Consider the following 258,616-nt stretch of genomic DNA (forward strand, 5'->3'; position numbering starts at 1 on the left):
TTTTGTCTTCAACTGCAGGACTCACTCTTTCCTTTTAAAATTCAGTGCCTGCTGCTGCCACCTACCTTCTGTGCTGCATCCTGGAAGTATTCCACACATTTAGGCTGGGAAGGAGCCTAGGATTTCCACCTCATCCCAAAAGCTAAACCCAAGCTACAAACCACGAGGTTAATTTGTTGTGTGGACAGGAGGCTTTATCTGAGAAACATTTCCTGCCATGGAAGAGGAAAGGTTTCAAAATCCATACAGAGATCATGTCTTGCTCTTGCCTGGTTGTGAGGGGTTTCATACAGCAGATTTTGGCCTCTGCCCTGCAGAGCAGGTGGTCATATCATCCAGGGAGCATTTCATGCAACAGGAGATGCAGAGAAAGGAGGCTGGGAAGTCTGTGGCTCCACAGCAACTGAGATCTGAACCTCTCACCCCTCTCAACCGCTCCTTGACATTGTGATACCAAAACAGAAGCAGAGGTAGAAAGGAAATGCCATCCCCAAATGTTTGTTCCCAGAAAACCTCTGCACACCTGTGGGCATTTCTGAGGAGGAGCACAGAACCCTTAGGAATGCTGACACCTGTGGTTTGTGCCAGGTTTGTCTATCAGGCAGTCCCCAGTTCGCTCAGAACATGTGGGAAATATTTAAGCAAGATAAATGTGGTTTTTCTATGGGTCCTAACAGTAAGAGGAATGTAGAAGAGCTCTAAGTCTCCTTTTCCACCTGCTTTTCTGCAGCAAACAGCAGACCTGCAATTAATTTTCGGTGAGGAGGAGCTGCAGCCGATGCAGATCTGCCAAGCCCAGGTGCTGCCATGCAGAAGTTTCAGCATCACAGGCTTGGATTTATGTGCTGACATCTCTTCCAGGCCCATCCCCAGCTCCAGCCTTCAGCTGAGGAGCAGCTCACAATCCCTGAGTAAGTAATTAGTTCCTTTTCTTTACCCCAAGACAGCATCACTCCTGTACAGTTTGGAAACTAAGTATAGGAATGATTTCACCCACCATTCTCAGGCATCTTGACGGGAGAGAAGGCCTGGCAGACAGCAGCTTTATGCTGCTGTTCAGGGCAGGAAGCAAGAAAGGATATTATATCAAACAGAAGGCATGGGAGAATTTCAGGTTAGATGGAGCATACTTAGTCACTGAAGAATTGGGTCAGTGCTCTGGGACCTGTGTTCACTTCCTACAGGAACCCTAAAACAGCCCAAAATAGTAGCAGTTAGGTAAAAGCTAAATATTTTCCCATTTTTCTCCCCACAGCAAATACTAATGCTTACGTCATTAAAGGAGAAGCATAAATAGAACAAGCCTGGGGCTGTGATTTGCAAAGTTCTTGATCTGTGGATGAACCATCAGCTTTTCTTATAGCTCACTATTACCCACTTGTGCCATCAAACTTTTCACTGAAGATGCTATCAGGATGAAATAGGCCTTCATATCCACCCAATATTTGCACCTGTCAGCTAAGAATCAGAGCACTCATCTATAGGTTTTATGTGGTTTTCATCTCACTGACTGGACAGCATGGGAGAGCATGCACCAAAGAAGGTGTCCTAGTGGCAGTTTGCACACTGTTTTGGAAAAGAAGGGAGAATTTGGCTCTGTGGGTACAAGGTGTGCCACAGCTGTTGTCCTCAGGGACACAGAACACCCCACTCCTGTTTAATTTCACCCTACAGAGCCACCACAGCCACTGCCTGCAGCACTTGGGTTTGCCACTGCTCTCCACCGTGCTCTCCCCATCAGGTGTCCACTCCACTCCAGAAAGTGGCAGCCAGCATCTGTAGGACACCTGAAACTCTGCACAGAGCCACACACCTCTGCCCATCCTTCCCCAGGCTTTGGAAATGTTTCCAAGGGCGACTCAAGCCAGCAGAAACCAGGGGCAGGTCCTCAGCACGCCCATCAGCAGAGAGTCGTTGACATCAGTGGAAACAGCCTTGACACACATGAGGATCCTTATATTGTTCAGGGACACCCTGGAATTGAAATCCCCCTAGCAGGATTCCTGGGCCATCAAACACATTAAGGAAAGAAGAGATGCTTGGAAGAATTACGGCTTTCAGCAGTAATTGGTGTGTGCAGAATCAATTCCCATTAAAACCAGGTGGTTTTAAAGGAGCTCCTTGTCACTTTAGTCCCTTATAATACTTGAACCTCAAGTCCTGGGGTCCTGTGCCTGGTTCCCAAGGTAAACACATGCGATTTATTTCAGAAAGGCATCTGCAGCACACAGGAATTCATTACATACATCCCTGATGGGCAGCAGCCAACTTTTCAAATGTGCCAAGTTGCCAGAATTTTATTAAAAGCTGTTAAGAGTTAGAGGGAAGGTGCAGAGAAAAGCACCCTCCTTCCCAAAGCCAGGTGGCTTAGGCTCCACTCACACCGCTTCCCGAATGGATGAGGCAAGCTGGAGTCAGAGGTTCCTTCCAGAAACAGCTCAGTCCCCCTGGATGTGTCTGTGTGAGCTGCACAAATATTCTGGGGAGGGGGAGGGAGAGAGAAAAGAGTGAAACCTATTCAATTACATCAAGATCACGACTGGCCCCAGTAAAATCATTTATGGAGTGAGGGAACCCGGAGCGGTTTGGGCTGGAGCCATCTGCAGTTATTTGGTATATACAGAATCGGTTTCTATGGATTTTATTAATAGGTCACGCGATTGTATACGAGGATGTGAGATCTGAATCTCTCAGGAGGGGTCCCTGGTTGGGGTTTCTATTGCCTTTATAGGCAACGGCTCAAGCTTTCTTGCAGCAGTAACTCCTTAAAAACTTGAGGGGAGTGGGGCTGGTTTTAGGATCCAGCCCATTTTTTTTTTTTCTCCCCACCAAAATCTTGTATTGACTTTGTTCCTCTTCCTCCCCACAACACATTTACTAAATGGGGAAACAAGGAAATAATCAGAGAAATATTCTTACTTACTTTTTCCATTGTCTGCATGAATTTTCTCTCTTTCCCACCAGTCTGAGGGATATCTGGTACATAACTCAGCTCCCACTTCCATCTGTTTTTCAGCCTCTCATTGGCCCTTTTTGGGGTAATTTTGCTTCTATGCCATTGTTGGCTCCTTCCATACAGAGAGTTGAGCCCAAAGGAATTTGGACACACAACAGAGATTTGGGACAGTGGGTGTAGATCAGAACAGCCCAGAACAGAACAGATCTCAACCTTCCCAGTGATCTGCCCAGGGAGCCCTGGGCTGTTCTGGAGAGCCAGCTGTGACTCAGGAGCAGTCTAAAGCTCTTTGGTCTTAACTATGGCTCAATTTTACTTTAATTGCCCCAAAGAGGCAAACCCAAACCAAGTTATCAGAGCAATTCCTTCAGATCCCAGGCATGTGGAGAAAGCTGGGCCCTGCAGAAGGCTACCCCGCTGCAGCATCTTCAGCAGCATTCCAGCTGATGGTGCCCCATCCCCGAATCAAGGGGTTTTACCCCTGTTTCTTATCATCTCCTGATTTCTTGTGCCAGCCCTAGGGGCATCCAGCCCCGTTTTTCCAGAAGGCAGGAGAACCTCAGCTGAAGCGCAGAGGTCACACCCCATCCTTCTTGAAAGCACAGCTGGGGATCCCACGGTGTCTCATCAGGGCTGATATGACCTGCAGGAACACGGGAAACTGCACCTGGACCGAGGGATGGGGCATCATCCGGGGTGCGAGTCAGCCCGGGGATCGGAGCTGCCCCGGGTGTCCGAGCCGACCGGGGATCGGAACCGCCCCGAGGGTCGGAACCGCCCCGGGGCTGCCCCGTGGGTCAGAGCTCACCGGGGCTAATCCCACCTGTAGGGCCAGGGAAGCACCGGGACCAAGTGGGGCTGCGGGACGGGGCATCATCCGGGATGCGAATCCACCCGGGAGCCAGAACTGCACCACGGATGGGAACCAACCCGAGGTCCGGAGCTGCCGCAGGGTTCGGAACCACCCCGGGGCTCGGAACCACGCCGGGTTTCGGAGCCGCCGCGGGGGTCGGAGCCGCCCCCGGGTTTCGGAGCTGCCCCCGGGGCTCGGGGCCGCCCCGGTGTCGCCCCCCAGAGGCGGGGCAGGGCCCAGCCCCGGTGTCGCCCCGCTCGGCCGGTCGCTGGCGGGGCCGGTCCGCCCCCGTCCCCATCCCCGTCCCATTGGCCGCGGCGGCTCCGCGCGTCACCGCTTCCTCCCGCTTTTGTGCGCCGCCCCGGCCGAGCTCCAGCCGAGCGGAGCCGAGCCGGGCTGAGCTGTTCGGAGCCGCGCCAGGCGCTGGGACCCGCCGCGGTGACACCAGCCCCGGGTGGCAGCGCATGTCCCTCCGCCGGTGACCTCGGTGAGTCCGTCCTCAATCCCCCCTTTCCACAGGCGGTGGGTCCTTGCCTCCGTGAATAGTTTCGTTCTTTTATTTATTTTGCTGTCTGCAGCGGTGACCGGGAGTTTTGCAGCCGGGTCTGGCTTCCGCGGGTTTTTCTTCCTTCCTTTCTAGTCTTGCAAGCGGGAGCTTGTCCCTGCGGCTGTGTTTGGGGAGCCGTGTGGGGGAAGCGGGGGCTCCCCAGGTGTGCTCCCCAGGAGGAGGGCGCGGGTTGCCGTGTCCGGGGGTGCGGAGCGGATCGAAGGACTGACTTTCCCTGCTGCTCCCCGCACACCCCCTGCCTTGTGCTCCTGCTCTCGGGTCGCTGTTCTCCCCGGGCTGTTGCCGGGGTGCCTGTCCCAGCTGCAGCTGCTGACAGCGAGCGCCAGGATTACACTTCAATACCCGTTTTGGGATGCATTAGCGTCTGGAGCCAGAGGTTTCTGGATGTGGTCACTTGGGTGCCGGGTCCCTGGAAAGCATCCAGGGAGGCGCGGGGGTGCTTGGCCATCCCTCACGCTCCTGCAGAGCTCTCCCTGCACCGCGTGTCCGGAGCGGTGAGGATGGGATGAGCGCGGGGAGGAAGGCTCCGCGGCGGGCACGGACCCGAAGCCCCGTCCCCGCGTGGTGCGGGCGGCCGGCGGAGCCGGGAAAGCTGGATTCCCACCTGGACGGAGCGAGCGGCTGCCGTGGGGCTGTGCCACGAGTCGGGATGATGCTCAGGAAGGATTTGTGCCGCCGGCACCAAACCTCTGCCCTCCGCGGCTGTGCGGGGAGGAGCGGAGCAGAGGTGGGAGCCGTGGACCAGCTGGGCAGGTCGTGCACGGTGGCCAAATTCTTGCTGGCCCCGACGCAGCTCGGAGAGAGGCTTCTCCCTAGGCTGCTGCTTTTATTCTCCTCTTCAATTCTTGTCTTGTAATCCAGTAGTTTTTGGGGGTGGACCTGCTCCTGGTTCGGGGAAGGGTCTCGTATGTGTTGCTGGAGCATGAACCAAAAACACGGGGCTCACTTGGGCTTTGGAGGCGTGGGATTAAGTGATCCCAGGGATTTCCAGGGTCAAGCTACTTCACTTCTTTGGTGGGAGTGAATGGTTGGGGGGAATTTCTTTCTGTGACACCTTCTGGATTTATTTCCAGTCTGGTATGTGCAGTTTGACGTAGCTCAGTGCAGGATTGTGCATGGAGTGCAGCTCTTGGAAGCAGTACCTCGGGTGTGCATGAGATCAGTTGCATTTGGGGCTTTGCTCTACCTCTGTCTCGATGCCTGTGTCAGATGGTCCAATTTCCAGAATTTGACATTAATTATAAACAGGGCTTCGAGGTTTCCCAGGGCTCCTGCAGATCAGAGCAGACCTCCACAGCTGGGCACAGCCTTTGCCCTGGGAAGGGTTTGCAGCTTGTAAAAGCTCCTCTGTTGAGGCAGGACGTGAGGCTGGATGAGCTGCCAACCTGGTGGGATGTGGATGTAAAGGACCTTTTATACCTTTCTCGTGTGAATGGGTTTTGGTGCCGCAATTTTTTCCATGGGTCCTTAATCTCCACCAGAAACCCACAGCTCTGCCCTGTCAACGTGTGCTGATGGGCAATGCATTTATTTTTCTGGAGGCTGTCAGAGCCTGTGAGGGAAGTGTGCTCAGGCAGAGAGACGTGGTCTGGATTTTCACCCAGACGAAGCGACTCCGGCGCGAGAAGCCAGCGGCTGTGGCGGCCAGAGGAGCGGCTCCATCCCGTCCGGAACGTTCCTTCAGCTTGGTGCTGCTTTGTGATTTCAGCCTGCAGCTTGGACTGGATGCTCTTGTGAATTTTCCCATTGGGAAGACGCCGGCGCGGCTCCCACGGTGTGTCTGGCTCCCTGGCAGAGCCGTGGGATGGAGTGTGCTGCTGCAGCATGGAAAGTGATGTGCTTCCAGCCCCGCTCTCCCCAGATGGACGTGGGAACGAGTGCAAGGGCTGGCAGGATCTTCTGTTCTGGTGGATCTGGCCCTGCTGTCGGAGACCTGCTGGTCGAGGCTGGAGGGAAGTGAGTCAGGGTTTGCTGTTAGAAGGGATATCTTTTATTAGACTGCTCGGGGAAGGCAGGCTGGCTCTGGAGTGCACAAGCCTGTCTACACGTAGAAGAAAGGAGGGAGTGATTGCTCGGAGTCTGCCTTGGCTGTCCAGACTGAGAGAATCATCTGAAAGAAAATGGGAAAAAAAAAAAAAAAAGACAGATTCAACTACAGTTCAACCTGTGCAGTTCATCTGGCCTAAGGAAGCACATTTCATCCCTCTGCAAATCTCTGGACTCTTTAGGTCCTGAGATATAGCACAGGCCAGGGACATGCATCCCACGTGCCAGCCCTTCACAGGGGGTTGCTGAGCCCTTTACAGCCTGGCTCCTGCAGAGAGGAGCTGTGGGAGAGTGGGATGGTGCTTGCTGATGCCTGACGGTAGCAGGAGGCTGCAGGGCTCAGTCCCTTCCACTCCCCTCTTTGCACAGAGCACAGGCCAAGCACAGTGTGCTCAGAAATGTGCAGAATGTCAGCAGTGCACTGGGGAGATGGAAAATGCAGTGTGGAGCTGTAAGAAGTAGAATATGGATTTAAACTGTTTAATTTTTTGTTATTTCCCCAGACAGAGGGAAAAAGCTATGGATGGCCCACTGATACTGAACCTGGCAGGTTCACCCTCAATCCCCAGGCTTTATTTATTCAGTGTTTAAGCTCCACAAGGGAAAATGGGTGACCAAGTGTTTTTGGTGAGTCCCTCCAAGGAGCAGGTCCCCTTTCCCACAGGCCAGGGCAGTTCAGCATTTTTTTCTGGCAACTTTTCTGCGTTTGCTGAGTGCAGTGTGAGATGCAGAGATGGTGAATGTGATCTCAGTTGTGCCTGAACCACGCTGTCTCTGCAGGCTGGCCCCATATCCTGCATGGCTGAGGCTTCATCTGATGTGGTCAGTGCTGTGGTGAGCGTCAGACAGGCAAGATGAGGGGTTTTCTGTCAGTGAAGGTGCAGCGTGAGCACGCAGGAGTGTGGCTATGTGGGCATTTTGGTTTGTTTTCTGTCTGTCCCTGCAGTTCTGATCTGGTGTAACCAAGTAATCTTCTAGTTAGTCATTAAAACGCTGCTGGTGCCCAAATCAAAAGCGTGGTCAGGCATTGGAACAGGCTGCCCAGGGAAGTGGTGGAATCACCATCCTGGGAAGTGTTCAAAAACAGAGTAGATGTGGCGCTTGGGGACACGGTTTAGTGGTGGACTTGGCAGTGCTGAGTTAATGATTGGACTCAGTGGTATCAGAGGTCTTTTCCAACCTTAACAATTGTATGATCCAATCAATCTGTCTCAGTTCATCTTTAATGACACAAGAAATTAAAAGCTGAGATCTCCTTTAAAAATCAATGCTTGCTCCTCAAAGGCCCTGGGGAGCTGTTCCCTGCGGCAGACCTGTTGCATGGAGGAGGGGCTGCAGGCAGGGGGTACCTGGCTCCCTGCTTTGTTATGGCACTGGGGATGTTGCTCCAGGAGCTTCCCCTGGAGCCACAGGGCTTGGGGCCAGGCTGAGACCAGGGTGGTGGAAGAAACAGCATCAGCCAGGCCCATGGTGGGGACCCCTGCAGCTCAACATCATGGGAGAATGGATTGTAAGAGAATAGAGATGGTGCTGAAGGCAGTCTCACCCCGATGAGTTGCAGCTGTGCTAATTACCTGAGTGGGAACAGCCTTGCCCTTAACCGGTCACAGCTATGTCCAGTAGGGATTGGTGTTATAAAAGAGGGGGTTAGCTGGCCCATTGAGGGGGTGGTTGGAATAGTTCTGTGTAGAAGAAGGAAGAGAGAATGAGAGTACGAGTCAGTGTTGTGCGGAGCTGCCCATGGGAAGTTCACAGAGAAAAGGGATGAAAGTTTTGCTTTAGGACTGATGCTTGCCACCACCTTTGGTATCAGTCGTTTGAGGCCTCTGTCAGTCAGGGGAAAGGTATGAAGGTTTTACAGTAGGATAATAAACTGATGGTGTTGGTCAGTTTGAGTCCACTGCCTGCTGGTTCCCTGTGTGAGGAACGAGTCCCCAGTGCCAACAGTACATCCCTGTCTCTGTGAGCAGTGGTGGGGACACACCACTGCATGTCATCTCTCTGTATGTTCCCAGGGCACTTGGAATGCCTGTGAAGGGAACCCAGAGCATTTGACCTGGGCTTTTAGAGGTCAAAGGTGAAGGGTATACCTGTACCCTCTAGAAGAGGGGGTTCAGCTCCCAAATGCATTCTCCAAGCACCTTTTTTCTGTGCTGGAAGATCCTAATATAAATGCTAGTGGAGACAAAGTGGCTCAGAATTTAATGAGGCTCTGTGGTTGGTTCTACTCTCCTGGGCTAAACCCCAGGCTGGCCACCATTTTATGCAGAACTAATTGTCACTTCTGCGAGAGCAGCTCTGGTTTTATTCTCTGCACTCTGGGAAATGATTGGGTGCAGCGCAGGGAGAAGGAGCTGTAACAGCAGTGAACCAGGGTGGAGCTGAGCCAGGGTTTGGCTCAGAAGCTGCCTGGGACAAAGTCCGGCTGGCAGAGCGTGCTGTGCCCGGCGGCTCAGGCCAGATCCTGAAAGGAGCTGGCCAAGCTCCTGCGTGGGCTGCTATGTAAACAATGTGTTCAGGCCGGGTCCTGGGGGGGTGGAAGGATGGATCAAGTGTTCAAGTAGTGATTAAACACTAAATTGCTTGAAAAAAAAAAAAATAGCTCCGGGTGGGTGGATTAGAGGCCCTCTGAAATACTTGTGGCCAGGGACTTGCGTGCTAAAGTGACAAAAAGTCATCTGATTGATAGCGGGGTGATTCAGGTGGAGAAAAAGACTTTGTACAGTTGCTTTGGGAAAATCGTTTGTGAGATAAGAAGTGTTTGTGATGGAGGTAGAAACGCCTTGGATCCATCAGTGCTGAAGGGTGTGTGTGGCCCCTGCAATGCTTTCCTTGCTCCTGTCTTGGCATGGTTATGTTTGTCTTGTCCACGTGCATGTGTGTCGTGCACAGTGGCTTTCAGGTACTCCCAAATCCCCAAGGGAATAGTGAAAACTTTGCACATGACTGTCCTTAGCACAGACATGGTGTGTAAGAGTGAACCCTGTGTTGAACCAATGCAGAGGGTCAGAGGAAGATGCTTTGGCACATCTGGTGAGGTTTTTGTCCTTGTTGAGGTTGTCCTTGTCCTGCGATAGGCAGGCAGCTGGACTGGATGATCACTGTAGATCCCTTTCAATTGAACTATTCCATTCTACGGATGTGCATGGAAGTCTGTTGTGATGAGGATGGTGGATTACTCAAATTGCTTAGTACTTTCATGCTGCAACTTCATTTTTGGGGCTTTTGTACTGAGCAGAGGTCGTATCATCACAGTCTAGTTGTGAACTGCAAATAGTGCAGCTCCATGGTAAATAAGAGGCCAGAAGAATTTAGCAGATCCTTAATCCCTTCACAGTGGGCTGTCTGCACCCTTTACTCTGCAAGGTGGCAGCAGGGATGCTCCATCCCAAGCCATGAGGATCCTGCAGAAGGGTGGTGGGCACATCTGACTCTCACCAGCTCCTAATAACAGCAATATCTTGCCCAGATACGAATTTAAGGGCTGGGGCATCCCCTGCATGGAGCAGTGATTTGATAAGGAAGGGTTGTTTGGGTTAAATGGTTTGGGGAAAAGGTGTGAGGGTTATGAGGGTGAGGCCTGTTATCATGGGTGGTGAAGGTGAACAGCAGAACAGGTGAGAGTGCATGCAGAGCAACTCTCTCTTAAATACCCTCTTCCTTTCAGCCTCACTGCTCTTCCTCTCTGTCTCTACCTGAGGAGTGCCCCTGGGGGGAACTGTCCCTCTCTTGCAGGGTCAGTGCAGTGTCATTGCAGAGGGCAGCTGATAACTCTGTTATCTGTAGCTGGGTGATGCAGGTGGGGGCTGATGATAGTGTTATCTACACAGGGCTGATAACCCTGAAGTCACTATGCTGTGGTGGTATGTGGCTGGAGGGAGGTGTGTGGACTGGATCTGTGGGGCAGAGAGGTTTGGGAGGGTGTAAGTGATGGATAGCCAGTGTCTCAAACAGAGATCAAAGGTTTGGGTTTCCTTTTGGTGAGATTGATCTGTGCATTGGTGTAGCGTGGAGCAGGGCTTGTTTGATGAAGATTCTTTCAATTAAGATCCCAGGCTGGGCCGAGCTCCTGGAGAGCTTTCCTTGCTGATGGGAAGTGTTCATACTGCAGCCTCAATGCCTTCTGTTTGCCTCCCAGCACAAAACTACAGCACTGGTCCCTCTACTGGAATCCTTCTGCCGGTTTCCTCTTGGTGAGTGGCTTTTGGAAAACCTCAGCACCTAGTGGTTAATAAACCACTGGTTTGCTGCTCCTTGCTCTCAGTCCCTCCGTGCTGGTGCCAACAGAATAGCAAGAGTCATTAGAGAAATATGCAAGATATTCCAATTATTTCTCTTTGGATGGTGCTGGTAGCAAGTAAAAGAGATGAACAAACAGTTGAGCTGCGCTTATCTTATTGCATCATTGATTTTACTCAAAGGGTCAAGGTCCAGCTCTGGATGTTGTCGCAGGATGCATTTGAGCTGTTCCCGAGCTGTGCTGTGCCAGAGGGAAAATGTTTGGGAAAGGCATCATTTTAGTGCTCTCTCCATGTATTCCTTCTGAATGGTGACTGTGGCTGAAGTGCCTTGGTAGAATTCATGATGGGACAAGCCCTGTCAGGTTAATTTCTTGGTTTTGCCCTGGAAAACTCTGCACTTGGCTCCTGTTAAGCCCCAGGAGCTGCTCCTCCGGTGGCAGTGGCAGCCAGGGGAAGCCCTGCTGACATCTGCTGCAGCCTGCTGGGTGTTGGGGCTGGGAGGGGACCAGCAGGGCTCCCTGGATGTGGAACCACTCATCAGATTGATGCTCTGTCCCACTTGGGTCCTCAATTTTCTGCTAGGATGGCTCCTGGTGGCTTGGCTGGCCAGCTGGATCTGCTTCACTGGTGGTCTAGGCTGAGGTCTGCCTGCTCCTCTTGTGACATGGCTGAAATGAAGGATTTGAGGAACAATGTTTGCTCCTGCCTATTTTTCCTTGGATTGGGGGTGCTTACTGAGACTCTCCACAGTGCTCTTCCTGAGAAGCTGAAATGTTAAAGATGTGCACAAGGCACCTGGCTGATGACACAAGAAAAAGAGAGAAAATGTTTGTTTAATCGTTCCTATATTTCAGCAGGTTCACCTCCAGCATTACAGGTGTGAATAAAATCTGGTGTGAGCCTGGTCGGCTGTAAGGGCTGGGCATGTGTTTTCACAGTTGGCTTTTGGACTCGGCACAAAAGGTGCTGGAGGTTGTAACTGTCTTCATCTCTGGATGGGAATGAGCTAGTTCTAGTCTTAGTCTGTGTCCAGGAAATCCTGTGCTGGAGAGCTTCCCTTTCAGGAACCCAGTGGGGTTGTCCCAGGGAGGTGGTGTGGCACACTGAGCTTGGGTGAGATGGAGCAAGGCTTCCTGTACCTGCTTCATCATCCCTTGGGAAGCTGATTCGCTTTTCATGCCAGGTGTTGCCGGAGAGGTGCAGTTTGGTGTCTCAACCCCTGTGGGGGCTTCCCAGGCAGCAGTGGCTGTGTGGTTCCTGTGGGAGTCACCAGGAGGTGATGGAAGTGGGAAATGCTTGTGGAAGAACATGGGATGCGTTGAACAGGATCTCCCCTTGGTGCATGGGGATCCTACCACCTCCTTGACCTGTCTTGGGCTGGATTTCCAAACCCTTGGACAGGTATGGTTGGAGGGCTCTAGGCTGCCTCACAGGACATCACCACCTTCATGGCCATGTGCAGGAGTGTCACCAGGGGCTTGGAGTGGTGCCCCTGTGGGAGTATCTCCAACCCAAAGAGGATTCTTGCTAGTCCCTGCCTCTGTCTGTTGTTTCCCACTCCACTTGCTGCCTGCAGCAGGCATCTGTGATAACACCCCTGGATCAGGACCGTGAGGGGTCCTGGCAGCTGAAGGCTGTGCTAAATGCTTTCGTGGGACACAATTTGTGGTATCTCCCATAAAACCTCCTGCAGGGTGCCTTGCTGCAAAGCTCTATTTTGGGGCTGACTCTGACGTAATCTGTCAAGACATGGGCTGCTCTTTGACTTAGTGCTGAAAGTCTGGTTGGGGATGGATGACCAGTTGCTTACCTAGCATTACCAAAGCAACGAGTTGTTGCTTTCCATGACTCATGAAAATGCACTGTAGGCTCTCTTAAGAATGGCTGAGATCATTTTTTGGCTGGCTGTGGGCATCTGGTTTCCTTAGCAAATAGCAGTGGGGGTGGAGGGAGGGGGATTTCCAAACTCGTTTCTTTGTATGTGTGATCTGGTTTTCAGAGCTCAGAAAGTACTTCATTTTAAAAAGAGGATGAAAAAAAAAAAGGACCTGTAACTTCCACGTCTGCTTAGTTTTTGTAGCATGTTTCATTTAGTTGAGGTTTGGTGTAAAAAGGGGAAAGGTGCTAATAATATTACAGAGCCATATACTGTGTTTCTCCTCTTAAGTTGAGCAAAGATAGGAACATTATGAGTGGTATTTTCCTTTTAGAGCAAATCTTTCTAGGGAAGGAGAAGGAAGTACAGAGGAAATTCTGCAAACAAAACTGTAATTTTTTTTTTTTTGGACCATGTTTGCTCAGGTAGGGGACTTTGATGATGAAGCAGAGCAGAGTCTTAGCAAGAGGTGTTTTAGTGTTTGGTTAATCTGATTATTATTTTAAAAATATTTATTTGTAGACCCTGGATTCACTTTGTTTTTTTTTCCTGTGCAGTGCAAAGGCAGCAGCACAGACATCCTTGAGAACCGAGTGCAGCCCAGATAAGCATTAACCAGAAGAGAATCAGAGCCCTGTGGCAGCTTCAGAGGGCAGGGGTTCTGCAGCTGTTCTGACACCTCTGCAGCCAGGATGCAGCAGCCTCTGTGGTATCTTTCCCAAGTCCAGCCACCGTCTGCAGGCCCCTGAGAGCAGACAGAGAGAAGGGAGGGGAGATGCTGGGTAGGCAGAGGGTAATTGTTTGGATAGGGAGACTTGTGATGCAGTGGGTTTGGTGTGCCCATCTTCGCAGGGACAGCGAGGGTTTGGTGTGTTCCACACCGTGCAGCCGCGGTGGCCGAGTTCAGGAGTTGGATAGCCGTGAACCAGCCCCTGCTGCTGGGCATGGTGTGTGCTGGTGCCTGGCTGGGGTTCGTTCTGCAGCCACAAGCGTGTCCCGGTGTGCTGGGGGCCGGGGCTGGAGCTGCCCCAGGGCTGCAGGGGAGCTGCAGGTCCGTGCTGGGAACAGCAGGAACACAGCAGCTCCATGGCCCGGCCTTCGGCCAGGGCAGAGCGGGAACAATGTCACTGGACAGGTCTGTGCTCACTTCCTCATCATCTCGGAGATGAGATAATGCAGAAACCCGGAGGCTTTGCCAGCGAGCAGAGAGGTTTCCTTCCCTGCTCCTGTGCGTGCCCGGCGAGCAGGAGGAGATGAATTGCTGCTGTCTTTATGAAAAGCTGATGAAAAGCAAACCCTTGGAGCTCGAGGAATGGCGTGGAGCTCCAGTGAGGGTGATGGATGCCACCCCCAGGCCTTGGCTTGGGGCTGCTGCCTGCACCAGCAGCGCTGTGAGCTCCACCACTGCTCGGGCCCTTTGTGTTCTCCTCCACCTCTGAATTTCTCTGCATTTTTTTCTCCTTAGTTTGGACAGAATGTGTTGCACTGCAGCAGGTAGATGTTTTCTGTGTAAGGAAATGGGTTCCAGTTTCACCTTAGGGCTTTTAAGGGAAACACACGGGAAGTTTCTGAGCTTTCCTGGCAATAATTGGCTCAATGCAAACACAAAAACACTGATAGGTCTCTTTAGGGGTTTCTCAGAAATGTAGTTATTTTCTGTTGGGCTGTTCGCCAAAAAACCCACCTAAATCATTCAGTATTTAAGGAAGAGCACAGGACTTCTCAGCACGTTTTCAGGGTGTTGTAGCAGGTGTGTGGAACCTGTCCCTACACTGTGTGTGGCTTTGTTCTTTTGTTCTGTATTATTTTCTTCTTTAATTAAAACTTTTTTGCTTTTTCAAGACACACTCGATTATGCCATCTTGCAAATCATTTTAAGCCGTTTCTGTGAGGTGCTGGACACCCTCAGAGTGTCTTGGACCCTCGTGGAGCTAAAACCACCTGGCTCGGTGAGAATTCCAATAAGAATGGGTAACCTCTGGTTTAACCAAAAGTGTAGTCTTTACCCTCTTTTTCCATGGATATAATGTATTCAGTGCATAGCTTAGCAGCCACAGATCCAAGTCTTGTAGGTCTTAATTGTTTTGTTCCATGCAAAAATAGGAAATAAACGTGCCCTGAGGTCTTCTGCTCTTTGTGGTGCCTTGTGAGTATTTGAACATGTGGCCAAAGGTTATTTTTCTGAAGTGGTGGGCAGCTGCAGCCCAGGTGTCTGAAGTGCCATGGTGACACTGCCCCAGGCTCAGGAGCAGCACAGGATGAGTTCTGTGAGATCCAACACAGGCTTTTTCAGAAGGCCAGGTCCTTATTTATAGACTAATTTTTTTTACCATAAGGTAAATTTCTGCTGGGCAAGATCCACCAGTAGGTGTGAATCTGGTGGTTTTGGTGAGCAGGGAATGCCAGCAGATGAGCTGGCGTAGCTGAATTCCATGGCTTTACCCTGCTCGATGCTGGATAAAATAAGTGGAAACAAAATTTGGAATGACGTTCTGCTGTATTATTATTTTTTTTTTTAGACTGCTGTGCCTTGGTATTGTCCCCCAGTGCATAATGTTCTTTTGACTAGGAAAGCCAGCATCAGGGTACCCCAAAGGGGCTGCTCAGTTTCTAGGCAGGTGTTGCTATGAAAGCTGTATTTTTCCATCTCTAACTTACAGATGGAGATGTTGAAGGAACCCACCTTTCCCCAAAATTAAGTCATTCCCTGTCCAGTCTAAGGTTTCCAGTGCATAGTATTGGCAGAATAGAATCCTCGATCACATTCTTTCCTCCAAAAAATACAGATTTATTTCTTTTAAAGTAAATATTTCTATTCCTTCTTGTTTCAGCATTTCAGACATGACTTACAGTTCTTTGACTTTTGACATCTGCAAATACTTCTTTTAACAAAAAAAAAAAAAAGGAAGTGTGGATTCTGATGTAATCATGTGACTCCAGGAACAAGGTTCTTACGAAAAACACAGAATCCTGTGAGAATTTGCAATGCTCAGGGTTATCCCATTGTTCAGTGAAAAATGAAGTAAAACTTTCTACTCCCAGCTCCCTCTCCAGAGATGCTGCCCCATCCCTTGGTGTCCATCTTGTTGCAAGAGCTATTTAGGCTGTGTGGCTTTTGGTGGGTTGTTTTTTTTTTTTTTTTTTTTTTTTTTTTTTTTTTTTTTATGGTGTCGGGTGTTTTTTATGATTTATATGGTGAAATATTTTTCTCCTTGCATGGTGAAATTTGCAGATCTGTGTCCTTGAGGCTCTTAGGTGCTCTCTGGGTTATGTGTGAGGATGGTCTCTTGTGGAAGCCCTGCACTCTTTAGGTGTTTTAAAACCAAGAGAGAGCTTTGCTGTTGTGGCATAAATCAATGGCAATGGAAATTGCCATGTAAGCCTGAACACCTAAGCTACACTGGAGCCTCTTCTCCCCAAACCCTTTGGTTCCTTGCATTTCCCTTTCTGGGGTGGTTGGGGTTTGTTTTTAGCTTTTTTCTGACAGTCTATCACAGGAGGTTTGACCTGGATGTTTGCTGTCTGTGCCCTTGCCACCCTGCCTTCTGCAAAAGTAAGTGAAGTGCCTTTTCATCTTGGAGAGGAGCAGCCTTGAGAGCTCAGAGAAGCGCAAGGATACTCTGATAATACAAAAATGAGGTTCCTGTGCTGCTCGTGGCTGTGGGACAGGAATTAGGGGACTTGCTTGGGTGCCTCATAGCTCACTGAAGCTGAAAACCAGGCTAATGGAAATCCTTTGTTGCTTAACTTTCCTTGGGTAAGCCCTGTTAGCTGTGTCTGGAGGTATTCAAAACCTGCCTGGACATGATCCTGTGCAACCTGCTCTGGGTGAGCCTCCTTCAGCAGTGGGGTTGGACTGGGAGATCTCCAGAGCTCCAGTTCTTCAGAGATCTGAAGCTCTCCAGTTCTTCAGAGCTGTTCTGTGATTCTGTGAACATCTGGAGAACAAAATGTCTTCAGAGGGCAACTCTCCCACCACAAGCAGGCGAGCAAAGCCAGCGAGTGTGTTCCCCTACAACGTGGGAGATATTTATCCTGTGACTAAGCAGAAAAGTTAAGAGATGGAAAAGGTCCTATTAGATCATCTCGTCCACCTCCCTGCTGGCGAGCAGCTTTTCTCCCTGGTGTGTATTTATTAATAGGCTGCTGGGCAGACAGGAATGGTTTGCTCAGGGCACTGTTGAGGAGCAGCAGGCAGCCTGTTGCAGGTGAGGGACTCTGCACGCACATGACTCAACCTGCACGTGCACAAGTTGCTTGCAGCAACAGGATTTTGCAGTAAAAGGGCCAAAAGCTCTCGACTTGACATTCTTGGCACGTTTGGAGCCTTCCCCTTAACTTGCTGTCAGTTTGTGCAGGCATGAGCTTGTCTTTTTATAGCATTCTAGGAATAAGCTAATTTTACTTTATATTTATGATGGAGGAGGTGGCTTGAACACTAATAGTAATGGGGTGGGGGGGGGAAATAGAAGCCTCTTGGAAAGGAGAGGTCAGCCAGCTGGACCTGTGCACAGCTGGCCTGGGCTCTGCTGGCCGTGATCTACGGCAGCGGTGTGCGAAGGCTCCCAGAGGAGATGTCAGAGAGGTGCAGGTGGAAATGCTATTGCCATGACAAACAGAGCAGTGCTGGAGTCTCAGGCCAGAGCTCGGGGACCATCAGCATTGCTTGGTTTATTACTGCTTAGTAACCACAGCACACGCATTGGGTTTTTATTTCGCGTTCCCCAGTTGCAGTTCAGAGCACTCGGGTTGAAATCGCTGAGTGTTGGGGCTGAAGGGACAAATTCTGTCCTTAACTAGATGAGGGAAGAACTAGGGCATGTGCTCTCCTAGGGAGCGGGAGCAGGAATTTCCTACTCAGGCATGTGCTGAACTGCCTTTTCCTACTGAGACTGTGTTGGGTTTTGCACTTAGGATCGCTTTGCTGTCTCCAGAGGTGTCTCCTGGTCAACACCAGTGTGAGATCAATATTTAGGATTAAGGATGAGAACTGTTTTGTGGTGCAGGTGAACAGCCAAACTTCCTCTGCACCAGTGCCATCTTTTTGCTGGTGGTGCCACTTGGTTGGGCCCCAGGGGCTGTTCTGCAGGGTCTGATGATCCATTTCCTGACACCACGGTACATTCTGTGTGGTTTTTGAAAGTGTTACAGGACATGTCTTGGCTGGGCAATTGCTCTGTTGCATGGGGAGAAGCTCTCCCAGATCCATGGAGGGTGTTTCATGGTACAGGCAGTGTCCCTGGCACCACTGGTCTTTCTCTTGGCTTGTCCTGTGGAAGTGACATTATCACAGATGACGTTTTCCGGGAAAACTTCCAACACTTGTAAAGGTCTCTGACATGGGCTTTGCCTCCCTTCCCTCCACCAGACATCTTCAAGGGAGGAGGGAGCTGGAGCAGGGCACAGTGCACACAGAGAGCAAATCTGCCTTATTATTAAATATTATTTAATTCAGAGAGAACTTGGCCTAAAGATGTAAAAAGGAATTGCAAGCCCTGTCTGGACACCACCTCTCCTCATCAATTAGCAGCATTAAACTCTCAGCAGGGAGGATTAATTAGAAAACTAAATCTTTCTATTATGACAGCCTTCTGGTTTGCATTGAAATGCAGCCGGAGGACTGGAAAGGCTTCTGTATTTTGTTTTGATATGCAGGCATATGTTTCTTTCCATCCTGGAAATTAATTCTGTCTGTCTGTAACGGAGCCGTGGGAATCAATATTGAGCTGAACTGTATCTCTCCAGAGCTTTCTTCTAAAAGTAGTTGACTGCTTCCCCACTGTGCCTAATAAGTGACCTGATTTCAGAGCAGCTGAGCAGCTGGTCTGCCAGTTCAGAGGTGTTGTACAGCTGCCTTGATGGTGCAAAACTGGTTCGTGGTCTCTCAAGGGTGATGGGCTTCTCTTTTCTGAAAGTCTCCAGGTCAGACTTTCTCTGAGCTGGACAAAATGCCCACAGTGACTTTCCATCGCTCCACACCAGGCTGGCCATTAGAGGAGAGGAAATTACTCATCCCACTGCCTCCCCTGCAGACTGCTGTTGGCCTTGGTGAGCTGTCATGCTCTCAGTCTTGAGTTCTGCAATGCCCTGAGCTGGGTTTAGGGGCAAGATGTGCCTTTTCCTCAGTGTCATCATCTTTTCTTCCCTCCATTGGGCTTGGGGAATAGTGAGTGCAACAGCAGGAAGCTGCTGCCTTGCACTGGGGGAGCATGTCGCTCTTGGGTGATGGCATAACTTGGGCAACTCTTCTGGAGAAGAAGCTGCCTTGTGTGCACTGCAGCAAGGAACAGGCTGCGCTCAGGCTCTGCAGAGCCGCAGCTTTGTGAAAACTGGGTGTGGAGGGGCTGGCAGGAGAGGCAGGGCAGACCTGGGAGGCCCTGAGCGCTCTGATTTTCGGGTGACGTGTGCTCTGCAGGCTGCAGGGTTCTGTGAGCGCGTGGCCGTGTGCTCAGTCTGCTTCCTGCACTGTTGATGGCTCATTTTGTATCGTGAAGGCAAGTGCACTTGAATTCACGTGATACTGCAAGTCCAGGGGACAAGGAGAACAAAGCCTCTGTGCAAGCTGCCCCACATGCTTGTTTCGTAACCCCATCACCACCCCACTGATGGCAGGCACGAGCCAGCAGCCCATGGAGGCAGCACAGTCCTGGGGCTGTGCAGAAACCTGGTCCTTCTGCCCAAAACCACAGCTGGCTTTTAACCTTTGCTTGCCACTAAGCACTCACTGAGCTCTGCTTTCTCCCACTGGAGAAATCTCAGTCCGGAGTTGTGTGGCAGAAGTGGCACGAGCAAGGAAAGGACCTGTCAAAATTTGCGGAGGCTGTTGAGGTCCTGGTCTCCCCATGTGCTGGGGAGGTTGTGCTGCTTGCCCACAGAGAAGGAGCAAATCAACCAGGTAGCTGCTGAGAGAGCAGAGGGTGGTCAATTAGTGCTGAGCCCTGGGCTTCACAGTCGATCAGAAAGTCTGGTTGGGATCAATAAAATCCATCCAGGCTGCGGGGGTCAGGCTGTGGCTTGTTAAAGAGGAAGCTGTGCTGGGGGATGGCTGTGAGGGACTATTGATTGTGGCAGGCTGGGGGTAAATGCTGGATTACAAAGGCTGGTGGGATGGCTTCTGGCCTGTCCAGGGGTGTTACCCTCTGTGCTCTCAGGCGGGTGTTGCAAGGGAGAGGAAGAGGGTCAGAGATGAGGTGGGGTGAGTGTGGAAGTTGGCACAGTGGCTTCAAAGCCCTGATCCTTCCCCAATGTCATGCCAAGGCCATTGAATGGATCTCCCTCCTTCCCAGAGCTTGGTCACTTAGTGTTAAAATCCCTGCTGGAGCATGTTGGATCAGCCATAAATGAGGTTGGTTATGCATTTGATATTCTTAGATGTTGAGCCACAGAGACAGTGTTAGTTTCTTGCTATCATTATCCTCATGGAGAACTGGACATCACAGTCCCTGGTGGAGATTCCGGCTCTCAGGCTAGGTTCTCCATGGCACAAAGTTGGCTTTGCAGCTCTCTGGTGTAAAGCTTCATTCATGGAGACTCTTTGTTTCTGATACCAGATGATTTTCTCCCAATTGCTTTTTCCAGGAAAGATTTTTTTCTGAGACAGATACTTCTCTGATTGCTTATTTCACTTGAAGGTTTTACTATTTATTCCTCCTTTTTGGTTTCTGCTCCTTCTCCTTCCTGTTTTTCCCAGGAACATGGAAGAAAGAGGCCTGAAGCTTCACTTTTCCAGATACACATTCTTCCTTTAACTTCCCTCCCACAAAATCTTTGGTCATTTGGGGAGAGAGACAAAAATAAGGCAGTGAAAACCTGCAGGAGGAAGAAATGACAACATTCTTCTGCATTGGTTTTTATATGTAGAAATATCTTCCCTTTGCTGTGTTCACTTAGAGGGAAATGTTCACTGGAATCAGAGGGTTTCTGTAGGTGTAACTGGCATCAGGGTTTCCCTCTGATTCATAAGTGCACAGAGAACTGTCTGAGGACAGCATTTTGCCCTGTGAAAAGGAAAATGATGCAGGACTGTGCTCTCCCCTAGCTGCAGATCTTCATCCTCACAGGCAGGGCTGTCGTGTGTAAATAATCCTGGTTCAGGTTCATCTGGGGAGGTGAATGTTCAGGCTTGCAGGAGACTGAGGATGCTTTAGACTTGGTCACCTCAGTGCCTGATTTAAAAACTTGGATTTAGGCACAGTGGGACTGAGGTGGGCTTTGGGGTGTGATCAGGGTGTCTGCAAATTGTTCATCTCCACCAGCTGCTGGGGGAGGTGGTTCCTCTGTAAAAAATGAGTTCAGTAGAGACACAATTCTGTGCTGTGCAGACCCTGATAGAAATAAGAACCCAAACAGGTGGGGAACACGTGTGTTCTCTGGACACTTTCTTTGCTTGACCTGTCTGTTACATGTAAAATAGATTAACTCTGACCTGATGGGGCTGTGTTGTCTGACCTCTGCTGATAGAAGAGTCCTTTCTAATCCTTTTGATTTGCTTCTTTGTTTTATTGTTCCAGAAGTTTGAGATCTGTATGGAAAATCGAACCTGTTTGATACACCAGTATACATTACTGATTACTGCACTGACTTTCATAAAAGGAATATTACTGCAAAGCAAGAAAAGGGTCTAAGGAAAATACCAGTACCTAAAAGGAGCTACAAGAGAGCTGAAGAGGGACTTTTTACATGGACATGGAATAATAGGACGAGGGGGAATGGTCTTAAACTGATGGAGAGGAGATTTAGATTGGATATTAGGAAGAAATCCTTTCCTGTGTGGATGGAGAAGCCCTGGTACAGGTACCCAGAGCAGCTGTGGCTGCCCCATTCCTGGAAGTGTCCAAGGCCAGGTTGGATGGGGCTTGGAGCAACCTGGGATAGTGGAAGGTGTTCCTGCCCATGGCAGGGGTTTGGAACTAGAAGATCTTTTAGATCCTTTCCTACCCAAACCACTCTATGGTAACTTACTGTAGTGCGCTGTCTGGAATCTTTCATTTATATAGTAATTTCTGAGAAGAGGATTTTGTTTTAAGATCTCAATGGCTTCTTTAAAGGGCTGTCATGGGTGTTAACAGCAGGACTCAGGCAGGTTCTAAAACTCTTATTCTCAGTACATGTTGTGCTAGAACAAACAGGATGGCTCAGGAGATTTTTCTGCCCTGGCTGGGTCACTGACTGAAGGAATCCTCCACTGAGCACGATGGCTTTTGAACATAGATCTCTTCTCCCAGCAACAGGTGTTAGGAGAAAGATCCTTTAGCAGTTTTGGGGTGTCATGCTCAAAACTGGGGAGAAGAAGCCTCAGCTGATGGGTAGTGATAAAGAATTGCTTGTTGGGTTTCATGGGCTGTAGTTCCCAGGGCATGGGCTGTCTCTTTCCATGAGCTGTGCTGGTCAGTGTGTGTCACTTCCAGCTTGGTAGCCTGGTCAGGGGAGGTTTTATTCTCCTCATCTTGGCTCCTGAACTTTGTCCCTTGAGCTCTCTGGGGAGATACACCTGCAAACTTGGCCTGGTTACACACTTGTCTGCAGAAAGTCCATCCCAGCTGCATGCTCATAAACATGGAGTCAGAGAACCACTTAGGCTGGAAAAGAGCTTTTAACATCACAGATTCCAACCATTAACCCAGAACTGCAAAGTCCACGACTAACCCAAGTCTCTAGGTGCTATCCACAAAGATGCACAGTCTTAAATTGCTGTTTTTTTACTTCCCTTGCATGGTGTATCCTTTGGATAAGCTGGGTGGAAAATGCCATGAGGGCAGGGTCTTATGTGTCTGAAGTGACACCAAAATTTAGCTGTTCTTTTGTGTGTCCCAGAATATGGATCCAAGTTCCAGAGCGGTTCTACGTAGAGCAGGTTGAATGTTCTGTAGTGTCTAGAGAAAGCTATAAGGATGAGGTTGGGATGATCAGAGAAAACCTGTAATATTCCAACCCCTCTCCCTTTGCCTTTGAATCCCTCTTTGCCAAGCCTGCAGGCTGCCTGAGCTATCAGCACACATGCCTTTGTGTTCTCACCATTAAAACAATCTCATTTGCTTTGCTGTTGTTTTTAACACTACCCCAGCGCTGGCCTCTGAAGCTTTTTGAAAATAACATTTACAATAATATTTTTAACAGTTCCGTAGTATACAAAACTCCAGTGCTCTGGCAGGACTCCCGGAAACTTGCTGAAAGTTAATGTGGTCAGCTCTTAAAAAGGAGAGATTTTTTCCGCTTGACTCTTGCTTGTTAAACTCTCTGAGCCCAACATGTTCCCCGCTGCTTGAAAAAACAAGGAAAGTCCCAATTTTAGCAATGCTAGTTTGAGTAGCTTTCCAGCCGAGCCCTATTTCAGGGGCAACTGTGGCTTATTATTATATATATAATTTTTTTTTTTACAGTGGAGTGTCCCTTCACCTTCAAACCAAGGTGCTAAGTGGTGCTCAGGCAGGAATAAGTAGGTGCTGCTTTCCCTGGAAGCCTGGGGATGATAAACTGCCGAGGGAGATGCTATTTGCTTGTGCTGCAGTAGTGGCAAGACATGCTGACTCGAAGTCCATGTTTTGTGGTGGATGCTGAGCCTTTTCAGGGTAAGAACAACCCATTTTGGGGTAGGTGATACTGAAAATCCCATATATCAATAGTAGTCTGCAGGTGACTCCAGCTCTCAATGCTGGACTGCACTCTTCCTGCTTTCCTAACCCTCATCCTACATCATTCCTCACAGTAAATCTCCTGGTAACTTACTGTCTTCCATTACATCCGAGAGAAAATCACACTTCTCCGTCCTTTCCTCCCCTGCTTTGCTTTCTGTAACTCAGGTCCACAGAGGCAGGAGTCATGGATGCAGACATGTCACAGCTGAACTGTTGTCTCCCTTGAGCTCAGTCCTGCTTAATCCCTTCTCAACCAGGAGTATGGGAAGAAAAAGGAAAAACTGGAATTAATTTTTCAAGTGGATTGATAACCTTGCATCCATCTCTCACGTAGACACTCATACCCTGCACTCATGGAGCTGCATTGAAGTTGAGCCATTCTGCAGAGTTCAACTCAGGAAAATCAAAACTGCTTTTCCCCTAGATGAGAGGATCTGTACTGGGCTTTCCTGCAGGTCAAGTAACTTCCAGCAGTTTCCTGAGCAGACAGAGTCTCTTGCATGCACAGCACAAACCTGGAATACATTGCCCCAGCATCATCCCTGGGGGCCAGCACCTTGCTGTGCTCTCTCACTCCTTGGCAGGTGCTTAGCACGGAGATTTCAGGTAGATTTACAGAGTTCTGTGGGCTGTGGGAGTGGTGCAGCGGCCCAGTTTCAGCTGCTCACTGGTTCTGTCCCAAACTGCCAGCACTGATCAGGGAGCTTAGTGGGAGGAGAAGCTTCTTGGAACAGCATCTATAGGAAAAGGATTTTCCCTTTTTTTTTTTTTTTTCCCTCTTATTTTTTTCCTCCTCCCTGTTTTTTAAGGGACATAATAATAATAGGACAGAATTTGTACTAGAAACAGGAATTTGTCCTTCTGTAACAGGAAGCTGCTGGTATGTATTTTTGGGAAGCCACGGAAATCGCCCGTGTTTGCAGTCCAGTTTGAAGGCTTGGCTGCCCTTAGGATTGAAGAGATCTGCTAAAACAGAAACCCCTTCTTTCTCCTGTGTATCCACGGAGATTTCCTGCCCTGTGTGCAGGGGCTGGTTTGCTCACGAGGGCTGGGCAGTGGGGTCTCAGGGGTTTGCTGTGGCAGAGGTGATGGAGAACTGCACAGGGGAGGGCTCTGCTGATGGGAAGGTCACCTGTTTTTTCCAGGGCTCGTTTGCACAGTTCCTGTAGGTGCTTGTTTTTGTGACTAGATGTGGTTTGGAAAGGTCTGGAAGGTCTACAGAAAGACACTAGAAAAATGTGTTACTCTGATAGGAGAGTTAACCTGGGCTGTCCCAGGAATTTACAGTTAATCCAGGCTGTGGCCCTCGGTGCAAACTATGCACAAATCTTAATTCCTGGAAGTGTCACAGCAGCTTTGAAAGCAAAAGTGAAGGTTTGGGCTGTTTCCTGCTCTTGTTACAATCAGATGGAATTTTTACCCTGCTTTGTTGCTGGTTTTCTGCTCACTCTTGATTCAGCATTGCATAGACTGACCAGTTCCTTCTCAAGGTAGGATTTTTAACCTTTCAAGCTGTTTGGTTACTTCCTTGCCTCCTCCTTGGCCTTGAAAGTGGGCAGAGCAGGGTCCTTGGTGGCCCTGGCTCTCAGGCTGAGTGGTTCTGAACTGGGAGGCAGCAGCAGCAGAAGGAACACAGGGGCACATGGATGTCTCTGCCTCTGCTGCTCTCTTATCACCTTCCCTTCCTGCTCGTCTCTCTCAAAATAGGAGAGATATCCCTCTGCTCATTGGCACTGAGGCACCAGAGCTGCAGAAAATCATTTTAATCTGTTCTTGGGAGCATTCCTGGTTCTCTTCATGTTTTTTTGCTGTGTTTGAATCGATTTGACCAAGCCAGGTGGTTTTCAAAGTGCCTTTTCCTCCCATTTCTGACCAATGCCTTATATTTAACACTCCAAGATCCTTGTCAGTGTCCTGGAGCACATGGCTCTCACTGACTTTAGAGCAACCTGCGGTGACTGCAGGACAGGAATGTCTTACTCCCTGTGCAAGTCTGATCAGGTTCTTGAGGTGTTTCTCCCTTTCCTTGTGCTATCATGCAGGTTTATGACCAAGAAATCTGAGGGCTTATCAGGCAGCTGAAGTGGAATTTGATGCTGTCTTCTATCACAGTGTCCTTTAAAAGATGCCCATCTTTAGGTGGACTTTGCCTTTGTTCAGTCTAAAATGAGGCTTTTGATTAATAAGCAGGACAGGTTCCAGTGAGCTCAGGCCTGCTTTAGTTTCTTGGTGACCAAAAAACCCCAAAAAACTTTAACAGGGTGCAGGAGTTGGGCTGAATACAGGATGGCAAGTCACTGAGCCCAGCTCTGTGCTGGTGTTGGGGGCAGATTAAAGGCAGAAACTCTGGGAGGGCTCCTGGGGACACGCCTCCCATGAGGGATGTACGGGGCATTCACTGCTGCCGAGAGCTGCCTGCACTCAGCCTTTTTCCCATGCAGTCAGAGGAAAGCTGGTCCAGCCTTGGGGAACCTTGGCTGCCATTTGGAAGGCCTAAATTTAGGTTTCTGCTTTGATTCAGGACTGCTTTTCCATGTCTTGCTGTCACTCTGTTCCCCAAGTGAGTGTTACCCCACAGGGATGCTGCAGAATGTGAAGTGTTAAAGACGGGATTGCTTTAGGGTTACATTAATCATGTAAAAACACATTAAAAATACCATGTAATTAAAATGTTTTGCTCTTAAGGAAGTACATGTTGTTTATTGCAAGATTTTAAAGCCATTAAGGTCCCAGGTTTGTGGTGTGTTACCTTTGGTGTGTGCAGAGGAGGGCAGACTCCTGCTCTCCATTCCTTACTAAAGGTTCTCCTCTTTTCTCCTTCCCAGGTGATGGTGGGGAGAGGCTTTGGGAAAAGTGGTCCCTGACCTTGTTATGTCAAAATTAATCTGTAACCTCTGTGTTTGTTACAGGGTGGATGTTTGAGAGAGGAGAATAAGGCACGAGAGTCTGGGACTGGTGGAATGGAGGCCTGATGTAGATGGAAAGATGGGTAAGAAATGGATTGGTTCCTCTGGAGCAATTAATTTCCTGCAGCCTGTTAATTTTGGTTGGGACTACCAAGCATGGTAACAGACTGGGGGACATTGCTAAGATGCTCTTTACATTGCTTTCTAATTTATGTTTAGCATTTTAGTGGTGCCAAAATTGGACAAATTTTCTTCTTATTCTGAGTGTGATTTTGGTGGGTCATGTTTTAGGTGGATTCTCTTCCCAAGTGTGCCTTGTGTTTCTCTGCAGAGCATCTTCATTCCCTGCAGGTCTTCTCCCAAAGAATTTTCTGTTTCAAACAAAGCTTGAATATATTGCTTTTCTAATTGGTGACCTAGATTACTTCCACTTTCTCCCTCTTCGGCTGGAATAGTTGTGTATCAGATGCTCTGTGGTGCTGAGGGAAACTATTTTAAAGTGGGAATTATTTATAATTCTGGAGGTACATAATGATTTTGATATTATCTCTATAGATAAGAACTTTCTCCTAAGGAAAATTAATTATTTCAGGAATTGGGACCACTTGGAAGTGCTTAAATGGCTTCCTGACCTGGTGATCCAGGAAAGGAGAAAAGATTTTGGAGGAGTCCTGGTTGAAGCTGAGCACTTCACTTGCACATTTGCAGCATTTACACAAGTTCACACAAAACTTTTCAGAGATGGCTGAAATGATGTTTTAAAGAAGAAGAAGAAAAGAAAAAAAAAAGGAAGAAAAAAAAAAGAGGAGTTATGTGTGGGAATACCAGTAAATTTAGGGTTTGTTCTTTCAGATGTGTAGAATCACACAATCACAAAATGGTTTGGGCTGGAAGGGACTTGAAATTTCATCTCATTCCAACCCCCTGGAATGAGACACCTTCCACTATCCCAGGTTGCTCCAAGCCCCATCTAGCCTGGCCTTGGACACTTCCAGGGATCCAGGGGCAGCCACACCTTCCCTGGGTGCTTGTGCCAGGGTCTCACCATTTTCACAGGGAAGAATTGCTTCCTAATATCTAATGTAAATGTTCAGTTTGAAACCATCCCCCATTGTCCTGTCACTTTTATCCTCATTAAAAGCCTTGTAGAAATGTGATTCAGAGTTTGGTAGTGGTTTGAGTTTAGAAAATGAAAAGTGTGAAGCCATTGCCACACCTTAAGTGTTTATTCTCCCTTATGGAGAAAGGAGCAGAGTGGTATTTACCCTATCCTGACTTTGTGTTGTTTTCACTCTTTCTCCGTTACCTAGAAGAGAAATTTTGTGGGAAGAAAACTAAATTAAAGCTAGGTTTAAAAAAAAAAAAAAAGGAAGGGAAGAGAAAGTCCAGATCTGCTTTTTCAATATAAAGAATGACAAATTTCAGTTTAAAACCCCTGGTGACTAACCCCAAAATTTTTTAGAAACATTTTCACTTTGAAGGCAAAAGCCACTGCTTTGTCAAGGCAAGGTGGGTTACTTTAAGAAGGCAACTTCAGACTTGCCCTGAGCAGAGAAGGAGTTGCTGGCTCCAGTTCTCAGGAGATTGTAAATTTGGTGATTTCTTGTACAGAGGGTGGTTGGTAGAACCTGCTCAAGGTGCCTTCAGCCTGCCAGCTGCAAATGTAATATAAGTGCACCAAGGCAGCATTAACTGTGGGAATTCTGTAGTGAAGAGAGGCACTGTGGCTGGTTTTTGGGAGTGGGAGCTGAATCAACAGGAGTCTTGTGCAGGTTTGCAAATCTGCTTGCACTTGTGTGTGGGTGGAAGGTGCTGTGCATGTCCCCTCACCAAGGTGTCATTGCTGGGGCTCATCACCAACAGCATCGACACCTGTGTGGGGTTAGATCTGCCAGGATGTATCCAGATGGGCTCGTGTTGTGATCCTGAGCCTGGGCTGTGGCTCCACTCTCAGGGTGAGATGGTTGAAGTGCTCTGTGTCTCCATCAGTGTCACCAAGTGGTGCTTGTCAGTTAAAGCACTGCTGCAGTAACTTTGCTGATGCACAGGAATTCGGGCTAAATTTTGAGGGTTTATTAGTTTCACTTCTCTTCCTCTTCCTTTCATATGTGTTTGTTTACTCCGTGCATTGGGATGAGGGGGCATTTTCAAGGGAAGTGCTGGGAATTTGCAGTCACATCACTGATTTCCTTCTGGAAAAGACCGCAGAGGAGATGTGTTGGATGAGGTGATCTCTGACAGCCTGTTCCAGGTCTACCTTTTTTTTTTTTCTTTCCAGGATCCTATTTATAGTCTGCTCAGTGTCTCAGAGTTCAGCACAGGACTGTTCACTCCTAGACATGTTCTAGGGAAGTTGCATGACCCTGCATGGAGGCCACAGGACGGGAAGTGGGGACTTCTGGTGTCTCAGTGTCAGGCAGTGCTTGGACCAGCCCTGTGCAGCCATGGTACCCTGAGGCTGGAGCAAGATCTCTGCATATGCCAGCTTGGGACCAGCCTAAGTCCTTGGCACTGAGTCTTTTTATTCATCCTGCAGTCCATTTCCATCTGCAGCCTCTCCTCAGGAGTCCAAGACTCTTTGTAATTTGATCATATGAGTGCTTATCACACTTTTAAAGGTGTCTGTATCTTCAGTGCAACACAGTGGAAAAACCCTGCCCAAAAAGTATTAAAAATTGCTGTGTTTAAACATGGCATCACAGTAAAAATAATATTAAAAAACCTGCGGAAGTTGGTACAAAAAGCACCGGCTTGTTTGTTGCTTAACTTTTATTCTTTTTGTCTTAAAAATGATTTAAGTATCCTCGGTTGTGGTTTTGAAATGCTGTGTGCCTGCATGTATGTTTCTGGTGATAAAAGCTCCAGGAAGGCTGATCCATTCTGCTCAGTGTACATCCATACAACTCAAAGGCTTAGGTCTTTAGCACTTTGCTGGAGTGAGTGTGACTTTTGCTTCAGCAGAAAGGTCATCTGAGGTGTGGGAGATGGGAGAATGATATTGTTGATAGTATTGACTCGGCAGAGTGTGTGTGATTGCGGGCTGGGCTGGCCGAAGGCACAGCAGCTTGCTGAAGGCTTTTTTGAGCAGCCGTGGCATGTCCATTCAGCCCAGCTCCTTGGGTTTTTGGAGGGCTGCTGAAACAGAGAACTGGTGAGGGCAGAGCAGATCCTATGCCATGGATGTCTCAGCCCTCCCATGCCGTGTTTTCCTCATTCCTCACTAGGCAATGCTTTTGCTCTTCATTTCCTTATTGCTCTTAACCATCTCTTTGTATGCTGAGAGCTATTAGGGAAAAATTAATTCCTGTTGAATTGCTGCACTTTATATTATAATAAAACACATCAGACTTTCTATGAGCTCAGGTTTTACTGTTTTTGAGAGGTGTTAAAAGGTGCCCATGGTCTCCTCCCTTTCCTGGCACTGCACCTGTGGTACCCTGGGCTCAAATTTAGGGTGCTCTGGGCACCTGGGGAATGTGGGATTGGACTTGGATCACATCTGGGATGTTGCAGCCGTTGCTGCAGCAACAAGTTAGGAGTTCATGGGCTCTGGGCTGAGGCTGTGAGCACTGGAAGTCACTGGGCTGGGAGGGAGAACGAGTTCTTTATGATCCCTCAAATAACCTTCAAAGGTATCAGAGTCAGTCAGGGGAAATAACTTGCCAGTTACATTTCTTTGCTGGGTAAACATTTTTCTCCTTTCAAGTGTGCTCAAGAGAGATGTACAGGTTGTGGGGAGAGGTAATATCTTTTATTAGACCAAATGATAGAGGTGGAAAAAACCAGGCTGCCTTTCAGGCACATAAACCCTTTTTCAGAAGGAGCAAATCTTGAGCTTAGCAGGCAAACTCCTGGAATAATTGGCCCAAGTTTAATTCAATTATGTTAATCCATTAGAGGAAAATTAGTGTTTGTGGAGCAAAGGGTAGAGTTAGCAAAGAAGTTGTGAAAGTTTCTTGTGGGATGAGAAACTTGGTACCTTTGAAGTGGTGAGGAGTAGCAGAGCTACAGGCATGCAAAAATTTTCTTAAATGTGGTTAGTTTTGCTTTTTAAGGGTCCAGTCCCTGCTTGCTGCTCTCCTAGACTAGTTCACAAAAGCAGATGAGAAACAAGGGGTTTGCCACAAGCAGTGTTAGGTTTGTGGTTGGGCTCAAAGATCCTGTCTCCTGTTCCAGCATCCCAGCCACTGCCTGGATGTGAGGGGCAGCAGCTGTTTCCCCAAACTCTGCCCTCTTCAGCAAATCTTCCCCCCACCAAATGCCACCCAATTTCAACCCAGCCATTTGCCCCGTTAGCCAAGAAGTGGTGAAGGCTGTGAGGTGGCTGCTGGTGGTGCGCAGCTGAGAGAAGGAGGGAGAACGATTGTCAGGATGTCGCACGGGGTGTACCTGGGGCAAAACTGGCTTCTTAGCTGGGCTTTGCCTCCCTCCAAGCGTGTGGGGACATACAGGGGGTCTGTGGTGACCAGTGTGCCCAGGGATGGGGCTGTGGAGGAGAGCAGTGTGTGCAGAGCCTGGGAAAGCTCTGCCAGTGGCTCGGGTCCCGTGGAATTTTACTGCGCGCGGCGCTGTCAGGGCTGGCTATTTTGGGAGTGGAGGCTTGTGGTGAGCCACAGACTTAACCTTGCTTTCCCTCCCTGCTGAGCTAAACCAAACACCTTTTGGATCCCAAGTCCTTTTCCATTGCAAAAGTCCCTGGTAAGCCTCTGGGGTGGTGAGGGAACGTGGTGCCGTTGAGGGCATTGTGCCACGGCGCTTCGCAGCTCGTCAGGAGAAATTTCTTGTATGATTTGTGGCCTAACCACTGAAAACTTTTACATGTGATAAAACTTGCTATCCCAAATGCTTTGGTTTTGGTGTTTGCATGGTGCTGATCGCTCACGGTTTCAAGGGCATCACTCTCACCTCTCCTAAACTGAGGTGCAGTCCCAGTAGCTTTGCCTTTGCTTTTGGTTTTTCCTGGGGAAATTCAGAGGGCAGTTCAAGTTCTTCATGATCTCACCCTGGCTCTCAAATGGGTTCTGCCATAATAAGTGAATTTATGTGCCAGGTTAGTCTCTTTTGCTGTTTTCTCAATGCTCTCATTGATTAATTGGAGTCTTAGCATGCCCATATTGCATTGGGGATGTTTGCTTGTTTGTGTGCATGAGTATTTTGGGGACATCTGTCATTTTAAAAATAACTGGTTTGGCTTTTTTAAAACAGATTCTTGCCTTCCCCTCCAAGGCCATTCCTGAGCTCTGATTTCTCTACCATTTTGCAGAGGGATATAAAAGGAAGGATTGTTTTTGATCTAGACACAGTCTCCAGTTTAGCTGTGCAACTTTTCCCATAGCTGTATGGATCACCTGAGGGACAGCACGGGGTAGAGGGGCAATAGGAGGCAGGAACTCAGCTTTACCCCCAAGGATAGGGGTGTGTGGAATAGTGTAACTGTGCCATAAATCCACAGATGTTCTGTTGGGCACTTGTGATGGGCATTTGTAGCTGTCAAAAACCTCTGATGGGTTTGGTTATATTCCTTTTCACAAAGCAATTACTGATTGTGCTATAGAAGTGAAATTAAAAATCCAAACCGATGTAATTTATGGAGAGCGAGAGTTGAGCATTGATTAGTCATGTGGAGCACTAATAGTCTCCTGCTGGTGCACCCTTTAGCATCATAATTCTCTGAAAAGAAGAAATGTGCTTACAGGAGCCCCCAGCACATCACAGCACTGGTTTTCTACGTGAGTTTGTGTGTCCTGAGCTCAAAACATCAGTGAGCAAACTCCTGCCAAGAAGTCCAGCATGTTAGGAGGGTCTTTCCTCACTTCCTCCTGTTTAATTGCTCTGCTCGACCTGCTGGGCTGTGCCCTGCCCTTGAGTCCTGCACAGGGGTGACCTTGGCGTCCCTTGGGTGGGGTTGCAGGAGGGAGAAGGGCAGCAGGATCCAGCTGCTGCTGAGCCTTTGCTGACTTGCAAAGGGAACGTGCTCAGCTGGTGTGTCTGCTGCACTGGAATCTGCTCTGGAGGAGGGTAATTGGATAATTTTTCTCTTTATCAGACTCTGGACACGGCTCCAGACAGTGGCAAAATGCTTTGTGCATGTGGGTTGAGTTTATGGGGAGGGCTGTCTGGATCTCACTAGGTGGGTGCAGGCAGCGCTCTGCTTGCCACAGATCATTCACAGACAGCCCTTCCAAAGGGGGTGAATTGCTCAACAGTATTTGTAGCTGCCTGTCAGGGTGTCTGTGTCCCTTCTTTGCTTGCTTGGGGGCTGTTGTCACAGTCCAAGTCAGGCTCCTGAACCTCTGGCTCACTGGGCTCCTTCCTTGTATTGCCTGGGACAGTCAGTGATGGTCTTTTTACTAATTGATCCCTTCTGTTAAGAATCAGAATCATTGAGAAAAGACCCTAAAGATCATCAAGTCTGTGCTGGCTTGGTACCTTGGCCCCTGGTGCCTTGTGCATGGCCTGGATGCTGGTGGCTGTACCTGCCTGTTCACGGTGTGTGCAGGTGCTGAAGAAACCCCAGGTCACGGTTTTTCTTTTGTCTCCAAGCTTTTCCCCCCTCTCTGGAGAAAAGGCAGCGTTTATCTTCACAAGCAAGTTCTTAGACACGTGCCCTCACATGGGTGAGGGTTGTCCTGTTCCCTGGACCAGGAAAGGCCTGGCCTGGTGTGACACTGACCTTCTGGGAGGGCAGTGGGCAGCCCAGGTGGCTGCTGGTCTGATAGATGTGGACTTCCACTGCAACACGTGGGCCAGGTTTGCTGTTACCCCTGCTCACACAGCAAACAGACATAAAAGGTGCTTTGGCCACTGAACATTATGTGCTGCTTTGATCTTTCCTCTTGATAAAAAAAAAAAAAAAAAAGGCACTGGAATGAGCTGCAGAAATGCATGAAGTATCACTCCAGTGGCAGAAGCTGTGTATTTCCATTTACTTAAATGAAGGGTTAAAAGGAGATGAAATCGCAGTCTGTGAGTACCTGGAGAAGAAGGGGAGTGTCTATTAACAGAGGGGTCTCTAAGGTACAGTGGTATGGTGTCAAGATCTAATGACTAGAATACAAAGCAAGCTATATTCTCAAACTGGAATTGAGATGTTTGTTGCAAACAGGGGTTACTGGAGTAAGTGCACGAGCTCTTCCAGCTCAGGCTTCCTGAAGAGGATGTTTTGTGTAATTCCAGGTCAAGCTTGGGATGTGGAGGCTGCTAAATGAATTGCTGTGCCCTTTGTGTACAGCCAGGAAGGCCAGATCAAGTTAAGTCCTCTCTGAATTTAAGCTCCTTTAATGTGTTTAGCTCTGGCTGCAGACTCGTGTGGTCTTGAGTAAGGCTTTTGTCTGTCGCAGATTTCTGTCCATCAAATGAGACACAAAACCCAGCCCATCTCTCTCTCCTTCTGACAGTGTGGCTGGAATTCCATCAGGACAGGGAATGCAGGAACTGAGTGATGCCAGGGGAGTGAATCCTGTCTTTCAGTTCAGGTTCCCTTTGGTGTAAGTGATAAATGCTGTATACCTGTCAATCTAAAAATTGTGTATTTTCAAAAAAACCCAGCGAAAATGAAAGGCTGATGTCTCTTCAGACCAAATTCAGCATTGTCAGAGTCATCATCATGTGGCTCCGTGTTTACTTTCTCTGTGTTTTATTACATTTCAGTTGTTTTGTCACTGTGTATTCAAAGTCTTGCCCATTGAAAGGGCTTTTACTGAAGGTGACAGTGTTTCTGTGTGGCTCCCCATCCTCTCTTCATCCCCCTCTCAGCTTTCACAGAGCTCTTCCCTCTGCCTGGGGACATCCCCAGTGGCTGCATCACCTTCTGGAGAGGTGGAGGGTGCTGCTGGAGTTTACACAGGCAAATGCACCCTCAGCACCACGGCTCTGAAAAGCACAGTGGGATCTTCAGTGACCACGAGTGGTCACACCTGTGGTTTTTCTCTGGATCCAAGTGCTTGCAGGGCCCTGCATGTTCCCCCTTTGCTCAGGAATGACTCACAGGACGATATTCCTCCCTCCTGCAACGCCCAGGACTTTCCCCCCCCCAACTCTTCCCAGCCCTGATTCTGCCTGGTGTGTGTGTGAGAGGCCCAGATCAGAATGTTTTACAGGACTCTGCTTTATTTCTGCAGGCTTTCCTGTGGGCTTCATCCAGCTGCTACTTTTTTTTTCTTTTTTTTTCTTTTCTTTTCTTTCTTTTTTTTTTTCTTTTTTTTTTCTTTTTTTTTTGCAGTGTTGATGGAAGCAGCTTCATGGAACTACCATGAGCTGCCTCTTAGCAATGACCTATTAGTGAAGCCAACAATAACAGCAGCGTCTAGACCATCTGAACGCAGCTAAATTATTCCCTTGTCCCTTCTTCATCTGCTTTCTCTCCTGACTCTTGAATTGTTTTGGGTGGTCCGTGTTGACCTTCAGGCTTTCTATTTCTCCCTTTCTAGTTTTTTTGTTTCCTGTCTTTGGGCAGTGAACTTGCTGCACTAATTCTGAAAGTCCAGGTTCCTCTCTCCCTCACGCAGGCTGGAGCCAAGGCCAAGTAGCAGCCCCAGAAATGTGTCTCTGAAGGGCAGAGATGTGTCATCTGCTGCTGGCTTCTTGGTTTCACTCCCTGGTTGATTTTGCCAACTAGCCAAATGCCCCAGATTCATACTGGTAGTGCTTGGGACTTGCAAGTCTCAACATCTTGCAGAACTGAAAACCTGATGAGAGGAGGAGGCATTATGGTTTTGATACAGGATCCTGTTGGAATGGATGAGTGCATTTTAATAAAAATATAAACCCTGTCTACTGGAGCTCCACTGGTCCTTGCTTCCTGGGAGTGCTCTTGGATTTCTACTCCTATGAGTTCCTCTCTTCTGTGTGGCTATGGATCACTCCCCCCACCCCCAAACCTCTGGGAAATTAATATCTTTTGAAACATCTATTATTTTTGGTTGAAGTGATCCTTAGTTGGATGGGCTGGCAGTGTGATCAAACGAGCTTTGTTACAGGAAACTGATGTAAAAAGCACAAAATTAGTGTGTTGGTGGCAAGTAGAGAAGAAATAAATTAGTTTCCTACTAAGGGAAATAGCTGAAAGCTGAGGATGGAAGAAGAGGCTTTGGGGACAGAGGGACAGTAGTAACACAATTTATTTTTATGTTTCATTTTTGCTGTCTCTATAATCAGCTTTTCTCTGTGCTGATCTTCCATGGTAGAAATAATCCTGTTTATATGTTGTGTTGGAGATCAAGTGGGATTTGTTGTAGAATTCATCCTGTCAGCCCACGGTACCTTAAGTGAATTTGTGCAAAACGATGCCAGAGTGGAGCTGGGCCAGGAGCTTGTTGGGGAGCAGGAACCTGCTCACGTTGCACAAAGATTTCCAGGAGTCTCCCAAGTCCATCGGAGCTCCAAGGATACTTCATCAGTGTTGTGCAACTCGCAGCTGTTTTGTTCTGAGCCATGGCAGAGCCTGGGGAGGTGTTTGCTGTGCAGCCTCAATGCTGCCTTCTCACAGGGATGAAGAATATTTAGGTCCTGCCAGGGCTGGATCAGGGGAACAGGATTTTTTCCTGTCCCTTGGGCACGGGATTCCTGACAACTGGCATTTTGTCCCTGGGAGAGCCATCCATCCTTCACCCTCTCCTGACTCAAACCAAGCCAAACAGAGAAGGAGCAGCCTGTGACGCCCCTTTTGCTGGAAAGGCTTGGGAGTGGCATTTGGATTTAATTATCCAGTTAGCTTCAGTGCTTGTTTGAATTTTGACTGCACTGGCTGAGCTGGCTGCGTATTTCCATGGAACAAAGTCCTCCACCCTTCTTGGGAGTCAGCTCGGAGACCCCAAGAGCAGTAATTAGGATGGGCAGGAGGTTCAGTCTGGAAAGGATCAGTCCCTGTGCAAAGCTGTCCCGGACAGGACGGGGAAGTGTCGGTTTTGCAACCGATGATGCAAACTGTGCTGCTGCTCAGAAGTTGCTTCAGAGCCTGGTGTGGGGGGGTTTTGTTTTCAACAGTTGAGGTTTTGGTCATTGCCTCCCTGAAATCCACAGTTCTCTTGGAGTAGAAACACACCGTTAAATGCAGCTGAAGCATAAGCTGTTAATGAAGCATATAGAAATATGTAAGTTTAAGGAAATATTGTATTCTTGCTCGTGTTGAAGTCGTCTTTCAGCCTCCAGCAGCAGAAAACAATCTTTCCTGTTTGTATAGGAAGAAGTTTTGTCTTATTTTGTAGCAGTGATGTCATGGATGTGGATTTTATTATTTTTTTTACAATAGACACTCATGTTTTGTAATTAAAAATCCTGACATGATTTTCAGAATGCTCTTTTGCATCAGTTTAATAGTAGACAAAGAAAGGAAAATGCTGATTTGACAGTCAAATACAAGAAACAGCTTCTCTTTCCTTTCTTTTTTTTTTTTTTCCCTTCAGTACCTGATTCAAGACAGCTGGAGCCCAGTTTTACACCACTTGTTCTAGGCCCATTAAGTTGATGGTTGGGTATTTCTGGAAACTGGCTGAATTTAAGCAGTTACTGAAAGCGAGTGAATTCTCCTTGCTTTGCTATGTTTGGAGAGATACAAAAAATCACTTCTGGCAGAGATTTTTAGCCTGACTTCCTAAGAAGAAATATGACTTGTCATGAACTGGGTTGGCAGCACCAGGACTTTTTAAACCTGTGTTTGGTGAACTCAGAAGTCTGTTACAAAAGTTTTGGCAAGATTGATGTGTAGATCGAGGAGGAGGACAGTGTGATATTAACCAGGGCACTGGTGGGTTCACCAGAGGCTCCTCTCCTGGAAGGTGTTGCCAGGCACGGCCAAGAGAGGTTTGGAGGTGGGGAATTGGGTGGTTTTGCTACCAAACCAGGTTCTGTCTCTGCCTGCTGGCCGTGTTGGCCCGTGACATTACAGATTGTTTTGTGTCAGGCAGTTCAGGAAACTTTTGTTGTCAGTTGCTGGAAAAAAAAAAAAAAGAAAAAGAAGGGTGAGGGGCACTGTAGAGATTAAAACCTTGGTGGAAAATTCCTGGAGGGCAGTGTAAGGGGGTTTTGTTTTTGTGGGTTTGTTTTAGCTCATCCCTCCCCCTGTTCCCTTCCCCTCCACAGAAAGAAAAAAGCTTGTTTCCTTTTTTTTTCTTTTTTTTTTTTTTTTTTTTCCTTTTTTTTTTTTGTGTGTTGAGTATTTTCCCACTGCAAAATCTGTGTGGAAAACTATGCTTGTCCCAGAGGTCCTTAAAAAAAAACAAAACAAAGCAACAAAAACAAAAGAAAAACCCCCCAAACGCGGACTTTGGAGATGTTTTTGATGTGTTGTTTTTTTGTTTCGTTTTGTTTTTTTCTTCCCTGAACTTGAACTGAAAATTATCTTTTTCTTGAGTTTTTTCCTGTAGCATTTCAGGCTGTGCTCCCTGCCACCCCTCTGGGAAAAAACATACCTGTGCTTTTAGTAAATAGGGAAATGTGGAAGGCAAAAGGGGTTGCGTTTTAATGTACTTAGGTATGAATTTCATTATTTTATCAGTTTTATTTTTAATATTGATGTACAGATATATGTTTATATATTAAATATGTATACGCACTTTACCTACAGGAAAATGTAGGCTTTTTCCTAAGAGTTTGATGTAGGCATTGGAGCTCATTTCTGAGCCCTGAAATGTGAGACTGGATTTTAAACATTTTCCCCCAGTTTTTCCCTTTATTTTTTTTTTAACGTATTCTGGGAGGAGAGCCTGCATGAGAAGTCTTTTTCTCACATATCTGGGTTTTTTTCACTGCTCCAATGCTCATAGAACCCAGCAGGAGGAGCAGAAAAAGAGGAGATGGTGTTATATCTCAGCACGAGGATCCAGGACATACACCTCCCCGGGGAAAGATCCTTAATCTTTGGGTCCAGTCCTGTGTGATTTCATATGGTTTTTGTCATTTTTCACATATTTGTAGACTTTGAGTTGAATCTGCAGGCTGGCCTGGTGTAGGGGTGGTTCTGTCCCTGGAGACACTCATTTTTAGACAAGATTTGTAGCTGTATTTGTGTTTTTTACAGTAATAGCTGCATGTGCCTAACGTTTGCCTTGACTGTATCACAAGCGTGGAGTGTGCCCTGCCTGAAGTCTTGAACAGGGTTCTTAGATCTTGTGGTTGGTACTTTGCATTTAACACTTCACAGCTGCTGTAAGAGGCCACAACCACAGCTGCCAAAGTGTTGAAAAGGAGGAGATTGGTTTCAGATCCAATGGTCCCTCAGCGTTCTCCTGTAACTGCAGAAATCAGAAACCCCATGAGGGCTCTGTGTCTTCTACCCAGCATTGCTGAGTTTCTCGCTTTTCTCATGGATTCCTTGTCCTCTCCCCTGGCTTCTCACTTGCTCTGGTTTTGAAAGTCAGTTGTGGCTCTTGAGCACCTTTAGTGAAGAGGGAGGAGAGACAGGGACACCTTTCACTAGCCCAGGTTACTCCAAGCCACATCCAACCTGGCCTTGGACACGTCCAGGGATGGGGCAGCCACAGCTTCTCTGGGCAGCTGTGCCAAGGCCTCACCACCCTCACAGAGGAAAATTTCTTCCTAATATCTAATCTAAACCTGCCCTCTTTCAATTTAGTGGCATTTTCGTGTGTCCTATCACTGCATGACCTTATCAAGAGTCCTTCTCCAGCTTTTTTGCAGGCCCTTTCAGGTAGGGACAACGAGATCTCATTATCTGTCTCACCTGTGATGAAGGAACTTGTGTTTTCAAGACAGACTGGGCTGGGAGAGACTGTGGTGGGGTCTTGGAATGCCTCTGCTAATAGGAAGGTTTGACATTGTGTCTTTTGATCCATTTGTGTTGATAGTTTATATTTGCAGTGCTGTATTTTCACTCTGCACATGCGAGGGCAGGGTTGTCTCCCACACTTCAGTTGTCTCTTCTTTTCTTGCAGATGAAGAAGAAGCTCTGAACTCTATTATGAAGGATTTGGCAGCATTGGGCAAGTGTGGGGGGCTGCTGGACAACAACAGGAATAAAAACAGTGTCCACTCCAACAAACAGGTATGACATTGCTTCTTCAGTCCACCCCAAACTCCACAAGCAGACCACCGAGCTGGGTGTGGTGCTTGCCATGCTGGCAGAGTTTAGATGTCAGAACTGAAGTTAACAAGTCCTTAGCACATCAGAAATATCATACTTTTACCAAATTACGAGGTTTATGACCTCTTTTTGAAGAGCTTTTTGAAAGGAAGTTACAGGCATCCCTATATCACAGAGGAGCATAGAAGAGTAATGCCCCAAATTATTCACAGTTATAACAACTGAGCTTGAAAGTGGGTTTAAATCTTGAATCCCAGCTCAAGGCAATTCTAACTTGGTTAGCTCTGAAAGCAGCAGAACTTGTTTCAGACTGTGCAGCTTTAGGACTTGGATAAGTCAATTGTTTTCTATTGACAGTGTTAATGAAATACAATATTTATTATGTGCACATTTTACTTCAGATATTTGAAGGACAGACTGCCAATTCTGAGCTGTAGACACCCAGGCTCTTTGGGGAGGAATAATGTCATTCTTATATAAAGTGTTTAATTATGAATTACTGCTGTTTATCTTTATGCTCCTAAACCCAAACATTTTGGCCCTGTTGCACATTCAGAGTTGTTTTGGTGAGCGAAGAACATTGTCCCTTGAGCAATGTCAGATTATTTGCTGACATCAATACAATAGCTGAAGTGGATTTAATAGAATGTTTGTGTATGAAGCAAATATGCAAACATGAAAGTTGTGAAGAAGGAATTCCAGTTGTCAAAATAGCAAGGAAAAAAGGGAGAAAAAGATGAGGACAACTGGGAAGCTGCTGAGAGAAGCATGGCAGCAAATCCACTTGGAATTCCACCTCTAGTGCTGTGCTTTAGAATGATCGTGCAGTCAACTCTGCAACTGCTGGATGCCTAGCGAGGAGGAAAACAAATTGTCATTTACTGTCGTCATGCATTTTTTAATGTCACTTGTGCTACAAACAAAGAAGTCTGGGTGCAGAGAGGAAAAATGCCTTCCCGAATCCCTCCGGGCTTCCCGGCCACATGCAGACGAAAACACGTGCGCACGTCTCGTTTCAAAGCGTGTCCTGGCGGGAGCAGCTGCCCAAGCTGAATCACTGGGTTTGTGTTCAGCTCATGCTGAAATAAGTCCAAGATGTTTACAGAGCTGACCAGAGAAACTCGGGGCTGGCTCCCTGCAGCTGCAGGAGAAGCAGAGAACCCAGTGCAGCTTTGGGTGGCTGCAAGGGCAGCATCTTGTGCACGGGGGTGGGTGGTGGCCCTGTGGAGCCAGGCCGAGTTGCTTTCAGGGTAGCAAAGCTGTTCAGGCTCCTCTTATATTGGTTTTGTGCAATGGGGGAAAATCCCTGCTGTCCTTTTTGAGACCTGGGCTGTTAGTGCGGCACATACACGGTTGACCAGATAATTTGTTGAAAATAAGGAAGATGATCATTTTCATTGGTTGAATTCTTATCTGCATAAAGTTGGCATCTTGCAGTCAAATTCACACCTGTGGCCCATCCACTCTGCATCTTCAGTTATAAATCACCAGTGGAGGCATGCCATGCTCTGGTACCAAAGTATCAGAGACTATTTAGAGAACGATATTTATATAGAGTATATATCCTCTTAATATAGAATATTTAGAGTATCAGAGAACTATTTAGAATAGTTGGCTGTTAATTGTGTTTAATTTTGTTATAGCAGGAATCAAACTTTCCTTATTAGAGCACTGGTGCTTGGAAAAACACTTCCTCCTTCGTGATTTTTCTTTATATCCACAAGTGGAGCAGCCCTAGCTGCATGCTCAGGGTTGCCCAGAGCTCTCTGATGGAGGAGATGTGGATGGTCAGGATCCTGCTCTCCTCACACATCCGGAGCTGAGGGTTCAGACCAGCAGGCCCCAGGAGATAGAAGGGCGTTGGAGGATGTTGAATTGTTGCCTCACTAAATTGGACTGGCTGGAACGCGTCTGGCTTGCGGCACGGCGGGAGGCGAGTTTGGGAGGTGGTGAGTGGCCAAAGGAGGTGGAATTAGTGGGGACTTGGTTGGTGTTTGTAGCTCAGTTTAATCAGCTTGTTTGGGTCACTTTTAGGGTTTTCTTTTCTTTATTTTTTAGGACAGAAATTGATGTAGGAGAGAGATTGCATTGGAAATGTTGTTGTCGTGCTTGTGATTTGTTGTTCCTTTGGTACTTGATTTTCTGTTTCTATTGTTTATTTTTTTTTCCTGCCTGTGATTAGGTTGGCTGGTTGGGCTGAAGGATGCCCTGCACATTTTCCCTTCTTGGAGGGGGAATGAGGCACGGGGGCATTTTGGTGATAAAATGTCCTCTTGGTCATCTTATTGTTGGTGCCTCTCATGAGGCCCTGCAGCAACCTGCTCACATTGAGCTACTTGGGTTTGGGAGTTCAGTTAGTAGATTAATAAAATAATATTTCTTTTTCTGTGGAAAAATGTTTTTTCCGAGGCATGGGAATCCTTTAGTCAGTGTTCCAAATTTCCACTGAAAGACACAGTTCACAAGAATGTGTTGGCTAACTAGCCAGTTCTCTGTGGCTTGCAGCAGTTTTTTGGTACACAGAGAAACACAACTGAAGTGCTATCTCATTCTTGTCTCCTGGAGGGCTTCCTTAGTGCTCTCTTGACACAAGTTGAAATTTCAGTCCTGCCAGATTGTATTCCTGGTAGGCCTGGGCCACACAAGAAAACAGCCTGTGGTGGTGGTGTGTGCTCCAAAGTATTTCTTTCCCAAAATATCGATAGCTTTGCTTCAGTTCATCTTAAGAAATGAACATCCTTTGGCAAATTTCATAAAAAATCTTTCTTTTCTTAGTTTTCTTCCCTCACAAATGATTTTAGGGCGAAGGCTGCATTTCTGGATGTGCAATGCCTTGTGGCAGAACAAGCTGGAAATTAGAACAGAACAGTGTGGATGATTTTCCTCCCTTGAATTGCCCAGGCAGCTGGCAGCAGATGTGATGGCTGAGCTGGAATCTCCTGAGTCCTTGTCAGGTGTGGCAGCCACTACCTTCTCCTGCCTTTCTGCCTCGTGGGAATTATAGGGACAGACACAGACACCCTTTTCCTTCCTCATGTGAGTTAGAGCAGAGCCATTCTTTGGGAACAGAGGGATCATTCTGTCATTATTCCTAATGCAGCTTCTGCACTATTAGTGTTCGTCTGTTCCTCCTTTAATCACTCCATTATTCCTTGTGCATCCTCTGGCATGGCTGGAAGGAGTCCTTTCAGGCTATCTCTTGGACTGAACAAGGGAGTTTGTTCATAAAATGTCTCTGAAGAGGGGAAGGAGGGAACAGGAGAACGAAGATCTGCGTTGAGTTCATTAAGGAAAAAGATGAGTGGAATAAGAAGGGAAACCCCGAGTAATTAGGAAATCCTGAACAAAAGGATGGGGAGAGAAAAGAGCAATTAAATTAGCATTTATTTTGTACCTATTTGTGGGCACATCCATTCACTTCTATAAATAGCACTTGGCAGTGTGAAGCTGCTTGTCAGTGGGCCTCTGTCATGGCCAGTGACAGCCAGCAGTTCCTCTGCCACCCTAATCACGATGGCAGGTTCTCCCACGGCAATTAAATATTTGTAGGGAATGTTTCTCCATGTACTTCAAACTGTCAGACTGTCCTAAAAGTTGTTCTTTTAGTAAATTACCTCTGGACTCTTCTCTTTGGCAAGCTGGATGGAAGACAAGGCGTGCTCATGACTCCAGTAAAATGCAGCTCATTTTGTAGGGCTCTCTGTGGGTCTTCAAGCAGCCTAAAAAAAAGGAGTTTGCCTTTATCACCTGTTTTACATTTGGAGGATATGATGTGGATGGGGGAAGATGGAGCTCTCTACAAGGGGATCTGCAGGGATTTCCCCACCTGGAGAGCAGAAACTAGGGACCAAGGGGGAGCATCGCTGACTGGGAAAGCCTTGACTGGAGATGGCAAAGGCAGTGGAGTCCCAAGGATTTAAGAGGCTTTCCCATGTCTGCGCGTGGAGCTGACTTGGGTGTGAAGAGGGTGATACCAGTGAGAGATCCAGCAGGAAAAAAGCTATTCCCTGCCATGTGGGTGGTTTTAGATAAACATTTTGAAGCCTGTGATTTCTGCTGCTGTCTGAAACAGTAATGTCTGTAACAGTGAACCTTCTAGACATCATCTTTCCACTGTCCTCTAAGCTGCTCAGGTACTGGACTTGCTTTCAGAGGGGAAAAAAAAAAAAAAAAGCTGCAAGGATCCGGAAGGGACTTGGATCTGTTGTGCTTCCCACCCTCGAAATGAGAAGGGGGCAATGCCAGACAAACTCCTTTCTGTCTGATCGCTGAATAACCCGGCGTGCGTGGGGGGTTCTGTGCCGGTCATTCCCAATGACGTGGGTTAGTCATCTCCTCTCGCGGGCTGGGGCCGCGCTCCAGCCGTCTGGAGCGTAAGGAACGTTCCGCTGCCGAGGGCAGGGGCAGGCACAGGGCTGATGCAAACAACCTGCACCTCGGGGGAGTGTAGGAGTCCCCTCAGCCTGGCCCTGCCGTGCTGATTCCTCTTAGCCACAGCCAGGAGTTGAGGAGGAATCTGATGCTCCGCGGGGTTTTCTCATTGTTTCCTAATCCAGCGAGTAGAAAATGAGAGAAGTGAAAACAATCCCTCTGATTACCCTTGTGGCATGCAAAAGTTGGGTGTATTCAATTGCCCCTCTATTAGGGGGGGGAAACTGAGACAAATTAAGTGCCCAGGGTCTTGTGGGTAGATATGAGCAAGTCTGGAATGAGCAGCACCAAAGGGGCCCCTTGTGATGATTTTTCCTGCCTTTCTTGACCGCAGAAGGGTTAATGCTGAAGTCAGAGGCTTTGTCCCAGTTGGTTTGTGAGGCAGCTGTGGGTTTGGGTGGAAGAAATGCTCTAAAGGCTCCATCCTTGTCATGTCTCAGCATGGGCAAAGCTGTCCTCTGGTTGGATTTGACAGGAGCAGATCTGAAGAAAGCCACAGAAGTGGGGTCTGGACAGAACACTGTTTCTGATGGCAGCTGAGTTTGGGAGGAGGAGAGGGCATGATGGGGGGTGTCTTTGAATTTGTGCTAGTCTGGGATTTTCCAGAGGAGCAGTTTGAGTTGTTTCAGTGACACAAGCAGACATGGAGGTGCAGGGCTGGCTCCTCTGCTGGTTCCCTGCCTGCCCCAGCCATTAGACAGCCTTCTCCACGGGCTCAGCTTGGACCTGTACCCCAATCTGAGTAACCCCCTGTCTGCTCAGCATCTTCTGCTCCTCCAGAGCCACTTCCATTTTAGGACTAACTGCTTGTTTTCCTGTTCGCTGTGTGTGCTTTTATTACAAACAGCAGTCAGCTCTTCAGGGATCTCTGTATAAGATCATGATTCACCTCCTTTGGAAACACTTTTTCCATTTTTTTCCAACGTTTTCCTTAATCTAAACCAGCACACAGGGCTGTTGCTCCAGCTCTGAGGGCTGAGCTTGGCCAAGCCTGCTGGGGTACATGGTCCCCAGTGAAGAAGCAAAAGCAGTTGTCCCTTTTCTCCCCGAATTCCCTCTCTGAAGCTTGGCAGTTGTAGTCTTTTCTCTGTGAAATCAGCAGTTTTGAAGAAAGAGCCAAAAAATACCTCAAGGAAAGTCTGGAAAGATGGTGATGGGTTCGTGGCCACAGCAGTGGCTTTGCTTTTTCCTTTCAGAGGAATATGGCAAGAGCGAGTAAAATACCATTTGTTTGCAGGGCTGGAGGAAATGCCGGTTACAAGTATTTTGGAGAAGAAATTATTGTAGAAACGAAGGGAATGGCTGTGGTATTTCCTGTCAGGGCTGTCGCTGGTGTTGTTTGTGTCGCAGCAGGGTCTGCAGGCGCCAGCCGGGCCGTGGGCTCCTCCGTGCCCCGCGGAAACGCGCACAGGGAGGGAAGGCTGCTCAGCGCATGCAGCCCAGCAGGCCAGGCACCTACATTCTGTGCTCCTCTGTACCCCTCTTCTGCTTCAGAGAATGAATCACAGGGTGGTTTGGGCTGGGAAGGCTCTTAAAGGCCAGACTGTCTGCTGTAGGCAGGGTCATCTGTCACTAGACCAGGTTGCTGAATCCGACTCGGCCTTGAACGCTTCCAGGGATGGGGCATCCACAGCTTTTCTGGGCAACCTGTTCCAGTGTCTCATCAACCCAATGGAAGAAAATTTCTTCCTTATATCCAACCTCAATCTAGCCTCTTGCTGTTGAAAACTGTTGCCCTCATGCAGTCACTACAGGACCTGGTAAAAAGTCTCTCTCCATCTTATAAAGCCCCTTTGATATATGGAAATGTTGCAATAAGGTCTCCATGGAGCCTTCTCCTCCCCAGGCTGGGCTTTCTCTTCACACCCTTAGCCACAACTCCTCCTGCCTTCGTGCCTCGGTTTCCCTTGTTTGCTCCCTTACCTGCCTGAGCTCTCACAGTGCTGGTGAAAATATTGTTTAAATGCTCTGCCAGAGCTCAGGGTTTGAGGCTGGTGCCTGTGACTGTCCTTACCCCTCTCCTGCACTGTATTTAACACAAGCCTTTGGATGTCTCAACTTGTTCTCCTACACCCACTGAAGGAGGACAGGGCTGCCCTTGACCTCATGTGACTCCTGATGGCAGGGACAGTGAACGATACAGCCTGGATTGTGCAAGGGGGGGGTCGCATTCCTCACAAAATTGCGAAAGTGAGTAGGACCCAGCAGCCTCCCACACCTTCTCCGCCTCAACATTTGCATGCTGTGTTGTGTTCCTGATGGAGAAGGTGCTGCTCCTGCATTCCCCCGACTGTTCCTTGGAGATGCTGGGTGCAGACTCACGTGAGGTTCTGCTCCAGCACTTGGCAGTGCCCCAGGCTCCCTGTGTAATCTTAAACCGGTTGCTGCAAACCAGACTTCCATGGGTGTAAAAAATCACAGCCTGCTCCAGCATTTAGGAAGTGCTTTGCATCCCCTGAGATTTCCTAGTACTTCGGGCACTGCCCACTCTTTTTTTTTTTTTTCTTTAAAAAAGGAAAAAAGTATTTGTTGCTGATAGCAGTGATGAATTCAGCTTGAGCTATGGGTCAAAAACATGAGCAAGCCAAGGGAAGCTTGAAAAATTAAACTGTAATCAACTTCTCAGACTGATAAATGTGAATTTATCCCTCTTCCAAATGCTTGTGAGCTAAAGGTCTTGGTTCCTTTGAGGGAGACAAGATGTTAGTGTGTTTTATATTAAAGAAAAATGTTATCTAATTAAGAAATGAAGTGGGTTTTCATTTCCCCGTTGCAGCCAATGTGTTTGTAGCTCTGCTCAGAAGCAGAGCAGTGTGGGGCAGCTGGCGTCCTTCTGCTGGAGTCGGGCCATGGCACATCAGCCTTATTGTTGATGTAGAAGAAAAGGATGCAGCAGGGTCGTGGCTCATTTTTTTTCATTTTCTTCTCTCTCTGGAGCTTTAGACGAGTGTTCTGACATTTTCCAGCCACAAGCTGTTTTTCAAAACTTGTTTGTCTGTGAAATCTGTGCTGCTCAGCACAACCAGGCAGCGTGTGCTACGTCCCAGCTCAGTGCAGTGTTCGGGGCTGTGCTGAAAGTGAAACCTGTGTTTTGAAAGGTTTCCTGCAGCGAGGCCAGAGCTGCGTGAGCTCTTCCCCTTCCACGTCCTGCTCTTTTGTGAGGAGAAACCTCAAAAGTTCCTTGTCCTGATTTTTTTTTTCCCTCTCTTTCTTTTGAGAAGGGTTTTGTAGTGTTACAGTCAGCGAGCCCACACTGGTCGGTTTATTGCCAGCATCTAGGAGGGATGAACAAGCCAGGCCTGCTCAGAGAGGCACGTGCAAATAAAAATTGGCATAAAAGAGCCTATATTGTTTCTTTTCCAGCACAGATAATCCAAGGTGGCAGTCCCACCTGTATTTGCCTGTCTCTCCAGAATGATTTGATCTTTCAGCAATAGGCTGATTATGATCTTCTCTTCTCCTTTTGAATTTTGTCCTGGTTTAGGATTAATCTGGTAGTTTTACAAGCTGGGCCTGGTTCTGGAAATGAACCTGGAGACTGTCCAGACTTTGTGGGTCTGGAGCACTGGCTTCGGCCACCGAGGTGACGTCAGTGCCTGTTTAGCACAGGCCTCTATCACTGCTGGAGTGCCCCACTTAGTGACTGTCCCAGCACTGGTACTTCCCAACCCTTCCGGAAACACAGAAAATGCCATGAGCAGAGATAACAAGGATGCATTTCGGGTGATCCAGCGTGTTTACCCTGAATCTGTTTAAGCTTTTCAACAGAACTGCCTCCAACCTTGACTTCCTGAATTTCAGTGGATGTTTGCAGAACTCGAGGAGCTGTCAGTTTAAAAAACAACCCGGAGGGCGCCCGTCCAGCTCTTTTTCCTCGTTAGAAACAAAGCTGTTTCACTGCAGCTCTGCTTTCCCTCTGAGAGGATGGAAAGTGTGCCTTCACATGCTGGCAGCCCAGGCCCAGAGATAAGTCCTGTGCGCAGGAAGGGCTGTCACCCACCCAGTTGGGAGTTATCCCTGTGAGACGCCGGCGGCGCGGGGCCGAGCCCTCCCTGGGGTTACACCTCGGAGGGAGGTGGCCAGCACTTCTCTCTGCATGGGAAGAGGGCTGTTTGAGGAGGCTGCTGGGCACTGTAGGGGGGAACATGCTCGTTAAGAGGGGTGACTAGACCTGGTCTGGGAAGTAAAGAGGGTTTTGATCTGCGTTGGAGACCATCGGAAAGTCCTGGAATGATCTGAGGGATGCTAGAGGGATGCTTGGCTCAGACTTGGTCTGAGAAGCTGAAGGAATGAAAAGGCTCCTTGTGGTCTTGATTGCTGCTAAATATGCACAAATAGAGGATGGGTGAAGTGGTTTTTACTGGTCCCTGCATAGCTGTGTGCCTGTGATTCCACTGGCTCTTCTCTGGGCAAATTTTGTGGTTTCTTTTGAGGTGAGCAGTGGGTCAGTTCAGGGTGGGTATTTGCTGTGTATTGGGCCTGATACACTTTGCATTTTGTAGGTCCTAACAAAATAGCAACCAGCCCTTCAACTATCCTGGCACTGTTGGCTTTAAAATCCTAGACAGTCTCCACTTCCATTAGAGAATGCTCTCTTCTGCTTTTTAATTCTTCACCCCAAATATTCCTGTGTTCTAGTAAACATCTTCTGAGCTTTGTTTTTTATGTTTCCAACAGAAAAGTACTGGGGGGAAGCCATGGGAAGTGATGAAGGTGGACAGGCATCAAACACTTAACATGTTGGCCTCTTTGATAATACTGCCTTACTCCCTCCCAAGTGAGTTCAGGACCGTTTTCCACCATATGAATGCATTTTATTAAAACTAACAGTTATAGAGGCAAGTGTCTTCTTGCTTACAGAAGAACTTACTTTTTGACAGCACATTCCTCAGCCATGTGGAGTGTCCCCAAAGGCTGTGAGTCCACCAGGCGGCTTGGCCTAAATAAACCAGATGCCTTGCAGTGTTAGAAGAGTGTCCCAGAGAACTCCTGTCAGCTTTGGATCTATGAGTCAATCCAGGATGCAGTTTGGGACCTCATCATTCTCTGTTTTTTCTTTCAGCAGCGAAGTGTCAGGATCAAGTTTGAATATGAAGGAGAGAAAAGGTAGGTACCTAGTCCAGTTCTTCATGAATATGGGGACAAATCACCTTTTCCACTCAACGCTGTCCTGCTGACTTCAGCCAGCTGCAGCTGAGCTCACAGCAGGATTCATTCCCCTAAAATCAGCTGCACTTTTTATATGCAAGAGCCCTGCTTTGTCATCCCATTTGCCACAAGAGGCTCCTGGGATTTGCACGAAGGCAAAATGGTTCCAAGCTGGAAGTCATTAAATGCCTCTTTTACCAGGGACATTGGGTGCACACTTGGATCCTTTTCTCTTGTTAATTCTTGAGCCCTGCTGAACCATAGTGGAGCTGGAACTCTACAGAAATGTGTCCTTTGATTAGCAGTCCATGACACTTACTTAAGATAACCAGATTTTGGGCATGGGTCCCATAAAAATAGGGCTGGGAGTTAAAACCTGTCCGCCCTTCCCTGCTTGACATTTTCATGGAATCACCTCTGCTTGGTGACTGTGACAGGGCAGGACACATGCTGATGGTCCAAGGTGCATGTTAAAGCCAAAGAAAATTTAAGTAGTGTTATTTTAGGGTTAGACTGTACCTGCTGTAAATACCTATAGAGGTGTTGTGTGTGATGGTACAGGAGAGTCACAGGATGCCAAACTGCATCCTCTCCACTTCCAGCCCTCCTCCCTATTCAGAGCCTCTTGCTGAAAATAGAAATGATAAATCACTGACCATTGCCTGATCTGGGTTTTCTCCAGTGGAGGGCTGCTGGACTTTCTTTTTTTGTACTTCACGTTAGAGGGAGGAGCTGCACAAAGATTTTTGTGATATTCTTGCAAAAGAATATCACAAAAGGGTACTCAAGTCCCCTTTATGGGCACAGCAGAGGAGCAGCATTTCTGTGAGTGTAAAAGCAAGGGGCAGTCTTTATGCGCTGTGATGGAATAAGAGTCCTTTCTTCTGTACTGTCAGTCAAATCCCAAATTTCAGTATGCTTCTACTAAACCAAGACTGTTGTTGTATTTGTTTGTGTGTACAGGATTATCCAGTTTCCAAGACCAGTCAAATTCAAGGAGGTGGTGCAGAAGGTCACAGATGCTTTTGGACAGACGATGGACTTGGTCTGTGTGAACAATGAGGTATTCTTCTCCTTCCTGCTCAGGGGCAGCTTTGGGGCGCCTGGTGCCAACTTCAGTATTTAGCAGTGGTTTGTTCTGAAGGCCCGGATTTTGTGTTCTACTTGGATGTGAAGAAAAATAACCTTATTTTGTGGTTCCCAGCCAGCGAGTGCCCAAGAGCTGTTGTCCGGACACATCTCAGATGGATTCTCAGACTCCAAGCCAGGATTTTCCTTTGTCAAAATTATTTCAAGTCAGGCCTGTTAGACAGGAACATTGTCTTTTCCCTGGAACAAAAGATCCCCCTCACTCAGTGGGGGATGTGAGGGCTTCCCAGCTGGGGGCAGTTGCAGGAGCGTGAAGTGCAGAGCAGGAGGGACAGTGCTGCTCACACAGTGTTCCTTTAGCTAGCACTGACTTTGTCTCGCCCAAACCCCCAGCACGACGTGCACATTCTTGTGGCTGGGCCTGCAGTGAAATGTGCATCACTGAACGTTCCTCCAGCAGCTCCTGTGGCCACATAAAAGCAGCCAAGAAACCCTCCCTGTGCAATCCTTGCGTTTTAAGGCTTGAGGATCTTCCTCCATCGTTCATCACATAGGCCTCTGTGTTTTTACCACTTTCTCTTTCAGCTCAGCACTGTGTGTGAAGGGAGGGTCCTGCTGAGGGCTGTTAGCAGAAGGAGGAAATCCTTGGCATCTGTTTTGGTGTGCTCAGTTTTCTTGTGAGGCATCTGGAGCCACTGGACTCTCAGGATGGGTTTGGCTTTGGGAAGGAGGAGAGGGCCAAATGGCAAAGAGGTGGGCTTTTAAACACAGATCCTTTTGGATCTGCCCTGGCAGCTGGCTTGTTCAAGTATTAATTGCAGATGACCTGCAGCCTTTGATTAAAGTATGAATGGAGAGAGGTCCTGAAGAGACCTTTCTTCTTTTTTCCCCCCCCATTTGTTATTTTCTCCCTTCTGTTTCAATAGAGATTTGCTCGACAAAGAAAGTTCCTATTCTTTTACAATAGGTACCTCATGATACCAAAGTGTCCACTGGGTTTTGGCTTTGAATGCAGTCAGGTTTCTAATCTTGGGCATTCTTTGACAGCCCTCCCGGGAAAAGCCTGCCATTGAATTCTCCAGGAATGAGTCACTTCATTCCAGGTTTCTTCCCACTGGAAGATGATTTCTTTCCAACAACAGCAAACAGAAGCTAAAATAATGCGTTTTATCCCGTGTTAGAGAGTGTCTTCCTGGGCATGTGCACGGCACATACCAGGGCCATGAGCAGGCCTTTGGGTACTCCTGATTTCTTAGGGCTGGGGATGACTTACAGTGCTTTGTTTTCCTACTCATAGAAGTTCAATCTCATGAGAACCCACAACTTTGGGAAGATGTCTGAGAAGTAGTAACTCAGGGTTGTTGCTATGGAAACACTGTAAACAGACAAGAGGGATCTTTGGGGACAGTAGCCTATGTGTACACGTGGTGACACCCCAGCATCTGACTCTGGGGTCAGGGGTTTGGGTGTCATGACTGCAAGTTTCAGAGGGAACATGACCACAGACTCATTGCAGTTAAATGTTTCACCCTGTCTTTATGCTCCAAGTGCAGTAATTCTTTGCTCCCATCAGACATCTCTCTTGCGGTGGCACCTTGTAGATCAAATTTACAGTGAGGTCAGCAGGCCCCTGCAAAATGTCACCGAGTGGCAGTCCCTGTCCTGGTGGAGGAGGTGTCCTGAAGCCAGGATCAGTGAGATGAGCATGCCAGCTGGGTGGAGCGGGGGCACACATGAATCACATCCTGGTGGGACCGTGGAATCAGCAGGCTGGGGCTGGTGTAGATAAGAGCAGGGCCTGGCCATGGGTGTCCCCCATGGGGCTTGTCTGTGTTAGTTCTAGGCTGGGCTCATCTTTCTGAGGAGTGGGACAGCAAAGCCTGGCCTGGGCAGAGGCCGCACAGACACCAACTTGTGATGTGACCTTGGGCAGAAGTTCACTGAACCTCGATGTGCCACCACTTCTCTTCTGACCTCCCATTGTCTCCTCCGAGGCTGCCCCTCAGCATCATTCTGGGAGCTGAGGGAGAGGTGAAGCCTGGGGAAATGGTAGAGGCACCATTATGGGGGAGAGGGAGGAGATAAAAGCATATTTAACAAACATTTGTCGAGAATTGTTGATGCCAGTTGGTCCTGCATTGGGCAGGAAGATGAACTAATTGACCTCTCAGATTTTTCCCCAACCCTGTTTCCTGCAATTCTTTGGCTTTCTGCAGTGTCTTACAGAGGTCTGACAGTGCTGCTGTAGTTGGTGAAACCTCAGCCTTTGCCCTCACTTTCTCAACCTGCAGCAGAGAGACCATCAGGTCCCCCACTAAAACATCAGGCTTCAGGGATGCAAGAAAAAAAGAAATCTAATAAGATCTATTTATGCAGCTTCTGTGTAGGTAAACTTTGCTGTTAATCACAGCTACTGAGTCTGTAGATCAGATAAACCCAGTTTCTGGAAATCCACCCTGGCAATTACTTCCATGGTTCTCCACGAGTCTGTTTTGAGTTTCATGCCTAGCAGATACCTGTTCCTGATATCCATATGTGCCACAGTCTGGAAGCCAAATGGAGGAGAATTTTCTTGCCAGGTGTGGGTAATAGGTACAGCCAAGCTAAATACTGGCTCCAGTCCCTTTTACAAGAGGGCAATTTCTCCCTGATGTTTTTGGCTCCTCTGAAGGTGGCATGCAAACATGTTCGTGTTGTGATGTTGGAGAGGGATGGAGTGTCCTACAGAACATTCTGTTCAGAGCAGCAGCTGGGGGATTGCTCTGAACATTTGTGAGGAGCTCAGTGAAGGGATGGGTGAGCAGTGGGGCTGAGCTTAGAGTTCAGATTCTGCTTGGTGGTGAAACAAGGGAGAGCAGCTCTCCGCCATTCTCAGTTCTTTCTGGGTGAGTGTAGAGGAGGAGCCTTGTCTGCTTGAGGCAGAGCCTGTGTGAACTTCGAGAGGGTTAAGCAGTGCCCCAAGGGAACCTCTCCACCTCTACGGCTTAAGGGAGCAGGCTGATCATTGCATTTAGGAGACGTACTCAGTACCATCTTTGTCATCTTTGTGGGGAATACAGGTTGTTCATTCAAATATGAATGAAAGATGAGAGGAAATCAGAGGATCACAGAGTGGGTTAGGTTGGAAGGCACCACAGTGGGTCATCTGGCCCAACCTCTCTTCTTAAGTAGGGTCATGAAGAGGGAGAAGTACATGGCACAGCATGGTATCCTGGTGGTTCTGGAATATCCTCAGTAAGGGAGACTCCACACCCTCTGTACAACCTGTTCAGACCTTGGTCACTGCACAGGGAAGAAATTCTGCCTCCAGTGCAGGGGGAACTTCCTGGCCATCAGTTCCTGCCTGTTCCTCCTGTCCCATTGCTGGCCCCCAAGGAGCAGGGCCTGGTCCCTGCTCTGAGCAGACAGGCACACATAGGGATGAGGTCCCCTCTCAGCATCTCCTCTTGAGCCTGAACAGCTCCAGCTCCTTCAGCCTTTCTTCATAAGAGAGATGCTCCAATCCCTTAATCTTCCTTATAGCCTCAGCTGGCCCTGCTCCAGAAGCTGCCTGTCTCTCTTGAGTCCAGAACTGGACCCAGCACCCCAGATGAGCCTCACAGGGCTGGGCAGAGGGGCAGGATCCCTTCCCTGACCTGCTGTAAATGCTCTTCCCAGTGCACCCCAGCGTATCGCTGGTCTTCATGGCCATAAGGCCAAGAGCACACAGTCTGGGGTGTATTTGCCTACAGGCCAACAGCCAAACCCTTGGCAACACCCTGGGATCAAAAAGATTGTCCCAGTTGGCTTGTGAGTGTCACCTTGTGTGGCAGCTGCTCTGAGGTGGGTTTGCTGTGGCCGGTGACAGGAGCCCTGATCACCCAGAGGGCTGAGCCACTTTCCAGGAGTTCTGGGAAGCTGTGACTCCCAGTAAGACCAGTGAGAGCCTGCTGGGAGCTGTGGCTGCTCGGTGCCTTTGGTCAGTGGAGTTACAGTGTACTTTGGCACCGGCATGAGAATAACATGTGCTGTGTTGGTCAGATTCAGTGCCCGAGGCAACCTGCAGAGGCTGAGGCCTGTTTGGTATGAGATTAGGCAGAATATCCCGGAATGAGGGGCAAGAAGTTGTGCTTTTAATCTTAGCCCAGGGCAGCAGAAGGCCGCAGAGCTCCTCTGAAGTGCAGCTGTGTCGTGCGTTGGAGGCTTTGCAGGCTGTCTGCAGGACATGGTACACCACACAGCAAGGTTGGGAGGGTCAAATCCCCCGTGGAGGTATGAGGGCAGTAGTCTGCCATTTCCCAGGAAAACATCAGGACTTTTTGCTGGCTGACAGACACGGCACTGTGTAGTTCTCTGTTCTTATAAAGAGCAGAAACTGAATTTATTCTGCTGGGAGTGAAAGAAGTGGTTCTTGGAAGGAGAGCAATGCACACCTTTCACATCAAAAGGGGAAAAAAACCTTTTATTTGTGGGATGTTCCCTGGTTTCAGCTGATGGCCAGACACTAGGGAGCTGTGTCAGTGTGCAGGAGCACAGGTTGCAGCAGTAAGGAAGGGTACGAAACATCTGCCAGAGTAAATCCTTGGGTGCAACTCACTGGTGTCTTGGAGCAACACTGCGTGACCATCGAGCCAGGAAGAACATGTGGGGTTGTTTTGGGACTGTGTAGCAGCGGGTCCTGCCTGCAGAATCAGAGCAGCCGCAGAGTAGCAGGCAGCAAGCCCAAGGTTTCATCCCAGCCCTCTCCTTTTCCCACTAGCTGGATTGCTGGTGTGACCTTTAAGCTTTCCCCTTGCAGATGTTGTTTGTTGTGATTTTTTTTGCGTCTGTTCCTCGGTAAATGAGGTCTTGGAAGAAAATACTGGAGCTCGGCAAGCTGGAGGGCACGGGGGCTCCGTTTTCCGTCGCCTCCTTGGGTTCCTCCCTCATCCATCCCCCGATTCCCAAGCTGCTCCCTGTAAGAATCTGGCTCCTTCTGTTTACCCAAAAGTGTGACATTGCCATCCTCCGGTGTTTGTTTAATCCCTTCCAGCTCCTGATCCCACTGAAATCCCAGGAAGATTTGGACAAAGCGATGGAACAGTTGGAGCTGAGCCCTTCCCTGAAGAGCCTGCGGATCCTTGTGAGCGCTCCAAAGAAAGCGAATGTGAGCCCTTCACCTTCTCTGCTCTTTTGTGTCCGGAGTGAGGTGCCTTGTTATTGTGCTGGGGAGTGGAAAAGAGTCTCCTGATGGGGCAGAGCAGAGGGCAAGCTGGATATGAGGGGGGTCAGCCCTGCTCTGGCTCAGCTGCACGGAAATCTTCCTGTGATTGTGGCCCAGAGGCTGAGCTCAGCTCCTTCTAGCTCATCCTCTGAAGGGTTAAATACCAGACTGACTCTCAAACGAGGTTAAACCCTGAGAGAACTCCTTTTGCTTTCTTCCTAGAGATGCTGCCACCATTGCTTTTCACCTCTCCTCTGTATTCAGGGGGATGCCCTGGCCCTAGCCAGGCGGGGTGGCAGCGTGGGGACTGTTCCCTCCACGTGCTGCAGCCGTGCTAAAGGCTGGGAAGAGAAAACTGCAGAATCCTTCGGTCTCATGCAGAACTGTCTGGGTTTTTTCCATCTTTATTTATTTATTAGTTTTTCCTGAGTGCAGTGGTTTTGCAGTTAAGCCTGTTAGCTTGACCTCGCTTGCACAGAGTGTCTTGCCAAAGCACATGTCGTGCTGCCCCAAGCACAGGCTGTAGAGCAGGGGATTTGTAGATGTTGCAACTCTGTTTCTTCTTTTTATTTCCTAGAAGTACTGGAGAGATTGGGAGTCTTGAAACTCACAGTGCTTCTCCCCATTCTCCTGCTGGTGCTCACTGCCCTTGGAGCTTCTCCATTCCTTTTGAGAGGCTTGGGAAGTGCAGGGAGCAGAATTCCAGGGGAAACTGAGCCATCAGTTGGGGTTTCCTAAACCCTGGGTGTAAATGGGGCAATTTGTGGGAACACAGCAATGCTGCAAGCCAGCTGCTGAGAGCAGAGGAGCCAGGTAGATTCCTGCCTGCCTTTCAGAGCAGGTCCGTCCTCTTCTTGAAGCTCACGGCCCTGCTTGAGTGAGTGAGAACACACAGTTCTGAGGTCATATGTGAAATTATTATAAAATCACAGTTCGGTGTCGTGTGTGATCTTAGTAAAACCTGGCCACCACCAAGTTACCAGCTGGAAATGCATTTCTTTGCTCTTCCCTTACCTGTCTTCCCTGACCTTCCACTCTCTGTTCCTCTGCCCTGTTACAGAGGAACCTCTGCAGTGCCAAGGCTGCCACTGGAGTCTAGGGAGCACAGAGGAGAGGTGCTAATTTTGGGGTTGCAAGTGCTTTCAGTCCAGTGATCAGTCTCTGTGCCTATCTGGAGATAATGGAGTACAGGAACAGTCTTTTATGTCAAATATCTGTATTTGCCTTTATCTGTGGGAGCTTAATCTTATTAGACGGTTTTATTAGCAGATGTGGATTGTTTGTGAATGGTTTTTGGATCACTCTAGATTACGTGCAAGTCTTCTTTCTTTCTTTTTTTTTTTTTTAACAGTTCTTGGGTAATAGGGTCACGGGGAGCCAAATACAGGGTTTCACATGGTGTGTCCACAGGGCTCTGGCCAATTCTGTTCATTCCCTTTGTCTGATTAGCAGCTCCTGCAGCCGAACAACAGCAAGCAGCATGAGATGAGGATCTCCAGATCCATGGGTGATATCATGGGCTCCCTGTACAAAGACTCCGAGAGGACGCGCAAGTATTCCACTGGTGAGTGAAACGTAGGAATTCTGAGCTGTTTCAGCCTGGCCACCACCCTCTTCCTCCTTTTTTGTCACAGCCCTGTGGGTGTTACAGTCTGGATGGCCACCCTGATGTCCCCCACAGTAACTCAGTGCAGTTGCTGCTCGTTCTCAGCCTGAGGAAGAGAGACTCTGCAGGCTGGGGGAGGTTGTGCTGAGCAGAGTCACTCTGAGCACAAAAGTGAAGAGAATGGGAGACCTGGAGTGTAATTTGGGGGTGGGAAATACAGCGATAAAAATGTCCATTTAATTTAATTCCACTGAGCTTTATGGAAGTGAAGAGTGATGCTCTACAGAAAGCCGAGGCTGTTTGGGACCTCTGGTTATTCCTTTCCTTATTCCTTTATTCCAGCTGTGTGCTGTTGTTCTCTAAGTATCTGTCCCCCTTTCTCAGGTGGCGGGATAATGTAGCTGAGTGGGCTCAGACTCCTTGGCTCCTGGCTGGGACCAGCTTCACCACATAAAGACCAAATTTGTGTCTGTGTGCTTTCAATCTGTTCTTGTGGGTTAAATGACATCTGTGGTAGCTGTCTCTGGGGCTTCTCAGGGGCATGTGTGCAATGTTTTGCAGTGGTGACATTCCAGAGGAAGGGGAGTATCCCTCTCTTTCAGAAGTGCTCAAAGTAGGTACCTGCAGCCCCTGAAACCAGGCTGGCAAACACCTGATCTCCTTCTGCAGCCCTGGGACTGGAGTTTGTTTCTTGTGTGGTTTTCTCTTTGGTTTTCTGGGCTTGAGATTATGCTTTCCTTGCTTTCTAAAATACACTGAGCTTTTTGAGATCCTGATGATCAGCTGTCTGTAGGAGCTTTTGTGTGAAGACCCTTGTAAGATTTTGTAGAGAGCAGGGTGCCTTGTGCAGAACTGGTAAAGCAGTATGTAGGACTGTAAAGCAGGAGTATAATTATTGATGTTCCAGCCTGCAGGCAGGATGAATGATTTTTTTCACACGGTGAATGTTCTCTGCTGTGTCTGTGGGTGCAGGTTATAGGGCAATTTCTACAGATCTTTATTATTTTCATGGAAGTACTTGCCAGCTGTAGAACTGGCAGCCTTGAATAAAGTGGGGCCCTCCTTCAGAAATACTCATAGAGAAATACTTCATCCTCTAAAGATCCTCTGTACTTTTATGGCAGTACATACTTCCAAACTCTTCTCTGTGCAACAAAAGAGTGTTTTTCTCCAAGGACTTGCCCCTTCTCTGTTTCATAGCCTGTGCTGATAACGAATCCTGTGATGTGCTGCATCTCAGGCAAGATTTATAGAAAATACTTTTCTAGGGTAGTTCCAACATACCCCTTGTGCAGCCATGCCCAGCTCTTACTCATGCCAGGGGTGGGTGGCACATGTGCAAGGGCTCTCTTTGAGCCTGGTGTTTGGATCTACCAGGGTTGTCTTTTTCTATATTTCCCCCCCTAGCTCACATGGTATTTGAGAGTTTGGCAGAGTCACTAGATGACCCTGAATGAAATGTACACATAAAGCACAGAGTCTCAGCAGAAACTGTGCTTGGGCAAAACTTCTCTGCTGCCAATTTTTTTTTGGTACGTGTTAGGAGCGAAGAGCTGTGGCAGTGGGAGCTGTCACTGACTTGTGAGCCTGAGTGTGACGGGCAGGATTGATTCCATGTGTAGCTGTGCTAGTGGGTTCTTGCAAAGTGAAGACTTTCCTGCCAACTTTTATGCTGTGCTTTTGCCTGTCCTTCCTGTTTTGGAGCTGCTGGTTCCTGACCAGCTCTGCACTGCTGTCTGTGAGGTGTCTCTGCCTTGAGAATGCCCTGAGCCAGGGCAAGGCAGACAAAGGGTGAAATATCAGTTCTGCAAGGGTGAGAGCCTGAGGTACAAATGGATTTTGAGGGAATGCTCCAGAAGCAGAGTGGAAGAATGGTCATAATGTGCTGCTTTAGTCAAGGTAACAGAGGAGGAGCACAGGGCAGCAGCAGCTGTGGGATGCAGAGTGTGCTGATTTTGGGATTTTTAGGAGCTAAGGTGCCAAACTCTGAGTCCTTGGCACTTTTACCTGGTCAGGTGGCAAAAGTAACCAGCCCAAGCATCAGTCATACCTGTTTCTTTTTCCATGTAAGCCATCAGTCTCGCAAAGAGGTTTCAACAAGCCCTCTGCACGACAACAGAAGGTCACTCCTCTCTTTGGGTTATCTGGGATCTGTAGGAAGCTACTGCAGCTCTGCCTAGGGGGTGCTCACAATCCAGTGGATACATTTTTGGCCTCTTGAGTCAGAACTGGGCGATCCAGCAGCTGGGCAGAAACTCCAGCGAGCTGAAAGGGAGAGCAGCATTTCAAATGGAGCATAAAACCCAGCGTCAGGGAACAGACAGACAGACAGACAGACATGATGCTGTGTTTTGTTTTCCCAAAGTGGGGGGGTTCACTCAACTTGGTGCACAGTCAAAAGGCATCCTAAGTGGCTGGGAATTCTGTAGGATAAACTTCCCTTGCAGTCACAAGGCCTTTCACAGTGTTTTCCTTCTGCTGTCGTCAAAGTGGTTGCTATCAAAAGAGGATCCTAACTCAGTTCAGCTTTTCTCTTGAAACCACATTTAAAAGGAGATTCAAAGTATCTTTATAATAAAAGGTAGTTCAGGGTCATGTTCTCCATGTTTCTGAGATGTCTCATGTTTTTCTGCTGACTCTGCCATGTAAGCAACAGCGGAAAATAATAAAACTGTGTGTAATTGGCACAAGCACGTTGCAAGGGAGGTAGATGTTCTGGGGAAGATTTAGCTATTTTTGCTTCTGCTGGGCAGAAAATGTCTTCATGCCGTGTCCCTGAAAAACCTTATGCAAAGTCAATATTTTCTTTTTTTTTTTTTTTTCCCCCATAAACTTTTACTGTGGAAATCCCCTTCCAGTTTTTTGGTGGCCAGCAAAAGCTCAAGGGAACTTGGACTGAGAAAGGAAAACTTTTTGGGTTCTGGATATTCAGATAACTGAATAAATTGTTTTTATTTACTTTGAAGAAATGCATACTTCAGAACATTATCCATTCCAGCATCGCCATTTCAGTGGAAACATTTACCAGAAGATTTATTTTACTGGTTTTTTCATTGAAAACCAGTCTGCTGAGCCATGGCTTCATGTGCCTGCCAGCTCTCTCCAGACCAGCGGTAGTGCAGCAATTAGGATGAATGACACCTTCTCTGTTTTGAGAAGAGGAGGAAAACTTATCTATGTGCTTCATGCCAGCTTCTTTAGAGCTAGAAAATAGGTTCTGTCTTGCTTATTAGTTTAGAAGTACCCTAAATTTTTCTTGAAGTGTAGAAATCCACGCTCAGAAGGATCAGCAAGGAGAGGAGGGAGACTTGTGGACGTCCCACTGGAAGAGAAGAAATTGAGGGAGATTTGGCCCATCTGCTCACAGCTCCCCTTGACAGGACCAGAGAGAGAAGTTTCCAGCAGGTTTCTCTCTCTCCTGTGCAGCCCTGTCCTGAGCCTGGTGCTTCTGCCAGGGCTCAGAGGAGCAGCACATCCTGACGTCGTGTCCCTTGTTCGGGAACGTCATCCCAGGGCTGGGCTCCCTGTGGCTGCAGCTGTGAGCGGTGGCAGCTGCCAGCAAACCCTCCCCAGCTCTGGCTGTGCAGGGGCTTCTCTTCCCTGCTGGATGCTGCTCAGTAATGGGTGAAGTTTTGGGAAGAGCAGGGGAAGGATGAGGCCAGGGAATGCGGGGGCGGAGGGAAGCCGAGCCTGGCACAGGGGATCTGGCTGTACGTGCAGCACCACGAGCTCTGCACAAACTGCATGAAAGGCTCTTCTGAAATAAAACTATCAGAAGGGAACATGAAAGGCCCCAGTGGGTGCCAGCAGTGACTGTGAGTCTCCGTGCTGTCCTGGGGACACGCTGTGCTCTCGTCTCAAATCTGTGGCTTTACATTGGTGTGTGCAGCACGGAGCAGGAATCCCTCCCCAGAGCACCTTGCTGCAGAGGGTAACCGAGGTCAAATGCTCAACCAGTGCCAACTCTGAGTTCAGGAATCCCAAACAGAGCTGCTGAGATCTGACCAGGGCTCTGCCTGTGCAGAAGTGCCTCCTCACAGCCTGCCCTGTCCCCACTGGAGCTGACATGCAATCCCACAGACTCCAGGACAGTCCCTTGGGGGCTTCCTCTCCCTGCCTGGTGCTGCTGCTGTTTCTTGAGTGTTAGGTCAAGTGTGAAGAGCATCTGTGATGTGTCAAACAGGCACATCTGGGCTTTTCTGTCTGTTTCTGCCTCTGCCTCAGGGTGGATTAATCAGCATTATCCAATATATCCAATGTGCCTTGTGTTTTACCTGCTATGAATTAAACCTGCTATGAAGTACCACTGTTGCTCTCTTTCTCTGTCCCCTGTTTCCCATTCCTCCCCTCCTCCAGCACCACTGGAGGTTTTGTTAACAGAGCAGGATAGGGCTGGAGTGGGGAATCAACCCTGAGCTCCAGAGCTCCAGAGCACCTCCCCATGTTTCTCCCAGGTGGAAGAGCATGCATGGATGCAAAGCAGCAGCAACTAGTGCTCCTGGAGGTGTGAAGCTGCAAAAATTACTTTGGGCAGCACTTCTACCCAAACAGCCTGGCTGAAAAGGGATCTGCTTCATTCCAGCAGTTTCCGAGCATGCAAAAGCCTAAGCACTTTATTTAATTTCCTTACCTGCTGGGAAATAGCTGGTGTCTTATCCCCTTTTAAAGTTTTTGGCAGGAAATGTGACTCTGGAAGGTCAAACACAGCTGATGTATGGCTGTGAATAGTTGTTACAGGCAAAAGCTTAATGTGAGATCATGCGAAGACTTTGTGCTTGTGATAAATCTGGTTTAACTCCCTGGGTTCAGAGTCAAACAGGGCATGTGCAGATCTTTCCATAGTCAAAGGGTTTCTGGATAACAAGTGGGTCATTGGAGCAAGAGATCCCAATAGTGCATGAGCAGACCCATGCCTCGTTGCAGCAGTAACTGAAATGCACAGCAGAGCTAAGATACAGCAATTCCACCTCACTAAATCCTCCAGCAGCTTTTTGGGGCAAGAGCCACCCAAATGTCCTTGTGCTGCATTCCAGATTGGCATCTGCTAAGCAAACGAGGGGCTGCTGATGCAGTAATTTATTCAGGGTGCCCGAATTGCTCAATAGTTAAAAGTTTGTTTGTCTTCAAAGAGAGGATGCTGTACTTCCCAACTGGTTTTGTTTGAGGGCTGGTGGAAAGCCAGTTCGTTATGAGTGCTGCAGCACTCGAGAAATTCTCTCCTCTTGATCTTGGCATTACTTCAGTTGGAGTTTTTTCACTGTGTTCTTATCCTACAGGAAATCTGTGAAGGAGAAAATAGGAAGAAGAAAAAAAAAGTAACTCAAAGCCATATGACTTTTATTTTTACAGTCTAAGCAAGGAGTCAGAAGGAAGATGTAGCATGGGACAGACAAATCTGTGTGTCTGGTGTAAATCCAGCAAAAAGGTCTGATTTAATGATCTTTAATGCTGGTATGACACTGTTAACATTCACAGCTCCTGATGTGTATCTGCTTAAGTGAAAGGTGGGAACTCGGGTTTGTAGTGTTGATCACACAGATGGATTTATTCCAGAGATCCATCTGGCACAGTAACTGGGATGCAGAATAGCGGCAGAAGAGGCAGAAGTGTTGTGTTGATAGATCAGTGTTGACTTTCCATGATGGGGTAGGCCCCCTCCCAGTACCTTTCTCTTGTGCTCAGCCCCTGGGCGTGTTGTTAGCAAATGGTAGTAATGAACCCAAGAAATGGCGAGAGTGCCACAAAATGGATACAAAATGTGAGGAAACACATCTCCATGTGCTTTCTATCTCCTCGAGGATGTATGCTTTTCAGAAGTCTGCATGAAAACAAGTTGTTGTGTTGTGTGAAAGCTCACGTTGCATGATGCCGACCAGCTGAAGCTCCAGCACAGATCCACATGGATCTCGGTCAGCAATTCCTTGCCATGGAGTGACGACAGCACAGGGATGGAGGGGAGGGACTGCAGGGAGTCAGGCAGAGCCAAGACTCTGCAGCTGGGCCAAGCAAGGGCAGCAAATCGCTAAAGCTGGAAAAGGCACAGGGATAGAGTGGATTTGGGGGAATAAACAGGAGGAATGGAACATCTTCATAAAGAAGCTGTGGAGTTCTCTCCCAGGTGCAAAATGGAAATCACCTTCTGCTGAATGAGCCCTGTGAGGGAGCCAGTGGAAGCTTTGCTGTCAGTGCATAGGATGCACAGGGTAGAGGCTCTGGGATTATAGACAGGGGGATAAATTCCCTTGGCCAAAAATGGGACGAACTGATCCCATAGGTCGTTCCTGCCCTGGAGTTTTTGGATTTGAGGGCTGGTTTTCCTTCTTCTTTACTTTCATGTAGGGAAAGGGGGGAGAAGAGAGTATTTGAGTGCAAATCATTTTCCATATAACAAATGTTTCAGTGATGTTGCACTGAGCACAGCCAGGGTGTTTCCCAGATGCCCGGACAAGAAACCTGCTCCAGGTGGATTTGTGGATTGTGGTTTGCTTTGAGATTGACTAATTGTAGATTGTAACACTGATGCCTTGACAGAACTCCCAGAGCTCTTCCCTTTCTGGCATCACATCTGGATACAGTGACAGCTCTTAGGATCCAGGGTGTGTTGGAGGTCAAGTCTACCACATGTTGTGTGGTCCCACAGTAACAAACTCTCCCTGTTGCTAAAGCTTTGGAGGATGCCCATAAACAGCATCACACCTCTAGCTCCATTCCCATCTGTCTTGGTTTGGAAAGACAGGTGTCTACCGGGGAAAAGCCAGAGCTTCCCTTGGAATGGATAATGTAAATCCGCTCCCTCTGAATTATTATAATTTGGAAATTAAGGGGCTTTCGGGCAAAGATATGAGAATAGGAATAATTGTTCTTTACTAGTAATATTAAAAATGTAGTAATACAAGAAAGTAAACAAACAGAGAAAGAAAGACGCTGTCAGAGTCAGAATACAACCTGACTCCCTCCTGGTCAGGGCATTGGTAGCATTCTAATTAAGTCCTGCTGGAGTGACAATGTGGTTCCATTGGAGTAGAGATGATCCTCTAGATGGTCCAGTGGTGGTGAGATGGGTGCAGTTTTCCTCTGGGAATCCAGTGCAGACAGGCTGTGCTGGTGTTCTGGATCTCAGGTTTTGTCCAGGTAGGAATTCTTGGCTCCTCGCCCTGGGTGGAGCATCTCCCAGTGGGATGATGTAATTGTATCAGCCATGCAGTGAGCCTGGATGGCCCATGAACAGCAGATATCCCCTGGAGGGAGGATGGGTCCTGGAAGAGATAAAGAACACTGCCCCACCTGGTTTAACAGCTGGCCCATTAACAGAAGGTACCTGCCCCCTCCCCCCAGAGTTAGAAGAGAGAAAGGAAAACCCCTCTTCTACCAGTTTCAATAGATAGCAAATAGAATACTTGCTTTTGGTTACATCTTGCATTGCAACCCAAGACACCTCCTCATGAGCTCAAACTCAGCAGCATCTCCAGGAGCTCTGTGCTCACTGGAGCAGCGTTTCTGGGAGGATTTGGGTGGGTAGGTTCCCTCCCTGACCCGTGTGTGTCTGTGTCCCAGGCTCCCTGCACACTGGCCGGAGCTCCCCGCCGCCGGGCAGCGTTCCCGAGGAGCAGCAGCAGATCGCCCGCCAGGGATCCTACACCAGCATCAACAGCGAGGGCGAGTTCATCCCCGAGACCATGGACCAGAACGTGAGCAGGGCTGGGGCTGTGGGGGAAACTGGGCCAGTGCTGGGTGTGAGCAGGCTGCGCTGTGGGAGCTGTTCCCACCATTAAATCCCAGCAGTGCCTGTGCTTGGGGCTCAGGCCAGCTTTTTCCAGGAATGGGTGCCCCCGGGCTTGACATGCCTGGGAAAGTCTGATTTCCAGGAATCCTGGGAGCCAGCATCTGTAGGGATGGCAAATGTGCCCGGGTACCTCGGGTAGCTCTTGGAGCAGCACAGATCTGGGGCACATGTGTGCACCAGCTGCCAGGTCCTCGTGGCCACAGCATTCCCAGATCCCAGGACCACGAGGGAATGTGCCAAGCAACCGATTGCCTGCGATTGCAACAGCCTGGGGATATCAGCAGCTCTGGCTGCTTCCCATGTGGTGTTTCTGCCTGAGCTCCAGTTACAGTTCTTGGCTCTGCCCACAGCCTCTGTGGTTTTGTGTCTCTGTCCCTCCCCCATTTATATTTTTTTAAACTCTCTTAATAAGGAGATTGTATATTCCAGTCCTTCTGTAATAAAAGAGCAGCAAGTTCCTCAGTGCTGAGCAGTACCTCGTCCTCCAGTCAATTTGGTACCCACAATGAGGGAAACTCTGCAGTGTCAAGGGACCACAGTGAAAGCAGCTTATACCTCCCTCTTCATTTGCATTTCTGCTCAATCTATAGCTCTGAAGAGCTTAGTATAGATCCTGTGAAGTCAGCTGGGCTGTCTGGGCCCATGTCATTCTTACAATGCTCTTGGAAACAGAGGACCAAGCTCCAGAGTTTGCAGGAGGGTCATCTGGAAGGCTCTAAACTCAATCCATCAGGTTTCCATGCTGGCCCCCAAGGATGTCCCTGGGGAGATGTGTATTTCCTACACTCAAAAGCACCCACTAGCTCCACGTTTGCATGCAGGCTGTGCTGGTGTTTCCATGGCAAAGCTGTGTTTTCAACAGTTTATTATACAGCCATTAATAAAATAAGAAGTCACTCCGGGTGAGTCTTGGCAGCGTCGGAGTGCAGATGTATCGTGTGCTCCTTGCAGCCAAAAGTTGGCTCTCTATTGTTTTCACATGCCTCCAAAACATGTTGGGGAGGATTAAGACAAAGTGTGTGTATGTGCAGGGGGAGGGTCCCCGTGACCCCCTTGGGTGTAAATCAGCCCAGCTTCACTGGCTGTTCATGGAGCTCCATTAATTCAGAGCCCTGACCCTGCTCCAGATGAAGGTTCCCAGATGCTCTCCTTGCTTTTCCCCAACATCACGCTGTGGGTGGCCTGCAGCCCTTTGCTGGCAAATTAAAAGCAGAGGAAAGGGGTTTGGGGAATGGTTTGGGGTTTTTTGTCTTTCCTCATTGAGCAGCCATGCTTTTCCCTATATGGGCTTTGCCTTCAGAATGTCCTTGTACTACTGCTTCCATACGTGCCTCATGGAGAACCACTCAGAAGCTGGAGCTTGCTGCCTTTGGGGGAATGCCCCTGTGCAAGCCTGTGATATAACTGTGGTCTTGAGACCAGTCTGGCAGATGAACAGAGGCTGAGTATGGAGCATGCTCGAATTCCCAATTTTATGCTTTTGAGAAATGAGTCTGTTCCAGCTTTAACTGCTGGAGGAGACCTGGCATGACTGGCAGAGGTGGGGAGTGGGTTCTATCAGAGTGCTCGTCTTTGGCCTAGTGCATTTAGAAGGAGATTTTGGGGTAAAAACTAGGAAGCAGAGAAAAATTGCACTTTGCAGTTGGGACTGCCTGGCCAAAACAGCACGAGCTGTTTATGACAACCGGCTGAGGAGGGCTGAAAGGAACAACCTGTGGAAAGGGAGGCTATTGGGGAAGAAGGAGCAATGTGGGAAGGAGCAAAGTGTGGCTCCACGTGGTGTTTAACCCTCATTGCTCAGCTTTCCCAGGAATGAGCTGTGGAGCAGGGATTGGTGAATGTCCACAGCCAGGAGGGAGCATGGCACTGCCCTGGCACCACCAGGAGCACAGCGTGGCGCGGAGCAGGCTCTGCTCCATGTGGAAGTGCACACAGCCTCAGGGTTTACCACTCCATACAAAACCTCTATTGTTACTAACCAGCTATAAATAACCCTGGCCAGTACAATGTCTCATCCAGGAAGCAACACAAATGCAGCGTTTGACTCACTGAACTGGTGAGAGCCAAGCCGGTTCTTCCAGCCAAAAACCCTGATGATGCCGTGCTTATCAGTGGAGAGGAAGGCTGGGCTCGTGTGCCAGGGCAGCTTGGGAAGTCAAGAGTCCAGGGCTGCAGTCCTGGCTGTGGTACACAATATCCACTTGGCCTTGGGCACATCATTTGTGTCCTGATACATATTTTCCTTTAGTAGTAATGTAATTATTTCTCACAAATACTTTAAATCTCACTGCCTTCTCCGCATGCTTTGAATATCAGGGTGCTAATTGTCTTTGCTTCAGCAAATAGCAGTTGGAAAGCACAATAATGCAGAGAAGGGATCATAAATGGATGACCCTGCAGAGGTCTGCTAGTTCTGGAGCTTGGAGAGCTACAGGGCATGGTTTTACTGTTTCCCCTTTTCTTTCTCTGTCAGATGCTTGAAGCTTTCATCAGCCCCGATGACTCGCTGTCTGGGAGCTGCCAGTCGCTGGACAGGTCTGTGGACAGGTGAGTTGTGTGTGCCACCATGTTCACAAGCTGAACTGCAGCCTCTGCTCCGGAGCAGGAGTGGAGCAGGATCAGTGGAAACTCCTGAGGTTCCTGTTGGGATGAGGATGCACCTGGGCAAAACAAATTTATCTTTTTCGCTGAAAACCAGATCCTAGCACAGATGTCTGTGCAGTGGTATGATTTGAATTGCAGCAATCTGAGCTGGACAAAGGCAGCCTAGATTTCCTTTTTTGACTTTTGAGATGAATATTCTTACAGAATCACACAATGGTTTGGGTTGGAAGGGACCTTAAAGATCCAGTTCCAATCCCCTGCCATAAGCAGCAACACCTTCCACTAGACCAGGTTGCTCAGTGCTCCATTTAGCCTGGCCTTGAACTCTTCCAGGGACGGGCATCCACAATTTCTCTGGGCAGTCTGTTCCAGGGCTTCACCACCCTCACAGCACCTCCTTCCCCTCTGGCTGTCTGCAGTCACCAGGTCAATATTCCATCAACCTCTCTGTGCCTCCTCCTTCCTGGGCACGCTGTCTGCTCTCCACTGACCACTGGCAAACTCAGCAGCCCCTGTGCAGTGCCAGCAGCCACAGACGTGTCAGTCAAGGTGCTGAGGACACCAGATGAGCAGTAACTAAGTTTAGCTACTCAGCAGGAAGCAAGTGGGACACGTTGTACTAACCCAGGCTGCGATTCAGTGCCTGGTGCCATTGAGCTGGGTCCCAGCTCACACGTGCACAGAATCCGTGTGTTTGCTGCTGTGCAGGGTGAGCTGTGGATAAGACACAGTGTCCTTTTGGGAAGCAGTCTATTTTTTTTTCCGTCTGCATCAAAGATTTTCTATTTTTTTCCGCTGTTGCTGTTGCCACACAGCACCAAGGCTGCGTTCCAGCGGGCCTGTGCTGTGCTGATTGTGTAGCGTGCTTCGGGTTTGCAGCTCCCTGTGCTTTGGATCTGTCTCAGCATCAAGGTCCATTTCCTTTTTGTGGCTTTTAATAATTTCCTGTGGTGCATTTACTCATTGTTACGGCTGTATCGAAGCTGGATTCCTTGTGTTCCCAACCTATCTGCCCCAGCTTTGCTTTTGCACAGATTTTGCCAAGAAGAACAGCAGAAGGAGCATGGGCTGTTTGTAACACTGCTGTGGAGTGAGAGAAGAGCTTTAGGCTTTTAGCTCTCTGTTTGTGAGAGGGTGGCACAGGCTGATTTCATGTGCAAAGCAGGCAGATGTGTTCAGTCATGGGTCTAGGAGCTGGAAAAGGCACAGGGAGGGCTCTGTTATTCCAAGGAAGAGGAGTAAGTGGGACTATTCCTGCAAAGAGGTGGTGGAGCCAGTTGTTTAGGATGGCATCAGCCCAATAGCACAGAGCAAGTCACCAGGCTGAGGGTTAGGAACAGCACCACAAACTCCTCTTTGCTACAGCAGTGATCACCTTTGACGTGAGCAGGTTTCAGAGCGCTTTACAAAGCTGATTTCTACTCGCTGCCCAAATTGTTAAAAGAGAGAGTGGAAAACCCACGTGCCCAGGTCACTCTTTAGGAGCCTGGGGTGAAATTGGGATTGCTGAAATCCCCTTGTGGTGGTTTTTCATCCTCTCACTGTAGTTCAAAGACCTCGAGGCACCAATGCCACCCTCTCCCTCCTGTCTTGTGGGAGGCTGCAAGTTCCCAGTGGTGGTGCAGAGTTTTTGTGTGAGGAAGGTGGGAGGTGATGTTGGACAGAAGGGAAACCTGCATGAACTGAGCAGGACTGGAGGACTCTGGTGTGTACACTTGCAGCAACTGAGCAGTGTTCATAGAAAGCAGAGGTGTGTGGTTGAACATTTGACCTTGAGGAAACAGAAGCCTGTGGCCCTCCTGTTCTGCCTCATGCCTGGGGGTGATCATCTTTGGCTGCTTCATTTCAGCCTGGTGACTGTGGGTTTTGCAGCATCCCTTTTATTTGCCACAGGAGCAAGCTGTGATCCAGCCAAAAAAAAAAAAAAAAAAAAAGAATATATAAAAAAAACCCCTTCATTCTTGTGCAGGATGAGGATGGGAGCTTAGTCATCAGTGCAGCTTGTGGTTTATCCTGTCCTTTCCCTAGTTTATTAATTCTATAGTGTCTCTGATATAATAAATTTATACTTTCTTTTTTTTTTTTTTTTTCTTCATCCATTTGCAGCCCTCCCTTTCCCCAAACCCCTGTTCCTGGAAGGAAGAGCCATCCCAAAGATGGTCTTGATTGCATGGGTAAGCACTCTTGGTGGTTTATATTTGCTGAAAAGTATAAAAAGCATATAGTAGAGACTGTATGAAGACTGTTAGAGAGATGGCACTGCATGAAAAGTAATTAAAAGCAATCAAGCAAACCAGCTCCATGGCTTAGGTAACTCTTCAGAATTGACCCTACAATGATCAAGCATGAATGTTCTCTAAAATCAAAAGGCACAGAGCATCAAACACAGGCAGGGCTGCTCTCTTTTCATTAAACCCTCTTGCCTCTGCAGCAATACCTTTGAGATAGATTTGGGAGTCAATTAACAGCAACAGTAGTCCAAACTGGGCAGCTGGGGCCCTGAGGTGGATGGATGCAAGCAAGCAAAGCTGTTGAGAGATCTGTGTTGGAAGAAGCTGCTGAGGGGGCCATGCTTGTTTGCAGGCAACTCCAAGGTGCTGACACACTGGGAACAACCTTGTTAGATCAGTTTTGTCTCTCTTTTGTCATCTGGGAGTTGCCCCTTCAGGATCTTGACTTCCTACACAGCAAACCCCAGCTCTCTAGGGAGTTACACCTCTTCCACTTGCATGAATAACAATCTGCAATAGTGCAAATGCTGTGGGAGAAACTGTATTGGTGCTTGCAGAGATCATAGGTTACTGCTTAATGACTTATAAACATCCAGCTGGTTAAATAATGGAAACTCTGTAATATTGTAATGACTTGCACTATTAAAAATGAGCAAATGGCAGCCAGCCTGTGGCAGGATAACTCATTGCTGGCCTGAGGCAGGATTTCTAGATTGAGCTGCAGAGATGAAGCTGCAGTCAGCCCTCGTTGCTGAAGGTTTTAATGCTTCCCCCGTGGCACTTTGCTTTGAGACACCTCTGGGCACCATTGCTCACACGTGGCTCACCGAGAACCTCTTGCCCTGTCCTTGTTGCTCCTCTTGCTGACCATATTTCAGCCATTATGTGCTCTTTTTGGCAATCACACCGAAGTACAGCAGAGGCCAGGAATGGCCTCTGAGGAGCGGCTGCTGGCCCCAGGCTAAGAAAAACAAACAATCAGAAGGGGCTGTGTCATTAGAATTGGATGGAGGAAAAATAGCAGGTGAAAGAAGGGGGTGGAATGACAGATATTTTAATCTCAAGTTATTTGGTGTTACCAGCAATGGCTTCCTGTGCTGTGGTTTTTATTAAAAAAAATATGTCCTTATCTTCCATGTCCATCCATCTCTCTCATCATCCAGTGTCTAAACTCTGATGGTCTTTAATCCCTTCTGTATATTCCATCATTCTAGCATTTAATCAAATAAATGTAGAAGTTTGGAGCTCTGGAGGTTTAAATTGATTTTCGGAGGGGAGGAGTCACATCTGAGAAGAAAGAGGAGAGATATTATCTGGTGTTAGTCAAGTGCTAGATTTTTGGCATTTCCCTGGAAATAGCTGATATCAGAGCAAAGGTTTTGGAGTGGATGTGTCTAGGCCTGACCTTGCCTGGCAGGTTTCTTTCCACGCTGATTTTTTTTGCATTTTCCAAGTGCAAATAAGATGTTTTAGTGCCCTGCCTTGGAAACCAAGCATGGTCTGCGTTAATCCCCTGCCTTGTGCTTGAACAATGTGGGCCAGGGTCCATAAATCCAGCAGTTAAACCTCTGCTTTAGGGGCACCAAGGGCAGTGTGTCTAACCCTGATTTTTCACTGAAGGGTTGGTGACTGTGGGCAGATTTCACAAAGAGCCTTGTGGGCTATGCAGAGCTGTGTAAGTGAACACCTTGTCACCTCTTTCTTGCCTCTAACTCAGAACACTGAGTAAGAAACACTCTGGGCATTTGATGCCGAGCTGGTCTCAGAAATATCTGTGTCTTCTTCCCTTCTGCCAGATTTTGACATCCCATTCTGTGAGAGGTTTGGGAAAGGTGGGACCTTCCCGAGGCAGTACCATCTCTCCCAAAGCCGCAAGGACTACAGCGACGGTAAGGAAACGATGGAGGTGATCAGTCCTTGATGGCTTGTGACAGTGCCTGGGACTGGAAAGACTTGGGAAGGAGAGGTTTCTCGTAAAAGGAGAAGCACCCTTTAGTTGCTTTGGGATTCCCTTGTGTATTCAGAAGGGTGTTCTCTGTGATTCCTTGTGGCTCTGCTCTTGGGAAGTGCTGAGCATCTACAGCCTGTCCTCTGCTTACACCTCCTGTTTTAATTTAGCCATGGGGATGATTGGCATTTCTCAGCCCTGGCAGTATCAACCTTCCCATTCCCTTAAATTGCTTTCTTTTGAGGATGCTTTTTGTGACCTTTACATCAGGTTTCTCACTGAGCTGTAGGAAATCCCCAAGCAATTTCAGGGTAGCAGTATCTGTTTGCTTTTCTGTTTTAAGCTGGTGAGCTCTGAGCTTTGGGGCCCACTCCATCACCTTTTTCCTGCTCATTCTTTCACCATATGAGACTGCAGGTAGTGGGAGGCAAAAACTCCCTTGGGAGAAAATGTACTGAGGATGTGCAGAGAGAGCATATTGAGCTTTCCAGAATGAGCTTCATTTCTCACTGACACCCCTGTGAAAGCGGGTCTGGCCCTGCTGTGTGGTCATTTGCATGTGGACTTAGGGGATGGCAGGGATAATTTTCAATGTAAATCTCTGCCTGTTCAGTGTTTAATTGTGATTAACAACCAACAAACCCCCTGATGTAATTAAACTGTTGCAAACCCCTCTGGAAACATCTGCGTTAGATGTAATGCCTGCTGTTATCAACTCTCAAATTGAATTTAAAATCTTCACAGGGCTTTGCTTCAGTTTCATTACACTTGCCTTGTTTAATTTGAAGAGATGAGAATCTGGGCAGTGACGTGAGAAGCTGGTGACAGGTGGATCCAAGCTGGTGTGTGTGTTCTGGCTGTAACTTTACCCCTTTTCCCCTACAGGGCGCAGGACTTTCCCCAGGAGTTACTTCCCACAGGAGAACCTGTTTCAGCTCGTCCCTTCCAGCAGAACCAAGAGCTTTACTGGGGACAGCAAGCTCAGCACCCTGCAGTATGATGAGTACAGGCCCAAGTGTTGGAGCAATTGTGAAAAGGGTCTGCAGGCCTTCAGCACCTCCCCTACAAAATCCAGGAACTGTGAGTGAACCAGAGCCCTGAGTGCCTGAGGTCTCAGCAGAGCTGGGATCTGGCACAAAACTGAACTATTGTGACCCGCTGAGTTACTGGACACCAGCTAAGCCAGCCATGGGTAAACTTTGATTGCACCCCCGCCAGGAGGAGCGTTCCACCAGCTTCTGTCTCATGAGGAAGGTTTAGTACAACACCCCGTGCCTTACCTCGGCCTTTGGCTGAGAGCTGTGGGTTCAGCACTTGCTGGGTTGCAGATGATTGCTTGTGTTGGACTGTCATTGTGGTCACACAGCAGAAGCTTCCCAGAAGACTTGGGATGTGGGAGCAAATGCATCCAGGGTTTCTGTTCCTGGGTTCCATTGCTGTCACCTCAGCACCCAAAGGATGGTCTTGCAGGCTCCTCTGATATTGCAAGATTGCCCATGATACAGAAGCTGGTGCACTTTGGGCCTGTTCAGTGTTGGATAACATCCAACATCTCACATACCAAGTGAGATAAAACTCCCTACTGGTCCCTGCCTGGGTTGCTGCTCAGCCATCCTGTATTCTGCTAAATGCTCCCACAGCAGAAGGGAAATTCCAGTGCTGGCTAAGGAAACAGTTTTTAGAGGAAAGACTCTTAATGAAGTAGAACTTTTCTGGGATTTGTTTCTGCTTCATGCTAATACAGACTGGGAGACCTTCCTCCCCCACCAATAGCACCAGTGTAGTTAAAACTGGTTTGTCCTGGTGCCCCTGGGAGAGAGTGGCTGACTGACTGCCCTGTTCTCTGTAGGGTCAGCTGGACCCTGATGCTGAAGTCTGCCTGCTGTGCTCTTCTCTCAACCCTCTCGTCTCTCCTGTAGCCCTGCAGGCACCTGTGAACTGGAGGCTGGGGAAGCTGCTGGGAAGAGGAGCTTTTGGGGAAGTTTATCTCTGCTATGATGCTGACACTGGGCGGGAGCTGTCAGTGAAGCAGGTGCCTTTTGACCCTGACAGCCAGGAGACAAGTAAAGTGAGTACAAGGCTGTTCTGCAGCACCTTGGGGCATTGTGGGCTGAGGGCAGAGGTGTCCATGTCCCCAGAAGGCAGTGTGTGGAGGCAGGGTGTTGTTTTCCCTCCCTGGAGTAGTCCTGAATGGCTTGTGGCACCAGTCGCAGTGCTCTGGTGACTTGTCTGCCTCCCATTTCCTTGGTTACACTGGCCTGCTGTGTGTCAGGTGTCATCTCTGGCACGTCTGTCTGCTCTTCCTTAGTTTTGTCCTTCTTGCTCCCTTTACCTCCTCCCCATTCTGCTCAGTGACTTTGTTGAAGTCTCTCCAGAAAAACTCCTTAAACTCAAATAGTAGTAGTAGAGATAAAAAAAAATAATAAAAGTAATAATAATAAACCTGTCTCAAAGCCAAGCCCCATCTTTCTCCTTGCCTTTCCATTAGGGCAGTGGTCCTTATTTCTGAGCCTCATGTGGCCAATGTCTTCACAGGCAGCTTCACAGCTGCTACAAAAACTGTGCTCAGCATGAAGCAGCATTTACATCATGTTCCCAAAGACACCATTCCCTTTCCTCAGGAAGCCTGTCTGGTTTATTACAGGAGGTGAATGCTTTAGAATGTGAGATTCAGCTGTTGAAGACTCTCCGTCACGACAGGATCGTGCAGTACTACGGGTGCCTGCGGGATCCTGAGGAGAAGAAACTGTCCATCTTTGTGGAATACATGCCAGGGGTGAGTGTGGTTCCTGCTGGAGATTGTCTTGAGTGGCAGAAAACAGATTTAGAGTTTCCTGGACTTTGGTGAAATTTCTGTCTGTCCAGCTGAGCTGCTTTATAGCTGATGAACCAAACCAAAGCAGTGGATGCGTCCCTAAGGCTTGGGAGAGCTTAGGATGTGAGTCAGATGTCATGGTGAAGCCCCTCAACAGGCACTGGGTGAAATGAAAAGCCTTGCAGGCAGGTTTTAGGTTTGAATCCTGAAGCAGGGTGTGTTCAGAGTCTGGAATCTGAGCTTGGTGAATGTGGGATATGATCCAGGTCTTGCTCCAAACACTGTGGCCTGAGCCCATCCTTAAGTATTTACTGCAAATCCCTGCAGGACAAGCTAGTAGTACAACTGTCCACCCACAGCTGTCACCAATTATTTGTGGCTTTCAGCACGTGTGTATTAAAAACTCTGTTGAAGACAGAGCTTTTTGTGGGCAGCATTATCCTCTTGTGCAGGAGTGGCTTCAGTTTGTGGCTTTGCTGATACAGGATGAAATGGCCATGGGGAAAAAGATCAGAATGCTTTGAGGGAGAATGTGCATGGGTGAGTCGAGCATCTCTTTGTGTTTGGGAGCTTGTGAATTACATCAGCCATTAGACTGATGGTGTAAAACAGCATTGCTGGAGGATGTGTTCTCCTAAGTCCCTTCTGTCCAGCTGGATTCATTCCCCAGAGTGTGGGAGAATAAACCCATGTTTATACAGAGATTTGTAAGGTCAGAAGGGACAATTAAGTCATTTGGTTGCAAATAATTTTGGTGAGTAAATGTGCTAGAGGCTCTGAATGCATCTTGCATGTGAGTGATTAGGTGGACTTCCATGCCTCTGAGTCTCTTCCAAGCCCTGTCCTCCCTCTATCCCTGTGGGCATCTTGCCTTCAGGCTCTACCGCAAGGCAGAGCAGTAAATCCTGGGAATTCCAGCAGTCCCCTTGCTTATTCCACAGCGTGCTGATGTTTGTTAGCAGCCAGGAAACCAGCATTTGATGCTGGGGCAGTGTCCAGCAGGGCTGGAAATTCAGTGTTTGTTTTTTTAAATGATAAAGCTGAGCTCTGACCAAATACAGATTGACTTTGCTGCTGCAACAGCTCGTTAGAAAAGCAGCTGGGGGCTCTGGTTTCCAAGGCCAGTGGAAGTGAGGGAGTTCCCAAACCTTGCAGGACAGCAGTCTGCAAAGCTGGGTCTGGCCAAGCTTCCAGTTCAAGACAGTCAGCTTGGCAAAATCATCACAGGACCAAGTTCGGGTGCACCCTTAGGTTGCCATTCTTATCACGGCCCTCAGTTAACAGTTGACTCTAGTTTCTGTCATGCCCATAAGCTGTTTTTTAAATTATGCTTGGAAAACAGAATGGACCACAGCCCTCAAAGAACCAGTTCCCCCTTCTTATTTAATATCCTCTCATCAGATTGAGGGAGGGCAGGTGAAGGAATCTATTTTGGTTGTGGTGAGGGAACATACCCTGCATACAGGTTATATTGAGGGATCATTTTAGAGCATCTCAGGTTGCTTCAGCAGTGCTGAGAAAGGAAAAGGAGAGGCCCATCCACAAGGTCACCACCAGCCTCAAAAGAAGCCAAAACAGTAGCTGAGCAGAGAAACAGCAGAGATGGGTGGATGTGGAAAAGCTAATACAGTTTGATGGGCTGGCTTGGAGCAGAGCCGCTGCTGTTCCCAGGACAGGACTGGCAGTCTTGGATCAACCCCAGAGCTGCAGGACAGGCAGGAACAGGATGAGTTTCCCCTCCCACTTCCCAGCTAACCTGAATACTTGAGGTAGAGCTGAGTGCAAACCCCAAATCTGCCTCTGGTTCATCCGTGCTAAAACTCAGCTCTGGCACAGTGAGACACATCCATTTCCAAGTGACCCAAAAATACAGCTAAAACCTGCTGCAGATGATAAATGTCTTCACCCCTGCTTCCTTTCCTCTTTGATCAATACCATCAAACCAGTTTGAGCCTGCATGCCTGGGTCAGAAATTCAAGGGCTTGCAAATTATCTGCCCTGGGTGGTCTTGTTGGAGCAGTCCCTTGTGGGGCTGGCTGCCCCTCATGGCTGTAGGTGTTCCTTGCTGTGCAAAGTTTTGGGAGGAGGCTTTCGAAGACTGACTCAGTATCTTGACCCTAAAGAACTGTCTCTCTGCAACTCCCTGAAAGGAGATTGTAGACAGGTGGGAGTTGGTCTTTTCTTGCAGGTTACAAGTGATAGGAAAAGAGGACATGGCCTCAAGTTGCACTGGCAGAGATTTGGATTGGGGATTAGGAACAATTTCTTCCTGAAAGGGTTGTCAAGCATCAGAATAGGCTGCCCAAGGAAGTGGTGGAATCACCATTGTTGGAAATGCTCAGAAAAACACATGGTTTAGTGGTGGACCTGGCAGTGCTGGGTTAATGATTGGAATGGATGGTCTCAGAGGTTGTTTTCAGCCATAAAGATTCTATTAATCTAATTAATCGAGTTGATCCTCCCATTTGAGTCGGAATTCCTCATCAGTTTGGTCCTTCTCGGTGAGCTGTCGGTGGCACTCCTCCAGCCACTAGAGGGGGAAGAAGGTCTGTGGTGTTGGCAGGAGGAAGCTCTGACAGGCACCAAACCGCACCTTCATCTCCCCAGGGATCTGGGACACGAGGACAAGTCTTTGCTCTGTCCAGCACTTAGTGGATTTCTGCTGTTTCTACAATTAAGGTTTGGGCTTTTTTTAGCTGGAAGTTAGAGTGGCCAGGAAGGTTTAAGGAGTTGCCGTGGCATGATGGTTTCTCTGGTCCTTACGGTGGGTGTGTGCTGTTTCTTTGTGACAGGGCTCCATAAAGGACCAGCTAAAAGCTTACGGTGCTCTGACCGAGAATGTCACACGGAAGTACACCAGGCAGATCCTGCAGGGAGTCTTCTACCTACACAGCAATATGATTGTCCACAGGGATATTAAAGGTGAGTGGGTGATAGGGAAGCTTCTTGATTGCTTGGGTTTGCTCAGCACAGCCTCCCCCTGCCCCGGTACAAATCCTTGTGCACAGCAGGATGCTGGGATCTGCTATTTGAAGTGTTTTTGCCCCTGCCCTTCACCAGATTGAACCACGAAAATCTTGAGCAAGCAGCTGAAACCAAAATCTTGTGCTGTTTTATCTCTCAAGGGATTATTGTTAACTGCCCTTACACATCTGAAAATCTGTGGTAACATAGCCAAGATCTGAGAGGCTCTGGCATTTGGAGAGGTCTGATGCTCCTTTCTGCTGTCTGTAGGTGGGCAGGAAAATCTGTTGGCCCCCATGCACTGCTCATTTTTGGGAAACCTGCTGAATGAGGGGATGCTGGTGGGAGTCAACCCTCTTGGAGAGCAGCTGCTTTAGGAGAGAAGGATTTGAAATAATGCTGAGTCCAGCCCCACCACAGCCCATTGGGCTCCCTCCTGCCTGGCTCTTTGCCTGTGCCCTTCCTGCTCTCCTCACTGTAGCCATCTCAGGTTGCTGCTTCATTTCTTGGGGGGCTTGTCTTTGCTTCTCACCCCAGGTGCCAATATTCTGAGAGATTCTGCTGGAAATGTGAAACTTGGAGATTTTGGGGCCAGCAAACGCATCCAGACCATCTGCATGTCTGGGACTGGGATTAAATCTGTCACAGGAACCCCGTACTGGATGAGCCCAGAGGTTATCAGTGGAGAGGGCTATGGAAGGAAAGCTGATGTGTGGTAAGGAACGCAGTAAAAACCCCACCAGTGCTACTTAAATCAAACAATCCTTTTGGGAAGCTGTAATGGGAGCAACAGGTCTAGCTCGTAGCTGGAAGGAGTGCAGAGGATGGAAATAGGAGATACATGTTAGGATCAACTGTGCAGATATCCAGAGCAAAGGTGGTGTAGCAAAGTTCCCAAAACAGGAGCACTCAGAATCACAGCTTGCTTTTGGAAGCTCTTGTCTTGTGTAAGTCTCATGTCCAGCTCATCCTCATAACTGCTTTTTAATTCTGGAAAGCAGCCCAATAACAAAGCTCACTCGAAGACCTGTTGAGTTTTGGTGGCCCTGATTTTGGGTTTCCCAAGCCCAGCTCAGAGGCTCAGGGGATCTTCAGTGGCCTTCCCAAATCTGCTGCTGGATGTTTGCATGAGGCTCAGGCACGAAGACAACCAGAATCATTGGCTGCTTGTGAATGTTTTGGTCTGGGGAGGATGACAGATGGAACCTGGAGGAGTTGGGATGACACTACTAATCTTCCCAGGATGTGAGGAGGAGGAAGCAATGTCTTCCCAGTGTGCTTTCTGTTGGGTACCCAAGCAAAAAGGGTCAACAAAAAGTAATCCTTCCAAGAGAACCCTAATTGGGTGGGAAAACCTAGGAAGTCCTTAGGAGGTGTCTGTGTACCCTGCACCACCTGCATTGGCTGATGGGAGGCAAGTGTTTAATTTTAATTTTTTTTTAAGATCAATAGGATAGGTTTAGGATGGGTTTAATTTTTTAGGATTGTTTATGAATAGAGGTAGCACAATATCTCTGCTGAGACCAAGATTCTTGAGTGAGCGGAGGGAAACCTCTCAGGCTCTTTGCTGCTCGTACCACAAGTTCCTTCTCAGGTTCGCCTCAGAGATGAAGCCGGGTGTAGGCAAACATGTTTCATTCTGGCTCAGCTTCCCTGGGAACTACACGCTGTTGCTGAAACGGTGCAAACTGTCTGAAGCTGTGCAAGGGTTTCCCTTCAGGGGATGCTGCAGTGAACTTTTATGAAACTTAGTATTTGCCAGTTTTATGAGACGTAGTACGTGCCAGTTAACTTAGTATCTCCCTGAGCTTTTATGAAACATAGTACCTGCCAGTTAAAGTGGGCAGAAAAGCCTTAAGGCAAGGCTTGTGCATTCATTCCTGCTACGGGAGTGGAAAATCGAGTGCCAAGGACTTTTATGAGCAGGGAGCTTCAGGGGACCAGACATTCCAGGGGTATGTGCCCATCTCCTGCAGGTTTGCTCCCTGCACAGTCCCTTTAGGCAGGTGCAATCCCAGAGCTGAGCCCCAGTCCCTGACCCTGTGTTTGGCGTTGCTGCAGGAGCGTGGCCTGCACCGTGGTGGAGATGTTAACGGAGAAGCCGCCCTGGGCAGAGTTCGAGGCCATGGCGGCAATTTTTAAAATCGCCACGCAGCCGACCAACCCCCAGCTCCCCGACGGCGTCTCCAGCTGCTGCCGCAACTTCCTCAAGCAGATCTTCGTGGAGGAGAAGCGGAGGCCGACGGCCGAGGACCTGCTGAGACACCCTTTCGTCAACGGCGGGCTCTGAGCGCCGGCAGCGGGCGTGGGAAGCGCCGGCGGGAGGGTCGGACCTCGCCCGGGGCTGTCCTGACAGTCCCTTCTCGCTCGCTCGCCGCTGCCTCGGCCCCCGCCGCGTTTCTTGTTGGATTTTCAAGCTGCGCTCGGGACTGTCGGCGCCGGGAATTCAGAGCGAGGGATTTCCCGGCCCGTGCGGGTGCTGGACCACGTAACCTCGCTGCCGCCAGCGGTACCGGGGTCGTCCCCCCTCGCCAAGGAACTGCTCTCTCGGGGGAAGTGTGGCAAGCGGGAAATGTCCCCCCGGCACGGCGGCGGTGCTGGCGGCATCCCCAGGACCGGTGGGGGATTCGGATGCTCGGTGGCCATCACCGCCTTTCGCAGGGGAACAGACAGGGCCTTCAGCCAAGCCGGAGGAGATGATCCTCAGACCACAGAGTCGGGGGGACCTGGGCGTCCCCGTTCTCAAGGGGACCAGCCCCGCTGGAGCAGCCGGCGGCTCCGGCGGGGCGGCGTTTCTCACTGTCCTGTGCCTTACGCGGTTACAATCAAGGAGTGATGCTCGGCTCGGATCTGGTGTGAGGATGCAGCAGCCGTGTTGACTTTGCCTTGTGTGTGTGTGCGTGTGTGAGTCTGGGAACAAGGGGGTCTTCTCGGGGTGCAGGAGGTCTCTGCCGGGTTACGCCCGCGGACGGATGCCCGGGACCCCTGCCACGGGCTGAGGGGTGGTTAAATGGTGGGGGTGTTTTTTAAATGCTGTCGATGGTGGTGGTGGGCAGGGCTCAGCAGCAGCCAGGCTGTGCTGGGAGCCATCAGGATTCAGGGGGGAGCTGAAGGGAATCTCAGCGAGGACGGCTCTGCTCATAGCCACAGTTCTGCTGAGCCATGTCCTTGCTGCCGCGCTGGGGCTGGAGGGATGCCATCGTGTTCTGGAAGTGGAGCTGCAGGGAGAGCCCAGTGGATCTCTGTAAAACCCAAGAGAGTGCCTAAAATTAGGCAGAGAGGACTGGTGCCTGTGAGTGTGGGTGCGTCCTCTGGGCAGCTCCTCCTCTGTGCCTTGTGGACCATTCCCAGGTACAGGAAAGGGGGACATCACTTCCATGGTGGTGCCCAGGGGAGCAGCTGCAGGAAAATGGAGCCTCAGACTGGGAAAGTGGAGCTGCAGCAGTCAAGGGCAGCTGGAAGCAGATTCCTTCCGGCAGTAGGTTTGAAGTTATATGAGAAAATGGGCCAGTCAAAGGCAGAGCTGGACTACAGGCTCTGACCACCACTACCCTGCTGGAAAACCTGGGTAGAAAGAACACACAGAGTCCCTGGAAGCTAGTTAATTAATTAATCAATCAGATATAGGAGAATTTGGGATAAATTATTTGCACCATCCCACCTCCCCCTTCCCTGCTGCATTAGCTGTTTTCACCAACTCAGCAAGGGGTTCAAAAAGCAGTTACCGGGAGGTTCCGTCCTCAGGCCAGTGCGTCAGACACAGGTTTATTTTAATGCTGGTTTTCAGTGAAAAGGAGAAGTGTTGCTTAGACTTAAGAGGAAACTGACAAATTGGTTGGTTGTGTGAACACATCCTTGAATTCTTCCATATGGAAGAGATCAAGACTTTGCAGTGCTGGTTGTGGTGGTGAGAGCATGTCCATGTCCTCAGCTCTGAACAGAGAAGCAAGATTTAGGAGGTTGCCCAGTGTAGCTATGGATGTCCCATTTCTGGAAGTGTTCAGGATCAGGTTGGATATGGCTTGGAGCAACCTGGTCTAGTGAAAAAGTGTCCCTGGCCCATGGCAAAGGGTTGGAATAGAATGAGCTCTAAGGTCCCTTCCAACTCAAACCATTGAAAGATTTTATGATTTTAAGAATTATTTCAGTTTTTAAAAACTAAACACTGTGTTAGGGCAAATTAAAATAAATACCTGAAAGCATTCCCTATAAATTTGCCTGAAAGCTACCGAGGCCATTTATTGCCAGGCCAGGTTCCAGGGAAGATGGGGGGCAATGCTGGGGGTTGTGTCAGTCAGCCATGGTGGTGATGGGCAGCTCCCCATGGGGAGGGGGAAAAGTCTCCTTTTGCCGAGGAGAATGAAGAATTTTATTCTGTGAATAGGACCAAATCCATCAGTCTGGTCAGTAATATGGCATTGATGGAAACAAACACAAGGAAAAAAAAAATCAGTGTTGTCTGGGAACGGGTTTGGCAGAAGAGGGTAACAAAGTGTGTGTTCACCAAAGCTAAAAAAAAAAAAAAAAATCAAAACCATTTTTAAGCTGTTTTCTCTTCTTTCATTAAACCTGTTTGGTTTGGGTTTTCTCAGCACTTCAGTGGTGGGTGGGTGTTTTCCTTCTTTCCAAAGATTTGAGAGCCAAAGGGGGCTCCTGGCTGCCCCAAAATGCTCCCAGGACCCTCAAACCACCTAAATCCTCCCGTTGGATGCGTGTGGTGAATGAGAGTGTGTTTGTGTGTGAGTGTGAGACACTCCTCAGGTGCCTTTGCCTTTCTGGTTTGTAAAACCCTTGCAGTGTTCTGATGTACAGAATGGAACTAGGAAAAGCAAATGGAATTATTCTGCCATGTAAAGTCATTTTCTGTTTGTTTGGTTTGTTTTTATTTTATTTTGCCTGTAGTGGGCCCTGCGGCTTTCCCTGCGCGCTGCCGCGTGTCCATGGAGAAATTAATTCCTTTTGGGGGGTGGACTGGAGCAGGACATTGGAACAGGCTGTCCAGGAGAGTGGTGGAATCACCATCCCTGGAAGTGTGATGTGGCACTTGGGGATGTGGTTTGGTGGTGAACGCGGCTGGATTCAGTGATCTTGGAGGTCTTTTCTAACCGTAATGAATCCATGAGCCTACATTTCTATTGCCTGTCCCCTGCTTGTCAGTACAGCCCCTTCCCAGCAGGGCAGTTCCCAGCAAGGGTGGGGGACACAGGGGCCACTTGGTGTGACCATCCCGGGGACAGAGGGGTGACAAAGATTTGATGGTTCCTGGGTTTTTCTGGAGCAGATGAATCTGTGCAGCTCTCTGAGCCAATGGTTCTGCGTGTCCCTTTGTCCTGACATTCCACCTTGGGCTCCCAAATGCACGGGTTTTTGTGCTTCTAAACTTAATTTTCATTTATTTCTTTTTATTTTTAAATTTTGAGTATTTTTCTATATTTCTATTTCATCTTCATTTTTCCACTCCTCCCCCTATTTCCCCATTTTCTCTACTCTGTTCATTTCCCCCCACCCTTTTCCCCCCCTTCCCCCCCTTTTGTCTTTCCTGCTTTTCTCTCCTCCTTTTTCCCCGTTTTTTCCTTTCTTTCTTTTTCCTTTCTTCCTCCTTTTTTTCCTGTTTTTTTTTTTTTTTCTTTTTCTCCTCCCTTTTTTTTCCTCCCCCTCCCCGCCCTTTTTATTAATTTTATCTTGGTTTGTTGGCTTCGGGGACGGAGGACGGTTCAGCCGGGGGGCGGGGTCATTCAAATGAGAGGGGCGGGGTATGCAAATGAGCCGTCGCTCCTCCCCGCTCGCGGTATACAAATGAGGGGGCGGGCTCACGCAGACGAGCGAGCCGTTCCCGTGAGAAGATGGCGGCGGCAGCGCGGCGGGCTCAGCTGGTGCTGGGGCACTTGGCCGGGGCCTCACCGGGCCCGGGATCCTCCCCCAGGGCCGTGCCCTGCGCCGGGGGCCCCCCGCGGGCCAACAGCCCCGACGACGTGGTGGTGGTGCACGGCCGCAGGACCGCCATCGGCCGCGCCCGCCGCGGCGGCTTCAAGGTACGGGCCGGGGGATCCTGCCCCCCCTGCGGCGGGGTCCCCACAGGAGCTTGGCATCCCCGCTGGGAAAGGAGTGCCCCCTTCTTCGCCTTACCCCCGTGCACGCCTGGGTGCTGGACCCCTGCTTGACCCCCAGACGCTGCCCCGGAGCTGCTCTGCCCTGGAAGAGTCTAAATCCTGGCGTTTTATGGATTTAATGCGGGGGGTGGGGTCCCCCAGAGGAGTCGGGCATTGTGCCCAAGGGTTTCCAGCTCCCCTGGCAGCCTGGGGTCTAGTCACAGTCCGCTGTCACCTGCCCTGTCACACGGAGCAGCCGCAGCGTGTCCCTCACCTGCACAGCTTGGCACGGACCTGCCGCCCTTCTGGAACCTGCTTCTCCCTGGGTGGCATCCACAGAGTCCTGGGAAAGAACACGGTGCCAGGATGACCCCAAAGGGGGCTCGTTCATTGTCATCCTTCCAAACAGGTCTCCTCATGCTGGCGGTGCTTCCCACCAGCTGAGGGGTCACCCCTGGGTCTTTCACAAAAGAAACGGGGGGGCTCCATTTGCTGAGTCTTGTCACATAAATCTCTGAGGCTGTGTGGTTTTGAAGGCCCTGCAGCACGTTCCTATAAATCCAGGGAAGGTGAGAAAGCAGAATGTGTGTGTTACAGTGCCTGAAGGAAACCTGGGGTAAAAACATGCAGGTAATTCTGCTGGGGTATGAAAACAACAACCACTGTGAGCTGACAGGTGGAGTAAAGCTGCCTTAGCACCACTGGCCAGCCCTCTGAAGTGGTCTGAGGCTGAACTGGTGACAGGGCACTTACTGGTGTTCACTGGTGGTGCTGATCACCTGTGCTTTTAGGACACGACACCTGATGAGCTGCTGGCTGCCGTGATGACAGCTGTCCTTCAGGATGTCAACCTCCGTCCTGAGGTCCTGGGAGACATCTGTGTGGGTGAGTGACAGCCTCTGCCTGGTGAAACTCCTGGTCTGCACAGCTGTGTGTGAGAGGCTCCTCCCGTCCTGTGGGATGCTCAAAAGTCTCATGGGGTTAGAAGGGGTTACTGTGTAGCATTAGGTTTTCATGCCTGTCCTGTTGGTGGGCAATACTAAGCTGTGGTGATGGGAACATCTCTTCAATGCCCGTGAGGGGAATGCAGCCAATTGACTGGAATTGTGTCTTTGCACTCAGGGAATGTGCTGCAGCCTGGAGCAGGTGCCTTGATTGCAAGAGTTGCACAGTTTCTCAGGTAAGCTCTCAGCCAGACTGAGGTGGTTCCTCTCCTCCTTAGGCCATGGAGTAGCACAGGGTCAGAGGTTGCAGTGAGGCTCATGAGCTCCCAGGAATCACAGCAAATCACCTTTTGCCTAAAAACTGGACTTTGATCGAGCACTTCGAGAATGCTGATGGCAAAGAGACAGGGAGGCAGGTGAAGCTGTTTAATCTGTTTGTGCTGCCTTTGTTGGGCCTCTGAAAGGGACATGGTGTTTTGTGGGCTCCCAGCTGCACTCTTTATGAGGCTGCACCTCTCTCTGCTGAGTCTGGTCCCAAAACCATGGATGGGCTCAGATCTGTCATTGCGCAGTGCTGGTCAATGGCTTGTACTGAGCTGGATCCCAGATTCCAGATATTTTTGCTGGATCCCAGATTGCAAATATCTTGGTCAGTTTCTGTTGCCATTGTCAATCACTGCACAACTACTGCTTTAGAGAGGTGCAGTCACAGCCTGCCACAGTTGTGAGTATTACAGAGCTTTTCAGGGTTCCTGGCCTGGGTCAGAGCTCAGGATCTCCAGGGGAGGCCCTTGCTTACACACCACCTTCTGAAGACAGACCCATGGGGAAACAGCACTTGGAGCCACTCGCAAATGAAGTGAGGAAATTATCTTTGAACTTTGCTGTCCCTTGGTACAGGACCAAAAAGATCAAGAAGTTGATAAAATTATCTGCTTGGAACTTGAGGGTTAAAGTTTAATCAAGTGGATTAATGCACTCTTTAGAGCTTTGGGTTGTTGTTGGTTTTAATCACTGAGTCTTTGCCAACACTGTCTTGTTTTCCAGTGGTATTCCAGAGACAGTGCCGTGCTCCGGTGTGAACAGGCAGTGCTCCTCTGGGCTACAGGCTATTATCAACATAGCTGGTAGGTGTTGTGGGCACTGACATCAGAATCAATGCCTGACCCACCCCAAAGGCTCATTCCTCCTGTCCCTCTGAGCAGTAAAACAGTGATAATGTCTCGTGCTGTTGGGAATTTTCAGTGTGGTGTTAGCTAAATACTTTTATATCTTTGAGTGGCCGAGTTTATCCCTAGAGAAGTAACTTGGTTTTCTGGGGATAACCTCCATATCAGACAGCTTCCAGAAGGGTCTCTCCAGTTCTCTCTGGCCCCATGTTAGTCCTCAGCCCCATCAGCTCCTTGGCCTGGCTCCCACTCTGGCAGGCAGGAGGGTGAGCAAATGCCCATTTGGCTGTGCTGGGTGCTCAGGTGTTTGGAATCTGCAGCTGGGCTGGAAATGCTTTTGCTCCTGATGACAGTAAGAATATTTATGCACTGCTGTTACAGGTGGCATCCGAAATGGATCGTATGACATTGGCTTGGCCTGTGGGTAAGGAAGTATTTTCATAGTGCTTGCTTAGGCTTCCTGAAGGTAACACTGTCCCTGTGCCTGGCATAATTAGTTTTTTAGCTACTCTCCAATTAACTAGCCTCTTGAAAGACCAGCAGCTCTTTTGGATGAAGAAATTAATATCCTACGTGTGCTAATGAGTGTTCTGCAGTCTTAAAGGATCTGCTCTGTGCTGGACACACAAGCTGTTCTGTGCTTCAGTCATAACATCACAAGCAATGTTTATTTTTTGGAGGATTATGTAAACGTTAGGTTGGTTTTGGGGAAATACTAGTCACCACATACACACTGACTTCAGAAGAAGGAGTGAAAAAACCCTGTTCAGTAATCCTGAGGCTAAAATACTGGGTTTCTCCTTTTTTTTTAATAGTTTGTTGACTCTAATCTTTCATTAATTGTTAGTGCACACAGTAATGTCCACCAAGATGTTGTGCTTAAAGGGACTGATGGCCTTTGTACCCCTGGGTGTGCCAGACACTGGGTTTTGTTGTGGGAAGCTGTCTGACCTCTGCCCTGCAGGGTCCTCCATGGACACATACAGTCCATAAGTTACAAATAGCTTTTGGGATCCGGGTTTATCCCAAGTTTTACTCTTCCACAGACTGGAGAAACCCTGGATGAAAACACAAAAGACAGTAGCTGGGGTTTCTCCTACTTAAAACCCAGTCCTGTGCCTTCCTTCAGGAGCAGATGGAGTCAATGATGTAGTGTTCCATCTTCGAGCTAGTTTAAATTGCTGATAGCACTTGGTACAAGCTGCCTTATTTTCTGCTTGCCTTTCATTTTCCAGGAGTAGTTTCTTTGTTATTTATTCTTCATGAAGGTATTTGTGTGGTGCAGAGTAGAATTCAAACCCTCTTCCCATTGTAGGCTTCATAATCTAGACTGAGCTTACAAAAGCTCACAAGTCTTAAGCGATGGCTTTGTATTTCTGCAGTAAATTCAAGTATCTTCAATGTGTTAATTCATTTGTGGGTCAAAGATTGCACCCTGTGGGATCCATGTCTGAAGTTCTTTGCGTTGCGAAACACAAGTGGTGCAACTCACTGAAATCTCTTTGCCATGGTTTGCTCAATACTTCTCTTTGTCTACTGCCAACCTGTTCTTAAGATCTGAGTGGTAATTTTATGTCTGTTAACAATCTCACTGAAAACTCCAGCCCTTGAACCTCATTATGCTTAAGGACAAATGTGCCAGAATCGCAGCAATTCCTTCCTAGCTTTGGAAACACGAGAAATTAACTGCTGACATCAGTATCTTGTTCCAGTGAAGCAAGAACCAATTGAATCTCACAATCTGTTTTCATTTCATGATAATTCTTAAATTGGTGATTAAAGAGCTTCTGCCTCAGCCAGTTCCTAATTAGCAGCTGTGTTTCTGTGGGATAATAGGAAAGCATGTTGTTAGGATACTGAGTTTTGATCAGTCTTAATGGAGCAATTCAAATGTTTCTTGTGTTTAGGGTGGAAACAATGTCCCTCAGAAGTGCAAATAACCCTGGTGATATCAGTTCCAACATGATGGATAACCCCAAAGCTCGAGATTGCCTTATTCCTATGGGGTAAGTGTTTCCCCTTCCCACAGTTTAAGGGGTTTATAGATGCTCTGTCTCCTCAGTGACCATAGTTACAAATCAAACTGAATGTGGTGAGTTTGGGGCTCTGTGTGTTGGCATCCTCGGTTGTGGTGGAAGATTAATGATGTGAAATGGGGGGAAATCACCAACTCTATCAAAGATTTTCTTGTCTTAAGAGCAATGGCTTGTTGAGCAAGAACAGTTCTGGTCCTAGATTTGATTCAGGATTAGCCTCTGCCAGCAGTTCTGAGTTGAGAAGGCTTTCAAACTAAAACCATTGCTTGTCCCTCATGTGATGTTAGTAGAAGCCAACTGCAGTTCCATTAGATATGTCTTTGGATTAACTCTGTGATTTTTTTTTTTTCCCCCCCAGAATAACCTCAGAAAATGTGGCAGAGAAGTTTGGGGTTTCCCGGAAGAAGCAAGATGCCTTTGCCTTGGCTTCCCAACAAAAGTAAATGCATTATTTGTTAGTCTTTTTGGTGTTTTTAACCTTTTAGTTAACAAATAAGTACAGCTAGAAAACACACAGCTGCTTCCTGGTGAAGTGTAGTCTTTGTGATGCCTTCCAGTCCTTATATAGTAAGCAAAGATGCTTGAGGGGGTCTGACCAAAATTCTGTGCCTGTGCAGGGTTGTGTGTGATGAGGGAACTGCAGTCCAGAGCTGTATTGGGATTGTGTGACTGACCTCACACAAGTATCACTGGGCACACAGACCCTGAACAGTGAGTTCCCTGCTTGTTTCAGCATCCAAAGGTCCCTGCCCATGGCAGTGGGGGTGGAAGTGGATGATCTTTAAGGTGCCTTCCAACCCAAACCATTCTGTGTTTCTATGATAGAACCTCAGGAGGTTTCTGGATCGAGTGTGTGGTGAGGTATTTTCATAGTGGCTTTGGCTCAGGATCACTGGAGCCTGAACATGGGAGCAGCAGGGGCCTTTCCCATGAGGGAATAGTTGAGTGTGGCTGTTCATAGAGAACTGCTGAGCTTGTGAGAAGAGTGGCTTGTCCTCACTGCAGGTGTTTGGCTCTGAGTGAGTCCATTCATATCTCTGATAACTTTCCTCTTGTGTTAAATCACTGCCAAAGTCAACTGATCCCAAAATCCATGGGGCTGTACTGGCAGAGCAGTGGCAGGTGATAGGGTAAAGTTTCTGCCATCAAAGAGTTAAACTTGCTTTCAGAGCTCTGTTTAAGCATCAGCCTGGTCCAGTTATTTATCTAACACAGGAAGCCACTGCACAGGGTAGTTAACCTTTAAATTCCGGCCCTGTTGCTCAGGGAACTTGGCATGCCAGCCTTTCTCGCTGCCATGGAACTGATAACCAAAAGGGTATGTGAATGTGATCCTCAGGCTCACATGAGGCAAGAGGTGACTTTCTGGCCTTGATCTCAGGATATCTGTGGAGTTACTGACCTGTCCTACAGAACTGTGCTCCAATTCTAGCTTACCTGGGAGCATTGAGTATTTTCATTTCATTTCAAAGTGATGAAGGGGTAAAACAAACTTTTAGTCTCCAATTTGTATTCTCCGTGAAGGATTTACCTCTGGAAGGTAAATCTAAATAAGTTCTGAAGGCTTTTAAAATATCTTGTTCGTAGGAAAGGTTAAATCTACGTGGCTTGAGCTAATTTGGGTTAATTAATTGTATTCTGCCTGGTCATGAGAGTTGTTGACTGCTGCCAGTTCAGGGTTTATTTATTCTCTTACAGTTGTGATGTGGCTGTACCCCTGAATAAATAAAACGTCATGTTGGGGGCTGGTGGTGGTCAGTCAGGCACAGAGGTTTTGATGGGAACAGGATGGGGATCTTGCTCTGAAATGAGTGATCCTGTGACCCAGATTTGGGGACAGTGCCCATAATGTTGATGTAGAGGTTAAAAGTTTGTCGTCCCATGAATGGAAATAAGAATGTGCCTGTTGTCTTGACCACCACTCAGTGATGATGTACCAAATCTCACCTTAGTTCATTCTCTGTCTAACTGGTTTCCTTCACTTTAGTTCTGCAGTTCACCTCCAAAATATTTTAACCTTTCATACTCATTTTTTTTTACCAGAGCAGCAAAAGCTCAGCAGATGGGACTGTTTAAAACCGAGATTGTTCCAGTGAAGACCACTGTTGCAGATAATGAGGGCAACAAAAAAACAATCACTGTGCACCAAGATGAAGGGATCAGGCCCACGACGCTGGAAGGCTTGGCAAAGCTGAAACCTGCCTTCAAAGAGGACGGAAGCACTACAGCAGGTCAGCCCAGCTGTTACCTTTGTGCTGTTCCTCTGGTTTCCTTGCCTTTACCAGAACAAAAAGCATGTTAACAGGTCTCTTCCAACAGGGAATGCCAGCCAGGTCAGCGATGGAGCAGCTGCTGTTCTCCTGGCAAAACGCTCCAAGGCAGCACAGCTGGGCCTGCCGGTACTGGGGGTGCTGAGGTCCTTTGCTGTGGTGGGGGTCCCACCCGATGTGATGGGCATAGGGCCGGCCTATGCCATCCCTGTCGCTGTGGAAAAGGCAGGTGAGAACCACTTGTCATTCAGGCAGTGCTGGGCACAAGCAAATCAGCCTCCTTGGACTGAGATTTAAGGTTATTTTATTCAAGCATGTGCAGCTGTTGGCCCCAGGAACAGCGAAGTTAAATTTGAAACCTTCAAAGAGGTCCTGCCTCAGATTGTTGCAACGCTCTTTTTTTTGTACTGGTATGTAAATTGTCATTCACTCACCTTTGAGAAGCTCAGGAATAAATCCCTGCACAGGCTCAACAAGAGTTGACACATGGCAAGTGATTTAAGGTACACTTAGTGCTGTTTTCCTTTCTTCATTATGACCAATGTGTAGGGAGTGGGTTTGTGTTTGGTTTTTGATATTTTTTCTCTTTACAATTTTGTCATCTTACTTAGCTTTTTTTGCCACGCTTATTGGGTTAAACAGCTTTTGTAGCTGATGAGCTGGTTGAGCCTGGGCTGGCTACAGTCACATGCCCACCTGTGACTTGTATCTTTTGCTCTCCAAATACCCTTCTATCCTTAGTCCCTCTGCAGAGAAATCACACTTAATCTGAGGAAACTTGGCAGACTCAGTGACACAATGCCATGAACTGTGATGTTTTGCCGTCTTTAGACACTGCTGTACATAAACTTGTTCAAGTGTAGATATTCCACATGGAGCTAAGGATCCTCTTTTGTAGATGGAGTAGAACTGGAATTCATAGAGGGAGGCTGTCAGGCAATTACTGTCTTTGATATAGTCATGAGGCAAAAATACCTCCTTTTAACTCCTGACTTTTCTGGCCCATAGGTCTGACTCTGAATGACATTGATATATATGAAATTAATGAAGCCTTTGCAAGCCAGGTGAGTGAGTATCATGTTTGTGTTGCTGCATTGCTTGGCAACTGAATGTATTTCAGCTTGGTTGCCAGGTTAAGATTTTTAACTTGTTCCACATATTGCATCTTCAGCCAGATGTTAATAACATGTGCAGACTGTTTTCCTTCAAATAAAAATGAGCAGGGCATTGCTTATTCAGCTTAATATTAGAAAACAAAAAGTTCACTAAGTAAGAATTGGCTATTGTACTCTTGTACCAACTTGCAGCATCTGTTTCACCAGGGCTATGATTTGTCTGTCTGAATGTGTGTGGGCTCAGTTTGAGGTAAAGTGGACAGTTTTAGCTCACTTCTCTGTGCCTTGGATCAGTTCCACTCCTCTCCCCAGAGAACAGTGGTCTAGCTGGAGTCAGGTCTCTTGACCTGGAGGAGGAGAGCTGAGAACTAAGGAAGAGAAGAGCACCTCCATGAAATCATTCCTTGTGTCTTTCCAGGCTGTGTACTGTGTTGAAAAGCTGGGCATTCCCATGGAGAAGGTGAACCCCCTGGGAGGAGCCATAGCACTGGGACACCCCCTGGGCTGTACTGGGGCTCGGCAGGTCGTCACTTTGCTCAATGAGCTGAAGCGCAGAGGGAAGAGGTGAGTGCTCAGCATCAGTATTGGCCTCACACCTGCTGGGTGTGCAGCTCCTAGAGGCTCAGGGGTGACCACTTTGGGTTAAGCTTTCTCCATCCCTTGGATGAGGTAACTGTCCCTTTGGGGTTAAGCTTTCTCCATCCCATGGATGGCTTTGAACCTGAATTCCCCGGGGCTCTCCTAGCGACACAGGAGAGCAGTAGACAACTCAGATTTGTGTTCTTTATTTTTTTCCCTGGATGGTGTAAACCTGAGCTGTCTTTTTCCTTAATTCCACGTGTTCTTTATTTCAGAGCGTACGGAGTCGTGTCCATGTGCATTGGAACTGGCATGGGCGCCGCGGCCGTGTTCGAGTACCCAGGGAAGTGAGCTCCAGTGCTGACAGAACAACACCACAGCTCACTCTCTGCCTTCCCTAGCAAGTGATTTCCACTGAAATCAAGTGGGTTCTGAGATTTGTTACTAGATCTACAAATTTTAGGCAGAAATTGTGAAGTAGAATTAATGGTGCGGCTCTGTGAAGAAGGTGAGAAAATGCAAAACTGGCACGTGGCTTCCTGACATAAGAAATCAGCTCAGCTGAGATTCAAGTACAGGCCCTGGTGTGGTGATTATGAATTAATATTTTTAATTTAATTGATCTCTTTATTCTGTGAATATTACCAGAGGGAAATAGTTCATGGGACAGTATTTTTGTATGACAAATTGGCAAATATAGTCACTCAAAACGAAGACATCAGTCCACGTGAAAAGACTTTTCCAGCATTTCCTTGAAAGGTTTCATCATTTTGTAAGGAATTTAAAAGAGCTTGTTTTGAAGCAAAGACTTGACATCCTTGCCTTTACAAGTGCCTGTCCTGGCCCAGTCAGAAGTTGTCTGTGTCTTATATTGTCCCTACCCTGGAGGATGGGCTGTAGCTCGCTGCTGGTGGAGCTGCTCTGAAGCCTCCAGTGGGGGGAAAGTGGAAGGACTGGAACATAATTTCCACAGGAAATGCCTGAATGGAAAGGTTCTGGTGAATTGCTAGAAGCCAGGATTTGGATGTGGCCATTCCTTCTTTTACAGTACATGTCTGAGTATCAGTTTGTGTGACTCCAAGGACAATCTTGTGCTTAATCATATTTACTTACCTAACATAAAGCAAATTGCAGCATTACATTTACTGCAAGCACTACATGAGCATCAGTGACAGCTCAGTCCTTCAGTGCTAACCAGTGCTAATACAAATATGTTCCATCTTGTCTTTTGTCATCCCTTATTTCTTCTCTTGTCTGAACAGGAAGATCACTGAAACTCAGCTTGAAAAAGAAATGTACTCATTGCTGCTTTAAATTTGTAACAAACTGAAGTTCTTTGTCCTGACTTTCGTTTTTTGCACTTAATAATACAATTGGGTTCTTGCAATACATTTGTTTCCATTTTATGATGATTTTTAGTTGAAGGTCATGATGAGTTAAAGCTCTTTGATATTCGCACAATCCCATGCTGTAGCCTGTCTCACCCAGCAATCACACAGGCCATGTGTTAGAGCCAAAAAATTGAATTATTTAGAGGGGATAATGAGCCATTAACAAAAGCCTTTTATTTAAAGGGAGTGGAAAATTTAACAGACTCAGAAGTGGGAATTCCAGCAACCTTTAGCTAAAATAATACTAAAATAATTTAAAGAGAAGTGAGAGTAAATGGGAACCATGTGGGGGGAAAGAATGAAAAGGAAGAAGGGTTCCTCCCTCTGTCACTGAAGGGGATGTTCTCAAGGCCCAAGCATGATGAAACACACAGGTTGGTAATTTTCCAAGGAGACCAGGGAAAGTTGGCTCTTCCCCTTTCCATGGAAGGCACTGAGAAAACAGCGTGGGGAATGCTGGCCTAGTCACCAGTTCTTGCTTTTATTATGTGTTAATGTCCATTTTAATGTCAAACAAATGAATGAGGCAAAACAAAAGCTACTCTAAGGTATGAATAGTCTTCAGCTGTAATTCAAGGCATGCTGGGCTCTCTAGAGGGCTTTGGCCTGACTTACACAGCTGCTTTGAAATTTAAAACTTTGTTCTGTGATAAAGCTAAGCTTATCACAGCAATAAAAGTAACAGTACGAAGTGTGATTATGACTGGTTAAGGTACCAAGAGAATTCCTTTCCTAATTTCCTGAAAACCTAAATTTTCATTCTGCTGAAATTCCAGTCCCCACTAAAACAACAGAAGTGGATGAAAATACAAGTTCAGCTGATGGCACATTTGCATCCAACCTGTTACCTTGACATTTGTCCCACATTGTCCTGCTTAATTCACCTTCCCACGGTGCACTCCTCGCCCTCTGAGGTGCAGCTTGCAAGGCTTCTCTTCCAGCATTCCAGAAATGGTCACAACAGCTTCATAGTCAGTGTTGCTCCTAAAATGCACAGCAATAAGTTCAGTTACAGCTCTGCGCAGTCCTGTGTTTAGGGATGAGATGAAAAGGGGAGAATGGTGTCCTGAGAATGCTCCAAGTCACAAGCACAGGTCACTAATGTTAGTGCCAAGTCCTCAGGGCTGTGTTTCACGGGTACAATATAAGGTGTGTGAAAAGAATGTTCAGGTCTGTGCCTGAAGACATGGGATGCATGCTTGAAAGAATGGGAATATCATCATACTTGAGAAATTCTGTTTTAGGTGAATAAATGAAATAAAGCTCTGCTGGGAGCAAACACCTGCACTGCTTCGATGTGGAAACTCCTCCCTGTGACAAAAAGTTGAAGGAAAAAGTTTGTCACTCCCCTGAGACAAGGGGCAGTCAGGGGAGTCAAAATGTAAATTAACATCAAAAAGGTTACAGCAACTCTAGTTTTGCACCAAGTTGAAGAGCATAATTTGCCCAAGGCTAATGCCATTCAGTGCTCCTGAGACTGTTCCTGTGAAGGACTTCTGTGTCCAAGTGGCAGCTCTTTTAAGGGCCTGAGGCAAATGCCTGTTCTTCCAGTCTTTGTTTTTTTCTTCTCATAAAACAATTCCCCTGCAGAAAGACCACTGATTTGGGGAGGTGAATTATTAATATCACCTCACACCTTGCATATAATTATCTCCTAATGCGACATTGATCCCACACTCCGCTGTGTGGGGAATTCTTCCTATGGAGCCTCACAGATGAGCTGGCTGCAATACAACATCTTCACTTTCTGGTATTTCCAGGCATTTTCAGCCATGCTGATTAGCGTATTTGTCAGACAAAAGGAAGTGCTTCAGGCATATTCAGCAGAATTCCAGAAAAATGTAGGCAAACAGGAGCCTGGGGAGGCTTCTAGTCCCCCATGCTCCCCTAAGTAGGGAGAGTTTAGTGCAGCTGCTCAAGGCTCCATCCCGCTGCAGTATCAGTAGGTCCAGTGATGGAAATCACTGGATTGCGTTCCAAGGAGATGGAAGTTATGACAATAACTCATCTACAGTTTGCTTGAAATTTCCCTGTCAGCAGTTTTCAGCGCTCACTTAAATCACTGGGATAGACTTATTTTAACTTCCTGCCACCATGTGATAACTCCAAAAATAAGTTGTAAAGGAAAATGATTTTTTTTTTTAAAGGAGTTGCATCTCGCTAATCAGAACAGAGAAATTCAAGTCTTCGGCTCATCATAGAATCATGGAATATTTTGGATTGGAAGAGACAGCAACCCTCCTCTTTTTCCAAGCCCCCTGCCCTGGGCAGGGAAATCTTCCACTAGAACATGTTGCTCAAAGCCTCATCCAGCCTGGCCTTAAACAATTCCAGAGATGGGGCAGCCACAGTTTCTCTGGGCAACCTGTGCCAGGGCCTCACCACCCTCACTCACAATACAGAAGTTCTTTCTAATCTCACCCTGCCCTGTGGCAGTATGAAGCCATTTCCTCTTGTCCCATCACTCCAGGCCTTTTTCCTAAGTCACTCTCCAGCTCTCCTGGAGCCCCTTTAGGCACTGGAAGGGGCCCAGAGGCTCCCCTGAGCCTTCTCCAGGCTGAACAACCCCGCTCTCTGTCAGCAGCACAATTTCAGTCCTGTTAACTGTACCTTGGAGCAAAGCTGATCTGCAGCATCTCTCTGGTAGGTGCCTCCCCTTCACGTGCCTCCAAAATGCCTTTAGCTGGGAAGATGGAAAATACTTCCACAGATTTAGGCCTTTTCTTTTCATCTGCAGTGGAAGGGGCAAACATCAAACAAAGCCATACAAGACCCTTTGTGTGTGTACAGCAAGTAGCACTCATGGCAATGCATCTCTGCTGAGCAACTAATAAATCATGTCTCACACTGTCAGAGGGTTTCTGTGCATGTACCCAGACTCTGCTTTCATCTAATCAAGGGCAGTGATCAGTGGTCTCCACATTGAAATAATAAGACCCTGATCATCTTTCCTCTGGAGCCCATCTGTTATTAGCAGTATTAGGCTCATGCTCAAACTAAACCCATGAGGAGCTGCTGCTTCTTGTTACCCACAGGACTGATTTATAAACGAGCAGAGCAAGAATTGTGAGGGCTGAGACTTGATCTTTTGGTTAGATGTGGAGTAACTGCTGAAACCAGTAGTGGTACAATAATGTCAAAAAGGCAGGGGAAGGAGGGGAGGGCAAAAGCCCACATAAGTGAGAACAAAAGCAGACCATACATGTTTGCACCCAAGATCATCCCATACTGCCTCCAATACTGAGTGCATACAGTCTTAATAAAATCACTGAATAGTGAGACTATAACAAGGAAATCAATTGGAAAACCAGAATACCCAGCAAAGCAATCCAGTAGCTTCTGCAGCTGCTCTGATTATACAGGAAGACCTGTTCTGTCTTGGTCTGTGCAACAAAGCAGGTCTGGAAATCAACCATGTCACATGAGAGCTCCAGGACTGGAACAGTCAGGTAGGCAGTCACTGGGACCAGCTGCAAAACGGGAAAGAAAAGAGAGTAAAACCCACCTCATTTTTATAGAACTTTAGTAATTTCTGCTCCAGCTGGATCATCGTTAACCCCAGCCACTGAATCAAGAAGTGTTCTGTGTTCTTTCACAACAGAGTCAATTCCCATTCTACAGCCTTGAGTGAATTAAGTTGTTGCTTGTGTGTTACTTTTTTGGGACAGGTTTTCAAACCAGACACCGTGGTCTTAATGAAGCAACATGGAGTGAACGTTCTCATTTGTTTTTAGGGTTTTCTGTGGAGCTGCAGACATTACAGCATCCCCTGCTCCCTCAGGACTCTATATGGCCCACTGTGAGTCATTCAGTTTGTGCAGATTGCCCAAGATTATGATTCAGTTGACTGTATCTTAGATATGGTGCTCAGTCTTACCCAGGTCACGCCTTGGAATACCTGGTATGAAAAGAAAATAGAAGTGCTGCAGGGTACGGGGATGCTGAAGGCTGGGAAGGGGTTATAGATTTCTGACTGGAAGGGATCAGTCTTTAAAAGCACGTGGACTTTGACAACACAGCAGGAGCTCAATGGACTCAGGAGCCTTTCCAGAAGCCCTTGGGTGCTGCAGGAGGCAGTGCCTGGTGACTCAGGCATGGCTTGTTCCCTGAGACAGCCCTGACCCTTGTCTCAGAGTCATCCTGTGACTGGGTGTGTGTCCTTTTGAGTGTCACTCGGGCTGCCATACAGAGAGCTGGGGTACCAGCACCACGGTGTGACCCCAGCCTGCACAGCCCAGCTGGGAGTCACCTGCAGTCTCAGCAGAGAGCAAACCCACAGCCATTTACTTTACCTGGATGACCCCATTTACTCCAGAAGTGCCTGTAATTCGAGGCTGAGGAAATCCTAATCTGAGTCAGAGATGCTGCTGAAACAGCCCTTTCCCAGGACCCAGAGATCCTGCCCTGACCTTACCTGGGTAGTGCAGTTACTGTGCTCAATGACCAGATTTTGGTCAAACTTCAGCTTTCTCTCTCCATTCTCCAGCTGGAGCACTTGGCATCCAGGAAGCAGCTGGGTCTCTGGCAAATGTTGATACCTAAGTAACTCCAGAGTTGTGTGGAATGACACTTTCACCTGTGGGAAGAGGAATTCCAATGACCATCACATAAGATGACACTGTGTGCAGGAAATCCAAAGTACACATTGCACAAAGGCCCAGGCACACATTTTCCCACTGGAACCCAAAGCTGTCATGCCAGCAGCCAAATTCCCACTGGAACAAAGCAATACAATTAAAGAAAAAAACACAGCTATTTCCTATGAATCCAGTACATGGAGATGGAGTGTAAAGGTGAACAGCTGATCTCTGAACCACAGGGGAGAAAATGTCTCTAGCAAGATAAAGGTTTTGAGTTCCTGAGGGTACAAATACCATGTTCCCAAAGCTGTCTTAGACATATAAATCCTCCTTCTTCCCACACATGCAGAATTGAGTTGTGTGTGTCTCCATGTCATAATGAACACAGCAAAATGAGAAGCACACTTCAAAAAGGCAACAGTTACTCATCCTTTGCAGGTTACCTAATTCTCTACTCTGGGACTTTGTTTCCTTTAATGTGATTTCTACACCCAAAACGAATCAAATTTTCCTCTCCTTGCACTGCCTGCATCTAATTTACGGAAATGAGGGAAGACTGCAAATCTTTTAATTTGTCCAACATATATATGGCTATTGATTTAATCAAGCACCAAACCCACAGGGTTTTCTGCAGGAGTTTGCAACAGGTCAGAGTTGATGGGAAAAGGACATCAGGAACAGAAGAAGATTATTTGCAGAAAAAATAATCTGCACCTGCTATATAGCAGGCAAAATGGCAGTAATTAGCATTTGCTAATACACCACAATTTCCCCTGAAAGTGGGAGATTTCTATGCTGGCTGTGTTTTTCTGTGGTTCATCTGGGCCACACTAACACACCAATTACTAAACTCTCTATTCTGGCACAAGATTATTATTTTTGAGCCTACCAGCATGTTTTGCTGTGGATAGAGTACACGTTGCGGTTGCTGTTCCCTTTCCTCCTTCTTGCTGAGGGATGTTTTGGTGCTCTTTTTGGGATCTGTGCTGGAGAGGCTGAAGGGTGTAGAGGGCGTAGACAGAAAGAGCCTGAAGTACAGAGGAACCTTGGTACAATTCATGAGTTTCAAACTCTGAGTAATTACTGCATCTGTCAAAACCTGGGGGAGAAATGATTCAGAACTGGTCAGTTTTAACTCCCTGGAGAGGTTTGTGTTGCTCTGTCTGGTCATGGAGCACCAGCAGGGATCTAAAAGATTTTACCCCAAAGCAACCCAGTATTTCCTACCTGCGTTATTCAACATTTCTTGAGTGAAAAACCAAAATAAAAGTAACATAATAAAGTCTAAGCTTTCAAATGTCAAGGGTCGCAGCAACTGAAGTGACTCATTTTGCTTTTGGACCTTTATGTCCTGAAAATCAGAACTCATTTTTCTACTTACAAACTCCCCTACACTAAAAGAAAAAATTGAATAAAACAGGCATTGTCTGAGCTCACCTTTTCTTATTCCTGGCTGATTAGTACTTGCAGTGCTTATTTTTTGTTCCCTATCTTGTTATGTGCAGTATGGAAAATGAGGCTACTGGTGATTATGATGCCTTTTCACAGCCACGTGCACACAGCTCTGAATTCTCCCAGCAGCACAGCAATACAGAGCAGTCAAACACATCAGTGTGGGAAATACTTACTCCATAAAAAGGCCTGGCAGGTAGGAGATCACTCGCCACTGAATAAAACACCATTCCTCTGTCGTGATCCATCTCCACTTCTAACCTGAGTGTAAAAAAGCAGGGCTGGTCACAGCCCTGTCCCAGGCTGACCCATCCCATGGGGGTGCCAGCTGTGAGCAGGATGGGACTTACAGGGGATGCCTCAGGACAGCCTCCATGTGCACTCGTAAGGGTGGAACTTCATAGCCGTGACTGCGCTGCACCTTGTTCGGCACCATCCTTGCAAGCTGACAACAACATGGAAACAGAAATCATGGGGGAAATGGTAGCACTAAAGCTGAAATGCTGCTTTGAGCCCGAAAGGCTGTCAGCCAAAATAGGATTCTGCTTGGCAATGTAGTTTGTAAGACATAATGGAACAGCAGGGGCCAAGCAGTAGCTGATACAGGCTGTGGGTGATACAGATGCAGGGCAGGTTTAGATCAGATGTTGGGAAGAAATTCTTCACTCTGAGGGTGGTGAGGCCCTGGCACAGGCTCCCAAGAGAAGCTGGGGATGCCCCCTCTCTGAAAGCATTCAAGGCCAGTTGTCGCTGCCCATGGCAGGGGGGTGGAGCTAGATGGTCCTTTCCAACCCATACCGTTCCAGGACTCTATTATTCTACATCTCTTTCTTCAGGAATAAGGATTATTAGGGTTGTTTTTTATTTTACATTCTATTATCATTCATTCAGGTTACCTTGCACCTTTGCAACAATTCATGTCAGAGAATTGCTGAGCCACTCATAAAACACTGTTCAAGCCTCACATCAGCAATTGTTGAAGAGGAAGTTTCCCAGAGGAGAGATATGCTGTCCAAATTCACACAGGAAGGTGGATGCAGAGCCAGGAACAGGACTCAGCAGTCCTGAGTCTCACTTCCATTGTTAACTACTGTTATCAATAAAACCTGATGTTATGACAGCATTTCAAACCCTGGGCTTTTTGTCTGGGGTCTACTGCCCCAGACAATGCAAGAAGATGGTGACAATCCCACCCCAGAATGCTTCCAAGCTCAAAGAGAAATGCAACAGATGAGCAACCCTGGTGAAGGAAGGATGTACAGGATAGCAGGAACAGGACTGTTCCAACACAGATTGGCCAGGTAACAGCAGCCTGTACATAAATTACAGGAAGGGAAACGATATTCCCCAGTTACCTCTGGCCTTGCTGTGGCAGTCAGTTTACCTTGTCGTCCAGGCTCATGAAGCCCAGCACCAACCCGTCACAACACTGCTCAGCCTCGGTGTCCGGGAGGACGAGCGGGATGAAGGAGATGTAAACGTCGCTGCTGCCACCTCCTGGAACCACCTGCCGGGAGAGAGCGTTTAGTGCAGGGACCTGTCGGGGATTGCACAAGAACCCTCGGGACTCAGCTGCCAAAACTGAGTTGCACAAGCAGCATGAAATCGCCCGGGCACAGGCTCAGGCTTGCAAGAAAATGCCAACATGTGACAGCAAAACTGACAATTACTTCAACTGCAAATATTACTGTGGCCACCTTTTAGCATCAACAGAGTTTAAGCACGGTCACAGACCAACTCTCTAAGTACACAAACATATATACACATCTGTTATTTTTTAAAAATAGCCAGTTCTGCCCACTCTTACCCCCCGGCTATGTCAGGTGATTATTCCACAACCTGCGTATATATGAAACAGTTTTTGAAGAGTTACAAGAGTGAACTAAGAGTATTTTACAGTTCAGTTTAGTCTTGGTTAGTTTTTAATTTTACATGACAGCAGGGAATGTAATCACATGCACTAGCCAGCTGCAGTGGATTTTCTGGGATTTACAGGTTGACTAGATTCTGCTTTCTTTAGATGAATTATGCAGGTTATGGTTAAATCCTGATATTTCTGCAGGCTACACCCCAAAAAGCTGCCTCCACAATGAGGCACTTGTTTGTCTGACCTTTCTCAGTCTCAGCCACCTCAGAGCTGACTGCAGCTTCATTTCTGTCATAATTTCTTTTATGTAATCTTTAGCTCATTTTAACTTGTAACTGAAACCATTTGGCAAAAATATTTTAAAATAAAATTGGCACACTGATGTTTTGGGCAACCCTGTCAGTCATAGCTAGATCTTTCCAATGCTGTCTTTATGATATTCCTAAGGGATTGTGACACATTGTGCCTGTATTTGCACAACTTACTTGTGAAGCTCTGTGGGTTACAATGGTTTATCCAAGAGTTGTCTACAGAGCAGCCTGATTTCCAGCTCTGTGTGTTTCCAAAGCTTCAGGCTGGATGGCTCCCACATTTCACCATGGCAAGCCAAGTGAGAAGACCAGAGATGCCACTCTGGAGTACAACTAACACTTAAGTCCAGTCATCAGTTCACTGCTCAGATGTAAACAGGACACTTTCTGTTGACCTTGCAAACTCTTCTCATGATCATCTCCAAAGCCTTCCAGCCTGATGTTTCACTGTTTAGTAGAGTCCACCTCAAACCAAACTCAAAGCTCACTCCTTCTCTGTCTCCTCTGCCCTGCAGAAAATGTGCTAAATCTAAGCCCAAAGGAAATGTAAAAGCTTACTATCTGCCTTGGGGCAACGGAGTAGGGGCCGTCTGCAGGCACCCCCTCATGAGGTCGGATAAGTACGGAGATCATTTTCTCTCCTGTAGACTCCTGACTGCTGATTTCCTTCTCTTTGCTGTCAGAACCTGGAGACTGCAGAGACACGGGGGTGGGGAATGGTTAAAACTGTTACACTGCAAGAGAGGAATGTGAGTGATGTGCACAGAAAACTGCTGCACTGGTCAGGAAGCATGGCCAGCTCCAGTTTGTTTCTGGCACGAGGGCAGGACACGTGGATGTGTCCTGTACATTAATTTTCTAATCCACAGAGTAGCTCTCCTGAAACTGCTCCTGAATTTCTTGGAAAATGTGCATACTTGGGTGCTGTTCTACCTAGAGAGGCACCCAACCATGACACCTCTGGCCCATTATACAAGCCAGCACTCTGGGGCAGTACTGTTCCCTTTGTGCACACAAGAAAGGTTAGAGCTGTGTTCAAAACAACTGTGCATGCTGAGCTGAAGCAGAGAAAATGTGATTTTAGTATCTTTTCTGTGGAGCTTTTGTCAGAGAAATATACAATATCTGGGGAGATACCTTCATGTCACTCCCAGCCCCTCAAGACAGTAAATTGTCACATTATAATCAAACTTCATGTGTAATAGATGTTACCATATTCAAACAAAACCAATCTAATTTTAGCACTGGGACAAATACCTCATTATCATTAGCTGCAATTTGAAATTTGCAGGATAGGTTCTGCTCCCTGACTACAGCACATGCTGACACCAGAAAGCACCCATGAGAAAAGCAGAGCCAAATTAAGGAGTTTTAGTTATTTTAATTCTTTCAAATAATACTAACAATAGTTTGTCAGTGGCAGTATTTTAAATAGTATTTCTTTAGCTTTTTTTAAACACTTTTAAGGAAAGTTAATTGTTTATAGCTCACTCTGGAAACAGATTGCTGATCCCCACAGCCACCTACCCACGTATTGCGTGTTTGACTGGGAGAGGAGCTGACACTTCTTCTAACAATCCAGCTCTTAGTTACAAGTTCTATCTCCTGTTATTGTTTCCAACCCTTCATGCCAAAAACCCCATCATGTATCTCAGCAGCAGTATAAGAAACAGCCTAAGAGCTGACCTCATCTGTGGTTTCCAAAGCTGGATAAATGCTTCCACAGGGAATGGCAGTTGGATCCAGCTTTAACACGACCTCTGACCCTGAGGTGCTACCACTTGATGCAGCCTCGTTTCCAGCCATGTCCACAGGAGGAAAAGGGTCTCCAAAGAGCACCAACAGGTCCACCAGCTTTTCATCATCTGGCTCTAGGTTGTAAACTTGCAAGTCCAGGCGGATGTCTGAATGGGAAAGGAAAAAAAGGACAATTCTAGTCAGTGAGAAGACTCATGGCTTAGTTGGTACCAGAATATCAAGTAACAAATTTGTGTCTGGCAACTGGATTTGTATGAAAGTGTATCTCTTAGGTTTCCCATGTTTGCTGAAAACTAAAATGATTTAAGAGCTTGCTATAGTTTGGCCACTTTCTATGTCCTAAACTGTAATCAAAATAAATTATGAGTATTTTGTTTAAGCAGATGGATTTAGTAGAATTAAAAAAAAAATAAAAGGTGATTGACTTTGCTCAGAAAATCTTCCAATTTCACTCAAGAGCTATAAAGACTCAGAAGAGCCAGATGATGCCAGTAAAAAGCAGGTAAAACATCTGATTGACCAGGCTTAGTATTGTGAGAAATTCATAAAAACAGGATGGAAAATCCTGAATTCCCACCATTTCAAAGAGGGAAAACCCAGCCACATCAAGATGGGATGTGCAATTGCACAGTAGCAACACATTGAGTCACTCTCTTTTATATTCTTTTTACTAAAAACTTCTTCATTAGGAAACAAGTTTGCCTTTTAATTAACATGTTAATGGGTCCTTCTACTTTTATTTGTATGAGGAGCATAATGAAAGTATCGATGTTTGCTGTACAAAAGCCATCCTTACCAAAAGGGGTGGGATTGTTGAGCTGGACCCTCCGAAGCACAGGGGACCCTCCTGAGACTTGAGTGCCAAACCTGGACAGGGAACCTTGCTGTCAGTGCATGCAGAGAACAGAAGTGTCTGAAATCACCGAAGAATTGTTTAAAAGTGGAAACTGATCTGGCTGCACTGGAGTGGCTCTCAGGTAAGGCATGGCCTACACTGTGAAGTACAACATTGGTTTATTTTATCTCTTTTCTTTTTTCCCCAGTTTTTTTTTTCAGGCATTTCAGAGTAACCATGTGCAGTGCTGGGGTTCCCCAAAAACAAACCCTTACCCCTCATCACAAGGTGCAGATGCCATTTGCTGTATGACAGGGTTTAAACCTTTCCCTGCCACTACTGACCTCAGGGCTGCATTTTTCCTGGTCCAGATAAAGGGCCAGGGAGATATGAGCTGTGGATGATGAGAATTGCCACCACGTGCCAGCTGCCAACTCCACAGAGTCAGATGAGGCTGCACTGGGTGAAATCCTACAACTGCAAGCCCAGAACAGAGACCGCTGGCAAACTTCATTAGTCTTGTATGCAGATTATTTTCTAATTGTGTTGGCAGAGAAAAATGTATTGATGTTCTAGAAGCAGATACTATGCTTTGACCATACTTTGCTGACCTTCTCATTATACCACAAGATGGAACAGGTGTGTATGTTGGTTGCAGTCCATTGGTATTTAATTCTCTGATTTGTCTGACAGTATTTTGCACTATACCTGATAATGGGTGGCTCTGGTTGTGGTCCTGTCACCTGCAGGAAGATTGGACAGCCTTTCACAGTCATTTGCATAGGAATTAATTTAGGTTGTAAGTCTCCCACCTATTAAAATGAATTTTTGGCTATTAGAATCAAGATAAGACCTCAGTTTTCTGTGTTACAATGTGCTTAAAGAAAGATTGGATGTGGCACTCGGTGCCATGGTTTAGTTGAGGTGTTAGGGCATGGGTTGGACTTGATTATCTTGAAGGTCTCCTCCAACCTTGTGATTCTGTGTGAAACTGATTGGATTTTCAAATATTTTTGACTAGTTTCCTTTGACAGCCTCTAATTCATATGCTAACAACAACACTTCTCAGCAGGAGAATGCAATACCTCATGCGTTTATCAGCTTTCCTGCTGCTTTTCTACACAACACAATCTATGGTATTGGTAGAGCGGCGCAGTGCACTGGGCAGCTCCCAGACAGATGTTATAAATCAAAACTACTCCAGTCATTTTCAAGGCACATGAAAACCTCCCAAGGTATACACATGTCCCCCTAAAACCAAACCAACATGCTGTTGGAAGTAGTGGTATAGCAAGATCCACCCTGAATTTTTACAGAAGTTCTGAAAATCTGAAAAAGTATTTCTAACAGAAAGCCATCTGGGAAATACAGTCAGTGTAAAATCTGCCCTGGTAAAACTGAAATCCCACCTACCTTACAGACAAGATTATCCTGGTACTCTCCCCACATGTTGTTGTAAGCTGCTATTTCAAAGGTGAGCTGCTGGAAAGCTTCCAGAGTTCCTGTGGAAGGTTGGATATGGAAAGCTGCTCCCTTCCCCTTAGCCAGCAATGCTGCTGCAAACTCTGAAGGAGCACAGCAAAGAAGCATTTCATGGATTTGGAGGGCATGGAACAAAGTTAGTCTTTCAAAGAATACATAGGACCATGGTTTTAGTTGCCTTTAATCAGCTTAACCTCACTGACTTAGAAACCCTGGGAGCATTTACACAGCTCACATTTATACCACTTTACCCAAGTCCCCTTCTGGATCTTACTCTGTTTTTCAGAGTTAGTACTTGCCCAGAATATTTTAAAGCAGGACAACCCTTCCAACAGTCTGATCCAGGACTCTTTGGGATATGCAAGGCACTAACTGGTTACATGAAAAAACACTTTAAATTTGAGAAAAATAAGCTGGGATTTGTGTTGACTGCTTCTTGTTCCATTAGCAGCTGCCTGTTTCCCTCTGTGTGCTCCTCCATGCAAAGAATTAATTACAAAGAGCAAAGCCTTTCCACATTCTGAGTCACCTAGGCCTGCATGGAATCTGTCAGAACAGCATTTTTTAAATCTTAAGCACTAATTCAGCAGCTGAAAAGCTCTGTCTGTGGAACAGATACCAAACTCTATGGCAAGGTACCAATATGTGCAAGTTTTATTTTGGATACAGAAGACACATCCACACTTCACAGCTTTTTACTCCCATTTCCTCCTTCTCTCAGTCTCATCTGGCTCTAAATATTATCATTTTTTAGTAAAACACATCAGAAATGACAGATGGGCTGTGCTGTAGCTTTCCAAAGTAGGGAGGGTATGGTAAAGGGTTTGAGGGAGAAAAGCCTGCTGCACCGGTACTGGAAAACTGTGTAGGAGAGAAAAAGGCAAACATTCTGCATGTCATCCATCCTGTGTGCTGGGAGTAAACTGCCACCAGAATCACCAACTTTGTTTCATACTGTTGTTTGTAAGAAAAAGGTGAAGAAGAGACAAAAAGAAAGAGAGGAGAAAAGAGAAAAAAGCAGAAAAGCAAGAGACAGATTGACCTAATGCTTTTACAATGTGGGCTTTCAAACTCAGGAATGAACTGAAGAACTAAGTAATTTAACAGTTTAGACTTCACCAGATACTCCAGCTGTGAAAAGATGTGTCTGACTGGCACATTTAGTCCTAAATATGGCAGTCATCTGGTTTTCACCTTCTCTCCAGGAAGGAATTAAGTGCTATTTTCATACCTGACTTTGCTTTTCTGGCTGCATGTTCTGTCACAGGCCCTCTTCTTTTCAACAGGTAGCTTGAAGAGTGTGGAAAAAAAGAAATCTGATTTGAGGTTTAATCCAGACCTAAACTAGAATTTGAGTCGTTATGCAGAACAGCAAGACTCACGGGCAGGCTCCTTGTTCTGGAGGCAGCAAAGAGGCACTAAAATACTCAGCTTCCAGAGTGAATGGAGCACTGATCCCTGTGGGATTTGTAAGAATCAGCTGACGCTTTACAACATCTTTGAATGCAACTTCAGACCCAAAGTCCAAAAGAAGCTCACATGGGCTTTGTGGTGTTTGTCCTTCATCACTGCCAGAAAAAATAACAGTAGTATTTAGACATGGGTCTTATTTTCTTATGCCACAGATGACTTTAGGAGATGTAAAAAGGTGCAACGTGCAACGTGGTTCTGATGCACAATGTGAAATGACCATGCAGTCTGGGATTTTTGGCATCAGCATTTTATGCTTTTCATTTTTTTCACTTCTACCCATATAAGGATTTATTTGGGGTCAATTTTTTATCCTGTACAACACGCCAGTCTATGAAATTAAAGACATATTTACTCATATGAAAAGGTATGAAAAGATGTAAAGATAAGCATGTTTCAAAATACAGTCAACATTCTACATATCAGAAAAATAAAATAAAAATCAGTCAGATATTACCTGTCAACTCCACTGCCAGAAGGTACTGAGTAGGTGACATGTAGTCCCTTCACTTCTCCAGAAATGCTCAGAATTAGGGGTTCAGCCATGTCTTCTATGCTACAGGAAAGCATGAGGTCTTTCAGCTCACCCTGAAAAGCAAAGGATCAAGTTTCCTTGTGAATGAAGCATGTATCACAGAGGAAAGGCAGACTCTTTAGGGTATTTATTTTCAAAAAGTGTGTAAACTTCCCTGCATTAAACCCAGAACAACAGAACTGTAAGAAGTTCTACTGAATTGTTTTCAGTGCGTTTTCTGCAGCATCAGAGCTGCTTAGAAGGCAGTACTGAGGTAAAAAAAATTGTGTTGTTTCTCAGCTTTGTACCTGCAGCTGTCTGTGAGCCTAAAAGTGCTCCTTTACTGATTTCTGACATAATTCCTATACTCCAAGTATTGAATCACAGAACCGTTTAGGTTGGAAAAGACTTCTAAGATGTTTGAGTTCAAACATTAATCCAGCACTGCCAAGGCCACCACTAAAACCATGTTCCCAAGTGCCACAGATACATAATTTTAAATACTAACTCTAACAGTACTGAACACCTACTTTTAAGCAAATAAATGAAGCCTAAGTCTCCAGTGACTGCAATGGGAACTAAGACACCATATCTATAGGAAGATCCTGTATTTAGCTGCATCAGTTCAGCTGTTTGAATGCCCTTGTAAAATCTTTTTCTGAATTCCTGGAGTTTGTAAGCTCTGCTCCTGTATTTTGCAGACTCTCAGTCCCTTCAGCCCCTTTTTAAGTTTTCAAATATCAAAATGTTATGAGCCTAGCTGCATTCAGAAAACCAAATACACATTATATATGCCACTCTGCTCCATATCATTCATCATCAGATAATTCAAAGTGAGGACCTGTATGCTCCAAGAGGAGTGGTAAGCATTAAGAGCAATTGTACAGGACTCCAAGAAAGGAAGAAAACAGGAACAGCTGAGATTTAAAGAGGCAGGGTAGAAACTGCACACCGTGTGCACTTCTTCAATTCTTCCCTTCAACTATGGTACCTCTAAAGCAAAGCCATTTCAGAGATACTGTATGGGAAAAAGAGCACGTGGTTTTGTACACAGAATTCCTTCCTTTTGCCAGATGGAGGTGAGATGAAAAAGCCAGTGCTGCTGTTTTATAAAAGTGCATCAGTTTGTAAACTCACCACAGTGTTAGCTGACATCTCTATGCAGAATTCCTTCTCTTCATTTGGGCCTAAGGTGCCACTGGCAGGGGACACCACGATGGAGCAGGAAGCTGCCTGGCTTCCAATGAGCTACCAAACAGAGAGGGCATTCAGCTCATGCTGATTCTTTCACACTGTCTCTTCTTAAAAGACCAAGCTATTCTCAGGCTTAGGACACTTTCAGCCAGCAACACCTACAGTTTGTAAAGACTGGCTTTACAATTCCCATGGGTGATAAGATCTTCATGCCTACATTGACGCCAAGTAACTTCAGGTGCTCAGCTGAGGCTGCTGGGCTGGGAGCAGAGTCACTCTAATTCCTCTCACAGTCTCAAGCCTTTCCAGGGTGAAGTCAATCTATCTGATATCAAAGCAGATGTGCCCCACCTCCCTTCACTACAGAGATAGGGGAGAGAGAATCCTGGTGTAAGCACCTTCCCTAAGGGACCAAGCATGGAATTTATCCAGGGCTTCCGCTAACTGGTTCACATGCTAGCATCACATGTCAGGAATAATGCTCTGCATTCTCCTAGGCTCCAGATGCTCCAAAGTGTTTTCCTGCAGGTCCTATACCACGCATATGCTCTGTTAGGACCCCTTAGGCACCTGAGGACATCTTGGGTGGCACTGAGTGCTTCTCTGTGGGCAATTGAGCTGAACCCTGGATGTCAGAGTAGTTCTGAATGACCAAGGCACTGACAAATTTCCATTGACTGAAAAGAGACTTCACACCACAGCTTAAACACTGACACTAAATTTAGGGCTCCTACTCTGTAAGCTGAATCCCAGTCAGAATGTGAAATTTAAGCAGAATTCAGACCAATTCTAAAGCACCACAATTTCTTTGTTTTACTAAGTTAAGTGCAAATCCTAAATTACCAGGGTACTTTGTTTAATACTCTGGTGGCTTTACATCCTATGACCCCTCACATCTGCTCACCCATTCCCCCAGGGATCCAGACAGTAGCAACATAATGACATCAACTGGTAATTAATCTTTTAATAAAGCTTGGTCTAAAGCTGAATCTCTGCTCCCAAGCCAGTAACCAGCAATGACTACTCCAAAGATACATCAGAAAAAGCTTTTAAGAGTAGTCATTATTTGTATTCCTACAAAAATTGCAATTTCCATCCCTGCTGTATTAGGAGACCATTTAAAAGAGCATTTACCTTTCCCCATAAGTATTTTGCTGGCAGCAGTGTCTGGTTAAAGAGTTTACTGGTTGCTTTGACAGGAACTCCAGTATAAATTTCAGTGAATACTAGATGACTAGATATCAGGCACGCTTGGGGGGTCTGAACTTCAACAAAAACAGGAAGATGACTGGAAATAAACACACAGATGGTCTATTGTTATTGTTAATGAAACGTGGTAGACATAAAACAGCATGCTGGGAAGAATGATGTTTATGTTTACTTAGCAATATTAGAAATTTGATAGTTCATTGACAGGTTACACAACCCACTCTGAGTTCATATTTTTGTTGTAGGAGAGAAAACTACCTGAAGTGAAAAGTAGAAGTGAACCTCAGGAAAAACAAAACAAACGCTGCTTTTCCTCCTTACCTTCCTTTTCCATTTTCTACCTCCAGTTCCAGCACTGTCTGGAGACGCTGGCACTTCAATGATGTGAACTGAACTGAAACTCTGCATAGACCCAAAGGAGGGATTTCTCCAGCTGATGGCTGGATGGTGAAGGTGGATACCTGGGAGAGGAGAGAGGGAAGAGAAAATTTTTTTACATGTGCAAAGCAAGGGTAAAATGTTGAAGCCACACAATCTAATTAGGGCTTCAAAGTGTCTAATTTTTCCTCAGATGTGCCCTTTCTCTCTGCCCCTCGAGTCCCACCTGGGTTGATGTCAGGAAGCAGCACAGTGCCAGCTTTGTGAAAGCCTGGCTACACAAGGAGACAGGGCTTTGCTTCTGAGAGGAGGGCAGTCAGAGCCAAGGGCACAGCAGGGTCAGCTGTGCATGGACTGACAGGGAAAGTGAAGGAGAAGCCATCAGCTTCAGCAACAGCACCTGCTCCCAGGCAGCAGCAAGCTGCCATGAGTAGAAAAGGTTCTTGGACAGAGGGGTGAGGAAGGAGGGTTGGGAGAATACAGGAAAAGCATCAGCAAGGAGTGGGGGCTCAGATTCTTTTTCAAGATGCTGATGTGAGTGTGTGGGAGAAGTGTTCAGCAGTATCAGCTCTACTAAAGCCTTAAACTCTTACTTATATCAGCAGCAGCTGAAATCACTGTCATTTTGGAAATACTCCACGTGCCTTTGGATCAGGCTGGCAGGGGATTTGTAACAAAGGGAAACAGAGAAAAATTGTAAAGAAGCATTCAATCTCAAAAGAACTCATCCACTTACGAAACTGTGCAGGACTAGTTTCGTAAGAAGTCACAAAAATTAGAACTTCTGATAGCTGGAATGAATAATACAACTCCTAAGCAGAAGAAATAAAATAGCTAAGGAGGGAATACAGCCAGCTGTAGCAGTGACTTACCTCTTCATTCCTTTCAGCTAGAAAAACCTGGCTTTCTTGCATCCTCCACTGTGCTGGCACCTGACAGAGATTTGTAATCTCAAAGGTTTTTGACACAGTCTCACCCTGCTTAGTCAAACCAAACTGGAGTGATGGAACATCAATACAGACAAATGGACCCTAGGACAGCAGGAAACAGACACCAGAATGGACACCTCTGCAAAAAACTGCCTCATTAAGGAACATATATTATCTAGGACTAACATCTGATTTCACAGAGAATATCAGAAAGCAAATGCACTGTGTAATGCAAAAAAATTCTGTGAATCACAGGAATATCAACATTGACTCAATAGTCACTACAGCAAAAATAACTCCTGTTTGTAACTACTTAAGATTTCTCAAGCCATTGAGAGACAAAAAAGCTTTATTTGGACAATGTCCAGGCCACACAGCTCATCCTCCTGCAAGACTGAACTGTTCCTTACCTTAAAAGCAGCCTCAACATGCAGCACAACTGGCTCTGGACTCGGCTCAACGTGACACTGCAGGTTACGGCTGATGAGCCCAGGTTTGCTCCCAGAAATTGCCAGTACAAATTCACAGCATTTATTCACATCTAGAAGAGAAAATATGAGGCTCTTGTCTCACATTTTTGTAAGAAACCACGTGCTTCAAGCATGCTACTGAAGCTTCTGGAATTAAATTAAGTCTCCTGCCGGCTCCAGAGGGCTGGGGATCAGGTAATTTTTCATTATAGTGCTTGGTGACTATAATGTGACTGTCATAAAGTGATATAATTAATTACTGCCATGTCTTTCATTAATTACTGTTTGCAACTCACAGAAACTTTACCTATGACACCAGTATGAGGTTCAACTTCCATGATCTCACAGGCTGTGATTTTCTCCCATGTGTACTTGATCGATGTTTTGCTGTTGTTCCACAGCTGAAACAATTAAAATCAATGAGACAATTAATACACTTTAAGGTTTCAAAGGAACAAGTCAATTTGCTGAGAGCACTGATACGCTGCAAACTAGGTTTTGTGAGTCATAATTTAACAGTGTCACCTTCACATGGGTGAAGGTGTTCCCACAAACCTGAAGAAAATCCATTAACAATTCATTCCAAGAACATTATCATATTTGAGACTCTTAAACTTTCCCCCGTTTTTCAAAAATGTAACAGAATTTCTAAACATAAACTGAAAACCTTTTGAGTGCAGCTTTTTTTTTTTTTTTTTTTTTTTTTTTTTTTTTTTTTTTTTTGGCCAAAGGCTCTGTTTGTGAAGGAGATGCAAGCTCTTGAAATGTTTGGTCTGCTCTTCAGATCTAGTCAAAACATTATTTCTTAATTACAGCAAATAACTTTGTTCTCTGAAGCACAATTATCTCTAAGCACAGTTCAAATTTATATCTTTTTAAGACAAAAAAAAAATTCAAAACTGCAAAGGATGTTGTTATATCGTCAGTAAGAGGCTTAATTACTTCTATCACATATGTAGCTATACTGGATTACTGGGAAGTATGAAATGGCTGCTTTAAATTGAAAAAAATAAGTTCTAGGAAAAGAAATAAAAAACCCAAATGCTTATTAGCAGGATGTCTAACAAAAAAATGGGAAAATCATTAACTGGGAAATGTCTTCCTGTCTGGCTCTTGCTAACAGGCCTGTTTCTCCCAAGTGAGTCTAAGATCAGAGGATCCTGAGCTGCAGTGAAGGGGATGCTGTGTGAGGGGACAATTGCAGCAGCATTCTGTCCCAGAATGGCCAAAGAGAAATTACCAGAACCTGCAGGAAAGAATAACATCTAGTAAGCTGCAGCTCATGTGATTCTTGCAGCTCTTCTGTGCTTCCTGTAGTTCTTTGCATGAACAGTGCCTCAGTTATGAACTAATTTAATCATCCATTGACTATTCCTCCCAGCTGGAAAACTTTTACATGACAGGAGTTACAAAGTGAAAAGCAACAGGTCAGTGACCCAGAAAAACATTGGGAAGGGTCAAACTCTGTGGTATCAAACTGGAGAGATGAAAAAGGAACAAAGGCTGCTGCCTGGAGTGTAGGACTGAGCAAGCTGGGTAGGGCATTTCAGTGCAGACTCTCCTGGAGTCATGGCCACCTTTAAAAACATTTCAGGAAAACTAAAATAACACTGACTGTCTGATATCTTCTAATAACACCTATGACATCAAGTGACACAAACCACACGATAACAGTGAAGTCAAAAGCACACAAACCTTAAATGTTTTCTTGACATTCACACCAATGAAATTTTCTCCAGGGATAATAATGGCATATGGTTCCAGAAGAAGATGAAATGGTTCTGTTGAGCCTTTAACTTCTATCTCCAGTGCTATTACATCCTTTACTCTGCATTCTGGGTTGTTTTGAAGCATCTCCTCTTCTACCAAACTTTGGGAGGAAATATGGTAGAATCATTAAATATGTTAAACCAGTGATAAATTTGATCCTGTCTTTTAATTGCCAGATCAAAACTGATAACCATTGAAAGTTTCTCAAGTACAGACTGCCTGTGGGCAATTACCTCAGCCAATTAAAAACCTCATTATACTTTAAGGTATTCTAGCTGTCCCAGTCTGTCTATGAACAAGTATGTAAGTCACATACTGCTATGATAAAGAGTAATAACAGGAAACCTTGGGAAAATAAGCAGACAAAATGACAGAATTATCTTTTTCAAAGAGAGGAAAACTATGGCCAGGCATGTGTCTGGGCATGGGGGAGGATATCAGAGATGCTCTTTGTACCACAACTACTTGTGCAGATAATATTCTTTATACTTGTCAATCCATCATCACCAGAAAGAAGAAAAATCCCAGTGACTTAATGTAATAGCAGAGATAAATTGTGGCTACATAACTTAATGGGAAATGTTCCTCAACTTACCAAGGTGACTGTGGGATGTCCCTCAGTACCATCTGAATCACACTGTGATAACTCTTCAGCTGCACAGATGAAGCAGAAAAGGATTTTAGTGTCAAGTAATCATTTACGTTGAAGATCAAAAAAAGATGGAAAAGTGGTTTGCATGTAAAGGATAAATGATCATCATCAGAGTACTGAGCTCTGATAAACAATATGCAAACTCTGGAGTTACTAAAAGAAAACATGTTTGACTGCAAAACATTAAGCCAGATTCTGATCTCATGGTGTATGGTTCCAAGAAAAATACTCATTTTTGACATGCCTGTTATTATTTCCCCTGTATATTGCATACTACACACAAGCATCTGCAAAGGCTTCCCAAATTAAGCTCAGTACTGCTGTACTAATTGAGAAGTTTCTTCTAACTGCTCCAGAGTATTCAGCTTAATTGACCATCAATCTAATCTTGAGTAAGAAACATGACTTTTCCATCATGGGAAGAGAATGCCTTCTGTATTCTAACAGAGAGGGGAAAAATACTCATTTTTGACATGCCTGTTATTATTTCCCCTGTATATTGCATACTACACACAAGCATCTGCAAAGGCTCCCCAAATTAAGCTCAGTAGTGCTGTACTAATTGAGAAGTTTCTTCTAACTGCTCCAGAGCATTCTGCTTAATTGACTATCAATCTAATCTTGAGTAAGAAACATGACTTTTCCATCATGGGAAGAGAATGCCTTCTGTATTCTAACAGAGAGGGGAAAAAAGAAACACAGAAACAGGCCTCAAATCTGAAGGGCTAAGCAAAAGCTTCATTTGTTTGTAGACAGACACTAATTTTGATGTATATTTTAATTCAATATATATTCTGTGAACTAATTATTTTCAAAAAAGCCAGGTAGTTTCTCTTCCATACATATTTGATGTATTTCTTATGTCTGTCAATCAAAACAGCATGGGACATTCCCACTCTTGGGCTTTCTTTGGATCAGGTTTCTCTAAATACACTGAGCTCATGCTCCTTATTTACAGGGACAGGGGAGCAGAAAACTGAGAGAACAGTCCCTGGAACAACTGCATTCCAACATCCCTGCACCCCTCTTTACCCACAGCTGCACACAGCATTTCTCTGCCAAAGGCTTCTACTATCCCCTTAATTCACCACTCAGCTGTTCATAGGGCCCATTTCAAGCCAAAAAAACTACAGCTGGAAACAGTTTAAATAATCAGTGTTTGTTAACCAGCTTATTTAGGCTGGAGTAGGTACAAGGCACATCCCCCAAGGAGGGAGGAAGGGTCAGGAGCTGGTGGAGGAGCTGATAGAGAGCTGAGGGTGGTAACTTCACCAGCCAGCACAGCTGCAGCATGAGGATGTGTCCACAATTTCAAAAGTGTAAAATTAACTGTGTCCAGTCAGTCCCCAAAATTACATGAGATCAGAAACTGTCTCACATTTTGCAGTCAAAACATGTTTTCTTGCGGTAACTTTCTACATTTTGAACACTGTTTATCAGAGCATAGTACCAGCTAATTAAATTTAATTTAGAAAAGTTGCACAGCAAGGATTTTATGACTTGAATAAAAATACACAGCTGGAGTTTGTAGATAGAAAGGAATCACAAGCCATACCTCCTGTGGGGTGTAAGTGAGAATAAACTCATGATCTGCACAGGGAAGCAAAACTCCCTGCTCAGGATTTAGGGAGAAGGCTGGCTCTGGGTCTTGACTGTATTTGACCTCTGTAAAGTCTGCAGTTCCTTCTGGTATTAATGGCTTCAAATTAGGCTTTGTTATCTGCCAGAAGAAGGGAAGTTCTACATGGCTGCAAAGAAGTCAATAAAAAACAGAAAAGCTATGATTAAAAAATCAGATCTTTTTTGAGTAAAATATACTAAGAAAATGTTCAGATCCTTTTTCCAGGTAGGAAATTCCTCTCTTTACAGATTACAGGGGTTTGTCTTAACAGTTTTTGTGAGCCACAAAGCTGCTGAGGCAGCATAGAGTCAGAATATATAATCATACAAAGAACATGCTTATATGTGAAAGTAAATTGTATAAATGTGTAAGATACCTTAACACTTTCTTACCTTATTTGAACTTGTCATGTAATCTAGCTTATAGAAACTCTACAATTCTTCTTTCAAAGATCTGGGATGAACAGGACCTTTCCTGCTGACACCAGTACATTTGCCTTGGATCACTGCTGATGACCTACATCACATTCTGAGTTTAATCCAAATGCAAGATGTGGTCTTTAACATGTCAACAAACACAATGGCTCCAGATAAAATTATAGCCATGGCTCTGCCTCCCTCTGTGCAATCCAGAAAAGGTTGCTTAACTAGGTTGTTTCAGCAGAATTGTGTTCCATGGAATGTCTTCATGGGTTTGAGAACATTGCTCATGGTGACCTCAAAAATTCTGCCTTAGTAAGGCAGAGGAAAGACATTGGAATTTGAAAGTATCACTGATAAAACCGGACATTTACAATTTCTTGTATCACTTTCTATAGCAGAAAAAAGGTTTCTTCTTCCTGCTTCTGTGGAGTTTACTCTCAGCCTGGCCAGCTTTGTTTTATACAAATGCAGACACCAGATGTGCAGGGAGTGCTGTGGTGATTATAGCACAGAGAAAATGTGGAAATTGGCACAGTCACATCCTTTGTCAGTTTACAATATCCAGTTCACCAACCACACTTTCTTTACCCAAACATCAGTCTGTTCTGGCATTATGCATGTGTGATCTCCAGGCCACAAAATAAACTGCCAGATAGTCACTGCTTGCAAACAGCAGTTTACATTAATGGCCCTAAACCCAGCACTGACCTTCCCACTGCTTTGACAATCTGCAGCCTCTATCTGCTGCAATCATGCACGAGTATATTTCTGTTAAAGTCTGACTGATTCTGAGCAAAATCAGGATGCCACTATGTTCAGTATGGTGTAATTGTCCATAAGGACACATTTGTTGACTTCAAATTGAATGTATATTTAAATCTGTAAGGACTGAATAGTAGGAAACATGAGAGTTTTAATGTGAGTTAATTACATTGGGCTCCCATTTTGATCCAGTGGAATCCAGGATGAATTATGACTTTTCTATGGGAGATGTCTACAGTCAGAATTTAATCCTTGGAAGCATCTATTCCCTGCACTATGAAAGGAATACTTACCTCAGTTGCACAAGTACATATAGCAGACATTTAAAGTTAGATTAATCTCACCTGCATCACCCTGTAAGTATTTCCTGTAACCATGTATATTTATGAATTTTTTGTAGATTTACCTTTATTAAACCAAGTATCTTGACCTTGACTAATGGTTGCTATAATGCTTAAACAATGTGCAAAATTCCTTGAACCTTAATTACCAAACAATAAGGGGCAAAAAGAAGCAAAGATTCTGCAAAAATTTTGTCAAAGGCGTGAAGATTTCTCTAGCTTGAGAGAGCAGAGTATGACAAATGAGATCCCTACCAGAATGCCCACATTGCATAGCATTACTCTGACAGCAGCTACATACGTGGAGTTCTTTATGACCAGGATCTTCTCCTTGGAGGTGTGTGGGTTCTGGGGCTCGAATCGTATGAGGTGCTGCGCTGTTGCATCAGTCACTTCACCCAGCTGAGCTTTGCTTTCTCCACCCGTGACAAACAAAAGCTCCAGAGCAATCAACTCTCCAACCCCTGGGAGAAATAATTAATTAGGTATTGCTGTTTACCATCTGACTATTAACACAGTGCACATCATCAATAGCAAATGTAGTTAATGGCCAGTATTGATTATATCTGGTGTTTCCTCAAGTTTCAGAACTCCAATATATTAATTGTCCAATATTTTCCTGATGTTTTTATCAACATGTATTACGAGAGACTTTCTGTTCACGAATTTCATAGCTAGGGATTTCAGGGCCACAGCCTCAGCTCACTTACATCAACATGGTTTCACTGAAGTGAGCAGGGTGTTTAGAGTGGTTGACAATGTGGCTCCCAGATGTTTTGAGCAGTATATTAAAATTAAAATAAGCAGCAAATGAAGTATTAAAAAAATCCAAAGTAAACACATGTGATAAAGTGATTTAATAGATGACAAACCAAGCCTTATGGTATGGCACTCCAGTTATATTACAGTACAAGCACTGACATTTACAAGAATTTGAACTGGTTTCATTAGCTAATCCAAAGACTGCCTACCTCTCCTGAGCACCTAATCTAAGATGTGCCCCAAATGTGGTTCATTTCTGCCCTGTTATACCTATTTCATAGTTTGTCAAGTTATCTTATTGACAGAAAAGTAAAAGAGATGAGTTGCACCTGGCTACTTCTTTACTTTTCTGCAACTTGGTGACATTTTACACTTGGATGTTTGCCTGCCCAAGGTTAAGAGCTGCATGTTTTCTGAACCCAGTGTAATCCATGCACTGGGAAGGAGCAGAAATAACAATACAAAAAAACAAACAAAAAAAACCAAAAAACACACACACAAAAAAACCCAAACCAAACCAAACCAAAACAAACAAAACAAACAAAACAAAACAAAAAAAAGAAAAATAACCACCAGGGGACACAGCATTTGCTTAATCCAATGACATAAAACGTTACCATCATTTCATCCCAACAATCACCACTCACATTATCTGAGTATCTACAGAATTAGAAAGGTGCTAGAAACAAACCTGTGACTGTAACATAATTAATTGGATAATTATCACACAAAATTGTGAATGTTTCCTGTGAGGCTTCTGGCAAAGAAGGGAAAAACACTACCTGAAAGAGAGAAGGGAAATAGCAAGGTCTGTAACTGATTTCTCTCCCCTAAGAAATACACTTCAGTTTGCAAATATTTCCTGAAAGACAGTTTTAGTGATTAGTAATCAAAAGTCACACTTGCAAGAAACAGAGTCATTTTTTGCTCACATAAACCCAAGCTTGCAAGGTCCAGCCAGGTCATCTAAAATAATCTTGCTTGTTAATTTATTTGGTGAAAGAAAAAACCTTTCTACAGCAGTTGGCACTAACCTCTACTGTTGCATTCTGCCCTGGAGCTAGCTCCAAAACAGCAGGATGGATCCCAAAAGGATCCTGTATCACAAAATCAGCAGTGGCAGCCACCTAAGGTATTAAAACAAAAAACAACAACAACAACAACAAAAAAAAGGATTAGCAAATTAAATTGATCATGTTGCTGTGTTTAGAACACAGATTTACCTGAAACAGGCAGTATACTACATCACTTTTTTACCTCTTACCATACATTTTTTTCACACATCTCAAAAGAGTATGGCTCATAAATATGGCTTAATGAAAAAAGAGATGCTCCCTGCTTTATAATGACCTTGGTGAAAGCAGGAGGGAAAGTGCAGTCTCTGAAGACAAATGACAGTGTCAGAAGCCCTAATTTTCATGTTCACAGCCTGAGAGAGGTGCTCTGTTTCTCCATGCTCCAACTCACTTTGAGATGGAACTGTAAAGTCTCCGGAGGGACAACTTAGCCCATCTGCTCATTCTCCAGCACCCAAAATGCCAATCTACCTGTCCCATTTTATCTCCTTTGTCCATCCCACTTAGGCCCTAGTTTGTGATGGGGAGCTACAGACAGAGCAGGACTGGATTGGACTGCCCTGTCTACAGGTGCAGCAAGGTCAGTAAGGGATGTTTTTGTTGAGGAGGGAGAGGAAATTACCTCAAGCAGTGCTAGAACTGATGGCATTTCTATCTGCTACAGGGGCAAGCTTAAAATTCAAGCCAGTTTTCCTCTCCCTCATCTATGCCTCAGTTTACCTCTCCCCTGAGCAAGACAACCACTTCCACAGGAAAACCAGAGCACAAGAAGAAGGTACAGCCATCCAGGGAGATTGATGTTCAGGATAAAGGTGAATTCCTGAAGGAATGGCACAATGCAGATGTCTCCAGCAGGGCCTTATGACTTCTGTGCTAATACACCAAGGCCTTCACACCAGGGCACCTGCACCATCCTGGGTCCAGTATTTCCCTCCTAATCACTCACCCTGGAATCAGGAGCTGGCCAGGCCTTCTCTGGCATTATATAGAACTTTCCAGTCCTAACTCCCTCATTTCTGCACAAAATTGCTGTTGTTTTTATTCCTCCAACAAGGCAGGAACCACAGTCTATAATGTCAGGCACTGCAAGGAGTAACACAGAAAATCAGACTCCAGAGACAGCGAAGGCAGCTGATTAAATAACTCTTTACAGACATTACTGCATGACAACACGCCAGGTTTTGCAATCCTAAACCCTCTCAAATTCTTTCCATTTCAAAGTTGGACAGTGTGAGATGTATATTTCTACATTCATCTTACATTTTAATGATGTAAGATGATCTTTCCTCCTCAAAGATTATTGAATGATAAAAAGTAAGATTTTTTTTTTTTTTTTAGAAAAGCTTGGTATAACAGGAAAGGTGAATTTACAAAAAAATCAAAGCAAATTTTTGCAAAAGTAATCCTGTTTGTTATAGTTGAGGTTAGATATCTGAGAGGTGCAGGTGTACTATATCCATATGTAATTAATTTCACATTCCATGAGCCTTAATTAATAGCATTAAATAGTTATAATTAAATCATAATTCCATAATATTTTGAATTAGTAATTACAATTAGGAGTTCAGGAATCAACAAAATACAAACCTAGAAATGTGGCCCCTACTCACTTCTCTAATATAGTAAAAAAAAAGAGCCTAAGATGGCAAGAACAAATAATTGAGGAAAAATCCAACAGGATTACATTTTAATAACTAATAAACCTAAGACAAGTGAAAATGAGATAGATATCAAAATGCAGAAACTGCACTGCCAATTTTTTCCACATTTGTTTTGTGACACAAAATTGAAGACAGTCAAATAAAAAATCCCAAGTCTGCTTAACTTTAGAGAAGTTTAGTATTTAGACACTACTGACATGTTAATACTGGAAGTGATACTTTAGCTTGGATTGGGATGACAAAAGGTTCTGATACTTGACTCTCCACTAATATGTAATCTTCATACTCTCCCAGATCTTCAGGAATAAACTGGACTGTATACTGGCATGCCATCCCAGGAGCAATCATGCCTCCCTTTCCTGGATATTTTCCTTTGGGGAAAAAATAAAAACAAAACAAAACAAAAAGAGGCAGAAAATTAAAATAAATAAATAAATAAAACCTCTCCAAATTGGCAGTAGTATTTATGATCACATCTTCCTCTGGAAAGGTGCCTGTAAACTCCCCCCATTTATTGCCTAAGTCAAGCTGATAAAAAGGAATGAGTACAAGACAACTGGCAGTGCAATCTGGGAATGTGAACATGTTCCAGGGAGCTCAAAGATTGCTTTGTCTGAAATATACTCCTCATAAACATACAAAACAGTGAGGAGAAATTTAGAGACATTACCCAGTTTTACTTTACCCCAAGTCAAAAGGGCTTCCAAGGAGGCATCTAACTTCTTCTAAATATTCCTCCAATTCCTGGGGTATCACAATCTCCTTAGGCAATTTATCTCAATGTCTGGCTAGCCTACCACAGGAAAGAAAGTTTTCTTAATTTTCCTCTAACCTATCCTTCTTTGTTGCAGTTATTTATTGTTATTGTTATTTCTTGCTCTCTCCTACTAATTTTTTCAGTGGAAAATACATCTGTTCCTAGAAGAAATTTGGATAAGACTCGATCTATGTATTCCATGGACACATTTTGACCTAATATCACTTTAATTTAGTCTTTTGAATTCCTCATTAGACCACTTAAATCTGCTAATGAGTTGCATGTGAACGGCCCTAAGTCAGCTTTCGGTTCCCAAAGAACTGAACACTATGGGTAACAGAACCAAACAGAACATCTCTGGAAACTCTTTGTTAGAGCAGGTGAATTAGATTTTTTACGTGTTAGCATTTTACAGGCAGAAGAAGAACCCTTACCTGGCCAAATGAAAAATACTGTAGCAGAGGGGGGAATAAGTCTTACATGTTGAGCTGTTGAAGTGATGTTCCGTAGCTCTACAGTCATCTTCATTTAAAGAGAAAATAAAATGCTCCATTGTATTTATCATCACTCAGGAAAATAATTGCAATTCCCTGATACTATTGCTACTGCTGGCAGTAACTACTTCATCATCACAACCAGCCCCAAAATCCCAGTTTATTCAATAGAATTCAGCTGAATCAGACAGTACCAAAACAAAGCAGAGACTGAGAAGAGCCCATTTAGTCTTCACTGGTTTGTGTGTCAGTGGCAGGTGGGAAGGAGTATCTTCAAGGAAGTTAAAGGGTCATAAATTTAATATACAGAAGAAATTCAGACTTTTATTAAAATTCAGAAAGGCTAGAAATTGGGTGAAATATATAGATCATGATAGGACATAATTCTTCAGGAAGGCAGAATTAACTCTCCACAAAGAAACTTCTCACCTCATAAACCTGCCCAGCTTTATCATACAAAAACAGGACAGAAGGTGGATTGGCAAAAAATACAGGAACAAATGAGGTATCACTGAAAGATTAAAAAAAAGAGAAAACATTATCTTACTGCCTGGTTCTTTAAATACATACTGATAAAATGAGAAATTGCAAAATGTCTCCTTTGGCAAAACCAAAATATCATACAGATATACTTTGTTACTAAGAGACTATATAGGAAATTTAGCTCAAAATATCTCTGGGTAAATCCACAGCAATTCTGTAGTGGAGCTCTGTGTGCTCCAGCTCAGAATCCAGAAACTGTACATACCCTTTAGTATCTTCTGCTTTTCTTCTGGCAATGATTTCTTCTACCTTTTCTTGGGAAATTACAAGAGATTTGCCTCCATGCAGAGTATTTGGTGGGAAAAAGCGTGGGTTCTTCAAGTAATTCTGTCTTTTCTCAAGTCTGGAGAGGTACTCACTTAATTCCTCTGCTTTCCAGGACTCTTTCCTGACTTGTTTCTGTGAGGCTTTCCTTCTCTTTGAAAAACAAGAGTGCACAGTGCAACATTAAACACAGCGATTTTGAGGATGAGGAAAAAAGGGAGCTGCACATGCGTAATTAAAACTACACAGCAATGAAAAATTATATGGAAAATACAGTATTTCTCCTTTTTTAACAGAGTAAATATAATAAGTACTGGAGTCAAATCAACAATGGGTTGATATTCACCTTTTATTGCAGGAACAGCAACAGGCCTTACAGATCAGACAGACTAAAACTAACTTGTAAAATGTACCTTACTCATGGTTTTAGCCTCGAGGCTGGAGTCTGGAGTCAAGGACAGAGTTGAAGACACACTTTTCACACTGTCAGTTAAGTAGATGTTCTCATCCAGTGAAAAAGTACGTTGTTTATGTGTCCCTTTCAGGTATCCAGGTTCTGATTCTCCTGCAATTCAAAGAAAAAAAGAATACTTCTTTAAGAGGAAAACATGAATGACAAGTATTTATTCTAAGCACAGGTGTATGAGTTTATTTTAAGGCTTGTTGCTGGCAAAAATCCTCTAGAATTTAATGTACATTTAGAACTTATTTTGTACAAACAAAGCCTAGTACCTTAATAAGAAAGCTTTTAGAAGCACTAATTAAGCAGGCTGTGTACATTTGTATTACTCTCAGAAAGATACGTTAAGCTTGTAAGGGATGTGAGATTTTTCACTTTGTTAGGAATTACAATGGGGAAAAAAACAAAACACACATATTGAAATCTGTGACTAAGTTTATTACTCTGAAATGTTAGTTTTGACTTGACTGAAAAAAATAATTTTAATGATCCTAAAACCTTTCATTTTGGCTCTCACATAAATAAAAGAAATAAAGAAGTCTTGACATTGTCCAAAATATTTTCCTTACTGATCTTCATGTGCAAATAAAACCAATATATTTCCAGAACTGGAAAACTTTAAACCCTAAATAAAGAATAAAATTTTATTTCACTGAAAATAGTTTTTACTTTAATGCAACTGCTTCTATTCTCTATACACAAGATGTAGTTGCAGCTTTTGGGTTAATGATATTGGATATAGAACATACACTAGTACAGTTTTTATGTGAGATGGAGAAAACTGTAAACAAATGTGCAACAATGATTAAGTATCATATTTAAGAACATATAAACCCAGTAGTTTTGAATTTATCAATTCTACCTTGAGAATGTGCCCTTGGTGGAATCTTATGCTTATACTAGAGTCCCTTCTGCTTTGGCAGAAAACTATAAAAATATACTCAGATCTGTTACATCTTCTGATACCTCAATTACAGTGTGTTCTAAAAAAGTCTAAATTACTTTCTCCTTCAAAACTTACCTTTCGGTGCTTTAGCAAGAGGTAATTTCTCAGTGATGTAGTCCTCAGGACAGATTAAATTATTTTTCCTGAGAAGTTCATTATCCACAATCCACCGAAAAGAGGATGCCACTGCAATAGTAAAGCCAACAAACAAAAAACAATCAAAAAAAGCAAAATAACAGTCCCTTAAAACACACAATCTTGACCAATCTAAAGTAATGCTGTTTTTACACTTGATCCCTGTCAGGTAATATGTTTTATAGAAAATAATACTATTTATATATTATTATTATTATTATTATTATTATTATTATTATTATTATTATTATTATTAATATATTTATATATTATATAAAATATTTTATATATTATATTTTATAGAAAATAATCTGGTATTTTAATCTCAAGACTTGGACATGCATCTCTACCATTCTAAATTCAGTTCAAACCCAGCTGAGCACCCATTGGAGAAATATTTAATCTGTTTGTTGCTGCTATATATCAAGGTATGTATGCTTGTAGTATTTAGGTGGTAACCCCTCAATCCAAATTTAATACCTTGAACATGTGTAGTGGTTTGAAAGCAAAACAAACGAGAGGCTCCAAGTCAGAGATACCATTTAATAGGAAAAAAGGAAAGAAAGTAAAATAAAATAGATGCAATAATACAAAAGACCACTGACAGAGTCAGAATACAACCTGAGCGGAGTGATGGAAGCAGTCCAGATGAGGTGGTCTTCCTGAAGCAATGATCCTGTACAAAGGTCTGGTAGCTCGGGTCTTCTGGGAATCCAGTGGGTAAGCGCCCCTCTGGTGTTCAGAGTCTCAGCTTATATCTAGGCTGGAATGTTTGGTTCTTCTCTCTGGGCGGAGCATCTCACAATGGGATGGTGAGTCATGTGATAAGGCCTGATGGGCCCATTAACAGGAGATAGTTCAGGAGGGGGTTATCTGTGAGCTGTGTGGCAAAGGTGCTGATGGGCCAATCAACAGAAGATAAGCCAGAGTGGAGGAGGCAGGGAGCACTGCCTCACCTGGTTTCAACAGTTCATGAAGATGGCGATAGAATATACTTCCACCCAGGACATTATCCACCCCTTATTCTATTACCATCTACATCATCCCAAATCAATACCTTCCTTAAACTACACACACACACACACACACACATATATATACAATGAAAACCTACACAGAGTTCTCACTTAAAATAAGGTCTCCTTGTGGTACACAGTGGGTTTCCCCATCCTTTTGCATCACCTACCAAGTGTAACCAGGTCCTTGAGCAAAGACAACCCCATGGATGGGTTTGCCCTTGCGCGAGGTGGGATTAATCCATACAGTCTTTCCTAACATACCTCTCATGTGTACCACAGGGACCCTATCTCCATCCACTCTGTGCAAGGATTCAGACTGGGCAGGACTAGTTCGATTGATGGACCCTCGGGTATTGACCATCCAGGTGGCCTTTGCTAAGTTCAGTTCCCAATTTTTGAAGGTCCCTCCGCCAAGTGCCTTCAGGGTAGTTTTAAGCAGTCCATTGCAGCGTTCCACCTTCCCGGCAGCTGGTGCATGATATGGGATATAGTATATCCATTTGATTTCGTGTACTTTGGCTCAAGTGCTTATGAGGCCATTCTTGAAATGAGTCCTGTTGTCTGACTCAATTCTCTCAGGGGTGCCATGTCTCCACAGGACCTGCTTTTTCAAGCCCAAGATGGTGTTCTGGGCAGTAGCATGAGGCACAGGGTAGGTCTCCAGCCGTCCAGTGGTTGCTTCCACCATGGTGAGCACGTAGCGCTTGCCTTGGTGGGTTTGGGGAAGGGTGATGTAGTCAATTTGCCAGGCTTCTTCATACCTATACTTTGACCATTGTCCACCATACCACAGAGGCTTCACTCGCTTGGCCTGTTTGATTGCAGCACAGGTCTCACAGTTATGGATAGCCTGGGAGATGCTGTCTATAGTAATGTCCACCCCTCGGTCACGAGCCTATCGATATGTTGCATCTCTCCTTTGATGACCAGAGGCATCATGAGCCTAACGAGCTAGGAATAATTCTCCTTTGTGCTGCCAGTCTAGATCAACCTGTGATACTTTCACCTTGGCAGCTCGATCCACCTGCTTGTTGTTATGATGTTCTTCATTAGCCCGACTCTTGGGTACGTGCGCATCCACGTGTTGAACTTTCACGGCCAGCCTTTCTACTCGGGTGGCGATGTCCTGACAAATCTCAGCAGCCCAGATGGGTTTCCCTCCGCGCTGCCAGTTGGCCTTTCTCTAGCGGTCCAGCCATCCCCACAGAGCATTAGCTACTATCCACGAGTCAGTGTAGAGATAGAGCCTTGGCCAATTTTCTTGTTCAGCAATATCCAAGGCCAGCTGGACAGCTTTAAGCTCTGTGACCTGACTTGATCCACCTTCTCCCTCGGTAGCTTGTGCAACTCGTCATGTGGGGCTCCGTACAGCAGCTTTCCATTTCCGGTTAGCACCTACAATTCGGCAGAAACTGTCAGTGAAAAGGGCATATCGTCTCTCACTCTCCAGTAGCTCGTTGTATGGTGGGGCTTCCTCGGCCCGTGTCACTTGCTCCTCCTCTTCTTCAGAGGATAATCCAAAGGTCTCACCTTCAGGCCAGTTTGTTATAATTTCTAGAATCCCAAGGCGATTCAGGTTTCCAATACCGGCGCGCTGTGTGATCAGGGTGATCTATTTGCTCCATGTGGTGTCAGTGGTGTGATGTGTGGTAGGAACCTTTCTTTTGAACATCCACCCCAGCACCAGTAGTCGAAGTGCCAGAAGCAGCTGTGCTTCAGTACCAATCACCTCTGAGGCGGCTTGGACTCCTTCATAGGCGGCTAAGATTTCCTTCTCTGTGGGAGTGTAGTTGGCTTCAGATCCTCTGTAGCTTCGGGTCCAGAATCCCAGTGGTCGTCCCTGAGTCTCACCCGTCACCTTCTGCCGAAGGCTCCATGACAGACCATGGCTCCTGGCTGCAGAGTAAAGCACATTCTTCACCTCTGATCCCGTCCTGACTGGGCCAAGGGCTACCGCATGAGCGATTTCCTGCTTGATCTGGGCGAAAGCTTGCTGCTGTTCTGGGCCCCAGTGGAAATCGTTCTTCTTGCGGGTAACCAGGTAGAGAGGGCTCACGATTTGGCTATACTCAGGAATGTGCATCCTCCAGAAGCCTATGGCACCTAGGAAAGCTTGTGTTTCCTTCTTGTTGGTCGGTGGAGACATTGCTATGATCTTATTGATGACTTCGATGGGAATCTGACGCTGTCCATCTTGCCACTTCACTCCCAGAAACTGGATCTCTTGAGCAGGTCCCTTGAATTTGCTCCTCTTGATGGCAAAGCCGGCCTTCAGGAGAATCTGAACGATCTTCTCTCCCTTCTCAAAGACTTCTGTTGCTGTGTTTCCCCACACGATAATGTCGTCAATGTATTGCAGGTGTTCTGGAGCCTCACCCTTTTCCAGTGCAGCCTGGATCAGTCCGTGGCAAATGGTGAGACTGTGCTTCCACCCCTGGGGCAGTCCAGTCGGTTCCAGGTGTACTGCAAGCCCCTCCAGGTGAAGGCAAACTGAGGCTTGCATTCTGCTGCCAGAGGAATGGAGAAAAAGGCATTTGCAATATCAATGGTCGCATACTATTTTGTTGCCTTGGATTCCAGCTCGTACTGAAGCTCCAACATGTCTGGTACGGCAGCGCTCAGTGGTGGTGTGACTTCATTCAGGCCACGGTAATCCACTGTCAGTCTCCATTCTCCACTGGACTTACGCACGGGCCATATAGGGCTATTAAAGGGTGAACGAGCCTTGCTTACCACCCCTTGGCTCTCCGGCTCACGAATCATCTTATGGATGGGGACCACAGAGTGTCTGTTGGTGCAATACTGCCGACGGTGCACTGTTGCTCTGGCGATTGGCACCTGTTGTTCTTCAACTTTCAGTAGTCCCACAGCAGAGGGGTCGTCTGAGAGTCCAGGCAAGGTACTCAGTTGTCTGATGCCTTCTGTCTCTAGAGCAGCTATGCCAAAAACCCAGCGGTATCCTTTTGGGTCTTTGAAATACCCATTTCTGAGATAGTCTATGCCCAAAATGCATGGGGTCTCTGGGCCAGTCACAATGGGGTGTTTCTGCCATTCGTTCCCAGTTAGACTTACTTCAGCTTCCAGTACAGTCAGCTCCTGGGATCCTCCTGTCACCCCAGAAATGGAAATGGGTTCCGCTCCCACATACCTTGACGGCATCAGAGTACACTGAGCACCGGTATCAACCAGAGCCGTATATCTTTGTGGGTCAGATGTTCCAGGCCATCAGATCCACACAGTCCAGTAGATCCTATTTTCCCTTTCCTCTACCTGGCTAGAGGCAGGGCCCCCCTATTCTTAGTCATGGCATACATTGCTCTCTTCTTGTAAATATGTTTCTGAGGTTCTTTCAAGAGGATCAGTTATATCATTATTCCTGTACTGTCTGGAGTTCTGTGCACGAGAGACCGGAGCAACATTGATTCTAGATGGGCTCTTTGTGATAGGTGTTTCTCTTTTCAATTCATGTACCCGGGCTGCTAAGGAGGAGGTGGGTTTTCCATCCCACTTCCTCATGTCTTCTCCATGCTCCCGAAGAAAAGACCAGAGGTTACCTCGTGGTGCGTATCCTCTCTCCCTGGCTGGGGGACGCCTGCTCCTAATGGCAGAGACTCTCATCAGCTCTGGTGGGATATGGTAAATTTCTTCCTTAAGTTCTTTTTTCAGTTTCTGACGGCCTTCTTCAATCAAGCTCCAGACTTGCTCAGCCAGTCTTGTTTCCACAGATGAGACATGGGTACGAACTGGGGCAGTGACAGTGTCCTCGTAAATTCTTAGTTTATTAGCCAAGACACTTACCCTGTCCACACCCTCCCTCCATTGCAGTGTTGCCAGGTAATGTGAGTACATCTCTGGTCCAAGCCGTGCAAATCTCAACCACATCCGTGATGTGCACTGGACACCATCTGGGTTTTTAGGAAATCTCTCATCTTCTGAAAAAATGATTTCCAACACAGCCAATTCCCTCAGGCATCGGATACCTTGTTCTATTGTGTTCCATTTTCCTTGGTGCACTTGGAGGTCTTCTTTACAAAGGCATCTATCCTTCACACTTGTTAGCAGTCGCTGCCAGAGGCTGAGAGGTTCTTGGGTTTTCCCGATCCTCTGGTCAATGACCACATCCCGGGACAGCGATCCCAGTTGCCTGGCCTCACTTCCATCCAGAATGGTGTCATTGGCTGCAGCATCCCAGATGCGGAGCCAATAATCCTGATCCTGACCAGGTCAGGATGGACTCGTTGGTCTGGCGGGTGAATTCCCTTCGCAGGTCACACAACTCACCCAGAGATAGAGAGCGAGTGATGACTTCTGGCTCTGTGTCTTCTGCTGCGTGTGAAGGTCCTGCTGCACTCTCATCAGTCACTATGCGGACTGATTTGGTCCTTGATTTCTTCTTTTGAACGGGGGCAACTGCTACTGGTTTAGGCTGTTCCGGTTCGGTGACGGTTTGTGTGGAGACGCTGATGGCACCTTTGGTCCCTTTCTCCTCTGTGACAGTCTGCATAGATGTGGACACTGTTGCCTCACTTTTGGCTTCTTTCTCCTCTGTGAAGGTCTGTGTAGATGAGGACACTGTTGCCTTGCCTTTGGTTCCTTTCGCCTCTGTGACACTCTGTGTAGACACTGATGCTGTTGCTCTGCTTCTTTTTCCCTCTTCTTCTTCTTTCAGAACACACTGTATCACACCATGTAGTGTTTTGATTCTAAGCATGGTGCGAGCTGTGCAGAGAAGACAAAGCAGGACTAACAACAACATCATGCATCCAGAGGGTACTCCATATTTTCAAAAACTGCTGTGTCATGCCTGAAAAGCTGGAAAAAATCATTCTTCACCCCTCCCCACAGGGGCTGGGTGAGATTGTTGAGGCCTCAGATATAGCATCCTAGACCAGAACAAGAAAACAAAACAGGGTGTATATTCTGAATGATGTTCATTGCCTCGGAGTTTATCAAGCAATGGACATAATAGACCACTACAGCAATTTTAGTACCATACCCTGGTCTACGCAGGAGCATTAAGACTGGCAGATAGTGCTCTAGTTGTGGAAAAATATAGAGAGATAGATATAAGACACATGTAAGCATGTTGAGCATCATAGCGAACGGGTGTCTTCTTCAATACAGAATTGAAATGCTGACTTTTCTCAGTGCCTTGTGCCCCACGTTGGGCGCCAAAAATGTAGTGGTTTGAAAGCAAAACAAATGAGAGACTCCAAGTCAGAGATACAATTTAATAGGAAAAAAGGAAAGAAAGTAAAATAAAATCTATGCAATAATACAAAAGACCACTGACAGAGTCAGAATACAACCTGAGCGGAGTGATGGAAGCAGTCCAGATGAGGTGATCTTCCTGAAGCAGTGATCCTGTAGAAAGGTCTGGTAGCTCGGGTCTTCTGGGAATCCAGTGGGTAAGTGCCCCTCTGGTGTTCAGAGTCTCAGCTTATATCTAGGCTGGAATGCTTGGTTCTTCTCTCTGGGTGGCGCATCTCACAATGGGATGGTGAGTCATGTGATAAGGCCTGATGGGCCCATTAACAGGAGATAGTCCATGAGGGGGTTATCTGTGAGCTGTGTGGCAAAGGTGCTGATGGGCCCATTAACAGAAAATAAGCCAGAGTGGAGGAGGCAGGGAGCACTGCCTCACCTGGTTTCAACAGTTCATGAAGATAGTGATAGAATATACTTCAACCCAGGACAACATGACCAGGTTGTTTAGTTTCTCAGTGTTGAACAGATGTTACTCTACTTGAACCTCTACACAAAATCTTTCAAAGTTGCTCTGTTGATGTAAAGCCAACCCCAGGTTGGTGTCCAGGCACCATAAGCATGTACTGCTGAGCAACATTCTAGAATTCTCACCTGGTGGCAGCCCCAGTTTGTGGAAATCTTCCCCTGCATCAATCTTCATCTCATTTAGAACCCTTTCCTCCTCAGCTTTTGCTCGGGCCTGGGCCTGAATGATCTCCTCTTCTGCTTTGTCAGCTTCTGTCAGTCGGCTCTTACACTCAGCCAGAAGCTGCCACGGGCATGGGTGAATAAAGAGAAATTTGAGCTGTTACAGGTAGATGTTTTCTATTTGTTTTTGAGAGGTAAACACAGACATATTAGTAAAACATCACTACTTCACAAGCATCAACTGACCTGCTAAAACACTGTCATTCCATGATGACACAAAACAGAAAACACCTGTGGCTCAAATCATCCAGCATCACCCTTGACTTTTATACACTGACAACAGCTATTGGAGAGATGCAAGATAAGAAACCTGGACCACAGATAAGCAGGTACAGGGAAAGGTTTTCAGCCAGTACAATAGGCATTTAAAGGGCTACTGCTTTTACTGGTTGTACCCTGTGTCTTAAAAGCCAACTACAGATAACAATAACTACATGAAGGATCACGTGAATATTAACTTATTTGAAAAGTTCCGTGGGAAACTGTGCTCAAGTAAACTCCCATTAAAATGTCAATTGTAGGATCAAGACCTGCCTTTGAATTTTATTTTGCATAAGATCTAAGTAGCAACTAAAGAGCTCCAAACTGACTTGGTTTGGACTTGTACCTTCTCTAGCTCCTCTGTATAACTGTCTTGATAAACACTGTCTCCTCCTTGGGACTCAATCCAGTTTGTTGCCATGTCCACCTCAAAAACATCTCCAGTGTACAGGTCCTTAAAGGCACTAGCCAGCACATGGGAGATGTCCTGGGGAAAGAAAATGAGAATGTTTAGAGTTTAAAGCAAGAGATAAGATGGGAAGATGCAAACAGCTGTAACTATCAAATGGGAAAAGGTATCTGGAAAGGGGATGTGCGTGCACATGAAGACAGAGGTGTGGATATCTCTGTGTGTGTGTGTGCTGTGGGACAGTGTGTCTGTGCTGGCTGGCTAGATGTGTGATGGTGATGGACACGGCTCTCTGTGTGCAATTATGTGTGATGGTTTGTGCAGGGCTGTGTGCATGGGGGAGAGTGTGTGGGAGGCAGAGATGAGCCCTGTACAGGGGATTTGTGTGTGTGTCACTCCTTGCGCGGGGCATGTGTTTGTGCCCCAGAGTGTGTGCAGGGGGGTGTGCGGCTTTTTGTATGGGGATTTGTGTGTGCAGGCTTCTGTGTGTGTGTATGTGAGGCTGTTTGCAGGGGGATCTCTATGTGCAGGGATGTGAGAGGCTGTTTGCAGCGGGGTCTGTGTGAGGCTGTGGGTGTGTGTTTGTGAGGCTGTTCATGGCGCGGTCTGTGTGTGATGCTGTTTGCAGGGGGGGTCTGTGTGTGCAGGGGTCTGTGAATGTCTGCGTGTCCTAAGGATAAGAGCAGGTCTCTGTGTGAGGCTGCTTTCAGGGTTTGTGTTCAAGGCTGTGGTGCTACTGGGGGCTACGCTATTTGTGCCCGTGCTGCCCAGCCCTGCTGCATTACCTGGGGGTCGGGGCTGGGGCTCCCCTCAGCCATGTCCAGCCCGGCGCCGGAATCCTGCTTGTCGGGGTTGGGGCTCCCCTCAGCCATGTCCCGCCCGTCGCTGTGATCCGGGCTGTCGATACTCGGACTCTCCTCAGCCATGGCCGGCCCGGCCCCTCCTCAGCCTCCCGTTGCCGCCGTTGCCGAGAGACCGGGCAGGCGAGCGGGCACGGCCCGGCCCGGCGGGGTAATGGCGGTGCCCCCCTTCCCTCTCCGCGGCGCCATCGCCCCTCAGAGCCCTGCCGGCGCTCTGGGGGGCTGAGTGCGGCACTCCGAGTCTCTGAGGGGCTCGTACCCCGTCTCCTCCCTGCTCTGGACTTGTGATTTTTTTAAGGACGAGTAGCTTCGTGACTTAATAAGAAGTAAAATGTTGACTTGAAACCTGTGAAGGGGGAATTTGGACTTTGGGGGGATTGCTCGCCCCTCCGCCGCTGTGCAGGTCGCAGGTTGGAGCTGAGGGAAGAGGCTAAATCCTCTCCTGATTGCCCACCACACGTGGGACGAGGAGGCTGGGCTCATCCCTGCCTCTGGAACCGGGCTGGGAGATGGGAATATTCATAATCAGCCCCAACGCATCCATCTCCCCGCTCTGCCTGCGGCGCCCCTGGCTGTGTACACTAGTTGCTAACAACAGGCTCCGCTGAATCTGGTGATATTTCCCATAGAAACCATCCCGGTGTAGATTTTCTACTTGTCCTGCTCTTTTTTTTTTTTTTTTTTTTTTTTTTTTTTCTTTTTTTTTTCTTTTCCCCCCCTCCTTCTTTCTTTTTCATCTCCCTCCTCCATTCTTTCTGCTCACATTGGAGGAACCTGACCGTAGAGCCCGGGCTTCTCCATCGCTGTCAGGGTCATTTGGCTCTATAGTGCTTTGGATGAGTTGGGCAATGTTACACCCTAAACAGAAAATAACTATGGCAAAAATAATTGGAATTTACCAACAGGTGCTGTTCCACCAGCAGATAAGCCAAAGGCTGTGGGTGTAAACCCCGTGGCAACTATGGGGGTGGTTGAAATTCAGCTTGTTTTTTTTAGGTATATGGCACATGGGCTTGAGACAACAGGGTCACAAGCTTGAGTCACAAGCCTTAGGTCCTCAGCTCACCAAAGTCTGCGTTTGGAATTAAACACCAAATTAAAGCCAGAGGCACTGCGGTGGTTTTAATTTCCCTGTGAAAAAGGGAAGCTTGCCCAAGATAAAGCTTGGCAAATCTTCAATATCCTGTTCCAAAGATTAAGGCATAGAAATTACAGATATCTGACAAGGACAGGACCAGGTAGCTGTGCTTTCCAATAGAAGAGGTTCACAGCTTTCATAGAATCACAGAATCACGAAGGTTGAAAAAGATCTCTTAGATCATGGAGTTCTATCATTACTCCACCACTGCTGAGTTCACCACTAAACCCTGTCCCGAAGTGCCACATCCATACACTTTTTGAAGGCTTCCAAAGGGTGGTGACTGCCTTGAGCAGCTTATTCCAATGCTTGATAAACCCTTCAGCAAAGATATTTTCCCTGATATTCAACCTAAACCTTCTCTGGTGCAACTCAAGATCATTTCCTCTGTTCCTGCCCTTATTTCCTGCGAGCAGAGTCTGACCCCCACCTGGCTGTCCCCTCCTGTCAGGGAGCTGTGCAGAGCCACAGGGTCCCCTCTGGACCTCCATTTCTCCAGGCTGAGCCCCTTTCCCAGCTCCCTCAGCTGCTCCTTGTTCTAACTTGTGCTCTCAAACAGTTTTGTTTCTGTGCAGGCTTGTAGGTTCTCACCTTTAAGATATGCTGCATGCGCATTTTAACATGTTTCCATATTAAAAGTCCAACTTTTATGTGCTATTACAATTGATTTTAACATCTGTTTGCTAACTGGAACGTTAGTAAAATCCAGCATTTTAAAAAAGAATTCTTTCCCAGCCTTTAAAATGGTGACAGTAAAGCAGATGTTTTTGTTTAAAACAGTATATAGAAACACATGAAAACTGACTGTGGAAAAAACTTTCTGTACTTTCATCTTTACTGTCTTTCAGTAACTTGCCAAGCACATCATCTCATCTTAGAAGCTGGATTTTGTTTTTCAAACTACAGTCCATAAAATCTGGAAGTGAAGGTGAGATCCATCTGCCCAGAAGCCAACTGCAAGATCAGAAGGAGGGGTATAAACCACTGTTCCAGAGCAATGCACAATTGTTTCCCATATGACAATGGGATACTTTTTGTTAGATTTCCATTTTTCAGATAACCTTAAAAAATAAGTGCCACAATTCCTATTGTAAAACTGTTTAATTCACATATCTATATGTCACACACACCCATTTTCATGTAAATATGATGAGCATTAAGAATTTCATCAAATATCATCCTCTTTATCGTCATTATAAGATATTTAAGTTCCAGAGGCTGAGGAGAGACTCATGCATGTAGGGAATGGGGAAAAAAACCCAAGCAGCAACTTTATCCTACATAAACAGGATAAAACAGGTTTAAATAATTATATGTGTAAATGTGCCATGTATGCCTTCTAACAGGTGTTTTACCTTGGATTTCTCCTCTGCACCATGTAAGGTTGAATTGTATGGTGGGTTTTAGGTTTGGATCGGGTGTGTGGGTCTGAACAGACTCCCAAAAGCCCCACCTTGATTCTTGTTGCAGTGTGGAGCACAGGGGGATTTTTCTTGGAGGAAGCTAGTCTGAAACTGAACTCTCCGGGATCACCTGATCTGCTCCATCAGCTAATGGGCTCTCAGTCTACAGGAGCAGGCACAAGCTAATCTGAAATAAAATATGCCCAAATGCCTGTCACAGACCTTAGAGGAATCATAAATTCTGCTAAAATACAGATTATTCTGCTTTTTAAAGCAGTCTTCCTGTCTTGTCAAGATCGTATTTCTTTTCTGTATTTATTTTGGTCAAACTCCCCAGGTGGTCCCCACACATTCATTGTTATCCCATGGGGACTCTTCAAATTTCAAGTGTTGGCCAAACCCCTTCTTTCTTCTGGTAGCAACATGTTCAGAAAAAGTCTTTCCCATTATAATCTAAAAAAATCAGAGTCCCGGAGGTGATCTGTTCAGGCATCCAGCTACCAAATGAAACTGTGATTGGACAAGCCCAGCTCCTTCTTTCTCCTATCTAAGACTGACAATAACAGAACATTTTTACATATAAAATAGCTGGATGTGATTTAAATGCAAGCAGGGAGCTCAATTACTGAGCAGGAGGTTATGTGTACATAAAAAACTGGAAGTGTATCTTACATTTTTTACAAAAATATCAAGCTCCATAGCAGTTTTATTTACCTCACTCCTCTTTTATCAAAAATATTGATAGCTGTTAAGTCCTGGGTCTGTAAGTCAGCTTGTACATTTCTTATTATTTCTATATTTTTTAGCAATGGGCTACTGTGTCTGACTATAATCTTATGTTATTGTGAACATGTATTCCTTAAATATGCAAACACTGGAATAGCATTCTTTCAATGCTTGTGGAAGTTCATACATTTATCTTCCTAGTGACCCCAAAATCTTCACTGATGTCAGTGAATTTCTTTAGAGAGGGAGCATTCATTATGGTGATTCCACTCACTGGGTTTTTGAAAGCTTTCTTTGAAATTATGAAATTTAGGACACTCTTAAAAATAAAAATCAAAGATTTTCCCCCCTTGTGTTAATACAACAGTATGGATTAATTTAGAAATATATACCTATCCATAGCTCAAATGTAAATATAATTCAAATTTATATAAATATATACAAAATAGTCTTGGAACTTAGATTAAAAAAAAACAACACAAGTCCTTGGGTTTCAGAATACATCAAAACTCCACAAATTTTTTGACATCTTTAGCATTTTCTGGCAACAAGACAAGTCCGGCAGGCTTCATGTGGCATTCCTTAGATGTGGAAAAGCAAGGGAACTAACACTGCAGAGCTGCCTTTTGCTCTGGAGGAATTGCACTGTTTTGCACACTTGCATCTGGATAGCAGAAAATTACTTCTAGTTTTTTATATTTTTTTTGCTGAATTTTTTGGGGGGGGATTTCACAAATTCCCAAAAGTGAAGTGATGGATGATTCACTTTGACATTGCTGCCCTCCAGTGGTCCTGTTAAGATTTCCATGTTTTCAGGAAAGCCTTTAAAAACAAACATTGCATTAAATCTTTGTTTTGATTAGGCAACTGAGCAGGCATAAATATTTCTGTCTATTCAATCTGGTATATCCTCTTACCAGTGTATTGGGTAAAATGTTTTTCACTGGCAAAACTATTTATTATCTTGTAATTACTGCAGATACAGCCAAACAGGTATCACTGGAATGCTGTTCTGCTTTGCATGTTACAATGGAAGTAACTCTTTCTTCTTGAAGAAGAGCTAAAACAACCATCCACAAATGACTTAAAAACCCAAGTAAAAATTTTCGTATATGGAAAATGGAGAAATAACCTTTCAGTTTTAAGTGAAAAGTGCCAAAGAGCTCAGTTTCTAAAATCTGGCTTCTCCCTTTGCACTGTTTCCCTGTCCTGCTGAAGTTTTTTTTTCTTCAAATATCCTAGTTTGAAGACAATCCATATCTTACAGATCTGACCTTGCTGGATGTGCTGTGGTCATTTCCAGTTCTCCTGGAGACAGTTTGAAATAACCTACAACTGGCAGTTCCACCTGGATACTTTTCATTATTTTGTGTGAAGTTATTTTGTGACTCTTTTCTGACATGAGTCAACCAAGTCACTTGTTTCCAGTTTACATTTCCTGATTTTAAGCATTTCTGTGTTTCCTGCACTTCTTTCCTGTACCTAGAAGTCTGTCCCTCTCTAAAATATGTCAGTGGGTATTGCCATGCTCCTGCTGAAATACTTACACTGTAATTTCACTCAGGCCACATGGGATTTCCAAACCAGACACACCCAACAAGTAGGAGAAGCATGTGGAAAATGCATACACAAAGGGGCCAGTCATCCCTTTTTGGCAGTGTCTGGGCAGATACATCACTCTAATTAAACTGGAAATGGGCTACGCCTCCACACAGAGATGCTGAGATCCTCATGAAACTACTCCATGCAGAGATCTTGGGATCCTTCACCTTCCCCTCCCCACAGAGATCCAGCTGGAGGATACAGTGCAGGTGTGACACTGTTACTCTCAGGCAGAGCAGAACAAGGGGCTCCCACTCCACCGACAAGTTCCCAGATCCCTGGGTCAGAGAGGGTTATTGGATTGCAGAGTCTAATCTCATTTTCTCAGAAGTTATTACCTCTAACTCAAAACAATCTAATGCAGTGACATCTTTTGTTAAAATCAGAGATTTTCATTTTGTGCTCCCATGACTGTATGGGGTTCCACCAAGTATTTGTAAGGAGTCCATGAAAGCTTACAAGCAAACAGATTTACAAGCCAGTTATTTGGCTTCTTTGTACAGATACATTTTTTGTCCCCAAATTAAACAATAAGGTTAGCATTTTCACACTCCAGAATATTTTCCCCTGTGATCGTAAAGGCTCTACTCAGTGCCAGTTTTGGTAGAAATCCATTTCTTGGCACCTGGTGGTGGATCACAGCCTTCATCTCTCCAGATCTTAAAGATTTTGCTGTAGCAGAATGTTTAACTGATGCTTAATAGTGTTCATCCACCCTTCAGGGGCATCACTGGGGAGATGTCTGTGCCCCAGACCTGCAGTGCAGATTCCAGGTTTGCATATATATATATATATAATACACATACACACGTGGATTAGGTTTGTGTGAACCTCTCCTGTCCTGGAAGCAATCTGGCATGCCATGGCAGAACTCCACAACAGCTAATTTATGCTGCTGGGAATAACCCAATGATTGACACTTTTTAGTAGGAAATATGGTTCTTTCTTCCCTTCTGGGTTTCAGTTCTTTTGAAAGTTTTTTCTACACAGCAGCCAGGATTTCTATAAATGCAAAAATAAAACTTGGAAGGGGAGAAACTTTCAGTCTGTTCCTTCTGCTTTTCTCGCCACCCTTGGGAGCTCCTGTCTGAGATCACCCTACTAGTTACTTTTTATCCCTTTGTGATTTACCTGTCTCTGCTCCTTCATCCAAGCTATGGCTGTCAGAAAACCATTGCTAGGGCCCGTCTTGTGCTGTCCCAGTGCCTCAGTACTTTACCAGGTTACCCCTCCTGTCTTGTAATCTTGTGCACAAAGAATTAAACTCATTTTTCTTACCTTTATCTGGCAAGAGTTTTCTCAGCAAAGTGTCAGACACAATTGATTTGAAGATATTCCCCTGCTCTCCTGGTTTGGGTGAGTGAATCAGGTGAATTAGTTAGAGGAAAAAATGCAAATCATTCTTCCATGCCTGTCTGTGCACCAGGCGTCTGTAATGTGAGGCTGTGCTGAGCAAGGCCCTTGGTTGTTTAAGGGTGGGGTGAGGTGTGAATATTTGGAGTAGAAGATGGAGAAGACTCAAAATCTTCCTCCTGTAAAGTGCAGAGCAATGAGGAACTGCCACCTAACTCAGAAGGAAAAGGAATGACAACCCCTTTAAGAAGAACATCAGGAGAAAAGCTTTTTACATTTTACCTTGAGTTATTTCAGCTCCCAGAAAACTGCTAATTTAGACCAAGCTCCAAACAATATCTTTCTTGGTGATGTTGTTTCAAGGTGATGAATAGGGTAGGTTTAAATGCATTTTTATCCCTTTATCCCTAGGAACTTAGGCACAGATGAATGACCCAGAAGGCCAGCTGAGTTAGGGCTGCACAACTGACCAAGATCATCTTGCTCTAGTTCCAAAACATCATCTCAAGGAGGCTATTTATTCACTTTGGGACAACATGAATATGGCTTGCTAGAGCTATTTCCAAAAGCCCTTGCAAGGGCAGTTTGAAACATAAGTATGTTCATCCCAAGAAACACAATGTCATCTGCTGCAAAGGGTTGGAGTGCGGGGAGAGGACAAGGAGAGGGCATGAAGCTGTAGCAACCTGGTGTTAGTGACAGGAATGAAAAGGAAGAGGTTTGGATTTATTAAAGAGGCCTGACCTCATTTTTAATTTCTCCGGACTGTGCCCTAGCTCCTGTGCATTGGGAGGAATATCACTGGAAATAGTGTTTGTAGGAGTCAAGATAAGTCAGTATGAGAGAAAGAAAATCTGTCCCACTGGGATGGGAGAGTGTGAGAGGTGGTGATGTCCTGAGGGCATGCAGAGTCTGTCATCAGCAAAATGCACAGCTGTGTTATCACCTCGCCTTCCCAGTGTATTATTTCATTTTTGCTGGTAGGGAAAGATAAGGCTGGCTCAGCCAAACCATCAGGCTTGCATGTGCTTTTCCGTGTGAGCCCTGCAGCGGATCAAAGGCAGTGAGGTCACTAGCCGGAGGAACTGGGACCTGCCTAGAAAATCAGCATCTTCTTTCCTGCCCAGGATAGCTGGGCACAATCAGTGGGTACCCTTTTACCATGCCCAGGAAATCATGAAACAAGGTATATATTGTTTCCATTTACCTTCATTTATTGCCATCCAACTGGCCTTCACTGCAGGCACTGAGACAAGGAACAACCCCAGTGTGGAGGTCCAAAAATGTCTGTTTTTCTCTCCGTTATGCCCTGCTGCAAGCCACACCTAACAACCCATCTATTAAGCTGATTGTGTTTGTATCATAACATATCTCTGGGTAGGCTACTCTAGGAGCTACTTACATTATATTTTAACATTTTAGGGCTTATTTCTAACACAGGAGTTTCCTTAGTGTTCTGAGTAAGGAAAGGTCTCCCAAGGGAATGTTTTGCTCTTAGGAAAGTGCTGCCTGCAGTTGGCTCCATGTCATGTAAGATGCCCAAGGATACGCAATACATGTGCCAGGGTCTGGCAGACATTGGTCCAGGATCTATAGGCAGCCTTAGGGAGCAAAAACAGGTGGCCAGCTGGGACATCCTGCAGCAATTGAAAGGACATGGAGACTTCTGTGTTTATGCAGCCAAGTGCTGTTTTCACAGTTGTTAAGTTCAAGGAGCAGCATTTTTCCTCCTTCCAGGAGCACCCAGAAACTGTCAGCAGTTTCTGTAATTAAAAATCAAAGTATGACCTAAAGTGTTACACTTTCACACGAAATTCATTACAGGGTTGATTTTGACCTGGAAAGAGACAGTTACTTAATATAAGAAGAAATGCTCGCATTTGGGGGCTTCTCCATTTTTTTTTTTTTTTTTGATTCAGTGGAATGGGTAAGTTCTTTTTTTTTTTGATAGCACTTGGCCTTAAAAATACACACTCCTACATCCCCTCAGCAGCACAAAATTATCCCTGATGCAATGGAAAGTGTAAAAAACCCTTCAAAATCTCATTTTAACCTGAGCTGCAGCTGGCACCTTGGAATGAAACACATCAGGTCTCCATCCTGCAGCTGAAGAATACAAGGCATAAACCAATGAGAGCATGTCCCATCACGTCCTACTGGTGTGTTTGTGTGCTGAAACTCCACAGGCTTTCAACACTTGTAAGTGAAACTGTTCATTTTGGAGCCAAAGCTGGTTGGTTGGGTTGTCTTATGTTTTGGCAGAGCAGCCCTTTTAACCTTTCATCCAAAGGAGATCCAACGTCGATAAAAAGCAGGAGTCTGTCCGCTATTTCTGTGGAAAAATAGATGTCTGACAGGGATTCTCCCCTTCTGCTCCACCAAGCAAATGGTCAGAGACAGCAAGGAGGGTGAAGTTTTCACGATTCAAGTATCACATGGTGGGCACAAGGATAGGTGACAGCATAATTCGGCCGAGGTGAATGAGGGAGGTGCTTAGGGAGGTGCCTGAGGTGCCACAGACTCAAAGGCAAAGCCCAGACAGCAGTTGCAGAGTTGTATTCTCTGGTTCTTGTGCAGCCCACAGGCTTGGAGCTGGGATCCAACCAGCAAAGCTCGCAGCAGTGGGGCAGCTCCATGTGTGACTTTCCGGGAATTGTTCCCAAGGCACATCCGCGCACAGTTGCACAAACCAGGGCTCCTCCGACCGGAGCGGGGACGTGTCTGTGGGAAGGCTTCAGTGGCTGAGGTGCCTGACAACAGGAGCAGGAAGGAAATGAGTCATTCAACCTTTCTGCTTTGGCTGCACCGGGCTTGCAAAATTGATGAGGAGGCACCAAAACCCAATAAAATACTTCCTCAGTGGGCAATTTGTGTGGTTCTTTCTACATCCTGATATCCCCTTGGTGTTTTCTTTTCCAAAACCCAAATAACACCACTGGCCAGAGGAATGAGGCTGCATTTGACTCTATCAGGTGTATAAATATGTGATTTTGGAAGTGGAAGTTGTACTTTAATATATAAACTTGAGTTCTACTTTGCATTTTAAGCAAAGGTTCATTATTCCCTTTGTAAGAAAGATACAGAGTGTGATCTCAAATTTAAATCACCACCTTTCTGAAGGGTATTTACTCTATTTTGCGGTACTTCAGCATCTTAATTTGGTCCACTTCATCCTTTTCAAAGGCTCCTCTCTTTTCAGTGACAGTTTATTGAACTGTGCTCCTTACTTTCATCTTATGAAATGAAACTAGATCCAATAAGAAGCTAAATCAGAGGTGATGAATACTCTTTTTGAATACAGTTGATGAGATTTTACAACTTCATCCTTTTATTCATTTGAGGAAATATCTTAATCTGAAAATTAATCTAGTAATAAATTGCCATCTAGTCTGGGTTGGAGGTTTTTTGGCCCTAAGTTTCAGTTTGTGTCATTCTCTTCATTTCATGTTTGGCTGTTCAAAGAGCATGGCTAATTATAAATTAACACCAAAAATGCTGGCTGTCCATTAGGACCAGGGAGACACGGGAATTCCTTGCATACCTTCTGCATAAGCATCTGCTCTGGAGATCTTAGGAGTTCAAGAACATTTTCTGATTCTGCATGACTTGTTCAGATGGAGGTGGAGGGAAGTCTGATGTCACTGTGTTTATGTGAAGCGTAGTTTTAACTCTTTGGGATCAGAAATAAAAGTGATTTGTAACATTCCTGACTACCTGTGTTTTGCACACTCTGGAACCCCAAGATGCTCATGTGTGGTTTAAATTTGTGGGGCATTCTTATATCTAGTAGAATTTTCTATGATACAGAAAATATATTTTAAAAATTCTATGATCCCATCACTTCTGCACATTTAAAAGTCATGTGAACTGGCTACAGTGAAAAAAGCTGCAATCAGGTAATGATCTGAACATTTGTATCTAATTATTGTGATTATCCCAGTTGCAGGGAATTAAGCTGACAGATGAAGTATATTAAAAGCAGCCATTATGACATTAATCATCAACCCTCCCCCATACTTAACCTGTATACCCCAGTGCTATGGGCTGGAAAGAGGCAATGGTGCAAGAAAGAAGAGACACGTGTCAAGCATTCCTGACAGCAGATCATTTGGCCTAAGGACTGTGGTCTTTTAAGGTTAGAAATGAGTTTGCTGACCTGGACATCAGTAGTTGTGGAGCTTGGGGTCTGTGCTCAGCTGTAATCTGGGATCAGAGAATCAAAGAATCACTAAGAGTAGAAAAGCCTCCAAGACCACTGAGCCCAGTTGTTACCCCAACACTGTGTCCACCACTAAACCTTGTCCCTGTCCCCTGCTGCCACATCCACATGGCTTCTGAACATTTCCAGGAATGCTGATTCCACAACTTCCCTGGGGAGTCTGTTCCAATGAGTGAGCACCCTTTAACTAAAGGAGTTTTTCCTAATATCTAATCTGAACCTCCCCCGGTGGAACTTGAGGCCATTTCCTCTCATCCTGTCAAACATCAGAAGGAGCCATTAATGGATAAAAGTGGCAGGACCCTGGGACCGATCTCCTGCTGTTCTTCTTTCCAGAGATAATCATTCCATGTAATGTTTTCATTGCAGCAAGTCTACTACATCATTAGTTTCCCCAATTAGGTTATTGTTTCTCATTCATGCAACAATAACTTCATGTTAATGGTCAGATTCACAAAATCATTCACACAGTAATAAATGATAGCATTGTGTGGCTGATCCATGGTATTTTCTGATGCACTGAACTGAGAGGCTGATGAGATGAATGCACCATGTTTTCTTTGAGCTTCTCATTCACTGTTAATAGATGAGTTTTTCAGAGCTTTAAAATGAGTCTCTAGGGTCCCTTCCCCAAAAAATTCTTTCTATAAGTGTTTTAGACTAAATGTACTTTTCTGTACAGCTCTCTGGTAAAGACATTTTCGTTCTCCCAGAATCAAAATATTAAAGTCAGGAAATTTAACATAAGAGGGTCTACTTAAACCTACATTTGTTAAGGCATGGAAATGGATAAAAATTACTCTCAGAGACTCATAAAATCTGTCCTGTAGCGGGAGCAATGAGGTAAACAAATGTGAAATAAAACTTTCAGCACAAAATTAGTCTGAAGACAAAATTGGTGAGTTCTCCAAATACCAAGCATTGTCAAACTGGTGTAAAATTATAGAACTGTCTTCTTTATACTGAAATTCCAAGAGTTATAATGAACTCCTTGGAATAAGCAGAGGAACCTAGGACTTAAATTTCTAAATCTTATGCATAATCTTGCTTTTAATTCTATTTTCCTATAATTTTTCAGCCTGAAATCAATGTGAGACTTGTTGAATTGGCAAGTCTCTAAGTCTTTAATTGTGACCATACAGTAATAAATGACTCCTTTGATTGTTCTATTGCTTTATTTGGTGGTTAGAGCTGCTCTTGATTACTTAGTCTAAGTGAAGGGAAAACCCTTCGAGAAACTTAAGATACAGAAAGTCAGGTAGGCGTATTTCTGGCTTAGCAAGTCAAATTTATCATCTGCTCAAGCAGAAATACCTCATTAATTTTAATGGGACTCATACAGGATTCTGCCAGCAGCAGGTTTTGCTTTTCCCATCCCAGCATCTGTTGCTTCCTTTTCCTGTGGCCATGTACAGGTCTCCTAAATGGGAGTAACTGCTGCAATAAATGGTTTAAATGCAGATGTATACATCAATATCATTTACTCTGAAGGTGCTTTGGCACAGGTGTTCATGGTGATAAACAAGGCATCTGGCTGCCCTTCCTGTTTCCTGAGCTGCATGATACTGGTGTTAATTCCATTTCAGCTGAGTTTATAAACTACAGTGAATTAATCTGTCCAGTGACTTGTCCATAAACCAGATAATCTCACTGTTCTTATGGTCATAAATCCCATTCATGAGCTTTTTTCAGTTTGTCTCCTAAGGGAACCTGATTTCCAAAGGTGCTGATCTTCACCAGCCCCTGCAGATCCACGAGGCTGCTCTTCCCCACAGTTCAATGTGTTCTTTGCACGTGAAGGACCGGCAGATGCTGCAAACCTGGGAGTGCTGGGAAAATTTCCTGATAGGTAAATATTGGGTGGAGCAGACTCAGTGGCAGAATCAGTCCTAGGAATCCCAGGTCTTGCATGGGCAAGGAAGTGTTAGCAACAAGAGCTGTGTCCACCTAATGAAAGACAGCACTGATAACCAAAGAGTAATGATTGCCTTTACAGCAGGTGAGTCACTGGGCCACTAGAGCTGGCCTCCCACAGGGGTGTTCACGCTCCTTGGTGAGAGTTCTGGCAGTTCCCAAAATGTAAAAGACAGCTGACAATTTGACATTTTGCTGTCCATCAACTATAGACTGATTTATTCAGCCTACTGGAAGGTGTCCCTGCTCATGGCTGGGGGCTGGAACGAGATGAGCTTTTAGGGCTCTTCCAACCCAAACTACTCTGTGATTCTGTGAATCTATTTATATGAGAGTAGGATTTATAGAGACCTGATCATCTGAGTAGCACACCCCATCTAAACCAGTAAACAGACTGGGAAAAGATACTAAAAAAACCCATTTCAGTGAACAGCCAGACCATAAGTAAAGTGTTTGAGAATTCCTATCCTACTTCTGCATTGACATGAACTCTATTTAATATGACATTTTCCATTGTGTTGGTTTTTGTAATTCTCCTGCCAACAAAAACAGCCCCACGTGGCTGCCAAAGCTCCCTGCTGGCCAAATATAACCCCCAAATGCTTCCTACACTGTGTAACCGTGGCAGAAATCCTGAGTCCTTTTTGCAAAGCAAACAAAGACCTTTGCTATTATCCTTTGGAGAGGTGGCTGGGAACATTTCAGTGGGGTGAGGAGGGTGTGTGTGAGATTCGGAAGGGCAGAAGGAGCCAGGAGGCATCTTCTCCATTGGAAATACTCGGTGTTGGGGCGGTGTAGCATTCCTCTGAGATGAAAAGCTGCTCCTTCCACTGTGTGCAATTAAGTCAACACTTGAGTCATGCTTTCGGAGTGGAGACAGGTAAACTGCTTTGCTTTAGGTTTGCTGTGATTTATGGTTCACTGTGGAATTGAACCCTGCAAACATTTTTGGCTCCGAGCTCTGAGACTGCTCTTTGCTGCCTAGGCTGGGCTGTGTGTGCAAAACAAAGAAGGAGAATGCAAAAGGGTGTAGGAGTGAGAGAAATAGGAGATTTCCTTGACTTTGCAGGGCTCCAGTTCGGCTGATGATCTTGGCACCTTTGCCTACAGACATCAGTGTTGGAGGGTGTGTTACAGAGGCTCCTCACCCAGCCTGCCTGGCATTTAACTCTTTCCAGCCTCACCTCTGTGGCTGGAAGGCAAAGGGGCTAGTCAAGATGTGTCCTGGCTTTAGGCCTTGTCCCTCAGTAAAGTATCACAGCTCTGACCTTGTAGTTTTCAGGTGGCAGCTTTGCTTTGGGAAGGCAGTGCCAGCCCCCAGCCTGTCTCCAGGCTGAGAAATGCCTTGACTTTGCTTCTCTGTGAGCACAGTAGTGATGGTGTGGTCAAGAAAAATGCATATTCACATGACATGCTTAAATTGCTATATTATTCTTAGGTTATTCTTAGGACATTTTTTATTAGTAGGATTTCTGCAGCTCACAAAAGCCCAGTAGCTCCTCACATCCCTTTGGTTTTGTTTTTATTCTGGATGTATATTGTTTTCAGCAATGCAAAGGAAAGGGAATTTAAGCACATGCAGAAATACAATTCAAAAGACTGTAGCCTTCTAAAACAAAGCTGTGATGAGACCTGTGCTGTGGATCTCCAGTTCTGGGTGTTTGCTGCAGTATATCAGTGCCCTGATGGTGACTGCTGTACTTTCTGATGAATGCAAGAAGTGCAAGACTGTCTATTACTCTCTGGCTTGCTTTGAGCACACACTCATGTCAAACCCATCAAGGATTTAGAAATGGTGATGACTTAGCTTAGGGTGGCAGAAAGGTCCCCAAGTGCTCCAAGCAGCCTAAGGGGCGATGCTTCTGAGTGTGCACAGAAGCAGGGAGGGTAAATGGAATTGCAAAAAGTGAAAAGTTGGGCAAGGTTTTGTGAGCCCTCCTGACAGGCACCATTTGGATGTGGCACTTGGGGATACGGTTTAGTGGTGAACATGGTGGTACTGGGTTACTGTTGGACTTGATGACCTTGGGATGTCTTTTTCACCCTTAGTGATTCTGTGGTTCCAGCTTCTACTTCAGCTCTGACCATAGAAAAGGCAAGAAGGTAACACAAGGTGGGTTCTCATGTAGGGGTTAATGCAGGGGATGATGGCAGAGAAGCAGAGAAGCTCAGTTGTGTTTTCTTGGTGAAGCCCTGTCCAGCCTGATGTAATGATGGCTGTGTTCACAGCAGAGTGATGGTGCCACTATACCCCATGCTGCTATGAAGAGGTTCTAACCACAGGATGGTCCATGTCGTTTCTGGGAGTAATGGAGCTCTCTTACACTGTCCCCTTTGCCACAGAGGGCATAGGGACACCGACCAGTCCATCTCTAAGTGAGGACTTGTGCCAGGCAGTGTGAGGACACAATGGGGTGTGACACAGAGAACAGGGAAGGAGTTACTACAATGCCATTTGTGTCACCACTTTCAAACTGCTCTTCTCTCCTTTTCCGCTCTTGTGAAAACCATCATGTCCTCACCACCTCAGCTTTTCTGGAGTTTCCAGTCTGGCGGGCTCCTCCAGCAGCCTTCCTGTACACTCCCTGCAGTACTCTTCCCCATCAGCTGAAAGGGTGACAGGCTGTGAAGTGTCCTCCCAAAATCCCTCTACCTTGAGGCTTGTAGGGCTGTACCAGGAATCTTCTGAGTGCTTCCAGCTGCTGTGCTGCCTGCCAGCAGCTGCCAGTTTGCCCCATTGGAATCCGTGTCTGTGGGTTTGAAAAAGGAAGGTTCCTTCCTAGGTCCTTTGGAGAGTGTCCAGCAGGAGATGAGCCCTCCCCATGCCAAGCTGGTGACTGTGAGGTAGAAGAGTCATGGGGTGAAATTTCTCCTCTTTTTTTGCTCCACTTGTTTGACTTTCTTAGTTTTGTTCTAGCATGAGGAGTTTTGCTGTTTTCTTTGGGTGGTGGCAGCAGCCTTGTATTTGTGGACTATAAAACTCTTTGAAAGCAAGGTCTGGGCTCTCAGAGGAGCAGCCTAGTTCCTGGCAGGGAGGGACAAACTGTCCCAAAGGATTTTTCGCCACATGTTTTCTAGATCTGTCCCCATTAGAAAGAGACTTCTCTCTTCTGTCAGTGGAGCTGCAGAGGAGAGAGGGCTTTGAATCTGTCAATAACTCCATCAGGTGTTTGCATCAGGATAACCTAAATACATACATAGCACCACAAACAATAATGAACCAATTACTAAAAAACATTCAAGTAGAGGGAAACTTTTTTTTCCCACACTGGCTTCCTTTCCTTTTCCTCTCCCTGTTTGCCATCATCATCTTTCTACCCTTCAAAGATAGCCAATTCAGGAGGAGGGAACAAAGTGGAAGAAATCAGTTCCACTCACTAAAACCCTCAGGACAGTGCAGTTTTCTCTGTCTCTCTGTCTCAAATGCAAAGCTCATAACTTTTTTTTCTGCCCTAAGCTCATGCCTTTGCGGGCGTTTGTGGTTACAGTGTCTATTTCTACACTGGCAAGTTCTGACCGAGTTCTTTCTTTTTTAAAAAAAAGAAAGAACTTGTGAAAAGAATTATGCCTCCACCAGCATCTAAAAGCTCATTAGCACTAAATTCTGACCCGTGGCAACTGCTTAAGACTCTTTCCTTGATTTGCGGACCACCAAGGATGGATTCAGAGCACGAAAATGTGGCAGCCGCAGGAAAAGAAACATCGCTGGGAAGCTCCAGGAGCAGCAGCAGGGGCAGGAGGAGGCCGGGCCAGCGGCGAAGACGCCAAATCCGAGCAGGGAGGAGCCAAGAGCAGAGCGGCGCTTGGCCGCGGTCCGTGCGCTGGGCAGGCAGCGGCGTGCGGATGCGGGAGAGATAAATGAGGAGTCATAGCGAGGACGCAATTCCAGCCAAGGGCAAGGAGCAGCCCCTCCGGAGGGAGCTGCCGTCGGGGATCGCTGGATAGAGGAGCAGGGGGAGCCTGGCGGCTCTGGCCGCCGCCCCACAGCAGCGCGAACTTCTGGGCACAGCTGCTCGCCGGAGCCCTGCTGCTGCTGCTGCTGGCGGCTCCTGCTGCAGCCATGGAACCCAATGGCACATTCCTCGCCTGCAACAGTAAGTCTGGGGAAGTGCTCTTGTGTTTCAGCTCTCTTATCTTGTCCAAGAGCTTTATTTTTCCTCCTCTCTACTCCTCTCTTCTCCACTTCCCCGTTCTCGCATTTGGATGTAATGGGGCATGTCATCGCTGTTACAGAGAGAGATGACGGATTTTTCTCTGTAATCTGTGTTGGTAGGAAGGGTGCCTTGGCTGGGGAAGCATCTGCAAGTTCAGAAAAGTGGATCCAGATCTCCTCCCATTTATGGGAAACTGAGAGCGGGATGGGTGCACTGAATAAACTCTGTGGGCTCTGGTGGAGACAACAGAGCCTGGATAAACACCTGGGCTCAGGGGCTGTCCCCAGAACACCGCAAATATTAAGGACAAAATAAGTAATCTTTCTTAAAAAAGAAGTTCTCTCTGCCCTTGCAGCAAGTGAGATTTAGGAAAGTTCTATTGGTGCAAAGTCTGGGAGGCTTGTCTGATAGACAGGGCAATGAAATATCCCCCCTGATTCCCTCACCTGACTTTATGTGTTGGTTTGTTACCACTTCATTGTATTTTACTTACTCTGAGGAGCAGAAACAACTCAGGGCTGTGATAGCTACAGGTTGAAATAGAATATTTTGATCCCCAAGAAATGGGAAAAGCCTCCAGTACTTCTTTTATTTCTTGAGACAGGTGCTTTCTTACTACAGATAAACTATAAACAAAAATAAACTGATAGAGCAATAAGCGATTACCCATGAACATAATCATTTTAGTGTTACCAGAATGTAACACTATGTGAAAAGACTCCCCCAGGCTGATGAAATCTTCACTCTGATTTTCCCAGATGGTAGAAATCCGACAGGAGGGTGAACCAGAGGTTAATGTTATACTTTTTGTAGGTATCTCATTCATTATACAGCCACTGGGGAAAGAAAGCTAAGAAACACATCTGGAACTGTTAAACCATTTCCCATTTTGGCCTGTGGGTTATTTTTCAGTGAATATTATTTAGTCCTCTGGGTTTATGAACCAAGAAGAATTCAGTGGCTGGTAATCTATTTTTTTTTTTTTTTTGTCTGAAGCAAAAAAAATACACAAATGTTGAATGAGCCAAGAATTTCCAAAAGTATTTACTGAAATTCCTTGACACATAACACACACAGACACAAATGCCAAAGTCACTCCAAATGCCAGACTACTTAGACAAGAGGAGTTGCTCACATGTGGACTTCTTAATAGGATCAGACTTGAGCTATGTACTTTGTCAGAAATTTCTGATACTGTGAGTTGTGAATATGCTTTGTCTCTGGCTTTATGTTGAAACTCAATTTTTTTCCTTTCAGTTTCTCTTTTTTTTTTTTTTCCACCCAAAATAGAGACAACAACAGCTGTATTTACCATGTCAGAGTTAATGTGGGCTATTAATATTCTTCTTCTTGCCTTGTGAAGTTCGTTTGTTTCTGAACTGGGAGCCCTTGTGCTCATAGATTGTAGAACAGCTAATTTGTATTATGCCTTACTCTTATACACTGACTTTTCGCACAAGACACTGTGCACATTGTGAGGGGAATGCCCTCTGCCACAGTCCAGGGGGAGAATCAGCTCGTAAAATCCTACAAGACAGGCCATTTCCTTGTTTCCTCTGCCAGCGAGTCCTCAGGACTAACATCTATATTGAAATTTCCAAATGAATCATCTCCACCTGCCCTTGTGAGCTGGGAGCACTGAGGAGGCTCTTTCTGGACTTCAAGGTCCATCGGTGGAGGCAAAGCAGCTTGGGATCAGCTGGGATCTGCTCTGGAGCAGCTGGTGACTTTGATCTCCTTTCCCAGCAACAATGTTCCCAGCACCCACCTTTGATGCAGGTTGTGCTTGATACACTACGTGGGAGTTTTGTGTACCATAGTTCCTGATTGTTCCCCATAGTCCAGGGGAATTTAGGATACTGACACATTCCATTACATTAAACAGTCCACATGTCCCCTTTTCACACAGGACAAGTAAATCCACTTTGGGTCATTTTTATTTTGACACAAAAGCTGCTAATTTTTCCACCTGAGCAATGTCTTTTAGTAAAATTAAAGCCCACAGTTGGTTCTGAGATTGTTGCCAGTGTGTAAAGCCCCATCAGACCCAAAACTAGCTAAGAAGGACCAGAGGATGCTTGGGGCAAAATAGATTTTAATGAAGAAATGAAAAAGAAAGAAGAGGGAAATGCAGTCACCTGGAAAAGTGTTGCAGGTAGCAGAGATGAAAGGATTCAGCCAGCTACAGGGAAAAGTAAGAGGTAGAGGTGTGTGGGGAAGAGCTGGTTTGTGTAGGAATGGAAACTCAGCTGCCTGGATAGGCAGCGCTGGGAGCCAAAGGTGTGTCAATGATTTGGGAGCTAAGTAAAGTTTCCTATACAGGGACATCAATTTAAAAAGGTATTTTGGAAGGAAAGCTGCAGATAAACACTTGGTGATTTGATCACACAGGGTGGGATTCAGCTGGGTCAGCACCGGTATCTCTAAGAAATTTTAGGCTTATGGAATGTAGACAGAAGGATTGTATCCTGTCTTCTCCTGGCCCCTTGTTGGCACTGTAGATAATTAAATACGGCAGACTGAGCCCCAGCAACGTGTCTCGGAGGTCCCTCCTGTGGGTGGAGGGTCTCAGTCCTCACTCAGCCACTGGACCAAAAGGCTGCAGATCTTGGTTAGACCAAGGTGTTTCTTTTTTTCTTCGTTTGTTTCTTTTTCTTTTGTGTTTCTTTTTTTTTTTTTTCTTTATGCAGGCAGAAAAGATTTTGACACAGTTTCTTCTAAACTGAAATACTTCCACACCTTAAATGAGCCAGCCTGAACACTGTGTCGGGAAATTCTCACACCTCAGGCTTCCCCTCACATGGTACCTTTTAAAGCCCTCAATTGAGGTAGCACATAAAAAGTCTCGATGGCTGGTTTTGGCTGGAGTTACAGAAATTCCAGATAAATCCCTTAGGGGAAATTAAAAAAATAATTTTTTCCCTAGTTTTGCATAATTCAGTTGTGCAATTATTGCAGAAATTTTGCCTTGCTCCAGAATGTTGAGAATAACCTGCCTTTTGTCTATGAAAGAAATTTCAGCTCCTGAAGAAAATGTTGAGAAAAGCTGTTAAGCAGCCTTTAAAAAATGAGGCTGGGACCCACCTACAACTGACTTTGGGTTTATGAAGACAACATCTTCATCAGCATGTTCCCAGAAACATGAGTTGGGAGTTGGGCAACTGAACTGCTCGAGTGCCCCTGGCTGCTGATCCTGGTCTTATCCATCCTTCTTTTCAATTACTTTCTTTCCACACCAGCTACTGGAAAAGCTGTGTAATTTATGGCAAGCCAGTATTTTTTTTACACTCTCTTTGCAGTCAAATCTCTATGTGCACTGTGATGAAGGGACCAGTGGAAACAGCAAACCAAACCTTCGGTCTGGTTTTGGGTTCCCAAGCACGATGAACTTTATCTGGGTGTTTTGTTTTACCTGGATATCATCAAGTAGCCTTTGATGGGTCACAGCCTGTTCCCTGCACTGATCCAAGCTCCCTGAGAGGGACCTGGACTGGCAGGAAGATGTATGAAGGTTTTCACAAATAAAGGTCATGATTTGTCTGTCTGTGAAATGTCTGAGCGGGCAGCCTGGCTTTGTTTACACAAAGCAGGGCCAGGGCTCTGCGCTGTTTAATTGCCAGCACATTCCCCAGCCTAGTGTCGACCCACAGCAAGCTGGCAGATGGCATGGTCTGGGTGATGGCATGGTCTGCAGCCCTTCCCAGTGGGCACTCTGGATATAACCAGTCTGTTTTGGGGAAAGATGGGCTGTGTGGACTTGTTAGAGCTGGAGGAGGGACCGTTCTCCTCCCGGGGACTGTTCAGACAAGGTGAGACAGGCAAAGGAGATGGAGAGAAAGTGGGGCTGAGAAATGCTGGGCAAGGTGACAGTGCTGATCCCATCACATGGCTTCTGGCCAGCGTGCAGGCAGAGGGAGGCTCCAGGCAGTGAGTTGGAGGACAACACAACACAAAACCTTGGAGAACTCCTCCTGTGTTGATTTTTAAGGTATATGGTTTCTGCCCCAGCTCAGCAGGACCTCTCAAGCACTCTGGAAAGGGAGAGGGCAAGAAAAGCCAATGTAAGGAAGAGGAGGAGGAGGTTTGGTGCTGGAGAAGCCCGTTCTCAGTGTGACCACAAGGTGGAACTTGGTACATACCACATGCTCGGAAGAAGCACCCACTGGGAACAAGCAGCAGCATCCTTGGCTAGGGATGCACTCATGCATCTGGACTCAGCACCCACTCCCTGATCCCCTCTTCCCACAGGGAGCAAGAAGGAAAGTGCTGATGTAGAGGATCCACAGGCATTTTTTGCTGGAGGAAGAAGCTGTGCCAACAGTAAGGCCTGGTCCTCAGAGGATGTGAGGTGTCACTGGGGAGAATAAGCTGAGAGTAGGGAGTGGTGTCCTGGAGGTATCAGAGAAGGAGGAAAGAGGATTTCTGCAGGTGGAATACGGCAGGGTATGGATGAAGTGAGGAACAGACTCCGGAGGGAAGGACAGGGCAGGTGGGACCCAGCAGATGTGGAAAGGACCTTTCTGTCACATTCCTTAGTAAGAAGAATGGCATCATATAAAACAGACCTGTTTTTTTCTTCTTGGTAACAAGTACAGAGCAAGGTACAACTTTTGGTCTCTTTAGGGGGCAATCTCCCCTGAACATGATGTTTATTATTTGATATGTAGTTCCCATAGGCATGTTTAGTTCTAATTTGCATCATGTGCATGATGTGATGGAGAAGTGGTGAGGTCATCACCAGCACAGGTATTTAATTCTGTTCCTAAATTATCACAAGCCTGGGGAAATCAGCAGCTGAGTTTTATCATGTCGTTTTTGTCAGTATGCTCTAAAGAGACTGTGATCAGAATTAGGGTTGTATCACTTCTGGTGTTGCCTGAATATGATGGTGGTAGGAGAACAGTGCAGCCCTAATAAAGAACTCGAAAGCCAACCTGCTTCTCCCAGTGTGAAGTGGTAACAGTGCTTCCTTAGCTCCCTTGTGAAAGGATGTGATGGGGATTAATTAATTTTGGAAAATCATCTGAAGAGCAGCCTGTGGATTGTAGTGTTCTCACATAGCCCATTTCCTACCAGACACTGCAGCCACTCCATCTGCAAGTGCCTGTTTCCTGGATATTCAAGCACTTTGCTAACTTTGGGACCGTGTTCTGACATCCTCGTTCCCATTGATTTCCATTTGCTCTGTGAGTAATCCAGCTGGAATCAATAGGATGATGAGCACAGCCCCAGTCCTGGGCACGGGGACGTGGATAACTTCCCTCATGTGACCAGGGCCATTTATTTAATTGGGATTGGTCATACGGGTAAAATTGCACGACCCACTGAGGTGCAGTTACCTGCGGTGAATAAGGCTTGAGAAATTTTTGCATGAGCCATTTGCAGGAATTACTTCCTCCCGTGCCAGAGTGTGATGGCAGCATCGTGTAACATCAATACCCCTGTCACACTTACCCATCAGGCTTCTTCTGTGAGTTGTGACATTGTCTTTAAATGACCTTAAGAACACAATAAATCCAGGTCAGTCGTTTCCCAAAGCAGGGAAATTCTGTCCTGATTATCTCATCTTCATTTTAAAAACAAACTGATTTGAACTGCTTTACATCCCTGAAACCCTCACAACAGCAGAACTTGCACATTGCTGTTCTGGAGAGGTATGTAAACTCATTGAATGCTGACCCTGTGCTTTGTGTGTGAGCAAACTTCAGGGCTAAATACAGTAAAATGTTCTCCAAGGGCACGGAAAGCTTTGAGCAGAGCTGTCACTGGCACTGCTATTAGGAATTAATGAGAAAGTGAAGCACAGGGGCTCTGTGTGTTCCCAGATCAATCCCTATGGGACACTGGTTGCTACTGGAGAGGAGAGATGGGTATAGAAGCAAATTGTTTTGCTAAGGCAATTATGGGAGACTTCCCCACTCCTTTAATTAGATCAGTCCTCTCCAGCACAATGTGAAATATGGGAAGTGCTCAGAGACTGATAGCTAATAAATATCATCCAGCCATTACGTCATGGTGCTTACCTCCTTGCCAGGGCAAAAACAAAGCTCCCAGCTCCCAGGGGAGTGCTATGGAGATTACAGCTCTGACATCCAGCCCCTGTCTGTGCAGGGGGCCCAGAAAGGCTGGAGGTGTTTCCCAAACACCCACTGACAACCTGGCTAACATGTTCAGCAATGGCTCATCCAGAAACTGCCTGTATTCTCCTTTGCTGTCTGTGATCTGCAGTGGCTGTGTAAATAAAGAGTTATTAGATCTACTGCTGTTCAAGGCCATGCAATGGCTCTGTCTTGTCCCCAAAGGGTTTCTCACCTGTGGTGGTGTATGGCAGTGACCAATGACTCCGACCCTGTCCTTGTGCTGGTCAACCAGTCCCCGGTGCTTCCCTGTGAGGGCTGGTAGGGCTTCCTTCAAACTACAGAGAAAAAAGGGGAAGCTGTCTGGATTGACAGACACCAGAAACAGAGACAATGTTTGTAAAACCTGTATTGAAAATGATGAGGGAGTGGTGATGGAGAGCCTTCATTACGGTCAAAAACAGTGGCTAAAACAGTGATGTGGGGTTTGATGTCAACTTTCTTGGGTATATGCTGATTCTGCAGTGAGGGACATTCACTCCATTTTGACCCATGCCCCTGTAGTACCTTCACCCTTACAGCAGCAGCTTGCAAAAAAGAAAAAGAAAAAGAAAAAAAAAAAAAAAAAAAGACTGTGACAAGGCGTGTGTTTGTGTGTTTCAGAAAAGGTCATGGCTAGGAAAGAGATGGATTTTAGTCCCAGCCATTGCCAGGACAATGGGGAATGGCTGTGAGTTTCAGCAAAGGAAATTTATACTGGTCATAACAAACAAAAGCTTCTGAGAACACCTGAGTTCTTGTACAGGTATCTAAATTGGCTTTGGAGTCTCTGTCCCTAGAGATATCCAAACTCACCTGGACAAGGCTGCAAGCAACCAGATCTACCTTTGAAGGTGACTTGACTTTGAATGGGTAGTTGAACGAGAGAGCCCCAGAGGTTCATTCCAACCTGAATTATTCCGTGATTCTGTGTAATCAGTGACTTGTTAAATCCCTGAGGGGGCTTATTCCTGTACCAGAGTGCAGGGTAAATCTGAATTACAAGAATAAATCCAAAGCTATGCAGAAATGTGGGGTCAGTGACTCACCCAAGTCGCACAGGAAATCGGTGGCACTCTCCGCACTCTTAGGAAAATACTCTTCCGTTGGTGGAAAAGGAAGAGCATTAAAACTCAGTTTCCGAGTGTCTTTTGGGTCACATCTGCCCTGGCTAGGAGGTGTTTTAGGCACCGTGTTCGGTGCCTGTCAGCGCGAACAGCACGGAGCAGCTCAGAGCAGAAGAGAAAGGGTGGAGCCAGGCTCGCTCGGATCCAGGCGTTCGTGGGCAGGACAAGCTGACAAGCCCAAGGCAGTGATTAGGAGCCACAAACAGTATCTGCGATTTCTCCAGCCTCTGGAAATGATGCGTAAAATCCCACTGGCGTACGACTGGTGGAAAACTTGTTCCTTCTACCTGGGCAGCTGCCGGCAGGCTCCTCGGCTTAATTTTGCATCCAGCGTGTGAGGCAGGGGGAGAGACTTCCCAGAGTCCCACCCCCGGCTGGACTCTGCCCTCCCCTGCCTTGCTGTGCTCCCGCTGTCCCGCTGCCTGCGCTCCTTGGAGCCCCGTGTGACACCGCGCCCGCCGGAGCTCCTGGATGAGCAGGGATCCCTGCAGGGGTGGCACGGCCCCCCAGCCCTCCCGACGGCCGGCGCCTGTCCCCGAGCCCCACACTGGATCATGCAGTGCATCCGAAGGCAGCCCAAGCGCACCGTGTCCCAGGAGAACATGCTACTGGAGCAGAGCCGTAGAGTGGCCGCGTTGAATGGCATCAGGCTGGGTAAGGGACAGCTTGGGCAGACCCTCGGAACAGCCTCTTCCTTTCTCTTTTCCCTGCGCAGAGGCAGTGCTCCACCCTAGACTCCAGGGTTAAATTCCCAAGGTTTCCTTTCCTTTCGTTTGCCTGTAACCACACGCCAGATGTGTGAATCGCCTCGTTGGAGGCATCAAAGAATGTGGGCAAAGGCTCGGTTCCCAAATCTCTTGCTGGGCTTTGTGAACTGCCTCTGATTGAGGGTGTTGGGGGAGGGCAGTGCCCTTCTCCTGCCCAGTTTCAGCCCTGCTCGGTGGCTTGTTGACTGTTACTGTAAGAGCCCAGGGAACCACGCAGGGGCTGCTGATGAAAGAGGAAACCCAGAGAGTTTCATAACTTTTGTTCCTGCTCTCTGGAGGCACAGCCCAAGTGGATGCGTGTTCCTTGATTCCTGTGGACACAGAGGGTGGATGGAAGTGGGAAATAGTCATTCACCCACCCAAGTTCCTTAAATTTTACCAGAAAGGCTGTCTGCCCTTTAAAACCAGCAAACCTGAGTTAAGCCTGGTCTCTAAGCAGGTGGGAGGGAGGAGGAGAGCGGGCGGGAGGAGACTTGTTTTATAGTGGCTGTAATTAAGTCCTATCACATCAGCAGATTTGTGAGACCGGTGCAGCAATACAGATTATCACTGCCATCCTTACTATCTCCTCAAAGCCTGGCTTCTACCGTGACAGTTACTCTCGTATTTGGCTTCCTGCTTGCTGTAAACCTGAGGTAGATAAGGCAAAGGTTAACATTTCTGATGTCTCAGTGTCTGAAGCTTCCTAGTGCAGTGTATTAACATGATGGTTATTGCGGTGCTGTGTGTGCTCAAGGCGCTCCTACCTTGGCCAAACATGATTTTTCACTCTGAACATCACTGTGTGCTGAATATATTCTGTTCAGGAAGTGTGTGATTGATGTTTTGCAAGTAGGGAGGTCCTGACCCTTGAAAGGAACTCTGGAATTTTGCATGCTAAGTGTGTATTTGGTATTTTACAGAGGATGCTAAGCAAGACACAGTCTTGCCACATGCTTCAGGCAGGATTTGCACATCTATTTCAGTGCAGTGATTGTGCTTCTCAACCTAAATGTTGTTATATAGTCGGGAGTCAATATCCTTGTCCTGCTGCGCAGTGTTTTTAAACTTTCAAATGATGCATGTGTACAATGACTCTGGTTTCTTAGATATGAGTTTTCATTGCTGTGAGATGGAGCTCTGGACCACAAACCTCTTCAGCTTCAGGCCTTGAGCAATCTGGTCTAGTGGAAGTGTCACTGCTCATGGCAGGGGAGTGGAATGGGAGGACCTGTAAGGCTCCTTCCAACCCAAACCATTCCATGATTCTCCCTGGGGTTGCTAGGAAGAAATCTTCAGGTTTCTGCTGAGAAAACGTGGGGTTTATTTCTAGAAAGCAGTTCAAATAACCAGCTGAGAGTAATGTCCCACTGACACATCAGGGGTGTGTTTGTGGTTCGTGTATCAGCAGATCAGAGTGTCTTATGCTGCATCTCTGGCCTGACAAAATGCAGGTATGAACACGGAAGTTAAGTGACTCACACAAGAAAAGAGTCTGTGCCAGTGCTTGGTTGGGCACAGGAGGCAGAGCCTGAAGCACTGGGGACAAAGAAGGGGAGTTTTGACCGTGCTATTCACTGGTGGGGCTCTGCTGGTGAACAGGGTGAAGGGCTCTGAGCTCCAGCTTGTGTCTGAGCTATGTGGTTCAAGCCTGGAGGAGAGGAATCTGCCCTTGTGGGCACCACCTTTGCCCACCCAAATTTGTCTCTGTTGCATTGGTGCAGCTTTTTGGGATGTCCAGGTAGCAGGACAAGTTACAATACTGCATGCAGGGTCCGTGGAACAGAACATGCCCTGGTTAAATGGATTTCTCATTCCACACTTATGGACATAGGCATCCAAAAGATTTGGTGGATTTCCTGCTTTCCTCATCATGTCATCCTAGGGTGACACGTCCTCCTCCTAGTCCTGTAATGATTCCTCAGGTGGTTGGGGTCTGAAGAAAAAGAAGGAATCAAGCTGGGAGCCAGAATAGAAATATGGGTGAATAGGGAGAAGGGAGAATTTGGTTTCCTCTCTAGGAACCTTGAGGGGAGGGATGTTGGTGAGGCTGCAGTCTGTGCACTTGGAGGACCTTTGCCTTAGAGCAGAAGCCAGCTCAGGAGAGCAAGAACTTGTGAAGCTGTGGTGGTGTGGTCCTCCCTCTGGATGATCTGGGCTCTCATCAACCCCTAGGAATGCTGTCTCCGGTCCCATAGCTGGCCTCAACTTGTCACCCTTCTGTGCTTTGCAGGAGACAGCTTCTTTTTCTTCTCTTCATGATTTTTTTTCTGAGGTTTTCTGTGGGGGAAGCATTCAGATTCCCACTTAGGAACCTCCAGACCACTCATGAGCTGAGAAGCCAAGCAGTGCTGTAGTGGGGGAGACAATTAACAAGATACCTAATTTAACTTTGAGGAAAGAGAGAAGCCAAAGCCACCTTTCTGGGATCTCTGACGCTATCAACTCTGGATGTTTCAGCCTCATTCAGCTCTGGGCATGCTCCTTGAACTCTGCAAAACCGATAAATGGTGTGAACCGCTTACAAAGTGGACACTGGACACCCCTAGCATTTATCTCTGATGTAAATCTCTAAAATGCTCTCTTAGGCCAGTGTATCGCAGTTACAAACTCACAGTGTTGGCTTTTGCTGTTGCTACCATGACCACATTGGTGCTTTGCAGCACCTGGCACTTCATTTTCCTCTATGGAATGTCAGGAGACTGGGAATTTGGCCACTGGGATGTCAGGGTTTTGTTTTTCCAGCAGGCCTGAAGTGATGCCTGGTAGTTTATTGTCTTGCCTTTTGTAAAAGCCAATGATGCAAAGCAGCTGTTTCTCCCAGAGAAGAACCAACCCAATAGCACAGGGGACACTGCAATGAAAAAATGTTATTTGTGAGACTCCACACTATGTATAGCACTGAGGAGTTTCCTTGGAGGTGAGTGTCAGGTGGCTGCAGGTGGCCAAGTGGCTACCTGCATTGTCAAGGTAAGGTTAGAAAAGTTTCCTCTGAGTTGGGATGTGCATGGTCAGCACTGCAGAGTTAAATGCTGCTTCACCAGCTCTGAACCAGCCTTTCATGCAGTGTCACAGAACTGCAAGGTGCCTATTACAGAAAGCCCAGGATGTGCTTCTTGTGTTTCATGCTCTCACCCTCCTCAGTCTGCACGCTTCAGATCTGTAATTAATGGTTGGTTTGAGGAACAGATTCTCCAAGGTATTTAGGTATGTAGAAGTCATGCACTGCTGAGACACGCAAAACCATGTAGAATGCCAAGTCTGTGTTTTCAGAAGCCTCAATAGGTGCCTGTTTCCTCTCTAGATGTTTTAAGTGCTTTCCTGAATCTAGGTTAAGTTGTGAAATCCAAAGTTCCCACAACCAGAAGGTTTGGTTGTTATTATTTGACATTGCATCGGCCTCACAATGTAGGAAAGACAAAGACCCTTCGGATGGTTGAGCAATGAGGAGATTGTGGCTGCTCCTTACTGCTGCCTTAGTGATCTGGTGCTGCCTGTCACCAGACTTCTCTCTCCTAAGCTTCATCTGATCTGCAAAATTCCCACGTGGATAGGAAGGCACTGCTTGCCAGAAGAGGATGAGAGATATCTTTGTGTATTCCTGTTTCCGCAAAGGAAATTTTGTTGCAGAATAGATTTGAAATCACTTGAAATTTCCTGACAGCATTCCAGTTACAAATTATACAATTTTCCTTTCTCTGCTTTTACTGTTTTGTTGTTGGTTTTGTTGTAATTTTTGCATCCCAACAGTATTTGCTGGGAAGGAGATATTTTATCTTTGTAAAACACCTGAGAATTATAACACAAAGCCTTAGGACTCAATCTGAGAAGCAGACAAGGCTTCAGCCCCTTTTGTGGTCGTGAAGTGGCGTGAAGGATTCCTGGGTCTTTGCTCTGCTCTCCTCCCCAGACCTCGCTGCACCTGTGGAAGGGAAAACTCTTTGAGCATCATTTCTTGAGCTGTCTCTTAAAATGTTACCACTTCTGTTTTTCCACAGGCCTCAAAGATGACAAGGACCTGAAGTTCCTCCTGAAAGGCAGCCAGCTGCTAAAAGTGAAGTCAAGCTCATGGAGGAAGGAGCGGTTCTATAAGCTCCAGGAGGACTGCAAAACCATATGGCAGGAGTCAAAGAAGGTGCTGAGATCCCCAGAGTCACAGATCTGTGAGTAAAGTTTGCTTCATCAGAGGTTCCTGGGGTGAACCAGGACCATTATGTGGTGTGGAGGGAGGGTTTGGAGCAATCAGAGCAGGTCTTTCATTCTTCCTGTGACTCCATCACAAACTGAGTGACGCTGTCAGTTCTGGGACAGCCATGAGGAATCTGCCGTGTCAGGAATGGTCACATTGCCCAAGCTCATGAGCTGCTGCCTCAGATGGTTGTGGGGTGGGCCGTGCTGGTCTCAGCAGCCCTGCCTGCCTCCTGTTTCCTCCCCAAATTGTTCAGGTCACTCAGGTGCCCGAGCCCTAATGTTGGTGTGAGACATGGTATGAGCATTTGTGATGTGCTGTGTGGCTGTTGCTCCTTTCCTGCCTGCAGCCTGGGGGAAAACTGGCATTTAAGGCTCACAAGGGAACTGCAGAGATGTGGAAATCCAGGGGCTGACAGGAGATGTCTCTGGGGTGAAAGAAAGCCTATTCTCATCCTTATCTTGGAAACCCAGGATATGCCCTGTTATAAAAAGTCCAGATACTACAATCACCATTATATGGCACAGGAAAAACCATTCTGTTCCAGCAGCACCTAGCTTGGCACCATAACTGGGACCCCACTTGTGCAGTCAAAATGGAATCAGGCAGGGTGTGTGTCTGTTTATATCTTTTTTTCCTTCTCATTCCATATTTTTCTGACACATTTCTCCATATTTTCTGAGTTTTTTCTCACTTATTTCACTAATCATTGAGGTCTTGTAAATCCAGGAGATAAATTAGTAACATGGAATATGTTTCATGGCATGTTGAAATGTGTTAATTACACTATTCTTTTTTGTAATGATCACAATTAACTAAATGAAGGGTGGGTCTTTCAAATTACTTCCCTTCCTCCCGCGAACAGTGATAAGATTTCCAGTAGGAGGAGTAACATAGGAGGGTAAAATATGTTTGGTTTGTAACCCTGATGGTCAGAGTCCTCTCACATGACCTTGGGCACCTCATTTAATCTCTTTGTGCATCCTTCTCCACACATTTTCTTCCCTCTAACTAACTGTAAAAGGCTTTGATTCATAGAATCACAAAGGTTTGGGCTGAAAGGGACGTTAAAGTTCATCCAGTTTCAACTCCCTGCCAGGACACCTGGACCAGGTTGCTCCAAGCCCCATCCAGCCTGGCCTTGGACACTTGCAGGAATGGGGCATCCACAGCTTCCTTGAGCAACCTGTGCCAGTGTCTTGCCCTACTCTGAGTAAAGAGTTTCATTCTAACATCTAATCTGAATGTCTCCTTTTTTATTTTAAAATTGTTCCACCTTTTCCATCACTATCTGCCCTTGTAAAAAAGTCCCTCTCCCTCCTTTTTTATAAAGGGGGAAGGCTGCAGTGAGACTTCCCCTGAGGCTTTGGGTTGGAGGTGGTCCCCTCCTGGGTGTTTGGATGCTCAGCCTGGTGAGGTCCTGAGCTCAGCTGGGCTCTTCAGGTCTCCCAGTTCAATAACTTATCATAACAACAACAAACAGAAAGTCCTCAGTGAATGTTTGCTTCCTGGGAATGCCTGCTCTGCTGAGCTCTGTCCCATATAAAACCAAAGTCCTTTCCCAGATAATATATATATCTTTCTTTACATTATATATCTTGCTCATGTATCTCACTCCAAATAAGGGTGTGAGTTGAGAAGAATGACTTTCAGAGTTCCCTTTCCTGTGCTCTGAGCCAGCAGTTTCCAAATTATGGGGTCTGGGAGCACCTACAGCAACAGTCCTGACCCCACCTAGTCCTTGGAAGCAAATGGAAAGGATCCTTGTGCTGTGGCTCCAGGCACCCTGATGTTTGCCTGGAGAAGTCCTGGTGGATCCATGGCTGTGGCAGTGGCATAGAGAAGTGGTGCAACTGTAACTATTTTATAAAGGAGGATTTATTACAAATCCTTTGAGCTCTGAGCACAGGCTGGAGGTGTGTCTGCATGGGTGGGGATTTACAGCACTCCAGATACGCTTTGGTAACTGGGCACAGCCAGCATTGCCACACTGCTGCAGACAGGCAGTGCCACTGTGGGCAGAGAACCCGCTGTGCCCTGGGAGCGTCCTCAGTGACACTCAGTGGAGATGGAGTAACGTGACCTGATGGCTCGCAGCACGTGCCTGCTCCTTGTCACTCCATGCAGGCACACCTTTCCCATGGAAAGATTTTTTTTTTTTTTTTTCTTTTTGTTTTTGTCATCAGGATTACAGCAATGGAGTCAAGTCAGTAGAGGCAGAGCTTGTCCTTGCAGCTCTGTGAAGGCAAGCTCTGGCCAGGCTCTGGCCAGACTGGCTCTGACACTTGTCTGGCTGTGGGATGTGGACAGTCTGTGTCCCACATGCTCCTGGGAGGATGTGAGCCTGTGCCTGCACTTGTGCTGCCAAGCTCTTGGGAGGGTTGGAGGGACACCTCAGGGCTGCTTCCAGCAGGAGCTCTGGACACAACTGAGCATGGAAGTCAATGAGAGAAATGACTCCTGCCAAGTTCTAAGCAATAACATCAAAGAGGTCCATTTTCATAAAATCAGAGATTGATTTGGGTTGGAAGGGACTGAACATTTCCATGGATGGGGCAGCCACGACTTCTTTGGGCAACCTGTGCCAGGGCCTCACCACCCTCACTGTGAAGAATCACTGCCTTATAGCTAATCTAAACCTGCCTTCTGGCAGTGTGAAGCCATTCCCCTTTGTCCCATCACTCCAGGCTCTTGTCAAAGGTCCCTTCCCACATCTCTTGGAGCTCCTTTAGGTACTGGGAGAGGCTCTAATGTCTCCCTGGAGTTTCTTTTCAGGTTGAACAGTTCTCCCAACCTGTCACCAGAGCAGAGGGCTTCAGGCCTTGTAACATCTTTGTGGCTTCCTCTGGGCTTGCTCCAACAGATTCATATCCTTGGAGGCCCCGGACCTGCAGTACTGCAGGTGTTATATCATGAGAGCAGAGGAGAGGGACAAAATCACTTCCTTCAACCTTCTGGTCATGTTTCTCCTCGCCTTTTTCTTTTATTTATCCTCTGAGACCTTCCACTCATGAGTTTTCAGAGTGATTGCTGTGTTTGAGTTTCATTCTAGTGCTTTTAACTTCACCAGGCAGCTTTGGGTTCAGGCACAGAGTGGATTACCCCTGGCTTGTGTTGTGGCCTCTGGCAGGCTCTATCACCACGTCTGCCTTCTCACTTGGTCCAGTGTGAAGGCTGTCACATCAGAGGAGGAGTGCAGGGTCATGATTTGGGACCCAAAATGGGGGACTTCAGGGTGAGTCTCTGCAGAGGGTCACCCTTCCTTGTTAACAGACAATGACTTTGCTCTTCAGGACAAAGCCTTTCTAAAGCTGCAGATAAGCTCCCTTTTCAGGATGGAAAAAAGGATGAGCAGAATGGAAACTGGGAGGTTTAGCAGCAGGTCTGATCTTATCTACAGCATTGCTGACAGTGATGGATGCACCTCAGAGGAGGGAAGTCTGGGCAGTCTAAGGGTTATGTTTTTGTTTGGATAGTTTCTTGTCATTCCTGTTGGGATTCTTACAACCATGTGGAAAAGCTGTTTGTAAACCATTGTGTGGTGGAGTCCAGTAGATAAAACTGGGGACTGGCAAGGTTAGACAGGAGAATCTCAGATGTTTGATGTTCAAAAATCCTCACTTATCAGGGTTTTGAGGGGTACAGATGTTGCCTGGATCAGATACTTGGGGTATAAGGAGTACCTTCCTCTGTTGTCAGTATTTTAAACAACTGGGAATTTAAATTGGATGCTGTCTTCATAGCTGCATTACCCCAACAGGACTTTGGGGATAAGCTGTCCTTCCAAAACGGTTTCTGATCTGGTAGAATAATCCATTTTTTCCTTATTGTCATTAATTCCTTATTTTTCAGTATGTTCCATTTAGGCTCCAGGGCATTTTTTTTTTTTTTTTTCCAAAAGCCTTTGAAGCAACCTAAGTCAGTTTTCCAGCAAGCATGTTCTGCCCTGTGTCCACTCTCTGGTTGCCTCCAGCAGAAACACAGGGGTTCTGGGCACCAAGGGCTGCTCAAAAGGCCCTTTAAAAATCCATTTTTCACCACAAGTTGCTCCTTCCTGTGGCTGAGCTACAACCAGACCCACAAACGCACCGCTGCTGCTGTCGTTATCCTAACTGATGTGTAGGGCCATGGGAGGGTGGATGCTCCTTTGGCCCATGAGGCTTTTACAGTGCTTTCTCGCTGGCCTCTAGAAACAGAGTTAAAGTAGCTGGATTAACAGTTTTGGGGCAAAGAAAAGATTTGTGTGAGGGAGCTGGAAAACAGCTCATTGTGAGGCAATTCACTGCTGAGCATCACTGTGGTGTGAGGGAAGAGAGCCAAAGGGGGCAGAGCAGCAGCCTGTCAGTAGCACTGTCTTGTTTAGCTGTGGTCAAATATCAGATATCATGTAGGTTAAAAAAAAAAAAAAAGAAAAGAAAGGCATTTGCTGCTTTCAGTGAAATTGATTTTTGAAAGCATTTTCTTAAACCAACTGTAATCCCTAGTGTGAGCTCACTTAAGCCAGACTCAATCCCTTTAAAAACTCTCTCAACTTGGAGATTTGTGGGAATGGTTGAAAACTTTCCAGTGAATCATCCTTTTGAGCAGTAGGTGGAGAAACAGAGTATTCAAAGGCAGAAGGAAAAGGCTGAATGAGTCAATTAAGTTTAGGGGTGCTACAGTGAGGCCCCAGAGATGGTGCTTTGGTACCTCCTGCTCTGTGTCTCTCCCGGAGGCTCAGGGAGGTGACGTTTTCCATGACAGCCGTGAAAAGCCTCACATAGTGAACCAGGGATGACTCACTGGGGCTGCGTCGTTGAGTCACGAGCAGTGAAGTCAAGAGAGAACGTCAGGAGTTGTAGCTGAAATATTTCCATTTCTGGCCAAAAGCTTTACGTAAAAACTACTATTGTTGGATTTTTTTTTCTGTGTTTTTGATTAAAATAATCAGTTTTGGGAGGTGAGCTAAACTCAGCTGCACTACTAAGTGTTGCAAGTGGTGACTGTATTGTAACTTAAAGTCATGAAATTGATTTTTTTATCTGATGATTATGTATTCTCACTATTAAAAATGCACAGGATTTGTTTCTGTTCTTCTGGTTTCAGGCACAGTTATAGGATATTTTTTGCCTGGTTTAAACATAGTACAAAAGGTTTACATTTGTAGCCTAGTACCAGTGTTCATCAGAAAACTTTTCCCTTTGCTTGTGGCTTGCTGTGAAATTTATGAATATCCTTAAAATACCATGCAGTGAACATACCATAACATTTTTGTGGGAGAATAAATTACTGTCCCCATTGAATTAATGTCCTGAACTTGCTCGCCGAAGAACAGGAAGGATATAATATTGCTCTGTGTTTGCTCGAGTCAAGAAGCGAAAGCTTGAAATTGTTCCTGGTAAGTGTCTAAAGTCAACAGAAACTCTCAGCAACCTGTGTGCACACAGCAGGTAGCTGGCTGCACCGACAGCTTCCTTCTGCAGTTTCTTGAGGAATCATTGCTTTCATGGTCAGACATGTATTTATCCCTGGAAAAAATATTTGCTGATGCGAATGTGTTATGCAAGGCGGCCGTCAGCTGTGAAAACAAACCCGTCTGTCTGTCTGTGGGCCTCATTAATTTTTATCAAAATCGCTCAAGCCATCCAGCACGTCATTTCAGAGGCAGAGCTGCCTGTTTCTTCGATTGAGTTTTGAATCAGGCCACCGCGGGCATCGCTGGGACAGTTTTCATTGCGGGCAGCGCGCTGGCAAATATTGACCTTTTTCTCTGTAGCATATGTTAAATGCAAAGGCAGAAGTGTTGAGAGCCTCAGATCCAAATTTAGCGGTGCTGTGATGGCAGAGGAAGTAGGAACTGGTCGCCAAAATAGTTTGCAGGGCCCTGGTTGTGTGGAAGGAATGTAAATAGAAATCATTCTCTTTGCTTCAATGCTCCATGATGGGTAGACTGAAAGACTGGGTAAAGACCTTACATGAAAGGGTATTTCCAAACAACCTGTAAAATTGCATGTGCATTGTGTCACTGGTTGCCAGCTGGTAAACACAACGCCAGCAATGAGGGCAGACTGCTGTGCAGCAGATCTCGAGTCAGAACAACCTGCTGAGCATGTCGGTGGAGGGGGAGCGGGGAAGAGAATGGATGAGGAATCAGCAGCTGGGACCTGCCATCATTCACACACAGGGAGATCAAAGAGCAGTGCCGCCAGGGCTGGGAAGGCACGGCACAGTGGGGCTCATGCTGAACCCACCCGTGAGTCATTGTGTTCAAGTATCCCTCCGGGATGAGGGTGATGGATAGCCTTTGGTGTTCCCAGCACGGGGGGATGACAGTGCTCCAGCTCCCACTGATTATTGAGGTCCTGATCTCAACTGTGTTTGGCCATTAGCATCAGCCCCCCCTGGTGAAACCGATATCAGCTGAACGTCTCTTCCTGGGGTGAAACCAAAGCGAGAAGCAGCACACAGGGCACTTCCAGCGTGCTGTGAAATCCATGTAGTGTTTCTGCAAGATGGTCCTGGGGCCAGCCAGCAGCTTTCATCTGTTCCTGACAAGATGCTGAGCCGAGGTGCAGCTGGTGAGGGTCTGCCCTCTCTGCAGACATGCAGGATGGTGTGCGGGCTCTGAACGGCTGAGCACGTTTCTCATCTGCATTTCTTGACAGTAAACAGAAGTGACTTACTGAGCCAATTAGAGTGGGATGGAGTAATTCAGTGTGACTGAATGCTACTTTGCACAGATCGCCTGTTACTGACAAGGGGTATGATGAGGAAAGGATCTGAGGAGTTCCTCCCCCAGAGTGAAAAGCTGCCCCCTTCCCTAAGGTGTAGCTCAAGGAAGGTGGTTTTGGCAGTGCCCATACAGTGACCCTCCTCTTCCACTTCATCAGCAAAGGCACAAGAAAGGAGAAACACCTGCAACTCCTTGTCCTTCACATGCTCAATAGTTTGCAGGAGGTGCAGGTTCCGTTTCTTACTTTCTCTCTTGACAAAATGTGTCATCTCAAAGGGCTGCCTATCAAGCAGGAGGAAAACAAAGGGATTGTTCTCTGCCTTTGTTCCTCCTTTCCCTCTACTCCTTAGGATTACCAAAGAGTTCCCTGCTCATGCTCCCAGCACAGTCTGGACATTTGAATTGTGGAGCAGTGATGAGAAAAGAGATGGAGAGGCCAGGGTTTCTCTCTCAGACAAGTGCTTTCATCATTAGGAATGCTGTCAGGCTCATCCTTCTTGCTCTTCTGTACAAGAATCATAGAGTGGCTTGGGTTGGAAGGGACCTTAAAGATCATCCAGCTGATTTCCTTTAAGAGGTGTTCCTTCTGCATGACGAGATGAATTTGCAAGTGTAAGACAAATCTTGAAAGCCATGAAGGGAGAAATCCCAATCAAGAGAGATACCCAAAAGATACATATTGATTGCTTGAAAATACCATGGCTGTCAACAGAATCCTGAGGGCCTGAGTCATCCCTGCCTGCTGATGTCAGGGGTGAAAGAGGAGAGGAAAATCAGCAAGGGAGAAGCACAAGAGCAGGAGCCAGTGATGAAAACTGAAAGGAGGGCTAGAAAGAAAGTTCTCAACATCTCCCTGAGAGTATTTCAGACAGGAGGAATTTCACTGGCTCCAGGGAAGGCTGCTTGATGTCCGTATCAGTGGGGAGCCTTTGGCTGTCCGAGCAGCATCCCCAGCAGCCAGGAAGGCTGACCAGGATGTAACCTGTGTGAGTCGTTGTCTGGAGGCCAGGAAGAACACAGGCTTCCTTGTGCTGTGCGTCATGTTTTGGGCTCTCTACAAACCACCTCTTCAGCAGACACAAGCACTCAGGAGTAGATGCAAACTTTCCAGATTCTCTTCTGCTTGTGGTTATCTCCCCCTGTGGCGTGATGGGGAAGGAACAGGGAGGCTGCAGGGAGTTGTGATTGATGGCTGTTTGCTGTGAGTGTTCCTCTGCTGTGAAACATCTCTGTCCCCCAGTTATTTTTGATTTCTCCTTGCAGATAGCTCAGCTGAACACACAGTTTGGGACTCCTAATAGAGTACTGTTGCTGCCTGGGAGCAGCTGATAAAGTACTCTGCTGGGTTAAGATTTTCCAGAAAAGAGATAACTTTTACAGATGGCGTGGGCTGAGTCCTTTGGCTTCAGCTTTTTTATTGATAGATGAAAACAGTACACACAACCAAGCTATGGAAAGCTATAAAAAGTGTCCTTCCTTACCCTGCGTTTTAGCAGTTCCTGTGGTGATAGTTTTTCTCCTCTCTTGTGTGACTACAATAGACACCAGTCCTGTTCTTTAGCCTTCCTTGTACCCTTTCTGTGTTGAGGAGCTCTTTTATCTCCATCATCCTTTTTTCAGCACATTCTGAAAAGATCAAGGCACCCCTTCCAGACACAGGTTATCAATCTTTTTTTTCCTCCCACACAGCTCTCTTTTCCAGTGGATTCATGCAGCCACGTAATGGTTTCCAAAGAATCCATTGTAAATTTCCAGTATTTAACATCAGATTTTCTGGTCTTGGAAACACGAGGCCATTGCCAACCCGAAGTTTAGGGACTGATTGCACAAGCAGACTAAGGAGTCGTTCTGCAGGACAATAACTCTTGTGAGCCAAGCAGTGGTGAGCAGCTGGCAGGTGAAGAGGAATAGCAGGATGATTCTTCCACTTCACTGCCATAAGCAGAAGAGACCTGGAGAGGAGGAGAATCCCATACTTACAGACTGTCTGCATATGAGATGCCCAGCTTGCACTTCCTTTCTAGTCAACAGTCCACTGTAGCCATGGATTAAGGGTATAACTTGTCTTATCCTGAAGTTTTTGTTTGAATAGGACAGAAGAGCTGTGTTTCAAAAGCTGCATTATTTCCCACTGGCTATAAAAGAAGCCTAAATACACTCTAGACTTTTTGATTGAACTGAATCTGGCCAAACACGATGGGATGTTTTACATTAAAGGTGTAGTTCCACTTTAGGCACAACTGTAATTTGATTAATGTCCTGGTTAAAGGGCAAGATCACCAGGAAGGCCCAGCTGTGGGGGAATTGCAGCCTTTTTTCTCTTTAAGCTGGTTTTAGTACTGAAGCCCATAAACTTTCACTCAAAGGTAAATTGGCCAGCTAACATAATTCCACAGGAGCCCATCCCAACCCAACCTTTTCTTCCCCTCCCCTCAGCTGATCAACTGTTGGCCTTTAGGAAATGATAATCAGAGACCACACAGAGATAACAGCTCATAATCGTGAGGGAAGAGCTTTGCCAGCTCCAGGGAGCTCCTCATGGTATGTTCTTGTACAGGAACCTGCAAAGTGCTGTGGAAGGTGTTTGACCACCCCAGCATTTGGTGAGAACTTGAAGCAGATGTTAAGTGTTGCTTTTAGGAAGTCACTGATTTTTTAAGAGTGAAATTTTGGATTTTTTTTTTTTTCCCCAGCAGCTGGGCATTATCATGATGGCTCTGGGAAAAACAGGAAAGTTTTCAAACCTCTAATGAGCATCTGATGAATTTTGGATAATCCCAAGGCAGCCATGCCAAAAATGTGCAGGTGGATACTGAGTTGGGTTTTTCTACAGTGTTGACTTTGAATGAACTGGGCGTTTTAATGGTGAAATGGGTATTTAAAGGCAAGTTTCTCCTATTCAGCTAAACTTTGGGGATCTTTTATACTCATGCACTGCTTTTTAACAAAGCTCCAGACCAGGTAGCTCCAAGCCCTGTCCAACATGACTTTGAACACTTCCAGGGATGGTCCATCTACAGCTGCTCAGGGCAACCTGTGCCAGTGTTTTGTAGATGTCTGAAGTGACCCATGAAAGACAAAAAGAGGCTGTGGGTGCTGCTGGGAGCTCACCTGATTTCAGCCCAGTTTGAGGGCACCAGTTGTTCTCAAGGGTATTTTAGGGTTGTCTCTGTTACTTATATTTGTTTAATAAAAGTCTCTTCATACACTGCTCCTACTGGATTGCATTGTGTGTACATTTTGCAAACTTGGAGCAGTTTCATGGTTCATTTCCACCAGCTGAAGAGCAGAGATGGAAGTGGGGAAAGATGATCTGGAAAACAGTGGTTTGATTTCTTACAGCAAGGAGGATAAATTCTACCCTTGACAGGGGTTAGGGAGGAGCATGGGTGACACCAGACTGCTCTGAAGCTTTAGTCTTTGCCTGCTCAATTTCCACTACTGTGACCGAGAGGAACAAATGGGGTCTTAAATTTTACCTTCTTACTATTTCTGCAACCTAAAGAAGGACAGTTTTGTTCCTTACCTTCCTCTTATTGAAGTCACCTCTTATTTTACCCAGAGAGATTGTGGACTTCTCATCCCTGGAGCTGTTCAAGTCCAGCTGGATGGAGTTTGGAGCAACCTGATCTAGTGGAAGGTGTCACTGTCCATTTCAAGGGTTTGGAACTGGATGATCTTTAAGGTCCCTTCCAACCCAAACCATTCTGTGGTTTTAGGATTTTCCTGTGGGGTGATGTTCACAGGGAGGTGCAGCTCCACTCTTCCTGTTCTCAGGGGGAATGAGTAAAGGGATGCTCAAGTCAGGGATGCTCCAAGGACTTGGAACCAAACTTTTGGCTGCGATTTGTGTCGCATGAACAGGACATCACAGTATGTCACCTACAGCATAGTCTGCTTCTTTTTTAAATAAAGAATATGGAGAAAGAGGTTTTCTTTTTAAAATTTCTTGTTCTTTCTGGTCCTTTTGAGTTGAGTTTTCTTTAGTACCAAAGCTTGGGGAAGGGGGGAAAGGGAAGGGAACCCTCCAGAGGCTTCAGGAAAAGAAGAGTGATTTTTTAATATCCTTCACCAAGTAGAGATAAGGCTGAACTGACCCCCTGCTGACAGCAGGCTCTGCTTTCTTTCCACAGTCTCCATTGAAGATATCCGGGATGTGAGGTCAGGCCATAAAACAGAAGGTATGGAAAAATACGCCAAGGATGTCCCAGAGTATCGCTGCTTTTCCATCGTCTTCAAAGACCAGCGGAAAAACCTGGACCTCATTGCGAGTTCAGAGGATGATGCCAACCACTGGATCACCGGCCTTGGGAAAATCATAGCCCACAGCAACTCCATGAACCAGAAGCAGAAACTCCAACAGTATCCTTTGCCTTATAAAGTGGTTAATCACGGACAAAGATGCACTTGTCTTTCCATGTGGGTGGGGATAGTAGACTAACCTCCTTTTTTTCGCTTTTGACCCACGGGACTGGCTTTTCTCTTGCACTGATTTTGCACCCAGGCAAAGCTCCCTGGTTCCCAATGCATTTCCCCTGTGTTTTACAATGATACCAGCAAGAGTGGAGTCAGGCTTAATGTAGCTCCTTAAGCAAAGAATTCCCTCTTTCATGGAGCTCCAAAGAAAACAATTGTTATTTTTTTGTGTTGTTCAGGGGTCTGTTTCATTTGCATCGCAGTAAACTCCAGGACAGGCACTTCTTGGCAAGGCATGAAAAGCCTGCACTGTTTACCGTGTTTCTTGGTAATACAAGGAGAGGGAACTGATTCTCCTCTTGTCACTGCCAAATTTACTCCAGGGTAGCTCCACTGACTTGAGTGAAATTACTCCTTATTAGCCTCAACATGGGAGGAAGTTTTGCCCTGAAAAAAAAATCTGCAGTTGCTCTAGTGGCAATGCAGAGATCAGAAAGGAAAAGGCACAGAGCAGGAAAGGAGAGTGAATTCATTATGAAACGGAGAGAGGTTGGTTATTGGGTGAAATCCTGGCTCTGCTGAGTTCACAGGGAATTTTCCCTGGGGCTGCATTTCACTGAATGAGTTGCTTTGCAAACAGAGGTCTCATGTATTAAAAGAGAAAGTATCTGTGGGTGCAGTTTTGGATGGATTTTCTTCAGTCCCTGTGTGTCTGAGACTCTGACCGTGACATCTGAAGCTGTTTGATGATTTCACCCTGATTGGACAGAGCTGCAGCAGTCATAAAATATTAAGTTCCTCTAAGCTTCCCAAAGGTAGATATTCGGCTATCAGAGAGGAAAAGTAATACCACTCTTGGGGAGAGAAGGGTGGGTGGGCTTCATGACTTGTTTGACACCAAACATCAGAGGGGAGGGGAGATGCAAAATCCCCAGCTGGGAAAAATCACAAAGCTGGAGCTCAAGTCTGAGCAGGCACCAGGAAGTCTTGCCCTCAGTTAAGTCTTCATTCCATGTGGGTTCTGTGCTGGATAATAATGTACTGATGGAGAAGGAGATGGTGCATAAATGCTGAGCTTTCATCGGGCTTTACTCTTCTGTGGGCTCTCTGAAGTCTGAGAAGCGTTTTCACAGCCACAGTGCTGTTCACTTAAAGGAATCAGACTCCATTAGTTCTGATGTGCCTGGGATGTCCTGTTTATCTCCTGCATTATGAGTGTCTTTTTTGGATGGTTTTTCAAGCTCTGGGCTGTAAGGTCACTCCTCAGCCACCCCACAGTGTGTAGGGGAAAATCTGGGCTACAGACAGTTTTCCCTGGAGCAAATCAAGTTAAATATATTGCTGAAAAACTTGCCCGTAAGAAGAGACAAGATTGTTAAGGGGGGAAAAATAACAATGACATTTGCAAAGGAAGAAGGCTGTAAATTTCCAGCATGGAAAAGTGCCTTTCTGTCTTTGGAAAGCAGAATCGAAGTTAAATAGGGTGGGTAGGCAAACCATATTTCTGGAAGAGTAATTACTGTGCAGTGCTGGCTTCCAATCTGGGCTTGTCTCAGGCCATTTAACGTAACCTGGAATTACAGAACAGCATGATTTCTCATTTGAAATTTGATGATGTTTAATTAAAGCCTGGGATTTTAAATTTAGTCTGCCTCCACTGGGTTTGCTTGGCAGCGTGGGCTTGCTCAGATCTTCCTTAAACCTCAGGAGTGTTCTCCGCATCTGTGAGCACAGAAGGGGAAGAGTCAGGAGACGAGAAGTGTTGTGTCCCCTGCCTGTCCCCCATGACTGGAGAACTGCCTTGCAGGGTATCTTTTTCAGCCTCCCAAAGCCTTGCAAAACAAGTAAGGAATGTGCAAGTTTTTGAAAACAAGGATTGAAAGGAAAAACTCTGCTAGTTTCAGATGGGGCTCGTTCAGTTTGGAATTTAATGGAGTTGCCTGTGGTAGAAAGGGACTGGATTCAGTGTCTTATGTTTTTTTCCAGTCCTATATTCCTACACAGATAAAACTCCCACGTGCTTGATGAGCATTTCTGATGTTCTTACACACAGAGTTCTGTTTTAATAAGCCTCAGATTCAACCTTGCAGCAGGCTAGCATAGGTCCTTTAGCAAATATTGCAGGTATGTGTGCAGGGAAGGCTTTAGACCAGAAAATACAGAGGACTTTTCATTTGAGCAGGGTGGCACCGTCTGCTTCAGTTCTGGGGTTTATGTGTGAGCTTTTCTTCTGGTTTGAAAGCACTTACCAGAAGTTCTGCAGCATTTCTGTTCTGAGCACATTCATGGGATATCTGCCAGATAGAAACCAAAGAGGGATGACTGAAACTAAAGAGAAAACTGGTAGCCCTGGAGCTGGCACATCCTTTCAAAACATGAGGCAGGAGGCAGGCTCTCCCTGGATGTATACAGAAATGGGAGCAGCTTCTTCCTAGTCCACTCAGGCCCACAGAGGGGCAGAAGGTGAAAGGAAGACCCACAGCCAAAAAAAAATGAAAAATGGTGTTTGAGAGGACTTTCAGTTGAAGTGCTTTGTTCATTCAGCTCCTCTAAGCTCTCCCAAAGCTGAGGGGATCCAGATGGATGGGAACTTTGGGTATTTTGCAGCCAGAATACTCCTATTTACTGAGATCTCAGTTGTCTGTACACTCCTTTTTCTCTCTTTGCTGCTTGCCCCTGCAGCAAGAGGACCCACTGTGTGTGCCTGGGCTCTTCCCGGGCTCTCTGATTTCCCTCCTGCATTTCTCAGCCTTTTGGGAAGGGATCCAAGAGAAAAGCATCTTCCATTCACAGGTAGGACCTGGGCGTACTCTTTTGCAGATGCATTTACTGCCCACCTTTTGCCTTCCAGAGACGACTTTGAGTACGTGCATGACCTCTGGGTGCTCATTATCAGAGGAAATTATGCAGACTCTTAAAAAAATGTGATTTTTTTTTTTTTTGCAGTGGTTAGCACAAACCCAGTAGTTTCTATGCATAAAAGAATAGTTTCTATCCACCCCTACTGCTCACCTCTGGCTGTGGCAGACTGGATTTCCTCTTGGCTCACCAGAGTTGGGCGTTCCTCCCGCCTGTTGTTTTTAGGGAAGGCTGGGAAAGGGACCTGAGGTGCAGGGTCAGGGGTGAGTGGGTGGCACCAGGGTGACAGTCTGAGCAGACCCTCTCTGGAGCAGAGCTGGTGGAGGGATGTTCTGCACCCCAGGGTGGGTGTGGTGTGCTCCCATCACAGCATCCTCTGCTCATGGGAGCTTTGTGACTCAAACTGGATTTTCTGGGAAGAATCAGTCCAAGCCAGACCCTGGTTCAGGGTGCAGCCTCTCTTTATTTTGGTTTCCATGTCTAAAGAAGGGGAATATTAATATTACCAGGCTAAGACGGATGCGGGGTGAGGTCATTGCTTAGCACCTGCCAAGATTTTCAAAGTCAGAAAGTTCAGCTTTCCATGAGACAAACAATACTCACTAACAGTTTACACATATCTCCATCACTGGGAAATACTTCAATGCAGGGGTAGCTCTGGTAGATGCTGTTTCAGGGTTATGTTTACAGCCCCTAAGGCTGTTAATGCCCTTTTTGGCGGTCATTTTGAAAGGCCCAGTTTAAATGTTACAGCACTGTATGCCTCAGCTGGTATTTGCTGATCCTGAGCTTTATTCTGATTAACATTCAGATTGGGCATATTTTTTTAAAGTTTTTCTGGAGTCAGTTTGAAGCATTGTTTCCTATGTGAGACATGGAAGGTTATTCTTGGAGATCAAGTTCTTTCTTTGATAATTTTTTTTCCTGTTGAAAAGTAGATATTTTTCTGGATGACCTTTCTTATTTGACAGTAAAGCAAATTAGACAGTCAATTCCATGATGCAAAAAGCATGGAGTTTTTTTGGTATTTACAACTGCAGAGCATCTCAACTGTCTTACATTATTTTAGAGACTGAAAGAAAATGGGAAAATTACCTGACATCACATTCAAATCATCACGTTCGAATTATCTGACATCACATTAAGATCATTCTTATAGCAGTTACTCCAGATCCATGGAAATACTGAAGTGATGAAACCCCAAGCTTTTATGAAATGTTATCACAGTACAGCACAGTAACAGACCCCGTGCATTTCATCAGCGGAAGAAGCCAAGACCCACAAAGTTTGGTTTGATTGTACTCACAACAAAGTTCTTAGGAGATATAGGTAGAAATCCCTAAAAATATTCTGAAGGTGAGTTCAAAAATTATTGTTGATGCTTTTTCTGGAGTTCAGTGTTCACTGTGTCACACTGAATATTGAACAAATCCATGACAATGAGTTTACCAAGTTTCTCTTGGGAGCTCTTTTCATTCTTTCCTTTATCCCCTTTTAACTGTCTGGAGCAGAATGTACTTTCTGTCATAAAAGAGAAATCAAACTGTTTCTGGCTGCAGCCAGAAACTCCTACAGGGTAAAGAGAGCTGATCCAGCCTCGGCCAGATGGTGAAAAGCTTCTCCCAGGTCAGGATCAGTTGTATCACAGCGCACTTTCCTTCTGCCAAGGCATCATTGTGCCCTGTGGGAGCAGAAGGGGAGGTGGTGTCAGCTGCTCAGGGGGCCCACGCTGATTTACAGCAGCTGGAGAGGTGGCTCAGAGCCTTTTGGAGAGGATTTCCCCCCTGCTATGTGCAGCAGAAGGTATTTAGGTGTTCAGGCTAGGCGCTGACCTGGAAAGATTTCCTTACATCCTCCCGCAGCTGGATTCACACCTGCCTGCGGAAAGCTGACAAAAACAAAGACAACAAGATGAGCCTGAAAGAGCTCAAAGACTTCCTGAAAGAAGTGAACATTGAAGTCGATGACTACCATGCCAAGAAGATTTTCCAGGTAATGGGAGCAAGTAGAAAAAGGGAACTGCTGGTTGCTGAGGTCAAGGTGTCCCACAGATTTCAGCTTGGGTTGGAGACCTCAACTAAAGTGAGCCCCTGGCTTCTTTCCTTGTACCAAGGAAGGACTCTCAGGTTTTGGTGCTCAGTAATTTATTGCCCAGAATAATTGATTCCCACTAAGTTAGGCCAGCACAATGCTTTTGATGAGGGTGTGTTAAGATCTTTCTTCGTAATTTTGCCAGAAAACAGAAAATGAGATGCAAACATGGATAATGCAAGAAAAAGGGGAACAAAGTTGAAGTCCCAGGGGTTTCAGGAGTTTTGTGTGCCACAACTGCATGTCAGTGCCTAAGTCTGGCTGAATTTTGTTTGGTTACAGTTGTGAACCCAGATCCTCACCTTCTCAGAGGAGGAGGGTGCAAAGTGACAGGTATAAACAAAACTAACAAACAAAAAACCACCAAAAAACCCCAAATAAAAACAAAAAGTGCAAATTAAGGAAAAGACCTTTCCAGAGTCATGATAGATACACAACATTGCACCCAAGTCTGGACTAGTCTGACTGATTTAATACTCCCAAGGCATATTTAATCTGGTCAGGGATGTACACTTCTAAATTCTCAAGATTCAGCTTGCTGGCTGAGCCTATCAGAAGATAAGAAAGGGATGAAAAATTCTCAGTTGTTAAGCTTTTGGTTTCTCTCTAGAGAATCCATCCTGCCGAGGTGAGATAAAACATCTGGATAATTTCCAAGCTTCCATGCTGTCTGAAGCAGGGTTTGAATTAATGGGTGTGCAGTTTCAGAAATGTTTTTTTCTGATCAGTGGTAAACATGTGGGTGGTTTTGGGCACTGGACAGGAGTTCTCCCGCTCCTCCATGCGAGCAGGCAGCTTTCCCCCAAAGGAGGTCCAAATTTCCTTATCTTTGCTTTATAGACATCTCTCTGGTATCTCCTCAGGAATTAGGGGCAAGGTCATCAGCAGATCTTAAAGAATTTCAGCTTACAAAATATTCCAGCAGTACTGCCCGCTCTGGCTGGTGTATCCCATCCTTTATTCCCTGCCCAGAAAGATCCTGGAAGAGTGGAAATAAGGCTGGGAATCCACTGATTGAATTGCATGTCTCCACTGGAAGTAGTTGCCAACACTTCCTTTGCAGTCTGTGTAGGTGAAGCTAGTAGGGACCAGGGTGTGAATCTCCTTATCCTAAAGGATACATCTCACATATAGGAGATGAATCAATCCCACATCTTCACACATCAACAACCTGAAAAAATCACCCTTGGTTTGTTTCTGTTTTTTGGGGTTTTTTTTAATTTTACTTTTTTTAAAAAAAATTTTAGAGGCACAGTCTCCTCTTATTTAATGGACCTCTTCTACTGTCACAATAGTTACAAGGGAGCTCTAAAAAACTTGATTAAATTAATCCTTACTCCAAGTAATTGCTAAACCTTGATTCAGCCCATTGAAATGCAGGGAGTTAGTTGAAGTACCATCATTAGGCAAGTAATTGTTAAGTTTCCTGTGTAGCCACTGGAAAGAGAGGCTCTTTGGAGGTTAATTCAGATCTTCTGAGGGCTGATTTGCCTCCAGGAAGGGTCTATCTTCCTCCTAAAGCAATTACGTTTTCAGTTTGCATCCTGCCTCAGCTTAGATGGACTAGGGCATTACAACCCATTAAAGGGTGATCTTTTCTGTCTCAGAGAGTTTTTCTTCATTTAGTCACAGGAAGGAAGTGTGATCAGGGGCTCAAGTGGAGGCTGCAGGGCATGTTCTCACGTTATTCTTGCCTTTCATCACATGACCATGTGTCCACATCTAGGTTTGAGACACCTGAGTAAAGCGTATTGCAATGCAACCAGAAATTATGCAAAGCTCCTGTCATTGCTCTCTTCATTTCAACCTGAATATTCATTCTGTTGCATCAGAAAGGTGTTTTTGCTGGCAGGCCAAGGGTCATTCAGGACTCATGGCTTGTGATGCATACATGAGAGGTAAAACACGGTATTTTGGGTTGAGAGTCTCTTTCTAATTTGGACCTCTTGTAGCCAAAGCAGAAGGAACCCACTTTTATACTGTGCATCTTATCTGTCCCGGAGTTTGACTCTGGTGCCAATGCTATTGTCCTGTTTTCATCACAGCCCTTATTGGCAACTAATGAATAAAACTCCCCAGGCACATCACTTAAAATGTCAGTTTTCTAGAAGAAATATCATTTTCCCTGTCATGTCTTAAAGAAAAGAACATTTCTTAAAGAAAACAACATCCCTGCCGTCTCCACCAGCTGCTTTCCTTCTTTATATTCCTTTTGCAGTTGCTAAGCATCATGCTCAGCTTAGCTCGAGGGATCTGCCAGAGCCACAGCACAGGATCAGAGACATGGAAGGAAGTGAGGAAAAGGCAGTTCTTGAACTCTCAAACCTGTTTTGGAGGAGTTTGTAGTACTGAGCATGTCACAGGTTGTCCCATCCCTGAGATGAGCCCATAGCTTCTACCCAGCAGGTTCTGAAGTCAGGACAAGTTGAACTCTTTTTTCCTGTCACTTCAGTTTGTGAAATGCTAGGCATCGTGATAATGTTCTTTGGTTTTGTATGTGCTCCACAAACAGATAGTGAAGGAGTTGCAGGGGATGAAAGTCCCTCCTTATCATCTTGGGAGACTGCAAAAGCCACTGTGGCCATCACTGAGATCACAGGCAGAGCTAGGTTGAGATTAGTGTGATGACTGGTTAAACTAAGACAGGCATTTCCATCGTAAAAGCCAGAAAAATAGCTTTGTCACAGGGGATCAAAGAAGGAAAGCAATTTAATTCCTCTGGTTTGACAAGTTGAAGAATTCTGCTAGGAACAAACGACAAAATTAATATCAAGATTTGCCACAGGAAAAAAAAAAAAAAGGTGTTATTTCTGATGAAAAATTGAACCTGGGAGTATTTTAAATAAACTGGAAAAACTTGTTATTGGAAAAGCTGTGTCCTTCGTGGAGACATTAACATGTGTATCTCAAGCTTCCCATCTTTCATGGTCAATCAAGTCCTTGGCTGTGGTGCTCTGTCAGAGATGGTATCTACTGGAAAAGTTCAAGCCCCAGAGGAAGATGGAGAACTTGAATTACAGTTCCCTGTGAGAAGATTGTATCTGATTTGAAATCTGTGGGGATTTTGTTATGTGGCAGGTTTTGGATGAGAATGGAAAATTTCCATGGAGAGGTGGATTTTTTCATATTAAACATGCACATGTTCAGCAGTTGTGGGGGTTTTAAGTTGTTTCTGATGCCATCTTTGCAAACAGCCCCACTGTGAGTCTGACAGCCTCTTGAGGTCTGAGCCACTTAGGTCAAAGGGAGGGTTATATTCACTTAACTTCCTGGATTTTTGGCTATACACTCTATAATTATTCAAAAGAGCTAATTATTTCTCTTTATCCCTCCTGTGATAAAGAACTACTCTTTTTTTGATTTGTGCTTGCATTATTTTGAGCTGTCCTGACTGAAGCACACCAAGTGATGGAACTCAAGGCTGGTGCTTTTGAGCACACTGATAATTTATAAATACTAACAACTGTAACTGTTTTGTGACTATTGGCCTTGTCAATGAGAACCATTGTCATTGACCACGTGCTCCTCACTCACTGGCCAGTAACTCTTTGCAATTATTTTGTGTTCTGCGTTGTGTAGCCCTGGTGCAGATTACGGCTGGCCTATGCCAGAAGGAAAGAAGGTTTTCACTCCTTCTCCCCTCTACGTTTACAGCACTGTGACAAGTCCAAAACAGAGGCTCTGGAGGATGATGAGATAGAGGAATTTTACAAGATACTGACAGAGAGGAAGGAAATAGACAGCATCTTCCAAGTGTACTCGGACCCAGAAGGGTTCATGTCCTGCCAGAACCTGGTGAGGTTTCTCTATGAGGTGCAGCAGGAAGAAGATGCTGTTGTTGCTGCCCCTGCCTTAATTCAGAAATATGAGCCCAATGAAAGAGGTAAGTTGAAAACCTTGGCTGTTTTGCTTCAAAATCTTGCTTTTTGGATGAACTACGAATTGCATTGCTGCTGTTTTTTTTCTGCTGTTGTGTGTATTACTTTCTCCCCACAGCTGCTTCTGAAACACCACTCTCCTAGGGGAACATTAACAGCTCTAGGAGAGGAGGGCAGAGGAGAGGCTGGGATATCTCTCTCTTCGATTTTATTTTGGGTGCACTGAACAGCAGGAGAGAGAGTGATACAGGTTGGGCTAGAGGATGACGAAAATCCTGAGGGAAAGACTCAGATGGGTTAGATGCCAAGACCTCGTGGCTTTTCAAGGCTGAGAATGCAGCAATATTTGTGTTCTCCAGAAGCTGGAGTGGAGGCAGATGTCCTTGATGGTGGGCACCTGTAAAGCCATCTGCAGATGAGATTTCTGAGTGAGGCCAAGGAGGTGACAGCTGTTTAGGGGTTAGTCACTGAACTGTCTGTCTGCTCAGATTGGGGGTGAATCATCAGTCTGGAGCATCTTGCAGGATATGTTCCAAGAGCCAACTCAGAATCATGGGCTGGTTTTCCACTATCCTGCTATTCCTTCCGGAGAGGGACAAGGTTTTGCAACTCTCAGGCTTTAGGATTAGACTGAGATCTAGTTCAGTCCCTCAAAAAAGGGAATAATTTTGTATTTCCTCTTTTCAAATCATGTATTTCATTGGATAATCTAGACAGGATTTATCTGGCTCTGTTTAGACATCTGGCAGCTTCTCTGGGTTGGCACAAAGAAACCTTGAAATGCTCAAATGGAGATTTCCATGCTGTAAATCTCTAGAGATAGATGAGGTAAGGTCTGTCTCTGACACTTTTAAGATGTTATCAAGGACAGTAAGTGTCATAAAAAGCCGCTCTTGTGAAGGGGCTTTAAAAGCATTTTCAGGCAGCTGAAGGTGTCATCCTTGTCTGGAGAACATTGCTGCCTTTGCTTTTACTGAATACCTGGAGAGCATATTTTGCCTCTGGGACCTCCTGGAGAGCAGAGGCACTGTGGTGATGGTGGTGGAGGCATGACCTCGTGGTGTCACGTTCTCAGTGTGGGGTTTTTGTCTGTTTACCTGGCAGCCAAGAGGGGCAACGCCATGACCAAGGATGGGTTCCTGATGTACCTGCTGTCAGATGAGGGGAACATATTCAACCCCTCCCACCGGAAAGTTTACCAGGACATGACCCAACCTCTCAGCCACTATTTGGTATCATCCTCACACAACACCTATCTCATGGAAGACCAGATCACAGGGCCAAGCAGCACAGAGGCCTATATCAGGTAAAGAGTGTGTGTGTTTGTGTGGGTTTGGGTTTGGGAGGTTAACCTCTTTCTTTCAGAAGACATAAGGTCTCTGCTGATGGATGTAAGGGATCAAGAAGCAATCTCCCACCAGATCAGGTAGTATGGGCTGGCCCATGTTTCCAGGGTGAGCTGCTTCCAAACCAGGTTGGCTGTGCCCTCCTTTTCACAGCTCTTTGCCCTGAGTCTCATCTGGGGTCCACCTGAATGTAGGATGTATAATTACTACATTTGGAAGCAGTATAAAATATCTGCAGTCACATGGGGGGAGACTGGACTGCAGACCTCTGGCCTGGTGTTTTCAAAGCATGATGCTGAGGGAATGTTGCATTCCCCACAATGTGGCACAAGAGAGTGCAAGGAGCTTACAAGATGTACAGATACCTGGGATAGAGATGCAGGTCTGGAAGGAGCCAAAATGATGCATAGTGTCATGGTGCTTATGCTCTGTACTGCCTTTTGGGAGAGGCCCATGGCAGGGACTGTCCCCACAGCCATGCTGGGGTTTATTTTGGAGAGTCTTAGTTGGAGCAATCAAAAAAAAAAAGGTGGGATGTGAGCTGGGGGAGCAGGGTGAGTGATCAGAAATTACACCTGGTCCCTTTTTATCATCTCACATATCAGCACCCCTGCACAGAGCATTAGGTGTTGCCTGTGTCTGCCTTTAACAGATTGATGTCTCATGGCCAGGTGGGTGCAGTGACCTTTAGTAATTTGCACACCCACCTTTCATTATTCCTTGTTTTTATCAGGTGAGACAGTGTTTCCTTAGAGCCAGTCAATGGCTGCAGTTCTGCCTTTGTGTATGACTTACCTTGTTCTCAGGAGCAATGACTGACTGGAGTCACAAGGTCAAAAGTGTCAAGAGTGAAATCTGGCACAAGTCACTTCTCAGTAGCTCTTTGAGTTCCTAATTTTGAGTCTTAAAATTATAGATGTATGTTTTGGTTGTACAAAGAAAAAAAAAAAGGTAAATCCCATTATTCTGGAACAGGTTTCCCAGAGATGCTGGGGATGCTCCATCCCTGGAAGTGTTCAAGGCCAGGTTGGACAGGGCTCTGTCCCTTCCCATGGCAGGGGGTTGGAACTGGATGGTCTCTAAGGTCCCTTCCAACCCAAACCATTCTATGATTCTGTGATTCTGTGTGCAGTGAGTTAAAGGAGTTGTGTAACCTGAAATGTTTAGGGAATTTCTGTAAAAGAGACGAGATCAGCTCCTAGATAGATGGGGGGTGGAAATCTACATTTGAAAATAAATTGAAATGTAAGTATGGATATGTAGAAGTAAGAATTTCACACAGAAATTTATTCTGTACTCTTGGTTTGGGAAACTGGCTCTCAGCAGTCTCCTCAGCTGTGGTGGAGTTCCCATAACTCCTTCTCTCCCTTCCAGCTCTGAGGATTAATCTCTCATATCATATCAGATCTAGATGAAGAAATCACATCATCTAAATTTTGAGACTTGTCTTCTAAGGCTGACTGTCGTTCTTCCACTTCAGCCACTCTTGATTTTCTCTTCTCTTCACCATCTTTGGCATCTTTGGGGAAAGACTTGGGGCACAGTCATCAGTGTCCTTTCATATCTGGCACTCACTATGTCTTATTCTTTGGATAATTCTACCTTGGACTTCCACTACCTTATTTCTCAGATCCTTCTGTGTTTTCCTTGCTCAGCCTTAAGCTCTCTTTGCTGACACTGATTTCACCTGATCCCATCCTTTATCTCCTTTCCTGTTTTTCCAAGCTCCTTTCTTCTCCCTTGCTCCCTGAACTTCCTGTCAGTCTTCCCAGGGCATCTGTGCCTGATGTACCCTCACCTGGGGATGGCACAGAAGGTGTAGAACCCAACCGGATCCCTTCTTTGTTTCCAGAGCCCTCACCAAAGGCTGTCGCTGTGTGGAGCTGGATTGCTGGGACGGCCCCAACTCAGAGCCCGTCATTTATCATGGCTACACTCTCACCTCCAAGATCCTCTTCAGCGATGTCATTAAGGCCATCAAGAACTATGCATTCCAAGTAAGGATGAGGGACTTTTCCTCATGTTGCGCAACCCAGGGCTGGCAGTAGATCTCTTCCCTCCCAGCAGAGAGCAGAAGCAATGAAAGCTTCACCTTAGCATTTCTCATGGGGACAAGAACTGTCCTTCTGTCTGAGCATCCATGCTCTGCTTCCTGCAGAGATCCATTCCTGGGGGTTGCTGGACAGGGAGGACACATCTGAGGATCAGTTTGAACCTGTGTCAGCACAGCTGCATCCTGGACCCCACTGCGATGAAGATGATGCCCATAATCTTGAGCATCCCGGTGGGAAATGCCAGCAAGCCCATGATTTGTGTGGCTTTGATGTCTCAGGGTCTGTTTCTTGTTTAGAGGAACCCATGTGCATATTTTAGATGTGAAGGACTGCTTTTATTCTGCTTTAAATAGGGTGAGCAGGGCTGGAGTCTTGTATGGCAGCAAGCTTCAGAAACCTTAGGTCTGTCCAGATTCACTGGACTCTGCTGTTTTCCTTCAGTGCATTTGGGAGCTGGTGTCACGTTTTGTTTGGGGCCATAAAGGAGTGACAGTGACAATAATGACAGTGCCATCAGCACACAAAATGACCTGGGGGGGCACAGGGAACCAGATCAGGCCTATGCAGGAATGGAGGAAGGATTGATATCTCTTCAGGGTACGAGGAAACCTTGTGATTTCAAATCCCCCTTCCCAGTCCTTCCTCTGAAGGTGGGTAGGAAGGTGCTCTGACCCACAGTGCAAGTGGAGAATGCAGGCACAGGGAATGCCTTCTCCATTGGATCATCATCTCTGGCAGGCATCGGCACAGATCTGAGTAACTACTGCACTGTTAAATTTGTCCATTTTTAACAAATCCTTGTTTTAGGAGAATATCAGACTCTCCTGTTGACACACTCATTCCCAAAGAAAACAGCACTGGGGTTCGCATCAATTGCTGCAGACTGGTGAAACTGCAGAGCTCACTGATGTGTGTGTTGCTGTCTTGTTCCAGACCTCACCATACCCTGTCATCATCTCCCTGGAGAACCACTGCAGCGTGGAGCAGCAGAAGGTCATGGCCCAGCACATGACCACCATCCTGCAGGACATGCTCCTGGTTGCCCCAGTCGATGGAAACAAATCCCAGTTCCCCTCCCCAGAGGTAAGCAAGGCCACTCCAGCACTTAGTGCCTTCTGAGGGTTGGACAAGAGGAAAGTTTTTCTTCTTGCTGAGTGCAAAGCTCAAAACTCAAGGGGAAAACCACTTTTGAAGGTATATTAAACACAAAGTGTCCTGCCATTGAGAGTGCCCTGGGGTAGCCACTGGGAATGGCGTGGGTTGGTGGGGATGGAGATGTCCATGGAGGAAAAAGGGAAGCTGGACACTGCCTAGAGATGCCCTTTCTACTCCCAGGACTCAGGGCAGCTGTCAGACTGGGAGCTGTGTCCTGGACATGGGGGAGGAAAGAGATACACAACCCTCAACAGTGGTCTACCACTTTAAAATCATTAGCTGACAGAAAAATCTGGAAATGGAATCTTGATATGAAAAATATGTCTCCAAAACAGGAGCCAAAAGGAAACATTCATCTATTTCCACGCATGTGGTTTGTGCTTGCTTTCTGTCTTTCTTTCTTCCCTTCTTTCTGCCCTTCTTTCTATCTGTCTTTCTGTCTTTCTGTCTGTCTTTCTGTCTTTCTTTCTGTCTGTCTTTCTGTCTTTCTTAGCACTTTGCAGAAACAGACTCCTGTATGGTTAGTTGCAGCTCCCTTTAAATTGCATTTCTTTGCTCATTCGCCAAAAATTGGATGAAAATGGCTAGTCAGAGCTGGAAGGAGTTTGTGGGTGAGATAAAGCTGGCAGTCAGCAGGGGAGAAAGGAGAGGAAAACAATCCACCCAGAATATCTTCTGTATTTATTCTCCCTCTTTATTTATCTCCTTTCCCTTTCTGACTTTCCCCTTTTGTTTGGGAGTGTCATGCCTCGTTTGATACAATGCCTGGCACAGAGGGAAGCTGCTCTGGGCTGGTCCCTAAGCAGCAGGGCAATAAATTAGTATGAATTGTAATTTTTACTGCTGCTGTTTCAGCAGGACCTTGGCTCTGGCACAGACAAGGTGCCTCCACTGGGAGAAGTGACTCTCCCAGGGTGAGGACACTCCCAGCACAGAGATCAGTCTTTGCAGGCTCTTACTGAGCTGGAAAAAAAACGTCCTCAGTGTCCCCCCCTGACTTGCTATTTATCCTGGTGCAGGATCAGGAAAACTGCTGATGGCTTTTCAACTGATGGCAATGATATGATGAAAGAAAGGAGAAACACCAAGCAAAGCAATGTGTGATTTGTGAGTGTAAGGGGATGACCCCAACTTCCCAAAGATGTTTTTTCCATGCCTGTTCTCATCTAACCTCCTGATTTTGATTGCCTGAACAGACACATGGCCCCAGCTGAACACAATGCCCAGATCTACCCTAGGGAATGGATTTGGGCTGATCTGCTCCATTGCAGGGATTGATCTATTTAGTTTAAACAGAGAAAAATTGCCAGTGTTGCAACACCTATCCTTTTCCTTCTGGTACTTTTCCTCTGCCTTCCTGCTACGTGAAGTAGGACAGTGCAAAAGGGCTGAAATGCTGATTTTTTCAGGCATAAAATATACTGAAACTGAAACATGAGGGGAAAAAAAACCCAAACAAACAAGCCAGGAATGTCTTGGCTTTTCCACTCCCTTGTGGCGTTGACATGAGGAAACCCAGGACAACAAGGTATTTTTTTTATATCAGGAAAAGGGTGGGATCTGCCTCTGGGCAAAGGGCTGGAGGCTGTAAACACAAACAGTCGAAGAACTGCTGCCGATTGTGTCAGCAGGGCAACGTCAGTAATTAAAGGAAGATTGACACGGTTTGGATTTGTGCTAACGATTCCTACCACAGCCCAGGGCACGAATCTGATTTATTAGGCTCCATTCAGGAACAGTGTTGGGCTACACAGATTATCTAAATATCTCCCCCAAGCTGCTGTCTTTAGGTCTCAATAGTGAATTAAAGGCTGTTTAATTTGATCCAGTCTCTGCTGCTGGTGGGCTGTTGCCCTTCTGTCCCATCCCTGATCTATCCAGGGGTCTGCCAGGGCCCCTGGCCCCTGTCCCGACATCCCAGCAAGAAATGCTGCAAAGTCACAGTCAGAGTGAGACTAAAACTGGTCCCAGTGTTGGAACGATTCATTGTATCAAGTGTGTCTGAAACCCCTACAGTTCTTTGTTCCTGGAATTCCTTCTTTATGAGGACAGTGTAATTGGGCATTACCCACACATTTTGTGTACACGTGGCTTCAGGTGCATCTGCACATCTCTGTTTCTCCAACCTTGGCCCAGCTTGTGTCAGTCTTGTCTGCAGTGCATCTTCTTGCCTGAAGTTCTTGAGCTGAGTTTCTTTCAATCCTCCAAAACCTGCTTCAGAAATGTGTTTCTTCCCCTTTCCTGGAGGCTCTCCTCATCCTCTGGTGCTGCTCATTGCTGGTGCAACACTTCAGCTTGCAGCTGAAGGACACACACAGATGGAGATGTGATACCAGTTAGTGCATCTGCTCTGCACATCCCCTCATGAATGTGAACATGTTATTCCTCACAGCTTCTCAGAGGTCTGGAGAGGTGGCTGTCCTCACCCTGAGAGTGGGATGTCAGGTGGCAGTGCTCAGACCCCGTGTATCTGTGTACCTGAGCACTTCACTTAAGGCTCCTTAGGAGAAACAGTCAGAGGAGTTGGAGGTGTGGTCCACCTCCTCTTCAGTGTTTGTCCAAGCAGAGGAGGAATCACACCCTGGGAGTGTTTGGTTTTCTCTGTTGACTCTAAATGAGGTGTTGAAGCCACAGAAAGTTTGTTGAGGTGGATCACTTTACAAATCTTCCATTCCCACTGACATGAAAACTGGAATTCAGACCTTGCTCTCAGGTTGCTCTTAGGGCCAGGAAGGTTTCAGGTAGGATAAACCTGTGTATGCAGATCTTTTAAAATCCTCTGCTCATTACAGTTCTGCTCCTTCTGATAAGATCAGTGCTTTCCCTTAAGATGGTTTCCATATCCCAGTGTTGCCAGAACCATTTCACCTGCAGAGCTGAGCTTGTTCAGTGTGTAGTGGGAAAGGTGGGAGAGCAGATGAGCTCCACTTTAGGGGGACTAAGGAATGCCATTTATAGGGCATGTGAAGAAGGGCAAGAGCTGCATCAGTTCCACTGTGTGTTCTCAATGGAGTCCAATGCCCTTGTAGCCTTTCCTGAGGTTTTCTCCACCTTGGGCTTCTCACAGACAGCTGGAATGGCTTTATGGTCTGCTTGGAGAACATTTATTGAGTATTTCAGCTATTGCTTCCTCCTAAGTAAGACAAGGGATCTGCTCAACAGAGCTGAACTGACAAGCTGAGTGTCTTTTGCCTCAGGCTAGAAATACTTAATATCACATGAAGGGGAATCAAGAGGGATGGAGCAAGGGCATGTGTGTGTTTGTGACTGTATCAGCTTATCCAAAACCTCAATAAAGAAGATAAACTCTCAGATTTAGGACTTTGCTTCCTCTGCAGGGGCAATCCTACTGCAGGATAGCACCTTTTGTAGGAAATGGGGATGAAAACACTTCTTTGGGGTGAGTCTCACCCCTTCTTCTGGACAAATAAGCAAACGGGTCTCCTCTGAGTTAGGTGGCACATGGCCTGCTGTTCCTTGTAGGCATAGGAGCAGTGTCCTGTGCCCTTGGGGAGCATCTGCACCATATCCAAGGTTTCCCAGAGGAACCACAGGCTGGATAGGAAAACAGCTGCACTGAGGTCCTGCTGCAAGCAGCCCTGGAGTGGGTTGTGGTGAGGAGACAGTGGAGGCTGTGTTGCTGTGCCTTCCCTCATGATATTCTTCAGCCATGAAGGAATTGCACATCCCGCTTGGTGTGCCTGCTGTGCAGGCTGAATGGGAGAAGCTTAAAAAGCTTAATTACCTGCTGGTAATTAAGAATCAAACAAGCTGCCCCAAATACCTTATCCTTAGTTCTCATCTGCTGAGCTGTGAGAGGAGGCAGTAACATTTTTTGTGGGGCATCAGAAAGCAGAGGCAGATAATGTATTAAATACCAGGATGGTATCTGCAGCCTGCAGGGGCCAAGAGGGGCTGCTCTCAGCCTCTCCTTACTGTCCCCAGTGCAATTCTTCCAGGTTTGTCCATCCCAAATGATGACCAGAGCCTAAAAGCTCACACAGAACTGGATTTTGTGATGGAAGAACAGTGTAGAGCTGGGTGTTGAGGCAGGAGAGTGGGAAGGGACATGAGGGCAGCAGGCTGAAGTCAGGCTCTGAAGATGAGCCGACTCATCTCCCAGGCGTGGATGTGAAGAAGCAGAGCACAGCTCTGCCTGGAAGGCTGGGAGGATGGTCTGGGCATGGGGAGGAGGATATTGCTGTGCTCTGACTGCTCCTTTTGAGTGACAGGGAAAGTGCCCCAGTGCAAACAATTTCTTTGTGGTAGTTGAATAAAAATGCTCTTGGCTGCTGCCTCAGGTGCCCATGTCGAATTTCTGCTCAAACCCAGCTTCATCCACAGCTTTGCCAGGTGGTGAGGATTGGGGCTGGTCTCTGTAAAGATGTGATGCAATTTTCTTGAACCCACAAAGGGTGCAAAGGGGAAATGATGTCCTTTAAAAATGCCTGTGTTGTTTTATAAAAGATTCATGGTTTTTCGCAGTCCTGTCATTTGAATGTGGTGGGGTTTTGTTGCTTTTGCAAAAAAGGTAAATATAGGGTGTTGCTGAGGAAAGGGGAATGTGCTACACAGACTGAGGGGTCGTACTGGCTCATTCCAAGATGGCATTTTTCTGGAATAACTCGTACCCTCCAGAGGCAGGAGCACCAAACACATCCAGGTGGCAGCAAATCTCCTGTTCCTGGAAGCTGCCAAGTCTAGTGGCGCTCTTGATTTTAAGGCAAAACCCACACACCTGGAGATAGCCCCCAGCCACCTTTCTCAATACTCCTCCCTGCCCCAAGCATTGCTGCCGCCTTGTTTGGGCTCTAAGCCATCCCTCTCCAGGCTCCAGCCTTCCTCCCACAAACAGGGCTTGCACAAAGAATCCATCAGTGGTGAGGGGTTTCATGCGAACCTTGAAAGAGGCTGGAGAGAATGGATTCAGCACAAGGAATGTGCTCTCTGGGCTCCCTCTGCGCCCAGCTGTGGTGCACTGGTGCATGCTGCTGTGGTCAGTGTTCTACCATCAGAAGAGGAGAAGCTGTTCCCTGAAGAGGATGTAGCTTTAGAAAGGGTCTGGAAACTCCTCCTGAGGCTCTCACTTGCAAAATACCAAATGTATTAAGATTCCATGTCTGCTGTGCATGAGGCACCTGGCCAGAACTTACTGGACCTCTCTCCTCACTAAAACGTCTGCGGAGCAGAGGCTACCTTGCCTCAGTCCCTGCTTGGATCTCAAACAGTTTCCAGAGGTTTATAACAGAGGTTTATAACAACACACTGCAGAGTGAGGGGTGGGTTAAATAACAGGCCACACAGAGGGGCAGAAATGGTGCCACAAATTTCTTCCAGCAGCCTAGACTTCCAGGCTTGGCCTTGTTTGCTGAGCAATATTTCAGTCTTGGAAAAAAAACAAAAAAAAGTATATTTTAATTGTCTTTAACAGCACAACTGTTTAAGATTTCTGGTTGAGGGGGGGAAAATCACTGAGCTCTCTGGGGTTTTCAGACTCATGACTTATGGTCTCAGAGGCTGGGCAGGGCCTCAGTGTAAAAACAGACTTATTTTTACCTGTGTCTCTGGCTAATAACCAGTCACTAACGGAACTATAAAAATCCTGGTTGCAGCTGAGGGGTTTCTTCAGGGTGGGCCAGAACCTTCTCTAACCACCAGGTATTTTGTCCACTTTTCCTCTTGCAGCAATTGAAGTGGAAGATCCTGGTGAAAGGCAAGAAACTGAGCAGGCAGGAGGACCCCATCAATGGGAACAACAACCTGGAGGCTGAGGATGTCTCTGATGAAGATGAAGCAGCTGAAATTGAAGATGAATCTGTGAAGACCAAGGTAGAGCAGAAGGGAAAGGTAAGTGAAAGAAGAAATCACTGAGAAATTACTTTTTAGGTGGGTTTTGTACCACACCGAAAGAAATAAAAAAAGAAAAGCCGTTGAAATACAATTTTTCATGTGTTCCCAGCCAAGACAGGTCTCAGTGTGGTTTCAGCTACTCATCTGGGGATGTCTGAGGGTGAATTGTTCAAATTGCTGGGGCTGAGGATCCTGGTGCTTACTCAGTTTGATGATTCCTGTCCCAAGCACAAACAGAGATCTTGCAGTGCCAGCCAAGCACAAAGATTGGCTTCTTTCTCTAAAATGAGACTGGAGCACCTTGCAGACCATGTAGCATTTATGGAAGCAGTGGAAGGGCACATGTTCAATCTCTGTCTTATTTCCAGAAATCTGTTTGTCATGGGGCAGTCATGACTTTGGCTTTTCCAGTCACATTTTGGGATATGCCTGCACCCTCAGTGGCTGTTTGATCCTGACCTGGAGGAGGGAGGGATGGAAGGGGTGGCCAGTTCCTAAAGCAATTTTATGATGATTTCTGGAAGGAAAAGGCTGGTCTTTACACGAGCGTTCTGCCCCATCATGTGAGGAAATGGATTTTTCCAGCATGCAGGTCCTTGTGAAGCCCAGATCCCTCACAGAGTGGGTTCATAGGTCACACAGACACATTCAGCCCCACTGATGGCAAAGCTGATTTGTGTTACCTCTGGATCTGGTCTGATCTATGTTTCCCTCTGATGAGTTGCTCACTCTTTGCAGGTCTTACTTATTTCTCTGATCTCTAGTCAATAACATGTACATTATTTTGACATCCATCACTTTCCTTCCTTGCCCCTGATGGGAGCTGGGGACTCTCACTTGCACCAATTAATGTGGCTGTGGAGTTGGAGTCATCAAAGCATTGTGACAACTTCCTAGTTCAAGGGGAAAAAAGCCCAAACTCTGTGGAGGCGAAAACACCCTTCTCTTCCCTGTATTTCCATGTTTGCATGCCTGGGACCAGGGCAGTGTGAAAAAGTCATTGCTAAGGCTCTGCTGTAAAGTTTAGCACCTGGAGACAGATGTGGATGCTGAAATACAAATAATCCTGCAGAGAGCAGGAATCATTTGCAAGGAAAGAAGGGTATCCCGCCAATGAAGGGGGAATTCTTTTCCAACCTTTGCTGCACAGGGTGACACAGAGGGCACACCAACCAGCCACTGAGTGTTGAGAATGTGTTTCTTTTTCTGGTGAAAGTGGTGGAGAAGAGAAGCCCCAGGGGTCCTGTAGGGAAAACACAATTAACCACTTTAGAGTATAACAGCAAAAATTCCCCACAAACCTCTCGCTCTCCTACTTTTAGAGTGACACCTTGAAGCTGGCCAAGGAGCTATCAGACACAGTTGTCTACTGCAAGAGTGTCCACTTTGAAGGTTTTGATGACCCCAACCATCCTCGGGCTTTCTATGAGATGTCATCGTTCTCAGAGAGCAAAGCTCTGAAACTGGCCCAGGAGTCTGGTACGTGTGTTCTTCCCTCCCCTGTCCCTGTTCCCCAAAGAGGGACAGCTGCTGGTGGAAAAGGCATCCCAAAGACATGGGTTATGATGTCTTTGGTCAAGCATGTCACTGAGAAAAGTGGGAAGAACTTAATATCCTCAAGGCTGTTACCAAGAAGGGCATTTTTGCAGGTGGTTCCCATTCAGCCAGAGCTGCCAGGCAGAGGGGAACAGACAGCAGCAGCAAGGAGAGATAGAAGTAGCCCCACCACTGAAAGGGCCATTTTCTCCTGTTTTTCCCTTCTCTGTAGGAGCCAGTTTTATTCATCACAACATCAGGCACCTGAGCCGTATCTACCCTGCAGGCTGGAGGACGGATTCTTCCAACTACAGCCCCGTGGACTTGTGGAACGTTGGCTGCCAGATTGGTGGGTGTCACTGGGAGGCTGGAGGGGGTCACCTGTCTGGGTCACCCATGACCTGGCTCTGGAGGGGCTTCAGCTGAGCAGGATCTCAAGCCCTTTGCAGCCAGGGGCTCAGCAGTCTCTGGGAGAAACCAGCTTTTCAAACAATGCCCAGTGACTTTCCATAGACCATTTCCTGTCTCGGCACAAATCCATTAGGAGAGGCTTTTCTGCACATTAATGTGCAAATCCCTGCAGTTTCACTGTCAGGAGAGTTATTGCCATTTAACAAAGGAGGAGGGAGCATGAACTCCATGGGTCCTGCAGCCCCCTTGGGGGCACAGGTAAGCAGTGACCTGTTTGGCCTCAGGACAGTACTTGGGAGGTGCCATCAGTTCCCTTGGGGTACAGGAAGGCCAGACCTGAATTCAGTATTTGGGCACCCAAAATAAGATTTTTCAGAAGCCCTGAGTACTTCCAGCTCCGAAGAAAACCAGTGTACCGCAGTTACCAAAATCTTGCTGCAGCAGGAAAAATATGGAAGTGTCTTAAAATGCGCTCAGCCTCCAGATATGACTGGGTATGAAGGACATGGGACCAGGATAAATTTCTGTGTCTTAAGAGATGTCTTAGATGTTGCTAAAGAGTTTAAAATCATCCTCGAGGAAATCAAGGGAGCGCTGAGGAGCTGCTGGGGTCCATGTGCACTCCCTGTGTGGTTTCAGTGAGGCTGTTCACAGAGACTCTTCCAGGTTTTAACATCAATGCCTTTAAAAAAGGTATCGACAAATTGGGAAGAACACAAGGAATGTGCCTGGTGTTAAGACAGCAGTGAGGCTTGATCTATTTTGGGCAGCAGACAATAAATGGGTGATTTGATCACAGCTTCTGTGCTGCCACCTGAGGAGTTCAGACAATGAGGAGCTCTCTAGTCCAAACAACAGAGGCCTCGATGCCCCTCGGGGTGGCAGATGAAAACAGGCAGATCTGGGCTGGAAAGGAGGTTTTTTAATGAGGCTAAGTAGCCAGAGAAATGATCTGAGAAGGATTTGCTGGCTTCACTGCAGGAGAGAACTCCTTCAGCATAGAAATGAAGAGGTTTATCTAAAAGATGCAGTTGCTCTAGGTAGCATAAATTCCTTGCAGGACAATTTTTGATCCTGGGGAAGGCAGGATGGCTGTAATGGCTCCTCCTGTCTCTGTCATCTCTGAATGCAAGAAATCCTCGGGGCTAGCAGGCTGTGAGGGTCAGAGTTTACCACTGCTCTTTGAAGCGTGGAAAAGCCAATGTTTATGTCCATGAAGTGCAGTTTCATGTGAACAGAATTAGCATGAAAAGATTCCTATTGATTTATCTGAGTGACTGAAGTTATTTATTTATGTTGCAGTTGCCCTAAATTTCCAGACAGCAGGCACAGAAATGGATGTGTATCAGGGTCGGTTCCAGGACAATGGATTTTCTGGGTATGTCTTAAAGCCGGAATTCCTCCGGGATGAGCAAACCAAATTCAATCCAAAATCCATCACAGAAGGAACATGGGGGACAAAGAAGAAACTCCTGCTTAAAGTAAGAATAGAAGTCGGGAAGCATCTCAGTAACATCCACTTTTGGGGGGGCGTGTAGGTTATACCTTCTCCTTCTTCTGGTCCTGCCTTCAGTGTTGTCCTAACCCTACTGATTTCCCACATCTGGGGGCTCCCTTGGACTTGGATCCTCCAGGGATCTGCTCACATATTAAATGTTGGGCAATAGATTAATGACAACATTCGCTGTGGTTCCAGAACTGTGTAGGCAGACACGCCATCCATCAGCACTCACCTCTGGGGTTCCTAAGTACCAGCTGAGCACTGTGGGGACAGTCAGAAAAGTTGCCTGTCCCAAAGCCAGCTGGCTGGGCTGGAGCAAGGTTCCTTATGTGCTTTAGCTCATGACATCCTTCCTCTTGACGCTTTGGAAGGCTGACCTGAAACAGAGACTGGACAAAGCTAGAGAATAAAGTAGATATTTATTGAAAGGCCTCCAGGATTCACCTTGGGCAGGACAAGAGCCTGGCCAGGGCTACACACCCAGGGGTGGACCAAGAATGGTCATCAAATGGCTAGCCAGTCATGAGATCTTACATTTCTGTAAGTTTTGGTCCATTTGCATATTGGGGTTTAATTGTCCAATTACTGCTCCAGGTTATGAAGTCCCATCCTTCTTGTTTTCTCTTTTCAGTCCACTGTTGTTTGTGCTTTTGGGCCTGAAAGTTGTCCTTGGTCCCCAGCAGGAAAAGGATTTGTTTTGTGTCCCTGCTCTGTGCAGAGAGATGAGTGACACTGAATGTGAGGCTTAGAACTGCACCCCTAGACAGCACAGAATCTGCAGATATGAAAACTGAAACTTAAGGCATCACTCTGAAGGATGTCACACAACACTAGCTTTGAAAGGGTGGAAAAGGCATCCTACCAGCCTCTCACGGCATACCCTGCACTCCTGAGGAAGGAGAGGGAATCTTCCAGGGAGCCCCCTCTCCTAAGTGATGTCCTGACCTCTTCCCCTGTTTCCTCCACAGATAATCTCTGGTCAGCAGCTGCCAAAGGTGAACAAAAGCAAAAACTCCATTGTGGATCCCAAGGTAACGATAGAGATCCACGGTGTCCAGCAGGACAACAACAAGAAGCAGACCAAAGTCATCGAAAACAATGGTGAGGGGGCTTCCTCCAAGCTCTGCTCCCATAAGCAGGAACCTTTTCTGTTCATTGGCAAGACTGCAGCCCTGTGGGCAGACCTGCCCAGGGCACCCAATCCTGCCCACACTAAGCAGATACATGAGGTGTTCTTCTTCTGTTGTTTGGAGATAGAAATTCCCTGTAAAACATCAGCCATGTGAGTTGTTTGGGGCTGGCTGCCAGATTTGCAGAGCTAGAGCTTTGGAAGTGCTCTTTACCTCCATCCAGTTGGATTTGACCTGGTGTGCAGGAGTTCTCACCAGGATCTTCCCAGAGGAAGCTTCTTGTGGGGCTGATTGTACCCAAAAAAGTGTCACAAACTCACAAAAGATTGATGTTGCAAGGAACTTCAGAAGTGTCTGTTCCAGCCTCTGCCTAAAGTAAGGCTGTACAAAGTTAACCCAGAGTTAACTCAAGCTGCTCAGGGTATTGCCCAGATGAATTTTGAGTATCTGAGGACCAGTTCTTACCAGTCAGACATGGCTGTGACTTCCCTCTGTGCACTGAGGGTTTGAATGCTATGACCTTCTGCACAAACACACGCACACTCTGCTTTTCTGTGTGGAGTAAGAGCCAAGCATTGGAAAGCTGGTGCATATTTTCCTGCCTGCTAACAATGTTTCCCTTTTCCTCTTTCCTGTTTGAGTAAGTCTGGCCTGGCTCCTAAAGCTCATGGCTATTTCCGTCACCTACAATAATTTTTACAGCCTGTCAAGTGAAAGTTGTGTAGGGAACATTTCAGACCTGCCAGGCCTGTTCCTCAGGGCTGCTGAGCACTCCCAACCCCATTGCCAGCCCCTCTCTAGCTGGAACAATACTGGAATGATGCTGGAAAGATAAGTGCTGCCTTGTGGAAAGCAAATCAAACAATAAAGACACCACAAGCCCATCTCAGCACCTTCAGGGCCAGATGAAAGATCCCTGTCTCCTGCTGAATCACTCACAGGCCCTGCATGACCAGCAGGCTCCAGGTGACATTTTGCTGTCCTTGGTCTCTGCTCTGCACAGGCAGTAGGGTTTCAAACAGGATGTGCTCTCCTGTTTGCTTCTGGGGAGTGGTTTATTGACACTGCACCTGCCATGGCCTGGAGAGAGATCTGAGCGTGCTCTGCATTTTATGTGTGCCAGTCTCAGTTTTGTTTGCTTTGTGATTCTGGACCACATGACCCTTATCCAGATTTGATGATGCTTTTTGTAATCAGAAACTCCTCATTAACTTTTCTAGCAGACAGGGAAGTTGGGGTACAGAGTGGTGCTTAGATGGATGTATCTCAAGCAGTTGGAGAGGCTTAAGGGCCCAGAAGGCTGTCTCAACACAAAAGCACAGCTTTCCTCTCTTCCCTCCCCTGGTTTAGGGCAATAAAAGTTTGCTTCTGGTCCAATGGCAACCAAAGGCATCCATGTTCCATCCAGCAAGAGCCTGTGGAGCAGAGCTGAGTTCCTCCCCTCTCCTGCTCCTCACTCCTCCCTAGGACCAAGGGCTGCAGTGAACAGCTCAAGCTGAAGGATTTATTAGTTCTAGTAGCAAATCACAGTATCAAAGCTGGGAACAATGCTCTTGGCACCTCCTAAGAGCCTTGGTCTAGGTCAGATTAGGATGACAGTCAGGAAAAGTCTCCATCCATTTGCAAACACCTCAGACCATCACTCTTACTGCTGCTATCTCTGACCTCCATCCTTGTCTGTGTTGCCCAGGCTTTAACCCAAACTGGAATGAAGAGTTTACATTTGACATAGAGATCCCTGCACTTGCCCTGGTCCGGTTTGTGGTGGAAGACTTTGACATGTCAACCAAGAATGACTTCATCGGGCAGTACACCCTTCCCTTCACGAGTCTGAAGCAAGGTAAGACCCTGCTCCTCACAGCCATTGAGCCCTTTGAGAAGCTCCAGTGTCCTGGATGAGTGGTCCAGATCCATCACAGCTCAGCTCAGAGGGGATTTTTTGGGCAGCTGTTAACACTGTCTCTAGGGGCGGGTCCCCCTTGGCACCAGAGGCCTTGGGCACGTTATGTTACCCACACTCAGAGCTGAGCCTCTGGGACCTGCCTGGTCAGGATCCCGTGGGAAACTGGGAACAAAATGCTCTGAGACGGGGAGATGTTTGTGCAGGGTCTTGGCAAACATCAGCCAATACTTTTCCAACTGGACTAAAGGCCATTTTCCATCTGTGTCTCTGCGTCCAGGTTATCGCCACATCCATCTCCTGACCAAGAATGGAGACCCGTACTCCTCCTCCACCCTCTTTGTCTACATCAATATCCAGGACTGTGATTAGCAGCCTGGCTCCTCCAGGCCCCAGTGAGCCTCCTTACAGACCTGGAAGGAATTCAGAGTGTGAACCCTGCCAGTGCCAGGGTCAGTCCCCAGCACCTTCCCTGGAGCAGCACTGGGTGCTCCGTAGGACCCCTGATGTGAAACAGCCATCGACCTTCTCCCTGCTGCGTGCTGGAAACACCCTAATGCTGCTGTTGAGATTAATCCTTTTGTACCTGTTTGACCAATCCAGCTGTGGTTTTAGTTCACTTTATTTCGATTTTTTTTTAAATGTTGCTTTTAGCAAGAGGATAGGGACTCCTTTTTTAGTGAAGTACAGCTCTTGGGCTGGGCTCGGTCAGGCATCTGGGCAAAGCACCCAACATCTGTGCAAGGAAAAGTCTCCCTCAGCACTGCAATCAGTGGCCAGGTGCCAGGTGACTTCTTGCAACTGCAGGTGTCAGCCATCTTTCACCATGTGAAGTCCTAAACGGGGACACGATTCCCCTCCTTTCTGTTACAGATTAAAAAAGAAAAGCTGCACTACAAAGCCCCGTGTTATGTAACCCCAGTTTCCTTTTGTGTTGTAATAAAAAATACATGAGCACTACTCTGCCTGTGTGCCTGGCTCTCAGCCAGGCCACTTTGCATTCAAAGCCTGGCTCTCATCCTGTGAAGGAGAAAGAAGCTGCCGAACAGCAGATTTCCCTCTGACCCAAAGTGAAACCCACTCAAAGGGACCCCAGAGAAGGTCTTTTGCCAAAGACGGTGGAAACATGCTCAACTGCCAGCAGGGTTGTGGTTTTGTTTTGTTTTGTTTTTTTTTTTAATACAGTAAAACTTTGTTTGTGTTTTTACAGAAAAATGCCATTTATTAACAGAGAGGAAGTAGATGTTGTAAGTGCTAGCAGGTCCCAGTTGCACTGTAGAGGTAACCCAGCACGGGGAATGTTTTGAAAACAACACAGTATTTATGGCAACAAGTGATTCGTCTTCAAGTAGAACTACAGAGTTAAGGGAATATTGTTGAAATAAAATAATATATATTTTGAAGTGCCAACTGTGTTAGTATGTTAGACTATTAAAAGTTTAAAAAAAAAATCTGGAAGCGTTCAGTTACTTGTCACTATTTGCCTCTTTGTCCTACTTGAATGCAACATACACGAATTTGGAGACAGACTTGCTTAATTTGTTAAATTATCAGGCTTCCTGGGGGTTCTGATCCCTGGTGGTGAAGACGAGGGGCTGATACCAAAGATGGTAATGTCCTTTTAAACATGCGCTGGTCATCTTGTTTTTTTAGTCCGAAATAGCCTGGATTTAGTGATTCTTAGGCCCAATGCAAACTGCGTTTCTTTTGGTCCTCCCTGGAGTTTGTTATGCTGCAGTAAACATTGCTGGACACGTTGATTTTTCCTCTTGACTACAATACTGTGTGATGTTGTGGACCATTGTCAGATTAAATGTGAATTAAACCCACACCTCAAAGGCTGATATTGCATTAACAACCAGCCAGGTGGAGGAGCTCAAGAGTGGCCATTGAGGCAGAGCAGGGGACCCTGCAGTGACACGGGCTCTCCCAGGTCACCTCTGGGATGGGACACGTTGTTGGAGACACGTTTGAAAGCCAATGATGGAACATCCTTGACTCCCACCCAGGGACAGCCTGAGTTTATTCCCTGCTCCCAGTGTGCTCCCAGAACTTTGTTTTAGGGAGCCATGGGATGGAAAGCATAGGTGAAGGTGGTAGGAAGTGCTCCTGCCTCCTCTTGTATCAGCACCAGCTCTTGTGGGGCAAGTTAGAAAGAAATTCTTCCCTGTGAGAGCAGTGAGGCACTGGAAGAGGTTTCCCAGAGAAGCTGTGGATGCCCTATCACCGGGAATGTTCGAGGCCACTTTGGCTGGGGCTCTGAGCAACCTGGGATAGTGGAAGGTGTCCCTGTCAGTGGCAGGGGATTGGAACTGGATGATTCTTGAGGTCCCTCCCAATGCAAACCATTCTGTGATTCTGTTCTTCTGTGAAGTCAGATCAGCGCTCTGGGTTGGCTGTGAAATTATTACTTGTATTTTTTGGGTGGCAGGATTAGATTTCAGTTGGATTATTGAGCTAAAGCCCTCACCTGCCTGCTGTGGCCAGCACTAGAGAAGTGGGGGACCAGGTGGCCAGGGTCAGGGTGGGCTTAGATGGATTGCACAGAGGCTGGGTTTTCCTCTGCCTGTTTTGCACTTAAAGGTAGGCAAGATCTCTGGGAAGAAGAAACATCCCTAATCAGCTAGGAACAGCTGGGGAAAGCTACTTTAGCCGGGTGGGAAAGGAGCTGAGAGGGAGATGGGGTGGGCAGAGCATGATGACAATGCTGTAAGGTCTTTCTCCCCAAAGGAAGGAACATGGTCCATGTTGTTGCCAAGTGAGCTCATCTCTGAACAGATTAGGAAGTGCTGAAGCCCCACTGGAGGGAAGAGCAGAAACAGGACATGGCTACTGACATCACAGCAAAAGGCACCAAAGGGAGGAGGCGGGAGAGGATCTTTCCTTTAGAAATCAGAGGCAGGGAGTAAAAGCAGCTCTCCCATGAGGAGTGCAGCAGCAGTTTCCATCAGGCCCTGGTATCAGAAGGCTTTGTGGTCTGTGAAATCCCAGGCTGGTTCCTGAGTGCTGGCAGGAGCACTCTACTCATGTTGGTGAGCGTGGTGGCCACAGGAATTAAAGCATTTTGTAGCAGACTGGCCTAACCTCTATACTCTGACTGTATTTTGGCTGGTCTTCATTTGATTGTGTGAAGGGTGTTAGGCCCACAGGTAGGTGGCATTCCTGCATCTTACTGAGGAGCACATGCAATTCAATAATTTGGGAGCTCGCAGCAGCACTCCTCAGCGAGGCAAGGCAAATATTGCTGATTCCAGCAGTGCCAACAGAGGTTGAAGCATGGGGAATGTGCGCTGATTGCATCTCTTGTGAACACAACAGGAGCAATCACACAGGTAATTCAGCTGATTTGTGTCTGTGCTTGACGCTTACTCTGCACAGGGGTTTCCAGTGGGTTTTGGGCTGGACTCTCGAGCAGAAATGGGATGAAGTGGTGGTAGGAACAGGGACATAATTAAAATAAAGCCCAACCCCATTGTTAACTACCAATTCTTAAACACAAAGTTCTGTTCAGAAGACCCCATCACCTGGAGGTCCCTGCTCCAGCCCAGCCAGATGGTGACACTTCAGCACAATTATGTAGTCCTGGATGTTGAGTGATGGCTCTTTGCCCCTCAATCAACAGCCTGGAGCTCCCCAGCTCCATGCCCACATCCCTGCAGCAGGGCTGGGCATTCAGGCCACCTGCTGAACTACCAGGTACTGCTCCTCACTGTCAAGGCTCCTTCAGGAGCAGGCTATGTGGACATGGGGGCACAAATGGCCCAAGCCACGTGGAGTTTGGGAACAGAAGAGGTCCCACATCCTCAGATTGTTCTTTTGTTTTAAAAAAACCCCCAACATCCCATTGATGATCAGGTGTTTGAAGGATCTGTGGCCCTGCAGAGCTTTTATCTGCTGCCATCCTACCCCCCTGATGATCAAGAACAGAGTGCTGCTGCTGGATGTTTATTTGGAATCACTGATCAGGTTGGAAACGGAGTAAAGCTGCAAACCCACACTGTCTGAGTTTTTAAGGCGGTGTTTCTTCCTTTAGTTTACAGTTTTACCCCATAATCACTGATTGCTCACAATTCCCACTGCCCTCCCCAGTCAGACTGACCCCATAGTGTGTGGAACCAGCACTCTCAGCCCTATGGACATCACAGGGATGGAGCCCTGATAAAAGCTCCAGTAGGACACCCTCTGCCTCAGGTCATACCCAAAACCCTCCTGGCTTCCTCGAGCCTCTGGTCTGCGGACAGGTGGACTCTGACATTCACCTGGCCATGGTCAGGGAGGCCAAGTGAGATTGCAGATGCTGTCTGAATGAGAAAAAAAGTAGAATCTTGTCTTGCAGTCAAAAATCAACATTTGTGTCTAGCCTTTAGTGCCATCATCCTCTTGAAACAGATCAGCTAATAAATATACTCATAATAAGTGCTCCCCCCCCCACCCCCCAACCCAGTTTCTCATGTGTTTTTCCTACCCTGGGCTATGCATGTTAATCTGGAACTGGTTCTTGCTGTTCTTTGGTGAGTAGTTTTTCTACAAGGTGAGAAGGGGCAGAACTGTCTGGTTCTGTCACTCCACAGACTACACCATCGGGCATCTGGCTACTCCACGACCTTTTTCTTGACCTCAAGGCTCCCCCTCCATCCTCTTAGGGCTTCCCCCTCCTCTCCCCACCCAGAATTTACACAGCAACTGCAAATGGCCTTTGTCTTGACTACCTTTAAAATTCTACAAACGAAGGAAGATCATGGCCTGGTGCACGTGGCAATTTGCAAAAGGGAGAGAAAAGATAAGGCTACAGAGGAGTCGTGTGGCACACACTTGTCCTCATGGCTATCAGCAAAGAAGTGTCAGGAAGAAGCAAAAACATCCTGTCAAGCTGTTCCTGGAAAAAGGTTTTGCCTCCTGGGGTTCTGGGTTTGCAGGGAGAAAGGAGCCATCCCCTGAACAGTGGCTGCCGGAATAACGGCGTTGGATTGGGGTGCCGGGTTGGGATTATTGAGCAAACGCCTGCACTTCTTCCCTGCAGCTCCTAAGGGAGCAGGAGCTGCTCCCAGAGTCATCGGATGTCCCCTGCAGTCTCAGAAGAGTCCAAATTGTTTCTTCTCGTTCTGCTGCTTCCATTTGGGCATCTGGTAGAACTCATCCTTGGACTTCCCAAAGATATCGTGGAAATCAGCATCAGAGAGATAGCACTGCAGTGAAGAGAGAGAAAGATCAGGTCAGCTTTGGCTTTTGCAGAGCCTGGGACCTCCCCACAGCTGCATCCCCTCCCCACCATGCCAGTGCTGACCTCTGACTCCAGACCAACAGCTCCTGTTCAGCTCCCTGTCCTCACGGTGGGAAATGGAATATCCCAGCCCACTGTTCCTCATCCCACTTCCCAAAGCACCAGGGGAATAAAAGCCCACCAGACCAAAGAGATGTTCCAGTTCTGAGGAGTTAGCATGCTCTGGCTGGAATTTAGTCCCTGCTGATCATACTGTGGCCAGGACAATTTATGGTCCACCAGGGAAGCTCTGCTGGCCAGAGTTTTGGGTGGTTCCTTAGGCAGTGATTCACGATGAAAGCATCTCCCCTTGCTCAGTCCCCTCCCCTAAAATATTCACTGGAAATGTTCACTCCCATTGCTGGGAAGACAAGGTCTGCAGAAAGCAAACCCTCATCACGGATACTAACAAAGGCCCTGTGGGAATGGGAGGCTGAGTTTTTTCCTGGCATTTTGGGTGGAAGGGCCCATGTAGAGCCCAACTGTGGATCGTGACTCTGGCTATGGGTGTTGGCCTTTGCCAGATCTGTTGGGCAAGACATTGGTCAAACAAGGATTACAGGGAGTGGAGGGAATCAGTCCCCTGTCTCCCCCATCATCTTGCTTGGATTCAGCTGCAGGCACTGCCAAAATCCTTGGGCTGACTGGAAATCTGGGGTGTGTAATTTCTTCTGAAATTGAAAACTGCTGAAATGCAAGCTTTCTGACAATTAAAAAACAACAAACAATCCTTTCTGGGAGAAGCTTCAAGTGAAAACATTCACCTACAGCTCAAGTAAAATGCAAATTCTGGCTTTGTTCTCAGCTGTGTCACCTTGTCCCCCAGTCCCTCTGAGGACAGAAGTTGGGTGGCAGAGCAAAAAAAACAATTCTACCAGAAGAAAACATTTTCTAAAAATTACTACTTAAATTATTTTTCTTCTGCCACAGAAACCCCGTAATTACTTCAAGTAGGCTAAAACCACCACAAGGTGACCCTGTCCACAGCAGGGGGTTGGAACTGGATGACCTTTAAGGTCCCTTCCAACCCAGCCCCTTCTATGGTTCTATGAACTTCCTCACACGAAGCTCCTGCTTTTGGTGACACCTGTGTGTCCTGCCAGTGTCCCCTTGAGTCTGAGCAGGACTTGGTAGTCTAAAGCAATTTTAGCTAGTTCCAGATTAAGTTAGAAAGGCATCAAACCAGCAATGCTGTCACCTCTTTTTTAGTGGGATCCACGCCTTCAGGAAGTTCATCCACCGTCCTGTGCATCAGCACCTCTCGGGAGTAAATCCCTTCCCCGTTGGGCACAGGGCTGTTGTGGTTGTTGCTGTTGCTGCTGTAGTTGTTGTTGTTGCTGTAGCTGTTGCTGTAGCTGTTGCTGTCACTGTGGCTGAAGTGAGATTTGTACTCCGAGGAGGCATTTGCTGTACCTGAACCAGCCAGGTTGGTCGTGCTGAGGGTTCTCTTGTTCAGGCTGAGGTTGTTCAGGTCCTGCCAAAGTAGAGGAAAACACGTCGTGATGAGATGCTCTGGCAGAGCAAGTTGGGGGTGATCCCAGGATCTTTCTGCTGGGGTTGTGGGGGACTGTGTCTGGCACAGACTATCTGTAGCTCCAAAGCAGCAAGGGGAAAGTCCCAACTAAAGCGTTAGTGCAGTGCCTCCGTAAATGCTACACCTTGGTGTTAGGACTGCTAAAAGCACACACTAGTGAGAGCTCTTACAAAGAACTGAGGATACTTACAGCAGTCTCATTCTTCTCAAGATAACATCAGGGGAAGGCACATGTGGGACGACAGAAGGTGAGGTTAGATGTTTACCATGTCTAAAACACCTAAATTTCCTGCACACCCCGCCCTGATGAGCGATCTCTCCTCATCCAAACCTGCTACTTCCTTCCAGCTTTTATCCTGACCCTGCTCAGGGCAGACCTGACCCCATGTGACAATGGCATTTGGGACTGTTGGGACCTCATTTAGCTTGCAGGATCCCCCACTGGACTATTCCCTTCTCAGGGGACCCTTATTTGAGGTCTCAGTGGCTCCATCATTGTAAACTATTCACAAAACACTTAACGGCACCCTCTTAGGGCTACATACACCTGAATTTGCTCAGCATTAGAGCAGCTGGACAATGTCCTGCTCACAGATGCCTCTGGGCAGGACTGGAAAAGGCCCAGGACGTCTGGGTGTATTTATGGGTGATTTATCACATCTCCCTCTGCTTCCCACAGAGGAGCACAGCTCTGATGCTGGCAGCCTGAGGTTCCCATCCCTGCCCTGATCCTGGTGTCCCCTCCTTTGTGCAAACAGGCTGGGGGATGTGGTGGAGTGCGAACCCAGGTGTTTCCTATTGTGTGGCCAAGACACAACTCACCACTTTGATCTCGGATATGGCCGACACGTCTCCCAAGCTGTTCTTCATTTCCTCGTAGGACTTGCCATCCTAAAGGGAAAGAGAGAGTTGTGAGAGCAATGGGCTGCCTTTAGCCCACACTCCTGGTCTCTAACCCACACTCCTGGGTCAGGAGATGATGAATTTTAAAGCCCAGTGATGGCCACTGATGTGGCAGCTCCTGCAAACCTCAGCCCCCTGCAATCAGAATACTGTCAGAATCTGAGCTTTTACTCGAAAAAAAAATTGAAAAAATAAATGGACTTCAGCCTCTGTAGCTGTAAAGTAACAGGTGAAACCAGGAAATTTAAAGACTTTAGAGCAGAAGGCAAATGAACAGAAATAAAATTTACTGCTGGATTTACATATTTTTTAAATTTTTGATGAATCTTGCAATGCCTGAAATAATACTCCTTTTTTCCAACTTTCCTGATTCATTCAACTAAAACAACAGACTCAAGTCCTGTCTTCTTGTAATTAGGTGCCATGTGTTATGAGATACATCTTATTTTCTATTAAAAAAATGGAATATGCTAGATAAATTGGCAAAGCTCATGACTGTGTTTTCCTAAGCAGCCAGGAGATGTCAGTTCTTAACAGAAACATCCAACAAAGTTTCCCAACAAGACCAAGCAACATAAACACATGGACTGCAGAGAAAACAGATTTAGACCCAAAACTGAGCAAAGAACACACACCAGATGTTTCTGGGATGTCAACAGTTTGGATGGCTTGTCTGTAGTTGCTGAAGCTGCCTACAGGGGATATTTTTAGAGGCACATATTTTATGAGCTGTATCCTTGTTTTTCAGCAGTTCTTTGGGAAAAAAAAAAAACAACTAAAACAAACCCATAAGTTTTGACCTTTTTTCTAAGCATCAACATATTTTTAAGGGTCATTGCGAGTTGCTGTCTTATCTCTCTAGATCCAGCTGTCAAGACTGGATCCACCACCACAGGGATTGGGAAGAAAGACAATGCAAACCCAGATACAGGAAATAAAATATCTCTGTAAGAGTCTTCCTGCAGTGTGAAGTCCTGGGGAAAGAGGGGAGAAAGGAATTTCTCTTTTCCAGTCATCTCCTGGGGCAGTTTTCCATTTCTGTATAGGGAGGAGCTGGTATTTGTAACTCTGCTTTTGAAGGCTGGTGTGCAGGGACCAAGGGTGACCTTGCTCAGGAGCTCCTGGGCTTTCCACAAACCTGAACATTAGACCTGTCTGCTCACATCTTTCATTTCACCAGTTTGCCCTTAAAGCTGGGTCATAAATTTGCCTCTGTGGCTGCATTTTCAACAATGAACTTCTCTGTTGGTTTGGTTTATTTTTCCTTTATGATGTGGGTGGGTCTGTTTTCCCTCTGAACTTGATTTTACAACTCAGAGTCCCCACCTCTTTTTGGCTGAAATCAAAAACTTGATTTGGAACCTTATATTTACGAAAATATGAATATTGTGAGTTCAAGCACATGTGCAAAAGCCTCAGTTTCACCACACAAGTACTTTTTATTGGTGAAGGAGCAGAAGCTGCTCAGACGGCACCAGGAACTCACATCCTTGCGCATGGAAGGAATTTGGAACTGGATGACCTTTAAGGTCCCTTCCAACCCAAAACATTCCATGATTCTGTGATGCTCAGGACACGTCCTAGTGAGGTTTCACTCCATGCATCCTATATTCACTGACAACACCACCCTCCAGGCACCGCTGAGAACCCCACAGGGCTTCTCCAGCAACTTACACTCCATTTGTAGGGGTCCCAAGCGTTGAACCATCCCGTGAAGTTGAGGGGTTCATAGCCCTGCTTCACCAGGATGATGGGAGTTGCCAAGTCCCTCCCAGCTGGATGGGTCTTGAGATACTCCTTAGCTGAGGCAATTGCCTCATTCCTCTCCTGTGTGTTGGAGGCTTTGCCAACCCAAAGGAAAATCTGCAAGGCAAGAAGGTGTTGAAGGTGAGTGAGGCATTAGAACCTGTGCAGGCACAGCTGTTTGTTCTCCCCTGCCAGTGGGAGCAGAGGTAAGATTGGAGATGTGTTTTCCCAATAGCCCCCTGTGAGCCCTGATTTACCCCCAGCCAAGGAAGATTCTGCTTTTGAGACAGGCATGGAGCATAAATATTTCAGGTAACGGCTCTTGTACATTTCAAGGTATCTGAACCTAGTCACGGGCCGAGATCCAACTCAACAAACACCAACCAAAGCCATAACCTGTTTGAAAATATGTCTGAGAAGGGGAGGAGGCTTTTTTTCTGACCTCTTCCCATGTGTCCAGCAGCATGACATCATCTTCATCCAGGTCCTCCTGGCAGAACCCGACCACCTCCGTCATGATGAACCGACCCGTCTGGTTGGAGCACTCAAAGAGGCGAGGCTGGTAGTGTGTGCTCTGCTCCTGGAACCTGCCTCACGCATGGCAGGGGAGGAAAAAGCAAGAAAGGTCAGAATCTTTCCCTCCTGGCTTACAGCAGGGTCCTGAAGCTACTTGTCGTGGCCTTGAAGGAAGAGGCAGAACATGGCAACACTCATCTAAAGGCCTGAAAGTCAGCAGTGTCAGGTATCAGGGGATTCTCGGACCATTTTTATGATTTTCAAAGGTAATTTTTCTTCTCCACCCAAAAAGGCAAAAGCAGAGCCCTTCCCTCATTGTGGCAATGAGCCTGATGTCAGGTACAAGCCACACCAGGTCACTTTTTTGCAAAGGAGACCATCACCGGGCCAGAGGGCTGGAGAAATCCCTGATGTCCAGAGGCAGATCTAGTCTTGTGATTCTCCTGGGGCTGCTGCTGATAATGGCTGGAAATGGAGCATGTGGTTCCTGCAGCCCTCAGGACGAGATATGGGATAGGCTTACTGGGGAGAAAAGAGGATGTAGCACACCCTTGTCTGCAGGCTTTGGACCTGTAGCCCCCACTTCAGAACTCCTGACCCAAAAGCCAAGAAAAAAACACCTTGGTGTGGTTTCTGACCAAGGTCTTGGTGATATTCTGGCCTCGTGCTCCCTTTATTGAGGACATAGCATCAAAATTTTCACTTTCCTGAAAAGTTTTGATCCCTTGCTTAATGTCCCCTTGCCAGGCCCAGAGGAACAAGCAGGTCACTATTACCTCTTTTCACTGGCATAAGGTGCTTTGCCTCCCAGAGCTTCCCAGAACTCTGCTGGCTCCTGTCCTTCCAGAATGGTGTGCTTGTCCCGCCTGGAAACGATGTCAGCCACCATTTTTGCCATCTCCCGCTCATCTCCGCTGCATCCCTGTGTTCAGGATAAAAGGTTGAGGTGCAGTTAGGGACAGACTGGCAAAACCTGGGGAAAAGCTGGCTTGGTCTTCTGGAGAGCTTCAGACCTGCTTGAACGCTCTTGAGCTCATCACTCAGAATCCATTTTTAGTCCTGGAAGGGACATTTAGTGCAGCCAATGGCACCTAGAGCAAAACTCACAGAATGACAGAATGATTTGGGTCAGGAGGGACTTTAAACATCATCAGCAACACCTTCCACTTGAACAGGATGCTCCAAGCCATATCCAGCCTGGCTTTGAACACTTCCAGGGATGGGGCATCCACAGGTTCTCTGCTTTGGTTTGATCTACTATCTCATCTGGCACACGACTGAAACAAGATAAATGAATTTGCTCTCATCCTGGCTGATTTCTTACAGCTGCAAAATCTGGGATGATTTGTTCACATGAAAGCTGTATGAACATCTACAACGAGGTGAGGGGAACCCCAGCGTGTAGAGAGGGCTGTTACTGCTGACCCTTCACAGACAGAGCCCTTTCCTGGGTGCACTTTCCTCACACAATCATTGAATCACTAAGGTTGAAAAAGACCTTTAAGATCATGAAATCCAACCATCGGCTGAGTATTAGTAGATCATGTCATCAAGTGCCACATCCACACATTTTTTGAATATTTTTGACTCCACCACTGCCCTGAGTAGCCTGTTCCAGTGCTTGACGTGCCTTTCTGTGAAGAAATTTTTCCTAATATCTAGTATTAACCTCCCCTGGCACAATTTGAGGCCGTTTCTCCACTGAATTAATGGCCCACCTGCCCCAGGATTCATCTCCACGACCCAGAAGAGGCAGGAAACTCCAGCCCCACCTCAGCAACTTCATATTCCTTTGGCTGCCTCCCCGTGTCTCGCTGCAGAACTCACCTTCCCACACCACAGGTAGCAGACTTGGCTGGTGGTGAGCAGGAAGACATCGTTGGAGTTGAGGGAGGAGGCTCGGGCTGGCACCTCTGTGGCCTTCGTGTTCACCTCATCCGTGCCCCTCACTTGGAAGAGGCGGATGGCCGGCTCGGGGGAGCTCTTCTGAGCCCGGCTTGTGCCGCCCTGCAGGGACAGAGAGGGAGGGGTGGTACAGGGACGTGAGGACGACACACACATCCAGGGTGTGACTGGTTTGGAGAAGGCTTTGGGCTCGCAGCCCTGCCCACTGTTGCAATGATGGGCCATGGTTCTGCACCGAGCAGGCGAGGAAATCCAAGTATCTTCTGATTCCAGGTCAGAATGAAACCTACATGGCACAATTCCCACATTTCTGCCTGATTACTGAGTCTTGACCAGCTCCCATCAATATCATCAAGGTCCATGTGACCAGATCTTGGTGCCTTGTAGAGGATGTGCCATGCAAACTGGGCGAGGCATCTGTACCCTAATTTCCAGCTGTGCTCACCTTCACCCAACATCTGCCCTGGAAACCGAATAGTGGGACCAACACTGAGAGCTGAGGGCAATCCCCCTCTCCCAGAGCCATTTGGAATTTCTCCACCACAGATGTCAGCAGCCAAGGCAGCAAGGGAAGTGGGTTGGTAGTTATGCGATGTAATTCAGCCAAGGACAATTCAAATCATGTTTGTAGGATATTTTGAAGGACCCTCTCTGGATAGCACCACTGGTAGTTCACAGGATGACTGCCTTATTCTAACTCTGCAAAATATTTTGCGACAGAGTTGGAATTAATCTCACGTATCACTGCTGGAGCTCAGAGGTGGACAGTGAGTTGGGTCAGCCCAGGACTGTGCTTACTCAAACAGTGCTCAGACTGCTTGAGGAGTACCAGCAATGTCCCCTCTGCCAGCCCGGGCAGAGCTGGCAGGCTCCTTTCCTGAACATCAGCCCATTTTTATTGGACTATTTCCACTGCAGCTGCCAAGCCACCGCTGGTGCTCCCACCTCCCAGAGCCACGTTACCTCGTAGATGACCAGCTTGCCCTTGAAGATGGCCAGGAAGTGCCTGGGCTCCTTGCCCATTGTCACTCGCACCTGCACGGCCTCGTCCCCATATTTCTTGTCCAGCTCGATGGCATTGAGGGCACAGGCAGTGATTTCATCCACAGAGGCGTGGCGGCCCTGGGGGATGGAGAGGTGACACACACAGAGCAAAGGTACAAACTTCTTGACAATTCAACACCTGCCAATCCCAAAGCATGTAATCTCATGAGATCAGAGTTAGAACTTCCAGATATTGAAATTTCACTGGCATTCTGGTTTTGTAGACTTTGCAGTCCCATTTTTGGAGTTTCTCTCTGCATGAAAATATACTTTAAAAAGGAAAGCAGAGATGTTCATATACCCACAAAACTCTAAGAACTGAGGCTTTAAGGGAAAATCTGACTCCAAAGTTTGACCTCAGCACTGTAAGCCCCATCATTCTTCAGTCTTTCTGTCTGACTTTGCTGGTGCTCAGTCTGATGCTAGTTTGGGATCAGTGTCCATGCTACAAAGGACAGCTCGGGATACTTGAAACCGATGAGTAAAGGGTATCTGAGCTCTTCTTGGTGCCTGGGTTGGGATTTTCATGTGTAATTGCTTCCTTCAGCTTTAGGCTTGTATGGCAGGCACAGCACAGTGCCCTCTGCTCTGCTTTGAACCTACCTGCCACATATAGAGGACGTAGTGGGGTCTGCCTGACCTCAGGTAGGTGTACAGGACCAGGTAGCAATCACCCCCATAAAACTGCCCATACGTCTTGGGATTCACTGGCTGCATTTCCAAGTCCTCAATCCTCCACACCTAGGGAACAGAACATCCTGGTGAGCAGCAGTGGAGTCAAGCTGAGGACAGAGCATAACCCTTTTGGCTACCACACTGTTGGAATGCACCCCACACCCCCAGCAGGTGTTTCCAAATAGAGAAAGAGTTTCAGTTTACCTCCAGACATTTTAGGAAGTTTACCTATATTTTTCCAAACCCTCCTGGCAGTAATTGGCTCAGAGCCAAGAGATAAGCACCTATTGGACCTTGTCACTTCTTCAAATCCTGTCTCTCTCCTTATTGGCAGCAAGCCAGGTTCTCCCTCCTAAAACATTCAGTATGTAGGAAGGAGCACAAAAAAAGGAGAGGCTTTTTGGACTGTTCTTAGCAGGGTGTCAGAGGTTTCTCAGCCACCTGTGGGTGGCTTATCTTTTGTTTTCTGTAACGTTTGTTATTTTGTTATTTTTCCTTACTAAACCTTTTGCTTTACAAAACACCTCTGAAGAGCAGTCTCGCTGAAATTAATTTTAGCCACCTCTCTGCAAAGGCTGGACCCTCAGAGATTGATGCATTTACACGTGGTTCATTACACTCTGACCACGCACTAACCTGTATTACCACACCACTGAAGCTTCAGGTGCTCCCTCAGGTCACTGGTCACCAGAGGGAAGAGATCAGTGCCTGCCCCTCATGAGGAAGCTTTAAACTGCCATGAGGTCCATCCTCAGTCCTCCCCAAGCTGAACAAACCAAGTAATGCCTGGAAACAGGCAGATTACTGCACCCTGTGTCAGTCAGAGGAGCTCCCTCACCTCGATCTCCCCGGAGGCATCGTCAACCATCCTCTGCTCAGCTGCGAGCTCAGGTCTGGCGTGGAGCTGGGTGGTGTCAAACTTCACCTGCTCCACCTTGGCTGTGTGTGCCAGCAGAACAAAAACAAGGACCCAGTGAATGCACAACCACACACAAACCCTTCCATCATCCTCACACAATCATTGTAATCATTCTGTAATCATTTACAGAAAGGAAAACCCAGTCCAGTTTCGCAAGAAGCCCCTCCTGCCCCCAGGAAACCAATGTTGATTTTGGAATATGCAAGAGCTCACACACTTCCGTCTTGACCTGTTACAGGCTGGAATTGGCCACACAGCATGTTCCAGTGATGGCAAGCTGTTAAAAATAGTAGTGGTCTCCTGACTGAAAATTCTTAATTTTTCTCCTAATCGATAAATATTTCCCTCATTTTAAAATGCTGATTTCAGAAATAAAATGCCTACATTTCTCCAGCTCGTGACAAAGAAAGAAAGAAAGTATTTACAGACAGCACGGAGAGACACAGAGATGGAGAGAACTTGCAAGGGAAAGAGATTTGTGGCTCTCAATCTGTTATTGATGGAGATGTTCAGCATCTCTGTCACCTCCCCATCATTCATCAACAAGTTCTCTCTCTTTGGAATTGTTTACTCCTTGGGGTTAATGCATTGTAATATTCCCTTCAGCAGTGTGATAAATACATTTACACCCGCTGTAAATACAGCATCATTCCACTGACGTCAGGAGGGGATTGGATGGATGCCAGTGTAAATGAAAGCAGAAGTCCTTATCAGGCACAGCATTAGCCCTTTATAAAGGGAATTCGGGATTTCTGCAAGTGGGAAATTTTGCATACAATTGTTCAGAGGGGAGCGACTCTCTGCCAACATTTGCATTTAGAGGAAGTGGCAATTTGCTTCACAGAAGAAAATTCACCAGACCTGAATGCCATTCAGCTCATGAATCCTTTCCATCTACTGAAGAAGATGGAAAACAGAAGGCACTAGGAGAGCGTACATTGGATTTTCGAGATCCTGAAGGCAGGAGACAGTTGATGTGAATGATGTTCCCTCAGCTATTGCTTAGCACAGGTAGGAAGACAAGCCCAGGACCAATGTGCTCACCAATTTTGCCTGTAGTGTAGACCTTGCCCAGCCCTTGTGTTTCGTTTTTTTCCGTCCACCTCTGGAAGAGCTGTTTGAACATGGCAGACTCCGCTCCATCATTGATCACCTCAACGTTGGTGGATGAAGGATAACCTTTGGCTTGGATAAAGCCCTGGTGGGGTTCAGAAAGGTCATTAGTGGGATTTTTACTTTTTACAGACATGAGAAGAGGTGTGTGGACCTGAACCAGCTTGAAGAGTGAGTGTCCCCCACTGAACACAGGGCAGGATTCAGTCCAGGATTTGCATTCGGACTGATCAGAAGTAACTGAAGGCTTTTGCTGTAGTATCCATGTTTACTTCTGTCTTTAGGGGACTGAACCCTACTCCTACCCCTTGTCTCCAAACTTTCTGTCCCTCTCTAAGCCAGGAAGACTGTCCTGCCTGTACCCTGGTAGAGAGCATGGGAGTGAAGGCGTGGAGGCAACTCAGCACCCCCAGAGCATGAAGTCTGTTCCGAAGGGACTAAACTCTCACAAGTATTTTTTCATCTTTTAATTTTTTTTCCCTAAAGCCGTATAATTTCTTTGCCATAGTGCCACCACTGAGTTAAAAGACTACTTCAGCAGAGGTGCTTGATACAATACGAGTGGGGAAAAAAATGTTCTGTGTTCTGCCACCATGCCAAAATCCTTGCTCAGTTTTGGGAACTGCTCCTGTGTTTATCTCAGAAGGCTCCAGGATGACCCGAGGTGCAGTGCTGGCAGTGGTCTGGGGAAGGAGCCTGGTTGTGGCTTTCTGAGCATCCAGCTTCTGCTGTAAAAACTGCAGCCACACACTGCCCTCAGGGAAAAGCAGAGCAGATGGTCCTCCCGTCCCTCCCACCTGCCACACTGAAAGAAAGACATATCTTTTGTTCTACATGTGTAGCTCAGGGCCAGAATTTGCAGAGATGATTGCCTACTAAAATGAGCCTGAGTCAAGCTCTTGAAAGGAGCACACAGTGAGGCAAGTTTTAAGGCAAAGTTTTTTAAGCTTTTCTTCTCTGAGACAATAGGTGCAATACTTTTGAAGCTGGGAGTCTCCAGGTAGGACCTTACTGAAGTTGGAACCACTGAAGTTCAGTATGTCCTAGTTAGATCTCATGGAAGATGAAGCCACTTATATTCTTCCCATAAGTAAATGTCTAATTAAAAGCCATGTTCCCTCATAGCCTTCACTTCAACCTGCCAACTTGTAAAAAAATACCAACACCTTACTTGCCCAGGCTCCCTTGAGGCTAATTTTTTCTGAGAGGAAATGCTCTGACAGAAAATAGCACATGGATGTCAGAGCCCCTTTATAACCTTTTAATGCACCTTTTGGCCATGAATTTGTCTAATCCTATCTTGACCCTCCTGATCCTTTCTGACTCCAACATCCCTTGAACCAACAGTTTCCAGAAGTTCACTATTTACTGCGTAGAAAAGTATTTTCTTTTATACTTTATTTTCTTTAACCTTTAGGTTTTTTTCTTAGTTTTAGTGGCAGGTCTTAGTCCTAGCACAATTTGATGACTAACAATTTTGTGTTGATGTCATTGTGCCTCCCCTGGACATTTAACTTCTCTCTCTGTTATTACACAGGCCAGCTCCCCAAGACCTATACTTAATTGTAATTAGTGGTCAGATCTAGATCAGCACATATCAACCACCCATGACATTATTTGCACTCTATTACAACTCACCACAGCTCGAGTGAATGCTGCTTTTTTCTCTTCTGGGCTGGAGGCTTTTCCTCTCCAGACATAAATTTTGAAGCCACCTTGGTCTAAAATGTAGCAGTCCTGAGGTTAAACCAAAAAAACAGGAAACAGAAAAAAAACAGACGTGAAAAGTTCTGTGCAGGAAAAGCTCATCACTTGTAGCTAATCAGGTTGGACCCATCTTGAAGATTTAGAACAGATGTATATCTAGCTCACTTCTCTGCCTTGCAGAGCTTTAACCCTGGTGCAGCCATTATCAGAGGTGACAGAGAATGAATTTCTTGTGGTTTATAAATGGAGTACAACTACCACCAACCCCACAGGGCAGGGGTTCACAGGTGTGGGCAAACCAGGCCCAGGCTGCTGATTTATAACTGTAACTAGATAAAGCATGTGTTTTTCTCAGGCAATGCTCAAAACTGGCTATTAGCACCTCACAGGAGGTGTTCTCAAACCAAAACCACCACCAGCTCTAAAGGGGGCCAGGAGAAGTGTATGCTGAAATATCAACCCCAGCCGGCTGCTGCCTGCATTTATGCCCAAATCTGCTACTAAAGGGGCAGGACAGGTCTAAGCTAGACATCTTCGGCTTGAATATTTTGTCCTCATTGAGATCCCTGATCTGGAGCCCAAAGTGTTGCGTTGCTGTGAACGCAGCAGGATCCCAAACCCAAAGGGGATGAGGTGTGTGCTGAGCCCATCCCCACTGCTGAGAGCTGGTGCTCCAAACACACTGTGGGACCAAAGGCTGCTCCTTTTACAAACTGAACTATGAAAGAAGAAAAAAGGCTTTATGTGTGTGCAAAGGGAGCCTGAGATTTTAACAAGGCTGACATCAGGATGAAAAGGGGAGTGGGAGCCTTGCGGCACAGCGCTGCGTTGGAAGAGGCTGGTCTGCACTGCAGAGAATTAAGGATGAGCAATTCTCTGCCAAATTTTAGTCAGAGGAAAAACCTCTGTTTTCTGAAAAACTCTGCGCAGAGGGTCTGACAGGAAATCTCCTTCCAGGGTGGGTCACTGAGACCAGCCACTTGCTACGGCAGGAAAACAAACCTCCGTGAGCAGAGTATTTATTTGCTCTGGAGTCAGCAGAGGGAAGGCTATCCCTGAACATCAGGTATTCAGAAGCCTTCATTCCATCTGGAATTTATTCCTGGTATGCAGCTCTCCCTCACTGTGATTGCCAAGCTAATATAATCCTTGGCTGGGAGCATCAATTTGCCATCTCTTCTTGGAACAGCTTCAACACACCACCTACCTCCGGCTGCTGAGATTGTAGCAGGGCTTAGCTGTCCTAACCTAACAGCAGGGCTAAGCTCTCCTAGTGATGGAAGGCCTGATAATTTTCAGGAAACAGGTGCTCAGCTGAAAACAAAGTGAGCCACAGCCTCCTTTTCTCACTGGAAAGGCCACTCTGGCTTTGTCTCACCTCGTGCTGGAGCAGATCCTGCGTCAGGGGCCGGGTGGCGATCTCCTGCACCACCAGGTCATTGTCCTTCTCATAGACACTGCAAGACAGAGGCACAGAGCTGAGCCAGACCCCAGAGAGAACTCTGCGGGAAGGGATGGGGTTTGGAGCACAGCCAGGACTCACTGGTAGAGCCGGACGTTCGCTTTCTGCAGCTCGTCCGCCTTGGTGTCGGGGGTGGCGTCGCGGAGCTCACCACGCCGCTCGCCCAGCACCATCCTCATGATCTGCATCAGGTCCGGGGAGTCCCTCTCGTTGTCAATGATGCCAATCTGAGCACGGCCGCCCCTCTCGCTGTCCCTGATGCTCCGAGCCAGGGCAAGACCCTGCACAAGGACCCGCAGGGGTCAGTCTTGACACGCACCACAAACCCAGCGAGCCCCAGACCCCCAGCAATGACTGAGAACAGCCCAAAACAGGTTACCACAGCTCTCTGAAGCTCCTATAGTGCCCTCCAAATTTAGCTATTAAAGGAGCAGATATGTCTGTAAAATGCCTGATTATTAACTAACTCAAAGGAAAATATTGCTAATTGTAGTTGCTGCTGACGCTGCTCCTGCAGGGCACAGGCGTGTGGGAGCCACAATAGGCACTGCCTGTGTGTGACTGAGCACCAGCAGGTCCAGTGATCTCCTGGGATGGTCTGGAAGAGATGTGAACACATGCTGAGGCCAACGAGGCAGGATGCTGCAGAGCTGCAGGACCCCAGCCACCCCGCGGTGACGTTTTACATTTAAATGTTTCAAGTGTTCAAAAAAACATGGATGTCTTCTGTGAGAAAAGCAGCGTGAAGCGTTAAGCAGCTAATTAGGCTGAAATCTTCGTCTTCAACTGAATTTTTTTTTTTTGTTCCCATGACTCCTTCTGCAACAGCTTTGAAAGACTCCTCTTTTTATTAGACATAGAGATTGACCTGCTTGAGGCCTGAGATGAGCCCAGCAGCCATGAATCTGCTCCCCCTGAGGATTGCTTTGTATCTTCTTCAGCATCCACAGATCTCCGCTGCAGCCCAAAAATGGCATTCCCTGTGGAGATTCCCCCTCTCCCAGTTCATCAGGGGACACCACACACAGAGTAGACCCACCTGCCTTTTAATATTATAATGACCACAAGCTTGGCCACCAGCTTTGCTGATGACCCACTGGTGTATTTTGCTTTATTATGTCTCTGTATCTTGGCTCCTGTATCAGTAAAATAAGGATAACAATCCCTTTGCAAAGTGCCTTAAGCGCTATGGATCTGACCTATCAGCACCTGGGTTGTGTATTCCTGCCTGTCTCATACTGACCAAGCCAGAATTCCCTGAAGATGCTGTAAACAAAACAAAACAAAACAAAACAAAAAAAGAAAATTAATCTACCCTGGGGTGGTTACTGCAGCTAAACCTACTGGAGCTGCTGACTTTCTAACCCTATGCCATGCAAACAACAGGGCACAGAGGGATGGAGATGAGCTCCAGAGGCAGCTGGATGACTTTCTGGGGCTGGAACTAATGATGTGCCCTTGGCTGCCCTGTGAAATGCAACCTGAGGCCAGTTCTGAACTGGAGCAAAGCAATTTCATGGGCCTCTAAAACCAGCAGATGGGCAAGTAGAAAATTTGTCGCTATTTACATCATCACCATGTTGTTGCTCTTAAGATTTTGACTGTGAAAACACTGTGAGTTTTTTCTTCTTCTTTTTCTCCCCCTAGGCATCAAAAAATGCCACCTTAAACCACGTGGCTTTCACCTGTACTCACCCTGGATTTCTCAGCAATGCTGCAGCTGGGTCCATTCCACTGGATCAGCACTTTACCAAGGTCCAGCAAGAAAACATCTCCCTTATTGAAACTGTCCCAGGAGAGTGCTACCTGTCACAGGGAAATGAGAGAGTTTGGCAAAGTGGGGAGGACAAGGAGAACTGCAGGTGACAAGTCACAGCCAAGGAAAACCGGTGCCTGGGGATGTAAGAATGGGTTTGCAGTGACTGCTCATTCTGCTGGCACTCAGCTCTTCACTGAGCACAGTGGCTTCTCTCCTGCTAACACCAAACCCCCAAGTAAGGACTTGAAACTGCCCTGAAATGGAAGTTCTTGAGCAGAAATGAGATACCCACCAGGCAAATCTGCTCAAAAATGAGTGAGGGAGGAGAGGGAAGGAGAAATGAGCCATAAGAAGAGCAAGGTCTTCTTCTTACCTCTGTGGCTGACACATGCTTCTTGCCCTTGACGTGAAGAAGACGCTTGATGTTGTACATGTTGGTCTCCACATGCTTAAATCCTGAAGCCACTCCTCCCTTCTTGTAGCTGTTGGGCAGCAGAGAATAAAGAGTTAGAGCTGGTTAGAAAACCTTGCCCTCTATCCTCTCAGAACATCCCAAGCATCTGGCGGTAACTAAAATATCTAGAGGCAAAATAACCTCAAAGTCCTAAAATTGCAGTGGTAAATGCTGGGCTGCTTCACTGCTGTTCGTGGTCCTTATCATGGTGTCAGTCTGCCTCTTATGGGTGTTGTGTTGCTGCTGTGCACACAATTACAGAATCATAAAATCATTTAGGTTGGACAAGACTTTCAAGACCATTGATTTTAAGCATTAAACATTCTGGGAGAAGATGAACAGGCAGGTCAGAGATGGCAATGGAATCGTAACACAACCAAACTGAAAATTCCATTGACCATGGCAGTGGCATCCCAAAACTGAAATAGTTCATAAGCATTCAATTAAAATATGAAACCGGCTTGGCAGAAAACGAACTTCTTGCTGAAACTTTGTTTTCTTCAAAATAGTTACTCTATTAAAAGCAGCTTAGACAGGAAACCGTAGCCAGAAGCAGAACAAAGCTGTAAACAAGTACAGGACACCGTTTTTCTCTCAGATTTTACCTCCCAATTTTTTTCTTCCATCCTTGAACACGCACTTTGCAGTAGCCACTCTCAGCACTGTTATCACCTCATGCCACAATGCCATCCCCTCTCTCGTGGCAACTTTGCACAACCGTGAGAGGGCTCAACCCCCCACAGGAAGCCCCACAGCCCTTTTAATATTTTTGGTAAGTCTAATCCACTCTTACATAGCCTAGACCATTTTAGAAAACAGATCTATTGTTCACACTACAGTAATAATTGACACAATGCAACTGCCATTTAGGGGGAAAAAAGAGACAATTGTTGATTGTAGTTTTTGCCATGTGGGTAATAGATGTATTTTATCATAGCTGGAAAAGTACTGGCTAATGTGGTCAGAAATGTGACTCACGGCACTTTAGACCTGTTTGGCACAGCTTAAGATAGGATGCTCTGGTGATTAGTCCACCTGCCAAGAAGTGGAAAGAGGTTGCTTTAATTTCTCATTCTGCCTCAGACTTCCTCACTGACCACGGGGATGTGGTTTAGACCCAGATGAATTCTAACTCATGCTGATTTCAGAGGCAGATAGGTTTCCAAACAGACTGGTTTTGTGGGTCTGATTTTCTGTCCTTCGTTGTCCCTTACTCATCTTTAAGATGAGGCTAAAAGCACTTTTCTGTCTCAGAAAAGTTCTGAGGAGATTCATGAGAGGTTGTTGAGCTGCACAAGACAGAGATATTCAGCCAGGCTGGGACGGAAGATACTGACCCAGGATGGGTTTACATCAGCATTTCCTTCAGCAGTTTGAAACCAAAGCACTCAGGCTGTTCATTGCCAGTGAAGATCTTCCTTGGAGGACAGTGACTGGAGTCCTTCCAAAAACCCCAGAGTGAGCAAAGACCCCGGGATTGGATTCAATATATCAACATATCATGTATTCAACAGTATCTTTTAGATGACAAAAGTTCAGCCACTCTTTCCTTCCTCAACAGGAATATTACACCCAGTATGAGCCAAATCAGCACTTCACTTTAGGGTGGATATTAGTCTGAAGTGCTCTGAATGGGCACTTGAAAGTCTGTGGAGGAGAGGAATGAAGACCCTGAGGTGAACAAAAGGGAGGTTAAGATTCAATTACTGCAAGGATCTGGGCAAATGACCAGTGGAACAGAATGCAACGGCTCCAGACTGGATGTTACAAACAATTCCCTCAAAATGGGAATTCTTTGCTCTGAATTTTAACCAGCGTCACTGCTGACCCGTATTGTAGTAACGCACCCCCCAACCTAGCAGGTGTTCCCATATTAGGAAAGGATTTGGGTTTAATTCTTTGTTTCACTTATAAGGCAAAGAACCAGAAACTTTGATGCTCTTCTTACCATAGTTGGCTCGGTTCCAACTCAAAGGCACTTGTTGGAGGGTTTGAGTTGTACCTCAAGAACTGTAGTTATTTCTATACGGCAGCATGCCAAAAATCCCACCTTGATCATCACACACTTAAAAGGCAAACAGGGAGACTCTCAGGACTATTTCGGGGTGTGACAGCAGGTGTTGGGATCCTCCCTGCACTCTGCATGGCTTTTACTCTGTTGTTTTGTATAGTTTACTTTCTTCTTAATTAAAACCTTTTACTTTTCCAAACACCTCTGATCACGCCATCTTGCTATTTTTATAAGCCATTTCCGAGAGGATGCGGGCAACCCTCGGGTGTGATGCACCTTTGTGGGGCTAATAACATTCTGGCCCCACACAGAAATGCATCACCATATTTTTCACATTTTTGAGATATGGATGTCTCGGACGTAGAGAAGCAGAGGGAACCTGAGGGGCCACAACCCACCTCAGTGCAGCTGTCCTGGGGAGACTTTATGATGCTTATACCCCCAGTTGTCTGTTCTGTTTATGTTGGATATTGTGTTCTGTACCTTTCAGACTGGTTCTGAGAGTGAAGGGGGTGGAAGAAGCAGCATGGGGTTTGTTTTCAGAGACTGCACTCCCTACTCTACACTCCGGTCCTGGACTGTGCTGTCTGCAGCACAGACAGGATGCAGGACAGAGATCTCCTGTGCTTTTAGCTAGTTTTAGCTAGCTGAGGGAGAGAAGCACCCTGGACTGTTTTTTTTCTCTTTTTCTTGGAACTGTTTAAACTTGCTCTGGACTGAAAACCCAGAAGAGCACTGGGAGCTGACATCTGCAGCTCACTGGGGCCCAGGATGGCATTTTCCAGTGTTGAAGGGACAGGGACTGATAAGAGACTGAAGGAGCTGACGTTATAAGTTTGCCACCTCACCTCAGAGCGACAAGAAGTTTTATTGTTTCATATCATTCCTTTTTTTTTGTGCTTGTGGGCACTTTGTTTGTTAAATAGCTTTTCCCACTTTTCTCTAAGGAGATTTTTTTCCTGGACCGATTGGTGGGAGGCACCACTTGGGTGTGCTTCCCAGAGGGACCCCCCATTCGGATGTTTCCTCCCAAATCTGCCCTAAACCAGGACAGTGCAGGTCACCTGGAGCTACTCACATGATGCCATTACGGAAGTAGCTCTGGAAGGTCTCGGACTCGTGTCCCTGCACCTCGCGGTGCTGCACGGGGCTGCCCCCCAGCGCCGTGTCCAGCTGGGTGACGTACATGGCCGCAGCACCCTGCTCGTCCTGGGAGGAATCCCTGCCAATCCAGTAGTGCAGATCCACGGAGGAGCCACGGGACGTCCTCTTGGTCTGGAAGAGGTGGGAAGGATAAGCCCGGGTGAAGGCACGGTGTTGGAAGTCTGGAAACTTGGATTTTGGGATTTTATAGTATATAATATACTATATACTTTATACTATATACTATAGTATATAGTAATACATCTGAGTTAAGATGGAGGATTTGGGGTGTTGTCTAAGTCCTCCTTCACCTGCTTCTTCCTTCTTCTTCATGGATTTGGGTGGTTTTCTGTAATTGGGTGAAGAAGGTCTGCATTGCGGGCCTTGGGTGGTCACTATTGGGTCAAAAGTATAAACAATGTAGGTGTCACCTCCTTATTGGGTAATTATCCCTTAAATAACCTTAGGGAGAGTTAGAAGCTCTCTATTTCACCTCGTTTCTCTACCTAGGTAGTTAGAGCTCATGGCTTGTGGGTCTGTAAATAGGTAAGAAATAATAAACATCCAAGCCTGAACACGAAACCTACATTTTCTGTGCACTAATCCTGACCTTGGAAAGGAAGAAAAGAAGCAAGAACCTTGACAGCACAGTCCATTTTTGTGTAGGAAAACCAAGTGACCTTTCTGAGTTCTGCCTTTCTCCTGGGCAAGGGGAGAGAGGACAGAGCCTCAGGTGCTCCCTGGGAGCTCAGCCCAGAGCTCTCCTTATTCAGCAGAGCAATTTATGGATTTTATAAACTGAACTGAAGGATGTTTCTGTCTGATATTCTTTTCTAACTCCTATAATCAAGGAAAACTGAGCACCCGTGCAATTAATGTGTTGAGCTTATCCTACTATTGTATATTTTGATATTAAGACTTTAAGCAGATTCTTCCCATAGATCACCTTTTGAAATGCAATGCACACTGCTATTTATTTGCCTGGAGATGCTACCCTTTCTTTCCTGTTGTAGTTCTCATAGCACATGACAGAGCAGCACAAACTATCTCAGAATTCCTGCTGACTTGCAAAACAGACATAACTCCAAATGAAGCTGAGCCAGTGCGTGCATGCTGGGATTCCTCTTATTACGGGAAACTCCAGCAGCCTAGAAAAAGGAGGCAAGCAGGCTGACAAGAAGGTGTGCTCAGTGTTATTTGAATTGTGCCAGTTATTTTTCAGCACCCACTGTGTTAAATCCCACCATGGGCACCTGGGAAAGGTAATGAAAGCTCATTTTATAAGCTGGATTTGACACTAAGTTCTGTTTATTTGCTTTGTGCAGTAATACCACAGCGAAACACAGCAGAAGGAGCTGAATAAAATGCAGCTCTGTTCCTCAGGCACAGGTAATTAATTTGTGGAAAAATCGCTCAATTTAATACATTGCTACTGAAGATGATCAAAGCCCCATTGTCCCACGGACAATCTTTATTTGGAGAGGCTCCAGTAAAGAAGCAGAATGCAAAGATGAGTGTTTCTACCCTCCTGTCTTCCAGGAGAAAGGAGAACAGTGGGCTGATGAAGGGCTCCTCTGCCTGGGGAAGTTGTTGCAACAGAATCTGAGCCTGTGAGCACCAAAATCCACATTTACACTGTCAGCTCCCTGCAAGGACTCCAGTGTTCTGCTCTGGGTGTGGGTTTGTGGGCCTGTAGCTCAGGCTTTCAGCACTCAGGAGGTACCCTAAAGGCACGTGTGGGGGGCAATTGAGCAGGAGACACATCCTGTGCTGCAGTCCCAGCCTGCTTTCCCATCCTGGCATTTGGTGGATGTGCAGTTGGTTACAGAGGGGCACTGGGGGCAGTGCTGCCTCTCCACTACAGAGATGTTTGCAGGAGGCAGGCCCAAACCCAGGAAATGAAAAATGCTGCTGGTTTCCACCACATGGATGGGTTTTGGTACAATGGGACCTGCCTGGGTTGCTCTATGCAGGTGAAGGGATTTGGAAGGGATTTTAGGAGGTCAGTGTAACAAATCATCCTCCAGCCAAAATCTGAGACCACGAGGCAGTTTGCAGAGAGCAGAGCTGGTTCTCAGCAGTCCTTCACAGCCAGCCCAGGTTCAGCTGGTTGCAGGTAGGTCTGGACCAAATTTGGGTGGGGCTGAAGTGTCCTTACGGGGACATGAGACGGGCTGCAGAGCCTCTGCTGCTTACGTGACACACGACATGGAACAGCTTCATGTCCCACATCACCCGCTAAAAATGAGACCCTCCAGCTGGCCACATCCCCCAAGGACTCCCATAAATCATTTAAATGTGGGCTTTGATTGAGTTTTCCAGGAATGTACTGGTCATCTTGCCATGCCTGGGCATGACTCAGTTGATTGGAAGATAAACACTTTTAATGAATTACTAAGTTAATGACTCCTCTGAAGTTCTGATTTACTAAACAGACAGTGTTGTCACAACAGCCACGTGAAATTCAGATCCACGATTAGATGGTGAGCACACATGCACAGCCACTTCAACAGTGCTTTTCCCACAGGACAGGGTACCTAGGAACCAAGGCAGATCTAAACAAAAAGGGTAGAACCAGTTGCCGAACAGAGACCGGTGTTTGCCGTCTTACTTACGTGCAAAATGATGTAACAGTCTCCTTCAAAAAAAGTCCCATAAGCTTTTTCAGGTACAGGAACCATCTTCATGTTCTGTAAGGAAATCAGAGCTGGGGTCATTGCTAAAAGTGGAGAGCCAGAAGTTGGCGCGTATAAACAGGACAGGCTGGGGTGCACAAAACACTGAGGTGACAATCAGGGTTTGGAGAAGGAAGAATCAGGGCTGAGTTTGTGAGCCGGGAAAAGCCACTTCTGGAGGGAATATTTAAAATACTAAGGTGGGAGAAGAGGAAAAGGATGATTTTGCTTGGACAGGCTGACAGGTATGTTTTACTCTCCTCACTTTTCTGCAGTCCTGTGGATTTAGACCTGGGGGTCAAGCTGAAGTGTTACAGAGCTTGCAATTGTAGGGAATTTCCCAGGGGAGTGAGCACATCTCATTCTAGGTTTAGTTTTGGGCACAGTTTTTACTCACTGCCCGTGAGTTCAAAGATAACTTTCAGCACTTTGTTAGGACAACCACTCAGCCAGCGGGTCAGGGCAACCAGCAGCACTGAGAAAAGACAGAATTGAGGACACTGATGGTCCCTCACCCCTCCAGACCCTAATTGCAGACTTCCTCTGGCACAAGTGCATAATTAACCAGCCACGCCCGCCCAGCAGAGATGCCTGGCTGTGCCACCCACCAGTCCACACGCAGCTCCTGGGCTGGAGCTGGCTCTGAGGTTCCCTGAAATTAGAGACACACATTCTTCTGCTGGCCTGACTTGTCACCCAGCATACCAGCTTGACCCCTGTGAACCCACACAGCTCTAATTACAGCTCCTCTAGAAAGCAGCTCAGTGCAGTGCTTTGGAGAGAAATGGAAAGGTGAAGACCCTGTGATATTTGGAACATGGTTGTGACCTGCTGAATTTCACTTGGAGAGGTTGGAGCCTCTTCCCACTGCTCCTCTGAGTGGATTCTGCACCTCAGTGAAAACCCACTCTCATTGCAGGGGAATGCTCTTGGTGAACTGGGCCAGAAAAAGGCAGAATTGAGCACAGCTTGGCTCCAATCCAAAATCAGATACCAGCAGCAGCAAAAAGGCAACCTCACAGACTGCAGGATCTCTCCTTGCAGTGAGACGGAGTAGGAAAGGCAAGGAAGAAGTACAGATGGACTCCATGGAATGCCTTTGCTGCAAAAATAGGTGTCTTCCACAGGCAGCTGCTGGTGTGGACTAAGGCTACCTATGGATAACCCAGCTTGGTGAAACAGGGAATTTCTGGTGTGTTAAAGCAGCCTTGCACTGATCCCAAAAAGGGGTGAGAAAAGCTTCCAGTGCTGGAGGAATGCTTTCAGTCCCACCACATTCCTGTTTCCTTAGTAAATATTATCATCTCCTTTTTACAGAGCAGGAAACCAAAACAATAACATGTTGAACATTTCATGGGGAAATACTGAGTCTGTTTCCCAGTGTATCTTATCTTTAGGACCCTCTTTTCCCACACAGATTACTGCCAAGAATTCATCTTCCTTGAAACATAAACACACAGAGGTGCAGAGGACATGTGACATGATTGTGACAGAGGACATGTGCCATCACTCTTGTCCTACCTCTATGCCCCATATCTGCAGTCCCAGCTTTCTCTCGATGGTTGGGAGATTTGTGTCACCGTCTGCCATCCTGCAGTCTGAGCTGGAAGGCAAAGGAAGAAGAAAACCCAAAATAATTATATAATTAGATGCAACAGTGAGTGTGTTGGTCAGCTGGGTTCCTCTTACCATCAGAGCAGGTTTAATACAGAAAATCCACACTGGGAAGCGTCTCTGTCTCTTCGTTATTGACAGTTAGGCTGTCCATGCTCATGGAAAGCAAAGCGTAGGATCACAGCCCAGCAGACACTGGACAGGACACTGCTGTTTGGGTGGGGGATTATTTTCACTGGATTTGAACAGGTGGAAAGGATCCATTGGGCTGTTGGACCTGACATCAGGACTGGTTTGTTCCCACCGTGGTACGAGGGGTGGAGGAGACAGGAGTGGACCTCCAGGAATCCTGTGTCCTCCTGGGCCAGGCACTGGAGGTCAGGGCAGGTCAGGTCTCCTGGCCTTGGGGCACTGGGAGCCCAAGGAATGAAGCCTTTTTGCTTCAGGCCAATATCCAGGTCTAAACTGAGACTAAACCAAGACAGGTATCTCAGGGCAGGGCTCCCAGCTCCACGCAGGCACAGCAGAGGACACAGACTGATCCAATCAATAACCACAATGTCAATTTTACACAAATCCCAGCAACTCCCTAAGCCCTCCTACCTGCACGGGGAAGAAGCAGGTTTCAGGTTGCCCACACAAAGGTGTCTGAGAATATTTGAGATGTTTTTTGTGTCTTCAGCTGCCCCTCTGATGGGTGGAGGTTTCCCATCCATCCTCTATCATATCTACCAGTTGTGGGGGGAAAAATAAAAGGACGATCCTTAGCTATGTTCCCTGTTCCTACTGCTGAGGTTTTTGCTCAAGAAACAACTTCTGAACCCAGCTTGTTTACAGGGCAGCTTCCTGAAGCAAGTGAACTCCCAAAGCAATGCACATAAAAACGTGGAGTTACATCCTATCGGAGCTGGCTCAGCCACGGGACAGGCTGTGTTTGTGCAGGGGGCACAGCCCACATCAGCCCTTTCCCTACGAGCCAGTCCTGCTCACAAACCCAGGCCCAGCCTCCAGAGAAAACACAGCTCACTGTTCTTCTGCAGGAAGGGAAGAGCAGAGACGTGATCCCTGCCAGAGGGTGTTTGTTGCTCGTGTTACGGCTGCTGCATGTGACACAGTGAGGTCAGAACAAGCACTGGTCACCCTGAAGAGTTTGCCCTCTAAGTAAGAGCACAAAAAATGCTGCCACAGGCAGGAACATTGGTCCATCCAGGCCTCCCACAGCTGCCAGACCCTGGCTCCTTGCTCAGGCAGTAGGGAGATGCAGGTGTTTCCTGGGGTGTTTTGGGCCCAGCCCCAGCACCTCGCCGTTACCTGAGCAGGCACAGTCTGGCAGTGCTCAGCAGCAGGGGTCAGAAGTGCTCATTCCTTCCTGAACACAGAAGGACGGCTGGAGACTGAGTCCATGTGGCCTCAAGAACACATTCAGCGACCTTCAGCTCCCTCTCATGTCCCCCAGAGAGCTTCCAGGCAGGAAGACAAACAGCAAGGACAAAAAAAGACATTTTTCACTTCAATTTCCAGAAAGGTGACTGACACCCACGCAGATTAAAAGCCAGATCCAGGAAGATATTTCAGTGTCCACAGAGGAGACAGCCAGTGCTCCAAAAGGTGTCCTGACTCACCTACAGCCCTGCAGTACAGGGCTATCAGGAACTAAATACAAAAACGTGGTCTTAGTTCAGCTCTTTAGCCAAAAGACCTCTCCTTTATTTTAATATCACACTCAAAAGGTCCCTGTCAAAGAAAAACCCAAATAAAGCCTCCTTCCCTCAGCCATCTTTTAAATTTATTTAGGGGTTTTTCCTTCCAGCATCAAAACAGGAAGAACCTGAAAACAAAGCCAGTAAAGACATTTATATTTGAGGGCAGTGGAGTTTTTTTAGCTCCACTGACACTTCTCCCTGCTGTGGAAGGCAGCAGGCATCTTGCTGTCCTGCTAACAGCTCAGGAAACCAGCAGCTGGCCAGCTGTGGGACACATCTGGATCCCTGCTTCCCCCAGCATCCCAACCTCTCCCAGAAAAATTAACCCAAAAGATGCTGAGATTCCTCTGACCACAGGCAGTTGTGCTGGACAGAACCCTCTGAGAGCCAGCAGCGCTCACAGATTCCCAATCAAACATACTTGGCTAAAAATGAGGCTCTTGGATCTCCTCTCCTGGGGATCCTTTCTCCATCTGAAACCTCACAATCAGTGCTGACCCCCCACTTCTCTGAGAAATGGTGTCCCTCCTTTCCTCCTCAGTGCTTTAGCTGGGGGATTGTGAATCACAGACAAGGCTGTCTGCTTCTTCGGACTTCCCAGCTTCTTTTGGTTGGTGGCCAAGTTGGAAATAATAGGAATATGACAGATACAAGCAGACAGCTCTTTTCATTAATGATTTAAAGGGGGGTTTTAATCAGATGATCCCATAATTCAACTCCTGTCCAGACATGAAATCTGGTATTTATGGAGTGAAATCTTCCCATCTGTGCTGAAATAATGAAGGGCAGAAACTTTTAGAATTTAAAAAGAAGAAGAAAAAAAGGGATATTAAGTCTTGGAGGGTTCACTGTGGGGTTTCAACAGCAGTGTCTGGGGCAGCCCTTAACTCAGTCAAACCAGTTTTGCTCAGCATTAGGTGAAATGCAAATTGGCAAGCTTCGTGAGTCAACTGCCTCTGGTGCAGGAATTCACCAGGGAAATCACTGGTTATGGGGGTGGGTTTGCTTCCCTGGCCAGACACAATTTACCTGTGAAGGGAGGAGAGAAGCAGCCGTAGCTCATCTCTCTGCCCCCACATTAATAACATGCAACTGCTCAATTTCCACCTCCAGGGCCAGCCTATCCTATTGCCACCACTTCCAGGAAAATCTTCCTCTCTCCACGGGAAGAGGAGAAAAGCTCACCCCACGAATGTGGGCTGAGAGGTGATCACTGCATAGCAAAGGCAGCTTCTGGCTTGGAGCTGCTCTGCTGGGTCATCACCACTTCGTTAAGGTGCGTTAAATTAAATGGCAAAGATCACATGCTAGTCTTGGCTGAGGGCAGAGAACCTGGAAACCGAACGTCGGTGGCTGGCCCTTGACTGGCTGTTCCAGCCAGGGGCACCTGGAGCCTCCAGAGCTAAAGTCAGGGCTTTTCCTGCCACAATCCAGGTGACAAAGCTGGTGGGTGAAGGCAGATGGGCCTCCCTTACACCCACTGCCCTTCGTGCACTGCCAAAATCACAGCAATGCTCCTGCCCGCTAAATCCAACCCTCATGCCCTGTCCCACCAGCACAGCGTGGGGAAAAGCTTTGCCTTCTGGAAGGACTACGTGACTAATGAAGTGTCAAGGTCACTCCCAAGGCTGGTTAATGATTAATAGCGGGGGTGGAAGTGCCAGCAATCACTGCTCCCTTTGGGTCAGCTCAGTCCATGTTGGGAAGCCAGACCGAGCAGGACATTTCTCCAGGGCAGCCTTGGGCTCTTTGGGTGGGGAGGAGAAACCAGGACTCGGGAAGGGGACAGGGGAACATTTCAAACTCCTGAAGCACACCCTGAATCCAGGCTGCTTTAGCTTGCCTGGGTTTTGGCCCGTGCTTACTGGGCTGTAGTCACGGTAATAAAAAAACCCCAGTGAAATGACTAATGCTCTGTACAGCTTTGGGAAAATAGGAAGCAGCTGTGGCTCCAGCCTTTCCAGGCTGAAAGGCCTAATTATTGGGAATACTTGGACTGGCATTAGATGAGGTAAACCAGGGGCTGTTGAATTGCTTTCATTGTCTCCACTGTAGTTGGGCATCTGGGCCCAAGTAGGTGCCATTTTTTGTTTGCAGAGAGGACGGTGGTTAACTCTTGTTTTGCCCAGAGGAGGGAAATTCAACACTGGAGTTCCCTCGTGTGGCTCATCAGCTACAACAGCTCAGGACCAGTGACTGTCCCTACTGAGTGACTGTCCAGAAGTTCAGCACTCAGCCTGGGTAAGCTGTCTTTTATCCCTCTGTTGCAAGAGGAGAAAAATCAGCTTTTATGCCACAGGAAAGTCATGGGTAGGGAGGGCCAGCAGTGGGGCTTGTCTTCTCTCTCATGTTGTCACACACTCGGAGCTGTAAGACCTTTCTCCAGCCCAGGCTGGATGTGCTGGAGCGTGGTGGAGAGGGCAGGGAGCAGGATATGTATTGTGGGGATGGGAAAAGAGGAAAAAGCACAGCTCAGCTCATCCTCCTGCTCCAAGTCCTGTGAGGTCCAGGTTCAGGAGCTCAGTGTGGCCCTCCAGCCAGGGACAGGGCTCTGCCCAGACACGCCTGGGTGACCACAGAGAGCACTTCAGCCTTCTTGGAAAGGGCTGTTGCCTGGCAGCTAAAATTACGTAAAGCAGGCCTTGAAATAAGATGCTATTTCTGATCACGGTGGACAATTAAACATTGGAACAGCTTATTAGGGAAGCTGGCAGCCTTGGCTTTACTTAATGTCTTTGAAATGAGATGGGTGAGTGGCTGGGCTGTGCTCTCTGGGCTCAGCTCCTGGGGCTCTGTGGCCATGAGCTGCTGCTCAGGTGCTGCACTTCCAGAAAGTGGCTCCTGCCCTTGGGCTTGGAAATAATTTGGCAATCCCACATGGATTTGCCCTCGTGCTTCAGGCACCTCCACTGGTCAGAAAAGATCCCCTGTCCAGGCTACAAGATCATCAGGATGGACCCTGAAATGGTCTGAAGGGTTTTTTTAGGCTGAAGCAGTGCTGGATCAAAACCCGAGATGGGGCATCGGATGGGATGGACTGGGAGTGTGCTCCTCTCCTCAGGGTCAGTGGCTCTGGAGATAAGAGGGGACTTCTCTGGTTTAAGAGGGGCAGGTTTTCCCCTTTTTCCATGAATGGTTGCCAAGGGTCACCACACCACAGGTGACTGGTGTTTTCTGTTCTTTGCCCGTGGGCTGGGATGCTGAGGACGCTCAGCCTGTTCAGGGTTAACGTGAGTGAGGACACAAGAGCCTGGGATGAAGAGATGGTTTAATGTTAATGATGGCCTCTCAAACTCTAAGCGCTCTACAGCCCAGGAGAGGTTTTGAGTTCCCTATTCAGTAAATTTAAAGGATGCAGAAACCTGGATTCACCTAGCCAAGGAATTTCTCAGGCTCTGTAAGTGCAATAACCATTTTGCCCTTTCTGAAAAAAAAAAACTGACCAGTGTTTCCTGGACTCAGTCTCTTGAATCCTGGAAATTTACCCCACCTCCAAGCACCATCCCTGTAAGGCCTGGGCCTTACAAGAAACAGACCTCTGGCTTCGTGTGACTTCTTATAACCTGTGCCTTCCCCTCCTGGCCATTCCTGGCATCTTAGACTCGGTAGCTGATACTTGGTCATTCCCAGAAAACCACTGAGGCTGTGAGCTTCATCTTTCAGCTCTTTGTGAGGATGGACCTTGCACTAATCCTCCAATCCTTCCATTGTTCCTAACATAAAAGCAAAGAGCACAAAGAAATGCCAGGTTGCTGGGAAATAACCACCTTTCCAGTAGCACCAGCCCTCAATCTGTCTCTCATCTTCCCCTTCGAATTCCTCAGAGGAGATCTGATTTAGAAGGGAAGGCATCTCATGATTTATCTCCTCTGACTTTGACCAGTCCCTGCAGCTGTATTACCACCTGCCATAAATTCTAGCTCAACACCTCACTCCATCCAGGAAATATTGCTCATCTCTCCACACTGCACTTCACATTCCCCCTTGTCCCTCTCTGTTCATTTCACTGCTGGTGGTGTTCCAGCAGCCTGATCTTTAAGCAGATGCTCTTGGGGAACTGATTTGTAAGAGCAGATTCTTTTCTCCCACAAACTGCTGCTATTTCTGAGTCCTCCCTCTAAAATTTTACCAGCTGACTGCCTGTCCTGGGAACGACGGAGCTGCATTGTCCCAGCAAACTTCTCCCAGTGCAGGAACAATGCACTGACAATTAAATCACAACTCTGACTTCAGCCACAGCTCCCAGGTCATGTGGTCTGAGTTTCCACATCCACCAGGCTGGATGTGGAGCCCAGGGCTCAGCAGTGACTGGCTCTGGAAAAGGCAGGGCCACTTGGCTGAAGGTGGGGCTGGCAGGCCTTGCCTTGGTGTCCTACGGAGAAGGTCAGAGCACCCACGCAGCTCCTGGCTGAATTCCTTCCCAGCAAGTCCTTCTTCCCCAGGATGTCTTTGAAAGCAGGAGGCTCTTCCAGGCAGGCAGGATCTCTGCAGGCTGAGGGCAGCCCTAAAAGACTCAAAGCTTTCCCAAGCAGCAGCAGAGGCTGAGCTGCAGGAAGCTCTCCCTGAGATCAGCCCCTGTGACCAGTAACAAACTCTTGCTGTGCAAACCCACCTCTCTGAAGATCCATGAGAAAAAATAAAACAAGCACAAGAAGCTGTTAAAAACCTTCTGCATACAAGCCCCCTGCATTGTGCTGGTGTGGGGCCAGGTGCATTTTTGTCAAGTAATAAATTTCAGCTTGGCGCACACCTACTTCAGAGGTATCCTTTGCACCTCCAGCCCCTCTCCATGGGGGTTTTGTCAGCAACAGCACGGAGCCATCCCAAGGGAAAGGTGAGCAGGTAGCTTGCCAATTCATCAGGAACAAATCTCTCCTTTCTTTTGGCTCTTTCTCCTCTGCTGAAAGGGAGAGATTCCTGGCTCAGCACCAGCATTGCATCCAAAGGCAGGGCTTCATGCCACGGCGAGGGCAGGAGGTGCACGCAGGAGGAAAGCAAAGACATTTTAATTCCTCTTCCTGGTTTTCAGGGAAGTGGTTCAGGTTTTAACTAACTTCTAATTACTCATCACCTCCACGAAAAAAAAGTTACCATTCTTTTCCACATCAGTGTTTTAACATAGTATGATTTAACCCCATGGCTGCAGGTTAAATAAAACCAGAGCTGAGACATCAGGGAGGAGAAAAAGAGCATTTATTCACCTGTTCAAGAGTGTCCTGAGGAACACCTGCACTCCAAAAACTTACAGGAAAGAGAAAAACTAAAGAAAAATGCATTTTTGCAGCTGAAACTAAGGAAAAGGCCACAGCTTCCTATGCAGAGCCTGGAGGAAGGGGAGGAGAGGGAGTTAGAGACTGGGATTTATCCACCTTCTCCTGGGCATCTCAGTTTCAGCTGCACAGGTCTGAGGAGGGCTTCCCCTGGGTGGTTCCCCTCATCCTGGTGATTGCTCTAGGGCAGATCCAGTGAATCTTGGACAGAAGGGACTTGCTGTTCCCTTGGCCCAACTGGAAAACTCCCGGGTGGAGAGCCCAGCTTGCCACACTTCCCTCCCACTCTCCCAGAGTCTGGGGGCTCAGTCCCACCCACTGTGCCCCAAGATTCTGCCAGCACGAACTAAGACAAATACCATAAATAAAACCTCCTTTCAACCCAAGTGCCAGTGCCCACCTGGCCCATCCTTCTCAAAAAACAAGTCTAAGAGTTAGGATCTTTGCTGCTGCACGTAAGAGTTTTATATTTACTGTAAGAATTCACACATGTGTATGTGTGCAAGACAAAGAGTAGCTTTTCCCTGGTGCACAGTTTAATAAGTGCAGTTATATAGGCCCTTGCCCTCAGGAGCTTTTTTTGGTGGTGATGGAGCAGAGGAGATGCTCTTCCTCCACTCAGACCAGCTGGAGAACTGGTTCCAGAGCATTGGCTTCCCAGTGGAAAGTGGCAAGATTAATATTAAGTACCAAACAGAAGGACTGTTTCAGTTTTGTCCCAGTTCAGACCTGCAAGCATGACCTCAAGCTTGGGAAGAGAAACTCAGGACTTCCATTAAAAAAAAAAAAAACAAAAACAAAAAACCAACAAAACACAACAAAAAACCAAACCAAAACAACAAAAACAAAAAACCCCAAACAGGTTTCCATTTTGGATTGCAAATGAAAAGCCCTGGACCTAAGCAGGTGCTCTGTGGGTGACTCCGCACTTCCATCTCTGGCCCAGTGAGATGTAAAAGGTTTATTCAGGGGGGAGTTTTGTTTCTCAAGCAGCAAAGGGAAGCTCATCCCTTGTGAGTGTTGGCTGACACAACTCGAATGAAAGACACCCGACCTGTGTCACAACAAAAGGGGACCAATTAACCCAGCCCAAGCTTCCACTGGGATGGTGCTGAGCCAGGCTGTGAGTTGCTTTTTCTGAGCTTTAAGGTCTTGGAAACAGAGCCAGCCCTCCCCAGGATCTCCTCGCAGGGGAACACCAGCACCACACACCTTTGTGGCAGCAGTCACCCAGAGCGGTGTTACCCTCCAGGCTTGTGCTGACACCACACCCGTGGTTTGTCACTGTGTCATCCAGCCCTTCCAGCCCCGAGGGGACTATGAGGCTGCTCTGGGTTCTCCTGGGACTCTGGAGGGGCCACTCAGCTTCTCTGGGCCGAAATGAAAGCAGAGAGAGCAGCACGTCACCTGCACAAAGCCAGGTGAATAAAACATCCCTGAAAACACTGCAAAACCAGCTTTGGGCAGAGTCACTCATCCTGGACAACCTTTTCCACCTGGAGCTGCCAAAGGGAGTTTTGTCTGAGCACCAGGCAGGGGACAAGGCATCTGAAAGCCTGGGATGGGCGGGATAGCAACAAAGGGCAGTAATTCAGGCTCTAGCACACTCCCAAAGGAAAGACAGGTACCCAGAAAGTCTCTCTAACCCAAAAAAGACCATGATTTCCAGCACTGTCTGTTTCCTGCCCTGTGCAGCTGTTTTTGTAGGAGCAGTTTTAAATGAAGGGCCAGGCACAAACCTCTCCTTTCATCCCAGGGCATGGCAACAGGACATTTTTAGGTAGAAGAGGTTGACTGCTCTGAATAGCTCAGGAACTGCCCAGGATGGAGCCCAACCATGCAATTTAACATCCCCCATGTGCCACATCCTTGACGTGGATATAAGGTAATAACAAGTTCCCGTGTTACTGTACCCAGCACTGCCTCAGATAAGCCTGGAGAGGCTCGGATGAAGACACATAACAAACGAGAGGGTTTGTGTTACAAGCAGAGATCCCTGGAAATCAAGGCAACTGAATTGGATGCCCATCACCTGATGCCTGGACTTTTCAGAGTGAAAGAGGCCAAAAAGACTTTAAATGATAATATTCACCCCTTTCTGCATCCCTTTCACATCCAGAATGGGTGGAAATACAGTAGAAATGTACAACCATCCAGGATAAACCATAATTAAGCCCATTTCCAGGGCTGTATTATATGTACAGAGAGCTCATGAGAGGAGGGATTATAATGAGTTGTGGGAGAGTGTTTCCCCTTGTGACTGAAGGATCTGTTCCTCTGAGGGGACAACAGAAGATGAAGAATATACATGAATAAACAAAGAGCTAGAGCAGAGATATTTTGGGTGTGGTGTGGCCACACTGGAGTCCTTCCTTGGGCAGGTGGACCTTTCACACATGGAAAGCCCAACCTGTGGCTTGTGTTAGCCCAGTGAGGATCTCAGAAGGCTGACACAAAAATGTCGTGAAGGAGGGACCTTGAGGAGGGTTAGCGGTGGCACAAGTGTTCCCCAGGGGTGATAAAAACACAGCTGGGGCACAGGATGGGTGGTCCATGACAGAAAGGATGACAACTTTCATGCTCAAAGTGCAGAAAAACTTGCACAGCTCCACGGAAAGGACCATGAACATCTTCAGCATCCCTGGCCATGAAAGAGCAGGGATTTATTGACTCAGCCTAAGCAGAAGCCCCAAGATACAGGAGAAGGCAGGGGATCAGGGTGACACTGCTCACAGCCAGGGTACAGAACCTTTGCTCCCAGCTGGGGGACCTTGGTAACTACTGCCTCAAAGTCCTGCCTGGGAAAAAGCATCATGAGACCGTGAGAAGGGAGCTGGAGGAGGATAAAGGCATCCTGTTTGTGCAGGGAGGAGGAGGAGGAGGAGGAGGGGAGGCTCACCTGGCTCTGCCAGGAGAAAGGTGAGGGAAGACAGTTGTTGGGGTTTTTTTCCTGATCTGCCCGTCCTTGCACTGCCTTCCACCTGGCATCCCTGGGGATCAGTAAAACCCCGCGGAAGAGGAAAGCCAGTGCCCTGCGATTGTCTAATCTCTACTTTACAGGCTCTAATCAGCCCATTTAGCTGCGGTGTGTAAAAAGCACCTGCATGATTCACCACCAAAGTGCTGCTCTGGCGGGGCCGGTTTGCTTCAGCTGCTGTAACACTTGTTTACATCTGCGTTAGGGCAGCCTTGAATAAGCGTGAACCTCCCACAGATGCTAATTCATATCAGCTCTCCTTTGAGTTAAATATTTATGTTCCTAATAGGCACGCCTAAGAAAAATACTGCCAAGTGAGCCTGCAGCTCAACTCCATTACAACTCAATTTTACCTCAGTGCAACTCGCATCTCAAACGAGCAGGATGAGAAAACATTCTATTTACAGAGCACAGCAGCCCGGCCATTAGCAATCTGTCGACCAGACGACAATAAACCCCACCGATGAGAACTCCCAAAGACTTTCTGCGGCTGCCTGAACCCAAAAAATGCGCCCCAAAGGCAGGCGAGCTTTCGGCAAATCCCCACGGCAGCGAAACACAAAACAATCCAGGCCCGGACAAAACGCTGTTAATTGGCTGCTGCACGAAATCAGAGCCAGTCCTTTGCAGAGAGCTAAAGGAAAAGATGTGTCCTCGGAGCTGATACGGAGCCCGGACGGGTTCTTGGCAAGCTCAGAGCTGTTTGTTCAGCCCCAAACGATGTAAATCAGGGTGGGCTCCTTGCACAGACACAGGATTATTGTTATTAATTTTTTAAAGTATGAAGCATATTAATTTTTTGTCTGTTTCTTGCTATCCCACATCACAAAAGTTATCGAACAGTTCTGGCCTTATTGAAGCTGGCAGGGGTGCAGGGAGGCTGCTTACCTTGCTGCCAAGTGTCCTCGCAGGTGTCCCTTCTCCGCCAAGCCCAGCGCCTTCTCTCCTCTTCGCCGAGTTCCAAGGCACTTTTTGCTCACTGTTCTGCTACCTTGTCAGCTCGGGAACAGCAGTGTTCGGTAATTCAATCCTCTACTTAACCGCAGAGACACTCCTACCCGGAGATCACACCCATTCCCAGGCTCACGGAGGGACAAAGAGGGAGCCGGTACGGGAGAGTTTGAACCAACTCTCTGTTTGCATCAAATATCCCCCACTCTGAATGCACTGAATAATGATTAAGTGCTGCTTTCATTAAAAAACCTGCTTTGTCCAGGTTTAGGAGGGCACAGGAGGGATTTTATTTTTTTTTTTTCCGCCCTTTTCTCGGCCTCTGCGGGACAAAGCAAGGTGCGGTGCTGCTCAGGGGCCAAGGAGTTCCAGCTCCAGCCGCTGGCTCTGACTGTCCCGAATTTTGGCAAAGCTGTTCCAAGGGGAAAAGCGCTCGGGGGTGATCCCTGCTCTTCCCCACAAGGCCGAGCTGGGTGTCCGTGTGCTCACAAGGAGTCCTGGGGTGAGGATTAGTGACTGGAATGGGGATGTAACAGAGCATTGGAGCGTTTAACTGGGCTGCCCTCCCAGGAGAAGAGTAATGATAAACCAGACAGTGTTTGCCAAGCCACCTTCAGCAGCAGGAAGCTGCCTGTGTGGACACTTGTTGCTTACTGCTGGGAGAAGAATTACCTGTGAAGGATGGCAGTAATACCACAGCCACTGGAGGCTGCCTGATGTCACTGGCTGGGGATGACACGAGGAAAAACCATCTCCTGGCATTCCCAGCTGTTCCTGCCTGCCATGTGCACGGTGCTGCTTGCTGCTGATGGAGGGAACGTCCCTGTCTGGAGAAGGCACCCCTTGGTACCTTGTCGTCAGCCACCAGCTCTGCTTTTGGGGGACTCAGGGCTGTGTCCAGCTGTGCTCTGCACATCTCTGAGGATGGAGACTTTTGGGGGACCCAGGGCTGTGTCCAGCTGTGCTCTGCACATCTCTGAGGATGGAGACTACACACAATCTCTCAGGTCTGGGAACTATCCAAGGCCTTCCCTTCGGATACATTTTTCTCTTGTCACTTCCTTAATTTTCTAGATTAGCCTCCACAATCTGAAAATAAATGTGAATCAGCTCACCAGCTAAACCAGGTGGCTGAATAGGTTTAAACCACAGTTCCCACAGGTCTCATCCGCTGACCACCCTTAGACCTCAGGGACCTGTAGTGGGAAGAGTGCCCAAAATACCAGTGACGCTGCCTCCAGACCAGTGTGCCACTAACCACACGGCGCTGCAAACCAGGGCGTGGGCTGGACCTGCTTATTCAGCCTGGGTGTGCCCATTTCTGAGAGGATCACTGCAGAGATCTCAGTTTCACAGTTTAAGATGCAAAACCAACTGCTAGCAAGTGGTTTCTCCCTTTATGTCTGCAGGCTACAGCTCATAAACCCGTAGCAGCCTTCACCTTTCATTTTTCATTCTTTTAATTTCATTCTTTCCATTTCATCATGCTGAGAGTGTTTGTCTGTTGCAGGGGACAGAGGAACAATGTTTTGTGTTTCCTCCAGTCCACAGAGGATGGGGATCTGCAACAGGGTCTGCTTTTATCTTTGGAGTCCTCCCCAAGCACACTGCTGGCCCCACACACCAGCAGATCTGGTGGGAGGCTTTGGAAGGTGAGGTGAAAACACCCGGAATCTTGGAGGATCAGCACCAAATCATGTTGTTTTCCCATTCCCCTTTTTGTCACATGGACTCGTTATCCCCAGAACCAGGGACTTAATTAATAGTTTTGTATCTGGGTGGTTTTTGGTGCTCATGTAAATCAAGCCACTTCCGTGGCTGTGGCTGCACGAATTTGAGCTCTGGGATGGAGCCTGTCATTCCTGTACCCACAGTTTTGCTAATGCACTCCAGGCTCACACACAGGTGATGCCTGAGCTGCCTGCCCTCTCCTCCTCTCCATTAGTGCCACAGTGAAAACGCAGTAAATTATCCTGTTGAGCTTTTAAGGAGCCCAGCTCTGCAGAAATAGGTGGAAAGCAGTTTAGAACAGTCAATGCCAAGGGAAAAGGAGATCTTCATCATAAAACATGGGCTCATTTAGTGCTGAGCTGTAGGCACTTTTGTTTCCTGCTGATTCTGGTCGTGCCACAGGGTTATAGAGCAGAAAACATTATTTCCAAGCAGTTTAACTCAGTAGTGGTGGAAAACAGCAGAGCCTGACTTTCAGATCTGAAACATGATCTGAGATGTCCCTGTCCAGCTGTGCTTCCCATGTGCACAGCTTGATGCACTCGTGTCCTGGTCCTAAGCCTTGCCCTGGCATTCCCAGAGCTCAGAGACCTTGTGGTTTGATACCTTTTTTTGTGCATGCAGGTGGCAGATGAGGCTGTTTTCAATGTCCCAGTGCAAGCCCAAGACATTGAAAGCATTGTCACAGGTCCACACTGGGAGGAAGAGTGCAGAACTGCAGGCTCGGGGTTTGGCAGCAGAACGGCCCAACATCTGCCTCAGCCTGGAGCATCCCTCATGACTGTGGACAAGGTTCACATTGTGCACGGGGAAACAGGCTCTGCCAAGGATGTGTTTGCAAAATGACACGTTCCAAAGGTATTTCCAGCCAGCTTCTGGGTATGGAGCTCTGGGAGGAAGAGGGAAGGGCCAAGCCCTGCAGATGAGATAACAGAGCAGGGCCTTGTGCCTTGGAAAAGAAAGGGAAGGAGTTAAAAAACCCACAGCTGCTGGAAACACCAGTGCTTCACCCATCAGTCTGAGGTTAAAGATCCTGACCTGTAATAGCAAAAGCACTGCATGAATTTCTGAGAAGCTTTCAGGAGAGCTTTCCTTGACCCACAACCCCAGCAAGTGACATTTCAGTGCACAACCCTCACGTAGCCTCACTCAGGCACTTCTCTGCCCTGTAAAATCATGATGTCCAAATGAAAATCTGCATAGTGCCTCTTAGAGGTGCAACTGCTGATCTGATAGAGGGGGATTGGGTTATAACCTACTGCTCCCTCAACTCCTGTGCTCCTGGCTGTGGGGGAGAAGTTGAGGAGGCAATACAAATGCTTGTGTGCTGACTGCAAGATCATCTCTCAGATGAGACCTTATCACTCACTACAACTCCCTGACAGGAGCTGGGGGTTGGTCTCTTCTCCCAGGTAACAAAAGAAAAGAGGAAGTGGGTCCAAGTTGTGCCGAAAGAGGTTTAGCTTGGATATTAGGAAAAAAATTTCTTCACCAGAAGGGTTATCAAGCATTGGAACAGGCTGACCAGGGAAGTGATGGAGTCACTATCCCTGAAGGGATTTCAAAGATAGAGATGTGGCACTTGGGGACAGGGTTTAGTGGTGGCCTTGGCAGAGCTGGATTTACAGCTAGACTTGATCTTACGGGTCTTTTCCAGCCTAAATGATTCTGTGATCCTGTTCTAGAGCTCTGTGGGCAGCATCTGACAGGGCAGCACAGCCCATGACAGGCACCAGGGTGCTGGTTAATGGTTGCCAGCAGCAGATGGGAATATCTTGGGACAGGAGAAGGTGCCTGGGCATTCAGATGAGGAGCTGCATTGCACAGCTGTGCTGTCACACACCCCTCGAGCCACAGGGAGTGGTTGCATCCTCCTCTGGTCACCTCCTGTCAGTCAGTGGCTCCCTGCACACAGAGAGCCCTCAATGCTCCTAAGGAGCCCTCCCAGCACAGCTCTGGGGCACTGCTGTGCACAGAGCCCAGGGAGCTGCAGACTCTCTGGGGAGGCAGGGGCAGGATGGGCCTCTTCTGAAGAAAGGCGTAGCCTTGGCAAGTCAAGGGCACAAGGGTAAATGGTGATTTGGGGCAGGAGGAGCATTGGCAAGAGCTCTGGAGATGCAGTTCACCCTTCCAGAGCCAGAAGCTCGCAGCAGGTTAAGGCAGGAGCAGTCTCTGACACAGGGGTTACAACACTCAGGCTGGGCAAACCTGTAGCTGTTGCTCCAGTTTATTACTTGACCATGATAGTGCAAAATCCATTTTAAACCATCTGTGTTGGGCTGTGGACTGGAGATAGGGGGCTGGTGTGTCCTCAGGCTAATGGGCAAAAGTAGCCCCCTGAGAGAGACAGACAGAGGTGGTGACTTCTTGCAGCATTGACAGCAAGGTGTGACAGGGCTTCTGGTCAGTCTTGAACCCTCTCCTTCATCCTAAAATGTCTACAACCCATCCTTGGAGGTGGATGCACAACTCTAAGTCTCTGCTAGCCAGGAGGAATACCTCAGTGAACATAACTACACCAATACGGATGGAAAGGCTGTCTCATGTCCCTTGGTCTGTCCGTGGGAGCTCTGGCTGGAGGTTTAGCAGAGGGACGCACAGCAGGGTGTTTTCCAGAATTACATCTGGGAGAATTCCATTCTCCCAGTCATTGGGGAGGCGGTTTATTCCAGACTTCTGCTGGTGAACAACCCCTGTCTTGGAGCAAAAGAGCTGCCCTCCCCTTCCAGGAGGTTAATTTGCAACTCCCTGGGTTCAGGGGAGGTGACAGAGGAGGGGCAGCTGTCCCTGCCTGTGTGCACTGCGGGCGTGGGCTCGCTGCACCTCTCCCCGTTTAATCTGGCCCGCCACTGCCAGGAATTAGCAGGTGCATTGAGAGAACAGCACAGCCCAGGTGGGACCGTGACGTGGCAGCCCTGGCTGCCTTCCAGCCACAGGAGGAATGCAGCACAGGGGCCCCAGGCCAGATCTGGATGTGTTCAGACCGTTGCTTTATCTGGGGAAACTTCCAGAAGCACCCAAATCCCCCTTGCTGCTGTCAAACGCTGCTCCTAATGCTGATGGGCACAAGATGTTCTTTGGGTTATCACACCGTCTGCAAACGTGGATGAGGTTTGTGCTAGGAAAAACTTAGGTTTGCTACTGCAGAAAATGAGCCTGCTTTTCCAGAATGCAGAGAAGCTTTAGGGAAGTGCTTGGGGGCAGGGAAGACTCAGCAGGAGCTGACCCTTTAGGGAAAGAGATGGAGTCTGACAGGGTGAGTTTCATGTCAGCTTCACAGAGTGACCGTGGGGGAACAATGTGCAGGGAAACAAAGCTGTGCTGTTCCTGTTCCTGAGTGTTGTTCTCAGCAGTACACAAGCCACAACTGGCTGAGCAATTTGGACTATCGGCTGCTGATTCTTGATATTAAATCTTTTAGAGATCTTAAATCCTGATTCAGGACTTAATCCCAGGAAAGGCATTGTGGGAGCCTTGCACTGAGGTGTTTTCCAGTCCCATGTCTGTCTGAAGAACCTAGCAGGGATTATTGCTTGCCCTGATAGGGATGATAGCAGGGAGGGAGCACAGGATACACACTGAGGTTTTCCAACCAAGACCACTGGCAGGAAATGGGTAATAAAGACAGAAAAAAACCCAGACCACCCAAACACGGGCCTGGCAATGGTACCCAACCCCCTCCTGATCTTCCTGTCACCACCCTGTCCCTCAGCCACAGAATGATTAAGGTTGGAAAAGACCTCTGAGATCATTGAGTCCATCCATTCACCCAGCACTGCCAGGTCCTCCACTAAACCCTGTCCCCAAGTGCCATATCTATGTGGTATCGAACCCTTCCAGGGATGGTGATTCCACCACTTCCCTGGGCAGCCTGTGCCAGTGCCCGACCACCCTTTCAGCCATAGTATGGATCAGATGTTTCCCTTAGAGCAACATGTACACCTTGAAGAGGGACACAGTGAGAGAGGAAGAAAAAAAGCAGAGTGGATCAGTAAAAACAAACACCCCTGCAAAGAGAAGAGTTTTGCAAATCGCTGTACGGATAGTTTAGGAGGTTTTTCACAAAACCGCAGGGGCTCTCTCCCAGCCCTAATGAAAACCTTATGAAACCCAGCAAATTCCAGCACACTTTGGTCAGGGTCATCAAGCAGAGCCTCTGCCATTTCCAGCATCAGCTGAATCCAGCAGAAAGGAGACATCTCACAGGCCGGGGAGGCTCAGCCCCAGCGCTGGTTAATGGGTGTGTGAGCCTGACAAAGGTCATCCCATGGCATCCTGTGGAGGGGGGAGTCACTTGTGCCGTGGCAGTGACAACCCTTGAGGTTCAGGTTTCTTGGAGCTGTCTTTTCACAGGAATCACACCACAGGCAAGCAAGATGATGGAACAATATCTTCTGCTAACATGGGAGCTGAAGCAAACAGAGGTTATTTATGCCTTTTGGGCAAGATTACATGGGATGTCCATGCAGGAGCCAGAAAGTTGGCTCAATTTCCCCACAGCTCACCCCCACCTTACGAGAGGTAGCCTGGGTTTCTCCCCTGCAGGGTACAAGGCTGCTCCTTTGGCACTCAGTAATCCAACTGTGTTCTAATCCCAATGGTTTTACTGTGGGTCAGGATCACTGGATGCTGAAGTAGCTGTGGAACATATTGGCTTTGCTGGTGAAGGCAGCTGGAGCTCTCATCCTCACTGTTTATTTCCTTTTTTCCTTTTTACCTCAGGCAGACCAGGGGTTTTCACAACTGTGGGAACCCTGGTTGCTCCTGTTGGTGACCATACCCGAATGCCCACAAAATAACTCCACCCTCCCTTGCAAACTTAATTTTTAACCCATCTCATTTCAGTGACCAGGCTGCACGTGTGAGTACAGCAAGTCACTGTGTGCTCAGGTATGGAATGGGGGGGTGAAATCCTGAATCCCTGCCTTTCCCAGGGCTCACCAGCCTCTCTCTCCCATGAAATTGTTAGGATCACAGCAGCTGCCACTCTGTGGTGCCGATCTGGGGAGCATAGGGGTTGTCCTTGTCCTGTGTCAGGTGGGAATTGTGCCCTGGGCGAGAATCCAGATTTTTCTTAGGGAGTTTTGAGTTTGTTCCCCAAAACAGAGCAAAGATTTCTCCAAGACAGGCAGTCTGGCAGCTGAGCTGAGTTCATCACTCCTCTTGTTCACATCTACTAAACAGAGCTCACGGATCCAGCTCTGAGGAGGTGCAGAAGCTCCTGAGCCCAGGAACCTGCAGGCAGAGCCAAGGTTGTGCTGCATGGCCGAGGGGACAGCGGGTGGCCAGGGCTGGGACTGCCCAGGCAGAGCCATTGTCTGCAGGAATGCAGCCCTGCCTGTGCCAACCAGGAAGGAGGAGCAGAAATCCACCCACCATCCCTAAAGGCTGGGAAAGTGCCACCCTCCAGCAGTCACCCCTCCCTGATTCGTGCAGTCCCCAAAGGGCGCAGTCACTGCCCGTGCCCGATGTCCTTCCTTGGCCCATGACCCCCCCACGTCAGGTGTTGGTCACGTCAGGCTGCTGGGAGGAGCTCTGCCACCACTGCTGCCAGCCCCAGAGGGGTGCTGACCCCCATCACAGCCTGGGCTCAGCTGATGGATGGACAGCAGGAACTCTGCTGGGTGCTGTACACACCTCCCTGTGTGGCACATGCACTTCTGCACGTCATCTCCATCTCCTTCTCATGGATCAGCTCCAGGATCACAAGTTGGGTGGGCTGGAGCCAGCTGGATTAGCTGGGACCCACAGAACTTCTCAAAAATGGGAGACAGAAAAGTTAAGGCTGGAAAAGACTTCTTAGATCATTGAGTCCAACCATTGACCCAGCACTGCCACATTTACCACCAAACCATACCCCCAAGATAAAGTGCAAGTCTGATTTGTGTTATTGCAGCTTTTCAATGAGTGAGGAATTCAAGCAGCCATTTTTTAGGCAACATCACAGTCTATGGACTTCAGCTGCCTTATCAGAAATGATCTCCATAGAGTCCAAGCCAGAGCTGAACGCCCGGTTCCTGTGTCCCCTGTCCCCTCTGGGCCACACCTTCTGCTATGCTGCGTGTGGACTTAAAAACCCAGCCACAGTCTTGGCTGCCAACAAGGAATGGTGTCCCTCAGCCACCCTTGTGGGTGCATGACAGGCTGGTGAGGGGCAGCACTGCTGCCTGAAACCCTCTAATTTTCATTTCAACAAGGCTGATACACCCAGTGCTTCCCAGGAAGCTTTTGGGGTTATTCCATGAGAATAACTGGGATATTCACATGGACACCACCCAGCACTGGCTCAGGGCTCAGCTGAGCCAGGAGCCTTTTCCCAGGAAGTTCTGGTTACTGTGTTTGAACACCAAACAAGAAGCTCACATTACTTCCCTGGAGGAGGCACGGGACTCCTTCTAATACAAGTGAGAGGTTGTCCTTGGGGCATCCCTGTGCCACTCCCCAGCAGGAATTGGCTGGATTCTTGGGTCTCCTTCCTACTTTTCCAGGCTCTTCTGAACAGCAGCACTCAAAGAGCTCGTCCTGCAAAGGTCGGTGTTGTCTCACCTATTTTTGGCATGAGGGGGAAGATGAGAAGTTGCAGAACTTGCCTCCCTTTACACTCAGGGCTTGGCTGATTTGGGATAAACACATTAAACCCAGCGAGGCGGATGGACACCAGCACACAGTACAACAAAACACACCAGGCAATGTCCCTGCTCACCAAAACCCCCTGGGGACAGGCAGGGATGGCCCCAGTGACAGCACCAGGCACGTGGTGACATCATGGTGACATCGCAATGGACTGGCATGTGGGCCCTCCCCTGTGTCTGCTCGGGTTTTTCCTGGCCTGCAGACAGAGGAATCAATCCCTTTGCAAGCAGGGAGGAGGAGGAGGAGGAGGAGGGTGGCACTGAAGAAGGGCAGGGCACTCACACCTGAGCAGGAGTCCTGGCCCTTGAGGCAGATCTGCTGCACCCACTCTTGGGTTTAGGATGTAGCAAGGATCTGGATGAGGCTGAGGATCAGAATGAGAGTGGAACTCGACTCCTCTTTGCTCAAAGATTTGCTGGGGAGGACTTTTCCAGACCACATTCCTTCCACACAGAAATCCAGCTCCAGAAGAGGATTTTGGGAGAGGCCCTCAAACGATGCCTCCAGGGCTGCATTCCTGTGCTGGTGGATGAATCATTTTCCAGTCCCACAAGGAAAGAGCCCATCTCTGATGCACTGAAGGCCAGGAACCAGTCGAGGGAGGGGATTGGAACAGGCTGGACTGGTTTCCAGGCTTCAGGCAGCTGAGTGGAGCAAGGAGAGCAGTTAGCACTGAGCACTGTGTGTGTTTGCACATCCCTGCCCATCCTGGGCCTGGCAGCCGCAGCTTTTGCTCCTCATGGGAACTGCAGGGACACAGGGATTGCTGCTCGGATAACCTGCCTAGGGAGCAAAGGACCTGACATTTCTAAAGGACTGCACTTTACACACAGGAAATGTGTGGTCTGAACAACTGAAAAGCCAGAGGTTTCTCAGGAACATTTCTGCACTTTGCACAGAAAATGGCGATTATTCAATAAAAGCCCACGCCCCAGCTCTCAGCCATTTCAGCCAAGATCCAAACCACTTCAAATCTCCAGTGACGCAGGCTTGAAGTTATTTCCTTATATTCCCTTTCTTCTCTCCTAAATCAGCCTTCCCAGCTGGATTACATTTCCCAAAGTCTCTCATGCCCTTCACTGGGGTGCCTTGAACCTCACACTCCCTGAAAGCAGAGCAGCAGCAGGTGAGTCCTTCCTGGCTGCTGGGAGCTTCCACAACATTTGCATTTGAAGACGAGTCCAGATGCATTTGTGCCAGAAAAGTCCAGCTGCAGATGTTCTTGTGGTCCCAGGGATGCAGGGCTGGCCAGAAGCCTGACAGCGACAGGGTGTGTGCTTCTCTCGATCAGGGGTGTCCCCAGTTAGCCAAGGGAAATGGGAAGTGTGAAGGATTCTGAGGAGGACACACAGCTCCTGCTCAGCCATGTTTGGGGTCTGCAGAGTTGTGTGCTGCTGTGTCTGGTTTGTTGTTCAATATCTTCAATAAAGGAGCTCAGAGATGCTACAGGTACCTTGCTTTGGCATTCATGTTGGAGAGGGAAGTGAGAAGAGGTGGGGAGAGGTGGGGAAGAGATGAAAGTGAAGTGAAGAAAAAAAAGAGAAGAGAGAGAAAAGACAGAAAAGAGAGGAGATAAAAGAAAAGGGAAAAGAGAAGAGTTGAGTTTTCAGTTGTAAAGGATCTACAGGAACCATCCACTCCAGCTGCAGCCTGTGCCCTTGCAGCAAGGATGTATCTCTATGGTTGTCCTTACACATTGCTGAAATCTCGTTTTTGTGTTGAGAATTAATCCTTCTTTTTGATGTGACACAAATCAGACATCCTGCTGAAAGCCAGGCATTTGTCCTGGTAACAACTTTCTCCCTCTTCTAGGATCCTGGGGTGGTTTGAGTTGGAAAGGACCTTAAAGATTGTCTAGTTCCAACCCCCTGTCTTTAACCCAGCGCTGCCAAGCCCACCACTGAACCCTGTCCCCAGGTGCCACATCTACATATTTTTTGAGCACTTCCAGGGATGGTGACTCCACCACTGCCCTGGGCAGCCTGTGCCAGTGCCTGACCCCCCTTGTGGTAAGGAAATTTTCCTTAATATCCAAACTAAATCTCCCCTGGCACAACCTGGGGACATTTCCTCTTGTCCTGTGGCTTGTTACATGGTAGAAGAGACTGTCTCCCACTTCATTACCACCTCCTATTATCTCCCTGCTCTCTGTTCATGTATTTGATCTGCTTGGATTCCTCACTCAATGAGATCTCCCTGCTCACATCTCTGATTTCAGTCATTCCCAGGGATGACTCTCTTCTGCTCCTCACGGAGTTTCAACTGCAGATTGTTCCTCCATGGCTTCAGAGGCCAATCCCTGGTTTGGCTGGGGGAGCATCAGTCAGGTGTGGCTGTCTCCACAAATGACAAACCATGTGATTTTGCACGGAGGTTCCCTGAAATAGCAGCAGTGTTTAACGCAGTGCCTTGCTTTCATCCCTCTCCAGCTCCACAGCTCAGTTCACACAAGGCAGGAACCAAATCCTTGCAGGGAAGGGCTCTCCTGGGTAAACTGCTTCAAGAAATGATGCTTGGGAAGCCCCTCCAAGCCCACTGAGCTTATGTAGCTGAGCTTGAGACAGGAGGGTTTAGTTCTTTCCAGGGGACTTTGGGCATGACTAAAGCATTTTTTTCCCCCCAGATTTTCTGTAAGCAGCAGTTCTGGTCAGGCTGGGGGAGCTGAAGGATGAGCAAAGCCACGTTACAAACCTGTGGTGGAGAAAGACATCAGCTGGAGCAGGTGAGAGCAAGGGAAACACTGACCTCAGCCTGCAGGTAGGAGGTGTCCCTGCCCATGGGTGAGCTTTAAGGTCCCTTCCAGCCCAAACCATTCCATGATTCTGTGAATGACTTTTTGGCCAATCCCACCCACCTTGAGCTGACCTGAGATGGGAGAGGTTTCTCCCACCACCGTTTTTTTTCCCAGCAAAAAGGCACCTGATGTTATTTTCCCCCACTCCTGCACATTTTCCAGCTCAGACAGCCAGGGTTTGATGCAGTGCTTTGAAGCTGCTGCCTCGGCTGCAGATCTGAGGGCAGCTCCAGTACCTGACAGCTTGTGCTTCCCATCCTCCCTCCTACCTCAGCCTGATACAGTCATTCTCCCCTCCCACCTTGCACTGTGCAATTTTAAATAGGGCATCAGGATAAGCTCTGAACATTTAGGAAAACAGTTTACAGACCTGGACAGGGACCATTTAGAATTCAGCATCTCTCTCTCCCCTTCCCCTCCTTGAACAGTGGTTGAGGCTACCTGCCAAGCTAAAATTGAATGTTCAGAGGCCACACAGAGCTCACTGGTACAGTGGCAGCCTTAGTTTTCCCATCTCTGTGTTTCTTTCATTACAGCAGTGCAGCTCTTTTATAACAGCCTCAAGGCTGTTGGTTGATAAAAGCACTAAAGCTGTAGCTGCTGCTCATTTAAAGAAAAAAAAAGGAAATAAAATAATAATTACACAATTGTTATGAACTTTGAAAATGCTGTTGAAAAAAACGACTTTTTTTTTTTTTTTTTTTCTTTCATTGTTCCAGAGCTGCCACAGAATAGGAGAGGGGAGCAGAAATTTTGTAGGGATTGACAGTATTGGGGTTTGTTTTGATAAAATATTGGCATTTAAAAAGGCAACTCAGAGCACTTTGACCCATCTCTAATTGTTGTCATTCTCAGCAGGGCCATGGCAGATGGGTCTCTTAGAATCCCAGAATGGTTTGGGTTGGAAGGGACATTAAAACTCATCCAGTCCCCCCCCGCTGCCATGGCAGGGACACCTTCTACTATCCCAGGCTGCTCCAAGCCCTGTGCAACCTGGCCTTGGACACTTCCAAGGATCCAGGGGCAGCCACAGCTTCTCTGGGAACCTGTGCCAGGGTCCCACCACCCTCACAGGGAAGAATTTATTCCTATTATGTAATCCAAATCTTCTCTCTTTCAGTATGAAGCCCTTTTCCCTTGTCCTGTCCCTCTATTCCTTGTCCCCAGTCCCTCTCCAGCTCTCCTGGAGCCTCTTTAGGCACTGGAAGGGGCTCTGAGGTCTCCCTGGAGCTTTCCCTTCTCCAGGTGAGCATCCCCAGCTCTCCCAGCCTGGCTCCAGTCCCTGGAATATCTCCGTGGCCTCCTCTGGAGTCGCCCCAGCAGCTCCATGTCCTTTTCGTTGTGTTGGGAGCCCCAGAGCTGCTCCCAGCCCTGCAGGAGGTGTCTCACAAGGGCAGAGCAGAGGGGGAATCACCTCCCTCGACCTGCTGGTGCCAATTCTCGTGGTGCAGCCCAGGATGTGCTCGTCCTGCTGGAGGATGAGCTGCCGCTCTCTTTGCTTGCAGAGGTTCTTAATGATCCAATTTCTGCTTCACTGATAATCACACATCAGTTCTCAGGAGGTACCTGCTCTGAAGCTCAAAATGATATTAGGGAAAAGAACCCACCATTATGACTAATTAGTGGCTCTGCTTCAACATTTCTGACTGTCTCCAGGATGGAGCTGATACCTATTTTGGTGGTGAGATCCCTAAAAATGGGTGACAGCATACAAACCCAGTGCCTGTGTGATCCAGCCTGTCAGCAAGCACATCAAATTCATTATTTTAAAAAACATCACAACAAAGTGTCACAGCTGACAACCTGGTTATGAAAAAGTTAAAAGAAGAACTTGATTTTTTTTTGTAAAGTTGAAATTTAGAAAATCTAAAGCAGCCAGAAAATCTGGCTGCCTTTGCTGCCTGTAGCTGACTCATCGCAGGCAGATTAAAAAAACGTTTATTCCCCAGCACCCAAAGACTTTCAGGAGAACAAGAGCGATGTGGAATCAAATGAGATGAGGCCACAACCTCTACAGAATATAAAAGAAAATGTATTATTTGTGGAATGGTTTTACCCCTTGGACAAAGAGGTATAGATAATTTCCTTCCCTTTCACAGGAGTGAAGGTGAGAAGTGCCTGTGCCCCAACAGCATCCAAGGAACTGAAAGAATTCGAGGAGAAACTGGATCTTGGAGAGACCCAGATTTAACAGCAAGCCATTAACTGGAGCCCGACCTTTTCCCTGGCACACTGGAAAGGTCAAGAGATGCCTATCGAGGAACTTTTCTCCTTTTAATTTAAATTTTCCATATTGGCCGGGTTACATTCATCAAGTTACACCTTCATCCTGTATCCCATGGGGAACAAGGATTTGCAGATAATCTGATTTTTGCAGCTAAGAATGTCTTTGTTTTGCTAACAGAGATGCAGGAGATTCTCTTGCAGCATCACTTGCAGTAGCTTCCCCTCCGCTCCAACAGCCCCAGGGCCTCGAGTGGCTGGAGCTGCCTGTGATGGGCAAAGCTGTCTCCTAGAAAAGCCAGGAACTGGGCCCAGGCAGGGATCTCACATGGGATTCGCCTTTTCAGGCAATCTTGCCCTCGTGAATTAAAAGAGAGGAAAAAGAGGAAGGCTCATCCAAGCCAGAAGGAAATAGCCAAGGGTGGATGGCTCCTCCTCAGCTGCTGGAGCTGCAGAGCTCTCCTGCTTTGCCATGGTCACCCCATTCCTTGGGACAGCTGGCCAGGAGGGGGATGATGATAAATGGGAATCACAGAATCAAAGAGATCTGGATCATCTGGTCCAGCCTCTCATGGAAAGGGAGCCAAGGTGAGCTTTTTCCATCACTGTCCAGTCACACCTTGAAATCCTCCAGCCATGGGGCCTCCACCACATCCCTGGGGAAGTTGCATCCATGACTCTCACTGTAAAGATTCGCTGTGTCAAGATAAAGCCTTTTCTGGGACAACCTGTAGCCATTCCTTGTTGTCTTCTCCATGACTCTGTGTGAAGAGAGAGCCTCCATCCTCTTCGTAGCTGTGGTGAGGGCCCCCTGAGCCTTGTCATGTCCAGGCAGCAGGGACCCAACTGCTCCAGTCTTTCCTCACAGGGCAGGCACTTCCAGGTGGGAAGGAGCCTGCCAGGAGAGCAGAAAGCCAAGGAGATGGGCTGAAAGGGGTGGCTAATGGCTTGGAAACCTCCCCTTTCTCCCAGGAAACCCATGAGTGTGTTGAGAACATGACAGCAGATGCTGCAGTCACTAACAGGGAGAGGCAGCCCTGCAGGTGTGGGGTCCATTCCCTGGAAAGGTCCAACCCTTTTGGTCCAGCCTGTGATGCCTTAAGTTTCAGCTTTCATGTTTTTAAGATTCTGTGCTGCCCAGGGGTACACATTCAGTGTCACTTAGCTCTGCACAGAGCAGGGACACAAAACAAATCCTTTTCCTGCTGCACACCAAGGACAACTTTCAGGCCCAAAAGCACAAACAAGGGTGGACTGAAGGGAGAAAACAAGAAGGATGGGAGTTCACAGCCTGCAGCTGGAATTGGACAATTCAACCCCAATATACAAATGGACCAAAACTTATCAAAGTGTGAGACCTCGTGACCGTTTGTCCATTTTGTGACCATTTTGGGTCCACCTTGGGTGTAGCCCTGGCCAGGCTCTTGTCCGGCCCAAGGTGTGTCCTTAAAGGCCTTTTAATAAATATCTGCTTTATTCTCCAGCTCTGCCCAGTCTCTGTTCCAGGTCAGCCTTCCCAAGGCATCACCTGGCCCCTGTCCCTGTGGCCCTGGCTGCCCTGTCCCCTCGCCCCCACACGCTGGCCACGGGCAGGGAGCGGAACTGGCACAGGGAATGTGCCTTGTCGCACACCTGCCAGCTTGGCACCACTTCCATTTCTTCTCTTTTTTCCTCCCCCTCCTGGAGATTCAACATTTGTCCACAGTTCTCCTCGTGTACTTCAGCCAAAGCTCAATTTAAAATGATGTTGCTTGAGAACAAACAAACAAAAAAAAACCCAAACAAAACAAAAAAAAAAGTGAGCAGCAAAGCTTCTGGAGGAAAAAATGGTTTAGCACACTAAGGGAGGTGTAAGGACATAATTTAGAACTCAGCTATTTGAGAAATGCTGTTTTTCCTCTTTTATTTTCCTGTGCTGATCACATGTTTGTGCATTTTAATGGAAGAAAAAAAAAATCAGTGACTGGAATTATCATGAAGACAGGAGTGGAGCCACCAGTTCCTTTCTCGAAGGAAACTCAGGAACAACTGGGCAAATGAAGAAATTGCTTGTGAAATACCAAAAGGGATTTTTGTACCTGAAGGAAGGCATTATCCATGGACCTGTGGAGCACAATCCTGGCAGGGGACTCAGACATCCAAAGCTGTGGTGATGCTCTTCCTTGAGATAATGTCTTTTAAATTTCCTCTGCGGCTCCTTTAAAGGACAGCGCTGCACGGCTGCACCATCTCGTGGTGTGACCGGGCCCTGCACGGCCAGAGCCTTTAAACCCCTGGTTTTTCCCAAGATTTCCATCACAGACGTGTCAAAGCCAAATGCTGCCACTGCCAGACCGTGCCACGGCTTGGGGCACCACAATCCAGAGCCACAGAAGCCCTCCAGACCTTCTCCCCTCATGCTCCTTTTTGGGATGCAACAAAAACCCCAATTGTTTTCCAAGCATCATCATGCCAAGTATTTGCCCGATCGCTCTGGTTGTTATTCCAAGATCTATCCAGCAGATCGGGGATCAGACCAGTGGGTGATTACTCATCTGAACCTGCTCTGAGTGACTAAGAGCTGTTACAGAAGATTCCAGTGAGACCAAGGTTTGGAGGAAAAATCAGAAGGAAAGGGTCACACAGAGCTCCAGCCCCGTGATGCAGAGCCCAGGGCACGACCTGTTTGTGCTCAACCTCAGCCCTACTCCTACACAGCACCTGGTCCCTCTCAGCTGTGACCCTTTTCCGACCAAAATGACTCTGTGATTAAATGGGTTCTTCAGGTCTTGACAAAAAAAATCTTCCCCTCTTCTTCTAGATGCATATTTGCTTGTGAAGGAAAAGGATGGCCCATTTCAGGTGCACTAAAAACCCCACAGAGAAATTTTACACGTATCTCTGGTTCTCAGTCCCTGAGGGTACAGCAGGTATTAACCACGGGATTAGGAGGAGATTAGAAAGAAAGAAACCTAACAGCATTTATAAAATAATTTTCCTATTAAAAACACACATGAAAACGCCAGACTTTCACCTTTCTGTGGGTTTATCTTCCAGCAAATGCTTAACTTGCAACCACCTTCTCCAGTCTGATCCTTCCATGCAGACCTTAAATTGAGGCATGTGCCAGGTGAGAAACTGGGGGCACCTTGAACCAATCCAGCTCCAGCAGAAGGCAGCTCCCCCAGCTTCTCCTTTCCCGCAGGGGATAAATGTGCAGACCGGGTGACCCCAGACCTGTGCCAGGTCAGCTGCTCAACAACAGCACTCGCAACAGGCACTGTCACCAGTGACAGAGAGGTGACACTGCAGCCTGGGAGAAAAGCAGCGATCCTGATCCACTCACAGCCTCACTTATCCCTAAAAACCCAGGACAAGCAGCTGAGGAACCAAACAACTGCTCCAGGAAATGTTGTGGACGTCATACAAGGGGTGCTGCAGGCAGGGAGTGAAAGGGGTTTGTACAGAAACCCCACCAGCCACCCTCAGGTCTCCTCCTGCCCCCTTATCCTCTCCCACAATCCAGGATCTTGCCTCCTTTTCTCAGCTCCAGATCTTTCAGGCTTCAGTGCCTTTGGAGAGCAGCCAGATGGGTTTATCCAACCCTCAGCAGGTTAACCAAAAGGAACGGGAGCTGATTTCTGCCAAATCTGCTGCCAGAGGAAGGCAGCCTTGGTGCTCAGCAGTCAAGGCTTTCATCTTTATTAAAGCCCAGCAGCTCCCAAGAGTTGTGAGAAGAATGGAATGAGAACTTTCTGGCCTGATTCTCTGAAGTCTTTGCTTCCCCCTCCCAATGCTTCCCCCATGGAGAATGGCATGTGGACAGAGAAAGGGAGATTTCTGGGAAGAGACCTGAACTATTTGCATTATGAGACATGAAGAGAATGAAAAAAAAATAACACAGATAGTTTATTGTCAAAACTGAATCAAAGCATGAAAAAAAATTACAAGGTTACACTGTAAAGAAATTTGGTTTTCATAACAAAAGCTCATTAAAAATCAAAGAAAACAACCCGTTGTCAAGCCAGCAACTCCCCAACAACCCCCCTGTGCTGAGCTTTCGAGTGCAACATTTATTTGAAAGGCTGGGAATTCAGAGGTGGTGACATCACATCTGTAGGGACAAAAGGATCACCCCTCATTATCTGGAGGGACAGAGGTTCTCCGAGGGGGTGACACGTTTCTGGCGGGGCGGTGACTCTGTTCCCCTCTGTGCAGCAGCAGCTTTGTCCTTGCTGGAGTCCACCCTGAGGTGATGAGGTGCCAGCTGTGCTGTGCTTGTGTCCAGCTTTTCCGGCCATTTCCATCCCCACCAGGTGTGTCCACGCCATTAAATCAAAAGGTGGGTGCAAAACCCAGTGACGCTGATCCGAGGAGGGCAGTGGGGGGACACCGACACAGCCACAGCCGCCACCTCCCAAAACAGTTCTGATCTCATTTCAGCAATGGCCAAATCTCACCTGTTGATACTGGGGTGCACTACAGAGGCAGCCCTGCCCTAAGAACTACACTGATCCCTGCGTGTCCTTGGAAACACCCCTGAACACGGCTGCAATCAGACACCCAGCACAGCTCCTTCCCAACAAAACTCCTGGGAGCTTCCCAAGGCCGAGTCTGCCAACCTGTCCAAATCAACAGCGTACCCACAGATCATTCCAGCAGCAGCAGAGGAGTCCAGGAGAACTTTGCCTGGGCTCCTACCAGTGTGGCTGGGCTGGTGGGAAGTCTGGATGGCAAAGGTCGCTGGCCAGGAAAACTGCTGGAGGCTGCATCCCACCTGGAACAGCCCCATCCCATCCTGCAGGGAACTGCAGAGCAGTCTGCTTTCCTTCTGAGTCAAAAAACAACAAAAAGGGGGGTAAAATCCACTGGAAAGCCCACAGGTGTATAGACTATTGTGTATTCAGTTCTGCAGACACTTGGTTTCTGTCAGCACCGAGCAACAGGATCTTTCTCACCATCATAAATGAGCTGTTTTAGCAATTTTCAAACACTTGTTTTACCAAGTGGAGGGGGGGAAAAAAAAAAAAGGCATCTTTATCCTAAGTAGCAGCTAAGGAGATTGGTAAAATTAAAAACAAAACCAAAACTAAACCAAACCTAAAAATAATCAAAAAACCTGATCAACCAGTACAAAGTAAAGGCAGTCTAGGTCATTCCAATCGATCATAGGACTAACTAAAAAAATATTTTTAATTGCAACTAATGTGCTCTCTTGAGCCAGCTGCTAATTCTAACAGGCCTGAGGTTTTCTGCTCATAAAGCATCAATATGTGCCTTTTCCTAGAAAGGAAGGCTCTGCCTAAGTCTTACTGTGTCAGATAAAAAGTCCCAAAATAGATTTTTCCAACCAAAGAAAGTGTTTTATTCAGATATTCATGTGGATGTGGCAGTGATGTTAAGAACAGCTATTCAAGTAGCTGAAGTAAGCCCTTCAAAAGAAGTCACACAGCTTTGAGACTTGAACAAATTATTGTATGATCTCATCCAAGAGATCTAAATAGCTGGAACATCTGCAAGAGTCGCCACCAATTTATTTAGCAGAGTTCATCAGTAGTTCATCAGCTCTGCTTGCACAAGCAGGTGCCAGGGCAGCCACTGAGGAGTCCTGCACGTGACTGAGGAAGGAGAGGGGGAGGAGGGTGGGACAGAGATGGATGATTTTATGATTTTACCCTCTAACGTGGATGTGCATTAGCAGGAGTGAAGTCCCTGCTGAATCAGGGCAGTGCCTGTTCCTGAAGGAGAAGTGCAGAAATGCTTTTTTCCCCGAGAAGTATTACATGCACAAGTAACTACATTGTTAAAATTTTTTATTTGTGACAGTAAAGAAACCATTCAATACCTGATTGACAACACTCCTCTCTCCTGCAAACACTCATATGGTTATCTGTAGTGTTTCTCAAGTATTGCTGGATTGTTCATTGCATCAAAGTGTAAACAGCTCCATCATAAGGAAAAAAAAAAAGGAAAAAAAGAAAGAAAGAAACATTTCCATTGCTTACTCCTCTGTCGAGGAGCTCCCAATAGATCTTTAACAAGAAATAAGAGAGAGTCAGCTGGGATTTTACAACATCATGTGAAACAGAAAACTGACAGCTGGTTTTGCATAGTTAGCCCAGAGATTTTGAAGCAATTGCCCCACGCCAGTCTCACCTGCCCCCTCCTCGCCCCACAAAGGCAAAAAAAAAATCACAGCACCTTGGAATCAGAGGCACAAACTTGTTTTTGTTTTACAAATAGGGCTGTGCGGAACTGTGGTTTATTAGGTTAAAAACAATCTGTCCAACAGAGGGTTACGCCTTCGGAAGTCACAGAGCTACAGATTCTTTTTCTTGGTTTTTTCTTTTTTTTTTTTACACTGAAATTTCAAAAGCTGCAACATCAGCACACGCCAGTGTCATTTAGATACTTTATTGTCCCCAACCAGTCTAATCAAAATCATGCTGTAAGAAAAGTGATTGCGTACACTGACAACCAAAAACGTCTCCAGGTGTCGAGTTTCTTCCACGTATAACTTTTGCTGTTTTAATAAAGATCAAAAGGGCGAAACAAGAGAGACAAATTATTCTTCCAAAGCTACCTAAATGAACACAGCAATATTGTACATTTGCCACCACCTCCCCATCCCCAGCCTGCCACGCTTCCTCCTGGTGTGAACAAGGATCCTGCGCACAGCCCTAAGGTTACAAATGGCAATTCCATTGTGAACGCTTCCGTTGGATTTCAAGGGTCTAAGGCATTCTGCCTTACAGCTTAATTTAAAAATACCCATATACAGGCAAAAAAAACGTTTTTTAACCCAACATAAAAAGGACAACGGAACTTCAGGCCAGGCAGCATCTCTTTAGAATGACCAACTGGGAAAAGACTTTTTAGTATTTCTATAATATTCCAGAAATAGAATTGAACCCCAGGGTTTATAACAGCCCTGGTGACCTGCATGCAGTAACTGCACTTCAAAATATGCAAGAGATTTAGGAAACAAGTTTTCTTTTTTTTCTTATTTGAATTTTTTCTTTTCATCTTGTATTTAAAATACAATCAAATACCCGTATTGCAAATTTTACAAACATTCCACTCGTTCTCTGACTTTATGGACAGAACTCTATTGCTTTTTTTTAGAATCTAGAAACTCTAAATATATATAGCGTATGTATATGCACGCAAACTCAACACTTGAAATTTCAAGTATGATGATAGTGTCAAAATAAACAACTGGGAGAGTTTGATCCCTTTGGCCAAATCTCAATACCCAGGGGAGTCCAAACCTGATTGCAGAGCACTCTGAGTTTTATTTCCATACTAGTTGGGCGAGTTAAAAAAAATAGACCAGAACTTCTAGAAAATACTCTTAATATTAGCAGAGATCAAGGCTGTGCTAAGTTTCTTGTCTTTGTATTGTCACCAAGTGTCATTTTAATGCTGTACTAAGTTACAGTCAGTTGGGTTTTTTAAAATTTGGGTGTTTTAAGAGCCAAAACAATACAGTACAAGTATGGTTGTACAGAACATCATCAGAACCGTTCCTCCAGAGGCTGGTGCAGAAGTTCAGTTGCCCATTCTATGTGGATTTGAAAACAATACAAGACACTTTAATAATATAATCAACATTCATTCACAGACTTAAGGCAACTGGTTCATGAAATCGCTGCTTCCAGAGATGCAAACGGGTGACATGGTTTGTCTCACGTCCAACAGGTCACAACTGTCACACGGCCCTGTCTTGTGGGTTATTCATTGTCTGATTGTTTGGTCTAATGCTAACGAGAAAAAGTCTTTGAATTTCTTCAGCCATTCCTCTCATACCTGCACGACTAACTACAACCTGAATACTTCCCTGCAAACTGCACTGGGGCCCAGGAGCCACAGGCACAGTTGAAAATACTGCTCAGAGAACATTTTTTTTTTTTTTGGCAGCTTACAGTTTCATTACTCTGGAGTAAAATACAAAATTAAACCATCTTAAACTGAAAGTAAACGTTAATGGACTAACCAGAATCCATAAGTCCTTTTTTTGTTTTCTTTTGTAGTATTTTTAAACAAAGTAGGCTTGGTTTTTTTTCTTAAATTTTGAACTTTTAAACTTGACAGTTTGTCGTTTTTGTTGTGGCACAGATTTTATACAGTACTGAGGTGATGCCAGCTGGTTAAGAAACAAAAGGGTGATGCCACACAGACTCACGGGTGTGACAGGACTGCCTCCAGCACCCCTGGAGCACAGCTGGAGCACCCCTGGAGCACAGCTGGAGCACAG

General features: G+C 46.7%; 5 protein-coding genes across 18 annotated transcripts; 3 read left to right on the plus strand and 2 right to left on the minus strand.

The window, feature by feature from the left end:
• The first annotated feature begins 4,191 nt into the window (after positions 1–4,191).
• On the plus strand, positions 4,192–81,779 carry LOC136299634 (mitogen-activated protein kinase kinase kinase 3-like). Of its 5 annotated transcripts, none has more exons than XM_066201424.1 (17): positions 4,192–4,296; positions 26,084–26,163; positions 38,971–39,080; positions 48,613–48,656; positions 49,662–49,761; positions 54,799–54,912; positions 56,419–56,533; positions 64,130–64,263; positions 66,832–66,905; positions 69,069–69,136; positions 70,990–71,082; positions 72,027–72,221; positions 73,061–73,209; positions 73,786–73,917; positions 76,749–76,878; positions 77,458–77,635; positions 78,982–81,779. In XM_066201424.1, the coding sequence occupies exons 2-17, from the start codon at positions 26,160–26,162 to the stop codon at positions 79,208–79,210; spliced, it is 1,869 nt and encodes a 622-aa protein (XP_066057521.1). In that variant the 5' UTR covers positions 4,192–4,296; positions 26,084–26,159; the 3' UTR covers positions 79,211–81,779. The 5 variants fall into 5 exon arrangements, with proteins under 5 accessions (XP_066057521.1, XP_066057541.1, XP_066057551.1 ...); XM_066201444.1 differs by having other exon boundaries at positions 56,422–56,533; XM_066201454.1 differs by having other exon boundaries at positions 48,616–48,656.
• Positions 81,780–82,727: 948 nt separating this feature from the next.
• ACAA1 (acetyl-CoA acyltransferase 1) lies at positions 82,728–92,511 on the plus strand. The gene is made up of 12 exons (XM_066201553.1): positions 82,728–82,952; positions 83,801–83,894; positions 84,132–84,189; positions 85,001–85,080; positions 85,504–85,546; positions 87,030–87,128; positions 87,517–87,597; positions 89,202–89,389; positions 89,478–89,657; positions 90,437–90,492; positions 90,962–91,107; positions 91,398–92,511. Exons 1-12 carry the CDS (start codon positions 82,764–82,766, stop codon positions 91,471–91,473), a joined length of 1,290 nt encoding a protein of 429 aa, XP_066057650.1. The 5' UTR covers positions 82,728–82,763; the 3' UTR covers positions 91,474–92,511.
• Positions 92,512–92,599: 88 nt separating this feature from the next.
• On the minus strand, positions 92,600–120,961 carry DLEC1 (DLEC1 cilia and flagella associated protein). Of its 9 annotated transcripts, XM_066201516.1 has the most exons (32): positions 120,700–120,961; positions 120,227–120,400; positions 119,315–119,451; positions 118,327–118,419; positions 117,984–118,074; positions 116,832–116,994; positions 114,940–115,132; positions 113,328–113,386; positions 112,658–112,832; positions 111,270–111,363; positions 110,903–111,033; positions 110,436–110,594; positions 109,507–109,646; positions 109,111–109,264; positions 107,920–108,030; positions 106,726–106,856; positions 106,338–106,366; positions 106,181–106,256; positions 106,030–106,088; positions 104,730–104,881; positions 104,025–104,128; positions 103,278–103,348; positions 102,410–102,627; positions 101,282–101,416; positions 99,930–100,052; positions 98,896–98,990; positions 98,722–98,806; positions 97,983–98,192; positions 96,928–97,089; positions 95,830–95,983; positions 95,124–95,244; positions 92,600–93,497 (listed from the first exon to the last, which is right to left on the minus strand). In XM_066201516.1, exons 2-32 carry the CDS (start codon positions 120,375–120,377, stop codon positions 93,389–93,391), a joined length of 3,885 nt encoding a protein of 1,294 aa, XP_066057613.1. In that variant the 5' UTR covers positions 120,378–120,400; positions 120,700–120,961; the 3' UTR covers positions 92,600–93,388. The 9 variants fall into 9 exon arrangements, with proteins under 9 accessions (XP_066057613.1, XP_066057586.1, XP_066057576.1 ...); XM_066201489.1 differs by having other exon boundaries at positions 106,181–106,366; positions 120,862–120,961; XM_066201479.1 differs by having other exon boundaries at positions 106,181–106,366; positions 120,715–120,961.
• A 27,359-nt stretch (positions 120,962–148,320) lies between these two features.
• Positions 148,321–199,086, plus strand: PLCD1 (phospholipase C delta 1). Of its 2 annotated transcripts, none has more exons than XM_066201589.1 (15): positions 148,321–148,581; positions 160,629–160,793; positions 171,665–171,893; positions 176,669–176,798; positions 180,552–180,780; positions 181,880–182,081; positions 183,974–184,118; positions 185,109–185,258; positions 191,016–191,177; positions 192,503–192,659; positions 192,949–193,065; positions 194,430–194,608; positions 195,597–195,729; positions 197,449–197,598; positions 197,939–199,086. In XM_066201589.1, the coding sequence occupies exons 1-15, from the start codon at positions 148,548–148,550 to the stop codon at positions 198,028–198,030; spliced, it is 2,274 nt and encodes a 757-aa protein (XP_066057686.1). In that variant the 5' UTR covers positions 148,321–148,547; the 3' UTR covers positions 198,031–199,086. The 2 variants fall into 2 exon arrangements, with proteins under 2 accessions (XP_066057686.1, XP_066057677.1); XM_066201580.1 differs by lacking the exon at positions 148,321–148,581 and adding an exon at positions 154,714–156,538.
• A 2,501-nt stretch (positions 199,087–201,587) lies between these two features.
• VILL (villin like) lies at positions 201,588–237,493 on the minus strand. The gene is made up of 20 exons (XM_066201567.1): positions 236,937–237,493; positions 226,006–226,087; positions 224,425–224,499; positions 221,745–221,941; positions 218,575–218,683; positions 218,138–218,248; positions 216,524–216,723; positions 216,359–216,437; positions 214,912–215,010; positions 213,205–213,358; positions 212,080–212,180; positions 211,170–211,307; positions 210,486–210,644; positions 209,445–209,624; positions 208,394–208,539; positions 207,544–207,688; positions 207,030–207,218; positions 205,275–205,343; positions 204,117–204,392; positions 201,588–202,844 (listed from the first exon to the last, which is right to left on the minus strand). Exons 2-20 carry the CDS (start codon positions 226,072–226,074, stop codon positions 202,731–202,733), a joined length of 2,610 nt encoding a protein of 869 aa, XP_066057664.1. The 5' UTR covers positions 226,075–226,087; positions 236,937–237,493; the 3' UTR covers positions 201,588–202,730.
• Between the last annotated feature and the right edge of the window lie 21,123 nt (positions 237,494–258,616).

Source organism: Chamaea fasciata, unplaced genomic scaffold (genome assembly GCF_029207755.1).
Source record: "Chamaea fasciata isolate MVZ Bird 193981 ecotype frontalis unplaced genomic scaffold, bChaFas1.0.hap1 SCAF_1, whole genome shotgun sequence".
NCBI lineage: Eukaryota > Metazoa > Chordata > Aves > Passeriformes > Sylviidae > Chamaea > Chamaea fasciata.

Excerpts from the sequence above, each read along its gene's own strand:
- PLCD1 (XM_066201580.1), top strand. The coding sequence starts at position 156,439 with ATGCAGTGCATCCGAAGGCAGCCCAAGCGCACCGTGTCCCAGGAGAAC. Across the intron at positions 176,799-180,551 it reads ATGCCAAGAAGATTTTCCAG|CACTGTGACAAGTCCAAAAC; the intron begins GTAATGGGAGCA and ends CTACGTTTACAG. Across the intron at positions 197,599-197,938 it reads CTTCACGAGTCTGAAGCAAG|GTTATCGCCACATCCATCTC; the intron begins GTAAGACCCTGC and ends CTCTGCGTCCAG.
- ACAA1 (XM_066201553.1), top strand. The coding sequence starts at position 82,764 with ATGGCGGCGGCAGCGCGGCGGGCTCAGCTGGTGCTGGGGCACTTGGCC. Across the intron at positions 90,493-90,961 it reads ATGAAGCCTTTGCAAGCCAG|GCTGTGTACTGTGTTGAAAA; the intron begins GTGAGTGAGTAT and ends GTGTCTTTCCAG. Across the intron at positions 91,108-91,397 it reads CTGAAGCGCAGAGGGAAGAG|AGCGTACGGAGTCGTGTCCA; the intron begins GTGAGTGCTCAG and ends TCTTTATTTCAG.
- DLEC1 (XM_066201489.1), bottom strand. The coding sequence starts at position 120,377 with ATGATTGCTCCTGGGATGGCATGCCAGTATACAGTCCAGTTTATTCCT. Across the intron at positions 118,420-119,314 it reads GGCCAGCTCCTGATTCCAGG|GTGGCTGCCACTGCTGATTT; the intron begins GTGAGTGATTAG and ends TTAATACCTTAG. Across the intron at positions 112,833-113,327 it reads GACATCCCACAGTCACCTTG|TTTGGTAGAAGAGGAGATGC; the intron begins GTAAGTTGAGGA and ends TTCCTCCCAAAG.
- LOC136299634 (XM_066201424.1), top strand. Across the intron at positions 49,762-54,798 it reads TGGTCTGTGTGAACAATGAG|CTCCTGATCCCACTGAAATC; the intron begins GTATTCTTCTCC and ends AATCCCTTCCAG. Across the intron at positions 72,222-73,060 it reads CCCTACAAAATCCAGGAACT|CCCTGCAGGCACCTGTGAAC; the intron begins GTGAGTGAACCA and ends TCTCTCCTGTAG.
- VILL (XM_066201567.1), bottom strand. The coding sequence starts at position 226,074 with ATGGCAGACGGTGACACAAATCTCCCAACCATCGAGAGAAAGCTGGGA. Across the intron at positions 215,011-216,358 it reads AGGATCTGCTCCAGCACGAG|GACTGCTACATTTTAGACCA; the intron begins GTGAGACAAAGC and ends GTTTAACCTCAG. Across the intron at positions 212,181-213,204 it reads CTACACTACAGGCAAAATTG|CCAAGGTGGAGCAGGTGAAG; the intron begins GTGAGCACATTG and ends TGGCACACACAG.